Consider the following 288,358-nt stretch of genomic DNA (forward strand, 5'->3'; position numbering starts at 1 on the left):
GCATAAAACTGTCAAAATACCTTATGTTTATTCTTCGTATATAATATACATAATTGTGTTTAAATTGTAAATCTGTCCTTAAAGTCATTGATGTGTACAGATTCGTATAAAATGTTATTTTCAGAGACTTCCAAATTTACAGCTATTTTCATGTTTGCTAGTCAGAAGAATATTAGAAATTATGTATGAAGAAGACAACAATATTATTTTTGAGATTGCTATGCAGTGTACAGGATATTGTATTTATTGTATTAAAGACAGTGCAAATAAAGCATTACCTAATTTTGCCTTTATTATATTTCTTAATTTTCACTTATCTGTCCTGAAATTACATGGAAACATTGTTGTTGTTTATGTGTTGGAACGCAAAAAAAGCCTAACGAAAGCAAGATTTAGTCTTGCTGAGAAATGCCATACAAAAAGCCTCATACACACTATTTTTTGTGAAACAGTAAACCATCAGGAGCAAATAAACTCTACTCCAGGTACGATACATATATCAATAAAAATAAATTCTTGAACCATTCTGTCCACCAAAAATTGTTTTCTTGAACAAATTGAACATTTACTTAAAAATCAATGCACATCTAAGTACACTACTGGCCATTAAAATTGCTACACCACAAAGATGACGTGCTACAGACACAAAATTTAAGTGACAGGAAGAAGATGCTGTGATATGATATGCAAATGATTAGCTTTTCAGAGCATTCACATAAGGTTGGCGCCGGTGGCGACACCTACAACATGCCGACATGAGGAACGTTTCCAACCGATTTCTCATACACAAACAGCATTGGACTGGCATTGCCTGGTGAAACATTGTTGTGATGCCTCGTGTAAAGGGGAAAAATGCGTACCATCACGTTTCCAACTTCGATAAAGGTCGGATTGTAGCCTATCGCGATTGCGGTTTATCATATCGTGAAATTACTGCTCGCGTTGGTCAAGATCCAATGACTGTTAGCAGAACATGGAATCGGTGGGTTCAGGAGGGTAATACGGAATGCTGTGCTGGATCCCAACGGCCTCGTATCACTAGCAGTCAAGATGACAGGCATCTTATCTGCATGGCTGTAACGGATCGTGCAGCCACGTCTCTATCCCTGAGTCAACAGATGGGGACATTTGCAAGACAACAACCCACTGCATCACAGATAGGAGCGCCTGCGATGGTGTACTCAACAACAAACCTGGGTGAACGAATGGCAAAACGTAATTTTTTCGGATGAATCCGGATTCTGTTTACCGCGTCATGATGGTCACATCCGTGTTTGGCGACATTGCGGTGAGCCCACATTGTAAGCGTGTATTCGTAATCGCCATACTGGCGTATCAACCGGTGTGATGGTATGGGGTGCCATTGGTTACACGTCTTGGTCACCTCTTGTTCGCATTGACGGCACTTTGAACAGTGGACGTTACATTTCAGATGTGTTACGACCCGTGGCTCTACCCTTCATTCGATCCCTGCGAAACCCTTCATTTCAGCAGGATAATGCACAACTGCATGTTACAGGTCTTGTACGGGCCTTTCTGGATACAGAAAATGTTCGACTGCTGCCCTGGCCAGCACATTCTCCAGATCTCTGACCAATTGAAAATGTGTAGTCAATGGTGGCCGAGCAACTGGCTTGTCATAATATGCCAGTCACTACTCTTGATGAACTGTGGTATCGTGTTGAAGCTGCATGGGCAGTTGTACCTGTAGACGCCATCCAAGCTCTGTTTGACTCAATGACCAGGCTTATCAAGGCCGTTATTACGGCCAGAGGTGGTTGTTCTGTGTCTTGATTTCTCAGGATCTATGCACCCAAATTGCGTGAAAATGTAATCACGTGTCAGTTCTAGTATAATATATTTGTCCAATGAATACCCATTTATCATCTGCATTTCTTCTTGGTGTAGCAATTTTAATGGCCAGTAGTGTAGTTACAACAGAATTTGAAATATAATGTATTATAATGACGCAGCTTTTATGGATTTATTGTTCATTAACACTGGAGATTGCTGCTAAATATGAAAATTGCCTTACTCTGAAACTGGATAGTAATGAAAGTAAATGTTGAAGTAAATGTTCAGTTTGAACCAATAGGTTAACAGCCTATGATGGAAAAATTAGTAGTATTTGCTAATGTCATCTCCATGTAATTATTTGTCACATGCTATGGTATTAAATGTGAACCTCCTGGCAGAAATTTTATAAGTGAGAATGTGTAGTTGCAGTTGGGCCTTAGTGCCCAGAAATGAATGTGGCAGTGGGTTTTCTTCCCTTGCCCCTCCCTCTGACAAAGCACCAAAGCCTATATCTTGACCAATAATTTACTTTTAAACATGCCTGTCTGCTGGTCAAGACCTTCTTTATGTGGTGAGTAGCAATCAGTCCTAATTCAGTTTTTTAGTCTTTCGCGTATTTTCCATTGTTTGATAACATTTAGAACTTTCATACCCATCAAAATAGGGGTCCACATAAACCTGCTGTTTCAATTAAGAATGAATCGGTACCAAGTATTCTTCCTGAAAAAGGGCACTAAAATTAAACACACTGGAAAAACTAACATATGTTTTGCAGTGAACAGCAGTATTAACAACATTTCAAGAATAATTTAAATAATCCAATAAAATTTCTCAGTAACACCCGATGGACCGAGAAGAGAAGCAGTATCCCTATTCCACTTCACTACTGGGCATGAATGTTTGGCTGCCCACTTGTATAAGATCTCCACTCTTGTCTCCAGAATGTGTTTTGTGTCACAAGAGTTGATTGACCGTGAATAAAGAGCATTTAAAAAATTGCACAAAAGAATGATTTCAATTCAAACTTAACAACATTTTAATGGGAAGCAAGAAGGCAAATGATAAGTCAAGTGCCAGAACATTAAAATAATAATAATAATAATAGTAATAATAATATCTGTATCTGTCACAGTGTTGTTACGGGTAAAAAGGACTAATATATAAAGTAAATGTCATGGTTATAATCAGTATGCAGTTTAACCTGGTCCAGTGTTCATCCAAAATATCGGTCTCATAACTTACGTAAACTTGCACTGAATGAGCGTGAACAAAGTTCTCAAGTAGGAAAATTGTCACAGGTTAACACAGGTTCCTTGTGCGTATATGCCCTTGCTGCATCTGCTTACGGCATTGTCCACTGTGTATACAGGGTGTTCGGAAATTCCCATTACAAACTTGTAGGACTTGTAAAGGGGAGTGAGTAGAAAATCAGTTATTAACAATTTGAAAGGAACATCCATTTACCACGTAAACACATTTGTTAACGCTTACATATTACGTGTTTACGTTATTCCAAAACAAAAAAGAACTCAGCATGCTGTACATACGGAGCACTACTGATGCATCACAACAGTCGCTCAAAGCGCTGACCGCCAACATTGTTACAGACATTGTACCTATGAATCATGTCCTTGTACACACTCTCCATCCTACCTGTTGTCTCTTCAGTTTCTAGCGCAGCAGCGAGAAGTCGTGCCAGCAGATCATCATCTTTCTGTCTCTACGGTAGTGTCATAAATTAAACTTTGCACATGACCCCACAAGTAGTAGTCCATAGGAGGTAAATTCAGCGATCCGGTGGCCACACAGTTGGACCACCAAAGCCTATCCACCTTTTACCATATTGTCAGTTCACACGTCTCTGAACTGAACATGAGAAGTGAGATGGTGCACCATCATACTGAAACCACACTTCCTGATAGACATTCAGTGGCACAACTTACAAGAATGGGTCTGAAATGTTTTGTAGGAAGGTCAAGTATGCAGGACGGTTACTTAGAGAAGAAAGAGGTATGGCCCAATCATATGAATGTCCAGTACACCTGTCTACACATTAATACCAAACCAGTGCTGAAATCCTTCAACGTGTGTGGCACAATGGTTTTCTCCCCTTCAACATGATGCAGTACATCATCTTCAAATTACGGCATGTAGAGTCGCATAGAGCACTGCAGCCCTGTCTCCTCATGGTGAAGGTACCTGTTTCTCGGAGCTACTGCATATCTTGAGCAAAAAGTGTATGTGGTGTTGTGCTGTGCTGTGGAAAACATTTGTGATACAGCTGACTGGCAGCTCTTTCATTACCTCGAGCTTTGGCATACACAAGGAGCATGCCTGTGTATTTCGAAAATGTGTACTGAACTATGTGTAATGTATTGGAGATGCACAGGCATTGAATTTGTCTTGCAGCAAGGCAGACATTAAGTGACATCAAGTGACCATATGATGTAGTACTCATCATCCTGTCTTCCTTGTTGCATACCAGGACAAGGCACTCTTCAGACTTTCCTCTTTTCATCAGCAGATGTGCATGCATTACACATACGAGTTGAAACTGTCATAGAATGGAAACAGTATGTTTCTGGATGGGTTTCTATTCAAAGTATTATGTCCTTACTCCCCTCTACAGATCTTAGAAGTTTGACTGACTGGGAGCATGAGAGTCACCATAGGATATTGTAATGTCTATTGTCGGTACTTTCTGAACACCCTGTAGAGGTGATATGCATATGTGAAGGAAATTATTTGCAAGTGTAACAATTAATAAACTGCAGCTCAGTTATATTTTGAATGTTGTTGTGGTCTTCAGTCCTGAGACTGGTTTGATGCAGCTCTCCATGCTACTCTATCCTGTGCAAGCTGTTTCATCTCTCAGTATGTACTGCAGCCTACATCCTTCTGAATCTGCTTAGTGTATTCATCTCTTGGTCTCCCTCTACGATTTTTACCTCCACGCTGCCCTCCAATACTAAATTGGTGATCGCTTGATGCCTCAGAACATGTCCTACCATCCGATCCCTTCTTCTAGTCAAGTTGTGCCACAAACCCCTCTTCTCCCCAATTCTGTTCAATACCTCCTCATTAGTTACGTGATCTACCTATCTAATCTTCAGCATTCTTCTGCAGCACCACATTTCGAAAGCTTCTATTCTCTTCTTGTCCAAACTATTTATCGTCCATGTTTCACTTCCATACATGGCTACACTTCATACAAATACTTTCAGAAGTGACTTCCTGACCCTTAAATCTATATTCGATGTTAACAAATTCCTCTTCTTCAGAAACATTTTCCTTGCTATTGCCAGTCTACATTTTATATCCTCTCTACTTTGACCGACATAAGTTATTTTGCTCCCCAAATAGCAAAACTCCTTTACTACTGTAAGTGTCTCATTTCCTAATTTAATTCCCTCAGCGTCACCCGAGTTAACTCGACTACATTCCATTATCCTCGTTTTGCTTTTGTTGATGTTCATCTTATCCTCCTTTCAAGACACTGTCCATTCCATTCAACTGCTCTTCCTAGTCCTTTGCTGTCTCTGACAGAATTACAATGTCATCGGCGAACCCTTAAAGTTTTTATTTCTTCTCCATGGATTTTAATACCTAATCCAAATTTTTCTTTTGTTTCCTTTACTGCTTGCTCAATATACAGATGGAATAACATTGGGGAGATGCTAAACCCCTGACTCACTCCCTTTTCAACCACTGCTTCCCTTTGATGTCCCTCGACTCTTATAACTGCCATCTGGTTTCTTTACAAATTGTAAATAGCCTTTCGCTCCTTGTATTTTACCCCTGCCACCTTCAGAATTTGAAAGAGAGTATTCCAGTCAACATTGTCAAAAGCTTTCTCTAAGTCTACAAATGCTAGAAACGTAGGTTTGCCTTTTCTTAATCTAGCTTCTAAGATAAGCCGTAGGGTCAGTATTGCGTCACGTGTTCCAAAATTTCTACGGAATCCAAACTGATCTTCCCTGAGGTCGGCTTCTACCAGTTTTTCCATTTGTCTGTAAAGAATTCGCGTTAGTATTTTGCAGCCATTACTTATTAAACTGATGGCTCGGTAATTTTCACGTAATATAGAAAACAGGAAACCTAGTTAATATTTTTGTGTTTTTATAAGAAATGTCTTTTTTTTTTTTTGTTTGACTGTTGCCTAGGTCTTCTTCTAACAGTTTTTATAGTGGATCCTATCTTTATGGGTGCAGTTTTAGGTAAAATTATTCCAGAAATACAATGCTCATATACACCATGGTTCAGAATCCACAGAAAACTGTAGGTCCCCCATGGACCATGTTTAGTAAAGCACTGTGGTGTTCAAAACAATCTTTGGATTGATGACAGCTTTTTTTCTTTTCAACATACACGTGAAATACTGTATATCAATGACCTTGTAGACCAAATTATTAGTAACCTCAGAATTTTCACAGATGTTGCAGTTATGCATAATGAAGTAGTGTCTGAAACATACAGCACAAAAATTTACTCAAATCTTGAAAATATTTAAAAGTAGTACAAAGTTAAATGCTTAAAAAAGTAAAATTTTGCACTTCACAAATCAAAGAAATATACTATTCTATAACTGCAGTATGAGTGACAATAATGGAAATTCCTGGATGGAGCAATAAGTAAAATAAAATAAAGGCAACAACTCACATATAGAGGACAGACATGTGGAACACAGAAAACAGCATTCACACTAGCTTTTGAGCACTAGCTCTTTTTCTAGCAAATGTACACACATGCGATCACATAGACACCCAAACATACATTCCTGCAGCCATGGCAAGACTGATTATTGAAAACAGTTGCCTGAGCTGATGGAAGTTGGGAGGGTCTAGGGCAGGACACGTGAAGGGATATCATGTCTTCGAATGTATGACTCCGTGACTGCACAACAAGACAGAGTACAGAGGTTAGAGCAAAAAAGATGAAGGAAGAAGGAGAAGTTGGGTTAAGGGAGAGGAGAAAGGGGAGGTTTAGGCCAGGAGTATTGCAAGAAGCAAGACATTCTGGAGAGACAATTCCTATCTATGTTATTCTGAGAAAGTTGTGCTGGAAGGTAGTATCCAAATGGATATAGTGAAGCAGCTGTTGTATTCATTTGTGTTGTGGTGTGTAGCATGTTTGGCAACTAGGTGGTTAAGTTTGCAGTGTGCCATAGTTGGGATGTGGCCATTCATGTGAGTAGACATTTGGTTACTTTTCATGCCTAAATAGAATGATGAACATTAAAGGCTGCTTTCACATGTGGCCCTGTGTTTTTTTGGGGTGGAAATCCTGTGAGTGAACTGTTAGGAGTTGGTGGGTGGATGCATGGAACAGGTCTGACACCTGGGCCAACTACAAAGGAGTAACCCTTGGGGTGCAGGATTGCAAGTAGGATTGAAATAAGAATGGTCAAGGATATTCTGTAGGTTTGGTGATCAGTTGAACACTACTTTGGGGGATGTTGGTAGGCGATGCCTCATCTCAGGGCATGACAAGAGGTAGCTGAAACCCTGGTGGAGTAAGTGGTTGAGCTTTTCAAGGCAATCTGGGTACTTGGGTGGTCAGAGGAATGCTGATCGGTGGTTGCTTAAAGGGTTAATTGGTGTTAGAGGAGCAGATGGTGTACAAGTTTTGTTTATGGATGAGCTGAATGGGATATTGTGTATCTGTAAAGACAGCAAAGAAAAAGTTGTCAGTATATCTCGACAACACCTGCTTTCCACTGCAGATGTGGCATCAGTAGTTGGTGAGGCTGTAATGAAGAGACTTTCTGATACTGAACCGTATACAGCTGTCAGAGTATACAGTTGGGTGGTTCACTTGATATAGACAGACATATTTATGGAGCCTTCTGAGAGGTGGAGACCAACATCTGGGAAGGTGGCTTGATGAGCTGAGAAGGACCAGCTGAAGTGGATTCATGAATAGCTGTTGAGGTTGCAGAGAAATGAGCAGAAGTTGACCTTGCCATGAGTCCAGATCATAAAAATGTCATCATTGAATCTGAACCAGACATGTTTTAGGTGTTGACTGGATAGGAAGGATTCCTCTGGATGACGCTTAAAAAAAGTTGGCATAGGATGGTGCCATACAAGTAGCCATAGCAGTACCACAGATTTGTTTGTAGATTTGGCCTTTGAAAGTGAAATAACTGTGTGTCAGCATGTGGTTAGGTAGGAGAATTAGGAAAAAGATGGTAGATTTGGTGTCGGGAGGATGTCAGGAAAGGTAGTGTTCCATGGTCAATTTGTATGGGCATGGGGGATGTTGGTGTGCCAGCACACCACATTCATGGTGACTAACAAGGAGTCAGGTGGTAATGAGACAGGAACCGTTGTGAGGTGATGAAGAAAGTTAGCAGTGTCGTGAATACAGGATGGGAGGTAACGGACAAAAGTTTGGAGGTGTTGGTCAACAAAGGTGAATGTTCTTTCTTTTGAGCCATTGGACTTAGTGATAATAGTAGAGAGACAGGTAGAGGTGGATTTGTGGAGTTTGGACAGAAGGTACAACGCAGGAGTGTGAGGGTTGCTGGTGTGAGGAGGGAGATGGATACAAGTGTCTTCTGGGATGGACGTAAGGTCTCAGAGAATGGTTGTAAGGTTTGTATTCAGAGGTATCAGAAAGTTGGTGGAAACCCTTAGCCACATACAATTAGTGACTACTATAGTGGAGTCTTTGTCTGCTGGAAGGATGATAAGATCTGGATTCTTTTTCAGTTTACGGATAACATTGTGCTTGATAGGAGTGTTGTTAGACTCACGAGGGAAGAATGTAGGAAAGGAGAGTAATGCGAGGTTGGAAGTGAGGAATTTCTGAAAAATTATGAAGGGATCTCTCGGTGGAAGAGAAGGAGCCTCACAGAAGGTGGGAGCTGGAACTGTTTTAAACAAGGTTCTATATGGGAGTTTGGTCGGCTGTTGTCAGTGGCACATGCCGCAAATAAATATCTCCGCATCAAAGAATGATTAAAGGAAGGAAGGCCATTTACAATTTCAGCATTGTTGAAATTAGATTCGGTTGTAAAGGTGAGGCCTTTAGAAATACTGAGTCTTCTGTAGGTGTCCGAATTTTGGCAGAAAGATTGGCAACAGTGTTATAGGATGAGTCTTCAGAAGTTGTTTGCCTCATGGAGGGTGGAGGAAGTTTTTGGGGATGTGGAAGGCAGAGTGCATCAGCAAGGCAAGGTTGAAGAACTATGAGGATTTGATGAGGAGGGGGAGTTGGATCAGAGTTGTGGACTTTTTCTTGGCTATACCTATGTAGTTGCATGTTGGTATAACAGAGGAGTAGCTGGGATAGCTCCCTCAGATGGTACTGAGAGCAACTGAGAATTTGTTAAAAACGGTCAAAAAAAGAAGGTGAAAACTTATGGTTGAAGTGTTTTAATGTAGCAAAAGCTAATAGGAAGTTCAGATAGTATTTAAAAGAAGCAGGAAGTTATGGGCGAGTTCATAGATAAATAAGTTTGTTTCGATCTACTGCAGAGATCATCATCAGATCTACATTCCTTGGTGGTAGTAGAAACTGCTAGTGTGGAGCAGGTCTATCTGTGCTGGCGTTGATAGCACTGCTTACTAAATAAATTATAGTTCCTGTAGGTCACCGTTTCCTGGAATAATGTTCCAAAAAGTTCACTAGCTTTTTTTCTAGCAAAAATACACACAATCACACATGCAATGATGCAGACACCCAAATGTACACCCCAGTGGCCATAGATTGTTGATACTCGATTGTGGAAAGCAGTTGCCTGAGCTCATGGAGGTGGGGAGTGAGTGGTGAAGTATGTAAGGGAGCAGGGGTGTGGTGGTGGTGGTGGTGGGGGGGGGGGGGAGTAGCAGGAAAGATCAGGTCTTTGGACTGATGACTTCACCTGTGCACAAGATGAAAGGAATTCGGAGGGTAGAGAAAAAACAGATGTAAGATGAAGAAGAGGAGGAAGGGGAGAAATGGAGGGTGGAAAAAAGAAATGTCAAGATGAAGAGAGAGGGATTGGGGGGGGGGGGGGGGGGGAGAGAGAGAGAGAGAGAGAGAGAGAGAGAGACTGACCATGGGGGGGGGGGGGGGTAGGGGAAGGAGAGGCAGGGCACGATCTGGACAGAGATGGGGTGTGTGGACAGAAGAGAGAAGTTATCTTGCGTATTTATTATTGGATCACTACCAGTTTTGTGGCACTAAAAGTTACATCTTCAGTGCCATGAAATGGGTAGGACTAATTACACCCGAAGCACCCAAAATGACTACTCATAGCTGTGGTTGCCCTACCTACAAGGTTGTCTGCAGAAGAGAGAAAGGAAAAGGTAAGGTGAGACAGCACAAAGAGATTAGTGAGATTAGTGGAGGTTTAGGTCAGGAGGATGCGAGTGTACAAGATATGCTGGAGGACAATTCCCACTTGTGTAGTTCAGAAAAACTTATGCCGGAAGGGAGTATCCAAATAGCCTGGCCTGCATAGTGAAGCAGCTGTTGAAGTCATTTGTGTTGTGGAAGTGGATAATGAAGTTCGCAGTTTGCCAAAGTTTAGTAGTGAGCACTCGTGTGTATATAGTTGGTTACTTGTCATGCCTACAAAGGCTGCTGTACAGTAGTTGCAGTATTGCTGATATATGATATGGCTGCTTTCACAGGTGAACTTCCAACAGCTGCTTCACTATGTGCACTATTTGGATCCTCACTTCAAGCAGAAGTTTCTCTGAACTGTGCAGATGGGAATTGTCTCTCCAACATATCTTGTGGTCTTGCTGTCTCCCTGGACTAAACCTAGACTAACCTGTTCCCACTGCCTCACCTTACCTTTTTCCTCCTCTCTTCTGTCCGCATCACTCTTTCTCCATCCATGCACTGCCTTCTCCTCTCAATCTCCCTTTCCTCTCATGCTGGCATTCTCTCTCTATCTCTCTCTCTCTCTCTCTCTCTCTCTCTCTCTCTCTCTCTCTCTCTCTCCAACATCTCTCCAACCTCTCTCCCTTCTCTCTTTCTCTGTCTTCATCTTCAACTTTCTTTTCCTTCATCATCTTTTCACCATTCCATTTTGCCCCCCCCCCCCCCCCTCCCTCCTCCTCCCTCTTCTTACATCTCTTTTTGCTCTATCCTATGTACTCTTTTTGTCTTCTTGTACAACCATGGAGTCATATCTCCACCTGTCTCTTCCCTGCTGCCCCTCCTTGTGTCCTTCCTTACCTCCTCCCCATTTCCATCAGCTCAGATTTGGATCTCAGTGTGGTTGTGTGTATGAATGTTCGTATTTCTGCTATAAAAAGAGCTAGTGCTCGAAAGCTAAACACTTGGAAACGGTCAACTCGTACAAAAATTTGGTTGTAACAATTTTTAGGGATACGAAATGAAATCATCACATAGGTTCAGTCGTAGGTAAAGCAGGTGGCAGACTTCAGGTCACTGGTAAAATACTAGAGAAATGCAATCAGTCTGCAAAGAAGGTTGCGTAAAAAACACTTGTGCCGTTCCTCCTAGAATATTGCTCAATTGTATGGGGTTCATATCAACTAGGACTAACATGGGATATTGAATGCACATAAAGAGCAGCACTAATGGCCACAAGTTTGCTTGACCCATGGGGTAGATTCATGGAGATGCTGAGAAATTGAATTGGCAAATACTTGAAGATAGACACAATCTATCCCATGAAAGTTCCTAGAACCAATGAAGTTATGAATCTAGGGGTGTACTATAACTTCATATGAAGCACCTAGGGGTTCGTGACAACAAGGTTAGACTATTTACAGCATTCAGAGACCCATGAAAGCAATCACTTCCTGTGTTCCATACGTTTATGGGATGAGAAAAAGGTGTAACAAGAGATACACTGGAAAGAACCCTCTGTCGATTTGGTTGAATAATTTTCCACCAGAGTACATAACTCCATTCTGAACTCTAGACAAGGAGACAAAACCTACAATTAAATTACACTGAGGTGACAAAAGGCATGGGATATCTCCTAATACTGTGTTGGACCTGTTCTCACCCATGTAGTGTAGCAACTCGACTTGGCATAGACTCAACAAGTTGTTGGAAGTCCTGTGCAGAACTATTGAGCCATGCTGCCTCTACAGCTGTCCATGATTGTGAAAGTGTTGTTGGTGCAGTATTTTGAGCATGAACTTACCTCTCAATTAAGTCCCATAAATGTTGAATGGGATTCATGTTGGGTGACCTGGGTGGCCATGTTCTTTGCTCAAAAGTCCAGAATATTCTTCAAACAAATTGTGAATAGTTGTGGCCCAGTGAAAGGACACCATTGTTTGGAAACATGAAGCCCATGAATGGCTGCAAATGGTCGCCAAGTAGCTGAACATAACTATTTCCACTCAATGATCAATTTAGTTGGACCAGAGAACCCAGTCCATTACATTTCAACACAGCCCGTCACCATTATGGAGCCACTACAACCTCACACAGTGCCTTGTTGACAACTTGGGTCCATGGGTTCCTGGGGCCTGCACCACACTCGAATGCTACCAACAGTCCTTACCAACTGAAATCAGGATTCATCTGACCAGGCCACACTTCTCCAGTCATCTAGCATCCAATCAATGTGGTCAAAAGCCCAGGAGAGGCGCGGCAAGCGATATCGTGCAGCTAGAAAAGGCACTTACATCAGCCATTTGCGGCCACAGTCCATTAACGCCAAATTTCCCTGCAATGTCCTACCAGATATGTTTGTCATGCATCACACATTGATTTCTGTAGCTGTTTCACTCAGTGTTGCTTGTCTGTTGGCAATGGCAACTACGTAAATGCCACTGCTCTCGGTCGTTTAATGAAGACCATCGGCCACTACATTGTCCATGGTGAGAAGTAATGCTGGAAATTTGGTGTTCTCAGCACACCCTTGACACTGTAGGTCTCAGAATACTGAATTCCCTAACAATTTCTGAAATGAAATATCCCTTGTGTCTAGCTCCAACTGCTATTCTGCATTCAGAGTCTGTTAATTCCCATTGTGGGGCCATAATCAAATCAGAAACCTTTTCACATGAATCACCTAAGTACAAATGACAGTTCTGCCAATGCACTGACCTTTTATACCCTCTTGACACGATACTACTGCCATCTGTCTATGTGCATTGTAGTGCTCCCAGAATTTTACAAAAGTCTGAAGACACTTGTGTTCCAGACATTTCGAACACCTGTTATTTTAAAGCAGGGTGTAAGGATGAGCATGGGATACTGCACCCATTTATTGTTTGTGCAGGCGAAACTGGAAGGGAGATAATTCGTCGGCACTGGCAAGTGTTGAGCGCGACCTACCAAGAATAAGCAAATACGGTCCGGAAACTCTGTGGCCGGCTGCAAAGAGTAATGTAGCATTGTACTGTTAATAAACAAATAGAGAGACTCTAAATAGTGACTGATTATTAAACGTTGAACTGCTGTTGAGAGTACATGGACTGGACATGGATAGTCAGCCACGATAAAAGCTTATGTATTAATTGTGTTAAAAAATGTGTAATTAACTGATTCTGGGTGCCCGGTAATGTGAGGGCTTATGTCATAAAGTTTAGTTGTTTTTTTTGTACAAAGTGGAAATAAATATGTTCTGGTGCATTTAATGATATTCCAAGAGTAGCATATTTTTTTTAAATAAGAAGAGAGAGAGCGAGAGAGTGAAAATTTCCCCTTCCTAGCAGTGAAATCTTCGGAGAAGCGTCTGGTGCTAGCAGAAGACATCGACGCTGCAAGCAAGCAGAACCAGAATTCTTCAACAAGTAAGTCCACGAAAACACTTAAGCTATACAGAGAGAGCTTAACATTACATGGGGCCACCACAAGAATGTGGCGACCGTAAAGAAAGGACCTGAGAAAGAAGGGGAAATATTAAAGAAGAAGCTATATCTAAAAAAAGAGGAGAGAGTTGGGAGTTGCCATAGCAACCGATAACAGCGAGGCTGAAGAGTGATTCCACGATACTTATCCAGAAATATCGTGTTGACAAATGGTGAAATGATTAAGGGAATCAAGAAAATCGCACAACGCTGCAGTTAGTCTCAAATCGCCGAAGCCGCCGTACACCAACGCCGATGCCGCCATACACCAATGCTGACATTGCATCACACCAACGCTGACGCAGCCGTCCACAAAAGCTGACGCCGTCATCCACCTATGCCGATGCCGCCATCCATCGACGCTGATGCTGATGTACACTGGTGCCGATGCCGCCTTCCACCAATGCCGGGTGAGCTACTACTGACCTTTGATTGTTTGGGAAGTGTGGGGGGGTTGTGAAAATAAGTGAGTGTACTTTTAATGATAACTAGATTAAAGGTAAAATAAAACACAATGGAAAAAGAACATCAATCCGTAGAGTCTGTTGGGGCTCTAGGAAATGAAAAACAGGGTCCAGATTTAGGCGAAACTATGAGGTTTCTCAAAGTGCAGTTTGAATTACAGAACACAAAACAGGACGAACTGAAGGCAGAAGTAAACTCTAAGTTAGACTTGCAAAACACAAAACTAGAGGCTCAAGTTAATATCCTAAGTAATCAGATGTAAGAATGGAAAAAAGAATTGAAAAAAGAATTTTCCGATTCTCTGAGTGAACATACAAATATTTTATTTAAGTATTTAGAACAAAGAAATGAAGCTCATCTAAAAGGTTTAGTTCAAAAATTAGAATATGATGTAGACTAAATGTAGTAATTTGGAAACACAATTTAACGAAAAATACGACTCTTTGAAAAATGTATGTAATGTTACATTTGATGTGGTCGAACGAGAATTAACTACGCTAAAAACCAATGTCCAGAAACAAGATAAGTTGCTCCCCCTAGTACAGGCACAAATTTCAGGGGTCACCCCCCACGGGTGGAATCCGTAGAACAGAACTTCAAAGAAAAGTTAATGACTGCAGAGCTTATAAATTTGAATGACTTAGAAGAACAAGTAGAAGAATTAATAGGACGAAAGGTTGAAGAGAAACTAAGTGTTGATATCTCTTCGCCTATAGCAACTTCTGATTTAGATAACACCAAGAAAGACTTAGAAACTTTGAGGAAAGAATTCAAGCTTATGGAGGAGAAACTAGAGAAAGGCACAGTTTCCCAAAATATTATATTAAATGAGGATATGATAACTGATTTGCAATGGGGATCAAATTCAGACTTGTCGAGACAGTTTCCTAAATTCAAACCAGATGGTGAGGCACACTCCACCCATTTCTTAAAATGGTTTAACCAAGCCATACCTAAAAGTTGGGAGGATGCTAAGAAAATAGAGTTTGCAGTAGGTTATTTGGAGGGTGAAGCTTCAGAATGTGGCACAGTAAATATTGAAAACTTCACATCCTGGGAAGATTTTCAGAGAAAGTTTAAGGAAAAATATTGGTCTTCAAGTGCACAAGAGAAGTTGATCTCAGATTTGTGGGATCCTAAATACTATAGTAATGCCTGGGGTACAATGCTCAAGTATTTTGACTGGCATTTGACAATGGCAAACTATTTAGATCAACCAATAGAGGAAAAGGGAATGTACAATGTTAAGGATATAAAACAATAGGTACAAAACCCCCAGGGACGTTGACGTTCTGTGTCAACGGGCGGAGTGACATTCGCCGGTTCCCGAGTTGGGTTCAGTGTTACTTCCACAGTAGTTTTCCTACACCGAACTCCCTTCAAATCTTCGACTATCCTGTAATCTATTTATAGCACTTAAACTATCCTATCATATTAGTATTAAAAGAGAGCGATTATGACTACACAATTATGACTAATTTAAGGAGTCATAATAAACAGTAACCTCTAAGCATGAGATAAAACTAACAGGATAACATTCTAACAGGAGATATAATATGATGGTACTGTTTAGAAAGAATGATTCCTAGATGACATAAACTGAACATGTGTATGAAATATAGAGTGAAGTGACTAACTTAATAACTATTTGATTATAGTGTATATAATTTCTATTTTTATAGAATGTTTTATATTTTTTGTAAAGTGTGATGTGATTGGGGAGGGTTTATATCTAATTTTGAAAGGGGTGGGTAGCATAGGCACAGACACGACCTACACACCACACCCGTCATACAACCCTCGCAAACAAGTGAGACTGGTTCTTCATCATTTGCCGTTCTACAGGAGTTGCTAAGATCTTTTCTTCAGGGACTTCAAAGATGACGGTGAGAATGTCCGTTCTGCAGGAGACGCCGAACATCATACCTCCTCTGGCTTCTCACTTAAGTACCGGCGAAGTGGGGATCCTGGGGAAGGGGGGTGGGAAGGGTTTCCTGTCTTTGGGGCTGTCTTCTTTCTTTCTTCGATCTTAGCAACCAATTCCTTTATTTCCTTTCTTACTTCTCTTAAGAGTACCAATCTATCTTTCCCTCTGTCCACATTCATATACTTCTATCGCTGAAGTCCTTCTCTTTGCTGTGATTTCTATAAATCTTCAACTAAGAACCTTAGTGGGCCGAAGAATCAGGACACACGATCACACTTCCACACTCAAACAATTAAATACAAAGACACAGACAAGTAATACACAGAGAGATGTAACAACCGTCACAGATAAGGGGGGAAGTAGTGCTCAGGAAGGGCTCGAGCACATGTGCTAAGTAATGACGGTTGCACATCTCAAGTGAAATGGTATAGTAAGCTTAAGCTAAAGGAACAAGGGGGGATGAAGTGTATATCCACCGGTGTTCATAGCTATAGTAGTACAAAGTAATATGAATGGAGATAAATAGAAATAGATATTAAGCCAGAGTTATCAAGTCAAATAAGTATCTGATGAATAATAGGATTGTGCAGACCGAATAGCCCAAAGAAAAGAAATAAAGTTACAACCATGGACAAAACATATTTAGTTATTAAGGCTATATAAGTGAACTGTAAGCAATGAACAAGCGAAGAATTTAAGCAGGTAGGCTGAAGGACTCAGGAGAAGGAAAGGAGAGGTAGATAGAAATTTTACCAGGAAATTTTAAATAAAATAGTGTGCAGAGGAGTACGAAAGAGGCAAGACTATGAATCATTGTTAGAGAAGATAGGGAGGGCACATCCTATATAGATGTAATGAGAGAAAGAGAGGCAGGTAGGCAGACCCAGAGGATGCTGACCTATACTGTGCGGGCAGGGGCACCAAAAAGGGGATTGACCTGTACCATAGTTTAGAATAAATGGAAGGGGTGTACCTACCCAAGGATGAGGAAGAAGATGTTTTCATAGTATCAATCCTTGCGTAGATTGGAACCCAAAGGGAAAGGGTGGTATAGTGACCTGAGATTGTAGTAGAAAATTTCTCCTGGTAAATTTGAATTCTAAAATTTTTTAAATAAAAAAGATGAGTCCTGCGCGAGGAGATAGAAAAAAAAGAAAACCCCCAGTACAACTAATTTTTTTCAGACACAGAAAACCGGTGGTTATTATTGCAACAGCTTCTTAAAAAAAAGTGAAGACTCTACTCAGAATAACACCTGAACTTTGAAACTGGCTAAGGGGAGGGATTCATTTTGGCTCAACCCTGGAAGCAAGAGTAGATAAATCTATTGGAAATAGCTAATACTTGTTGTACTATTACTTTATCATACTACTATGTCTATGAAAGATATTACCAACAGCTTAATGAAATACCGGAGATGGAAGAGAGTTTTTGTACCTAATGTTTTTATGTAGTACAAAGTAACAAGATAAGTGTTAAGAAAAAAAATGTTGTGTGCAAAATAACGAGTGTTCGAGCTAAGGGGAGGGATATGTAGTGCCCCCAGAATTTTACAAAAGTCTGGAGACACTTGTGTGCCACCGTTTCGAACATGCGTTATTTTAAAACAGGGTGTAAGGATGAGCATGGGATACTGCACCCATTTATTGTTTGTGCAGGCGAAACTGGAAGGGAGATAATTCGTTGGCGCTGGCAAGTGTTGAGCGCGACCTGCCAAGAATAAGCAAATACGGCCCGGAAGCTCCATGGCTGGCTGCAAAGTGTATTGTAGCATTGTATTGTTAAAAAACAAATGGAAAGACTCAAAATAGTGACTGATTATTAGATGTTGAACTGCTGTTGAGAGTACATGGACTGGGCATGGATAGTCAGCCATGATAAAAGCTTATGTATTAATTGTGTTAAAAAATGTGTAATTAACTGATTCTGGGTGCCCGGTAATGTGTGAGCTTACGTCATAAAGTTTAGTTGGTTTTTTGTACAAAGTGGAAATAAATATGTTCTGGTGCATTGAATGATATTCCGAGAGTAGCGTATTTTTTAAGTAAGAAGAGAGAGAGCGAGAGAGTGAAAATTTCCCCTTCCTAGCAGTGAAATCTTCAGAGAAGCGTCCAGTGCTAGCAGAAGACATCAGTGCTGCAAGCAAGCAGAACCAGCATTCTTCAACATGTAAGTCCACGAAAATGCTTAAGCTATATAGAGAGAGCTTAACATTACACCGGGCCTTCACAGCATTTGATATCCCATGACCTTTGTCACCTCAGTGTATTTATTATTGTGTCTATCCTTGTACTTGTCTAAATCACAGATCAGCTGAAACTGATTCTCTTTATTAGCAACAAAGACTATTAAGAAGTACATGAATTGGGAAGTGTGTATAATAATTCATAGGTACTTAAAAAGAGTTCTGCAATAGGTACAATTACCTACCTTGCACAGAATTCTTATTGCTCATGTGTGCTGAGGAAACACTGTATTTACTTTAGGTGCATTCCCCTAGAAGATGAGTCTATAAGACAACAGGAAGTGAAAATTTGTGTAATAGCCAACATTTTGTCTTTAGGTCAAAACACTGAGAGGTGCTTCTAAGGGCCTAACTTGCTGAACTGAGTTTCTTCATTACTTTATCCAAGTCTTGACTCCACTTTAACTTGTTATCCAACTGGACCATCAAGGAAATTTGCACAGTGTATTTCATTCTGGTGCTAGAGGTCTTATTTCTGGTTTTAAATTGCATGATATGAAACTTGTTGAGATTAACACAAACTGTTAGATGTGAAGCACTTATAGATGTCTTCAGCTATCATCTGAGCCGTGTCTGCTGAGTGTGCCAAACATTATAGAACTTGAACCATCCTTTAAAGTAACTGGAAAGTCATTTATGTAGGTTAGAAGCAAGAATGGTCTCAGTAATTGTCCTTATGGCACTCAACATTTTATGTTCCCCATTTCTGAAATTTGTTTCATGTCTGTGACACAGTGTGTTAATGAGGCTGTCTGCTTTTTGTTAGGAAGGTAAGATTCTACCCATGCATGAGGCATACCTTTTGTACCACAACACTTTAGTTTGCTAAATAGAATTTTGTGATCCATGCAATCAAAGAGTTTGGAATGATCACTAAATCTACCAACTGGGTAATTTTTCTTATTTTGCTCTGACTGGACTGCATTTATAAGAACTTGTATTGCTTTCTCTGTGAAGAATACTTCTTGAAAGCTACTCTGAGTGGCACTTACCAAATTCTGCTCAGTTGAATGTGTCAATAGTACATCACAGATGAATTTCTCAAACCCTCAAAAAAGACAGGAATGAATAAGTGCCCAATTGGAGGCTGGATGCTTATCTTTAGTTTTGAAGATAAGCATTGTGACAACATATTTAAGTCTGTGAAGAAATATGCCCCAATACATTGATCGATTACAGGGATAACTTGAGGGCAAGTCACCCAAGATTTAAATATTCTGCGTGTAACACCATCAAGGACAACAGAATTATTACTTTTTAGTTACCTGATAAAATCTCCTGAGGGTTAGTTTTTTTGGAAACTTGTGTGTGTTGATGGTACATGCAGTGTCTGCACTAGTAAATCTCACCATATATATTTGCTTGTTTATTGTTGGGTGCAGTGTCTGTGGATTTGGTGGCTGATGTTCTGAAAGTATCACTATTCCTGCCAGAGCTCTTCTGTATGGTCTCTATTTCATTTGTAGCACTGTGTGCTTGTTTCTTATGTGATAATGTTCCAAATAGTTTTTTCTTTATTCTTGGAGTGTTTTATTTTTTGAGCATGGAACGTGAGTGTTGTTTTCTTAATGAAAGAGTGGAGAATTTAACAAGACTGGCAATAATAGAGTTCCAAATCATGACTGTTGCTTTTTTTCTGAATTGGGTACAGCTCTCACTTTCTAGCACAAGGTTTTAATCCCAGAAGTTATACATCCCTTATCCTTGTTTCTGTTCAATTTTGCCCTCATTTGTTTTATGAGAAAATGAGACTCAAAGTTCTGCAGGAATATGTTTAAGAAAGAATAACATTTACCATTATGCTGTCTGCTTTATACATTTTCTGTGGTTTCTTTGCATTATTTCTGTCTAAACACTGTGACCAAATCATTTATTATTATTCAGCAATACAATAAGATTTCTCTATGGCATTCTCTAAATATCTGAGCAGAATTAACAGTGTTTTGCACATATAATTTTGAGATCATTGGAGCAGTTGATGTCTGCACTCACAATTCAAGTTTTGTACAACAACAATGTTGCTAACATCCATCTACAAATTTAGGGTAAGCAGTGTCAGTCTGCTGCGTACCAGGAGCCATGAGAATTCAGAGAAATGAGGTATTAGGCGGAACAGCTGAGGATGCTTGTATGGGAGGTACTTTCTCATGACACACATTTATTTACATGCTACACTCTCATGGTGAGGAATGAGGTCATTCATTGATGAGAGGAAAAGAGATAAAAATGAGTGACAATGATTTGCAGTATGTGGAGCAAACTCTGGTCTAGATACACCTGTTGTCTTGGCCCTGGGGTTATACTTGGATTGTTTCAACAAAGCTCACAATCTGCAGCATTGTCCCTCAAATTGATAAGGACCCTCTGGGTGTGAGTTGAGTAGAAAGCTTGAACCAGAAACTTTAAAGGTTCTGTGAAAAACGAGGCTGTAACTTCCTGGACTTGGACCATAGGGTTGAGAATGGTAGGGTCATCTCCTATATGTGTCAGGTGTGTATTACTCATCAGAGTTACTGTCCATGTGGCCTACAGATGATGCAGTCCAAACTCAAACGATCAAATCAAGATGTGACCTCAGTACAGAAAGTGAAGACAAACACTTTGAAATATCAGTTATTGAATTAACAGGACTTGATATCACCAAGAAATTAATCATTTTGTGTGTGTAGATCTCCCAGTGGTAGTGTGGACACTTTTTTCAATAAATTAACAGAAATTCTAGATAAAGTCTCAAATACAAAGGTCAACATGATTCTGTGTGGGGACAATAACATCAACACTAAAATCATAAATGAATCCAGCAGCACCCTCATAAATATCCTTCAAAGTTTTGGGGTGCCCCTATTGGTCAATAGAGCAACAAGTGTTACTACAATGACTGCATCAGTAATTGACCATGTGGCCACAAATATGGACAGGGAAAAATGTAATGTAGATGTAAAAGATCTTGGACTATCAGACCATCTGTGTCAAATAACAACAGTAAAATCAGGCGTCGAATCGTTCCCTAAACTACAAGCCTATAAACGACATCTATCAGAAATCAAAATAAAAGATTTTTCAAAAGAACTAGCAAAACAAAGCTGGGATGAAGTGTATAAGGAAACCAATGTGAATATGAAATTCTCCACATTATTTAAATTGAACTTTGAAAAGGAATTTCCAAAAGTATGCATATCCGTATCGACATATCACAAAAATGGATGGATAACAGCAGGTTTTAAGAAGTCCTCTCAAACACTTAAGTGCCTCAGTTCCATGAAAAAGAGTCACAATGATACAGAATTCTTACATTTCTATCATAAATACAAAAAGATCTACAGGAAGGTGCAAACAAACACAGAATAACATATGCTATGGGAGGGGGATGAAATAATAAATGATCCACAACACTTAGCAAAAATGTAAATGAGCATTTTTCAAGTATTGCAGAGAAGTTACAACAAAAATTCCCCAAAACAAATATAAGGGTTGAATGAAAAGTAATGCCTCCACCTTCGTAACTCTTCAACAGTTGGCAACATTGGTATGCGGCAGGTACTGGCTTGTTCCGTAGCCTCTTCTCTACAGCTCCAGTTGGCGGGAAGCCTTAGCATTGAACGGTTGTGTTGTTACAGTGTAAAGTATGGAACCCTGCACAGACGGTCGGTCAATGTGATTTAAACAACGTGCAGTCATTGAATTCTTGACAGCAGAAGGTGTCACCCCAAAGGAGATTCATCAGAGAATGAAAGCAGAATGGAGAAAGGTGTCACCTTCATTCTCGTAATGCAAGAGGAGTTCCTGGCAAATTTCAAGTCTGTGCGCTTTCATTTCAGGAGTCAGCATCTGGGGTACCCATCATGCACAGATCTTCTGATAGCCAAGCAAAGCAATGACGTGACCCACATGTTCTTGTGAAATGCCGATTGTGCTTGCAATTTCTCTCTGAGTGATACGACGATCATCCTGAATCAACCTGTCAACATTTTGCTTGTGAAACTCAGTGGTTGCTGTCACAGGACATCCAACTCTATTTTTGTCATGCAGGTCAGATGTTCCCGCCTCAACATCTTTAAACTTACTCGCCCAATGACGCACAGTACTCACATCACCACAATCATCACAAACTGCTTTCATTCTCTGCTGAATCTCCTTTGGGGTAACACCTTCTGCTGTCAAGAATTCAATAACTGCAAGTTTCTTAAACTGCATTGAGCGACCCTCTGCACAGGGTTTCATACTTTACACTGTAACAACACAACTGTTCAATGCTAAGGCTTCCTGCCAAATGGAGCTGTAGAGAAAAGGCTACGAAACAAGCCAGTACCTGCTGCATACCAATGCTGCCAACTGTTGAAGAGTTACGAAGGTGGAAGCATTACTTTTCAGTCGACCCTAGTATAACACCTGTACATAATGTTGCACTAAATACAATGATGTTACTTCCAACCACAGAGAATGAAGACAATAAAACTATTCAAAAAATAAAAAATAAAGTCAGCAGGCTTTGATGAAGGACCAATGTGTGTACTGAAACAGTGCATAGAGGTTATACACATGTGGAACATTTCCAGAGCAATTAAAACAGGCAAGAGTTGTACCTTTGCTTAAGAAAGATAATGCAGAAAACAATGAAAATTAGCGACCCATTTTCCCGCTGTCACCATTGTTAAAAATAATAGAAGCAATTATGAAAGACAGATTAATGAATTACCTGAATAAATACAACCTTTTCACAGTTTGGTTTGTGAAATGACAAAAATACAGAATCAGCCTTAGTAGAATTCACAAAAGTTGTAATTGATGCCCTTGACAAAGATGAGTGTGTCACAGGCATATTTCTGGATCTTTCTAAGGCCTTTGATACAGGCGACCACAAGATTCTATTAAATAAATTAGAACCATTAGGAATAAGAGGGATAGCTGATGATTGGTTTCGATCATATCTAGCAGATGGGGTTCAAAGGGTACATTCTTCAAATAGATCTAAACATTTAGTAAAACACTTATCAGAACCAATATACATTAATATAGTGGTTCCGCAAGGTAGCATATTAGTGTTACTCATGGTGAAAAAATTCTCTTCGCTGATGACAGCAATATTATAGTCACTGAGAAAACAAGAGATTGCAGAGTAAGCAAATGAAACTCTCAAGGAAGTTTACACTTGGTCAATAAGCAATAAAGTGACATTGAACATAAAGAAAACTGATGCCACAAATTTCAGTTTGAAGATGGAAAATGACAATGTTAAATTAACTGTAGATGGCACCTCTATAGACTGTGTAAAAAAAGGCAAAATTTCTAGGAATGAATATTGATTCTCAGTTGAAGTGGTGTGAACACACAAAGGTACTTCCAAACAGAATGTCATCAGCATGTTGTGCCCTTAGAATCCTATCATCAGTATGTAACATGCCGTGTCTTTTAGTATCTTAATGTCAGTTCTCTGATTAACTCCTCAATGTGATTTTCAGATAAGGCACTTGGAACAATTTCACATGATTCACTGTCACCACTTCCCATCCTAATCACTTGAGTCTCCCAGTCTATGGTTGGTATGTTATAATTCCTATCTAAAACTATAACATCACCAGGAAATTTATGCAAAATATTCTCCACGTTTCCCTTCAACTGTTGCACCACTACTGCTCTGAGGCAAAATGGCCTATTAAAGTGGATGTTTGATCCACCTTGAACACTTATCTTAACCCAAATGATTGTGCATTCTGAATTTTTACTAATCTCACTAGATATTATTGTATTTTTTATTGCTGTAAACATACCTCCACCACTCGCATTCAACCTATCTTTGTAATAAACATTCCAGTTGGAGTTCAGAATTTCATTGCTATTAACTTCTGGTTCCAGCTAGCTTTCTGTCCCAAATACTATGTGCTCATTGTTACCATTTATAAGCTCCTGGACCTTTCCATGTATGCTCATGCACTTAACTGATACTATATTAACATTTTATTTCTCTGATAGGCTTTGACAAATGCTACTTGTCTAGACTCAGAAAATGTCGTATCAGGCTGTGGATGGATTCTTCTATCGTACAAAACCCAAATATACACACAGCAAATACTTCACTACCATTGTAGCCACTTGTCGAGTGTAGTGCATCCCTGATATATTAAAGGGGGGTCCTTCATTTCTCCACTTGAAAGTGGAGATCAAGAAATCTGCATCCAAGATTACTGTTCTGTGAATGATGACAAAACAATAGCTCTACTTCAACCCTGCAACCGAGGCTAATTGTCCTCACAAAGTCAGCCAACCATGTGTAGGAACTGAGGACAGTCTCAGAACCCATGTGGCAGGCACCATTCATGCCAACATGAGCCACAACTTGCAGCTGTGGGCACCCCATCATATCAGTCACTGCCAGCAGTGTCTACTCCATATCTCAGATGACACACCTTCCCCCACCCCCACCCCCACCCTACCACCACCACCACCACCACCACCACCACCACCACCACCACCAGCAAGCAAACAGGGTGGTCACTGGCCTTCTTTGCAGATCTACCCTCTATTTCCATGATGGCGCTGTCCCCCACCTAACATTGGCACTCGTAAAGACAAGCAGTTCCACCCACTATACTTGTCTGGACATGTCAGGAAGGTCGGCCACAGTCCCAACATGCATGATATCCTGTGCTAACCCAGATATACTTTCAGCAGGGGCAAATTTATGGCCATTACTCACTGTTGCCTTCTGCCCAGAGAGTTTTGTGATCCTGCCACTGTTCGCCAGTCGTGTAACCGTCAACTGGCTGAGTCATGCAAATTGGGATGCGCAGTGGCATCAGGCGTCCCAGACTATGCTACAGGCTCCAGAGTTGCCAAAGCAATCGCCTCAGATGCCCCAGTGCCACCACAACCCAGGGCAGCAGCCTGAAGCCTGTCGACAGTGGCCAACACAGCATCCAGCAGTTTACAGACACTGGCTGAGTCCCCATGCATCTGTATACAACAGACATAGCCCCTGTCCATCTTAAACCAATAAATAAGAAAACAAAAAGTAGCTCTAGTATGTTTTAGATGGCACTGCAGGAGATACTAATAATCAATGTCACAAACTGAAAAGCGCAAGTCGCTATTTGAACTTAGGTGCACAGCACACACAGAGACAATGGACTTATATTTCAAGGAAAACCCACCAATATTGTTAGGGAAGAAGCTGAGTTTCCAGTGGTTAGTTAACTAGTTCAGAAAGTGAAGGTTTAACAAGCAAAACAAACGAAGAAGAATGAGCCACATAAACCGAATGTAGAACCATCCAATTTCAAGTTTGGAGACTTAGTCTTGGTGAAAACAAATGAGAAGTCTAGTAAAGTTGTAACCGCCCCCGGTGTAAGAACTGTCCCATGTACCCTCCCACCACCACCTACTCCAGTCCTGTAACCCGGAAGGTGTACACGATCAAAGGCAGAGCCACGTGTGAAAGCACCCACGTGATTTACCAACTGACCTGCCTACACTGTGAAGCTTTCTATGTGGGAATGACCAGCAACAAACTGTCCATTCGCATGAATGGACACAGGCAGACAGTGTTTGTTGGTAATGAGGATCACCTTGTGGCTAAACATGCCTTGGTGCATGGACAGCACATCTTGGCACAGTGTTACACCATCCGGGTTATCTGGATACTTCCCACTGACACCAACCTATCCGAACTCTGGAGAAGGGAACTTGCCCTTCAATATATCCTCTCTTCCCGTTATCCACCAGGCCTCAATCTCCACTAATTTCAAGTTGCCGCCACTCATACCTCACCTGTCATTCAACAACATCTTTGCCTCTGCACTTCCGCCTCGTCTGACATCTCTGCACAAACTCTTTGCCTTTAAATATGTCTGCTTGTGTCTGTATATGTGTGGATGAATATGTGTGTGTGTGTGTGTGTGTGTGTGTGTGTGTGTGTGTGTGCGCGAGTGTATACCCGTCCTTTTTTCCCTCTAAAGTAAGTCTTTCCACTCCCGGGATTGGAATGACTCCTTACCCTCTCCCTTAAAACCCACATCTTTCCGTCTCCTTCCCTCTTTCCTGACGAAGCAACCGTTGGTTGCGAAAGCTTGAAATTTTGTGTGGTTTTTTTTATTGTGTCTATCTACCAGCGCTTTCCCATTTGGTAAGTCATGGAATCTTTGTTTTTAATATATTTTTCCCATGTGGAATGTTTCTTTCTATTTATATATCTAACTCCCCAAGACACTATCCAAATTGAACCCTGCCTGGAACAGTTCCGTCCTCCGTCACAGTGGGACCCACCTCCTCTTCCTCAAAATCACCCTCTCCAAACCTTCCAGGAATTTCTGACTTCCAGCCTTGCCTCTCAATCCTTCTTAAAAAACCTTAATCCTACTCCCAACATCACCACTCTGAAGCCCAAGCTATCCGTGATCTGAAGTTTGACCGATCCATCGTCATTCTTCCGGCGGACAAGGGTTCCACGACCGTGGTACTTGATCGTCGGGAGTATGTGGCTGAGGGACTGAATCAGCTTTCAGACAACACCACATACAAAGTTTGCCAAGGTAATCCCATTCCTGATGTCCAGGCGGAGCTTCAAGGAATCCTCAGAACCTTAGGCCCCCTAAAAAACCTTTCACCTGACTCCATCAACCTCCTGACCCCACCGACACCCCGCACCCCTACCTTCTACCTTCTTCCTAAAATTCACAAACCCAATCATCTTGGCCGCCCCATTGTAGCTGGTTACCAAGCCCCCACAGAATGTATCTCTGCCTACATAGATCAACGCCTTCAACCCATTACATGCAGTCTCCCATCCTTCATCAAAGACACCAACCACTTTCTTGAACGCCTGGAATCCTTACCCAATCTGTTACCCCTGGAAGCCATCCTTGTAACCATTGATGCCACTTCCTTATACACAAATATTCTGCACGTCCAGGGCCTCGCTGCAATGGAGCACTTCCTTTCACGCCGATCACCTGCCACCCTACCTAAAACCTCTTTCCTCATTACCTTAGCCAGCTTCATCCTGACCCACAATTTCTTCTCTTTTGAAGGCCAGACATACCAACAATTAAAGGGAACAGCCATGGGTACCAGTATGGCCCCCTCGTACGCCAACCTATTCATGGGTCGCTTAGAGGAAGCCTTCTTGGTTACCCAGGCCTGCCAACCCACAGTTTGGTACAGATTTATTGATGACATCTTCATGATCTGGACTCATAGTGAAGAAGAACTCCAGAATTTCCTCTCCAACCTCAACTCCTTTGGTTCCATCAGATTCACCTGGTCCTACTCCAAATCCCATGCCACTTTCCTTGACGTTGACCTCCATCTGTCCAATGGCCAGCTTCACACGTCCGTCCACATCAAACCCACCAACAAGCAACAGTACCTCCATTATGACAGCTGCCACCCATTCCACATCAAACGGTCCCTTCCCTACAGCCTAGGTCTTCATGGCAAACGAATCTGCTCCAGTCTGGAATCCCTGAACCATTACACCAACAACCTGACAACAGCTTTCGCATCCCGCAACTACCCTCCCAACCTGGTACAGAAGCAAATAACCACAGCCACTTCCTCGTCCCCTCAAACCCAGAACCTCCCACAGAAGAAACACAAAAGTGCCCCACTTGTGACAGGATAATTTCCGGGACTGGATCAGACTCTGAATGTGGCTCTCCAGCAGGGATACGACTTCCTCAAATCCTGCCCTGAAATGAGATCCATCCTTCATGAAATCCTCCCCACTCCACCAAGAGTGTCTTTCCGCCGTCCACCTAACCTTCGTAACCTCTTAGTTCATCCCTATGAAATCCCCAAACTACCTTCCCTACCCTCTGGCTCCTACCCTTGTAACTGCCCCCGGTGTAAAACCTGTCCCATGCACCCTCCCACCACCTCCTACTCCAGTCCTGTAACCCGGAAGGTGTACACGATCAAAGGCAGAGCCACATGTGGAAGCACCCACATGATTTACCAACTGACCTGCCTACACTGTGAAGCTTTCTATGTGGGAATGACCAGCAACAAACTGTCCATTCGCATGAATGGACACAGGCAGACAGTTTTTGTTGGTAATGAGGATCACCCTGTGGCTAAACATGCCTTGGTGCACGGCCAGCACATCTTGGCACAGTGTTACACCATCCGGGTTATCTGGATACTTCCCACTAACACCAACCTATCAGAACTCCGGAGATGGGAACTTGCCCTTCAGTATATCCTCTCTTCTCATTATACGCCAGGCCTCAACCTCCACTAATTTCAAGTTTCCGCCACTCATGCCTCACCTGTCTTTCAACAACATCTTTGCCTCTGTACTTCCGCCTCGACTGACATCTCTGCCCAAACTCTTTGCCTTTCAAATGTCTGCTTGTGTCTGTGTATGTGCGGATGGATATGTGTGTGTGCGCGAGTGTATACCTGTCCTTTTTTCCCCCTAAGGTAGTCTTTCTGCTCCCGGGATTGGAATGACTCCTTACCCACTCCCTTAAAACCCACATCCTTTCGTCTTTCCCTCTCCTTCCCTCTTTCCTGATGAAGCAACCGTTGGTTGCGGAAGCTTGAATTTTGTGTGTATGTTTGTGTTTGTTTGTGTGTCTATCGACCTGCCAGCACTTTCGTTTGGTAAGTCACATCATGACGTAACTTACCAAATGAAAGCGTTGGTTCATTTGGTAAGTTACATCATCTTTGTTTTTAGATATATTTTTCCCACGTGGAATGTTTCCCTCTATAATAGAGGGAAACTCCACGTGGGAAAAATATATCTAAAAATACAGATGATGTGACTTACCGAACGAAAGTGCTGGCAGGTCGATAGACACACAAACATACACACGAAATTCAAGCTTTCGCAACAAACTGTTGTCTCATCAGGAAAGAGGGAAGGAGAGGGAAAGACGAAAAGGATGTGGGTTTTAAGGGAGAGGGTAAGGAGTCATTCCAATCCCGGGAGTGGAAAGACTTACCTTAGGGGGAAAAAAGGACAGGTATACACTTGCACACACACACATATCCATCCGCACATACACACACACAAGCAGACATTTGTAAAGGCAAAGAGTTTGGGCAGAGATGTCAGTCGAGGCGGAAGTACAGAGGCAAAGATGTTGAAAGACAGGTGAGGTATGAGCGGCGGCAAATTCTTCTCGTTATCCGCCAGGCCTCAATCTCCACTAATTTCAATTTGCCACCACTCATACCTCACCTGTCTTTCAACAACATCTTTGCCTCTGTACTTCCGCCTTGACTGACATCTCTGCCCAAACTTTTTACCTTTACAAATGTCTGCTTGTATCTGTGTATGTGCGTATGGATATGTGTGTGTGTGCGAGTGTATACCTGTCCTTTTTTCCCCCTAAGGTAAGTCTTTCCACTCCAGGGATTGGAATGACTCCTTACCCTCTCCCTTAAAACCCACATCCTTTCGTCTTTCCCTCTCCTTCCCTCTTTCCTGATGAGGCAACAGTTTGTTGCGAAAGCTTGAATTTTGTGTGTGTGTTTGTGTTTGTTTGTGTGTCTATCGTCCTGCCAGCGCTTTCGTTCGGTAAGTCACATCATCTTTGTTTTTAGATATATTTTTCCCACGTGGAATGTTTCCCTATATATATATCCTTCATGAAATCCTCCCCACTCCACCAAGAGTGTCTTTCCGCCGTCCACCTAACCTTCGTAACCTCAGGTTTAGCATTGTACTTCATTTAGGTACATAATAATTTCAACTCATGTTTTATGAAATTCTGTAATGATCTAAGTGAAAATTTTGAAATAGTTAATTGCCTAGACACTGGATTATACAGACAGCTATTTGGCAGTATCTGCCTATTTAGTATCTGTACAGATGTACAACACTGCAATGCTACACAATCGGCACAGGTACTTCCCGGGCTAATGATGGCTTGGTAATAATCAGGGGCCAGAAATCCTTGAGAGAAAATGGAACTCACCTAGTGAGTCAATCCACAGGAAGCAGAGAGTCCGAAAGCATGTAGAGATATGCACAGGAGTAAACTCAGCACGCAGGTGGTCAACAACTGAGCACTCAGCAACAACACTCAGCACTATGTGCAAGGGGAGGTCCACAATGGTTGAACTCAGTGTAAACACTGGCCCACTCGGCTTATTGCCACCTGCACGTAAACACCTCATCCCAGTGGGTCAGCCTATACTGCATGTCAGTTACACATTCCATCACAGGTTTCCACTTTGTCTCATTGCACTACCCTCGCCAGCTCACGTGGCTCCATAGCACTGTGTGTTGATGGGGATACTATAATATATATAACTCAAGGGGGGAGGATAAGTGACAAAGCAGGTGGACTTTCTCCTATTTTTTCTGTACCATCTGACATATGGCATTGATTAATTAATGCAGTAATTAATTATTTCATATAATGCACTTCGATTTGCAATATGGTGTCTATTCATCTACAAGAAGGAAAGCACAATGCAGAAGAAAAATAGTGTCACTGAAATTTAATAATTTGTAACCAGCAAATTTCTGGAATTCAGATTTCTATTAATTCTTGTAGTTCATCAGAAAAAATAAATGCCAATGTAGCCATATTTCAAAGCATTATATACTTTTAAAAGTAACAGTTTGTTCTTACACCAGTCTATAAGTAGTCAAGTGCCACACAAAATAGTCTGTGATTTAAAAGTGAACAGTTAATCAGTGTTGGAGGCACTCTCGTTGTTCACCTCAAACCACAATTATGTATTTGTTTGCAAGAATATGCACTCCATTGATCATGGAACTCAAGTACTTTAATTATATACAAGTGATTTCTGGCACCTAAATTAATGAATGTTTGAAATGAACTGTGTTGTAATTACCAAGAGCGTGAACTGTTATTGTCACTGGAATGAATTTGTGCGATGGGCTCACTTAATGGACTACCAAAGTGTAATTTTCCTTAACAATTTGCTAAAGGACTGTTCTAACTATGAACTGTCAGTTTTGTATAAATAAGCATTGCTAAGTTTTATGCCACAATAGAACCAGTTACTTCCCACCGTACAATTACAGTGTGTGCTGGCTTATAGACTTGTGCTAATAGTTGTTTGTAGTATAAAAACTAGTCACTGTAATTAATAACTTGACTTCAGATGAATAAATTGTATGTGTTAATGTCACCTAAAATGTTGATGTCATGTACATTTTTGAACCCCACCATTCCGCACGTATGTGAGGTGATCAGCAGGCTGGTACTAGCGAGGAGAGGCTACAAACTGCGTGTCACTTCCACTGCACAGCGGAGCATGTGTGTGTAATTTTACAAATCAATTACTGTGCAGCTATAGTATTAGGAAACAAAGGTACTTTGTACAAGCCAAACCACTTATACATAATTACAAAAATGAAAAGGTCATTATTTTGGAAGGAGATTCTTCATTCTGAGATTGTGTTGTCAACATATTATGTCCAAATGGAAAAAAATGACAAACTTGTAATTGATAAATATTGTGACCTTTAATGATTATCGAAGATTGTAAATACTGATGTGTGTTTACCGTCTGCCACTTTATTAGTTTTTAACATCCAGTAATTTGTTTGGGGTTGAAAGGAGCATAAGAAATGATCTGTGCTCTTGCATCATTTATGATCCATACTAAGAGAACTGATACTTAAGACTACTTCTACATCAATACACAGTATAAGATATGAAGCAAAAGAGACTAATGGATTTCACTCAGTGTAGCTTCACACGTTCATAACGTGGATTGACGTACTACTTGTTTTGTCATATTACCTATATCCACACTGTGAACATTAAACAGTGTAATTATAAAACTACTATACCCAATCAATATGTCTATACAGAGTGAAGAAAAATGAAGTCACAAAATTTTAACGCTGGATAGCTGATGCCAGTAGGAACCAAAATTATTAATGTTGTGTATGTCGACAATGCAAAATTTTTAAAACTACGGAAATTTGGTGCCACGCACTCCGATTGGCCACGGGGTTGCCCTGTTGCCGGATGCTCTGGACAACGCATGACCACGAATGTTTTGCTTGCTGGAGATTGCGATATATCTAAGGCAGCCCGCACACTCGGTGGTAGCATTCCAGCCTCCCCCTCTAGGGGGCCTGGGGGTGAATCTGCCGGGGTCCCGACACATCCATTATAGTTTCATGATAAGACATACCGAGAACAAACCCGTCAACAGCTGTTAGTTCGCATACAGAAAGTCTTTTACAAATTGTGTTGGCCCTGAAAACGGCCTTTTTTGTAGCTAGGATATTGTTTTCTTAAAGCAGGTGCTTGAGCTAGTGACCCTCTGACGCGACACAAACTTGGTAACATCAAACGGTGTTTTGCCGAACTCTTTCAAAGATTCCTGTCATTGCCCTGATGTAATTGGTGGCATGTGTTGAATGTGATCCATTAATTCCTCTTCGTTTATAGGTGGTTCGTGAGGTCTGGTGATTGCTGGGCCATGTCCTATGAGCACCTCTGCCAATTACCCGGCAATCGAAGAGTTCATTTAAATATCCGCGCCCCATCATGCTGTGTGTCAAGGGGAACATCTTCCAGCAGGCTGGGTAGAGGTTTTTGCAAAAAGTGAAGGTAATTTGCCCCGGTAAGTCAAGGAGGTAGACGGACCAGCCCAATCAGATGGTCACCCACAATGCCTGCCCAAATGTTGAGCGAAAATTGTTCCTTGTTTCCATGGACATATATGATGAGAGGATTTCCCCCTGCCCAGTAATGAATGCTTCAAGTGTTGTAAAGGTCATCCCAATGGAAGGTGCACTTGGCGGTAAACAACACAATGGTAGGAAAGTCAGGATCTTGTGCAGCACTTTGCAGAAACCACTAGCAAAATCCTAGCCTGTGTTCATAGCCTGCCATAGGAATTAGGTCTTGGACAGGGTGGAAACTAAATGGATGCTGGCCATTATCCATCAAAACTTCCGAGGCTAACCGATGAGTGACCCCCATGTCGTGTCCAACCGCTCGAGTACTTGTCGTGGATGCTTACTCGAAGCGCTCGAGAACGGTCTCTTCAAATGCAGCATCCTGTCATGTTCGAGGTCTTCCAGCATCACCATTATAACCCGCCAACAAGCCCATTTCGCCAAGTCGCTGGTGAATTGCTGTAAACGTTTGCGGGTGTGGGTGGTGTCTTGCTGGGTACCGTTCCTCATACAACCATCGAGCTTCATACACGTGACTGTTGGCTAGTCCATAAACAAAAACCATATCTCGTTGTTCTTTATACGAATACTGTACTACCAAGCTTACTGTATGACTAAATCGCAGATGACCTGTGTGTGTGCTCCGAAGCGAAGCTTACATGTGAATGCCTCTGATATGAGGTGGACAGAAACAGCAAGACCTATTCATCGCATGTGTGTAATCCGTTGGGGCAGTCATGGGATGAGGGACATTTGTATATGTGAATCGACAACCATAGTGCTCCCCGTCAAACGATGAACGGTAACAGGGCAATCCCACAGTGAATAAATGTGTGTGGCGCCAAGTTTCTGTAGTTTACAAATGATACGTTGTCGACCTACACAACATTAGTTGTTTTGGTACCTACTGGCATAAGCTATCCAGGGTTAAAATTTTGTGACACAATTTTTCTCCATCCCGTATATAACCAAAAGTTTTTATGAAGGTAATGGTTAATCAATCTTGATGTTTATGTGTACTACTCGCTTATTGGCCAAACTTAAGAGAGCAATGTACATAGTCCTGTATATAAATGAAAACCTTTGCTTCTGTTTAGTATAAATTTAATTGGTACTTCTCTTTGAATAACGAATTAAGGATGGGTCTGCCCAATTTTTGTTTTGTTTTATTACCCACTGCTGTGGCATCCTCTTTTGTAAACTTTGGCTACATCTACCACAGGCATCCCCATTGCTAGAACAAAGTTTACTAGTTTATGATATGATTGACTGGTTGGATGGCCAGAAGATTACTAGTAGTTCATTAGCTGCAACAGGGAAACGACATGCTTTATTGATGCTGCACATTTTTCTAGATTCTGATTAATGTAAACTCACTCTGCAGTGTTCTTCTTTGGCACCCAGTGTAGAAGTTGGCGCAGAAACAAATAAGTAAAAAAATCCATGCAATTCACATGTTTACTTATATCAACAAAGCAGACTTCAGAATTCTTTTTTGTGTGAGACCACATGTGCGAGATTTGTGTGCTGTTTTGAAATTCTAAATTTTCATATTTTACTGTTTGCATAGCTTCTGTATAATTTTTCTTCAGTTGTATCAATACCCCTTCATAATGTGAAAATTCTAACAGTCCAAACATTGCCATAAACTCCTACTGTTATTGTCAATTGTAGGCTTAAACTTATTTGTGTTCTTTTAAAATTTTTGAGAACAGTAAGTGTATCCTCATTTAAAACAACTGTTCTCTAATTTCACTGTATAATTATGCTAGAAACACATTATTTTTGGGAATTTTTTGGATGCTTACAAAATTATATTTTTGTAAGTTACTGGTACAAGTGTTTTTGGATAACTTATTTAGCAGGAAGTCTGCATTTGTGATTTAGTTACTGTAGCAGATATTCTAACACATTGTGTTACATCTAGTTTTCCCTCAAAGAAGAGTAAATATTATCTACATTTATCATAAATTAACTTTATTTTTGAGTTTGTTTATAACTATAATCAACATCAAAAATTATTAGGAAAATAGTAATTTTTCCCACAGGTATTTCTTTTGCCTTAATAGAAATCTCCTTTTGTGTGTCTGCTTCAATTCTTATAGGGAATTTGTAATTTTCTTGGCTCAACAAATATAGAAGATAATCAGCAGGCCTAGTTTACTTGCTCACTGTCTTGTAATACATTGCACCAACCAAAATACAGCACTGCTATGAATGCTGTCCTCGAACACGGGATAAGTTGGTTAACGTTTGTAAGGAGCTGGAAATTGCCTTGACTACTGTAAAACAATTGGCAGCCACTGCGAATTGCTGTGTTGGAAGAGGTACTGAGAACCATGTACCTGTTCTAATGGTACCAAAGGTATCTCAAGTACTATCCTCTCCTGTGGATCCTGTCTCCTCTGTAGAAAGTCTGGGATCAGTCATTACTCATTCACTTGACTGCGAGTGGCATTTCAATGGTAGATCTAGGTGTCCTGAAGAGTGTGGACAAGGACCAGGGAGCACTCATAGTGTTATACCAATCCACCTAATCAACAAGCTGTCTCACTGAAACTAAGCCAGTGGGACTCACTTCACCTGTTTTGGGGAAAGCTGTTTTGTCCAATGTCAAGAGAAGGCAAATGCAAAAGTATAGGAGTCTATTAATTGTCAGCAGCTCGAACGAACACCTTAGGGAAGTGGCAGCAAGGGACAGGAAAGGACAATGGGTGCACTCAGTATGTATGCCTGGGTGTCTCATCCAGTGTGTTGAAGAGGGTATTCTGGCAATAACTCAGGGAACAAAGTGCAAGCAACTGCAGATTGTGCCACACATTGGAACAAATGACATCCGTTGTCTGGGCTCCGAAGTCATACTTAGATCACTCCAGCGATTGGCAGAAAAGAAGACCAGCCTTGCGAACAGTTTCAATGAAAAATACAATTTGCAGCACGGCCCCAGAACTGATTGTGGCCCCTTTGCTGTGAGTTGAGTGGAATGACTTTGAAGGTTCTGTGACAAGCTAGGCTGTGACTTCCTGGATTTGCATCACAGAGTTTAGAATTGTGGGGTGTGCATAAATGGGCCAGGGGTGCACTACACATCAGAGGCTGCTACTCAGGTAACTGCCTGTGTGTGGGGTGCCCGCAAGGGTTTTTTAGATTAGGTGACTCTCCATACAATCCAAATAACAATAACTGTACGAAACCCAGAAGTATCAGTATAAGATTGAAAGAAACGTCCTCCCACAGACGAGAGTATTAAAATCATAATGGTTAACTGTCGAAGCATTCACAACAAAGTACTCAAGTTCGAAGTGCTCCAGAAAAGCAGTGAAACTATGTAATATTACATACAGAAAGCTGGCTGAAACCTGAAATTGACAGAAATGAGATTTTTGTGGAAAATGTAAGTGTATATTAAAAGGATGGGCTAATGGCAAATTGAGGTGGTATATTTGTTGTAGTACACAAAAAACTCAAATCCACCAAGATGGAAATTCAAGCTGCCTTTGAGATTGTTTGGGCAAGACTCAGTATCAGGGGTGGGCACAAAATGATAGTTGGATCCTTCATTGTCCACCAGACTCATATCCTGATATAACCAAAAACTTCAGAGAAAAACCTCAGTTCACTTGTACGTATGTTCCCCAATCATAATGTAATCATCAGTGGACACTTTAATCATACAACAATCAACTGGAAAAATTGCAGTTTTGTTAGTGGTGGGCATGATAAGACATCCTGTGAACCATTACTAAATGCTTTCTCTGAAAACTACCTGCAACAGACAGTTCAGAACACCACTCATGATGGAAATGTATTGGCTCTAATGGCAACAAACAGATCTGGCTCTCTGAGGATGTCCACATTGAAACTGATATCAGTGATCATGAAGCGGTTGTGGCAGCCATGATTACCAAAGTACAACGAAAACAAATAGAAAGATGTATATGTTCAGCAAATGAGATAAAAAATCAGTAGTGTCGTATCTCAATGAGGAACTTGAAAATTTCAGCACAGGCAGGAGCATGTAGAGGAACTACAGCTCAAGTTTAAAAGAACAGTTGACCATGCACAGGATAGATACGTAACAAGTAGAACATGGGAGGGTGGTATACAGTCACTCTAAACAAACTTCTATAGAAACAGAGATTACTGTACAATAGGTGTAAAACAAACCATAGGACAATAGACAGAGAGATGCTGAATGAAACATTTTGGCTGTCAAGAGAGTACTGTCTGAAGCCTTCAGTGACTACTGTAGCAGAATTTTGTCAAATGACCTTTCACAAAACCCAAAGAAATTCTGGCTTCTTAGTGGAACAAAAGCTATTGTCCAGTCGCTTGCTAATGAGACAGGAACTGAAACTGAGGATAACAAAGCAAAAGCTGAAAACTTTGATTTCAAATGCTCCTTTACAAATAAAAACCAAAGAGAATAGCCCCAATTTTATCGTCACTGAAAAGGCAAGTAAAATCAGTATTAGTGTTAGTGGTGTTGAGAAACAGCTGAAATTGTTAAAATTGAACAAAGCTCCTGGAGCCCCTGTAATCCCTAACAGATCCTATATTGAATCTGCGGCTACTTAGCACCTCTTCTAACTATAATCCATCCTAGATCTTTTGAACAAAAATCTATGCCCAGTAGTTTGAAGGAAGCACAGGTAACACCTGTCTACAAGAACAGTAGCAGATGTGATCCACAAACTACTGGCTGAAGTCTTTCACACTGATTTGATGTTGAATCTTGGAACATATTCTATGCTCAATCGTAATGATGTATCTTGAACAGAATGACCTCCTCCATGCCAACCAGCATGGATTCCATAAACACTGATTATGTGAAACCCAAATCGCACTTTTCTCACAAGACATACTGAAAGCTTTGGATCACATCAATCAGGCAGATACAATATTTTTTGATTTCTGAAAAACATTCAACTTGGTACCACTCCTACGCTTATTGTCAGAAGTTTGATAATATACAATATCAGGTGAAATTTGTGACTGGATAGAGGACTTTTGGTAGAGAGGACACAGCATGTTACCTTGGATCGTGTGTCATTGTCAGATGTAGAAGTAGCTTTGGGTGTGCCCCAGGGAAGTGTGTTGGGATTGTACATTAATGGCCTTGTGGACAAAATTAATAGTAACCTCAGATTTTTTGCAGATCTAAATGAAGCTGCATAAATATTCAGTCAGATTTTGATAAGATTTCAGTGTTGCAAAGATTGGCCACTTGTTTTAAATTTTCAGAAATGTAAAATTGTACGCTTCTCAAAACGAAAAAACATAATGTACTATGACTAAAGTATCAACAAGCCACAACAGAAATCAGTCAGTGCATATACATAGTAGTTGTAACAATCTGTAGGAAAGTGCAAAGAGTCTACAAAGGAGATTGCTTACAAATCACTCATGCGACCCACTCTAGAATATTTCTCAAGTGTGTGGGACCGTACCAAATAAGACTAACAGGGGCGATTGAATATATAAAGAAAAGAGCAGCACGAATAATGGTCACAGGTTTGTCTGATCCATGGGAGAGTGTTACAGTGATGCTGAAGAAACTGAACTGGCGCACCACTCTTGGAGATCAATGTAAACTATCCCGAAAAAGTCTACTAACAAAGTTTTAAGAACAGGCTTTAAATGATGACTTTAGGAATGTACTACAACCTTTTACTGTACTACAACCTTTTACGTACCGTTCACAAAGGAATAGTGAGGACAAGAGTAGAATAATTACACCTTGCACAGAGGTATTTAAACAATCATTCTTTCCATGCTGTATATGTGAATGGAAGAGGAAGAAACACAAACAACTGGTACAATGGGACGTACCCTCTGCCACGTGCTTTGCGGTGGTCTGCAGAATATGGATGTAGATGTAATTCCTATCTGTCAATGACTTATGGTTACTAGCGAGTCACACAATTTAGTTGTGCACTTCTTTATTACTTGACTCCAATCAGCTACATTGATAGCCAAAACTATATAGTTTTCTGATACTTGTTTGTCTATATACAGGGTGTTTCAAAAAGAATATACATATTACAAAGTATTATTTTGTACAAACTATCGATTGCTGCACCTCGGCTCGGCTATTGGAGAAAATAATACATAGTCCAGTTTATATTAACAGCCACTAGATATCAGTTGTATTCTGGTTTTCTTGGTAACTGTTATATGTTTAAAATGGCTACTCTGCAGCAGAAATAATTTTGTGTTGAGTTTGCAGAGTACGATTCTGTTATTACAGTGCAAAGACATTTCAGGTTGAGGTGCGAAATTGATCCTCCGAATGGGTGGAACATTCACATATGGTATCGACAGTTTCTAGGTACCAGATGTGTATGTAAAGGAAAGAGTCCTGGCTGCCCTCGTGTTACACGAATTCAAACTGCTTTCTAACATAGCCCTTCAAAATCAACTCGTTGTGCCAGTCGGGAATTACAACTGCCTACAACAACAATTTGGTTCATTTTTAGACGTCAGTTGGTTATGAAGCCGTACAAGTTACAGCTGTTACAAACTCTGCATCCTAATGACAAACGCAAATGTGTGGCATTTTGTAACAAGATTCTTGATGCTATTGACAATGATAACACTTTCGAACAATGCATCATGTTCAGTGATGAAGTGACTTTCCATGTTAGTGGTAAGGTAAAAAAATGAAATATTCGAGTTTGGGCCCTAGAGAACCCACATGCAGCCATAGAACATGTACAAGATTCACCCAAAATCAATGTGTTTTGTGCAATATCCCGATCATCTGTTTACAGCCCATTCTTCTTTGATGCAAACACAGTTAACAGTCAACAGTATCTCGCTGTCACAAAACTGGATGTTTTCGAGGCTGCACGAAGACAACTTCATTTTTCAAGACAGGGCACCCCCTCACTGGAGTTGCCAAGTGCATCAATATCTGAATGAAACTCTACCAAACCATTGGATTGGTCGTCAAGGAGCTGGTGACTTCACTTGTCTCGGCTGGGCTCCATGGTCACTGCATTTGACTCCCTCCGACTTCTTCCTGTGGGGTTTTGTTAAAGACAACGTTTATGTACCACCACTCCCACAGAACGTGGATGAGTTGAAGAATCGGATTCATACTGCCATAACATCAGTGATGAAGGACATGCTTGCCTGAGTATGTGATATTGTTTGTGTTGCTGATGGAGGACATATTGAACATCTGTAATCTGAACTTGAGAGGTCCTTAAATGTGTGTGTGTAAAGTTTCATATTCATATGTCTTAAAGTTTAATAAATATACGCATTCGAAATACATATATTCTTTTTGAAACGCCCTGTATTTAGCTATTAGTAATTATGATCTTGCATTTCTGACATTCACACAAATGGGTAGTATTATTCCTTTTATTGAGCCTACTTCCATTCACTAATGAGTTATGGAATCATCTTTTGGGGAATCTCCTCTCACAAAGCGAACCTTATCAAAATTCAGAAACGAGTCATTAGAATTATATCTGGTGTCAGTCCAGATCATCGTGCAGAGATCTCTTTAAGAAACTTGGTATTCTAACTACTACTTCTCAGTACATATACTCATTGATGTCCTTTGTCATTTCCAACATGTCTCTTTTTACACAAAATAGTGCAAAACATGATTATAATACCAGAACCAAAAACAATCTGTATAAGAACTATAAAAGCTTAACGTTAATACAAAAAGGAATCAAATACATGGGTACTCATATCTCCATTAACTTACCAGAGCATGTCAAAGGTCTTGTTCAAATGGCTCTGTGCACTATGGGACTTAACATCTGAGGTCAACAGTCGCCTAGAACTTAGAACTACTTAAACCTAACTAACCTAAGGACATCACACACATCCCTGTGCCTGAGGCAGGATTCGAACCTGCGACTGTAGCGGTCACGCGGTGCCAGACTGAAGTGTCTAGAACCGCTCAGCCACAACGGCCGGCTCAAAGGTCTTGTAAGTGATAAAGTTCGGTTTCCGAGTGAATTAAAGAACTTCCCGTTGGTCAACTCCTTCTACTCCAGAGACTCCTCTCCAAGAGATCCACAAATCCATGGTAAATGATAAATGCAATGTAATATTTCTAATTTTGATAGATTTGAATTCTTGTGACTATGTGCTGTCAGGAGTTCATTATATTGAATTTTGTCCTATAACGAGAAGTAGTAAGCCTATCATTACACTTAGTTTGTTTGTTAGTGTTTATATAAAAAGGTTAATTGTTCTCTAGCCAGACTCTTACTAATGAGGATAATGCAAAGTTTCAGAGACTGCATGATGACTTGAGCTGTGAAGTGCCTAACCAAAGTTGTGAGAAGTGGGACTCAAGGTGGTGAAGCTTCGTGTACTTAAGTTCCCGAGCTGCTTGCAAGCTATGTAAAGAAAGAGGGACATCTGTGAAATATTTGCAGAGATTTCAATAGTAAAACAAGTAACTATAACCAGGCACTAGTTTTTATGACTAATACCAAATTATATTAAATCATGTGGACTAGAACACTTGTACACCAGTTAAGATAGAGTGTACAAATTCATCATTATCGTTTACTAATTAAAAAATTTGTCTGTGATGTAAACACACAATAACTGTATATTACTAAATTTGCTTTGCATTTCATTGAGAGAAACCCCAAGTTGAATTTCCCATTTCTATTCAATGCATGGCCTGGCAGAGTCTTGCCCATAAGTGTTATGTGCAATACTTGGGGGAAGGGGTGTGGGGGATGTTGTAATCTGTTGCAATAAACTAAACTAAACTCTGCTCAAATAGCCCATGAAGGCCCAAACGGTATCGACCACCCACTGTCATCCGCAGTCCACAGGCATCAGTGGATGCGGATATGGAGGGGCATGTGGTCAGCACATCGGTCTGCCGGCCATATGTCAGTTTACGAGATCAGAGCTGCTATTTCTCAATCAAGTAGCTCCTTAGTTTGTATATAAGGCACCCATTTGCCAACAGCAGCTAGCAGACAGAATGGTCGCCCATCCCAACAGGGCTTAACTTCAGTGATCCGATGGGAACTGGTGTTACCAATGTGGCAAGTACACTAACACTACATTACTGTTACCTGGTTTATACATGAATCTTGATGTACAAAACAATAACTTTGGCACATAACTGGTTGTTTTTCATTATAAATTCAATATATATTATTCATTACCCATGTAGCCCAATTCAGAACGTACACAAACACAAGTACAGGGTGGTTATAATTAATCTTTGGCTACTAGAGATAGTGTAGATGCGAAGCTATTTACTATATGGGTACCAAACTTAATAGAAATGACTTGCAAACTGTGCACTGATGGATTTGCATTGTTAGTAGTGTTAGTGCCATGACTTGCTGTTAGGTGCTGGTACCGGTACGGCAATGTAGGCTTGAAACATGTCCATCTATGTACATTACAGTTGCAGACAGTCAACGTGGGTCCGGACAGGGTGAGCAGTGCAACACTTGTAAAGCTGTTTTTATCAAAACAGCAATAGTGCTGTTGCTGTTTGTGAGTATTGACACATCAAATTAAAATTAACCTCCAATTTGGGAATTGCTCCTGGGCGAGGTCAACAACCAACTGTACAACAAACTGTTGCACAAGTTACTGTTACCATGACTGGGAATGCTGGACTCAATGTGTGATCATCAACCAGTGCATGAGCTGTGTCACAGCAGCTGCACATTCCATGGTCCACCATTTGAAAAGTGCTGCGTACAATTGTGAAATCTGTACAAACTTGACATTATTCACCAACTTTTGCCACGTAAGGCAAACGTTTGAGTAGACTTTGCTCTTACATTTCTTGCAAGCATTGACATTGACTACATGCGACCTGGGAACATTTTGTGAAATGCTGAAGCTAACTTTACACACAGTAGGGCAATTAACAACTCACAATTGTCACATTGGGGATTGTCACTGCCAATGAACATTCATGAAGTTCCCCTGAACAGTGAACACATCATTATGTGGTGTGACTTCACAGCCCAGTTCATGATTGGTCCATTCTTCTTGAAGGAACTCTGACACTATGGATGAAGGGTATAGAATATGAATGGCATATGTTATTGTGATCTGATTCACCAACATGTGATTCCAGCTCTATTGGAGGGAGACGCTTTGGACTCAACTGTTTTGATGCAGAACGGAGCTGTACCCCACATTCCTTGTGAGGTTGTTCGATTACTCCGTAACATATTCGGAGAAAACCGAACCACTGGCCAATCATTCCAAACTATGTGGCCACCAAGATCACCAGATTTGAAATCGTGCGATTTCTGGCTGAGGGGTTACCTGAAGGACAGGGTTTATCAATAGGACACTAATAGATGTTGGAGGCTGAAGAAAAGCATAGCGAGGGAGGTGGCCAACATCCCAACTGAGATGTTTCAGGCAGCAGTAAAGCAGTCTGTAGTGTGGTTCCAGGCTGTTATGGATGCAGAAGGTTATCATATTGAGCAACATTTGTAACCTGGAATGTAAATATGGTATGCAATTAACAAATGTTGCCCTCTCATGTGGTAATTACCATGTGTTCCTTTCAGTGGTTTCTTTGTTATTTCTTTCCCGCATGTCCTTACAAAGATTTCCCTAAAGTTTCACTGTCCTATGATCACTTGTTTTTCATGGTGTCCTCTCAAGTAGAGAAAGTTTAATTGTAAACACCCAGAATTATGAAGCACACAACTTCATAATACTGAGAACTTGTTAAGAACATTAGAATCTGCTTCATTCAAAAGTTATTAAATAATTTTTATAATTAACTATTAACCCAACTGAAACCACATACTTAACTAAAGTTACAGGCTCTAAAACACCAATATATTTATTTTCTGTTGAAATATCTGTCAAGACCATGTTTAAACCATGACCGAATAATCCAGATATGTAAAACATTGATTCTAAACTACGAAATGCAGAGAATCAACAATGTACTTTTACAACTTTCATTATTCTGATTTTATATAATGGGCTTGGTTGAAAACATGTGAAGGTCAGTCTTTGTGATGGGAATGCTGGAACAAAATCTGTGCATGTCTTTGTCATAATAAACAGTTACATTTAAGGTGTGGTCTTCATCATTTAGTAGTTAATTACAAAATTGTTCAGAAAGTGCCTAAAATGAATACTAGAGAGATAAAAATATAGGTTATTATTTTACAGAAATGGTACACTCCCTTGACAAACTGAAAGCTTAAATGACAAGTATTGAGTCTGCGATGATAACTGCAATTGGTATATTTCACTCAGATAAGACTGTCTATTCTAATTCATATTGTAAAAACAAAGACGACGTGACTTATCAAACGAAAGCGCTGGCAGGTTGATAGACACACAAACAAACACAAACATACACACAAAATTCAAGCTTTCGCAATGAACGGTTGCTTCATCAGGAAAGATGGAAGGAGAGGGAAAGACGAAAGGATGTGGGTTTTAAGGGAGAGGGTAAGGAGCCATTCCAATCCCGGGAGCAGAAAGACTTACCTTAGGGGGGAAAAAAGGGACAGGTATACACTCGCACACACACACACATATCCATCCGTACATACACAGACACAAGCAGACATTTGTAAAGGCAAAGAGTTTGGGCAGAGATGTCAGTCGAGGTGGAAGTACAGAGGCAAAGATGTTGTTGAAAGACAGATGAGGTATGAGCGGCGGCAACTTGAAATTAGCGGAGGTTGAGGCCTGGCGGATAACGAGAAGAGAGGATATACTGAAGGGCAAGTTCCCATCTCCGGAGTTCTGACAGGTTGGTGTTAGTGGGAAGTATCCAGATAACCCGGGCAGTGTAACACTGTGCCAAGATGTGCTGGCCGTGCATCAAGGCATGTTTAGCCACAGGGTGATCCTCATTACCAACAAACACTGTCTGCCTGTGTCCATTCATGCGAATGGACAGTTTGTTGCTGGTCATTCCCACATAGAAAGCTTCACAGTGTAGGCAGGTCAGTTGGTAAATCACGTGGGAGCGGAAAGACTTACTTTGGGGGAAAAAAGGGACAGGTATACACTCGCGCGCGCACACACACACATATCCATCCGCACATATACAGACACAAGCAGACATGATATGTCTGTATATGTGCGGATGGATATATGTGTGTGTGTGTGTGTGTGTGTGTGTGTGCGCGAGTGTATACCTGTCCCTTTTTCCCCCCAAGGTAAGTAGGTAAGTCTTTCCGCTCCCGGGATTGGAATGACTCCTTACCCTCTCCCTTAAAACCCACATCCTTTTGTCTTTCCCTTTCCTGATGAAGCAACCGTTGGTTGCGAAAGCTTGAATTTTGTGTGTATGTTTGTGTGTCTATCAACCTGCTAGCGTTTTCGTTTGGTAAGTCACATCATCTTTGTTTTTAGATATATTTTTCCCACGTGGAATGTTTCCCTCTATTATATTCATATCACTAATTCATATTGTTATACATATAACTGTCCACCTGCTTAGCTAAGTGGTAATGTGTTTGCCTACAATGCAGCAGTCCCAGGATCAGTTCCCAGCCAGAGTGGAGATTTTCTCTGCTTGTGGACTGGGTGTTGTGTTGTCCTCATCATCATTTCATCATTATCAACATGCAACTCGGCCAATGTGGTGTCACCTGTAGTAAGATTTGCAACCCAGTGGCTGAACTTCCTCGGATTGAACCTCCTGTCCAACAATGCCACACAATCATTTCATTTTTTTAAATGTGTAATTAAAACATTTCAACTCACACTACTGGCATGGTACTGTGTCACAATGTTAAAATCCCATAGAACAGTAAAGCACAGTCACACTGATGGTGCAGGAATTGACTGTTCATATAAACTGCTATTCAGTCGATTGTGATTACGTCTGTACCTCAAGTGTGATTATGTCTTGTACTATTGTATGTGATACCAACTGTGTTAGCTGGAATGTTTTATTTACAAATATGACATCGGCACTGAAGTACTAGCCTAAGTGGCGTGCTTTCTATGCAACACATACAACAGACCAGTGTGGCAACATTTGGCATTGCAGATTTTTGATGACCAAATAGTCAGCAAATGGTACTTGAAAATAGCCTAACATAAGACCGAAATTATGCAGCAGCATACAAGTAAACCAAAAAGTTAACAGTTGCAGGTGGTATGGAGTTACTTAAGACATAAATGAAGTTTCGGATTTTTAGGAACATTCATAATGTTTGCCGAGAACTCAGGATTTTAAGTTAAAGTAAAAAATAGGTGGGGAGGGGGGCGGGGGGTGTTGGTCGAGAGCTTTTATTTTGCATCTTTCACTAAACACAGAGAAAGAGAACTGCATTGAACTTAAAAATGCCACTTGAAAGAAGTGCAATCTTTTGGCTCATATTCCATATTAAACCAAAGATGCAATATATAGAGTATTTAAAACAGAATGTAAAATAGGGTAAACTCTACTGTTTGTTACTAAAATGCATTCGTTGTCAGGAGAAACAGGAAATGAAACCAAAAGACATGTGGATGGATGTAAGGTAAGGAGCTTGGAGTATATTCTACTGAGCGAATTGCTTAATTGTCTGGGAAATTTGTGTGAAGTTCCTATGGGACCAAACTGCTGAGTTCATTGGTCCATAGGCTTACACACTACTTAATCTAACTTAAAGTAACTTATGCTAAGGACAACACACACCCATGCCTGAATGTCTGGGATTTTACTTCTCTTATTTAAGCTTTTTGTTGCAACTGGAAACTGCAGTACAGCAATTCGAGGAACTGTTGGGACCAGGCATGATAATGCACAGATCAGAAGTTGTGTTCAGGCAGAGGATTCTCCCAATTCCAGTCATTTCTGAGTTGCTGAAAGCTGAGTGAGCAATGGCCAATGGTGATCTGTTGCTGAAAGCTGTATGAGAAATGGCCAATTGTGGTTTCCAACTGTCACAAACCAGTCACAGGAAATTTTTCCAACATCAAAATGAGCAAAAGTTGCAAAGTTAAATGTATATAGGCAGGCAATTTTCCCATTTAATGGAAACAAATGAACTTTTTGTAACTGGGAGCTGCCAAGAGAATTTAAATTATTCACACTCTGTTAGTAATTTGTTATGTACCTGTTTTAATTTTCGGATTTGATTTCAACGTTATTAGTGATGCAAGTATTAATTGTCTTGCAGAACATTTAAGTTATTTTTGCTGGTTTGCTAAATAAATTTTGCTTTTCCAAATCTGATTCCTTCCCAAGTTTGGGTTCATTCGTCATATAAATTGGGTTGTTCTTTACACTAATAGGGAATAAAACATTTCATTCACAAGAAATATTTTGACTTCTGTGTGTTAGCTTCTCTAGGTCTCACATTCTTTCACAATTACAACCCTTTATGTCTTAAATTTACAAAATGTCATTCTTTGGTAAATTATAGATTGGCAGCATACAGTGTTTTATCACACTACATTTTTCAAGTGTGAAGTGTGAGTATATTTTAAAAACAGTTTTTTATATAATTATCCACACCACGGATATCTTGTTTTCATTAAAACACACTAAAAAAAGAACAGATAAGTTTAGATCACAAATTGTAAGAGTTATTTTGCTACTGTTCCTCTATAAAACAGACTGGCATCATACACAAATGCTGATTAAGCTCATCTTGAAATTATGGGGAATAACATCCCTAAACTTTTAATATCTAAAAACAATATATGAGAATGATGTGGAAACTGAAACTCCTGATACGTTAGAAATTACATGTTTAGACTTGTGGATCCAGATTAATAAAAAACTACGAACACACATTATTAAATTACAACTTGAACAAAGTATGCTACACTCATCCATAACTTAGCACAAGCTCAGAGACTGTTCACTGTGCTACGTCTGTTTTAATAGAATAGTTCATGTTCTGGTTACTCACTCTCTGTCTAGCTCAGGCTCTGTTCCCATTTATAAAGGAACCATGAAGGCATTGATCAATACAATAGACATATGTGAAAGATCTTCCAATATTCACATCTTGACAGTGCATACATACAGAGAACATCAAAGTCTGTTAGAAATAATAGTAATAAAGTGAATGCTTATAGTAAAGCAAAAAACATAAAAATGAATCTACGAATCTCCATGTATATAGAGCAGAAACCTTTACCTTAAAAAAATAACCCTTTTCAACAAGGTACAACTTGTTAACAAAAATAAATGCATTGTCTTCTTATTGTTTCACAAGAATCTTAATGATTTGCTGCTTGACAACTCTTCTTAAAATGTCATCTTTTTCACATACTGTCTCAAAGAAATGTAACATAACCATATGCAAGAATAAAAGAGGTATGCAATCATGCAGAATCTATTTGAGTGAATGTTTTTTATACATACCTTCTCTAACTATGACAATGTTTTAATCTGGTGTGTGTGTGTGTGTGTGTGTGTGTGTGTGTGTGTGTGTGTGTGTGTACGCGCGCGCGCGCATGTTGCAGGTGTGGGTGGGGGATTTTAATCACGGCAAATCATTGTCAATTATGACATATGTTACCCCATAATGCACCTATTATATACGTCAAGATGTGCACACAGTTTTGGACACTGTTCCGCCCAGTTAAAACTGTACTCTAGTTCTACGTGCTTTCTGTAGCTATTTTATGATCATTATGCAATGGAAACTCCACCCTGCAATGTCAACAATATAAGGAAAAGATGGTTGCTACTCACCATAGAGACGATATGTTGAGCTGGGGATAGGCACAATGAAAAGACACTTACACATTAGCTTTTGACCAAAGCGTGCTTCAGGAAAGGAAACACACACACATTCATTAACACAAGCAAGCACACCTCACACACACACAACTGCCATCTCCAGCAGCTCGGACCAGAATGAGTTTCATTGTGCCTGTCTGCAACTCAAAGGGTCATCTTTACTGTGAGTAGCAATATATCTTATACTGTTTATGAGCATTATACATGTGCGAGCATGGAATTTGTGCCTTAAAACTTTGAAAAGTAGCTTAATTTGGAATTGTTAACATTGATAGTTGGAAGATAACACGATTCTACACTGATGTCGCATTTCCTGATTTGTACTCCACCATGTTGCACCAACAATGACATGATTTTGATGGACCTTTTATGTATCAGAGCATCTAAACATGAGATTTTCTTAGCACACAAATTAAAATATGTTACTTACCAAATACGGCACTTTAGCTCCAGAATAATGGAATCTAATGCAGAGTTAAAGGAAGTTTTGCACAGGATCAAACAACGAAACATACAGAATATGCACACAAGCACTGTAAAAACCAATAGTAGTTGGAAACTCTTCACTACTGCAGATGCACAGTAAAACCAGTTTGCAAACACTGCCGAATGCTTCTGATCATGGGTCAAACAATGATCATGGGTCAAACAAAGCCAATGTCTTACTGTACTGAATTCTTACACACATCATGGTCATAACATTAATATACAGGCTGCTATCTAGTAACTGATTTCAGAAAGTTTTAAATCTGAAAAATGTGCTTTATTTTTCTGTTCTTCTGAACTTTCATACACTTTGAAAAATGTAATGACAAAAGTGAGCAGGAATGGTGTCAAATGAATATATATAAGTCATAAAACATTTTACTATGGTTCATACCTTGCTATTTACAAGAAAACTACAAAATATTACATCATTTCTTTTATAAAGTGTACAATATATACTCTACATAAATTCTTTGGTTTCATAGTATTGTAACAAAGTAAAACTTTCCACATGATTATAAACACCATGATAAACTATATTGAGACATTTTGTAAATGACATCATGGTCCTGTTTTGATTGTAGAATTGTTATCTGTACACCCACTACTGCAATTTTGGCTGTGTGGCAATTACCAAATGGAAATACTTTCAGCTTCTGTATATCCTGAAAAAGATGACAGACTCTATCGAACCGCACGGACAAACGGAGCCCTGGGTATTATGAGTGAAGCTGAGCTCTGCAGGGCCTTTAGCTCTCTACAAGCTTTGTCGCAATGTTTTTTTCGTTCTCTTCCTGGTCATCCCAGGGGTTGATCTTTTTCTACACTGCAGCGAGTGGCTGCTTCTGGAGAACCTTTGTTCAGGTGGTCCTGTTACAGTTTCAGGACAGCTCTGTGACTGGCTATGAGTTACTGGTCCTCTACTACAGCTGGTCTGTGGTGTACTACTACTATTGCCATCACATCTACTTGGCTGATTTTTTTTCTTCTCACCATCTTCGTGGGCTTTCATGCACAAAGCATATCCCTAGCCCACAGTTGGTGCCAAACTATCCATTCAGACGCATCCACAACCAATTGTACATGTTACTAAATGGATAGTAAAAGAATAACAAAATCTGAGAACAAAGCTCTTGAGAGATAATGACCTTACAGAGCTCAACTCAATGCTTAATACCAAGGTCTCCATTTGTGTTTTTCAAAAGACATAGAATTTGGAAACTGTTCAGAATTTGGAAAGTGTTTTCACTTGATAATGGTGGCCCCATGACCTGAATACAATAGTGGATTGTACAAATAAATAATTTTACTGTCAAAAGAAGACTATAATATCATTTAGAAAATTTTACATGACTGAACTCCAACATCATATATTCCCAACTATTTGTGCTAAATAATTACAAATACATAAAAGTTTAGTGAATATGCTGACAGCAAGCACAGTAACTCACACACAGACATGTACATAAAATATTTGAGACTATCACAAAAAAATCATTACAACTCCATTAAACATGTTGTATGTACAGCACCACAAGGCCACAAGGTTCAGGTAATTTCTCCGGAAGATGTTCACATGATAGCAATTCGGAAAATAATTACAACTAATAATCAGGCACTACCCAAATTTATTTTCCGCGCAGAGAGCAGCGTGTTGCTCAATACAATCCTTCGCAATCAGTTCATCACATATTGGACAGATCTAAAAAATAGAAAGAAAGAATAAATATTGCTTGTGAAATTAATAAATCACTTGTATTACAGAAAAAAATAAACAAATTCATATTACCATTGCTTGTGAAATTGATAAATCATTTGTATTACAGAAAAAAATAAAACAAATTCATATTAACATTAAGAGACATACACTTAAAACACTGAGAGGGTCTGCAATACAATATCGTTGTCCTAATTTCTAAATACAAAAACTGAGGACAGTTAGACTTGGTCTCAATTGGTCTCTCTCATTTATTTGGCCTGCTTATAGTGTTTAAGAGGGGACATATGCAGAACTGCAGTACTGTGGGGGGGATAAAAAAATTTAATAGCCCAAAGTTCTCAGGGCAATGTAACTACATTTGGCACAGTTGTTGAGATATGTTATATGCATACACACGTGTTCTGATGCTTACAGGCATTTTACATTTTTAATTATAAACAACTAAATTATTTTAACAAAGTGAGTACGAATGTCCCTTTTTTGAAAAATCTATCAGAAAGAAATTAAAGCATTTTTTGTACAATATTTGATACACCATTGTTACAAATATCTGTGGAACAGAATTTTGATACCTTCTTTTGCTGAATTTTTACAGCTCTCCAAATACGTATGCACATACGCTGTGTGTGTGGGTGTGGGGAGGGGTGTGCATGTGAGAGCGCGGGAGAGTTGCGGAGGGGGCACAAATTTTAAGGATTTTCTCTTACATAAAAACCTCACTATTGTATTAAATATTCCAAAATGTAAGTTAAGGGAAACGTGAATTAAAGGTTGGATAGTGTTTGTAATCAGGACTTACATTAAGTTGGTGAACTAGTGCAAACCATACGCATATTCCTCCTCTTCCTCAAGCATTCTTTTCTTTGCTTGTCTTCTTTGGTTAATCTGATTTTAAAACAGAGTAGCAATAATATCAGCTGCAGCAATTCTCCTTGTATCAATTTCCTTCAATGTCAACAGTATGAAAGCTCCTTGATCAAATCCTAGTCTCTGTAGAATTCACAGTTTGCCAAAATTACTAAAGTGTAGTGATTACACTTTGCTGGAATGAGGCATGTTGCAGATTGTAATAACAGATATATAAACAGTTTTTGTAAACTTTACTCCTTTGCAACCACTTCTAAACAAGCAGGAATAAATAATATGAAGAAATGCAGAACAAGAAAGGGGCATGGCACCGTGTAACCTTCTGCAAATTATTATTTTTATCACACTAAGGAGCGGCGTTGGATCATAATATTCAGGAATTGAAATTTTACTACTACATAGTAAATGAAGAACCAACACAATTTTTTTCACAAGGTTTATTGCTTTCATGTATGTTCCCCCTTAATGAATTTATCTATCTGCAGCATTTTATAACTTGAGGCAATGAGAATGATGAATTACAGACTTGCTGACATTACAATACTGTTAGTTAAAGCTCATTCAACTTGACTGTAATCCTTGGCTGACTATAAAATTTCTCTCATTAGCACACTTTATCAGTATACAAAAAACACAAACGACAGAAAATATGAGCTTCTGGTATTATGTTTGCTAATGTGTGGCCTATTGCAATGACCAAACTGAGAGAAATACAACATATTTTGCAAAATGATGAACTCTAGAGGCAGCTCTGAGTCCAGGCAAGACATGGGTGATGATGGAAGTATGTTGTTGTTGTTGTGGTCTTCAGTCCTGAGACTGGTTTGATGCAGCTCTCCATGCTACTCTATCCTGTGCAAGCTTCATCATCTCCCAGTACTTACTGCAACCTACATCCTTCTGAATCTGCTTAATGTATTCATCCCTTGGTCTCCCTATACGATTTTTATCCTCCACGCTGCCCTCCAATGCTAAATTTGTGATCCCCTGATGCCTCAAAACATGCCCTACCAACCAGTCCCTTCTTCTTGTTAAAAAGTTGTGCCACAAACTCCTCTTTTCCCCTATTCTATTCAATACCTCCTCATTAGTTACGTCATCTACCCATCTAATCTTCAGCATTCTTCTGTAGCACCATATTTTGAAAGCTTCTATTCTCTTCCAGTCCAAACCATTTATCGTCCATGTTTCACTTCCACACATGGCTACACTCCATACAAATACTTTCAGAAACGACTTCCTGACACTTAAATCTATACTCGATGTTAACAAATTCCTCTTCTTCAGAAACGCTTTCCTTGCCATTGCCAGTCTACACTTAATATCCTCTCTACTTCGACCATCATCAGTTATTTTGCTCCCTAAATAGCAAAACTCATTTACTACTTTAAGCGTCTCATTTCCTAATCTAATTCCCTCAGCATCACCCAACTTAATTCAACTACATTCCATAATCCTCGTTTTGCTTTTGTTGGTGTTCATCTTATATCCGCCTTTCAAGACACTGTCCATTCCGTTCAACTACTCTTCCAAGTCCTTTGCTGTCTCTGACAGAATTACAATGTCATCGGCGAACCTCAAAGTTTTTATTTCTTCTCCATGGATTTTAATACCTACTCCGAATTTTTCTTTTGTTTCCTTTACTGCTTGTTCAATATACAGATTGAATAACATCGGGGACAGGCTACAACCCTGTCTCACTCCCTTCCCAACCACTGCTTCTCTCTCATGCCCCTCGACTCTTATAACTGCCATCTGGTTTCTGTACAAATTGTAAATAGCCCTTTGCTCCCTGTATTTTACCTCTGCCACCTTTAGAATTTGAAAGAGAGTATTCCAGTCAACATTGTCAAAAGCCTTCTCTACGTCTACAAATGCTAGAAACATAGGTTTGCCTTTCCTTAATCTTTCTTCTAAGATAAGGCGTACGGTCATTATTGCCTCACGTGTTCCAACATTGCTACGGAATCCAAATTGATCTTCCCCGAGGTCGACTTCTACCATTTTTTCCATTCGTCTATAAAGAATTCGCGTTAGTATTTTGCAGCCGTGACTTATTAAACTGATAGTTCGGTAATTTTCACATCTGTCAACACCTGCTTTCTTTGGGATTGGTATTATTATATTCTTCTTGAAGTCTGAGGGTATTTCGCCTGTCTCATACATCTTGCTCACCAGATGGTAGAGTTTTGTCATGACTGGCTCTCCCAAGGCCATCAGTAGTTCTAATGGAATGTTGTCTACTCCCGGGGCCTTGTTGCGACTCAGGTCTTTCTCAGCACTCTATCAAACTCTTCACACAGTATCGTATCTCCCATTTCATCTTCATCTACATCCTTTTCCATTTCCATAATATTGTCCTCAAGTACATTGCCCTTGTATAGACCCTCTATGTACTCCTTCCACCTTTCTGCTTTCCCTTCTTTGCTTAGAACTGGGTTTCCATCTGAGCTCTTGATATTCATACAAGTGGCTCTCTTTTCTCCAAAGGCCTTTTTAATTTTCCTGTAGGCAGTATCTATCTTACCCCTAGTGAGATAAGCCGCTACATCTCTACATCCTTACATTTGTCCTCTAGCCATCCCTGCTTAGCAGTTTTGCACTTCCTGTCGATCTCATTTTTGAGGCGTTTGTATTCCTTTTTTGCCGGCTTCATTTACTGTATTTTTATATTTTCTTCTTTCATCAATTAAATTCAATGTTTCTTCTGTTACCCAAGGATTTCTACTAGCCCTCGTCTTTTTACCTACTTGATCCTCTGCTGCCTTCACTACTTCATCCCTCAGAGCTACCCATTCTTCTTCTACTGTATTTCTTTCTCCCATTCCTGTCAATTGTTCGCTTATGCTCACCCTGAAACTCTCTACAACCTCTAGTTTAGTCAGTTCATCCAGGTCCCATCTCCTTAAATTCCCACCTTTTTGCAGTTTCTTCAGTTTTAATCTACAGTTCATAACCAATAGATTGTGGTCAGAGTCCACATCTGCCCCTGAAAATGTCTTAAATTTAAAACCTGGTTCCTAAATCTCTGTCTTACCATTATATAATCTATCTGATACCTTTAAGTATCTCCAGGGTTCTTCCATTTCCATGTATACAACCTCCTTTCATGATTCTTGAACCAAGTGTTAGCTATGATTAATTTATGCTCTGTGCAAAATTCTACCAGACGGCTTCCTCTTTCATTTCTTACCCCCAATCCATATTCACCTACTATGTTTCCTTCTCTCCCTTTTCCTACTCTCAAATTCCAGTCACCCATGACTATTAAATTTTCATCTCCCTTCACTACCTGAATAATTTCTTTTATCTCATCAAACATTTCATCAATTTCTTCATCATCTGCAGAGCTAGTTGATATATAAACTTGTACTACTGTAGTAGGCGTGGGCTTCGTGTGTATCTTGGCCACAATAATACGTTCACTATGCTGTTTGTAATAGCTTACCCGCACTCCTACCTTTTTTATTCACTATTAAACCTACTCCTGCATTACCCCTATTTTATTTTGTATTTATAACCCTGTATTCACCTGACCAAATGTCTTGTTCCTCCTGCCACCGAACTTCACTAATTCCCACTATATCTAACTTTAACCTATCCATTTCCCTTTTTAAATGTTCTAACCTACCTGACCGATAGAGGGATCTGACATTCCACACTCCGATCCGTAGAACGGCAGATGGAAGTAATGCAACATGTATTTGAAACCCTCTGATGACAGAATAGCACTGCCTCAGACACCACCAAATTACTTTTGTGTTTATTAATTCAATTCCTCTTCAAATTTTGTCTACTGATAAGAAGAGCAGTAGACATTTCTTTGTGCATATCAATACCTGAGCAAATAACTTACTTGTGTATGATCAGCAATACATAACGTCTCCTGCTGTTTGTCTAAGTTCATTGCTAAATTACTGCTGTCCCTGTCTGTATAACTGTCATGTTATAACGAACTTGCTGTTTACTTTAATCTGGTATGCTAATCTTGATTCATAAAAAAATATTCATGCTCAACATTTCCGAAAGAAAAGAGTTATCAAATGAAATCAAACAACAAGTGCAGAAAAGGCAAAAGTTTCAAGGAAATTGTACTGGGAATTTGATAGAATATACTGCACTAAACAAAACTATCTGTTTAGGAGAACATGTATGATGGTCCAATGAAAATCTGATAAAAGGAATAACTGAAAACAATGAAAATATGAAGAACACACAGAACATTCTGTTGGGTAAATAATAGTTAGTAATTAAGAGTGAGTTTGAAACATGCACATTTCTTTTGACAACATCCTAGATATTCTCAATAGAAAATGAGTTCACAGGACTGGTGATCAGTCCAGCACATTCACGTCCCTAAATAGGCTATCAAAGTGTTGGCACCATAATGGAACAGTGGAGAGGGACAGTGCCTTGCTGAATTTATAGCAGCTATCGCTGACCTCTAGGAATTAATGTCAGACATACCAGGAAGGTGTTTTTTGTCCCATATTAAATCTGAATATGAGGGCACCGACAGTCTGAATTTTGCCCTCCAACTGGCATGTACTTCCTACACCTACACACATACTCTAAAAACCATTGTCAAGTGTATTTCATAGGGTACTTCCCATTGTACCACATGCTAGGGAATGATCACTTACATGCACTTGTGTACACAGTGGTTAGTCTAATTTTATCTTCATGAGCTCTATGGGTGCAATATGTAGCAGGTTTTAGTGTATTAATAGATTAATCATCTACAGTCAATTCTTGAAACTTTGTAAACAGGCTTTTACAAGATAGTTTGTGCCTACCAATGAAGTTTTTACATCTCCATGATGCTCTCCCAAGAGTCAAAACAATCAGTGACTATTCAAGTGCCATTCTTTATCTGCTTTTAGTTTTATTTGGTACAGTCCCCAAACATTTGAGCAATATTCTAGCTTGGGTTGCACAGGTATTCATAAGAAATCTCCTTCGTAGACTTATTGTTTTTTCCAAGTATTCTCCTAATGAACTGAAGTCTGCCACCTGCTTTGTCCATGACAGAGCCTATGTAACTATTCAGTTTCATATCTCTAAACATTTTTACTCCTGGTATACGAATTTTGGACTGTACAACAGGAGGATAGTCCCGTCAAATATTGCAGAACACTGGCAGCATCCTATGTATAAGCTGATCGTTCTAACTGCAACTCACTGATTGGTAGCTGCGCCGTATTAAACTTTTTTCTTTTATACAATGCAAAATTTTACATTTCTGTACATTTGAAGCAAGCTGCCAATCTTTGCACCACTTTCAAAACTTATCGTGATCTGACTGAATACCTGTGCAGTATTTTTCAAACAGTACTTCAAACATTACCTGCAATGCTGTTAATATATAAGGGCCAATCGGAAAGTTTCGGTCTGAGGGCGCTGCTGCAGTATATATGCAACATAGCAAGACCCCAATGAGCTTATATACACACCGACTTGTAGGCAAGGGATTTGAGTGACATTTGTGTCTTTCCGATGTACATGCGGTGAATGAGGAAATGTTAATTATAGCAATATTATCACCAAATGTGTCCAAACAGGACAAATGTGCTGTTATTCTTTTCTTGGCTGCTGAAGACCAAACACCGGTAGTCACCCATCAAAGAATGAAGAATGTGTAGAGGGCAGCATGTCTATTGAAAACCAGTGCTGTAGAATGGTGTGCCAAGCTCCATGTTGGTCATGATTTGACACAAGATGTCAATCAATCTGCCATATGGAAAATGTCAAGTTGGAGATACTGTAGCACCTGCTGTATAGTCCTGACCTTGTGGTTATCAAGCCTTTGGTCCCTTAAAAAAGGCCTTGAAGGGTTGATGATTCCTGTTGGATGAGGATTTTCAGCAGGAAGTTACAGACTTCTTTGCGCAGCTGAACATGATGTTTTGCCAAATGGGTATCTTCAGCTTGTTGAGTTGGTGAGATGATTGCTTCAATAATCACACTGATTTTGCCTGACTGGTATACGAATTTTGGACTGTACAACAGGAGGATAGTCCCGTCAAATATTGCAGAACACTGGCAGCATCCTATGGATAAGGGCTGCGACAGAATTTGAAGACTGTTTTTAACTTTTCTGCACCAAATGGAGAGCAAGCAGCTGCTGTAGCACTGTCGTATCTTCAATTTAAAAATAAATGGTTCATTTGGATTGCCGTCCATGATCCATGGAGAGTAATAATAAACGTCTGATATATAGTAGCCAAAGAAATGGCTACCATCTGGAAGTGTCCACCCAGAACGACTTAAAATGGAACTGACTGAAAATGAAGTTGTGATAGGAAAAGAAAATTCACTTGTTGATTCTGAATCAGATTTGGAAGGTGGAACTGATAAGAAACTGCACTGAACTTACTCACCAAACATTAGAGAAGAATTGAAGATTTCTCAATTTTTTGCTGAAGATCATGATTTGAAGCTAAATAATTTAGCAGTAAATGCAACAACTCACTGAATAGTAGGGGCACTGCGTCATCAACATGTACACAAAAAAGATTGAAAATTCACTCTCAGACAAATCCCCTTTCAAGCTACAGTAAACACACACACACACACACACACACACACACACACACACACACACACACACACACACACACACACACCTATACTGAGCCAAGTGAATACACAATGCTGGGACTGCAGTTCTGAATATAGACTGGGGGTAGAGGGGTTGTGCCAGGTGGACTGGGCGAGGAGAGAAGGGTGGTGGTCAGCAGGAGGGAAGTTTGGGGGAGGGTAATTGGCAGCTCGGAAGGAGCGGAAGCAAGTACATGGGATAATATTAATAAGAGAGGGAGGACAGCAGGTGGACAGGATATGCATGTGGAGCAGCAGCAGGTGCACTATGTAGAAATTCAGGAAGGAGACACAGCATGTGTATGGGATAGAAATGTGGGAGGGAGACACAACAGATGCAAAGGATAGGAATGCAACACACGGCTACTGCCACCGATCAGTTTGAGCAGTGAACAGTGACCTGAGGTGGAGGAGTGGATTTGGAGGATGAGGTGCAGTCTGAGTGAAGCTGGGGTTCTGAGACAGTTGTTTAGTGGAGACTAAGGCCAGATGGATTACAGAAACAACGGATGCATTGCAGGGACAGCTCCCCTCTAGGTAGTACAGAAAATCTGATGCTGGGGAGAAGGATTTGTATGGCACAGCCTGCAAAGCAGCCATTTTAATCAAGCACACTGTGCTCAGCAGCGTATTCTCTCAATGGGTGGTCAACTCTGCTCTTAGCCAAGTTGGCTGTGGCCATTGATTCAGGCTAACAGTTGGTTGACGACCACACCTACATAAATTGCTGAGCAGAAACTGCAGCAGGGCTAGTATGTGACATGGCTGCATTCACATGCAGGCCTGCCTCTGAAGGGATAGGGTAAGCCTGTGACAGGATTGAAGCAGGATGTGCTGGGTGGGTAAATCAGACATATCTTGCACAGGGATATGATGCGTGTGGCAAGATGTTGGGGATGAGTGCGGCATAGGAATGGAACAGAATATTGTGTAGGTTGGGCGGGCGGCAGAACACTTTAGAAGAGAATTGTGAGTGAGATGTTTCTCATTTCTGGGCACAATGATAGATAGTCAAAACCCTGGTGAAGGACATGATTAAGTTGTTCCACTCCGGAATGATACTAGGTGACGGAGGAGGGGTCGCCTCGTTTCACCAGGTTCTTGATGGTGGAAGAATGAGGGGGGGGGGGGGATATATGAGGATAGGGTGGGAGAACTATGCAACTTAGATTTGGTGGATAGTGCCTGTTTGTGAAGGCCTTAGTGAGACCTGCAGCATACTGGGCAAGGGTAATATCATCACTGGAGAAGTCCCAGCCACCAGTTTCCAGACTATATGGGACTGATTTTTTGGTGTGCAAGGGATGAAAGCTGCCAAAATGCAGGTACTGTTGATGTTTAGTGGACCTAATATAGATAGAATTATGGATGGTGCCATCATGAGTTGGAGATCAACATCAAGGAAGATGGCACACTGGGCTGACGATGACCATGTGAAACGAATGAGAGAGAAGGTGTTAAAAGTCTTGGAGGAATGAGGACGGTGTGTGTTTGCGCTGGGGTCCATATCAGGGAAGTATCTTCAGTGAAAATGAAACAAACATGGCGTTTGGGGTTTTTAGATCCTAAGAAGATAGCGCATACGAGGGAGCCATGCAGGTGCCAATAGCTGTGTTGCGGGTTTGTATGTATATTTTCCCCTCAAAAGAAAAGTAGTTATTTGTGAGTATATAATTAGCTGGATGTATATGGAATGAAGTGTTAGTTTTGGAATTTGGAGGAGGGAGATGTTGCACAGGAATGTAGCATCAACAATGATGAGTAGGGGTCTAGGTGATACTAGGGTGGGCATGGTTTGAAAGTCGATGACGAAAATGTTTGTATTTCTAATATGAGAGGTTACGCTACTGCAAATTGGATGGAGGTATTGGTTGAAAAGGGCAGTAATTCTTTCAGTGGGATCACTGCAACTAGCTACAATTGGGTGTTCATGATTGTTAGGTTTACCAGTTTTGGGAGGTTACCATTAGCAGGAGGAGGGAGATTGATTTTGGGGGAGGGAGAGATTCTAGGATTAGCCAAAGGATTTGACTAGGGGTTATGTTAGACTTCTTGGATGGAATCACAATTTGGTGGGGGGAGGGGGGTTAGTAAGTGGGGGACTCAGAGGGTGGATGTCTTCTGTCACATAATCACTGTAATTCATCGTGACAATGGGGAAGGGTTTCTGTGCAGGGAGGATGATTATACCAGGATCTGTCTTGAGGTTGTGGATGGTTGTTCTTTCTTCTACTGACAGGTTTATGTTATTGGGAACGGACCTGTGGAAAGATAATTAAGTCAAGTTGGAGGTAATAAATTCTTGGAAGGTAACCAGTAGGTAGTTCTTTGTGTGTGTGTGTTCTGAAATAAAGGCAATTTTCAAAAGATTCTCTTCGGTGTCTGTGGATATTTTTAATTGATTTTTTTTTTCAATGCCACAATGGTAAATCTTCCAAAGTCCAATAAACTGTCTGATGAAATGGTAGAAGAAAACAGGTTCCAAAAAGTATCTAAATTCAATAAAAAGTACATCTGTCCAATAAGTGAAAAAGAAATGGAGCAATAAATGTTTTTGGATTTGATGTTATTATATTTTATTTGTGCATCCTTTTGTTCACAAAAAACAAATATTTTTATTGGTGTAAATGAATAATAATTTTACCTACACTGGTTATCCGTCATCTGAATGAATTTTGACCAACTCTAGGATTCTAGAACAAATGTATGTCAAGGATATTGAGGATCACTTGTGCTACCCTTCATGTAGTCAGCCATGACCTGTACTTTCTTTCATTATTGGGCACAGTTCTCTTTTCAAGGGACCTATGATAGATTATGGTTAACAGAGGGGTTAACTCAATTGCACATTCTGTAGAGAATGATAGTGTCTCCGTCAGGTCACAGAGCCTTTTTACTTTTAGCAGTTTCTCAACATCACTGGTGTTATCTATATTACTCACCTTTCCAGTGGCACGAGAATTGAATGGGACAATACTTCTGGATTTACCTTTTCAAAGGATAATTTGAGAATGAAGCTCAGCACTTCTGCTTTTGTTTTGCTACCCTGAATTTTAGTTTGTCTTGTCCATGAGTGCCTTTGAAGCCACTAACAGCCTTTACATACAATATTCTGCCATGAATAATCTGACAAACTGAATTTTTCCATGCTTTAAGCAACCACTAGTGGTGTGTCTGCACTGTTAATTTCCATGGCCTGCAACATTCAGTTATCAGAGTTTCTCAATGTGGCATCTTTACTCCATAGGAGGACCAGGTTCTGCATGGCACTTGTAGCATTAGACTGCTAAGTGGACTACTGTACTGTGGCCTACTGCTACTGCACTCTGAGAGCCATGGCAAACACGTGTAGATAACCACACCAATTAAGCCTGGGGCAGTGAAAACAAATCAACATTTCTTAATAGACCTTTCCTCAGTGATCTGTAAAAGTATTGTGCTTCTACATCTTTTCGAAGATATACTCTGATCAAATGCAATGAGACCTTGTGCACTGCTCATCCAGTGTGTGTCTACGAGTCAGACGGCTGGTACAATGTATGAGTGCATCACACTTAAACATCTTACTACACTATTCCATTAATTCATGTGATACTTGTTGGAGGAACAGCATTTCTGTATTTAGTTCAATTGTCTGCGTGTACTCGCCTTTTACCTACCAGTAAAATAAAAGGATGCTTGAGTTTCTGTAATTTGTTGTTATCAAAGAACAATTGGCTGATGTCTTACCTCTCTTTCTGAATTTAGCTGATGAATGTCAGCAGGAACAATGCAGGTTGAAGAATGATTTCCTATGTCTGCTATACTGAAGAACTCTGTGAAAAAGCAGAAATGCATGTGTTTTAATACTACAACTTGTCAGTGCTTTAAACAGGAAGGACAAATGAAAGAATAATTACATACAATCATTTTTCTGACCACACTTCCCCCAATCCAACATTGAGAATATAACAAGATTATAATTGCTATTATCTAAAAATGTGTCATACATCACTCACTAATATTTTTCACAAATACAGAATAAAAATATATTCTGTGTATAGAGTTACACTCATGTTAACAATAATGTGTGATGCTGGAAACAAAAACAAATACTATAAAGAACCATATGGAATTTAATTAACACACTGCAGATGGCTCCCTGAGTTTACTCATGTTTCGCATGCCATCTGTTACGGACGGTTCTCAAGATAAATCATTTTCTACAATCTGTCTGTGGATGTCATCTGCTGTGATATATTTTAACTACTTCTGCTACACTGCTGGCCATTCAAAATGTAACACTGAGGAGGACCAGAGCAAAGATCACATATGACTGAAAATATAGCGCCAGGTGAAGTGAGGAAGATGATGAAATCAGTATTTGCTGGCTATAACTGCTGCTACCCACCTTGGCATTGAATCAAAGAGGCTCTGGATGTGTTGTTGGGATATAGCAATCTGTTTCCACATATTGCCAAAGTTGATCTGGTGTAACAGTGGATGGTGTATCCTGGGCCAGTCGTAATGCCATCATTGACCAGATATATCTTGTTCCAATGTGGGGCCATCAGAAAGCTCTGAAAGTATAGGACGACGACAGGCTCCAACATTTCAGTTTAGTGTACAGTCAGTGCGTACTAAGGGGATCCCAAAGTATAGGACGACAACAGGCTCCAACATTTCAGTTTAGTGTACAGTCAGTGTGTACTAAGGGGATCCCAAAGTGGTATCCAATACCACCCCAAACCATAATATTGGGTGCAGGACCGGTATGGTGGTGCATAAGGCAGCAGTTCAGAAGTGTCTCACCACGATGTCTCCATACGCTAACTCAACCACTGTGGTACTGCAGGCAGAATCGGGATCTGTTGGTAAAAACAATATCGTACCGTTCGGTTGTTCATGTCCATCGTTCATCACACCACTGCTAGTGCAAAACGCCTGTGGCATTGGCTCAGTGGTAAACACAGTAATGGACGCCTTGCAGACAGTCCATTCCGCTGCAAACAATGGCGAATGGTATGTACAGACAATGCTTGTTGCGCAAGAAACCAAATTTGTTGTGATGTAGCAGCGTGATCCATCACTGCCACACGCAGAATATGTCTTGTCATCACATGTAGCGGTGCTATGAGGTGGGCGCAATCGGTCCCTTCGATCACTGAGTTCTCTGAAGGATAATCTGCAATCCCTATAGACAACTGTTCTTTCTCGGTCGAATACCGAAACATGCTCAAAAGATGCTCACTCTCTTCTATGAAGCATACAGCGTTTGCAGGTGGCGCTAGTGGCTTCCGTGATGTGCGCCTGCACTGGAGTGCTAATCATGTGCATCTCTCGTCGCCACAAACGCATGCTGCAAATTTCACCTGATTTAGATGCTCCCTTCAGGGGGTTGCATTTTTGGTGGCCAGCAGTGTATTTAGGTGTTTACACCAGTAGTCGATGTATCAAACTTGATCGCCTTCATGTACTTTTTGCTTATTTAGCATTTTGACTGTATTCTGATATTTCAAATAGTTATCTTTTTGTCTGGAAGTTCCTCTTGCTTTCAGAGATGGTCCTGTTCAGAAAAATGGACAAATCTGAAATCCTTTCAGAGGTTTTTGACAATGACATGTTCCTAGTGAGAATAAAGATGGGGAGGATTGCGTCATATAATGGTTTTACAGTACTGAAGACAACTGCAACAACAATGAGATCATTAGAGCTGTAAAAAAGTGTATGCCAGCAGTGTTTGCAAGTGAATCAATAGTAATCATGAAGGTTCTGGTACCGCGAGCCACGGAATTTGAATCCCCGCCAGACATCATGGACGTCGAAGACCCATAGAGGTCTCTGCACCATTGCACCGTAAGCTGTGGCAGCACGCGCCTCCTGGCCCGCATTTAGAGTGAGGGCGACACAGTGGAACACATGGTTGCAGCGGCCAATAGCGGCGTCCCTGATAGAGTACTTAAGTGCCTGCCTGTCGCTCAGCCTACCAGTCTAATCTTGCGTACGTCTGTTGACACCTCGCCTCGCGTTAGATAGCTTACTTTCTTGTTCTGTGTACGAGTGGACGTGTTTGTTAGATTTCCTTGTGACTCCGTTGTCGATGAAGGTTCTGGTACCGCGAGCCACGGAATTTGAATCCCCGCCAGACATCATGGACGTCGAAGACCCATAGAGGTCTCTGCACCATTGCACCGTAAGCTGTGGCAGCACGCGCCTCCTGGCCCGCATTTAGAGTGAGGGCGACACAGTGGAACACGTGGTTGCAGCGGCCACTAGCGGCGTCCCTGATAGAGTACTTAAGTGCCTGCCTGTCGCTCAGCCTGCCAGTCTAATCTTGCGTACGTCTGTTGACACCTCGCCTCGCGTTAGATAGCTTACTTTCTTGTTCTGTGTACGAGTGGACGTGTTTGTTAGATTTCCTTGTGACTCCGTTGTTCAATCTAATTGTTGTTCGTTCTGTCCTTCGTTGGTCGTGTCCGTCCTCTCCCATTGTGTTGTTGTTCGTGGGCCTCTCTGCGGGTCCTGCCGCGCTTTCTGTCATTGCTACCCGCGACCGTCCCGGCCGCAGTTACAACATTTTGGCGATGAAGTAAACGGTGGTCATTGTTGGTATGGAGGCGAAGATGGTCTGTCTGCTGGAGCAACAGCAGCAGCTCATGCAGCAGCAGCAGCAGCAACTCCAGTTAGACATCTTGCAAAAGTCGCTGCAGTTGCTAACAGACGAAGTCGATGCCCGGGACATGTTACTACAACAGCTTCAGAGTCCTCGGGTGTCCGATGCTTTCCCACGTCCGCCGTCGTTTCCACCCTTTAATGACACTAACGAGGACTATGAAACCTACTTACATCGGCTGAAACAACATTTCACAGCTTTTCAAGTCACGGACGACTTCTTGCAGTGGTCGTTGTTTTTGTCTTGGGCCTCCCCGCACACGTTCTTTCTTTTCCGCAAGTTGGCACCGTTGTCTGATCCTGTGGCTCTCTCTTTCCAGGAGATCTGCCTTTTGCTGACAAACTAATATTCCCAACGCTACCAAGTGGTCGCCTCTCAGCTGGAGTTCCACCAGTACCATAAACAGCCTGGTCAATCGTATCGTTCCTGAGTCACAGACTTTCAGGGTCTCAGCCATCGATGCGATTTTACGTGCACCAATCAACAGTGTAAGGCTTTCTATGCAAACTCCCTGATCTGAGATGTGGTGGTTCAGCTGGCTCCCGATCCTGAGGTCCGTACTGCGGCGTTGAAACTCGACAACCTCTCCTTGGAAGAGATTCTCCACATTGCCCACTCCTTTGAAATTGCTCAAGCGGCTAACAAGCGTCTTATGGCACGACCGCAGGTGGCGGCGAACGCGGCGGGTTCCGCTCTCGCGATGTTGATGTGGCCCAGCCGACAGAGGCCAGCGCCATCGGGACTCATCGTTGTCTAACGTCTCTATGGCATCGGCGCCTCCGGTTGCTCCTCGTCGCCGGTCGCGCGGTCCACTTCCATCTTGCCCACAGTGCTTTACTGCACATTCGCGGGCTGATTGTCCCCACCGTTGGAAAACATGCACGCTCTGTAACAAGGAGGGCCACATCCGATTGGTTTGTCGTAGTCGCTCTACTCGCTCCAGTCCTGCCCCTCCTGGGCCTCCAGATACAGTCCATGCTCTGCAATTGGTCGTCCCACAGGACGACCTGTCAGCACGGAAGCTTTTCCTCACACTCCGTTTTCACTGAGGATGTCAGTTTTCAGGTCGACACTGGGGCCAGTCTCCCTGATTAATATAGCGACATATACCTGGCTGGGCTCTCCTGCGTTGTTGCCTCCCTCTCGCCGTTTGGTCGTCTACGGCGATGGTTCCACTCCCCTTCGTGGGCAGTTCGTTGTCCAGGTGACGTACCCTTACCCTATTTGTTGTCGACCATCCATCGGCTTCAAATATATTTGGCCTGGATGCGTTTCAACTGTTTGGCTTTCAATTTCCGACGAAGTTAAGGTCGTTTCCACAACTGTTCCCTTTCAGGACTTGGACGATCTGCGCTCCACTTTTGCGTCGTCGTTTTCACCGGATCTCGGATGTGCTTCCGGCTTTCAGGCGCACATCACCCTACGGCCGGATGCACAGCTTCACTTTTTCCAGGCCCGGCCCCTTTCCGGTGGCCTTACAGCCAGCAGTCAAGCAGGAATTTGATCGGCTCCAGGCCGCTGGCATGCTGGAGCCTGTCACTTACAGTGCACGGGCGACACCACTGGTGGTCATACGGAAACCGAATGGGTCCCTTCGGCTGTGTGGGACTTCAGCGCTACAGTCAATGCTCAGTCCCTCGTTGACACTTACCCCATTGCCCGAAAGGAAGACCTTCTTGCCCAGCTTGCCAGGGGAGAGTATTTTTCCAAGATTGACCTGGCTGAGGCATACCACCAGTTGCCGAATCTCAGAACATCATGGTTATCAACACGCCTTTCGGATTGTGTAAGTACAAGCGTCTTCCCTTTAGTGTCTCTTCGGCGCTGGCCATTTTCCAGCGATTCCTGGAGCAGCTTACACAGCCTATCCCTGCCTGTGTGAATTATCCTGATGACATCTTGGTTACCGGGCATTCCCGCCAGGAACATTTGCAAAACATCAGCGCCTTATTTCACGCTCTGCAGTCTGCTGGTTTATGCTGTCGGCTGGACAAGGGTTGTTTTCCAACTGGAATAGGAATACTTAGGCAACTGGCTTAGCAAAGACGGCAATCACCCTTCGGGTCGTAATGCCGTGGCCATTGAGGCCCTTCCTCGTCCCAAAGACTTATCTGAACTCCAGGTGTTTTTGGGCAAGGTTACTTATTACTTAAAGTTCTTGCCCCATGCTGCCTCTGTTGCTCAACCCTTCAATCACCTGCATCGCAAATGGGTACCTTTCGATTGGACCCCTGCCTGTGACCATGTTTTTCTCCATTTAAAGGCGATGCTGAAGTCTGCCCCTTGTCTTACTCCCTTTTCTCCGGACCGCCCCTTGGTTGTGGCGGCTGATGCGTCGGCATACCCCATTGGGGCCGTCCTTGTGCACCGGGATGCCGACAGCTCCGAACAGCCCATCGCTTATGCCTCTAAGACGTTGATCCCGGCACAACGGAACTAATCCCAGATTGAAAAGGAGGCTCTGGTGATCTCGTGTTCGCTGTCCAAAAATTTCACACCTATCTCTTTGGGGCAAAGTTCCCCTCCTGACGGACCATAAACCCTTGGTTAGACTTTTCGGACCCCACTCTCACCTTCCAGAGTGGATGGCTCAACGTCTCCAGTGCTGGGCATTGTTTTCACGTAATTAAGATTACACCATCCGGTATAAGCCCACCGCCCAATATGCTAACGCGTACGCATTGTTACGTCTCCCAGCGGGCCCCGATCCTGCCTTTGACCAACAGGAGGTCCTCTGCTTTCACATTGATTCCGCCCACCGGGATGCGCTGGACGGTCTGCCTCTTATGGCTGCTTACATTGCTGCAGCTACCCGCCGCGGTCCTGTCTTGCGGCAGGTTCTCAACTATGTGGTCCATGGGTGGGTCGTCCTATGTCACTCGTCGGATGCAGTTCGATTTCAGCCCCTGGTGCCACCTGTCCCACAGGCTCTCCGTGGTCGATGATGTCCTTCTGTTGGCCACGAAGTCAGATGCCCATTGGGTAGTCATCCCTTCGGCATTGGGCTTCGGGTGCTGGGGTATGTCCCGTATGAAGGTTTTGGCTCGCCGGCATGTGTATTGGCCCGGCATCGATGGCGATATTGAGCACCTGGTCCATTGGTGCACTTTCTGTGCGCGTCACCAGGCGAGTCCTCCTCAGTCATTTGCACCGTGGCCTGTGCCTCGCCGGCCCTGGGATCGCATCCATATCGATTTTGTGGGCCCTTTTTTGGGGTCCATGTGGTTACTCATTGTTGATGCCTACTCCAAATACCCAAATGTTGTCCGAATGGCATCCACCACCACGCAGGCTACACTCACGGCCCTGGCCCAGGGTCTCACCATCGAGGGTCTGCCATACACATTGGTCTCTGATTTTTTTTTGTCATCAGTCTACTGACTGGTTTGATGTGGCCCGCCACGAATTCCTTTCCTGTGCTAACCTCTTCATCTCAGAGTAGCACTTGCAACCTACGTCCTCAATTATTTGCTTGACGTATTCCAATCTCTGTCTTCCTCTACAGTTTTTGCCCTCTACAGCTCCCTCTAGTACCATGGAAGTCATTCCCTCATGTCTTAGCAGATGTCCTATCATCCTGTCCCTTCTCCTATCAGTGTTTTCCGCATATTCCTTTCCTCTCCGATTCTGCATAGAACCTCCTCATTCCTTACCTTATCAGTCCACCTAATTTTCAACATTCGTCTACAGCACCACATCTCAAATGCTTCGATTCTCTTCTGTTCCGGTTTTCCCACAGTCCATGTTTCACTACCATACAATGCTGTACTCCAGATGTACATCCTCAGAAATTTCTTCCTCAAATTAAGGCCGGTATTTGATATTAGTAGACTTCTCTTGGCCAGAAATGCCTTTTCTGCCATAGCCAGTCTGCTTTTGATGTCCTCCTTGCTCCGTCCGTCATTGGTTATTTTACTGCCTAGGTAGCAAAATTCCTTAACTTCATTGACTTCGTGACCATCAATCCTGATGTTAAGTTTCTCGCTGTTCTCATTTCTGCTACTTCTCATTACCTTCGTCTTTCTCCAACTTACTCTCAAACCATACTGTGTACTCATTAGACTGTTCATTCCGTTCAGCAGAACATTTAATTCTTCTTCACTTTCACTCAGGATAGCAATGTCATCAGCGAATCGTATCATTGATATCCTTTCACCTTTTATTTTAATTCCACTCCTGAACCTTTCTTTTATTTCCATCATTGCTTCCTCGATGTACAGGTTGAAGAGAAGGGGCGAAAGGCTGCAGCCTTGTCTTACACCCTTCTTAATACGAGCACTTCGTTCTTGATCGTCCACTCTTATTATTCCCTCTTGGTTGTTGTACATATTGTATATGACCCATCTCTCCCTATAGCTTACCCCTACTTTTTTTCAGAATCTCGAACAGCTTGCACCATTTATATTGTCGAACGCTATTTCCAGGTCGACAAATCCTATGAAAGTGTCTTGATTTTTCTTTAGCCTTGCTTCCATTATTAGCCGTAACGTCAGAATTGCCTCTCTGGTCCCTTTACTTTTCCTACAGCCAAACTGATCATCACCTAGCGCATTCTCAATTTTCTTTTCCATTCTTCTGTATATTATTCTTGTAAGCAGCTTCGATGCATGAGCTGTTAAGCTGAGTGTGCGATAATTCTCGCACTTGTCAGCTCTTGCCGTCTTCGGAATTGTGTGGATGATGCTTTTCCGAAAGTCAGATGGTATGTCGCCAGACTCATATATTCTACACACCAACGCGAATAGTCGTTTTGTTGCCACTTCCCCCAATGATTTTAGAAATTCTGATGGAATGTTATCCATCCCTTCTGCCTTATTTGACCGTAAGTCCTCCAAAGCTCTTTTAAATTCCGATTCTAATACTGGATCCCCTATCTCTTCTAAATCGACTGCTGTTTCTTCTTCTATCACATCAGACAAATCTTCATCCTCATAGAGGCTTTCAATGTATTCTTTCCACCTATCTGCTATCTCCTCTGCATTTAACAGTGGAATTCCCGTTGCACTCTTAATGTTACCACTGTTGCTTTTAGTGTCACCAAAGGTTGTTTTGACTTTCCTGAATGCTGAGTCTGTCCTTCCGACAATCATATCTTTTTTTATGTCTTCACATTTTTCCTGCAGCCATTTCGTCTTAGCTTCCCTGCACTTCCTAGTTATTTCATTCCTCAGCGACACGTATTTCTGTATTCCTGATTTTCCCGGAACATGTTTGTACTTCCTCCTTTCATCAATCAACTGAAGTATTTCTTCTGTTACCCATGATTTCTTCGCAGCTACCTTCATTGTACCTATGTTTTCCTTCCCAACTTCTGTGATGGCCCTTTTTAGAGATGACCATTCCTCTTCAACTGTACTGCCTACTGCGCTATTCCTTATTGCTGTATCTATAGCGTTAGAGAACTTCAAACGTATCTCGTCATTCCTTAGTACTTCCGTATCCCACTTCTTTGCGTATTGATTCTTCCTGACTAATGTCTTGAACTTCAGCCTACTCTTCATCACTACTATATTGTGATCTGAGTCTATATCTGCTCCTGGGTACGCCTTACAGTCCAGTATCTGATTTCGGAATCTCTGTCTGACCATGATGTAATCTAAGTGAAATCTTCCCGTATCTCCCGGCCTTTTCCAAGTATACCTCCTCGAGTCACTGTCCCTGCCCCCGATTGCCGCCTCCCCGAGGGCCTGCTGCCGGCCCTCTCTGCCTCTGGATGGATCGGCGGCTCCCTCCCCCGCCCTGGACTCTGGATCGGCTGTCATGGATACCTCGGGCGTCCCTTCCTCCCTGCCAATAGCGGTTGATGAGCCCGGCTCCTCTTCCCACTGCCGCCCGCCTCAGCACCGTCCAGGGCCGTTTCCATCCCTACACGCAAGTTTCAGGGGTGAGCGATCTGGCACCGCGCGCCGCGGAATTTGAATCCCCGCCAGACGTCATGGACGTCGAAGACCCATAGAGGTCTCTGCACCATCGCACCGTAAGCTGTGGCGGCGCGCGCCTCCCGGCCTGCATTTAGAGTGAGGGCACTTAAGTGCCTGCCTGTCACTCAGCCTGCCAGTCTAATCTCGCGTACGTCTGTTGACACCTCGCTTTGCGTTAGACAACTTACTTTCTTGTTCTGTGTATGAGTGGACGTGTTTGTTAGGTTTCCTTGTGACTCCGTTGTTCAATCTAGTTGCTGTACGTTCTGTCCTTTGTTGGTCGTGTCCGTCCTCTCCCGTTGTGTTGTTGTTCGCGGGCCTCTCCGTGGGTCCTGCCGCGCTTTCTGTCATTGCTACCCCGCGACCGTCCCGGTCGCAGTTACAACAAAGGTGAGTCTGTTCTTGTGAATGATTTATTTTGTCATAATTTTAAACCTTTCGAGACAGTGCCCAAGTCTCACCCAGGCACTGGCTATGGCAGGGCACAAGTGAGACTTGGATGCCACCTGAATGTGTTAGTAAAAAATATTTTGTTTCTGAAAGTAGAGGCAAATAGCATAAAGGACAAATAATTAGGTATATACACTCATATTAAGCTTGCTGTAACAGTTCTAGAATGATTCAAAGAACATCAACAGTCAATAGTGCATAAAGACAGAGATCACACAATACTAGTTGGAGGTGACTTTAACCTACCAAGTATAGACTGGACAATCTAATTGAATAGATAAAAAAATCTACTCATCAAGCAGTGGCAGAACACACACACACACACACACACACACACACACACACACACACACACACACACACACAAAAAAAAAGAAGGTTACAATTAGGCAAGCTTTTGGAGCCAGTGGTTCCTTCTTCAGGCAGAAGGGTTGAAGGGGAAGGAAGAGGGGTGAAAGAAATGGATTGGAGAGGTCAAGGACAGGGAGCGGATTTCGAAAAACTCACCCACTACGATGGGTCAGGGGACACTTGCCGGACGGGATGAGAAGGAAAGACTGGTTGTTGGGGACTGCACCAGACGAGATTTGAAACCTGATGGCTTAAAGGTGGACGACAGAGTAATATGTAAGACATAGATTACTGCTAAAACATCGTGCACATGAGTTAATAAGAGCGATAAGCTAAGTGCATTGTATGTAACAGAGGTGAGAGGGGGACAGTGAAAACCAGACAGAAAAGAAAATGAGAGATGTAGAAAACTAAAACGGAATGAAGAAAGGACTAGTTACTGTTAAGAAATGCTGATATAGAAGAAATTAACATAAATAAAGGCCAAGTGGGTGGCAAGAACCAAGGATATGTTGTAGTGCTAGTTTCCACCTGCAGAGTTCTGAGAAACTGGTGTCTGGGGGAAGAATCCACATGGCGCGTGTTTTGAAACAGGCACTGACATTATGACTATCATATTGTACAACATACTCTGCAACAGGATGTTGTCTGTTACCAGTATACGCCCTCCACCTATGCCAATTCATCCTAACTGTTAATTTGTAAGGCCGAACAGTGTTTACATAACAGCTGATATATGACATGTCATAGCAAATGTTTCGCCAGTAACAAGGCTGGTATAGGTGGTGGTAGGAGGGTGTATAGAGTAAGTCTTGCAACAGTGTTGGTCAGAGGGATATGAGCCATAGGGTAGGGAGATTCAGATTCTTTATTTGCCATTGACCACATGTAGTGAAATAGGCTTTATAATGATGTCAAGATACATAAGAAGTTACTAGTTAGTGTTTACATTACAAGCACAAATTATTTATGCTATATTAATCAATTGTACAGTATTGCAATTATAAGACTTAAAACTCAATTTCTATATTACAAGTATCCAAGAATTCTGTAAGACTGTAGTATGGATTGTCTGTTAACCATTTATGCAGTTTACTTTTAAAATTATTGAAAGGTGTATTGAGTGCCGTATGTGGTAATTTGTTAAACAATTTCAAACAGTTCACTTTCCTGAGAGTTGCCTGTTTTTGTCAGCCTATGTTTACGAATGTCAATATTCTCTTTGTTTCTGGTGTCATGAAAAAGTATGTTCTCTCTGGTGTTAAATTTTGTTCTGTTCTTTTTAGCATATATCAGTGATGCATAAATATAAAGATTTATTACTGTCATTTTCTTTCTGATGAATAAGGGACAGCAGTTTTCCCTTGGACCAACCTTGCACATAATTCAAAGCAGCTTTTTCTGCATCAGTAGTGCATCACTGACATGACATGAGTGGCCCCATAATAACAGGCCATAAGATATATGAAACTGAAAAAGTTCAAAGTAAGCTGTTCTGAGATATTTGTTACTTGCTAGATCAGACAGTTTCCAGATGAGATAGGACACCCTTGATAACTGTTTGCAGACCTGGTTGATATGGGGTTGCCAGTTAAGCTTGGAGTCAATGTGTATTCCAAGCAGTTTTATAGATTTTTGTTCTACCTCTTTAGCCAGTCCCAACTGCAGATGCTGAGTTTTCTTTGGATTACATAGAAGTTTGTTAGCTGAGAACCAATTTAATATTAAGGTGAGAGTGTCCTATGATTTCTGGTCTAGGTTTGATAAATCTCGATCTGTGCTGATTAAGGTTATATGATCCACACAGCAGATAACTGACTGTGGCCCTACGTAAGATGGCAAATCATTAACTGCAACAAGGAAGAAAAAAGGACCAAGGACAGAGCCCTGAGGTACACCAGATGTGACACTATTCACAGAAGAGTGTCTATTTTGAATTGACACAAATTGTCTCCTGTTATTTAGATAACAGTTGATTATTTCTAACTCTGTATAATTTATACCATAATAATTTAGTTTGGCTAGTATTATGTCAAAGGGGATATAATCAAATTACTTACTCATTTCACAAAGTTCCAGTGATACTGTTTGTTTATATTCAAATGCAGTTAATGTCTGATTAACTGTTTCAAGGACTGCAGAGGTGGTATTTTTCCCTTGTCGAAAAGTATGCTGTCTATCACAGAGAAGATCATACTTTTCAAAATAGTTGCTTAGCTGTTTGAGGAAAATTGCTTCAAATATTTTAGAAAAGATTGGTACAATAGACACTGGTCTATAGTTTTCAGGGAGGTGTTTTCCCCTTTTTGTATATAGGTATTTCGAAATTTTGAGCTGATCAGGGAGAACTTCAACTTCAAGGCATTTATTTGTAATAAAAGCAAGTGTATTGCAAATGAGGTGTATTGTCCTTTTTATTGTGTAGTTAGGTAGCCAGTAGTAGTCCATGCTTTTCGAGTTTGAAAATTTTCTAACAATATTAATTATATCTCTGGGTGTGACAGGGTCACTGAAATTCATGCCCTTTAGGTAGCTGATCAACAAGTGTATCAATTGCTGGTATGTCAGACTGTTTAATTTTTGATTTTAATTCATTTACTGTAGTTGTAAAATATTTATTGACCTCTTCTGGCTCAAGCAGAATATCTTATGGTTGGGTAGAAGTATGCCAGATGGCGTGTGTGGTGAAACAAATGCTGAGGTCACGAATTTCATGTTGTAGAGCATGCTCTGCTACAGGATATTGCGAGTTGTCATTATATACCCTCTGCCTATGCCCATTCATTCTAATTGATAATTTGGTGGTAGCCATGACGATGTAGAAGGCTGAACAGTGTTTACATAATAGTTGGTATATGACGTGTCGTTTCACATGTGGCTCTCCCTTTGATAGCATACGTTTTGCCAGTTACAGAGCTATTATAGGTGGTGGTAGGACGGTGCATACTTGCAGTGGGAACGGTCACAGGGGTAGGAGCCATAGGGTAGGGAGATGTGTGCAGAAGGAGCATAGGGTTTGACAAGAATATTGCGGAGATTGGGAGGGCGACGGAAAGCTATTCTAAGTGTGGTGGGCAAAATACCAGACAAAATGGATCTCTTTTCAGTAACTGGCATTCAGTGAGGACAAGATCAACATCAAAGAAAGTGGTATGGGATTCCTCACGTGAAATTTAACTGGGAGAAGGTATTCAGAGATTCCAGGAATTTTAGTAGGTCAGCCTCACCATTAGCCCATATGGTCATTAATGTATCTAAACCAAACCAGGGGATGAAGACTTATGGGTCCAAGGAAAGCCACTTCCAAGTGGCCCATGAAAAGGTTCGTAGAGGAAGGGGCCATCCTGGTTCCCATGGCTGTACCCCTGATCTGTTTGTATATCTATCATAGGTTTGCAATCAGGTGGGCACTGGCTGAGGAAATGTTCAGCAGTACATAGACCACGTACATGGGAGGTGTTGGTATAGAGGGAGATGGCATCAATAGTGACAAGTAAGGTGTGTGGTGGGAGTGGGATGGGCACGGGTTTCAGACAATCTAGGAAATTGTTAGTATCTTTGATGTAGGAGGAGAGTTTCTGTACTATGGGTTGCAAGTGTTGATCCACAAAGGCAGATATACATTCAGTGGGTACTTTGAAGCCAGCAACTATAGGAAGACCAGGATGATTGGGTTTGTGGATCTTAGCAAGATGGCAAAACATGGGAGTGTGTGGTTTGAGTGGGGTGAGAAGTTCTATGGATTGAGGTGTTAGTCCTTGCGAGGGGCCTGAGGTTTTAAGGAGGGACTGCAGGTCAGTTTGAATCAAAGGGATAGGATCTTGACGGCAGACGCTTCCCTACCCTCTGGCTCCTACCCTTGTAACTGCCCCCGGTGTAAGACCTGTCCCATGCACCCTCCCCACCACCTACTCCAGTCCTGTAACCCGGAAGGTGTACACGATCAAAGGCAGAGATAAGTGTGAAAGTACCCACGTGATTTACCAACTGACCTGCCTACACTGTGACGCATTCTATGTGGGAATGACCAGCAACAAACTGTCCATTCGCATGAATGGACGCAGGCAGACAGTGTTTGTTGGTAATGAGGATCACCCTGTGGCTAAACATGCCTTGGTGCACGGCCAGCACATCTTGGCACAGTGTTACACCGTCCGGGTTATCTGGATACTTCCCACTGACACCAACCTATCAGAACTCCGCAGATGGGAACTTGCCCTTCAATATATTCTCTCTTCCCGTTACCCACCAGGCCTCAACCTCCGCTAATTTCAATTTGCCGCCGCTCGTACCTCACCTGTCATTCAACATCATCTTTGCCTCTGACACCTCTGCCCAACCTCTTTGCATTTACATATGTCTGCCTGTGTCTGTATATGTGCGGATGGATATGTGTGTGTGTGCGCGCGAGTGTATACCTGTCCTTTTTCCCCCCTAAGGTAATTCTTTCCGCTCCCGGGATTGGAATGACTCCTTACCCTCTCCCTTAAAACCCATATCCTTTCGTCTATCCCTCTCCTTCCCTCTTTTCTGATGAAGTAACCTTGGTGTTGCAAAAGCTTAAAATTTGTGTGTTTTTTATTGTGTCTCTCAACAACCAATGCTTTCTCGTATGGTAAGTTACAGCATCTTTGTTTTTATATATATTTGTCCCAAGTGGAATGTTTAGACACGCGCACGAGCGCGCGCACGCACACACACACTGGAGAGTTGATAGCAATAAGTCTGAAAGTTCTTGATCGACTTACTTCAAATTATTAAACGATACTCTAATAAAGATTCTGACAGGCATAAGCTATGTATTTTTTTAAACAACATATAGTTTTTCTGTAAAACTGACTGAGGAAAAGAAAATTCTATGCTGTGGTGTAAAAACCCGCAGTTTTGTTTTGTTTCTCACAATCAGTTTTCAAACCATCAGACTCATTGTATACACAACTACATGCTATTTTATTTTCTTCCTCATAATATCGTTTTACCAAAAAAACAGGATAGTTTCATTTATGGTTTTTCTGCTTATGATCAGAATACTACACAATCCGAATCATCCAAAACTTTGTACTCCTACCATTTGCACATTAAACCATGTGAAAAGCTGTCACTGAAACTACTAGCCTGACAGATCAGGCAGAAGGAAGGGTTTGTCATGCCCCATATACAAATGATCCCAACTGATTTATCAGCAATAGAAAATTCAGGATGCAATATAACAACATAATGAAAAGGATAGTTGCTACTCACCATACAGCAGAGATGTTGAGTCGCAGATAGGAACAACAAAAACTCAGTCAGAAAATGAACTTTTGGCTAACGAGCCCTTCATCGAAGATAGAACATACACATACACGCAAATTCAACTCTCACACACATGACTACAGTCTCCAAGACATCCTGGGAAATATTACTAAGCACCTATTCTGACAACTACCTCGAACAGATGGTTTGGGAACCCACTCATGATGTAAGTACCTCTCTCAGGATGTCACATCCAATGTGGTACACCATGTGATCAAAAGCATCCAGACACCTGGCTGAAAATCACTTACAAGTTCGTGGCGCCCTCCATTGCTAATGCTGGAATTCAATGTGGTGTTGGTCCACCCATAGCCTCGGTGACAGCTTCCACTCTCACAGGCATATGTTCAATCAGGTGCTGGAAGGTTTCTTGGGGAATGGCAGCCTATTCTTCAAGGAGTGCTGCACTGATGAGAGGTATTGATGTCGGTTGGTGAGGCCTGGCACAAAGTCGGTGTTCCAAAACATCCCAAAGGTGTTCTGTTACATTCACGTCAGGACTCTGTGCAGGCTAGTCCATTTCAGGGATGTTATTGTCATATAACCACTCCGACACATGCCGTGTATTATCAACAGGTGCTCAATCATGTTGAAAGACGCAATCATCATCACCGAATTGCTCTTCAACAGTGGGAAGCAAGAAGGTGCTTAAAACATCAATGTAGGCCTGTGCTGTGATAGTGCCACGCAAAATAACAAGGGGTGCAAGCTCTCTCCATGAAAAACACGACTGCACCAAAACACCACCACCTCTGAATTTTACTGTTGGCACTAGACACACTGGCAGATGACATTCACCGGGCATTTGCCATACCCACACCCTGCCATCGGATTACCACATTGTGTCCCATGATTCGTCACTCCACACAATGTTTTCCCACTATGCAATCGTCCAATGTTTACGCTCCTTACAGCAAGCGAGACATCGTTCGGCATTTCCCGGCGTGATGTGTGGCTTTTGAGCAGCTGCTCGACCATAAAATCCAAGTTTTCTCACCTCCTGCCTAACTTTCATACTACTTGCAGTGGATCCTGATGTAGTTTGAAATTCCTGTGTGATGGTTTGGATAGATGTATGCCTATTACGCATTACAACCATCTTCAACCGTCGGCAGTCTCTGTCAGTCAACAGATGAGGTTGGCCTGTACGCTTTTGTGCTGTACGTGTCCCTTCATGTTTCCACTTTACTATCACATTGGAAATAGTGGAATTAGGAATGTTTAGGAGTGTGGAAATCTCACGTACAGACATATGACACAAATGACACCCAATCACCTGACCATGTTCAAAATCAGTGAGTTTCGGGGAGCACCCCATTCTCCTCTCTCACGATGTCTAACGAGTACTGAGGTTGCTGATATGGAGTACGGGTAGTAGGTTGCAGCACAATGCACCTAATATAAAAAACATATGTTTTTGCAGCTGTCTGGATACTTTTGATCACATAGTGTATCAGTGACCATGACAATGTTGTGGCAACAATGATTACCAAAATACAAACGGCAACTAAAACAAATAGAAAGTTATATAAGTTCAGCAAAAATCACAATGGAAATGCCAGGAAGGAATATCAACAATGTAGGAAAAGACAGATTGCTACTTACTGTAAGGAAGACATGTCGAGTTGCAGACAGGAACAATTAAAATTCAAACAAACAAACAAACACACACACACACACACACACACACACACACACACACACAGTAGAGTTGCATCTGAATGAGGACCTGAGTTGATTGTCACTGGGCAGGAGGATGTAGAATAGCTATGGCTCAAGTTTAAGTGAAGAGTTGGCCATGTACTGAATAGATGTGTGCTCCATAGAACAGTTCATAATGGGAATAGGCATATAGTCACTGTAAAGAAAATTCTAAGAAACAGAGACTACTGCATAGTAGATGTAAAACAAAGCACAAGACAGGAGTTTTGGTAAATATTTTTGGAAACAGTGATCAATAGAGTATTATATTTTAACTCAAGTTCAGTCTTGATCACAACACATATGTCTCAATAACATAGGTGACTGGTTTCAGTTATATTTATATAACCATCTTCAGATCCATGGCTTCCTTGGAGGATGGTAGGCGGAGCTCTCCTCACCTGCTACGAAGTCAACTGATAAGTTGACTTCGTAGCAGCTGAGGAGAGCTCCGCCTACCATCATCCAAGGAAGAACATCAGTTGACTTCGTAGCAGCTGAGGAGAGCTCCGCCTACCATCCTCCACGGAAGCCATGGGTCTGAAGACGGTTATATAAATATAACCGAAACCGGTCACATATGTTATTGAGACACAAGTGTTGTGATCAAGACTGAACTTTAGTTAAAATATACAAGACAGGAGCTACAGAGATGCGGAATGAAATGCTTTTGGCCGTCAGGAGAGTAATGCATGAAGTCTTCAATGACTAACGTAGCAAAATTGTGTCACATGATCTTTCACAAAATCAGAAGACATTCTGGTCGCATGTAAAGGCTGTTAGTTACACCATGGTTTGTGTCCAGACACTGGTGGATGAGATGGAAATGCAATTGGGTACAGCAAAGCAAAAGCTGAAATGCTTAACTCTGCTTTGAAATGCTCCTTCTCAAAGGAAAACCCCGGGAGAACTGCCCCAATTTAATCCTTATACTGCTGAAAAGATGAATGAAATAAGTATTAGTGTCAGTGGCATTGAGAAACAGCTGAACTGGTTAAAATTTATAAAGCATCAGGCCCCGATGCAATCCATATCGGACTCTATATTGAATTTGCGGCCGAGTTAGCACCTTCCTAAGCTATAATCTATTGTAGATGTCTTGACCAACAAACTGTGCTCACTAATTGGAAGAAAGCACAGGGAACACCTGTCTACAACAAGGGTAGTAGGAGTTATCAACAAAACTATTTTCTGGTATCTTTGACATCGATTTGTTGTCGAATCTTGGAATATATTCTAGCTCAAACATAATGAGATATCTCGACCAAAATGAGCTCCTCCATGGCACCCAGCATGGATTCCGAAAACATTGATCATGTGAAACCCAATTCACACTTTTCTCGCAAGACATCCCAAGGCTTTGGGTCAAGGCAATCTGGTAGATGCAGTATTTCTTGATTTCTGAAAAGCATTTGATTCAGTACCACATCTATGCTTATTATCAAAGCACACTTATATGGGATATCAAGGGAAATTTGTGACCAGATTGAGAATTTCTTGGATGGAGAGTCATTGACAGATGTGGAAGTAACTTTAGGTGTGCCCCATTGAACTGTACTGGGACCCATGCTGTTCATGTTGAATATTAATAACCTTATGGACAATATTACCAGTAACTGCTGACTTTTTGCTGATGATGCAGTTATCTATAATGAAATGCTTGCCTGAAAGAAGCTATTCAGTCAGATCTTGATAAGATTTCAAAGTGGTGCCAAGATTGGTGAGTTGCTTTAAATGTACAGGAATGTAAAATTGTGCACCTTACAAAATAAAAAAGTGTAGGATCTTATGACTATAGTATTAGTGAGTCACGGTCTTAATTTGTCAGCTCATACAAATACCAGTCCACAACATTTTGCAGCAATATGAAAAGCAATGGTCACACAGGCTGAGTCGTAGGTAAAGAAGGTGACAGAATTTGATTTATTGGTAGAATACTGGGGAAATGCAACTGTTCTACAAAAGTGATTACTTACAAATCACTTGTGCAACACATCCCACAATATTGCCCAAATATGTGGGACCCACACCAAATAAGACTAACAGGTGATACTGAATGTATATGGAGAAGGGCAGCATGAACGGAAACAGGTTTGTTTGATACGTGGGAGAGAGCCACAGAGATGCTGAGGCAATTGAGGGATAGTGAGGATAAGAGTAGATTTATTACAGCATGCATGGAGGCATGCAAACAATCATTCCTTTCACATTCCATAACTGAGTGGTACAGGAAAAACCGTAATTATTGGTACAGCCATGCACTTCAAAGTAATTTGCAGAGTATAGATGTAGATGTAGACCAATGTTTTCAGAATCCATGCTGGTTGGAATGGTGGACATAATTCTGTTGAATATACTTGATCAGGTTTGCACTCGAACATGTTCTAAGATTTTACAACACATGGATATCAAGAAGGTACTCCAGCAGCAACAGCACTGTCCTCGCCCACACTGACTGCCACTGCCTTGTGGTGTCATGGCAGATATTCTTCATGTTTTACTGTCTCAGTTAATACGTAACACTAAACCAAATATCACACTAGACTAATGTGGGACAGCTCAATTGAATGGGCATGTAAAATTCTGATGTAAAAATAATTTTGTTTGTAACGGGAAACAAACTGATGCTTTCTGTCGACAATTGGCTTCACGACTACTTAATGGTCAAAATTTGTTTGGGCTGACTCCAGCTTCACAGTGCAAAAACGAAATTGCAAATAGCTGTTAAAATACCAGAGACAATGCATCTGATGACTCTTCACAAAGATACCTTCTATATATGGAAGGGCCCCTACACGTTCAATGAAACCAACAGTAATCTCATTTGAAGTAACAAGCAGCATATCTGTTCCACTGGACTATTAGGCTGTCAGACAAAATTCATAAATATGAGATGAAAATAATAAATATGAATAACTGTTTATTGTTTACAACTGAGAATTACAAACTCAAAAACTTACATTTTCAGTATATTTAGATTTAAGCTGCACTCAACTCCACTTCCTTTATGCATATACATGGTGCTTCAGATTACTATTAAGACTGATATCTCAATGTACTGTACACTTCTGGGGCATTAATTTTTTGATATGCGATATTTACCACAATGTAAGTGCTACAGTAAACTGGGGCTACAGAATCAGAACGTACTCCCCCCTCCCCCTTTTCAGTCTGGAGTGCAGCAATTGGTACCAATAATGACAGGGCAATGATTTCTGCTATGCCATAAATTGTGGTTATGTCACTAATGATATTGATGTTCATAGCATGAAATGACTGATGAGAGACATTAACATTCAATTACACATATTTTTAACAAATGAGCAGCTACTGTATCCACTGTGAAGTAGACACAACTATGCAAAACATTTAAATAAAACAAGCAGCCAAGTTCTGTCATATTCGGTTCTATTTGCACATAGCCTAAGAAAAATGAGATACATCTTTATATGCATCCCTAATTCCATTATATTCTTCTGACTGTTTAATGCGGAAATTATGACTTCAGCAACAGAATTATGAAATTAAGACACTAACCTCTTGCAAGATGAGCACTATTTCAATCCCAATGCTTCACATACACTAAACTCATTGAACAACTATGCCATGACTAAATAAATCATTTACAAATCCAACGAAGTGTGTTCAAGTTTCATTCGATCCATTAATTTATTACTGTGACCTTCTTGCCTTATGAGTTTCTTTTAAATTCAATTATTTCTTTCACTTGAAGATTGACAATTTAATATAATTTTTTTGGGAAGGTACCAGAGCTGTCCTGAGTACATGAGGACTATGGAAGATCAACAACGTCTGCAAACCCTTGAAGAAATTTTCTTTCCCCAGCTTTGTAACTTTCTTCATTAAGCAAAAGAAAAACCAAAAAGGAAAACCAAATACACGTCAAGATTGTAACTACTACTGTGATAATGCAATAAAATTGTTTTACCTTCACACAGATGGCACTGGACCATGTGTGCGACATCCTCCAATATAGTGTGCACTGTATTAGGTTCAGAGTTACTACCATCATAAGTGGCATCTGAACTGTGCATACCATTAGCCAATCGTTTCCTCCTAAAAGGACCACTCTCCAAATTCTTTCTTTTAGGTGTGTGAAGAGAGTCAATTCTTTTGGTCGGCGTTGTGGGTGATGCATGGATTATAACATTTCTGCTGATGAAATCATCTTCTTCACAATCATCCCTGTTTTGTGAATTTGCGGAATCTTCTAAACTTAGAAGATTTCTCCTACATACAGGATGCCTTCCTATAACATCCTGATTATCTGAAACCTTACTGTTGCTGCTTTTTCCCTCTGAATCCGTGTATGCTCTAAGATAACTTCTTACAACTGCAGCAAACTTTTTGATTTCGTGACTCTGAAGTGACTCTTTTGTTGTTTGTTCATACAATCTTCGTAGTTCTGCAAAAGAATGAAATACATGGAATTAAAATTGTATTTTAGTCACTAGACACTCACTTGACAGTAAAAATTCACTTAAGAACAAATAAATAAAAGTTAGAAAAGTAGATACCCCCAAGAAAATTTTTTTGCTAAGTTTTTTGCCTTGACCAATATACTATGTACACAAATATCACTGTGTGATGGTTTGGATTCCATGTTAACCTGTTAGTTTTGAATGGGTAAGCCTCTTCTTACGATGGGTGAAAACAAGTACATCTTGAACATGACTACATGAAAAACAGTCAAATAACATTATTGCTGATGACTACTTCACTCATGTGATACTAGGGGCAGCTTCAAACAGAAAAACAAAGTTTGAAAGCTCAGCTACAATGTTAAACTTATCAATCAGGGATAAAACTCTGTGGAACATGTGTGTCTTTTGATACTGTAGTATGGCTTTTTTTTTAATACCTTAAAAATGGAGAAAGTATTTCTGACTTAAGTCTTGACTCTAAAAATAGAGCATAACTTTTTTTATGGCTGGTCAACAATCCCATATATTTGTAGATTTTCATGATTTTTAGACCTTTTCTAAAATAAACTGCTGCGAAAAGACTGTAATTATGCAGTAGAAATTCCCTTAGCAGGCTATACTCATCTCTTATTTACAAAGGGCTGTACAGCCAGCTAGGCCTTCTTGTTGGCTGTTTGTATTCCTTTATTCCATTGGCTACTATCATCCTACCAAGAAATCTCTGTTGAAGTCAACTTCTTCAGGTTTGATTTCTACTGTTTAGAGGTCTTGTTTCATGTTTATATGCTAAGTCATTATGGTTTTGTGCTTTACATTGGGGAAAAAATACCATCCACAGCTTCTGCCATCGATTTGTTTGAAGTGATCAAAAAGTTCTGCCTTTTTTGTAGCTCAGTTCTGTTGTTTCCTCTGTGTTTCTGTGGATTTATGTCTTGGCAACATATTCTTGTAACTAGATTTTAACGTAAGTGTACTGATTTGCAACTGTTTTCCTCAACTGCCTAAAGAAATCCTATTTATCAGGCCACCTTGGCTCATCAGGTTTTAAGTTACATTTGCAGTCACTGGACACTGTTTTGGGACATGTATTTTCTTCTTCTTTTTTCTTTGCAGATGGATCTCTTAGGACCACAGGTAATCAACATTTGTTGGCCTTCCTTTTCGCCCAGTATTCCTTCATAAACAACGAATGGGCTAGCTTTCATTGCATAGACATGTATGTCGGTTCGTTTTTCTCTCTTCTTCCTCAAAACCCCGTGTGTGTGTGATTTTTCTGATTTCATTTCTATCATGTAGATTTGGAGACCCTAATTCTCTCAGGTCTTTTTCTGTCTGTACCAGTTGGGTCTTGTAGTTTTGTTCTTTAAAAACGTATGGATTTTGTGTGTTAACCTGTTTGAGTCCATTCTTTCTAAATGCCCCATGAATTGGATTCTTCTCATGCACATTGTGTCTGTTATTTTGGAGATATTTTTATACATTTCTGCATTGGGTTTTGGGTAATGCACACCATCTTTAGTTCTTGGTCCTAGGATTTTCCTCATTATTTTACATTCTTTCACTTCTAATTCCTCTTTTAGTGTTCTGTGTTGAAGGTTTAGTGTCTCAGATGTGTAGAGAGCTTCGGGTTTAATTACTGTTTTGTAGTGTCGTATTTTGCAGTTCCATGAGAGACTCTTTTTGTTGTAAATGTTTTTTGTTACTTGAAATGCCGTCTCCATCTTCTGGACTCTTGATCTGACAGATTTCTTTTCATTACAATTTTCTGCAATCCATTCACCTAAATATTTAAATTCTTTAACTCGAGAGATGTAGTTATTACCAATTTTGAGATCAGAAGGTGCATCTTTGATATCAGTCATAAATTTTGTTTTTTCAAATGAAATTTGTAATCCTATTTTTTCTGCCTTCTCTTGTAATAATTCTAGCTGTTTCTGTGTATCGGTAATGTCTTGTGCGATCAGTGCCATGTCATCAGCAAATGCTACACAGTCTAATTCTATGCCCTTACGGCTTGGTCCCAGTCTGTATGCTGGTGCACCTGCTTTTCTCCATTCACTAACAAGTTTTTCAAGAGCACAATTGAAGAGCACTGGGGACAGTACATCCCCTTGTCGTACTCCTGTGTCTATTTCAAATTCTGTGCTCAATTCTCCCATAAATTTTACTTTGGATTTGGTCTCTGTGAGTGTTTCTTTTATGATGCTTGTTGTCTTTTGATCTAGTCCAAATTCTGCTAATACTTCAAAAAGGGATTCTCGGTCTATACTGTCATATGCTTTTTTAAAGTCGACAAATGTGATGACATAACTTTTGTCTGAAGTACTACGCAAATATTTCATTGAGTTTTTCAAGTTAAGGATTTGTTGCATGATCAACCTTTTCTGAATCCACCGTATTTGCCTTGTTTTGAATCCAGCTGAGGTTCTGCTCTGTTTAGTAGGACTTTAGACAGAATTTTGTATGTTATTGACAATAAAGAGATTCCACGATAGTTGTTGGGGTCTGTTTTACTTCCTTTTTTGTACAGAGGATGTATGATTGCTGTCTTCCAATCTGTGGGGATTTTTTCAGTTTTCGAGATTTCATGTATAATTTCTTTGAGTTTTGCAATAAGATTTTCTCGTGCATTTTTCCATAATTCTGCGATGATTTGGTCTTCTACTGGTGCTTTGTTATTTTTCAGTGACTGAATTATGTCTTTAATCTCCTGTAAACTTGGTGGCTTTGGGTTTCGTTGTGTGTGATGGAACTCAAATTTTTCTGCAGGCTTTTCACAATTCAGTAATTTAGAAAAGTATTTTGCTAGAATTTCACAGTTTTCAGTGTTGGCATGGGCAATTTCCCCATGTTCATTTTTGAATTGGAGTGATGGAGGAGAGTACTTTGTTCATTTTTGTTTGAATACTCTGTAGAAATTTCGGGAATTGTTTTTCTTGAAATCATTTTCTATGTCTTGCAATTTTTTTGTCTTTGTGTTGTTTACAGACTGTTCGTATTGCTTTTGTGACTGTTTTCCTGGTATCTTTGAGATCTTGCAGGGTCTTTTGATTTTTGTTGCACAACCAATTTTTCCATACCTGTTGTCTGAGATTTATAAGTTGGTCACACTCATCTGTCCACCATGGGTGTTTACATGTTCTTGTTTGCGGTGCTACAGTTTCAGCTGCTTTTAAAAGTCCTGCTTGCAGTTGTTGCCAATTTTGTGGTTTTAAATGTTGTGTTTCTTTTGTAAATTGTTCATTACCATTTATCTTTTGTACATAATATGTGTTTTAATTATAGATAACTCATTATATTTGGTAATTTATTTGAAGTTTTTGTTTTCATTCCCAAAGTGCCTTTTTTCCCTTCACATTATTGATGCCCCCATATTTTGCTTGGAGTTTTGCTGCTGTACTTTTAATGTTAGTAGACAAGCCTGTTAGGTGATCTTTTAGTAGATCTGATTTGAATGTTGGCACTTCTTACATCATTTGACAAGAAGGTGATGTTGATAAAAGGTAGAAAGTCTACAGTGAGCCCTCTAAGTGATCAGAGGACAATAGCATGCTTCAGTTGACTTCAATATTCAGGCATGTGTGATTTTTCTGAGAAAACTGTCAAGAAGTGTTAGAAGGAACAGTTACCTTGCCTGCCTCCTAGTCTGAATTCAGAGAAATATGTGATACATCCTAGAGAATTAGTTTTTGACTTCCTGCCTGCCAAGATAACTTGAATTATGTGCAACAATTTTAGGTTCATCTGGAACTTATTAGGTGCTTAATACGACCTTGCTGTCTACCATGAATATTTTCTTTAATTTATTTTTATTTTTATTAATGAACTAACTTTAGTATAATTCTCTTTTTTCCATTAATAGTACACTATAAATCAATTTGTGTTTTAGAAAAATCATAACTTTTTGTCTCTCATTAAGAATGACAAACTCTGTATTGTTAAGCAGAGGTGGGAAAAAAAGGAAGCTGAACAGAAAAACAACCACAATTTCAAACCCAAACAACTTTCCAAGTCAACAACAACAGAATACAACAGCATTGGATAAAGAGCTCAGTAATGTGTACTGAGTCAAATTAAGTGATCAGAATGCTGATGATTGGATGGGAAATTAAGCAACTTTGCCAACAACTGCAATTGAGAAAAAGCCACAGTTGCTTTGGTGAAGGTCTAATAAAACACAAGAGGTGTGTGCAAGCATCATTGTCAACATTTTTAAATAAAATCTAAAAACCTGAGAGCATGAAAATACTACAAACAAAATTATATTACATAACAATGTAAATGAAGACAGAGGAATGACCGTGAATAACTCAATAAGCAGGGAAAGTTGAGTTTTTTAATGATATGGGATGAGATATCCATATTCACTACGGACGAACTTCCACCCCCACCCTTCACATAATATAAAATTACAATTTAATTGATGTTATATGAAATTCTCTTGACTACAGCAGATATGAAGAATAAAAATGGACATGAAATCAACAAAAAACAAAAGATACAAGTTGGAAATAAAGGAAGACAAAGGTATGGTTAGGCAATAAAGAAACAATGCCGCGCTAAACCATGTAGTAATGTTTTTCATACAAGACACTGACTTGAAAAAAATACAAGAGAAGATTCACTAACAACTACAAAACGACATTTGAAACTTCCTGGCAGATTAAAACTCTGAGCTGGACCGAGACTCGAACTTGGGACCTTTGCCTTTCCTGGTCAAGTTCTCTACTGGGAGGTAGGAGACAAGGTACTGGCAGAAGTAAAGCTGTGAGGATGAGTCATGAGTCACACATGGGTAGCTCAGCTGGTACAGCAGTTGTCTGCAAAAGGCAAAGGTCCCGAGTTCAAGTCTCGGTCCAGCACACAGTTTTAACCTGCTAGGAAGTTTCATATCAGTGCACACACTGCTGCAGAGTGAAAATTTCATTCTGAAAATGACATTTGTTTACACATGATATGTTGGTTATCTTCTTGTGCGTCCAGCAAATGTGAGCCCACAGTAAAGGAACGTCAGTACTCTCTGTGCCTTTCAGCCAAGTTATAGATTAGACAAATACTCTTATTTGAGCCATGAGTTCACCATTTGATTTCAAGATGCCATGAAAGTTTAATTTTTACTTAATAAATTTGTATTTTATGTGAACCACACTGGGTGAATCATGAACCGTAGACTTTTATCTCCATGTTCTCATCATCATTATTTATACTTAGTTGTCTAGCCTACACAAAAGAAAACCAAGAGCACTACAGATTAAGGCAATCATTCCATTGTCACAACACACTTCACAAAGAAAAGATTGACCAACCTTTTACAAGTCTAAGCAAGACTCACAACAGCTATACATACATTGGAGTAAAACTGTTCAATGCACTGCCACCAGAAGCACATACTACCTCATTAAAAACCTGTAGAAATATTCTACAAAACTGGCTTACAAAGAAGACTTTCTATGGCACAGAGGAATTTTCTAATTGTGTCAAGAAAGAGCAAAATTTTAACTTATACTACACATATGTTTGATTGCAAATCTACTTGATTCAACTGTTTTCTTTATTATTACATGTCCCATTATATATTATTCAGTTTGTATAAACTACTGACATCAGTAGCATGCAAAATGCTCAAGGATGAAAACAAATAAGTAAAAAAAACAGTAAAAGTTAAACTGACAAAAGCAGATACTAAAAATGATTTAGAGCTTGGGATCAGCCTATCACCACTTTACTTTAATGTATGTATCATAGAATCAAAGAAACCTGCACAGTTAAAAAAAGTTAAAGGAGAACAGAGATTACATAACAAATCTGGCAGTAACGAATACTTAAGAGAAATGTTAAATGTAATGTGCCAGTTTCTTTGCACTTTTTTTGCAGCTGAAAGTGATGAAGAGTGGTATATATATTTGTTAAACATTGAAATTGGGAAAGACACAGCTGAAGAGTAAGAAGTTTGCTAATAATAGCATGGTTGCATAACACACTAAAGAAAAGACAAAATTAAGGAGCAGAGTAGTGCAAGCAAAGGAAGTTTCCTTCGACAATAACAGTATTAGAATTAATTATCAGTGAAGAATTGAAGCAGCAGTACAAGGCAAAAAAGGCACTAATTACAGACTGGACTATGTAACAAATTATTGTAGACATGAGTGTAACGTGTGTGCAAAAATTAAGAGGTTGACTGTAATATTCCTCTAGTGCCAAATAATCTGTTATGCATGTTCTATCACAGGTCTCAATAATGTGCAGATCAGGACAATGTGTAGCTGAGTGTCTGCATGTTCTCATATGAAAGCTATTAGAAGAAAAATTCAAATATGAGCTACAATCATAAGCACTTTGTTTATATTCCAGTACACTGTAGAATGCTTCCCTTATACATATTGAGAGGTTATCTTTCATAACATTTTTGTGTCAAAAGTATCCACTCCACCTGAGAAAACTAGCTTATAACCACAGAAGATTAATTAAAATGAAACTGTACTGCTAAAAAGAATGGAATAACAACAGAAACACATAAAATGTAAATAACTACAAAGAATACAGGCACATTCATAAAAATTTCAAGTCTGGCATCAATTTCTTGCAGAATTATGGAACATATACTGTGTGCATGTATAATGTAATTCCTGGAGACCAGACACCTTCTACGTATGAAATCAGTGTGGTTTGCAGAAAGGACTGATCATGGGAAACTCAGCTTGCTCTTTTCATTCTAGGAACCCAGAAGGTTCAAGATGGCCTAACTCTGGATGACGCCACACTGCCCAATTTCCAGATATCTTTTGATACAGTTCCCCAGTCACGTAGTAAACACAAATAGATATGGAACTCGAATTCAGACTACCTTGCCAACAGAACTCAGCATATCATTCTTAATGGGGAGGCCTTGTCAGAACTGAAGGTAGCATCCAACATACCTTAACATAGTGTGACAGGGCCACAACCATTCATGATATATGTATAATGAATAAATGATCTGGTGGACAACGCCTACAGTCCTGTGAGGCTGTTTGCAGACAACACAGATGTGGTACAGTTAAGTAATACCTTATAAACTTGTTACAAAATGCAGAAACTTGTAGGTAATCAGTATGTGATGCAAAGAATGGATGCTGGTTTTCAAGATAAAAAATGTATGTAGTAAGTGTAAACAGAAAAAAAGAATTCAATATCATTCGACTACACAAGTGACAATCAATCACAGGAATCGGACACAACCTAGGAGTTTCTGCCTGGAGTGGTATAAGGCGAAATGATCACATAAAATTTAACTGTGCGAAAGGTATGTAGCAGACTATCATTTATTGGAAGAATCCTTAAAAATAAGTGTAAGTCATGAATGAAAGAGCTCACTGGCAAAACTACTGTCTGTCCAATTCTTGAGTACTATTCATCAGCCTGGGATCCTAACCGAGTTCGATCAGTGAAAAAGATAAGATTCAAAGAAGATTTGCACTAAATGGTAGGTCAGTGTAAGAGTGCCACAGAAATGTCCAATGAACTACAGTGGCAGACACTGGAAGAAAGGTGTTGCTACATGCACAGAGCCTTATTCACAAAGTTCCAGGAACTCACGCGCCAAAATGAGTCGAGAAGCCTGTTACCATTTAACTGAACATACATCTGCACAATGATCACGACACCAAAATTAGAGAAATTCAGCCTTATACAAGAGTTTTCTGAAGTTTTTTCCCCATGCACTGTCGACATGGATGGAATACAGAAGACGGAAAATAATAGGAGTATGAAGAGTACTCTCCGCCCAACACTGTACAGTGACACACACAGTACTGATGAAGATATGAAAGTCACCAAAGATAACATTCCTAACTGTAAAATTTTATGTATAACATTAGAACATTAACAGAAGGTCTTGTCTTTAGTGGGCAGGCACAACTCACAGCCCATCCTCACAGCTTCATATATGCCACTACCACCATTTTCCTCCTTTCCAAACTTCACACACTCTCTTCTGCATATCTTGCTGCACTAGCACTTCTGGAGGAAAAGACACCACAGAGGACTTATGTACAGCCTAGAGGATACCTTACAGAATAATTTACACTCTGCATCAGTGTGTGCCAGACTGGGACTCAAACCCGGTACCTTGCCACTGTGGACAATGTGTGCCTCATGATCCGCACTCACTTCTGCCAGTACTACTTTAGTATATTCCAAACTTCACAGAACCACTGTTAGATTGCTAGTGGCACTAGCCCTCCTGGAAGAAAGGATACCACAGAGATACAGCTTAGCCACATCCTAGTATGCTGTTTCTGGAATTGAAGGGAATGTCTGATTTATAAACAAAATGGCTGATTCATTCTGGAAACAATTTTCTATGTTGTAGCTAACCCATTTCTTCACGACATGCATTCTGCCCAAAATGCAAGTCCAGGTGAGGCTATGAGGATTATGGGAAGTAAGAGAAAAGTACCATCAGAAGTGAAGTTGTAAGGGTACTTTTATGATGCAGTCACACTGTGCGAAGTTCACTGATAGGCGCTGTTGGCACATGACACGTTGCTGCTCGTTGGGTGCCTTGTTCATTTAGACAGCAGCCTCACTGTTCATTGACAGCCGGGAGTAATTACCTGCAGATGTTCACATATCAAGTGCAGTGCTAGCAGCATCAAAGGTGGCACTGCTGGAGTGACCACGAAGTAATCAATCACAGCTCACATTTCAGGACATGGCGATGGTTGCAGTGCGAAACACAAATCAGCTCGATATCACTGCTAGGAAAAGTTCATAGTAAGCAGTGATAGGACTGGTTAAATGGACCAGTAAGATGCAGTGGGTCCGATTCATTATTATAACCGTGCCATGACAGTAAGCAGTGATGTGGCAGCATCCACACACCCTAAGGGTGGATCACAAGTTATGCATGGATAGCTTGGTTGTTGTGAGCATTCCCACCAAAAGGCGAGGTTCTGGGTGTGAGTCCCTGCTCCAGCACAGTGTTCTAATCCGCCGGGAAATTTCAAAACATTGCACACACTGCTGCAGAATGAAAAATTCATTCAAATCACACATCCTATTAACATGTGACGTACAAGTACTGACGCCTACCATAAGCACTGCACACTGGTTTTTAAATTATCACTGGACAAGGAATCCACAAAACAAGATTTTGGCATTAAAGGCATATTAGAATGACAGCTGAATCTCAACAGCTGAAAGGACATGTTGGAGCAATGGCTTATGCCACATTTACAGCCATACATGGAGACTTCCTTTTGCGACAGTGCTCCATCGTACTTCCTTTCAGACATTTGTGATTACTCAAAGCCAAAGTGCCTCAGCATTAGACTGGATGTACTTGCTTCATGAGTTTACTTTTACCCCATGACGGGTTGCGATACATTTAAAGCAAGAGATTGATTATTGTATTGATGTTTTCCATATCACAAGTGGTGCCAATACTGAGCATCTGTAACGTGAGTTAAGAAATTGGAGAGATACTCCATTCACTGAGATGTATCTATTTTCTGAATGTCTTGTAGTTTCTGAACAGTTGCTTCTGAACTCCTGGATGTACTTATGACTAACCCTGTACCTAAGCCACAAGCCAATGTGCAGTGCCTCGCACAAGGTACTTTTTACCAAAATCAGCAACTTATATTCTAATCCATTCATTCATTGAATGAGGGAAAGATAAGTTTATATGTCTCTGACAGCCCCTCAGAATTATTGATATCCTTGAGAGAACATAGCATCACAAAACTATTCCACCTGGCATACATGGTATACGAAACTCACAAAACACTCTCAGACTTCAAGCTGCAAGGCAGTGGCCATGCACTTATCCAAAAGCTCTCCTTTAATTTAACTGAGTGCAACATTTTCCAATCCTGTGTCTGCAGGTGCACGACTTTCATCGCCACAGGTGCTGTACTGAAATCGCACCGTAATTAACCAATTAAAAATAAGGCAGTTGTGATTATTACAGAACTGTTAGCTTAGTAAGCCATAGTTGCAAAATATTGACACAAATTATACACAGAAGAACTGGAAAACTTGGGAAAAATCAGCTTAGGTAATGGGGAAATGTAGGAATAAGTTAGACAAAACTGACCTTACGACTTGTCACAAAATATGGAATGAAGAAAAGGATACATACATTTATAGCAATTGCAGATTTACAGGAAGTTTTTGGCAACATTCACTGGAATACTCTCTTTGAAATTCTGAAGGTCACATGGATAAAAATACAGAGTGAAATATTATTTACAACTTGGAGACCAAAACCAAACTGCAGTTGCAGAAATTGAAGGACATCAAAGCGTGGCAGCAATAGAGTTGAGAGTGAGAGAGGGCTGTAGCCTATTTTCATATTATTTACCAGCTGCTATCCACAGCTGCACTCCCATATCAGTAGTATTGTAACGATGAATGATGACGATGATTCACTTGAAAGCATGAGAAAGATGATGAGACTTACCAAACAAAAGCGCTGGCAGGTCGATAGACACACAAACAAACACAAATATACACACAAAATTCAAGCTTTCGCAACAAACTGTTGCCTCATCAGGAAAGAGGGGAGGAGAGGGAAAGACGAAAGGATGTGGGTTTTAAGGGAGAGGGTAAGGAGTCATTCCAATCCCGGGAGCGGAAAGACTTACCTTAGGGGGAAAAAAGGACAGGTATACACTCGCACACACACACATATCCATCCACACATACAGACACCAGGGAAACTACTGGCAAAAACAGAAGGAGGAAATAAGACGACAGAAAAGACTTCGAAATGTAACAGTGACAATAACAAACGTCATTGTTGGGTTCAAATTAATGATATGAATATAACAGAGGGAAACATTCCACGTGGAAAAAAAATATATCTAAAAAGAAAGATGTGAGACTTACCAAACAAAAGCGCTGGCAGGTTTATATATATATATATATATATATATATATATATATATATATATATATATATATATATATATATATATATATATATCTAAAAAGAAAGATGATGAGACTTACCAAACAAAAGCGCTGGCAGGTCGATAGACACACAAACAAACACAAATATACACACAAAATTTTTGTCTTTAAATATGTCTGCTTGTGTCTGTATGTGTGGATGGATATGTGTGTGTGTGCGAGTGTATACCTGTCCTTTTTTCCCCCTAAGGTAAGTCTTTCCGCTCCCGGGATTGGAATGACTCCTTACCCTCTCCCTTAAAACCCACATCCTTTCGTCTTTCCCTCTCCTCCCCCTCTTTCCTGATGAGGCAACAGTTTGTTGCGAAAGCCTGAATTTTGTGTGTATATTTGTGTTTGTTTGTGTGTCTATCGACCTGCCAGCGCTTTTGTTTGGTAAGTCTCATCATCTTTCTTTTTAGATATATTTTTTCCACGTGGAATGTTTCCCTCTGTTATATATATATATATATATATATATATATATATATATATAAAAACAAAGATGATGTGACTTACCAAATGAAAGTGCTGGCAGGTCGACAGACACACAAACGAACACAAACATACACACAAAATTCAAGCTTTCGCAACAAACTGTTGCCTCATCAGGAAAGCGAAAGCTTGAATTTCGTGTGTCCCATGCCACTTTCCTTGATGTTGACCTCCACCTGTCCAATGGCCAGCTTCACACGTCCGTCCACATCAAACCCACCAACAAGCAACAGTACCTCCATTACGACAGCTGCCACCCATTCCACATCAAACGGTCCCTTCCCTACAGCCTAGGTCTTCGTGGCAAACGAATCTGCTCCAGTCCGGAATCCCTGAAGCATTACACCAACAACCTGACAACAGCTTTCGCATCCCGCAACTACCCTCCCGACCTGGTACAGAAGCAAATAACCAGAGCCACTTCCTCATCCTCTCAAACCCAGAACCTCCCACAGAAGAACCACAAAAGTGCCCCACTTGTGACAGGATACTTTCCGGGACTGGATCAGATTCTGAAGGTGGCTCTCCAGCAGGGATACGACTTCCTCAAATCCTGCCCTGAAACGAGATCCATCCTTCATGAAATCCTCCCCACTCCACCAAGAGTGTCTTTCCGCCGTCCACCTAACCTTCGTAGCCTCTTAGTTCATCCCTATGAAATCCCCAAACCACCTTCCCTACCCTCTGGCTCCTACCCTTGTAACCGCCCCCGGTGTAAAACCTGTCCCATGCACCCTCCCACCACCACCTACTCCAGTCCTGTAACCCGGAGGGTGTACACAATCAAAGACAGAGCCACGTGTGAAAGCACCCACGTGATCTACCAATTGACCTGCCTACACTGTGATGCATTCTATGTGGGAATGACCAGCAACAAACTGTCCATTCGCATGAATGGACACAGGCAGACAGTGTTTCTTGGTAATGAGGATCACCCTGTGGCTAAACATGCCTTGGTGCACGGCCAGCACATCTTGGCGCAGTGTTACACCGTCCGGGTTATCTGGATACTTCCCACTAACACCAACCTATCCGAGCTCCGGAGATGGGAACTTGCTCTACAATATATCCTCTCTTCTCGTTATCCACCAGGCCTCAATCTCCGCTAATTTCAAGTTGCCGCCACTCATACCTCACCTGTCATTCAACAACATCTTTGCCTCTGCACTTCTGCCTCGACTGACATCTCTGCCCAAACTCTTTGTCTTTAAATATGTCTGCTTGTGAGATGTCTGCTTGTGTCTGTATATGTGTGGATGGATATGTGTGTGTGTGTGCGCGAGTGTATACCCCCTTTTTTCCCCCTAAGGTAAGTCTTTCCGCTCCCGGGATTGGAATGACTCCTTACCTTCTCCCTTAAAACCCATATCCTTTCGTCTTTCCCTCTCCTTCCCTCTTTCCTGATGAGGCAACAGTTTGTTGCGAAAGCTTAAATTTTGTGTGTATGTTTGTGTTCGTTTGTGTGTCTGTCGACCTGCCAGCACTTTCATTTGGTAAGTCACATCATCTTTGTTTTTAGATATATTTTTCCTACGTGGAATGTTCCCCCCCCCCCCCCCCCTCTCTCTCTCTATATATATATATATATATATATATATATATATATATATATATGATGTGACTTACCAAATGAAAGTGCTGGCAGGTCGACAGACACACAAACATACACACAAAATTCAAGCTTTCGCAACAAACTGTTGCCTCGTCAGGAAAGAGGGAAGGAGAGGGAAAGACGAAAGGATGTGGGTTTTAAGGGAGAGGGTAAGGAGTCATTCCAATCCCGGGAGCGGAAAGACTTACCTTAGGGGAAAAAAAGGACGGGTATACACTCGCACACACACACATATACAGACACAAGCAGACATATTCAAAGACGAAGAGTTTGGGCAGAGATGTCAGTCGAAGCGAAAGTGCAGAGGCAAGGATGTTGTTGAATGACAGGTGAGGTATGAGTGGCGGCAACTTGAAATTAGCGGAGATTGAGGCCTGGTGGGTAACGGGAAGAGAGTATATATTGAAGAGCAAGTTCCCATCTCCAGAGTTCGGATAGGTTGGTGTTAGTGGGAAGTATCCAGATAACCCGGACGGTGTAACACTGTGCCAAGATGTGCTGGCCGTGCACCAAGGCATGTTTAGCCACAGGGTAATCCTCATTACCAATAAACACTGTCTGCCTGTGTCCATTCATGCGAATGGACAGTTTGTTGCTGGTCATTCCCACATAGAATGCGTCACAGTGTAGGCAGGTCAGTTGGTAAATCACGTGGGTGCTTTCACACGTGGCTCTGTCTTTGATCGTGTACACCTTCCGGGTTACAGGACTGGAGTAGGTGGTGGTGGGAGGGTGCACGGGACAGGTTTTACACCGGGGGCGGTTACAAGGGTAGGAGCCAGAGGGTAGGGAAGGTGGTTTGGGGATTTCATAGGGATGAACTAACAGGTTACGAAGGTTAGGTGGACAGCGGAAAGACACTCTTGATGGAGTGGGGAGGATTTCATGAAGGATGGATCTCATTTCAGGGCAGGATTTGAGGAAGTCGCATCCCTGCTGGAGAGCCACATTCAGAGTCTGGTCCAGTCCCGGAAGGTATCCTGTCACAAGTGGGGCACTTTTGTGGTTCTTCTGTGGGAGGTTCTGGGTTTGAGGGGATGAGGAAGTGGCTCTGGTTATTTGCTTCTGTACCAGCTTGGGAGGGTAGTTGCGGGATGCGAAAGCTGTTGTCAGGTTGTTGGTGTAATGGTTCAGGTATTCCGGACTGGAGCAGATTCGTTTGCCACGAAGACCTAGGCTGTAGGGAAGGGACCGTTTGATGTGGAATGGGTGGCAGCTGTCATAATGGAGGTACTGTTGCTTGTTGGTGGGTTTGATGTGGACGGACGTGTGAAGCTGACCACTGGACAGATGGAGGTCAACGTCAAGGAAAGTGGTGTGGGATTTGGAGTAGGACAAGGTGAATCTGATGGAACCAAAGGAGTTGAGGTTGGAGAGGAAATTCTGGAGTTCTTCTTCACTGTGAGTCCAGATCATGAAGATGTCATCAATAAATCTGTACCAAACTTTGGGTTGGCAGGCCTGGGTAACCAAGAAGGCTTCCTCTAAGTGACCCATGAATAGGTTGGCGTACGAGGGGGCCATCCTGGTACCCATGGCTGTTCCCTTTAATTGTTGGTATGTCTGGCCTTCAAAAGTGAAAAAGTTGTGTGTCAGGATGAAGCTGGCTAAGGTAATGAGGAAAGAGGTTTTAGGTAGGGTGGCAGGTGATCGGCGTGAAAGGAAGTGCTCCATTGCAGCGAGGCCCTGGACGTGCGGAATATTTGTGTATAAGGAAGTGGCATCAATGGCTACAAGGATGGTTTCCGGGGGTAACAGATTGGGTAAGGATTCCAGGCGTTCGAGAAAGTGGTTGGTGTCTTTGATGAAGGATGGGAGACTGCATGTAATGGGTTGAAGGTGTTGATCTACGTAGGCAGAGATACATTCTGTGGGGGCTTGGTAACCAGCTACAATGGGGCGGCCGGGATTATTGGGTTTGTGAATTTTAGGAAGAAGGTAGAAGGTAGGGGTGCGGGGTGTCGGTGGGGTCAGGAGGTTGATGGAGTCAGGTGAAAGGTTTTGGAGGGGGCCTAAGGTTCTGAGGTTTCCTTGAAGCTCCGCCTGGACATCGGGAATGGGATTACCTTGGCAAACTTTGTATGTGGTGTTGTCTGAAAGCTGACGCAGTCCCTCAGCCACATACTCCTGACGATCAAGTAACACGGTCGTGGAACCCTTGTCCGCCGGAAGAATGACGATGGATTGGTCAGCCTTCAGATCACGCATAGCCTGGGCTTCAGCAGTGGTGATGTTGGGAGTAGGATTAAGGTTTTTTAAGAAGGATTGAGAGGCAAGGCTGGAAGTCAGAAATTCCTGGAAGGTTTGGAGAGGGTGATTTTGAGGAAGAGGAGGTGGGTCCCGCTGTGACGGAGGACGGAACTGTTCCAGGCAGGGTTCAATTTGGATAGTGTCTTGGGGTGTTGGATCATTAGGAGTAGGATTAGGATCATTTTTCTTAGTGGCAAAGTGATATTTCCAGCAGAGAGTACGAGTGTAGGACAGTAAATCTTTGACGAGGGCTGTTTGGTTGGATCTGGGAGTGGGGCTGAAGGTGAGGCCTTTGGATAGGACAGAGGTTTCGGATTGGGAGAGAGGTTTGGAGGAAAGGTTAACTACTGAATTAGGGTGTTGTGGTTCCAGATTGTGTTGATTGGAATTTTGAGGTTTTGGAGGGAGTGGAGCTGGAAGTGGGAGATTGAGTAGATGGGAGAGACTGGGTTTGTGTGCAATGAGAGGAGGTTGAGGTTTGCTGGAAAGGTTGTGAAGGGTGAGTGAGTTGCCTTTCCGGAGGTGGGAAACCAGGAGATTGGATAGTTTTTTGAGGTGGAGGGTGGCATGCTGTTCTAATTTGCGGTTGGCCTGTAGGAGGATGCTCTGAACAGCCGGTGTGGATGTGGGAGAGGAAAGATTGAGGACTTTTATTAAGGATAGGAGTTGACGGGTGTGTTCATTGGCTGAGTTGATGTGTAGGTGAAGGATTAGGTGGGTGAGGGCAATGGATTGTTCAGTTTGGAACTGGTATAGGGACTGATGGAAAGAAGGGTTGCAGCCAGAGATGGGAACTTTAAGTGTGAGGCCTTTGGGTGTAATGCCAAATGTCAGACAAGCCTGAGAAAATAGAATATGGGAGCGTAATCTGGCTAGGGCGAAGGCATGTTTGCGGAGGGCATGTAAATAAAACTTAATGGGGTCGTTGTGGGGGTGTGACATGGTATTAGAAGGTGGAAAGTGTAACATGAGGCTGAAATGAAAATGAAATAAAATATATGGGGAGAGATAAAGGTGAACTGGAAAGTAACTGGAGATCTGGTGTGAAAAAGGGCGAAAAAGTGTTGGTTACAGCTGGGCTATGTCGGACTTGGGTTGGTAGACAACGATGTGCACAACGGTTAGGTGGCTGTGTTGCCGCCAAAACACGTTAAAGGACAGAGAAATTCGGGAAAATTTCGAAAAAACTGCGTGTAAATGTATTAAAAGGAGTGGTTTTGTGGTGGCAGATTATGAAAATGAGGCTAACAATTGTCTGACGAAGAATTAATGACGTTAAAACCTGTGGGAAGCGGCTAAAAATTATCAGTGATGTGGGAAAAATGGAAATGGAAATAAAGCGAAAATTATTAGAACTAGCCGAAATGGTTGTTTAATAGGTGAAAGGAACTGTTTGTGAACTAGAAATGGTGGATTTTATAGCAGCGGTAGTGTTGAAAGCGGAAAAAAATTTTTTGGTTGTGGTTTGGAAGTGGGTTACATATTATTGAGTATATATAGGCAGGATAAAATTGTATAGTAGATTACGGTAAAAAGGAGAAGGTGAATACAAAGTGACACTACTGGCAAAAACAGAAAGAGAAAATAAGACAACAGAAAAGATTTCAAAATGCAACAGTGACAATAACAAACGTAATTGTTGGGTTCAAATTAATGATATGAATATAATAGAGGGAAACATTCCACGTGGGAAAAATATATCTAAAAACAAAGATGATGTGACTTACCAAACGAAAGCGCTGGCAGGTCGATACACACACAAACATACACAAACATACACACAAAATTCTAGCTTTCGCAACCAACGGTTGCTTCGTCAGGAAAGAGGGAAGGAGAGGGAAAGACGAAAGGATGTGGGTTTTAAGGGAGAGGGTAAGGAGTCATCCCAATCCCGGGAGCGGAAAGACTTACCTTAGGGGGAAAAAAGGACGGGTATACACTCGCACACACGCACATATCCATCCACACATATACAGACACAAGCAGACATATTCAAAGACAAAGAGTATGGGCAGAGATATCAGACGAGGCGGAAGTGCAGAGGCAAAGATGTTGTTGAATGACAGGTGAGGTATGAGTGGCGGCAACTTGATATTAGCGGAGATTGAGGCCTGGTGGGTAACGGGAAGAGAGGATATATTGAAGAGCAAGTTCCCATCTCCAGAGTTCGGATAGGTTGGTGTTAGTGGGAAGTATCCAGGTAACCCGGACAGTGTAACACTGTGCCAAGATGTGCTGGCCGGGCACCAAGGCATGTTTAGGCACAGGGTGATCCTCATTACCAAAAAACACTGTCTGCTTGTGTCCATTCATGCGAATAGACAGTTGTTGCTGGTCATTCCCACATAGAATGCGTCACAGTGTAGGCAGGTCAGTTGGTAAATCACGTGGGTGCTTTCACACGTGGCTCTGCCTTTGATCGTGTACACCTTCCGGGTTACAGGACTGGAGTAGGTGGTGGTGGGAGGGTGCATGGGACAGGCTTTACACTGGGGGCGGTTACAAGGGTAGGAGCCAGAGGGTAGGGAAGGTGGTTTGGGGATTTCATAGGGATGAACTAACAGGTTACGAAGGTTAGGTGGACGGCGGAAAGACACTCTTGGTGGAGTGGGGAGGATTTCATGAAGGATGGATCTCATTTCAGGGCAGGATTTGAGGAAGTCGTATCCCTGCTGGAGAGCCACATTCAGAGTCTGGTCCAGTCCCGGAAAGTATCCTGTCACAAGTGGGGCACTTTTGTGGTTCTTCTGTGGGAGGTTCTGGGTTTGAGGGGATGAGGAAGTGGCTCTGGTTATTTGCTTCTGTTCAGGCCTCAAAATATATATATATATATATATAAGATACAGATGTTGAGGCTAGTGAAAGTGACTTCGATTCAGAAACATCTGACGACGAGACACTACTGCAGCAGACGGTACCTAGTGAATTTGTGCGTGCTAGTTCAAATCGTATTCAATATTTGTTCAGTGGTACAGTTTTGCCTCTAAAACAAAACGATGTGATGAGTTGTTTTATGTGTTTTGTGGATGATGCTTTGTGCACAATGATAGCTGAACAGACGAACTTATAAGCAGAACAGTTCATAGCTTCTCATCCCAATTTAGCAGCACGCTCCAGGGTTCACAGTTGGCAGAACACTACACGCGACGAGGTAAAAACACTTATTGGAATGCTTGTACTTCAAGGAATTCTTCACAAACCAGACCACAAAATGTACTTTTCAAAGAGGGAATCAGTTGACACACCTTTCTTCAGGAAAGGATGAGTGAAAAGTGGTTTCATCTTCTATTGAAATTCCTCCACTTTGCTGACAATACCTCATATGATACACTAGGCACTATCAGCAGAAAACTGTTCAAAATTCACCCCATTATGGAGCATCTGCGTCGTAAATTCAGATCAGTGTACATGCCAGAAAGGAACATCACCGTTGGTGAATCGTTGTTGTTCTGGAAAGGACGGCTTGGATGGAAGCAATATATTCCATCAAAGCGTAGCAGATTTGGCATCAAATTGTACGAACTTTGTGAAAGCAGTTCCGGGTATGTATGAAACTTTATTGTTTACACTGGAAAGGACACTAATTATGGTAGCCACTATACAGACGAAAAAATAACCTCTCAAATTGTTTTAAAGCTTGCACACGATCTACTCGGGAAAGGCCACTGTATTTATTGTGACAACTGGTACACCAGTACAGATTTGGTGGACAAATTAACCAGCAATAACACCAATGTTGTCGGCACAATGCGGCAAGACAGGAAGGGGTTCCCTGACTTCGTAAAAAAGGAAAAACTGAAGAAAGGGGAGTACATAACAGGGTAAAAAGGCAAGCAGATGGTAATGAAATGGAAAGACAAAAGAGATGTTGTTATGGTCAGCACCTTCCATGACGATACATTTGTAAATGTAAAATCGAAGAAGGGAATCGTTCAAAAGCCACAAGTTGTCGTTGACTACAACAAGAATATGGGGGGCGTGGATAGTTGCGATTCTCAGTTACAAAGCTACCAGATGGCCAGAAGCAGGCTGAAAAAATACTATCAGAAGCTTTTCTGCCACCTGTTGGACACTGCATGCTACAATGCATACATTCTGTACAAGAAGCATGGTTGCGAACAAAGTAGAATTAGCTTCCTGATTAGTCTTGATGAACAGTTGACCATATCTTCACCACATCAAGGGACATCAGTAGGACGCCCACCTCGAACACCAAAAGCAACATGCCTTACAGTCAGGCATTTTCCAGACCTTCTGCCACCCACAACGAAGAAAAGACCAACAAGGAGGTGTGTGGTGTGTACGAGAAAAGGCCTTCACAAAGAGACTTCATACTGGTGCGCAGAATGCGAAGCTTCCTTGTGGGCAGCACCTTGTTTTAAAATGTTTCACACTGAAAACGATATGTAATATTGTGAAAATACAGTTTTGTTAACTTCTGCAATATATTTTATTCATTTCCACCCAATATCAATTTAAATTCAACTATGAAAACGCGAAGGAAAATGTGAGAACAGCACCACCGTGAACAGGCGCGCTGGTGTATATTATCCATTGTGGAAGAGGCGCGCGCGTGCGTAAACTACCCACTTAACAGGTTAAGATGGCTAGCTGATGATTAACATAGTCAATTAATGGATCATAATCAAATGCAGCCTCACTCAAAGCCTCCCATGTTCTATAAGCAAAGGCACAACCAGCCTGTGTTTGTCATACAGCATTTAAATGATGCTATCGTTTTGAGTATTCAACTGCCTCAGAAGCTCTAAGAGACGTGTGATGAGCAACATCTAAAATGTGACAAGCTTGTGGCTGTTCTAATGTCTCTCCAGCTCTTAAGACTGCATGGCATTCTGCATCTAAATGAAACTGCACTGAGGGATGTTGGGTTTTAGTAACTTTCACAGCTCAAGCTCTCTTAGAACTATGCACTAAGTCATACTTACGTTTACGAGGTATACTGTAAAATAAATAATATACGTAATACATACTGTATGTAATAATATATGTAATAAGGTTTTTCTGATGTAATAATTTTAAATATGGTTCTTGGACTTACAATTTAAGTTTATTATTGTATCTCCACAATATTTCGCCATAAAAACTGTCCAGCTTCACCAGGTGTTACAGCAATTCTTTTTAAAATTTAATTTCAGAAACCATGCACACAAACAAACATAGGATTTGCATGGTTAAGGAATAAATTATGAACATTACAATACGCCATCATCCATCCAAGTATTGTCTGCATCCCAATCATGTAGACTATATTAAAAAATAGTAGTAATACTCAAAAAGATAATACAACCCCTTCCTACGGCCATAAAAAATTTCGTCAGAATCAGTTTAGCAGTGTGGTCATGAAAACATAATAGACATTTACTTCTGCATTTTAATATTAGTATAGATTAAATTTGTTCATCGAGAAAACAGAAACCAAGGTGAAATTTGGAAAGAAAATTAAAGTTCAGGGGGAAAGAAATAAAACTTCTAGGTTTGACAATGACACTGTAAGTCTGTCAGAGACAGCAAATGAGTTGGAATATCAGTTGAATGAAATGGACAGAGCCTTCAAAATAGGTTATAAGATGAATATCAACAAAATTAAAACAAGAGTGATGGAATGTAGTCAAATTAAATCAGGCAAGCTAAGGGAATTAGATTATGAAATGAGACACTGAATGTAGGAGAACAGTTTCTCTATTTGGGTAGCAAAATACGTGACGAGATATAAAATACAGACTGTTAATAGCAAAAAAGCGTTTCTGATGGAAACATTTCATAACATCGAATGTAAATGAAGGTGCAAGTAAGTGTTATCTGAGTTCGGACAAGAAGAGAATAGAAAATTTTGAAATGTGGTATTACAAAAGACTAAGAGAGTAAATTGGATTAAATACATTAAGGTGACAAAAGTCATGGGATACCTCCTAATATTGTACAGGACTTCCTTTTGCCTGGCGTAGTGGAGGAACTCGACATGGCATGGATTCAACAAGTCACTGGAAGTCCCTTGTAGAAACACTGAGCCATACTACCTCAATATCTGTCAATAATTGTGAAAGTGTTGGCGGTGCATTACGATGAGCACAAACTGACCTCTCCATTATGTCCTATAAATGTTCAATGTGATTAACACTGGGTGATCTAGGTGGCCAATTCATTCACTCAAACTGTCCATAATATTCTTCAGACACATCATGAGCAACTGTGGCCTGGTGATATGACATTGCTGTTTGGGAATGCAAAGTCCATGAATGGCTGCAAATGGTTTCCAGGTAGATGATCATAACCATCTCTGGTCAATGATTAGTTCACTTGGACGAGAGAACCCAGTCCATTCCATGTCAACACAGCCCACACTATTATGGAGCCACTACCAGATTGCACAGTGCCTTGTTGACAACTTGAGTCCATGGTTTTGTGGGGTCTGCACCACACTCAAATCCTACCATCAGCTCTTACCAACTGAAATCGGGACTCACCTAAGTGGGCCACAGTTCTCTAGCCATCTAGGCTCCAATCAACATGGTCGCGAGCCCAGGAGAGGCATTGTATGCGATGTCGTGCAGCTAACAAAGGCACTCATGTCGGTCATCGTGTTATGGTGTGGTCATGTTTTTCATGGAGGGGCCTTGCACGCCTTATTGTTTTGGGTGGCACTATCACAGCAAAGGCCTACATTGATGTTTTAAGCACCTTCTTGCTTCCCATTATTGAAGAGCAATTTGGGGATGGCTATCACATCTTTCAACATGATCGAGCACCTGTACATAATGCACAGCCTGTGGTGGAGTGGTTACACGACAATAACATCCCTGTAATGCACTGGCCTGCACAGAGCCCTGACCTGAATCCTACAGAACACGTTTGGGATGTTTTGGAATGCCGACTTCATGCCAGGCCTTACCAACCGACATTGATACCTCTCCTCTGTGCAGCGTTCCATGAAGAATGGGCTGCCATTCCCCAAGAAACCTTCCAGCACCTGACTGAGCGTATGCCTGAGAGAGTGGGAGCTGTCGTCGAGGCTAAGGGTGGGCCAACACCATATTTAATTCCAGCATTACCGATGGAGGGTGCGATGAACTTGTAAGTGATTTTCAGCCAGGTGTCTGGATACTTTTGATCACATAGAGTATTTGTTAGTTGTTACATGGAAACTACTTGTATTCACCTTTTGGCTATAGTAAAGAAAATATTTTGCTTGAAGTGTTTCACATCACTATATCTGAACTAATTTTAAGATATAACAGAAAGCACTCCAAAGAACATGTTGTTGCTGAGTAAAATTGGTATATCAAAAACTGAATAACTTACCACCAATTGTTATATGTTTCATGTACTTTGCCAACACATTCTCAGTGTCAAGGAAAGCTATAACTCGATGTCTAAATTTAATATCACAGTCTTTTTCTTCCTTATTGGGAGGTGTTTTCTGGCCTTGCTCTTCATATGCATTTACAAATTTCAGTGATTTGTGTCGTCCTGCCTGAGGGCTTGAGATTGCACTTTTTGTGGTACTAAAATGAAAAAGAGCACATTTTTACAGGTATATTCAATTACATAAAATAAAAGGTATACAAATGAAAATAAAACATACACGCCATTAAGATGAAAACTGATTTCTGAAATAGTGTGCAAATAAAAGCTATGGTATAGTCAAGTAAAATATTATTTTATCACACATAAAGAAACAATATACTTATCAAGTGCATGCGAAAAACATGTAGAAAGATGCAAAACTGACACCTTCTGAAACCATGTGGTAAGGCTTAGAGATATAAGTAAAGTCAACCATATAAGTACAGTCAGCCAAGATCTTGGGACAAGGATGACTTGTTGGAATGACAGTGTGAGGGAGAAAATATCTTACTATTCCAGGCTAGGTCTGGAAACCTGAGAACTTGGAATTGGTGGATAGCGTAGCAGGTGAGTCAGAGATCACTGGAAATATTTCACACGAGACAAAAAGAGGTCCTTAACTGCAGGAAAAATGTTGGAGGAGCAGCATAAAAACATAAGTATGAAAGAGGTGAAAAAGGGAGGATATATTAAAAAGAAAGATGGACAAGAATAGGATAAGAGCCTCATGTAGGGGAGAAAAAATTCTATGGCCAATTTCAGTTTTTCCTATTTCGGTATTACTTTTTGCTAATTTTTGTACTGGTTTCTCACAGCTTATTTCTGAGGCACAGCAAGTTGTTTATTTTTTCCTTATTCCATTATTTTACAGTGTTACATTGAAAATTAAAATATACCTATCAAATACATTATGCTTTTTGACATCAAAATCAAGTTTATTTCTGACATTGGCAGAAGGGAAAAAAGAAGAAAACATACAATTAAACCTATTAAATCTACTCAATTAAAGAAAAAATAACTCTTCAACCCAACACTTGAAAGTTTTTCAAAAGACAGTATTCTCCTAACTTCAAAGTGCTCTTATGCCGCAAATCTGTCAATACTTCACTATAGCATTCATACACTGTCTTGGAGTCTAAATTTGAACATGGAAGGTTAACTGACTCCAGCACAACACCAGATATTTGACAATGTCCGCATTTCCTGCTGGCACGAAAAATTTTTTTTTCACTAAATTGTGAAGGAGTTTGTATCCCTTCAGAATATCTACACAGTTGAGACCTGCCATTCCAGGCATACTTAACAGACTCTGCCATGTCATCATCGTCATCCTAAGGTTGAAACAAGAACCTACAGCTGTAAACACAGTCTTGCAGAGCTCTGTGTCCTTGTTAGCCCAGTTTGAGAGGACAACCGTGTTTTTCAGTGTGTCCTTCACTGGAGCCTACAAATTTCTAAAAAGTGTAATTTCAACACCAAAAATTCCTTTCCCGCAATAATGAAGCAAAGTTTTAACCGGTGTCATCACATTTTCCAATATTTTTTGAAAAGAAGAAAAATGCATTTTGGTGAGATGTTTAATGTGGTGCATAAATTAAACTGCTGGTTTTCATGGTATACGAAGTACAAACTACCAAATATAACACTTCATTTTCAAACACATACAAATCAAAATGGCATATGCTTGGTTGATTCATCAGCCAATCACATACTGGATATGGTGTTACGCAAATGTGTTTTGGTAGTAAAACAGAACATCGAGAATGCTTGTTTCAGTGTTTATTCTTTTTATTTTTTTGTGATCAAAGTTTGCAGTGACAGCCTGGTCTATTGCATAGTCCAAGACTTACATTAGGTTAAAAAGAGATAATTTAGTTACAAGTTGGTGAAACCAATCAAGATGATTACATAAAAAGTAATCATACCCCTCATGGAACGTGATTTAGTTTATTCTATCATATATGATGATACTGATGTTTGGCTGTTGTCACATATTCTATGCTGTGATCAGCTGATAGCAACAAATAGAACAGATGAGTATCATATTTGGTGGTTTCTATATTTATATTTGAGCATTACAAAAATATGGAGTTTATGTGATGCACCGCATTAAAGATCTCTCCAATATGCATCGACTATGGTAGGATTTAATGTATGAAATAATCTGGAAATGTGATGTTGGCAACTGAAACTGTTACCATAAATTAAGTTCACTGAATGTACTGTACTGTGTTTTTGTTCGATATCACATATAGAGCCATGGTGCTTTACATGGGAAAAGAATTGTCATTTTAAGATTATATGCCTTGGAAAAAAAGCCTAAATCGTTTCAACATACAATACCTACCAGTTATTATCTGCTGTCCTCAGTTTAATGATATTTTTATATGTGATCAGAGAAACTGCAACATTTCATGGAAACCATCAATTTCATTTCTTTCTTCATTATATTTTGACCCATAATTTTATTGTCCCTAACCATATGGGAAGAAAAAGGGTGGAATGAGCGTACAGTATGACCAAATTGTTGCAAATATTGTAGTAAAGAAGTGATAAAAGCTATTCTACGTATATGGTGTTGGAATAGTAATGGAAAGGAGGGGAGGATGAGGATTTTGGAAAACCATAGCGACGTTGAAGACATTGATTAGTTCACTCCTTAGTTGTGTTGAATGATATTGTAAGTACCAGAGGTATCCAAGGTATCTCTTTGTATATTGGGTGGTGAAGTAATCGATGGAATGTATGACATTTACTATGGTACACAGAACAGAAGTCATCAATCTGATACCCAGTCATTACTGGTCAAGGCAGTGTTTAGTGCCAAGTACACAATGTATGTGGGGAATATTGATAGAGATGGAGGTGGCATTAATGCTTACTAGGATTGTGTACAGTGGAAGTGGGACAAGCAAAAATTTATGACGACTAGAAAGACGTTTGTGTCTGAATCTATTAGACATCTTTCTGTACAACAGTTCACAGATGCTGATCCACCAGATACATATTAAAGGGGTGCAATGAATAAAGTAACTATGGGATGGTCAGGGTGGTTTGGTTTATGATTTTCAGAAGATGGTAGAATATGGTATGAGTGGTTTCAGTAAAATAAGGAGATCCCTGCATTCAGGCGAGTCTTTGGGAAGAGCATGCATTTTTAAAGTACAATTATTGTGTGGTTTGAACCAGGGGAATCAAACCTTGATGGTAGATTCTTTAAGAAATACTTAGAAGGAGAGACAGCATTGGTCGTATTTTTTTGTTTTATTAACCGCAAAATCGATTTTCGGTCACTTAGTGACGATCCTCAGTGCTGTACAGCACTGTCAAGGGAACATCCCCATCGCACCCCCCTCAGATTTAGTTATAAGTTGGCACAGTGGATAGGCCTTGAAAAACTGAACACAGATCGATCGAGAAAACAGGAAGAAGTTGTGTGGAACTATGAAAAAATAAGCAAAATATACAAACTGGGTCGTCCATGCGTAAGATAGGCAATATTAAGGGCAATGTGAGGCGAGGAGCGCCGTGGTCCCGTGGATAGCGTGAACAGCTGCGGAACGAGAGGTCCTTGGTTCAAATCTGCCCTCGACTGAAAATTTTGCTTTCTTTATTTTCGCAAAGTTATGATCTGTCCGTTCGTTCATTGACGTCTCTGTTCACTGTAATAAGTTTAGTGTCTGTGTTTTGCGACCGCACCACAAAACCGTGTGATTAGTTACGAAAGGACGTGCCTCTCCAATGGGAACCGAAAACATTTGATCGCAAGGTCATAGGTCAACCGATTCCTCTACAGGAAAACACGTCTGATATTTTGTATATGACACTGGTGACAGCATGTGCGTCACATGACAGGAATATGTTGTCGACCCACCTAACTAGTACACTTGGCGAATGGGTGAAAAGATTCTTCTACCTTGCCCGATTTAGGTTTTCTTGTGGATGTAATAATCACTCCAAAAAAAGTGATGAAAACATAAGAGTTTTTCACATAAACTGAAAATAAAAAGTTAAAATTTTCGGTCGAGGGAAGATTTGAACTGAAGACCTCTCGTTCTGCAGCTGTTCACACTAACCGCGGGACCACGGCGCTCCTCGTCTCCTACTGCCCTTAATATTGCCTATATTACACATGGACGACCCAGTTTGTATATTTTGCTTATTTTTTCATAGTTCCACACAACTTCTTCCTGTTTTCTCGATCGATCTGTGTTCAGTTTTTCAAGGCCTATCCACTGTGCCAACTTATAACTAAATCTGAGGGGGGTGTGATGGGGATGTTCCTTGTGAGGATGGTCACTAAGTGACCGAAAATCGATTTTGGGGTTAATAAAACAAAAAAATACGACCAATGCTGTCTCTCCTTTTAAGTATATCAATTATCTGGTCGTGGTGCACAGGACACTCCATGGAGTCGTGAATCAATAAATTCTTTAAGAAAGGTACCACAGAGCTGATGCAGCCATACCCTTACATACTTTTATTAATCAGGTACTACAGTGGTGGACTCCTTGTCATCTGAGAGGATAACTGCTCCTGCTGCTGTTCTTGTTCTTGTTTTGGGCTGTATGGCCCCTCAACAGCAAGGTTATCAGTGCCCATACAAATATTAAACAAAATGAAAAAGGAAAAAAGAGCTAAAATTGTTGGCACAATCACTCACTCATGCACTCACTCCTAGCTCACTCATATTGATCCACACAATCACTCCACATAACATGCCTCAAAATAATAAAGGAGATACATTGAAAGGTGCTACAAATGGGATGAAAACACATGTAAAAGAAGTAGTAAAACAATGGCACAGGATAATAAGAATAGCTGACCACTTACATAAAACATGGGTGAGCCAGTCACCTTGTTAACACATTAAGAACATCTCCCTACAATTTCCAGAAACAAGTTGGACTGATCACCTTAAAAATTTTCAGTGTCATTTAAAAGAGAGGGCAGTTCTGTTGGCAAATCTGCTACTGTCCTTTGGTCAAAAAATAAAACACAGTCTAGTTATGATAATGCCACCTGGGTTCTGGTTTTCAGGCCTTGCAAGTATGGTAACCACAACAGTTTGGAGTAAAAACAATGAGGCCGAAAAACCTAAATGCTAAATATTTAGAATCCCATCACACTTATCTGCAAAAAATTGAAAACCTGTCTTTGCAGCCCACTCCCCTACCCTAAAATTGCAATTCATCGGTCACTGTTGCACCATGGGAGGAGGAATAGAAAACAACAAAGTTGTCCCCAAAGAAGGAACACTGTACAGGACTCCATTCAGTAGATGTGATACAGTTCACAGCTATGGCAAAGAGGGTAACACTTATAACACTGTCCTGAGGAACACCATTTTCCTGAACATAATAATCTGACAACAAATCACCAACACACATCCTGAAAACTGCTTACAAAGACGATATAAAGATGGAGAGGTGGTCATGTTAGCAACACTGATTAAGTTGCTCTAGAACACTGTGTCGTCAAGTAGTGTCTTACACCTTACTGATGTCAAAGAAGACATTGAGAGGTGTTGTTGATGTAGGAAAGCCTGTTGAATAGCAGCCTCCAGCAGGGTTTGGTTGCCGAAAGTTGACCGAAATCTCCAGAATCCATAATGAGAGTGGCTAAGAAGTTGCCTCAACTCTAACAACCGGACCAGATGACAGTTAACATTTTGCTCCAATGTCTTTCCTACACAGCTAGTTAAGGTGACACTCCAGTAACTACTGGGACATATGAGATCCTTTCCCGGTTCGAGAAGAGGTATGAAAATTGCCTCTCTCCGCAAGTTGGGAAAGTGACCTGTCTGCAATAGCAAATTAAAACATTTGAGGAGCACTTCCTTTGACATTGGTGGCAAATGTTGAAGCATGCAGTACTCTTATGTGGTCGTGACCGCGTGCAGCATCACGAGTTTCGGACAGTACCAATACCAGCTCCCACAAGGAGAAATGCCAGTTGGAAGACCCAGAATTGTGGGATCTTAAGTCCAACTTGTCCATCTCCACAGCCACATGGTAATGGAGAAATCCCAGATCCTGGATGGCATTGCAGGGCTGCCACAAGTTTCCCCAATTGACATTCCCTGATTTCCAGACAAGTTTTAGCATTTTTCTCTGACAAATTTTGAGATCTCAAGGGTAAGTTACTACATAAGTTGATAATCTGTCTCTGTAGCTATGGTACAAGAAGCAATAGTGCAAATGAGGAAATATCTAAAAAAGTTTGCAAGCAGATGGCGTTTCCTGACGTCGGCAAAAATCTTAAGTACTAACATCAACATGATTTGTAATGAACTGTTTTTAGATGGAGAAAGCAAGCCAAATGGTATGTGTGTTTCATTAAGACTGCTGATGTTATTTTATTTCAATAAAACGAAACACATTTGGTGATGAAAATATGCATTTCCTTGGAGTCGCAAGACAGATTTAAAATACCTTCACTGATTTCAGAAATAACCTCAGAAAAAAGTACACCACTTGAAAGAAGTGTATTAGGTGGGGGAAGAATTGTGTAAACCAACACTGTAGGTGCCTGCCAATAAAATGTTTGTTTACTATGTTTGTTATTGTCAGTTATTATCTACTGTATTATATCTATTATTTCACAGGTACTGTGTGGTTTTTCTTTCAAGAAATATATGAGTACATAGCATACTTATCTTCTTATCGTCCGTACTTTCTAACATATAAACTACTTTTGAAGTGCCAAAATCTACTAGAACAAATAAAACATCTATAAAACATCACACTGTACATGTGCTCGTGGGGAAACAGTCGCAATTCCTGAAATTCATCACTCATGGCCTCTGGCCTGCTGAGGAGCACTGCAATCCTAGGTCCATGGATAAACCATGAAAATCTGCTGCATTATGCCACACACAAACAGATCCAGCCTGCAGGCTGAGTGGTGAGATTAGATCCAACAGGCAGAGACTGCACATTAGTGGAAACCGAATGTGCTTCAGATTGGCAGGCCCAATCCATTTCAGATACCCGCAGAAAGGGCCTGCAGTTTTGGCCCGTCGCAGAAATCTACTTGTGTGGCCAGCTATACATGAGCCACAGACAGCATGCTGATGAAATGATACCACGGTAATCAATCCGTGCAACAGATAACTTTTTCAAATACTCTGAGAATCAATAATAATGAGGATAGGTAGCAACTCACTGTTAAGATGACTGCTGAGCCACAGACAGGCATGTAGAAAAGGGAATCTCACAACTAAATTTTCAGCCATAGCTTTTGTCACAAAATGAGAGCACACGCACACTCACAATCATTCAGATACAACTCATGCACACATGACCGCTGTCTTTGGCCACTGTGTCTACAGTCTTTGAGGATCAGATATAAGCAAACCACTGGTCATGCCTCCCTGCCTCTCACCAGCAGCTGATAGGCCAGCAGCAAGAAGTGGTGGCAGCACTGACTGCACCCTGGGGGGATTGGTAGGAAGGGGAGAAGCAGTAGTAAAGAGGGAGTAGGGAAGTGGCGAACGTACTCAGCTGCATCCAGCCAGCGACAATGCATGACACCTTGGTAAACAAACCATTTCATTTGATGAGACAAAAATGAGATTTTTCGAGCTTTTTTTTTCCTTTCCAAATTTTCCTGACGTGTTTGACATTCCCTGGTTTCCAGACTTGTGGCAACCCTACATTGGCAGTAGTTGCTGCAAATTGCTCTGTCATCACCTGAGTGATGTCTCTGGGCTTTGTTTGGCACTCCTGCTATTGGTAAGTGGCTGTGTTTACCGGAAATCCTCCAGATGGCTTCCTTTACTTTTGTGGAACAAGTGGCCGGTTGATAAGAGGCCAGAAACACGTGTCACGACCTTTTCTTGCTCTCCTTAATTATGTGTTGAGCCACGGAGCTTGTGACACGAAAGGCTGTGAGGTCATCTGCAGCATTTAAACCATTGTAGAGCCACACACCTGTTCTGGATCACAGAAGGCACTCATCAGTCCATCAAGATGAAGGCTGCCTCCAATGATGACCTGAACACTTTGCAATGGATAAGCCAGTGGCATGATAGATCACTCCTGTGATGTGATTCACCAGCTCTTGGACACTGTTGCAGTGTTCACCCACAACCAGCTGGATGAACAGTGTCCAGTTAGCCCTGTGGACCATTAATTTCGGTGGCTTCTGTTTAAGCAATCTTCCATCCAGTAGTAGATCCACAGTGGTAAATCGTCACTGGAATGAAGGTCGTCAATTGCTTCTCACTGTGCTGAGTCTGCAAGGGCTGGAGAGCAGAAAGTAAGGTTAACGATTGCAGACAGCCTAGTAGCAGCCCGGAAATGGGTGGGACTACATGTTATGAGGATGCACAGCTCCTGAGTTATCATGATTCTCCAAGACTAGACCACTGGGGCAAGTATAGTTTGAGCCCCAAAATACATTATGGGCACTGAAATCACCCGGTAGGAGAAATAGGCGGAGAAGTTGTGCAATGAGGCCTGCAGGAGCAGACAGTGATCTTCTGACCCACATGAACTGCAACGGCTACTGCTTGTAGGTCAGTAATCAAGGAAAGGGTAGAGGAGTGGTGTGTACTACTGACAAGCACAGCAGCCCCACCCTTGGCTCTTTGCCCTGTCAGGTCATCCTTTTGGTGGAAGGTCTAACCCCATAGCACAGGGGCATCGATGTGTATTTCCTGTAGACACAAGAACAGGGGGTGTGTCTGTGCCAGAAGTATCAGTTGCTCCACAAGTCCCGAACCCTGTAGTATGGGAGTCATTTATCACAGGGGTTGCACTTCCACCTTGTCTTTCTGCCAGGGCGGGAAGCTCGGGACAGGTGGAATTTCAGCCTTGGGGCAATATGGTTACCACAGCCATACTTCGCAGTCCATGGGTGCCAAAAAAGGAGCAGTAGAACCGCAAGTCGAATGACATCGACACGGTCTGATGGTCTAACACCTGTTTTCATCTGCAGTGGAAGCTTCCCATTTGCTTTTTTGATTTGGGAGGGTTTTGTAGGAGCTGCAGAAGCAGTGGCGGAGGCATTCCCTTTTTTTTTTTGCCAGGCTCTGCCTTTGAAAGTACCGGGAGCTCCGCAGAGGTGGTGAGTGTGACTTCATTTGATGTTCTCTGGAAGCTAGGAGCTCTGAAAAAAGTACATATTGGCAAATGCACTTAAAAATGCAGGTACTAGTGCTGACACTAGCAACTTCCATTTGTGTAGAAGTGTTGGCCATCAAAATTACTTTAAGGGTCAAAGCAAAAGATGTAGTGCATGTGGGAGGCAGCATGGTCTTACAGGTCTTCTTGGCCTCACCATATGTGATGTGTGTCAATGTTTTAATCTCCTATATCATCCTTTCAAGGAAGGCACTGCAGCAGCCCCTACTCCAGACATGGTGATCCCCAGAGCAGTTTACACACTTTTGAGGAGGAGCAACCAACTTTGTCAGGGGCACCCTTGCCACAAGTGGCTTCACCCTTACATCGTACAGTGGCATACTCAAAACGCTAGCATTTAAAACAGTGCAATGGGGTGGAGACATACGCAGTACGCTTAGATGAAGGAAACCTGCCTTAATGTGTTCCCTGAGTTTCGTGCTATTGAAAATAATGATAAAGGAGTCAGATTTTACAAGGTCCCCATCCACTCTTTTTAATATATTTTGTACATCAATGATCCCTTCTTCAGCCCACTATCTTTCAATTCCCCCTCAAGAATGTCAACCAGATATCTACATGATACAACACCTTTGCTGTAGTTCAACAAGTTTTCTAGCTCTGTTTCTATGGCATAATCCCCAAAGCATTTAGCTTTCCAGACGTTGGCTGCTTACACTGGCTGAAAAATGAGGTTTGTATTTTGGACACTGACAACTGTAAACAATGTAACCGACAGCTACATATTTGTATTTCACCGTAGTTTACTTTCACTTTGCCCCCCCCCTCCCCCCCCCCCCCAATAATACACAGTTATACATGTACTGCCAGTGCACTACTGTTTGAACTTTCCATATGCCTCATTAATAGTTTGCAGGTGAATCTCCACATACTGCTACAATAGTTTACTGTTGAACACTGCGAGCAGTAAGAAAACCACATAGTTCACAGTCCTTCAAATAAATTGAACAGTCACTGTCATTGGTTTAACACACGGCCTATTTGTGTAACACTTATTTCACTGTTAAGTTGATGCATTGTTGTCGTTCTAAGCAAAACAGGTTCCTAGTCTGAAACTCGGCCGTGGACTGACTGTCTCGTGACTAAAAATTGGGCCCTTATATATCCTCACAAAAATACGTGCTGAAACTACACATTGTTCGTAGTTTAATTTACAGAAATTACAATTAAAACTTAACTCATTAAATTACCATATTTACTCGAATCTTAGCCGCACTTGAATCTAAGCTGCACCTGAAAAATGAGACTCAAAATAACAAAAAGAAAAAAAATTCCCAAATCTAAGCCGCACCTGAAATTTGAGACTCGAAATTCAAGGGGAGAGAAAAGTTTTAGGACGCACCTCCAAATCGAAACAAAGTTGGTCCATTGTAATATGAGACACAATTTAGGCCGAATTAATGACGATACAGCTACAGTAGTTTGGTTCAAGTCGAAAGCTTAGCAGCTAAGCTTTACCAGGTAGCCATTGCTATGCGTCATGCGCACCGTCTGTATTTATTCAGGTACCCTTCCTTTTTCACGTGTTTCATCTAGTTTGAATCGATTGCTTATTTTTCTTTGATCTAGTAAGTGTCGTTCTCTTTGTTGTAGGTGTTTACGTCACTCTAAGCTGAAAATGCATTACTGGACTGTGTCATGCATTGTTTGTCGCATTCTGTGCCGCTCGCGGCATGGCTTGCTTTTGTGCACGCTACCGCCGCTTACAATTAAAAGAAAAAAAAGTGTTAACGACATGTCACCGCTCGCGGCATGGCTTGCTTTTGTGCGCACTACCATTGCTTTCAATTTAAAAAAAAAAAGAAGAGAAAAAGAGAGAGAGAGAGAGAGAAAGAGAGAGAGGAATCATCTCATTAGCGAAACAATGGCAAGAGACTGCTTTTTATTGTTACTTGCGCTGCTGCTTTCTTTGATAATGATCAACAAGAACCAAATAATAGACTGAGTATGATAGAAGCTGTTCTGAACGAGAGTGTAGCGAAAATTTTTCTCCGTTTGAAAATCTTTGCAGACGCCTCTTTAGTACATTACATTCTGCACAGAAATTAGAGTCATCTTAGATTTAAAAATCTAGTCAACTGCCGTGCTTCATTTCTGACTGTATCACAATTAGGTATAAGAATAATTTGAATATAAACATGACACGATACAGCATTTGCTGTTGTCTCACTCTAGTTTCGTAGTTTATTAGGTAGACAGGATTTAAATGAGATAGCAGCAAACATGAAAGAATACTTGGCAAAATGTTTATATTCATATTATTCTTATAGTGAAGAGAATACTGCAAGTGATTCACAATTCATAAGAGATCCTATTAGCAACCATCTCTTCTCACAGATAGGAAAAAATTCAGAACGTAGAGTTGGCCATATTGACAAACATCCCAAACAGTCTTGCCAGCCGGATTTTCGTAGTACATTGAAATGCTGCTAAATTCGAAGATGAACGATACTTAATTTGTATTTACTTCGTTGGATAATGTATGAAAATTCAGTGGTCGAAACTCGGGGCGGAGAAAAAAAGCTTGTCTTCCACCCTTTTTTTTTCCGACGCAGAGGTTTTGGCGCCAGTATTTATCTTTATGCCCGCAAAGCATGCCTGTGTAGCACTACATATATTCGACGGTAGAAGTTAGTTGTGGCGGCACCTACCAACATTTTTCAGAACTTCCGCTTACGTTGCACTCGATTCTAAGCCGCGGGCAGTTTTTTGGATTATAAAAACTGGAAAAAAAGTGCGGCTTAGATTCGAGAAAATACGGTAACTGAATACATCGAAACATTGGTTCTTTTTAACAGTTTCTTCTACTGCAAGAGTTAGGCCGAATTATTTGTTTAAATCATGAAATTAACAAATATCGTTATGCAAACAATACTTTTGACAAAACTGTTAATTGCTCTGGAATTAATTAAGGGCTGGCTCTGATAACATGTTTTCGGATAGAGCCAAATAGACATTTTAAGATTACTAGTATTTTGTCTTCCAAATGTTTATAATTATTACAGAATTTATATTTGTTTATATGTCAACAATAGAATTTAAGTTATGAAACAATTACTGATTTCACCCTAAAATGAAAGATACTAACTAGGAATAGTTGAAATAAATTAGCAAATTAATTACATACATAAAACTAAGCACAAAATTAGATCGCTGGCCGGAGTGGCCATGCTGTTCTAGGCGCTACAGCCAGGAACCGCGCGACTGCTACGGTCGCAGGTTTGAATCCTGCCTTGGGCATGGATGTGTGTGGTATCCTTAGGTTAGTTAGGTTTAAGTAGTTCTAAGTTCTAGGGGACTGATGACCTAAGAAGTTAAGTCCCATAGTGCTCAGAGCCATTTGAACAAAATTAGATCTGGTGTTATATTCTTTAAAACTGAGGGCGAACCTTTCTCTTTTATGAAAATGCAGATTATACTCATGTACGTAAATGATAATTAGTTCAAAAATGAAAACACGAATTTAAGCAAGATGGCAAAACAAGAGGGGTATTAAAATTATCCCAGCTTGGTTCGTCACAGGTGTTGCTACCTACGAACGGCCCACCCATTTCACTGGGAGGAAGAAGAGGAAATTTCAAGGTTCCATCTCGGTCCAACGAGCAGCTAGGGAAATAGAAGTCCACCTAGACAGAGCCCCACATACCCAGATAAGCCTTATACTACTGAGATGCAGCACAGTCCCCATAGGTTGCCCCCTAACGACTGTTCCACCTCAACAGCCATGCATCTCAAAGGGGCACAGCACACCTAAGGATTGAAGTTTTTACCCTTCTTATGACCTGGCCAGGCAAGCGAAGATCTATGTTCCTTGTAACACACAATATTCTAGCGCCATGCCGCATGGTGGTCCCTGAGGCATGCCCAGAGCTTATGTGACACAGGATCGGCAGCACTTATCATTCCCCAGTCAGGAACTCTGGGGTCGCCAAGCCTCTGCTCAGCAAATGAGTGCTGAGCCCCTGAGGGCAGGGTGATAATTATGGAGTCATCAGATTTCAGAGATCCAAGAGTCTATGATTAAGTAGTGGTCTCAGGTGTTTACAGTTTAGGGATCTGAGAAACAATGGTGAAGCAATACCGGATGTCAGTCTTGACGATCTTGCAAAAGGATGTTTTGTGGGATTGGTTATGGCTCAAAGTACAACAGCAGGGAGAATTGTTGAAGGTTCAGCATTAGGCTTGCTCCACACCTCAGTACACATCAAGCCAACCAACAGAGAGACATATTTATGCCTTTGACTGTTGCCATCAATTTCATATTAACCCTGGAGTGGGTGCGCCGATTTTTGTAAAAGAAATGGGAGCATGGCGTACTGTATACACATGTAAAGAATAGTTGTCTTTGTGTTACGAAGGTAAACATATATGAGCAACAGCACAATTTAATCTAAGTTTAATTCAACAATGATTGATTACTAACTATCTCGTAGACAACTGCCTCACTGTGGGATTGTGCTGCTAGCTCAGACTCTGGGTCATTTTCTTAATGGTCCATAAATATTTTCTCACCTGGTTCACTGTTATTTTATATTATTACTGCTCACTTGAACTTATGACAACACAACTTATCATTACGTTAGATGAGGCATTAATGAAGGAATAGTATCGGCTTGCAGTTGTACGAAAACAATGGAGCAGTACAATACAATGTTATTTGTTGTTGGTGCACTTTATTCACAGTTGTGGCCACTTGAGGATTAAACACTTCCTACTCTGCAGCCTTTGTCTTCAAAACCAAGGCTAAGATGTATCGTGTGTTACGACCAGGAAGGGGGGCAAACAAAGATTGAGGAAAAGGTGTAAGCTTAAGTTAAAAAATTACAGATGAGACAGAATGAAAGGAAAAGGTGGAAAGAATGTAAATAATTTAGGAGTAAAAGTACTAACTCAATTATAACAGAGGCATCGAGTCATTGACAAACAAAAGTGTAAGCTTTGCTAGCTTTCGGATGAATTATTTTCTGAGCTACAGAGTGCACGCATACACATCTATCCATGTGCACGTAACGACTCACACACAACTGCTCACAGATGCGAGCGTGCACTGGGACGGCACTGCTGGGATGGCAGTTCTACAGGTGGTTGTATAGGGTGGAGTGAGTGAGGAGAGAAAGGAAGTGAGGAAGCAGAAGGAGAGTTAGGGAAGGGTGGCTGACAGCTCGGAGGAGGCAGAAGGTGCATGGGATAGAAATGCAGAAGGGAGAGGCAACAGGTGCACTGAATAAGAATGTGACACACAGGGGTTACTACTAGTGAGTTCGTGCAGCACACGATGAAGCAGGACAGAGTGTAGGGATTGGGGGGGGGAGACTGTCGGGAAGAGGGTGTGGATACAGGATGACCAAAGTTACGGCCCTGGGGCAGGGTAAAGATTGGTGTAGGGTAATGATTACTGGAGTGGAGGAGGATCACAGGAATGAATAATGCATTGCAAGGTTATCTTAAGCTATATGCAGTAGTTGGGGAAAAGAATCCAAATGGCACAGGATGTGCATCTGTCACTGAAATCGAGAATGAGGTCAGCACTGTTTTCCACCACTGGGTGGTCAACTCTGATGTTGGCCACAGCTGGCGGTTGTCATTCATTCATGTGGACAGTTGTCATTACCACAATTAATGCTGTGCCAAAATTGCAGCAGAACAGGTTTATGACAGGCTACTTTCACAGGTAGGAATATGGTAAGTCTGTGATAGAACTGGGTGGGTGAATTAAAAACATCATTACACAGGGATATGACCCATGTGACACCGGGTAGCGAGTGCTTGTGGCGTAGGGATGGACCTAGATATTGCATAGGTTTGTTGGGTGGCAAAATCCCACTTCAGGAGAGATGGGAAGGACTGTCGGTAGAGTGTTTCTCATTTCTGAGCGTGACAATACATAACTGCAGCCCTGGTAAATGATCAAGGTTTACGTAATCCCAGTGTTGGATGATACTGGGAGGTTCTCCTTTGCATCTGGTTCTCGGGAGTCGTGGGGGGGCGTGAGGATATGGCACAGAAAATCAGTGTGCTGATTAGGCTTGGGGGATAGTGTCTATCTGTGAAGATCTTAGTGAGATCTTTAGCATACTGGGCAAGGGAATTCTCATCACTGAATGTGTGCTGTCCATGAGTGGTCATACTATATGGGCGTGATCTTTTGGTGTGGAGGTATGAAGGATGTCAAAAATGCGAGTACTACTGATGCATTGTGGGCTAGATATGAACAGAAGTATGGATGAAGTGATCATCAGAAGGGTGAAGGTCAACATCCACAAAGGTGGCACACTGGGCTGAGGAAGACCACATGAAACAAATTGGAGAGACAGTGTTGAGACAGTGGAGGATTGAGGATACAGTATCTTGGCCCTGGGTCCAAATCATTAAGACCTCATCAATAAACTTGAACAAGGCAAGGTGTCTGGGAAGCTAGAAAGGCTTCCTCTAGATGGCTCATAAACAGACTGGCACAGGAAGGTATCACTGTAATAGGTTGGACACATAAAGAAAGAGGTAGTGGGTTTGGAACCATAAAGTTGTTGGAAGAGGCAGTGTTAAGAATAATGTTTACACAAGTACCCTCTGGTTACCCAAGGTGGTCTTGTTCCCAAACAACATTGTGCAATCCTAAAATTCTGGTAACAGGTGTGTGTGTGTGTGTGTGTTTTTCAAAACAGAAAACCCTTTGCCGTGTGAAAGAATTGATCCCTATGTATGTAACAACAACAACAATGAATAACTACTTAAATAATGAACAACCTTACAGATATATGGTGTTATAAACAAGAATTAAAGAACTTGGTTAATTTAGCAAACAAAATTATTGTGGGTTAAAAAACTTAGATATAAGCTAATATGATACCATTGTAGAGCCAGCAGGATTAAAGGGAAAGTGCCTGTTTATGTAAAGAGTGGAGTTAAGTGCCAGGCTCTTCAGATTAGGGGATGTTGTGCTGAACAGCTTCCTGAACACTGTGCCACAATAGTGAATAAGGCAACACACAAGCTCATAACACTGACATTTTATGTGTCAGAAATGATGATGATGATGACCTACAGGTCACAAATAGGAAGTATTCTCCAAAAACCAGCTAGAAACAGTTTTAGTAAGGTTATGAATGCTTAACGAGGGAACGAGGAGAGAAGTTTTGGAACGGCCTTAGATGAAAAAAAAGGAGATATTTGGAAAGATCTTTGATATCAGCAACATATACGCTGCATATTTTTGCATTACGAAAGTATAAATTCGAATTGCACCGAACACAGCATGTTAGTTTCCAGAGCTTTGAAATCCGAGATCGCAATACCCTTTTGTACGCCAATCATATCTCATGGCACGTGGTCTTGCCAGTCAATGACAGCAGATATTCAGAGCATAGGACACGTGCTGTAGTAAGCCAGCAGGAAGATCACTTACATAGCATGAATACACAAAGAGGAAAAGTTAACGGTTGCTAAGCTTTCACATGTAATATTGATCTTTTTTGTGTGTGTTATACTTTAAGGTACATCACAAAAATGTGCCAGTAAATTTCAAATAATCACACAAATGTCTGGTCTTCCGAGCTCGAAATTCTTCAATGTGGTTCGTCCTCAAAGTGTTCAGTTTCAAACATGAGTCAAACACTGTGTGATTTAAGAAATTCATCCCACTTTCTCACACATAATATAATTCATCTTGTTTAAAAGGTAATTTACTTTGAAAGTAATGCTTTTCAAACCATCATTCGCAATACTATCCCAAGACCGTTAAAAATAGGTTCGATTTAGCAGTTGCCAGAGAGCACCAGAAAACAGGCATTATTGCGTGTACACAGCTGCAGTGATGTAGGAAGTCTGCATGTTTGTATGTACAAAGCATAAAGAGATCTTATATTACGCCATAAAAGAAACTTCAGAGGATACCCCAAGAGCATCGGAATTTTGTAAACTATACTAAAATTCATACTTCGGACTGAAGTGCATATTGATTTGTCCAGATTCACAATGAATTAATATATTTATATGCTTTTCAGTGTGGTTTTTGGGATGTAAATTTTCTTGGAGTAGCAGTACTGTACTATCTCATGTTTTGTTCTTTATTATGGCATAATGCCATACATGGCAGAAGATGAAAACATGCACTTGAAATTCAGCAACAATTGGAACTAGCCAATACTGTGAAATAAAAGACTTCATTTCAAATAAATTAATTGTCTTGGCGAGAAAGATTAATAAAGCCAAATTTCTTTAGCAAACTGACAACAATAACTTCATTGTTCTGCAATGCTTGACTGCTAAAAACTTGTAAATAAAGTAAAATCCCAAAAACTGAAACTAATAATATATTTTTGCCTTCTGTAATTATGTGAATGTATTTTAATTGGCGCTTGCGCGAATCTGCCAGATATTAGTGCGAGAAAAATTTTTCTCATTAGCATTTGGCTTCTTGCTGCTACTGCCAATATAGCTAACAGCCAAACTTCAAGGAGCCGGAAGCGGGATAAGGTATTGCTCATACGCAAGTCAACTGCACATGCACATGAGGCCGCTGGCAACTGCTCAAATGAACCTAACATAAGCAGTTGTGACATCCAGCTCATAGAAAGGAGTTTACTGTTATGAAGTATTGCAGAGTCTTCGCCCTAACGCCTTTGACATATTTTTGCTGTTTGCAGATGCTTGTGTGTGCACGGTGTTTTCTTGTTGTAAATGGCGCATTTCCTTTGCAACTAAAGATTTTTGTCCTCTCATTTGTTTCATTGCTGCAGTATCATTCTCCAGTAGCAGGATACAGTAGCACTCTTTGCTACAGAATCAATTCTTACCGGTAAAAATTACAAAAATTTAACTGAAAACTAAAACAATGAAAAATTCCCAAAATTCCGAAAAATTCTCGGGTTTTTCCCAGTTTCCTCCCAGATGAAAAAATTCCCGGGTCATATACACCCTATGATTACATAGCACTACACAAACTCTGCCACAGGTAAAGGCTCTCACATACTGTAAACACTGGTTAATGACCTAAAAAGGCCAAACCTAGTATGAAACAAAGAAAAAGTTTGAATAAATAACAGTCAAAGTGGAAAAATGTGCCAGTCATTTAATATACTGTATTCCTGGCTGTGGCACCTACACTGAAGAAGGATATTACGATCAGTTCAGAGGTATCTGTTCAGAGGTGTGTGTGTGTGTGTGTGTGTGTGTGTGTGTGTGTGTGTGTGTGTGTGTGTTTAAGATAAATTGTGGTCATGATTTTGTGTTTAGGGTGCACATCAACTTGTTCGTTACTGTCTGTAATTTTTTTCACTGCGAGACCAGTATTGCTAAAATAAATAACTTTTTCGTAAATCAGTTAAGAAATAAACTTATACCAGTCCACATGTAGAACTTAAAACAGTGTAGACCTATACAGAATCTTGGGATTTTGTTAAAACTTATATTAAAGGAGAAGAGGTCCAACATTTAAAATTATTTTGACCAGCACATGTAGTTGCTGGTATATTTTTACAATGTACTGCACTATTATTCGCATGCTTTATTCTGCAGTCTGTGATCGGTGTAACTCAGGTGACTTTGTGCTGCTCCAGAATGTTTACCCTCATTGCCAGTGATGGTGTGCCGAGTGATTGTTAGTATTACGATACTTATAAAGAAGAGCTGAGAGGATGTAGATTGTCCTTGCCATCAACTTTCATGTCACTTCTGCGACACATTAATCCATTATACATTCGTTCCTTTTATAAGCTACAAGCTGACAGCTCTGGGAGGAAGCGGTGTGTGTCCCAGCAACCAATGTGCTACGAGCCAATCGCTAGCTTCCACTCAAATCATTATCTGCTAAGAGGCCAAATGAAAGTGTAGTGGACTGTTAAGGCAGCCAGTCCACAGTGAAGTAGCCGAAAGGGCACGCGTCAACTCACACCGTCTGGCGTTAAGTCTGGAACAGGATTCGTAATGAATGTGAGAAAGAAAAGAACGTAGCTACTAGAACACTTAACTTTTATATTGTCCTTTGGTATACAGCATTCTGGATGATACAAGTGAGACTCTATCTTGAGGTACATGCAACGTTACAAATGGTTAATGGCGCCTTGCTAGGTCGTAGCCATTAACTTAACTGAAGGCTATTCTAACTGTCTCTCGGCAAATGAGAGAAAGGCTTCATCAGTGTAGTCGCTAGCAACGTCGTCGTACAACTGGGGCGAGTGCTAGTCCGTCTCTCGAGCCCTGCCTTGTGGTGGCGCTCGGTCTGCGGTCACACAGTGGCGACACGCGGGTCCGACATGTACTAATGGACCGCGGCCGATTTGAGCTACCACCTAGCAAGTGTGGTGTCTAGCGGTGACACCACAGAAAGTGTGCAATCAATACTATTGTAGTATCTGTAGGGACAATGCAGCTATGATTAAAAAAGTATTTATTCTACACAAGGTTGCAGAAAGAATAGTACCTAAAGTTGATAATGAAATATCTTGCAAAAAGCCTTTTCATGGACATGGGCCAATGCACACTCTCTTAATGGTATTTGTAGTGTTTATATTATACAAATTTTTTTGTTAGTATATAGACATCCGATAGCTGTCTGTGTAAGGTTCCATAAATGCTTTGTTTGAAAAACTGGATAAAAGAAATAGCAGCTGCGGAGTGTAAGGGGGTGGGGCAGTGCTTTCTTCCCAAGTAGATGTTTTTCTCTTAATATAATTGCACATATATGTAAATGTAAAGTCTTTCCTTCTCATCCAGTTGGGTAAATCTCACCTGACCTGGGCCTATGGGTGATTTTTCTGAGCTCTACACCTTTTCCTTCAGCTCACCAGTCCTTTTCCTTCCCCTTCAACTTTTCTCCCAGAAAAAGGAGACACTGACTCCAAAAGCTTCATATGTAATACCTTTTATACGTGTGTTGTCCAGTAACTGCTTCCGAGCAGTTTTTTTCTCTCAATTACATTACTTATTCAAAAAATTATTGTTTTAAAATATAAAGTAAATTAAAAATGATTCCCATAATTAACAGTGTGAGAGGCTTAGCACTAGTCAGAGTCATTTGTTAGTATACTTCACAGAACTACTCCTCAGTGACTGTTTCTGCTTGTTAAAGTATAACTTGACTCATTCCACATCCCTGAGAGCTATCATGCATGATGGGATTTACAAATCACAATGTACAAATCAATGAACGATGAGAACAACAGTCATCAGATGGCTGTGGCAGGCTGATCTGCAAATAGTAAAAGATGAACCAACCACTTTGATACAAGTTTGTTCTTAAGGTTTGTGAAAAATGAGTACATTTGTTGATCAATGGAAACTGTCAATCATTACACATTAGGGGACACTAAGATATCATCACTTGACCTACCTGTCAAGTCGCTTCTCTGCACAAGCATCAGCATGTGATGCAATATATTCCGAACTAAATTTACACTTGCATACTGGACACATCTGAAAGTGAAAATTACTATTATTTTTTTACAAGTTCAACAAAATGTGAGTGAAGGATCCTAACTTGGCAATCGTAAGTATTATTGACATGATACAGAAAATGGCTCACTGACAGCTTGAGACACCTCATAAACTTACAAAATAATATGACATCTTTATTATTACACTGTCTCCAGGCATGTCAATGTAGTAGCTATTAATAGGCTCTGAACAAAACCATATCTGTGCCTTGTTCATTGTTAATATTTATAAAAATATATCTTCATTATTACTGTACTCACTGAGATATTCATTCTGTAATTTTATAGTTCAACTTTATTGCTCTCGTACTAATTAAAATTTCTGACCGATTTAAGAAAAAAAGAGTTCTTTTTTATGTCTTTGGGCAAGATTCCTGAACAAGATTTGTAAATGGGTTGCACAACTCCCTTGACAGCTATATTCCCATTTTATTTTTATATGTACAAAATCTTTCTTATCTCTCCCTGCAAGTCAATTTCTGCAGCCACTTCTTTCTCTAAACTCCAGAACTCGAATGTGTTAGGTGGCAAGCAGAGCTCAGACAATAATTTAGCTCTTTGTAATTTATTTATTTAGCATATGGTGTAGCATCACACAAGAATTACATGTACCAGGTATGTCCCATAAGTTTCTGGCCTGACCTTGAATACAAGTGCGAAGCCTAAAATGATTTGGAGGGGAGGTAGTTACACCTGTCAGTAGATATGCACATGAACTGCGGTTCGCTACTATCCTCAGTCAAATGATGACATTCGTCTGAGTTAGGTGTTGTGTGCTGCAATCAATAAAGTATATACTGTGTAGTGATAAAAGTCCTTGACAAAAGAAGGAATTGCACCAGCTGAAATCAATGTTCGCTTGTAAGGCATTTATGATTATGATTATGCTTCCACTTCATACTCCACAGTGAAGGAATGGTCTAAAAGGTTTCGGTTAGGCACAGAGAGCATTGCTGAAGATCCACGAGTTGGTCGACCTGTAGAGGCGGTGACAGAGGAAACCGCTGCTATAGCTGAAAGTGAAATTCTAAGTGACAGGAACTTGAAACTCAGGAAATTGCAGTGATGTTAGGGTTACCTAAAACAAATGTTTTCCGGATCATGCATGATCATTTGCACATGAAAAAGATCAGTGCAAGATGGGTGCACGACTTCACTCCACAGGGCAGAAGGAGTAGTGTCTGACTTGTTGCATCGGGCTTTCGGAACTCTGCCGTAGCAACCAGTCAGAAGTATTGGAATCGATTGTTACAGGGGATGAAATTATGGCTTTTATTATAGTACTCTGTCCAAAAGAGAATCTCTCGAATGGTGTGAACCAGTGAAGCTCCACCAACAAAGGCGGAGGTCAGTCAAACCACAAAGGAGGTCAAGGTAACAATCTTCTGGATTTCAGAGGAAATGTCGTAATTAATTTCAAATAAAGGAATACCATTGTGAACGCACAATACTATGCTTAGCTTCCGCGCAAATTATGTGATGCCATCAAACTCAAGAGGTGAGAAAGGTTGTCGCATGGTGTTCATTTCTACGGCAATGCGCCAGTGCACATGGTGGCAATTGCAAAGGCTGCAGTAAAGGAATGTGGCTTCCAAGACATTGACCACCCACCCTATAGTCCAGGTCTAGCCCCAAGTGACTAGTATCTCTCCAAGCCGAAGAAAGATCTCTGAGGAAGAAACTTTGATGTTGATGATGAAATTAAAGCTGATGTAATGGGACATTTCAATGATAAGCAATCAGATTCCTTTTTGAAAGGCACAGGGTTGTTAATTCACAGATGAGAAAAGTGTATTGAAATAAAGGGTGATTATGTTAAAAAATAGCATCAGTGTTTTATTTTTGCAACTTTAAAAATGCATTCAGTCCGGAAACTTTTGGAACCTACTCCGTAAACAGTCTACAATACATACATCAAATACAAATATAAAACCACAAAATATATGGGAACACGATGACAGCCAGATATCCATATTGTTGATTTCACTGCCTTTTTGGTAGCATGCAGAATTCAGAGCAGTCACCAGTGAAGGCTATCAATGAACGATCTTCAACTATATGTTTCAATGCATGTAATGCAGCTCCACAATCACACTTGGGAGAAGCTATTTTTCCCCTCTGTACAACAAGTCAGCACTTATACCACAGTCTGTCTGTATTCCATTTAGGGTAGACCAGATATTGCAAGGCTTGTCAAATCCAGGTGGTGTGGTAAGGCTTATATAATGAAAGGCATGGGGGTGCCTGTTTGGTCCAGTCCAGTCCTCTTTTGGTGATCAACTAGGCTGAGCCTACTTTCATCCAAATTATTGGACTCTTTGAGGGTGAATGTCTAGAGTGTGGTCTTGTTCTCTCACTACTGAGATTGTCTTGATAGATTTGTAGAAGAGGGTTGTTCTCAATCTTTTGAACCCCTGATGCAAACAGAGGGGCATTGTAAGTTTAACATGTGTATCTGTCTGTAGGATTGTGGCTTCCAAATGAAAGATGCGATTTTAATGCAGTTGTTTTAATTTGGAAGCTGGTTTAATCGGGTCAGTTCTTAGCTATGTTCCTGCATATTACCAAACTGTAGAGCTCAAAATGATGTAAATAAAATCCCATGAGAACATATGTTTATCTTTTGTGGTTGACCAACAATGAAGATTTTTATCTTTTGGAGTCACCCATTTCAGCACCTACGAAGCCGAAAAAGGGTGAGTGTGACTCAACTTTGATTTTGCCCTAATAGTTTATGGAGCCTAAGGCAAGAGAACGCAACGGCAGCCCACTTTCTTCTGATTTGAAGTAGAATTACTGCCACTGCTTGTTGCTTATGTGAACTAAATTGGTTGAATATATACTAAAATGTAATCAATGAAGAGATGTGTGAAATAAAAAGAAGAAACACCTCAACTGCATTAGTGAAAAAGATGGGACTGCTAAATAAATAAATAAAATAAAAACAGAATACATTTAAAGATGATGAAGTATGAAATTTAAATACAAGTAAGCTACGTAGTCAACACAGGCAACTATCAAAACAATAATATCAAATTGTTGAGTCTATGTCTTGTCAACTTACACCAAAATACACACAACCGTTGGAAGACACTTGTCCTCACACAACTGCCCATTCAGTTTTCCACACTTGATCATACACTATGCACCACATACCGTGTATTGCGCAACTCATGCTTGTGGTTTAATGAAGCATGAGATAGCACTCTGTCATCAAACCATTGCAGGACGTCAGCCTCGTAAGATACATTAATGCATGAAACTAAGCTCGTACATAGTTATGTAAAAATATGATGTAAAATAAAAAGGTAACTCTCAATGTTAGGCTAATTAATGACAGATTGGTTTTTATATTTTATACAATGGCTTATACCCAGCAATTATGAAAATATGCTAGAAAGGACAACTGCTGTTAACTTCTTATTTATTTATTTTTATTTACTTGGCGGTCACTCAACTTGACAACACTTAGATCAAAATATTAATACTTATATTAAACTTCAAGGAGAAATACTTTGTTTTTACTTTTTAGAGGTTTTTTTTACGTCTTTCTTTAACTGTTTTGTTTTTGGAGTTCTCTTATGCGTAATTTCTATAGCCACTGATGAGGAGGAGGAGTTACAATGCTTAGTGCAGGTAGTCAATAGTTTGGGGTTACTTTTATTCTGCCTGTTATAAGTAAGGTGCACAGTCTGATTCAGTTGAACACTGATGCGAGTAGTGCGAGTACTGTTGAGCCACACTGGTGCACAAAATTCTGCTACCATATAGATTAGACCTAAGGCTAAAGTCCGTAGTTTGTCACTTGAAGACCCCCATGAAGTTATGGCAAGTTTCTGCAAGATACTGTTCCGAGTTCTAATTTTGGCAGCTGTGTTTGACAAATGAGTCTTGAAGCTTCAGTGATCTATTCAGAAACCTAAATATTTTGGGTGTCAATTGTGGGCCAGTAGTTTGTTTTCAAAGTAAATACTAAGTTCTCTGTTGGCTAACTTGCCATTGAGGTGAAATGTAGAGACTTCTGTCTTTGTGGCACTGGGTTGTAATCCCCAATGGCAAAGACATTTCCCAACAATTTTTGGGTCCTACAATAAGATATATTAACAACTTATTACCAGAGCCCAAGCATTAGCATATCCAAATTTTCATGAAATGGTTATCAGGCATACCAACTATGTTGTTGTTGTTGTGGTCTTCAGTCCTGAGACTGGTTTGATGCAGCTCTCCATGCTACTCTATCCTGTGCAAGCTTCTTCATCTCCCAGTACCTACTGCAACCTACATCCTTCTGAATCTGCTTAGTGTATTCATCTCTTGGTCTCCCTCTACGATTTTTACCCTCCACGCTGCCCTCCAATGCTAAATTTGTGATCCCTTGATGCCTCAAAACATGTCCTACCAACCGATCCCTTCTTCTAGTCAAGTTGTGCCACAAACTTCTCTTCTCCCCAATCCTATTCAATACCTCCTCATTAGTTACGTGATCTACCCACCTTATCTTCAGCATTCTTCTGTAGCACCACATTTCGAAAGCTTCTATTCTCTTCTTGTCCAAACTAGTTATCGTCCATGTTTCACTTCCATACATGGCTACACTCCATACAAACACTTTCAGAAACGACTTCCTGACACCTAAATCTATACTCGATGTTAATAAATTTCTCTTCTTGAGAAACGCTTTCCTTGCCATTGCCAGTCTACATTTTATATCCTCTCTACTTCGACCATCATCGGTTATTTTACTCCCTAAATAGCAAAACTCCTTTACTACTTTAAGTGTCTCATTTCCTAATCTAATTCCCTCAGCATCACCCGACTTAATTCGACCACATTCCATTATCCTTGTTTTGCTTTTGTTGATGTTCATCTTATATCCTCCTTTCAAGACACTGTCCATTCCGTTCAACTGCTCTTCCAAGTCCTTTGCTGTCTCTGACAGAATTACAATGTCATCGGCGAACCTCAAAGTTTTTACTTCTTCTCCATGAATTTTAATACCTACTCCGAATTTTTCTTTTGTTTCCTTTACTGCTTGCTCAATATACAGATTGAATAACATCGGGGAGAGGCTACAACCCTGTCTCACTCCTTTCCCAACCACTGCTTCCCTTTCATGCCCCTCGACTCTTATAACTGCTATCTGGTTTCTGTACAAATACCAACTATATAAAGGCTGAATACTAGTGGAGCCAGAACAGATCCCTGTGGGCGGCCATTGTTCAGCTTCATTTGAGTGTTCAATCTATCATCCAAGATCACTTGGAAGCATCTATTAGAAAGCTTGGTATTTACCACGTTGCTGGTAATTTTGTAGGGAATCACTACCAGGAGTTTTCATATCATGCTGTCTCCTAACTGTCATATGCTGTTGTAAGGTCAATAAACACAGCTGAAGCTTTCAACTGTTATCGGTAGTCTGCTTTTATGAACGTTGACAATGAGAGAGAACTTGATCCAAGCAGCTTCAATGATGTTGAAATCCTGATTGTTAAATAGGGTATTTGACTGTATTCTGGAAACCATCTTAAATAATTAACTATGCCATTTTAAGCTCATAACATCCTTTTCCCCCCTCATTAATTTAAGTATTAAAAATATAAACAAAAAGACGATATTCAAATAATCTGAAAGCCTGCTAAGGCTGCCGTTTGAGTCCTGTGATGCCTGTCACATTAGTGGCTAGTATGCTGCTCCTACTGCTGTAAAGCTCATTTAAAGTGATACCTTGTTTTGGAATTTACATTCTGGAAAACAGTTACAAATAGTGTTGCACCACACTGTACAAATACAGCAATAAAAACTCCTGAAAAATTGTGTATGAGTAGTCAAAAAAATGGGAAGATGTGTAAAATGTCGTCATAACTTGCCCGTAGAGATCTAAATGAGATAGTGATCACTATATATGTTTACTTCTGTAAGGATCATTTTGATGTAAGTGAACACCTCAAGTCAACACTTTGTCGCTTGTAGTGTATTAGGCAGCGGGGTGGACATGTAATGCAACATTCACAAGATCGATCCTCATTCAGAGGAAAAACCACTGTTTAAGTTTACTTGATTTGTAACACAGTTACGTAAAAGCTTTAAATTCTGTATCATATTACATTTTAATAGCTATTTCCCTATTTTCATTTATTAGCTCAATTTTACACCTGATAAATTTGAGATAATCACAAGGATGGCATTAAGTAACTGTATTTCATGCCTGATGTAACTGTTATTCTGAAGAATGTTAGAAACCACTTAACAATTTCCGAGTACAATATTCTTCCCACACAAGTCGCTGTAGACAGTAATTTGCCATCCCGAACCGTCTCCACTAAGCTTTTTGTTAAGCTGTGAGATTTTGACAGCGAAAAAAATTGAAAATTGCTTGGAACTTATGAGGAAATGTTATAGGACCAGGACATTTTGATAAAATGAAAGTGTGTCCTGGTTGAGCAATTACTAATCATTGTGCTTCAGCAGCAGTTAAGTACACAGCAGAACAACATTCTACTGCATCAACTGCATATTTTACAGACATAATTTTCTGATGGTTTAAACTGATAACCTGCAGGGAAAAAAAAAAAAAAAAAAACCTAGAAAGTGTAAAGCTGTTGAATGCAAAAACAGTGATGCTCTACACCATGAGTGTTATTACACAGTCTGAAAATTGAGAAAATAGGTATCCGGAAAACAGTAGTAGTTCTGGCAACAACCGCAGTAATTAACAATCAGAATTATCTTCTGAATGAAATGTCGCCACTGTGTTTCCTTGTGCAGGTTTTACTAGCTGCCCTGGAAAACCTTTTCAGCATGGTCCAGGCAAATAATTGTGTACCAGATTCCCTCAGTTTTAAGCCAATTCTTTGACTTATTGCTACCCAGTAGCCAAACTTGCCTAATTTGTTTCCTTTGCTGCTTGCAGAATGTAGAGTGAATAACATGGGGGACAGGCTATAACCCTGTTTTAACTACTTGCCCCCCTTTGTGCTTTCCAGCTGCAGCCTGGTTTCTGTAAGTGTTGTACATAGCACCCCCACCCCCCCACCCCCTGGTATTTTACCCCTGCCACCTTCAGAATTTGAAAGAGAGTATTCAGTCAACACTGTCAGAAACTTTTTCTTAATCTGCAAATGCTATAAATGTAGGTTTGCCTTTTCTCTCCTGTGACTAACTGTAAAGTCAGTATTACTTCTGAATCTAAACTGATCGTCCCTCAAGTTGTCTTCTGCCAGTATTCTCATTAGTTTGTAAATAACTTAGATTAGTGTACTGCTACCACAACTTATTAAACTATAACTACTGAAACAACTGCTGCCCCTCTTCAGGAACCATATATTAGCCTGGCCTCTCCACAGATAATCCTTCAATGGGATTGTACCTACAGAATGACTACATGTTTCACTGACACACGGAAGCCACCCATTTCAGCAAGGTCCATGGTTCATGATATCATACAAACTGAGTTTTACACTATGCATTACCTGTTGTTATATAATAGTCAACATTTTCTTCATTTGCATTTCCTAATGCTCTGAATCTTTTCTTTTATGATTAAAAGAGGAACCATTCATTTGTATGTTATGTTACAATCACTTGATTAATAAAATTATTAATCATATGAAAACCTACCACTTCATCATTCTCTTCAATAGCTGAATTGCTGTTTGACACACCAGTGCACTGTGCTGCATGGGCTTCAATTTCTGTTACCTCATATGAACCTACAAATCAAAAGAAATTAATGAACACATATCAAAAGTAAGGATACATTTTATAGTCTATATTATGGAAGAGCTACAAACAACAAGATTTAATTGAATTACAAACTGCTGAGATAAACAGAATGATAACTTCATTCACTTTCATTACATCACATATGCTTTCATATCCTTTTTTCCAAGCCTGTGCTCATGGTTTCTCGAACATAATAAGCTATAGTTTTCATAGCTTTCCATTTTGCAAACAGTAAAATAATTATTTCTTTGTGCAAAGATCACGAATTTTGCTAAATAAGTCATAACAGATCATCATCTATTACTTCTTTAAAGTGGTTCACTAAGATAGTGTTCAACAAAGTGAACTAGATGCATTATGGGTAACACTTGAAAGAAATAAAAGCAAACCATGTCAAAATAACTTCTCTATAGCATTACAATAGCTAGCATTATGTGAATGAGAATTTTATTGGCCTTGCACCAAGTATAAAAACAAAATTCAAAACTCTGTTTTAAGGGGGGGAGTCTTGGTATCACGAAATTTATTGATCATTTCAACAGCTTCAGCAGAATATTCTTATATACCATTATTCTTAAGTAACGAGACATGATTTCCATAAACTCACCACAACAAATTGGGCATTTACTGCGCCTTGAATCTGTACCAGACAGACCATTTGATAGCTTTTCAGTTCTGGAAACATTTTCTCTTAATGGCATTTCTTTAGCACAATCGACTGTTTCTGATATCTTCTCTCTGTTGTCGGAATTATGAAGGTTCATACAAGCTTTCATGAGCTCCAGTGAACGTGGTGAAGCTGCAGCTACTTTTTGAATAACATCTGACTGTGGCCTGAAAGGAAAGAAATTAACTTAAAAACTTTTAAAAATTCAGGTGCTACAATAAGCACATGTAATGAGGCTTTTGAGTGACAGACTACAATGTTAGTTCAAAGACAAAAGTACTTGAAAATAAAGCTCATATAAAAACTGCTGCGGGGGGAGGGGGGGTGGGGGTGGGGGGCAAAAGTTAAAAATTAAATATCAACTAATAATTGTGGATGCACAACTGCATTTTCCAGAAACAAGTGCTAACAAAACTGACAGCACTACTAAAACACTTCTTCACTTTGAGATCAGAAGAAAGAGTAACGTTTCGTTAAGAGATACGAAAAGAGAGGAAGACAGGAGCATATGGGAAGGTGTTAAAAGAATTGCAAAGAGGGTAACAGGAAGTTACAATTTACCCACAGAGCAGGTTGAAAAGAAACTAGCAATGAGCTGTCTAATGAATTATGGTTCAATATGACATACTTCGCGTTTTGACCAGTAGCTGACTGCTCCAAGCATAGCCTGATACGAAGAAACAAATGTAAGCAAAAATATGTTTTTCAGGGAAAGACTTCTTAAGTCTTTCATAATTACAGCTGACCTTGGTAAAAGTTCTGTAGACATACATTATGCTAAAATAGTGCCTATTTTAAGCTGGTACAATGAGCACACAATGACACTTCTTGCGTGAGGTGAAACTAGTATGACGAGGTGATGGTAAAACAGTCTGAATCAGCTTCACAGTGGGAATTTCTATACCAGCCTACCACCTTACGGCAGTGCTATTTGCTGAGCAGTCCTTCAGTTACTAGAGTTTGGAACACTGCCTCAGATATATCTGAACCAGAGAAAAGTGTCCCACAAAGAATCATGTTAAAGTGTCACCTTCTTTGCTAGCATTGTTAGCATAACCAGCACAACACAGTTGACCTTAATGTCCATTCTCCATTTTGACAACTCTGTACAGTTTCTGGGTATCACAATCAATGCAAAGTTCATCTGGCTGCCACGCCTGAAATACCTCGTCTAAAAGCAATCATGGTCATGAACGTTTTCAAGCACCTCAACAGGAGAAACTAGGGAGCTAGAATTTGGTTGCAACTTATTATGGGTGTAGTATCAATCAGCCTGACCTATACATTAGTTGGAAATTTGGAAAGCCCTGCATCACAATGCAGTAATATTTGCGACTGATGCTTACAGAACAAGCCCTACTCCTGAAGCCAGGGCAAAAGCTGGTGCACACCCTTCAACAATCCAACAATGTTCCTTTACAATTTTTGTTTTATGGAGATTAGGGTGTGATCCAAGTCTCATTTTTGTACCTAACATTTCCTCTCCTGATAACGGCTATCATCATCAGAGGCTATTAAGACACAGACAGCAGTTATAAACTCAAACAAGCCCAGCAAGACAAACTGGTTACACGAATGCATGCAATCAATGATATGGTGGTGGTGTAGGCAAACGATAGCAAGATCTTTAGTGCATGTCCATGCAACTGTCGTGCTGTGACATCATTCAGATGGCTGCACAAGACCTGTTGAGTCACACCGATGTGTTACAGTCAGTGCGGAAGAGTTGGTGCTTTTTGCTTTATTTAGCAATACGATCCTAACTTGTCTAATTTCAATTATTCGTTTCTGTTAAAAGCTGTGTTTTCAAATTTATATGGCCTCTCTGTACATTTTAGCATAGTAGCACTGTATCTTGAGAAAAACATAGTATCGGAAAAACAAATTTGCTACTGTCGATAGATTTGTGACTCGCTGGTACATGAGCGAGATCTGCTACTGCTGGTTTATTTGTGTTTCCCAGACGAAAATTATTTCTTGGGTTGTTTCTGTGCTTTTGAATTTCTGTGGCTTCTCTAAACATCTTAGCATACAAATGTTAGGACCCTGATAAAACCACAGTATCGAAGAAACTTAGTTCTAGTGCACAATCTGCTACTGTCAATTTGTTTGTGATTCCCAGATAACAACTGCTCTTGTGCTCCTTAAACTGGGTGTTTATGCTGCTTTGTAGTTCTTATATGTAAACTTGAATACAGCAAGGAACTGTATACTACCTAAGAAGTGTATGTCCCTTTTCACGGTAATTGATTCTTTTCCACTAGAAGCTCCATATCTTTTAGGGTGTAGTACCCTATTTATGTCTTTGTCAGAGCACCCATTAGTTCTTAAATAATTAAGCTCTTCCTCCAGCACTGTCATTCAAAAATTCTTTTAGCCATTCCATCAACATTTTTGTCACTCCTTTTGTCTGTTTAGGATGGTGACTGGCATTTTTGTGAACATGTCTGTCAAAGAGTGAGCTTTCTTTAGACTTTGTGCCCTTCAGATCCATGAGTTTTTGTAAGTACCTGTACACTGTACAGGTGCTGACAGATTGAGTATGGGAGTCCTTTATTTTAAATAAAAGAAAAGGGAATTTTTTTTCTAAATGCATGAGCTATGTATGGCAATGGATCTTCACAAAGCCGTGCACGGGCCCTGGGTTGGTGACACATCAGATTTTTCCAGTATGTGCCGCTATCCCACAGCTTGTTCACGTGCTCGACGAACAAACAACCTTTCTGCTGACGGGGTGACGCTTAGGGAAGCGTCGCTTGCCTAGGCAGAGCTCCTACAGCAGCAAATCAGAAAGGTCCAGGAGATCACATGTGAGCGCCCACCACACCGAGCTGCACGAACGAGGCGTGTGGATCGCCCTCTTTTACTGATGGGCCCCCGACGAGATCAGACGCATTGGCCGGTTGATGCCGTGCACTTTTCGAGCCCCGGCTCAATCTGTTTGCGCCTTAGGGCCGCTAAACTCACATTAATGTACCCCGACTAGGTCATCAGTAATTTTTTTTTTTTTTCAATAAACGGGAGGCAGTTTGCCGACCGGAGTTGAAAAATTAAACTTGTTCTTTTTTAGACCCCACTTCCACCTCAGCCACATCCTGACATGTACAACTGGTGTCAGTGAAGTGGGATCTGATCCACCATGCGGTCTAACAAGTATTGAAATTACGGCTAGATGCAGGGACATTTTCATTGACCTGGGGGCCATGCAGTAAATTAACTTCTTGTGGTGCTGGAAGCACCGATATGACACTGCATGATTATATGCAGCTGTCCCTGTTGCCGTCGCGTCGGCCCTGGTGGCCCGTTTTATTTCAGTATTAACGCACGTGATACAGCGACATCGCCCCGCGTTGACTATCACGCCGCCAGCTGAGCCGCAGTCAGCCGGATGCCACTGTATCAGATGCTGCCGGGGCAGCACTTCTCACCGCCGCTGTAGCGTCGCTGCGCAGCCTGCAGTCAACGCCCGGCTGCCGCTTCGTCTGCCTCCGTCGCTGCCGCCAACGTCGCCTTCGCCGGCGGCGGCAACGTCGCCGCCTCCAGCATAATGAAGTAGTGTAAGTCACGAGCAATTGCAGTAGCCTGGCCTCGCTATCTTTGTAGCAATTACTTGAGTTGTTTGTGAAGTCATTTTGTAAACATGTCTGACACCCGTTCAAATAAGCAAGCAGGAGCTGCTGCCGAAATTTCTGGCGCAGACCCTGTCACTATGTTAGAAGAACAGATAAGATAGTTAACTGTGCAAAAGATGGAATTGCAAGAGCAGTGCAATGCGCTTGCGGCGGAAAGCAACAGAAAAGTTACAGTTGAACAAGCAGCTGCAAGCGCTAGTCGCGCCTCTGCAGTTAGCACAGCTCCGCCTATGTCTACTCTTGTTGGCAGTTTCCCTGCCGTAAATTTTATCCCGACTTTCGCGGGTAAAACTAACGAAAATGTAACGACATTTTTGCAGTGTGTCAAAGATGTAGGCAGGGCTTGTGGGTGGCCTGATAGTTTCCTTTTGAGTGTGCTGAAACTGAAACTGGCAGGAGACGCTCGAACATATGTTGAGTCAGTCGACGCTCTGCGAGATGCTATTACTTTTGAAGCCTTGGCTAAAGGGTTAGCAGAGCGCTATTCCGATAAGAGAGGTGTCAGTTATTATCGGGATTTGCTGTCTACCTTACGACAGAAAACCAATGAGGATTTAGAAGTATTTGCTGATCGAATCCGCACGGTATCGTGTCGCACTTATGTGCTTAGCAACTGCCAGGCCCGTAATGAAGTTTTAATAGAGGAAGCAGAAGCAAGGGCTATAGATGTGTTCATTCGAGGGATTAACCCGCAAACCGGGACAGAAGTGAAAATGGCTTCCCCTACTACATTGCACGAAGCTGTGCGAATTGCACTGCTACGTGAGGAAGCAGGGAGATTTGTTACTAACCCATCGCGAAGTAACGAGTCGCGGCGCGTGTTTCTTAATTATGCAAAATGTCGGCGCTGCGGGAAGTTTAATCATACTGCCGCGCGCTGCAGCGCTCCGTGTTGTGGCAGATGCCACAAGATCGGGCATACTAATGCCACATGCCCCCAAAACAATGTAACCAGACAAAAGCAGAAAAATGTTCCACAGACAAATAGGCAACGGGGTAGTTACCAACAGGGAAATGGTCGGGGGGCAGGCTCAGCAACCAACCCTCGCGCCCGATAAAAATAATGACACCGGTGTATAAAAAACAGCAGAAAGATGAGGTGGCAAATGTTTTGCTAGAGGGTAAACTCAGGGGTAGAACAATTAGTGTGTTAATAGATACGAGAGCACAGATTAGCGTGCTGTTTGTCCCCTATCACGATAAGCGGGGGTTGAAACCGCCCCGCTATCACATTGCTGGATTGTATGAGGGACTGATCATTCCTGCAGGGTCATCTTTCGTTAGTTTTCAGTTAAGTAAAAAATCATATGGTTTTAATATGGAGGTTGTACGGAAACGTAGGAGGGACTTTGATATCATTCTAGGCAATGATTTCCTCAGTGAGTACCAAGGGGTAATCGATTATAGGACGCACACCGTCCAATTTAGTGAGGAAACTCACTTTTTCGGCGCCGTTCGGACCGAAAACGCGCAAGGAAACTGCGAGGGACGGCCGCTCTCACAGGATCCGACAGAACCGCGTACATGGCCCATTAAATCGTTACGCCCAGTTACCACTGAGAGTGGGACAGGCAAGGTTCTATGAATTGATATCAAAGCTCCACTGCCTACTAGTTCAATCGTTTTTGTGGATCCGCTCCGTCAAAACGATGTGTTGGACAGGTTACAAGTTCATGTGAAGAGAGGTTTATGTGCTGTAGAGAGAAAAGGGAACAAGTTTTGTGTACCTGTATGTGTCGATAATTTTGGTTTGAGAAAGATAGAGATTCCACGTGGAACAGTTTTAGCAGGAAATAGGAGATGATGATTTTTCAGTGATAAATGAAGGTAAGAGTCAAAATAGGAAGCAGTTCCCTATTAGAAGTGTGTGTACCCTGATACCCTCTTTGCAAAAGCAATTTAATGAAAAGTTAGAGCATTTGAGTAAAGCAGAGCAGAGGCTAATATGGCCCGTATTGGAAGAATTTGCGTGGTTGTTTGAGGAAAGGCAATATTTGCCTGCTACTGACCTCATACAGCACGAGATTCCCACCGGGGATGCTAGACCTATATCTCAAAAGACATAGGATCCCTTATCATTTACAACCAATAGTGGAAGACACAGTTCAACAGCAGCTAGCAGCAGGGATTATTCAACCCTCTGCCAGCCCCTGGTCGTCCCCAATCGTTCTCGTTCGTAAGAAATCAATCAATGGCGAGAAGAGTTATAGGCTCTGTGTTGATATGAGAGCAGTGAATAAAGTAACAACACCTGATACTTAGCCTTTGCCTCGTATTAACGAAACCCTAGATCAATTAGGAAACTGAAAGTATTTCACCACTTTAGATATGCGATCAGGGTATCATCAGATTCCTATAGCTCCCAAGGACAGACCTAAAACCACCTTTATTGTGCCTTCGGGTTTGTATGAGTTTTTACGCATGCCATTTGGTATCAGGAATGCTCCTGCAACCTTTCAAAGATTTGCTGATTTATTGTCATGTGGTTTAAAGCCCACCACATGTTTAGTTCATTTAGACAATATTATCGTATTTTCTAGAACTATTGAAGAACATGCAGAAAGGTTGAGGTGTGTTTTGTCACGTTTGCAGTGTGCCAATTTAAGTCTGAAGATAGAAAAATGTTCCTTTGCACAGTCACAAGTCCAGTACTTGGGACATGTCATTAGTGCTGAAGGTGTCAAACCAGATCCTCGGTTGACTAAGGCTGTGAGAGATTTTCCCACCCCAACCAATGTAAAAGAGTTACAGTCACTGCTTGGCCTATATAATTACTATCGTCGGTTTGTGAAAGATTATGCCACCATAGCTAAGCCATTAAGCAAGTTGTTGAAAAAAGGTGCAGTTTTCGAGTGGTCAGAAGAATGTGAAGTAGCTGTAAAGAAGATTAAAGAAGTACTAACAAGCTCACCTCTGTTAGTCTATCCAGATTTTGAAAAACCTTTTATTCTTGCAACCGATGCCTCAGATTTTGCTCTGGGTGCAGTCCTTAGCCAAGAATATAAAGGAGAGGAAAGACCTGTTGGGTATGCCTCCCGCCAGATGAATCAGGCCAAAATAAATTATAGTACTACTGAAAAGGAATTGCTTGCACTTATGTTCAGGGTAAACTATTTTAAATGTTATTTGTATGGTAGAAAGTTCACCGTAATAACAGATCACGCGGCATTAACTTGGATGTTGAATCTGAAAGACCCTAGCAGTCGTTTAACTAGATGGGCTTTAAAACTTGCCGAATATGACTACGAGGTTAAGCACAAACCTGGTAGACTGCATTCTAATGCTGACTCCCTGAGTCGTAAAGTAAGGGTAGTTCAAATAAATGATGTTTTGATTGAGGAACTGAAAGAGGCGCAAAGCCGAGATGTTGAATGTCATAGGTATGTTACCAGTGTAGATTTCATTACTGAAGATGGTATTTTATACGGAAAGACTAAGGGTGGTAATAGAGTTGTAATTCCTAAGGAACTGCAGTCCAGAATAATAGCTCAATGCCATGATAGTTTGCAAGCATGCCATAATGGGCGAAGAGCAACAAATGCAAGGATCGCTGCACGGTATTGGTGGAAAAACAGGAAGAAAGATGTTCAAAAGTATATTCAAAATTGTTTACCTTGCGCTCAAAGAGCACCCCCTCCTAGGACCAAAATACCTTTACAAAGCCTTCCAGAGGCGACGAGAACATTTCAGAATATTGCTCTCGATCTCGTCGGTCCTTTTCCACAAAGCAATAAAAACAATAAATATATCCTGTCCATTATAGATAACTTTTCTCGAAACCTTGTTTTGGTACCTCTCGCTGATATGACAGCAGAGACAGTTGCTAGAGAATTTGTCAATCACTTAGTTTTGCCTTTCGGCAGCCCTGACGCTGTTCTAACAGACCAAGGGACGAACTTTATGTCGGCTTTATTCGTTCAAGTGTGCAAGCTTCTAGGAATCAAAAAGTGGAGAACCACCCCCTTTTATCCAAAGGCAAATGGCCGCCTGGAACGTGTCCACAGGACAATTAAGAAAATGTTAAATTACTATGTAAACAGAACGCATTCAGATTGGGACCGTTATATCAATATAGTCGCTTCAGCCTATAATAGCCGTGTCCATGAGTCAACAGGCTATAGCCCTTATGAGACAGTTTTTGGCAAACCTATGAACTCTCCTTTTGAATTGGACAAATTGCCGCCAGGTGTGGACATAACTGAAATCAAGAGGTTAGCTCGCCGTTTCAAGTCAATTTGGAAACAAGTTCAAACTAATAATTCCAAAGCCACCCAAAAACAATTACAGCGGAGTAATAAGAATGCAGTAATGCCCCTTTACAAGCCTGGAGATCTAATCTTGTTGCATAACCCAACAGTAAGACGAGGCAGAACAAAGAAGTTTGCACCTCAATATGAGGGACCGTACCGTATCATTCGGTTAACCTCTCCAGTAAATGCTGAAATCCAGTTGCCAGATAGGTTAGTGATAGTACATTTTGATCGTCTGAAACCCTTTTATGGAAAAGCACCTTCCATTCCGACAGTTTTGCCTGATCCATCACCTAGTAGTGTATCAACTATGCCAGGACCTACAGTGACTAAAGTAAAGAAAAGAAGGTAAAACCTTTACCTGCCAGACCTAGATATTCCTTAAAGAAACAAGCATCCTTATGCATTGAGGTCAAGAGACTAAGTTTGTATCTTGTTTTGTAGTGTATCAAGTGTAGCTGTTAAATCATATTCATTTGAAGTTTCATGTAATACTTGTTCAGTTGCATGCGCTGCTGCAGCCTTGAGTGTAGCTTACTAATATGTAAGTGCAAAATGGTAAGTAGCGAGCAAGCAAAGTGCTGGAAGTATGGGTTGGAACGGCAGTATAATTATATTCGATGAGGAGATATCTGCTCAAATAGTACGATAAGTTGTCACAAGGGCTCCTAACCATTTCCTGAATGGAAAAAGTAATTGTCAAATAATACGACACTATCATGAACCTACACTAACACGAGTTTAAAACTCAATCCTGGGATATTAGATCAGTTATAGCCACTGCTTGTATCTTCCATGTAATTAAATTCTCCAGAGCTTAAGATAACGGAATGATTACAACTGCCCACATTGTCTGCAGTTCCTGTGTATCACACTAGAGGATGTCAGACCCAATGCTTGCAATCACTGGGTCACTCTCATACTAGCTTCATTTGCCTCGTCGTAAATATCACACCACATCTCTCTCTCTGTTTCCCACCCTGAAAGTACAGATCCATGCTGGAACTATGGAGATTACCCCAGAATTTAATCTATGTAGCAATAAGGTAACAGGACGAGAATAGTGAGGTTTTGGAATCATTTATTATCAAAAGAAATAATTACACAGAACATACAAACCTAACATTAGCCTGGAAGGACACAGCAATATTAATGATATTTCTTTTAACACGTTGCACTGTCCATCTACACCTACGCAAAGTACGTATGACTATTAGTAACAAAATACACTTACTAGTGTCACTGTAATGAAAGAGAGCTAGTAGCTGCACCGAAGTTTTAGCGCATAATATGCCTACACTGAAATGCTGGAGAGTATGACAAAGAACGTTGAATGGTAAGTGTTCTGTGAAGAAGAGTGATCTGTGTTATGGTACCTGGTTATGGGAACTACACTTGTAGTATTTATACCATTCATCCTCCATACGACAGTACTGGTAACTTCCCTTTTGAATATTGCTGCAATAGCTATTAACCACAAATCATTTTGCCTAATGCTCAAATAAAGTACACTTTTTCATAATGTCTGCCGACGTACACAACACAAATTACTATCTTTTAAGAGGAACTTTTATTGATTGCCTAGCAGAAGCTAGTGAAAACTTTTCCCAGGTTACAAATCAAGTGAATATTCAATGTAAATTCTTCAATACTATGCGATGAAAAAGTAACTTATTTAGTCAAAGTTCACATAGAAAGATACTGGCACTACTACGTAATTGGTAGAGGACACAATCATTTCTAATGTAATGTATCTCAGTTCGTATACCGCCCAATAATATTTTTCCGCTATCTTGGAAAACAGGGATCAAAAGTTTTTGTGCTCCACCGTTAAAGAGACTATTGGTATTCGCGGTTGCAAGTTAAAGGAAGTAGTGCCGCTCTTGGGCGTACTCCTTCGCCACACACATTCAGGAATTGGCGGATATACATAGCTTAGTGTAGGCGGCCACTAAGATGTGCATTTCTGTATCCAACCTGGCTATGTATGGAAGGGAGCTGGGCTCGGAATCGTCCGATAGAGAGCACTACTTTAAGAAGAACAGAATCAGAATTGTGGTTAGAGTCGAAGTATTGAGTATCGCAACTTCACTAGTTTAGCATAGACAAACACTAGTGTACTAAAGTCATTCACCCACATAGTGACAAATAACAGGCCACGCCATCGCAGGCAAAAACAAAACATAACTAAGCGTACGAAGAAGCACACAGTTGACTGATGGAGCGTCCTTGCTGGAGACGCCAGAGCAGCGCATTCCGTTAGATACGCAGCCGCACGCACACCCACACAACAGTACACACTACGTCAAATGAATCACTGCACCACATTTTGTCCTTTGTTACGTCATCTAATGAACCACACACATCCTAGTTGATGAATTAAACTACTACACGAAGTATCTTGTACCTACCCAAACGCAAATTACATAAAACACACTAGTAAACAAAATTATTCCTACATTATCTACAGCCTTGCAACTAATTCACACTCTTATGCTGTCTTAAATGCAACCTAGGGCGTTCAACAAGCACGTATGAGAATTACAGGATACACAATGACGTGATACGCCGTGAAACTGGTTCTGCACTACTAGTGTAAATACGTCTCACATTTACACATTTGCTGTCCTCTACAATGCAGATACTTATTTTTCTTAGCTAATGAAGAATAGAACACTATTAGCTTTCATACAAGTGATCATTATAGAAGGCTAACTCAGAGAATTATTCACTGTTTACATACGACACACCTATAAAATTATGTCTTACTGATTGCAACAGCAGCTAACCGAGCAGACGCCACAGGTAAGTCATGGATCGTCGAGATGTCGCCGTGGTGCTACAGTACGTACTCAGGTAAGTCTCCAGGATTAGGGAGATACATGATAGAAAGAGGATAGGGCATGACACACACCTACTGACAAGATAGAGACAGAGTTAATGACAGCTGGTCTGCATAATTACTCATGCAAGTATATACTTAGAGTCAAGCTCAATAGGGTATGCGTACTTTACCATAGCAGAGTAACTGGATTTAAAGAAAGAACCACCTATTAGAGAGTGTGGCAGGAGTTATAGGTGGTACAAAACAAGTGAGAGAATCTCATCATTTCACTGCCACGATTTTATTACAATTTAACACCTCAATGAATTACATTTGACCCACATCACCACAGTCCCACTTGCTCCTATTTGCTATTACCATCATTTACGCAGTTTGTACCGATCACACCACCTTGCATTACCAGTAATGTTTTCACACACCCAGTAATGGATGTCCTTAGTATTAATAGCCATGGGCCATGACAGTCTCCTTTCAAATGATGTAATTCGTCCGGAGTTAAATGTCTTAATGCCAACTCGTAGCAGATTGCACATCTATTAGTCCTGAGACGACTATACTGCCTTCCAGTCGCTTTGCAATGCTTGCTCACTGATCTAAGTCATAAGCTAATTTATGCTGTGTGTTTCATTTTATTGTTTTATATTATTTTATTGTGCTGCTAATTGCATTATGTCTCGTGTCAGTTTATTATTTTGTATGTGTGCATTTTTTTTTGTCATTTTATGTTGTGTACCTTCAGTTTGTATACGCAGGGAACACGGGGCCATGTCTCAACCCTCCCCCTCCCCTCACTGTATTAAGGGATAGTTAACTTACTATTATCTTTCCTTTATGAATCAAACAGTATTTAAGCCATGCCGGTCACTCTGCTACCTTGCATAACAAGGAGCAGCTCTGCGGTAAAGACTAATACACCTGTTTGTCTGTGGGAATTTTTCGCTGCCACCGCAGCGATGGAAGACTATCTGGCACAGTCACTGACGTGTCAGATTGATAGGTTGGACTCAGTAAATTGTGGGAACTACTCAGGAATGGGCTCAAGCACTACGTAGTAATTGGCCAAGGGTAAACGAACGCCTGCTGAGTTGGCCTGAATCCCAACTGACTAGTTCAGCAAGAGATAGATTCGCACTCACAATGGCCAACGGGTAATAGGGACAACTATTTTGTTGGCTCGGTTTTTTCACGCTACTGACAACACACGACATGCTGGTATCCGTGCTGCCGAATCGGTGGATACCTGCAGTCGCCTGTGATTGCAGTTGATTTTTGAAGCCCTCCCCTTTTATTACTTACTCTACTGCCGAGCCCTCGGATCTATCCTGTCTTTCTTCTTTTGTTAATGAGTATACAGTGGTACTGTAAATTACTCCAACAATACCGGTCCTATCCGTCTTTCCAGCCATTTTTCTCATCAAGGTATCGCTCCTCCCTTGTTGCAGTGTCCATGTTTAAGCTATTCTCTGACGATCTATCGTGAAGTGACAATCGTGTCTCTGCTATCTAGCCAAGCGAAGAGTCAGTTTCCTTCAACAGTAGGCGAAAACCTGCGTTGGAAATTTTTTAAGACATAACCATGGGTATTACTTGGTTGTTCTTAAGGAGAGCCATGTCCCTTCCTTAAAGTATATAAATACAATCATCTTGTTCGCATTTTCACTTTTCCTTGCTGCTCGTAACTTTTCGTGACACTAAACACAAGTGTGACGCGTAATTTGCGTCGTAGCAACGATACGATACGTACTTGGAAGAGCCACCTCACAGTTCTTAGTGCCAACATAAATTATCTCTCAGCGTAACTCGCTAAACTAAGTACGCCAATACTCGGTCGTGTAAGAGGGAAGTTTTATTCCCCGCGCGTATTACTGTGAAGCAGTGCAGCACGCAACACACGTGTGCGTACGGGCATGAGCTGCCTGATCAGCAGTATTGTAACTGGTAAACTTTACTGTTCAGCTACGCTTCACCTCTCAGAATCTTTATCCACAGAATGGACAGTAAGTCACTCTGAGCTTTAAGATTCTATGCATTATTACAATGTTGATCCGCCTTTTCTTGTACTACAGTCATTACATACTGCGTTATTTCGCTGCCTTCTTAGAACCCGAGTATTATGCCAGATGTTGGCACATTTCTCCAACAGTCATGTCAGTGAATCTCAAGTTTTCATAGAAGTAAAGAGCTGAAGTATCTGTCTTGTTAAGCTGCTGTTCCCAATTTGCCTGAAGCAATCGGGGTTTGGGCACCACTTCAGTCATGCTGTTAATTGCTTAATGCCTTGATATCATAACGAGTATGGTCCTTGGTTGTTGCCAATGCTTCTCACGTAACCATCTCTCCGCAAATGCTTGCTATTTCATCCTTTTCTGCCATGCTCTGCCTTACTTTTACATGATGCCAGGAAACATTTTGTTATCCTCGTAAATATGCACTGGTTTGCTTAATCCACGAATCTCGACCACTGAATAACAGCAGTAGCAAGTCCTTCTTCATGTTAGTTACTACTCAGCCCATCTGGCAATCGCAACCTTGTACACCAGAATCTCTTTCACGGCCGCTATCATCGGTTTCTCCTCTCATTACCTCTGCTGCTTATATGATGATGAAGTCCCATCTCGCTTTGGCAACCCATAGCGAAGAATAGCCACATATTGTCAGACATAGTGTAGTAACTACATGTTATCGCTTCATGAACGCACGTACAACATTCCTTACACATTCACAGACACCTCATCCACATGATACGTATACAGTCATACTCACCCCACCCCGAAAGGGAGAGTATAAACTCTACTACAGGAGATGTATTAAAAGGGTTCAACTGCACTTGTTTTATTTGCATTTCTGGCGGTCAAACCCTTTATCTGGTTATCGCTTTTGCATCTACTCACTTTATTTGGAGAGAATTATTCATTAAATACTTCTCACCGGGGAAACCTGTTACAGTTCGCGCAGAAAACGCTTTTCAACATAGAGCGCAATGTGTTGTCTAGGATAGCTGCAGCGATCTGAACAGTAACCCCGGAAATAAAAACTCCATAGATATAGGGCCTACGGAATTTTCTGAAAATTGTTATCACTTACAAAATGTAGCTACCGCCATTCTCTACCTGTGTGTAACCTTCTCTGTAAAGGATACAAGCAGTCATGTACTTTATCGCATGGTTAAGTGCTTCCATCAACATGCTTAACCGTTTATCTGCATCTAGCGGCTAAGAAACCTTCTACCTCAACAGATTGACTCTCATTGATATCGTACCAATATTCTGGGTGAAGATCCATAAATATCTATATATAAAACAAAAACACACACAAATAACACGTAGGTGCTGCAGTCACACTTCTTACATAGCCGCGGGCTTATTCCGCTGACTAATTCACTCAGTCAGATTGTGAAATTGCCGTGTCAGTCTTCTACACGTGATCGCTGACTATAGGTACTTGTCAGCAATGCTGACAACTCTCTTTTGGCTACTTGCTTTTCTATAAAGACCCGTGACCGCTCACTTACTGGCTAGTTCAGTATTAACAGTGAAGTTGCATCCGCCTCATCGGAACATACTACTCTCCGACTCCGTTGCACGATAAATATTAACCAAACACTATTACGCACTGCTGTGATATATTTCTTCGTCATTACTACATACAGTCACATAGAGATATTCTCACGCCTTCTCTCTCTTCTGAATGCAGGACACTACTACACTCTGTCCTTTCATCGGCCACTTCGGCGGTGCCACTCATAATCTATTGGAATTGTAGAATAACTACCAGGAGAATATCGACCAGACATTACACCATGAGATGCTGCGCTTTGTTGATTCTTTTTACTGGAGCTGTCAGTCTCCCACCCTTTAGTAATCATCCGTCATCGTCAGGCATCATGTTTGAACGTTTAGACAACTTGTTATATACCCCCCATCAAGCGGTAATACGTGCCGATATACAACTAACCTCCATTAAGGAAGAAGAGCTAGCTTTACAACAACTTATCAATCGCCTATTGGCCTGTGAACCTTTACTTGAACAATCAGGGCAGACTTCCACCTTACACACTCTGTGGGATGTAAAACAAGCGCTGCTAAACACTCAAGAACAACTACGAAGCATCTTCGATACTGTGCCCCTAACTCGGGTTAAGAGAGCTTGGTTCAATGCCGGAGGTGCGATACTCAAAACTATCTTTGGTACCCCCGATCATGCTGACGCTAACCGCTGGGACCAAACCCTCCGCCAAGTAACTTTTACTACTAACCAAAATCGGGACGTACTGGTCCGCCAGCAATTACGCCTCACCCATATTGAAGACAGTTTATTAGCTGCTACTAGGCAAATTCGTGTCGTGGCAACTGACCTTGTACACCGGTACGAAACATTTAGGAATCTTATGCAACAGGACCTTGAGTTTTTACATCATACCATAGCTAATGTGACCTACACTTTGGAGATAACGAAGGCGCTACAGATCTTACTATACAACACCCATGCCATTCAGTTACATATTAACACCTTCCATACTATTACTCTGCTAGGACTACAGCATAAGCTTAGCCCTACATTAATGCCTGCAGAACTGTTCCTGCAAACTCTGGCTAATGTTTCGTTTCACCTGGCATCGCCAATGCAAATGCTTTACCCTGTATGGGAATCTTCGCTACCTCATTATTATGTGGCAGCTACAGTACATCTTGTGCGAACTTCTCTAGGACTGTGCGCACAGATTTCTCTACCCGTCACATGCGCCAACTGCGAGTTTGAATGCTACCAATTACACACCTTTCCGGTTACTTGGGTTGCCCTATGAAAGCAAGTGACTTGGCAAACTAATGATATCTTAGCTATTAGCAAAGATCGCCAAAGACATTCTGTCATGCAGCTGACTGACCTCCATCAGTGCCTTCACACTAATTACTATATGTGTTCAAACTTATCCATTCATACTGGAACTAAGGACTGTGAGGTGGCCTTGTTTTTAGAGGAAACACCACCACCCCCCCCCCCCCCCTGTCCTCGTATGTTATCGACCTTGCGTGAGCCTTGGTTTAAACCAGTAGGGGATAGTTTATTATATTTTGTACCTCAGACATCTAAAATTGCTTTAATATGCTATGACCATGTTTTCGTGTCTCGGACGTATCGTTTCACACTAGAAAACAGTGGATTACTGTTCAACATGTCCACCTGTGATTTAATAACACCTACTGTCAAACTGTCAGCACAACTAACACAAGTGAAAAATTTGAGCCTCGGACCCCTTTTACTTTATTTACCTGAGGTACCAGTGGTACTACCATCACCCGATAATGTACCCAGGCTACCCAATGAGTCCGATGCTCGATTACTTCAGTCAATTGACGAATTACTAACTCACGAAAAGGGCCAAATCGCCCTGGATCGAGCTGTTGCTCACATAGCTACCTGGCGGACACAGAAACAATTGTATACGGTTACTCTGCCTAGCGCCGTGACTGTTCCAACCCTGATTGTCGCAGGAGCCGTTCTCTGGTGCCTGTATAAGAAAGGATATTGTAAACACATTAAGTCAACACAACCAACTGTCCCCGAGGCACAAACCGAGGGTGATTTTCGACAAGAATAATGTCAGGCATGGTCTACCATAGTGAAATACACTCTTTAACTGAAATAAAGTTTGTATTGTCTAATGTTCATTTACTATTATTGTTATCATGTATCAATGTATCTAATCATGTAAACTATTGGGTAAAGATACTAGAGATGACCACTGAATGTTGGAAACCTTAGTTTATTTGCTACTGAAGCCCACCCCTGCAAACTTTACTGATACAATCCCTGGGGGAGTGTTTCAGTACCTGCCTACACAATAAGCAGCTGCCACCATGTCCCTCCTTCCCGCTGTCCCCACCTGAGGGAACGACAGTGTATCCAACGCTGCGCGGCACCCTGTGCTGCCTCGCTCTCCGTCAGTGGCACATGGGCCACCCCATCACAGCATCACATCTGACCCAAAGATTCTCACTCTGTTTATTTTTCAGTGATTTTCTATATTATATGTGGAAGATATACCATCAACAGTTAGAACTTTGTGATTAACCAACTGCAATCAGTGTCCCTACACAGAAGCAAATGCCTTTTATATTACATTATGAACATGTTTTAACTTTCTATTATCTGTATATGATGCAATCTTTTAGGTTGTCAGAGTTTCAATAAGTCTTTAATTATTATTTTGAAACTATTGACTATAGAATCTACCTCACAGTTTGAGAATTTCAATGTTTTATCTCATTATTTACTTTGAATACTTTTATTTGGTAGAGTTAACTAATTTGTTACAATTACTACTTTCATATTTTAGTTTATATTCTGAAACTGATTCCACTATGTAGCAACGAGTTTAACGTTTGCCAAACAACACAAACAATTACACTTTTCTAGAGGCACCTGTAACCTTCAAAAGACCAGTGCTGAATCAGTTCGGCCAGCATCTACACTTATGCAACACCGAGTTTAGCGTTGCGACTATATATGAGTAACAGAATCTGTAATACTTCATTCCAATGTTGTGAAACTTTTGACATACTTTTAACTTTTTGTGCTAAGATTTGCATTCTGATACAGTAATGATGATGGGAAATTATCATATTGAATTATGTGTGATAAGATCAATGTCTCCAAATGTTTTATGATTTTGATCAACAATCTTCCTGTATAATATCGTTTTTTTAAAAAAAGGGACTTTCTTTGTATGTTGTTGTAAAGCCACTCCAGTATACATAGATGTTTTTGTAAAACTTACGATTCACCCCACCCCCATTTTTGCAGATATTAGCACACCCGACCAAGGGAGCAAATTGTTTTCTTTTATCAATGAGCAACAACTTATTTTCACCATAAAACCTCGCTCCCGCAGAAGGGGAAGGAGATGTACAGGTGCAGACAGATTGAGTACGGGAGTCCTTTATTTTCAATAAAAGAAAAGGGAATTTTTTTTCTAAATGCGTTAGCTATGTATGGCAATGTATCTTCACAAAGCCGTGCACGGGCCCAGGGTTGGTGACACATCAGATTTTTCCAGTATGTGCCGCTATCCCACGGCTTGTTCACCTGCTTGACGAACAAACAACCTTTCTGCTGACGGGGTGACGCTTAGGGAAGCGTCGCTTGCCTAGGCAGAGCTCCTACAGCAGCCAATCAGAAAGGTCCAGGAGATCACGTGTGAGCACCCACCACGCCGAGCTGCACGAACGAGGCGTGTGGGTCGCTCTGTTTTACTGACAGGCCCCCGACGAGATCAGACGCATTGGCGGTTGACGCCGTGCACTTCTCGAGCCCCGGCTCAATCTGTTTGCGCCTTAGGGCCGCTAAACTCACATTAATGTATCCCGGCTAGGTAATCAGTAAAAGTTTTTTTTCAATAAACAGGAGGCAGTTTGCCGACCGGAGTTGAAAAATTAAACTTGTTCTTTTTTAGACCCCACTTCCACCTCAGGCACATCCTGACATGTACAACACATAAAAAGTAAATATGACTTTCTTTCTCTTTTTCCATAGTAAACTCTACACTGGAATTAACTTCACTCAGAAAATTTAGAATTTCAGAGTGTTCTTTTTCTCCAAGAGGTCATATAATGAAAGAATCGTCAACACACTGAATCTAGCAACAGGGTTTCTTCCTGACCATCTGAAGGACTGTTTCTCCAAATTTTTCTGTACAGCTGCACTGACTAGGCTCCACATAGCCATATCATCAGCTTGATCATACAATCTGCTGTCCCACTGAAAGTAAACTGATGTTAGATAATGTTCAAAAAGATTTACCACATCATTTGCTAGAATACCTTCCAACTGTGATATCATAAATGGTTCAAATGGCTCTGAGCACTATTGGACTTAACATCTGAGGTCATTAGTCCCCTAGAACTTAAAACTACTTAAACCTAACTAACCTAAAGACATCACACACATCCATGCCCGAGGCAGAATTCGAACCTGTGATCATAGTGGTCACGCGGTTCCAGACTGAAGCGCCTAGAACTGCTCGGCCACAGCGGCTGGCTGTGACATCACCATCCCAAGTGGAAAGAGTACCGTATTTACTCGAATCTAAGCCGCACTTTTTTTTCTGGTTTTTGTAATCCAAAAAACCGCCTGCGGCTTAGAATTGAGTGCAACGTAAGCGGAAGTTCTGAAAAATGTTGGTAGGTGCCGCCACAACTAACTTCTACCGTCGAATATATGTAGTGCTACACAGGCATGCTTTGCGGGCATAAAGATAAATACTGGCGCCAAAACCTCTGCGTCGGTAAAAAAAAAAAAGGGTGGAAGACGAGCTTTTTTTCTCCGCCCCGAGTTTCGACCACTGAATTTTCATACATTATCCAACGAAGTAAATACAAATTAAGTATCGTTCATCTTTGAATTTAGCAGCATTTCAATGTACTACGAAAATCCGGCTGGCAAGACTGTTTGGGATGTTTGTCAATATGGCCAACTCTATGTTCTGAATTTTTTCTTACCTGTGAGAAGAGATGGTTGCTAACAGGAACTTTTATGAGTTGTGAATCACATGCAATATTCTCTTCACCATAAAAATAATACGAATATAAACATTTTGTCATGTATTCTTTCAAGTTTGCTGCTATCTCATTTAAAAACTGTCTGCCTAATAAACTACGAAACTAGAGTGAGACAACAGCAAACGCGGAAGAATATACATATCATGTCATGTTTATATTCGTATTATTCTTGTGCCTAATAGTGATGCAGTCAGAAATGAAGCAAGGCAATTGACTAGATTTTTAAATCTAGGATGAATAATTTCTGTGCAGAATGTAATGTACTAAAGAGGTGTCTGCAAAGATTTTCAAACGGAGAAAAATTTTCGCTAAACTCTCATTCAGAACATCTTCTATCATATGCATTCTATTATTTGGTTCTTGTTGATCATTATCAAAGAAAGCAGCAGTGTAAGTAACAACAAATAGCAGTCTCTTGCCATTGTTTCGCTAATGAGACGATTCCTCTCTCTTTTTTTTTCTTTTAATTGTAAGCGGCGGTAGCGTGCACAAAAGCAAGCCATGCCGCGAGCGGCACAGAATGCAACAAACAATGCACGACACAGTATAGTAATACATTTTTAGCTTAGAGTGACGTAAACACCTATAACAAAGAGAACGGCACTTATCATATCAAAGAAAAATAAGCAATCAATTCAAACCAGACTAAGCACGTGAAAAAGGAAGGGTACCCGTATAAATACGGACGGAGCGCCTGACGCATAGCAATGGCTACCTCGATAGTTTAACTGCTAAGCTTACGACTCAAACCAAACTACTGTAGCTGTATCGTCATTCATTCAACCTAAATTGTGTCTCATATTACAATGGACCAACATTGTTTCAATTTGGAGGTGCGGCCTAAAACTTTCTCCCCCTCGAATCTCGAGTCTCAAATTTCAGGTGCGGCTTAGAGCCGGGAAAATATTTTTTCCTTGATTTCGAGCCTCATTTTTCAGGTGCGGCTTAGAGTCGAGTAAATACGGTAGTGATCAAATCAATTGGTGGACCAGGCTAAAAGCATATGTGAATAACAATATTTTGAGGAATAGCTGAATCATTTAGGAACTACTTTCAGAAAAAAAAGGTACTCTGACAAAGACATAAATAGGAAACTACATCCTAAAAGATCTAGAATTTCTGGTGATACAGAACCAACAACTAGGAAACTTTAGCTTTCATTTCTAGAAGCAGTCACAGATCACATCAGCTGAGTACTAAGAAGAAACAGTATTAACACAGTACTTAAACCAACAAGAAAGGTGCGTGAATATTTGAACACAGCAAAAGACCCACACCCACTGCCTGCCACAGCTGAAATACATAAAAACCCTTGCAAATGAGATCTAGAGTAAAAGAAAAGCATTAACAGCCAGCTCAAGGAACACAAGAGCAAATGTCATCTGGAAAACACAGATAGATCAGTAGTAGCAGATCGTGCATAGGGGACCAGGGAACCACCAAATTCGTTTCTCCAATACTACGATCTTATCAAGATCTGATAATTATTAAGCTAGGGAGTACAGAGAAGCCGTGGAAATTCAAAAAGCAGAAAAACAACTTTAATATAATAGAATAAGGATTGAAGTTGGACAAGTGGTGGGCCTTAGTGCAAAATAAAGCTAATGAAAATAAAGCTCCACTACAAACTCCATAACACAACACGACAGCCCAACTCCGAAATTTCAAGCTGTGATCTGATGATGTCACAATCTCCCAACTGTGTGAATACGTGCAAACAGTTCAGCTTGCTGAGGCTTTTTAAGTTTGAAACTTCTATCTTTATAGCCTTGATGGGGTCTCCAGTATTATGAGATGAAACATTAAACACAAAAATATGCCTTGGACCATGATCTAATGCATAAAAGACTCAGTAAGGATGCCACTACCAGGCACAAAAGATTGCACTGTAGGATCAATTCAACACTACCTCCTCACCACTAACCGAGGTTTTTTTTTAAGTTGACCCCATAGTCTCCGACACTCTACATTGTTGTTGGCCAAATCAACCATTTGACTGTTAAGTACCCCTTTCCAGACACTCAGGCAAAATGAGGTAATTCTAGCTCAGCCCTGTATGCAGTATCACCAAAGATCCAAGCAAGCATTCAATTTGGATTCTGGGGAAGATGTGACACCATGTTAATGGTGAGTCAGAACATCTTGTAAATCCCAAAAGGTCTCACAAATTTAAACCCAATTCAAGGACTTTCTTAGGAACTGTACTCATAAACTCATTAATACAATCTGACAAGATGAAACAATTGATTAATGCTCAGAAGAATATAAAATTCTAGTAAAACCATTGCAAGAAACCTGCTTCGAACAACATTTCTGAATCAGATGGATATTGCTTCTTTCAGAACAAATCAAAAAAGAGAGCAATGCAGAGCATTCCATTCCTTGACACATCCTCTGCTGCCAATATCAAAATCTCAAATCTTGAACCAATAGACGACAGACTCTGTGTGCTGTAGAAACAAAATTAATAATTTTATTAATGTACATGCCATGCAGGCGATCACTTATTTGGAGAGTTCAAGTGCCTTTTAGTGAGATTTAAATTATTAACTTTCCCTTCGCTCAAGATCGGTGTTTGCTTATGCTTGCAGGACCATTCCCACGACTTGGAATTGTTGAATATTGCAGGCCTAAAATAGTTCACACAAGCTAGAAACTACCGCTCTACAAGTATCGTCTATAGCAACCAATGAGGAGTATGGAAAGACAGACATGTGAATTCCTGGGGGTATGAGCACAAAGTTGGTTCAGAAGGGACTCACTCTCTGCCTGCAGCTTCCAACCTGATGTGATGGCTCTTGCTAGTCATTAATGGCCTGGTCAACTTTCCTAGGTGCACCTCATCCATCCTGTATCATGAATTATATCAAGCATTTTACCTAACAAATCCTCCAGTTATAACCTATATGGTTACTCACTCACTCATCTTATCCTACTGACACATACAATACCCAACAAATGACAAAAATCACAAGAATTCTGAAAAGGCAGACAATTTCTGGAAAATAGTGGGTACCAGAATGGTGGAAATCCTGAAATACTACATAGGGATCTTACTGCATGATTACAATGTACAAGTTGGATGGGAAACAAAGTATAGGAATATTGTAGGGCACTAAATCAGCACATAAAAAGACCAACAAATAATGGAAAATGATTCGTTGAATTGTACAATCTCTCTCTCTCTCTCTCTCTCTCTCTCTCTCTCTCACACACACTCTTGTGCTCCAATAGAGTGCTGGTGTCTGGTAAGTCTCCCCTAATCCGAGGTTCTGGGTGACTTCTCTGAGCTCTACCCCTTTTTCTAAACCTCACCAGCCCTTTTCCTTCACCTGTCTTCTTTCCCCTTCAACCTTTCTGCCAGAAGAAGGAGCCGCTAGCTCCAAAAGCTTGCATAAGAATAATGTCTTTTATACTTGTGTTCTCCTGCTGCTGCTCGGTGTGCAGATTTTTTTAAACTATCCAATTACACTGTGTTTTCAAAAACCAATTATTTTTGTTGATACTTTCATCACATAAATACTAACAAAGGGTGACGATTATTCGGCAAAAGCTAGAATTCTCAGTGACTTACATTTTACCTGACAAAATTGGGGAAATCTCAAGCAATTTCATAATATCTCACAAAATTCTGCATTTTTAACCAAACATTGAAACTGAATTTTACTGAGTTTTGGAAATAACAAATTTTAAAATACTTAATATCTCAAAGTGTGTTAATTATATGAATATTAATCCATACAAATTATCAATATTTAAAAACTGTTAAACTACTGCTTATGGCTGGTGTGTAGGTCAACTTAGAGGAAAAAAAGAGTCATTACCATGGTATGCCTCCCCCCCCCCCCCCACAACTTCATTGATGAGGATCCCCTCCACCACCGCCATTAATTTATAAGAAGCTTCTCCTCCCCATACCCCATTATAATGATCATCCAACATAACAAAAGGAGAATTCCAAATAGACCCTGTTGCTATCTTCAGAGAAAGATAAACAGTACGATAAAATTCATTGGCAATCAATGCAAGTGACTTGATTTGTGCTCCAAGTTATCAAGTGCAGTACACCAAAACACTAAAGAGCATTTATTGCAAAATATGAATCACTATTACAAAAGTCAACGAGACACGTCATTTTAATTATACTGCCTCACAACACACGTTAAACTGCAACAAATAAGAAATAGTGCAATAAATCAAAGATTCCTCATGTGTTAAACAGAGAAGTTGAGAAAGTTTGAAGCAACTGAATGTGCAAACTAAAATAATATACATGACAAAAAAAAAATACCTGGAAATGCTTGCTTTATTGTACATGTTCCTTTTTGCCATAATCCTGTTTTCTTTTCCACTCGTATCAGCAAAGACAGTATCTTTTTCAAATGTTATTATGTGGATAAAACTCAAACCAAATGGAACATGAGTATCAAATGGTTGTGTACAAGTAATTTTTATGATACCCCATTTCTTTTCTCTCACATTTTCACAGAACTTATCTGTAAAATAAAAGACACATTGGGTAGTAATGAATACACTGATGCTAAAGCTAGATGAAATTTTTAAATAAATAAAACTGTCTTGCTAATGGGAATACAAGGTATTGCATTGTGATTAACATCAACTTCAAAAGATTTAACAGACTTTCACCAACTGACTTTTTCAAATTAAGTTATAAACAAGACTGTGTATATCAAAGATAATGAAGGTAAATTTGTTGTTTTATTTGTTTCTTCCATCCAGCTAAAAAGCTGTCCCAAATGCATTGCTGTTGATCTAAGATGAGTAATTTACCTTCAATACTTGTGGAAATTCATGCCCATTTCTCTGTCTAAATCAAGATGTCTTGCTAACATTATGCATGTCTTTTCTTCCTTTTTAAATTGACAATGAAAAGTTCTGGATTGAATACCAATAACCAAAGGAATAAAGGTAAATACTACTGTATCTTTGAGGCATTGATCAATCAACAGGTACATAAATAGTAAACCTAGAAAATTGGTTAAGAGAAGGTAGTTTTAAATGATGTGACCCAAAGGGTTTCCAACAGGCATAAAATGTGTTGACTTTTTTCTTTAATGTTTGGTAGCAGGACAATGAATCTGTATGTGTATGCTGCAGTCATAGAAAAATTTCTACTTATCATCAAGCTGCAAATTTAGGTCTACACATCAACAAAAGATCACAAAAATATTTGTATTTTGAATTTTATGTTCCTTTATCTGGAAAAAGAGACATGAAAGGTTTGGAGTAAACAGCCTTAAGCAAAAGTGGTAGCCAAAAACGGGAGACCCATTAGAGGGAAATCAATAATGAAATTGCAGAAAATTAGGTATAGAAACAACTTAATTTGAAAGCAAGTATTTTTTGTAGATTTTACTCACATTTTCAAACAAACAAATTATATGGGAAATAATCACTCCTTTACACTAAACCAATTTGAAGACAGAAAAAAATTATTTATGTGTTCCACATAATTTAAATAAAAAGCCAGCACATGGATTGTCTGTGGAATATAATGGCTTTACAACAGATTTTAAGGCACAATATTAAATTAAAAACTTTGAAGTGAGCCAGATTAAGACACGTGTTGTTATCATGTTAAAAAAATATGTATACATAGTTAACAAGTACTTATTATGTCACTGTTGGGCCTTTTCTCAAAAGACTGGTTTGATGCAGCTCTCTATGCTACTCTATGCTGTGCAAGCCTCTTCATCTCTATATAACCACAAACTACATCCATTTGAACCTGCTTACTGTGTTGAAGCCTTAGTCTCTTCCTACAATATCTCCCTCCACCCTCTATCGCTTCCTTCCACTAATAAACTGACCATTACTTGACACCTCAGGATGTTTCCTGTTAACCAACCTCTTCTTTTAGTCAAGTGGTAACATAAATTTGTTTCCACCTCAAAGCAATTCAGTACCACCCATCTAATCTTCTACACAATCCACCCACTTAAGCTTCAGCTTTCTTCTGCAGCGCTACATTTCAAAAGCGTCTAATCTCTTCTTGTGGGTATGTATTGTCATCCACGCTTTGCTTCAGTACAATGCTATACTCCATTCATGTATCTTCAGAAAATAAATACGTATTCAGTGTCAACAAATATTTCTCTTTCAGAAATATTTTTATTGCTATTGTCAGCTCACATCTTATGTTATCTCTACTTTGAGCAACATCAATCAGTCACTGTGCTGCCCAAATAGCAAAACTTATCTACCACTTTCAGTATCTCGGTTTTTAATCTAGCTCCCTCAGCATAATCTCATTTAATTTCATAAAATTTCATTACCCTCATTTCAATTTTGTTAATATTCATGTTACAACCACTTTTCAAGAGGTTTTCAATTTCATTCGACTGATCTTCCAAGTCCTTTCCCATCACAGGGAGAATTACAAAGTCATTCGCAAACCTCAAAGTCTTCATTGCTTCTCCCTGAATTTTAATTCCAATTCCAAATTTCTCTTTCACTTGTTTTACTGCTTGCTCAATGTACATGCCGACAACACTGCGGATAGGCTACAACCCTGTCCCATTCCCTTCTCAACTACTGCTTCCCTTTCAAATCCACTAATAACATTTTGCATTCTGTGTTTTGTCCCTGCTATCTTAAGAATTTCAAAGAGTGTAATCTAGTTAACATTCTCAAAAGCCTGTTTCAGTCAGACGTTACCTAATGCGTCCATTGAAACTCAACCTCTGATTCTTTCAATTTATAGAGGTCACATCTCCTTAATTTCTTCCCTTCCTGCAATTACTCAATTTTAATCTATAGTTAATAAAAAATAAACTATGGTCATGGTCCCTTTCTCCCATGGAAAAGTTTTGCAAATTAAAAACTAGTTTTGAAATCTCTGTCTTAATATTCCCGTGTCTCTGGGGATCTTCCACATATTCAACGTTCTTTCACGATTTTTAAATTATGTATCAGCAAGGACTGAATTATGCTATGTGCCAAATTCTACCATGTGGTTTCCCCTTCCATTGCTTTCCCACACTCCATGTTCTCCCACTATTTTTCCTTCTCTTACTTTTCCTACAAATGAATTTAAGTCCCCAACCACAATTATGTTTTTCCTCCCATAACAATCTGAACAATTTATTTTATTTCCTAATATGCTGTTTCAATCTCTTCATCATCAGGAGAGCACATAGGCAAATCTCGTACTACGTGATAGTATACATTCTGTCATACATCTTGCATCTGATTTGAAGTATAAATGTACACAAATATTGTCACACAAACCTAAAGGTGCTATTATTACAAATTCACAGTAGTATATTTTCTTGGCAAACAGAGAATTTAAATAATTAAAGTTTATCAATTCACAAACCTCTTGAAAACATCAGCACAGATGTTTTTCCTGACCCACTTTTAGTCTGTTGTCGATCCATTAAAACTGATGATGGCAGAAGTGTTTCAAATTCTGATGATCCATAATGTGATACAGAAACTGTCACAAACGCTGAACCACAATTTCCTACAACATAAAAATTTTAAAAAATTCGTTTATAACCATAAAAATGTTATATGAAGAAATATAACAAATTTCTTTACTTAAGGTCAAGGTGACAGTTATTCAGCTCATGTCACATAGAAGTCAGCACCAACTGTTCTGATAATGACTCAACATTATAGCATTGCCCTGGAATAATTTACAAAGTACATCATCTGACTGATTGGTCCGTAGTTTGCATGTGGCTCCTTCCCATAAAAGTACATATGTGTGTGTGGGTGTGTGTGTGAGTGTGTGTGTGTGAACACTTTTCTGAAAAAGAAACAATAGACAAAGAAATAAATGACAATATCACACTATAGGCATATACCAATACTCTCATTTCACTTTAATTTTCCCACTTTTTTATGGGGCTCCGGAAAGGCTCAAAATCATGAAAAGTTCAATTTTTACTTTTTTGCGTTTTCTGAATCTGCAGACTATTACCTTTTAATAGATATATAATTTATTCAATTCCGAAGACTACAACTATTTTTAAATTTTTTTTGAAATGTGTTCTACATGGGCGTGACCCACTGTGGCGCTGTTAAACTGCTGTCAAATGGTGTTATTATTAACGTTCGTGTTCATCAGGTACATTTTAGTGATGTGAGATAAAGTATGTGTTGTGGCTAACCTGTGATGGTTCAATATATATCGCTGTTGTGATTGTCGATTGTTTCATGTTTATTTACTCTGTCGTTATCTCGAAAATATTCGTAATTAATTCTGTTTCTTGAGTCTCTGTTTTGTTGAAGTATAATAATGAGTAAAAGTAAAGTTATTAGAAATCCTCTGAAGGTTTTTAAGAAAAGGAGAAATGTTGGAAAGCCAAAGGTATGTGTTATTACTGTAAACAATAAAGACGATGAAAATCCCCAACATAGCTTGTGTCCCAAAGAAGAAGACAGTTGGTGTAAATATAACAAAGGATTGCTAACTGGTGAAATGTACACTCATAAGCATAGTCTGCCTCATGCAATAATGGAGGTGATAAAACCTATTTTCAGAGACTTAGCAGCACCTGATCTGTTGAAAAAGTGTATTCACGGAAGAAAAACTCAAAACCCCAATGAAAGTGTAAATAGTGTTATATGGTCGAGAATCCCCAAGACTGTATTTGTTGGAATAGAAACACTTCACTTTGGTGTGTATGATGCTGTTGCGACTTTCAATGATGGCAACATTGTAAGGTGCAAGGTATTTAGAAAGATGGGAATGAAGATAGGTTCTAACATGGTACGAGCGATGCTTGCTTTAGACAAGGAACGCCTTCGGGCTGCAGACAGGGCTGTAAAGAGTCTAGAAATACAAGCAAGAGTAAACAGGAGGAGGAACAAGAGGAAGCTGGAGGAGGAGTTTGCAGAGGATGAAGATAATCCATCCTATGGACCTGGAATGCACTAAAAAGTTAATCCAATCTTTGTCGCTCGATTCCCAAAACTTTTATTTTCTCATACTAATTACATGTTTTCTAAGGATCTTCCAAACATATTTGTTTCAAACTTTCAGTAAATGTTACACAGTACCTTCTGCATAATTTAACACAGCCTTTTTCATAAAAACTTTATATTTTTGAATATATAAATAAAAAATGGCAAAAAAATGTTGTGAATTTTCATTACAATTGAAAAAAAAAATCATCTTTAATAACTGAACTAAAATTTTGTAAAATCCCTGTGTTAAGTTGTAGCCCATATTCCAATAAATAATCTGTAAAAAGTTCAACTTCCTACCTCAAATACTTTGTGAGGAAAGATGTAATTTATAAGCGTTATTTTAACACTGCAAGTATAGGGCGTTCCGGAGCCCCTTAAAGAAAAGTGTGCGACAGACTGAAAATCCAGTATTTCAATCATGCACCAATTTTATGCCTCCAGAGTCTGTGCGAGACAGATTTTGACAACTGAGGTCGTATCTGCCCATGTCATAACATCAGAACATCAAGAAGTAAAAAAAAAAAGTCAAAAGCAACTATATGTTAAGCCCAATCGATAGAAGGAAAGATAGCTAAAAACAAGGGCTTAGCCTTGGAGAAAGGTCCACAAAAAACACCATAGAGGCAGCAGAGCTCCCAAACCAAAGATTAAATGTCCTTCGCCATACTGCTATGATGGATAAACAGCCCATGCGTCATTTGCTAAAACGGCCAATAACTCGGATGGCAAACATACACTGGAAAGTAAGTAGTTTTTTAAAAAAAGGACATTGGGTCAGGAAATGGCAATCCATCAAAGGTGGATAACAATGAGAAGAAGGGGGTGGGAGATAGCTACATGCCAAATGGCAAGGCTAATAGGGGCCAGTATGCAAACTATAACCTTGCTATGAGAGGGCCAAGGGAGGTTGGCCATGCCGCTGGGTGAGAGGTTTAACTCCCTGGAGCTTGTTCCTGTGAAGAGAAGACCAGTGGTGATGCCAAAGTGACACCATCCGCCAACAGACAGCAACACAGAGATCAACCAAAAGAATGGAAGAGCAAGTAGGCCTAGATAGGATGACTACAGCTCTGGCAGCAGCATCAGCAGCCTCATTTCCTGTCAGACTGAAGTGATGAGGAAGCCACATGAACATCACGCAGGCTCCCTCAGCAGTGAGCAAGAGGAAGCTTTCCTGGACCCATTGCACTACAGGATGTACTGTGTACAGCACACAGAGGCTCTGAAGAGCACAGAGAGAATCAGAGCATATGACACAATTAAGGAGCATGTGTCATCAGACGTACTGGCGGGCCTGATAGAGGGTGAAGAGTTTTGCTGTAAAAATCGAGCAGTGTTCTAGAAGCCAGTACTAAAAATAGTTGGTGCCAATAGCGAGCAAACACCCGACACCATAGCCAATCATGAAGGTGTTATCACTCAGTTGCGTGCGAAGGTCAAAAAACCTAAGGCAATAGATCAAATCTGGAGTAGTGTCCTTGGGAAGTGAATGAAGTCCAAGATGAACACGGGCCGCCATACGAAGCCAAGCTGGTGAAGGGTTCACACCCGCTGGGAATATGACAGGTAGCATGAAGTTAAGCTGCTGGAGCAGTAGCCGAAAGTGAACTCCAAGAGGTGACAGAGAAGAAGGGTGCACTCCAAACTGGCGGTCATGGGAGTCATATATAAAGAGGGCATAGGACGGGTGGCTGGGCATGGCAGACACACGACATGAGTTTCTGCTGAGGAGGACATCATGACAAGTGGTAGCTCAGTAGCTTCTGCACAGAGACTCTCAACCAGGCTAGTGTAAAAGGTGCCAGTGACCAAATGTTCTCCACAATGGTGGATTGTGTTAAGACGGCACAAAATGGATGGACGGGCAGAGGAATAAACTAAACACCCATAGTCCAGTTTTGAACAGACAAGGGATCAGTGTAAACAGAGGAGGTTGGTCTGATCCCCAAATGCGATTGTATGTACAAATTAGAAAACGGAAAGGTATATCTGAATGTGAACATCGCCCAGTTGTTTGTGGAAGATTGGGATTGGTATGAAATTAGGGTATGGTCTAGCTTCCTCACAGTAAAAACAGCACTGTAGCATTCACGATTCTCAGAGGAGAAGGACATCACCCAAACCTCCTCCACTTGTGTCTGAGGAGGGAAGGTGGGTGGAGCTTGAAATCTCCACAAAATAACAGTCCTAGGTGTTGGAGATAAGAACTGGGTCGACAGTGACATCATCTGCTACAGTTATGCTGGAAATTGGAGAATGGACATTTGTCCCAGAGAGCCGACGGAGATTGTCCCACATGACGGAAGAAGGAGAGAAAGAGTTAAAAGAACTAGTAAATGAAATCCAGCTAGCTTTTTTGCTATCCTGAGGAATGCGATGACACTGTGCTTGCAACTGTTTGCAACGAATACAGTTCACCATCATAGGATGACGATTAAAAATGTGGAGAGTATGTCTCCGCACCTGAATCACGTTGTGGCACGCTTCAGTCCACCAGGGGACCAGGACACAGCATGGTAAACGAGAAGTGTGAGGTATGGAACATTCTGCAGCAGTAAGGACAACATTCATAAGGTACCCTACCTGGTCATTACAACTGGGGAAACGTTTTTTGTCAAAAGTTGCCAGTCAGTCTTAGCTGCCAATTGGGTTGGGTTTATACACAGGTGTGGTAGGAGCCAGCAAATGGACAGCGCATGGGAAATGGTTGCTCAAGTATGTGTCAGAGAGAATGGACCACTTGAAATGGCAGGCACGCTGGGCAGTGCACAATGAGACGTCCAAAATGGGAATAGGTGTGTGTGTGTGTGTGTGTGTGTGTGTGTGTGTGTGTGTGTGTGTGTGTGTGTGTGGAGTCTGAAAGGAACACAGGTGATCCAGCATTGACAGAGATGAGATTGAGTTGACTGAAAAGGTCAGCCAAAAGGGTACCTCTCGGACAGCTTCTCAAGGAGCCCCCAAGGAAGATGGCGGATGTTAATGTCATCGAGCTGCAAAAAGGGGTGACAGCGAATGACGGAGGGATGTAGATGTTACAAAGTGAAAAGGCGAAGTGAGGACGGAAAATGCAGACTGGAACAACTTGAAGCCGGGTTTTCAATGCGATGATGTAGCTATGGACTTCATCCTGGATGAGTCGCATTACCCCCAGTAAGATAGAATGCCATCCTAGGGAGGAAGGTCAAAACAGATTGGAAGGGAACACAAGAGATCCAAGTGATCACAAGAGAACACAATTTTGTTTCTTGGAGGCAGAAAACAATTGGACGTTGTGATTCCAAGAGCATCCGTAATTCCTCCATGTTGTATGTAATACCACAAATGTTCCATTGGAGAAGAGTCATAAGGGAGAATGTGGAGAAGGGAACAAATGAAAGTAGTCACCTCAGTGGCTGCTTAGTGCCGCCCTTCAAAGACTCACTACTACAGGGTGCAGTGGCTGGAGGATCCTGTTCCATGAAGTCTACAGAGGCAGCGGCATTCTTCCTGGGCGAGCCCGTGGATTCCATGGCAGACAAAGAGTAGGTGGTGTGCACCAGCAAAATGGACGTCGGTTGGCTGGGGGAGGTTTTCAGTCGGTCGGCCGGGTGAGGTTTTCATGTGGCGCACCATTGAAGATGATATTTGACTTGGGGAAGGAGAAGACTGATCATCTTTGTTCGACTCCTTAGGGCCTTTACAGTTGGCTTACACAGACCAACACTTTTGTTGTCTGGAGGAATCTAAAATACCTTTTAGATTAGATTAGTTTTTCGTTCCATAGATCCGTGTTGAGGAGATCATTCGTCAATGGAGTAGAAGGAGTTGGCCACTAGTAAGTCTGTCAGGCTCCTTTTAAACTGATCTTTATTTGTAACTAAATTTTTCATGTTTGCTGGCAAATTACTGAAGATGAGTGTTCCTGAGTAGTGGACCCCTTTTTGAACTAAAGTAAGTGCTTTTAAGTCCTTGTGCAGATCATTTTTGTTCCTGGTATTGTATGTATGAACTGAGCTGTTTGTTGGAAAAAAGATATATTATTTAGGACAAATTTCATTAAGGAGTACATATACTGGGAGGCAGTAGTTAGTATACCCAGTTCTTTGAAGAGGTTTCTACAAGACGTCCGTGAATTTACTCCACAAATAATATGTATTACACGCTTTTGGACTCTGAAAACTTTTGTTTGACTTGAAGAGTTACCCCAAAATATTATACCATATGACATTATGGAATGAAAGTAGGCAAAGTATGCAAGCTTTTTCAATTTTATGTCGCGTATGTCTGCTAACACTCGAATTGCAAATACAGACTTGTTAAGGCATTTCTGCAGTTCTGTGGTGTGCTCCTCCCAATTAAATTTATTATCAAGTTGTAATCCCAGGAATTTAAGACTGTCAACCTCTTCTATCTGTTCTTCTTCGTACTTTATGCATATGCTGGGTGGAAACCTCTTACAGGTTCTGAATTGCATATAGTGAGTCTTTTCGAAGTTTAATGTCAGTGAGTTGACTTTAAACCATTTATTAATATCCATGAAAATATCATTAGCAGATCTTTCTAGAACTACACTCGACATACTATTTATTGCAATACTTGTGTCATCTGCAAACAAAATGAACTCTGCTTCTGGCAGTGTAACTGATGAGAGATCATTAATGTACACAAGGAAAAGCAATGGCCCTAAGATGGATCCTTGTGGGACACCACATGTAATTTCTTCCCATTCTGATGATGACTGATGACTTAATTCACTAGTCCCTTGCACTGACACCCTTTGTTTCCTGTTAGCGAGGTATGACTTGAACCATTTTGCAGCACTGCCCGTGACACCATAGAATTCTAATTTATTTAAAAGAATGTTGTGGTTTACACAATCGAATGTCTTTGACAAATCACAGAAAATACCTGCTGCTTGTAACTTGTTATTTAATGAATTAAGTACATGTTCACTGTAGGTGTAAATAGCCTTTTCGATATCAGAACCCTTCAGAAATCCAAACTGTGTTCTTGATAATATGTTATTTGTGGTCAGATGGTTGAGAAGCTGCCTGTACATTACTTTTTCTAAAATTTTTGAGAATGCTGGCAAAAGTGAAATCGGTCTGTAGTTTGATGGTATTTCTTTATCCCCTTTCTTGAATAGAGGCTTAACATCTGCATATTTCAGCCAGTCAGGAAATGTCCCAGTTATAATTGATTGGTTACACAAGTAACTTAGAATTGTACTAAACACACAAGAACATGCCTTAATTAACTTTGTTGATATTTCATCGTAACCACTAGAATGCTTTGTTTTTAAAGATTTTATTATGGAAGTTATTTCTTTTGGTGAAGTGAGTGACATATTCATGTACCTGAAGCTACTTGTAAAGGCTCGTTTCAGATATTCAAGGGCATTATTTACTGAACCTGACAATCCATTATATCAGTAACGGATTTAAAGCACTTTCTAAATAGATTTGCCACACTATGCCCATCGGTTACTAATGTGTCATCTACCCTTAGTGCTATTTGCTCCAGTTCCTTTCTGGTTCTACCAGTCTCCTCTTTCACTATATCCCATATTGTTTTTATTTTGTTCCCTGACATTGCTATCTTCTTCTCGTAGTGCATTTGTTTAGATGTCTGAATTACTTTTTTTAATATTTTACAGTATTCCTTGTACACTCCTGGAAATGGAAAAAAGAACACATTGACACCGGTGTGTCAGACCCACCATACTTGCTCCGGACACTGCGAGAGGGCTGTACAAGCAATGATCACACGCACGGCACAGCGGACACACCAGGAACCGCGGTGTTGGCCGTCGAATGGCGCTAGCTGCGCAGCATTTGTGCACTGCCGCCGTCAGTGTCAGCCAGTTTGCCGTGGCATACGGAGCTCCATCGCAGTCTTTAACACTGGTAGCATGCCGCGACAGCGTGGACGTGAACCGTATGTGCAGTTGACGGACTTTGAGCGAGGGCATATAGTAGAGATGCTGGATGTAGTCCTGTGGAACGGCTTGCCATGCCATTTCCACCTGGCACCTCAGTTGGACCAGCGTTCGTGCTGGACGTGCAGACCGCGTGAGACGACGCTTCATCCAGTCCCAAACATGCTCAATGGGGGACAGATCCGGAGATATTGCTGGCCAGGGTAGTTGACTTACACCTTCTAGAGCACGTTGGGTGGCACGGGATACATGCGGACGTGCATTGTCCTGTTGGAACAGCAAGTTCCCTTGCCGGCCTAGGAATGGTAGAACGATGGGTTCGATGACGGTTTGGATGTACCGTGCACTATTCAGTGTCCCCTCAACGATCACCAGTGGTGTACGGCCAGTGTAGAAATCGCTCCCCACACCATGATGCCGGGTGTTGGCCCTGTGTGCCTCGGTCGTATGCAGTCCTGATTGTGGCGCTCACCTGCACGGCGCCAAACACGCATACGACCATCATTGGCACCAAGGCAGAAGCGACTCTCATCGCTGAAGACGACACGTCTCCATTCGTCCCTCCATTCACGCCTGTCGCGACACCACTGGAGGCGGGCTGCACGATGTTGGGGCGTGAGCGGAAGACGGCCTAACGGTGTGCGGGACCGTAGCCCAGCTTCATGGAGACAGTTGCGAATGGTCCTCGCCGATACCCCAGGAGCAACAGTGTCCCTAATTTGCTGGGAAGTGGCGGTGCGGTCCCCTACGGCACTGCGTAGGATCCTACGGTCTTGGCGTGCATCCGTGCGTCGCTGCGGTCCGGTCCCAGGTCGACGGGCACATGCACCTTCCGCCGACCACTGGCGACAACATCGATGTACTGTGGAGACCTCACGCCCCACGTGTTGAGCAATTCGGCGGTACGTCCACCCGGCCTTTGATTTGTCTATAAAAATGTTATCAATAGCTGTCCTTGAGGATTTAGTGATCCTAGTTGGAAAGTTTACAGTGTGAGTTAGATTGAAAGACAACATTACTAACTGCAGTAAATGTTTACTGGAAGATTGTATTAGAAAATCTGTATTAAAGTCACCAGCAATCAAAATTTCTTTGTTTCTTCCTGTTAAATAACCCAAAAGAGCTTCTAGATGATTTATGAATAGATTATAATTTCCTGTAGGTGCTTGGTAAATAGTTACTATTATATAGGATCTGTTATGGAACTCTACTTCTGTTGCACATGCTTCTAGATGCTGCTCTAAACAGAATTTATTAATGTCAATGTTCTTGAATTTATGGCAGTTTTTAATAAATGTGGCAACTCCTCCTCCATCCTTATCTACTCTGCAGAAGTAGGAAGCTAGCTTAAATCCTGAAATGTCTAACATATCTATACCAGTGGTCACTTGATGTTCAGAGAGGCAGATGTCAATTTGGTTAGATGAATTCATTTCATCAATACAAATGAGTAGTTCATCAACATTATTTCTGAGTCTCGGAATGTTCTGGTGTAATAAAGATAACTGATGCTGCATTAGTAATGGGATTATAACTGCTTTGGTGAAGATGAACTGGCAGTTTCTGATTACTTTCTGTTAAACATTATTTAAATGGAGGCTGTATGCTAAAATCTGACTCCTGTTCATCTGTTTTTTCAAACTGAGTGTGTCTGCCAATCTCTCTTAAAACTTGTTTTCTATCCCCCTTCCCTATCCTAAAAAAGGCATCCCTCTGACACCTGTGACCACTGGTATTTTACCACTTGTGACAGTTGCAGGGGTATTTCTTTTGTCCTTTCCAGCCTGTCGGTAGTGTAGCATATGATTTCGCCACTGGGGGTGAAGATTTGATGTCTTGATGTGCAGCTGTGGGAGAAGGAGATAGAGATGCTACCGTGATACTGAGTGATTTCAGAACAACAATTCTGGATTGGAGGTCACAAGCCTGCATGGCCATGTCCTTCATAGAGGAGCAAGAACGTTATTGTAAGTGCTGGACGGCAAGATGAAGGGCTGTCAACTAGTCTAAAACTTGCAAGCGACTGGGTAGGGTACTTTTCCCTTCACCCGGATCTCCTGAAAGATACACAGGACACTTGCCGGATGAGGTGGCATGGATGCCATTGCAATTGATACAACCCTCATGAGGATCTCTACCAGAAGTAAAACACCTGGCTGTGTTTCGACAGGACACGTGAGTGTGTTATAATGTTGACACCGGTAGTAATGCATCGGGTTTGAAATGTATGGTCAGACAGTGATGGCTTCACAGCCTGCCTTAATCTTCGCAAATGTGAGAAAAAGTGTGTGTGTAGGCACTAAATTCGCATAAACGTTTTTCATTACTTAACAGACTGCGGTGATGCCCTGATCAGAGAAATAATTTTGTATTTCTCCCTCGGTCAGACCATCAGGCATCCAAATGTATATAACACCACACGAAGAATCCAGCGTATGATGGGCCTCGACACGAACAGGACAGCCATGGAAGAGCAAAGTTGTAAGCAGTTGATGGGCTTTAAAATCACAATTTATATCCAGAAGCTAACTCCCATTATGTAAGCAAGAGCAGGATTTCGCAGGGCACGCAACCGCATCAACACCTTTCTGAATAATAAACGAATTAACTGTAGCACAGAAGTGACCTTCTTTGGTAACTGATACCATAAGGAACTGAGTAGAGGTAGACTGAGATGATGACTGGCTCATTGCGAAAAAATCCCCCACAATTTCAAGTGTCTCCGAATACGCACTCCTTCCAAATGTGGGCCCCGTCTGCACCTCCCGAACTCCTAAAAGTGGGACCAATTGGCAATTGGGTATGTAACAGCTCAGGCAGTCACTCCTTCCAGGACGTGGCCTGTATCAGGGGGTGCGTGCAAACCCTAACTGTCAACATGGTGCTGGGAATTACGCGTTATCCAGTCATCTGCTATGCGTCAAACACCTGGGCCAGTCATCAGGTGTGCATAAGAGAGGAAGAATGGAGGTAAAAACCTGCCTCCTGCATCATCTTGCAACATTTTAAGTTCACTTTGGAAAATATTTCTGCAATGACTTTGATAAATTTAACTGGATTAAAAATTCATTCAAAAATGCTCCTGGACCATCCTGTCAAAACACAGAGGGACAAGAACAACTTGCTGAGATCACTTGAGATACTTCACAGGAGAGTAAATTTAATCAGGTGTCTTTGTTGGAGTTTCAGATATAGATTAGCAAGGAATTCCTAATGCTGAACCAAAATGCAATGATTGCAACAATGTACCTGTGCAAGATTGGCTTTTCAGCTTTAGCAGTTATGAAGTCGATCTACCATTCACAGCCGATTGAAAGCAACGAAATTTGGGTGGCTGTTTCTGCTATTACTCCATGTCTTGAGAACCTTTCTTCTCAGAAGCAAGCTGTGATGTACCTTTTGCATTTATTGCTTTTATGTTTTCTTTTTTCTCAAAGGCAAAGAGAAAAGGTGAAGCAGTAGCCCAGCGTAGAGCCTGCGCCTACCATCATGTATTTTTTATTTAAAAAAAAAAAAACACACACAAGAAGAAGAAGAAGAAGAGGAGGAGATGTGTTTTTCCTGTTCCTCGTTAAGAGGAAGGACTTGCTCTCTGTTAATGAATGAAGGCAGACACATGTTATTTTAGAGTGTAATTGGTGGTTGCCATTTTGGTTGAGAGGATGAGTGAAAAGTTTTTTTTTTTTTTTTAAATAATATAGCATTATTTCACCAGTGAAGCTACATGACTCATTAAGTAGTACTGTAATATATAAAAATCCAAGAAGCCCACCTGTGTACTTTGGAGTTATCACGATTATCTGATTACAATATCATGGACACGGTCAAGATTTTGTAGTGTATGTGATGATTGGATGTAGTATTATTAACTGGTAAGCATAAATCTACAACAAGAGAAAGACTATTTCGCCTAAGTAGAACTAATGTGAAAAGATTCTTTACACATTTACAGGCATAGCCCAGCTTATTGTGCTTGTATGAAATGCCGAAAAATTAATCTCATTATTTCCATATATCTAAACATTTATTATTATTATTTTTTATTATATTATAAAGTGGTGACAAGTGACAGGTACGATATGTAGTGCACAAAACTGTGAGTACTAGTATTGTTAAGACAATGAATATACATATATCTGGCGAAGAGTTCTCGGGCTACATATATGTTAATAATTTCTTTATGTACCATGTACTCTGATGACATGATGGAGACGATGATGTAACACTGGAAAAATTCTAACTGAAAGGAAAAGAAATAATAAATAAATTAGAAGGAAGAAGACAACAATACCAAGAGTGGACAACTAAAAGTACAATAGAGGGAAGTACCAGTTACACGACAACAATAAGGTAGGGGCGCGCAATGCATGTAGAAACTGTGTTCCTAGTTGACCTATTAGAAAATCCAAGACCCTATTTCCTAAAATCCAGAAACTAAAGCTTCATAGGTTGACACAACTGCAATCAAGTAGAGAGAATGACATTTCTTTGTCAGTATGAAAAGCATATTGAGTGTACAACAACTGAGATTACAATTACATATAGCTGTATATGCATTCTGTCGTGCGTGAAATAGCACGGAAGTAAAATCCAAACAGAGAAAATATTTATTTTGGTAACTGCTGAGGCGTAAAGATTTCTATAATGGATGGACAAAACAATAAGGATATGTCATTTCAAAATCAAGATGCGAATGCAGTAGACTTGAATTTGCAAAATGTAACAAGGAGTGTTTTGGAACCATCAAGCGGTGATTATTTGGATGCTGGACACGACGTGCCATTGTTGCATTCGATGCCCATGAATACAGAACATTTCATTACAAGTAATACAGTAGACAAAATTAATGACACCTCGAGGCAAAAGAATATTTTAAATGAAAGTAAGTATGCATAGTACAGATGCATATGCTGACAGGCATAGGCCAGAAGTGACTAGGGAAGATATGCAAGCCTTATTTCGAGTCTTAGCTTCTATGTGTAGTTGTGAAGATAAAAAGGTACAGGAGGTCGGTTCTGCAAGACGAGAAAAGAAAATGCAAATATTCAGAATAAATGAAAGATACCTTCTAATTTAAATATTAGTGTATAAGATGGTGCCTGTCATGAAGTCCATATATGAAATTTGAATGTCAATTGTACATTTATATGTCAACTATATTATTGTCAGTGTCTATGTCTATGTAAAATGTATGTACTATTTTCTATGTGTAGTTGTGAAGATAAAAATGTGCAGGAGATCAGTCCTGCAAGACAAGAAAAGAAAATGCAAATATTAAGAATATGCAAGATTACTTCTAATTTACCTATTAGCGTATCTAAAAACAAAGATGATGTGACTTACCAAACGAAAGCGCTGGCATGTCGATAGACACACAAAAAACACAAACATACACACAAAATTCAAGCTTTCACAAACAACGGTTGCTTCGTCAGGAAAGAGGGAAGGAGAGGGAAAGACGAAAGGATGTGGGTTTTAAGGGAGAGGGTAAGGAGTCATTCCAATCCCTGGAGCGGAAAGACTTACCTTAGGGGGAAAAAAGGACAGGTATACAATCGCGCGCGCGCACACACACACACACACACACACACACACACACACACACACACATATCCTTTCGTCTTTCCCTCTTTCCTGATGAAGCAACCGTTCGTTGTGAAAGCTTGAATTTTGTGTGTACGTTTGTGTTTGTTTGTGTGTCTATCGACATGCCAGTGCTTTCGTTTGGTAAGTCACATCATCTTTGTTTTTAGATATATTTTTCCCATGTGGAATGTTTCCCTCTGTTATATTCTTACCTATTAGTGTGTTACACTGTGCATGTCATGGAGTCCATACACGAAATTTGAATGTGAATTGTACATTTATTTGTCAACTTTATTACTGTCTATGTCTATGTAAAACGTATGTACTATTGTCAATTTTATGCGAAATTTTTTTCTTGAAGCGAAACCATTAATGTATGTATGCGAAGTGAAATGCGACGGATGAGTAAAACATTCACATGTGTGTAGTGATACAAAAATAGTAAGTCCTGCTAATAGTGAAAATAAAGGCTGAGCCGTGATAAAGAGTATACGCCACAGCCTAGCAACGTGAATACAGTGAGTGCGATGCATATGCGATGGAGAAAACAAAGGAAATCCGTATAACCACTAACTTATGTGTGAGGACCGCAGAGCTACAATGCACAACGGAAGACAATGCCGAATCCTGCAGTGTAGCCCTTACCTTCAATTTCACTGGCAGAAAACTTCGTCCAGGTGCGAGAGGAGGTACTGGTGTATTTCAAGTTGAGCACTGGAGCTGAATCCGTTGGATTCAATCTCCAGACTGGACGGCATAAACAACGACTTCATAAGCCTGGAACGACATTACAATGGATTTGCGGGCAGAGCTACTACTCACGTGGCACTTGCGTCACTGTGACGGGCGCGTTAAATAATGAGCTGCTGCTGGCGATAAGAACAGCGAACAATGAGATAGCGTGTGCCAATAGGACACCTTCTCAGAATTGCCAATGAACCCAAAGCAAATGAGAAAAAAAATTTTTTAAAACAGGGTGGAAGAGCAATTTAAGAAATTTAAATCTTTGCCCTGTTCACACCATACAGCTTAAAAAATGTAAGGATAAATAACAAACTAAGATGGTAGCACAACATGGATGTGCAATTATGTAATATAAATACAGGGTGTAAATAAAGTCTGGGAACACTTTCAATTATTAATTGTGCAAGAACCAAACATTGTACAGATATCACACATATGACATTTTGAAGAGAAACCTTGAAAGTTTTTTATGTATACCGCCACAGTGTAGTTTGGTAATTTGCTGACAGTCAGCGCTAGTCGCAAATGTGGCAAGTTCAGGTGTGGAGTGAGCTTTCTGTATGTTGGAGTTTTTCCTTGACTTGAGTTCCTACTTGGACATGTTGCAGCAATGGCTGATGCCTCAAATGCAATCAGACTCTCTGTTCATCTTTCAGCAGGATGGGGCTCCACTCCATTTTCATCGGGAAGTTCGTGGGTACCTGAACACGGAGCTGCCGCATCGATGGATTGGCCGTGCTACAGAAGGGCACGGCTGTTTCACGGAATGACCTATCCCGATCACCAGATCTCACTCCATGTGACTTTTTTTCTGTGGGGACACATTAAAGATCTGGTGTATGTACTGCCTCCACCACATGATGTAGCAGAGCTCCGGGAGAGAATATGGGAAGCGACTGCCACAGTCGCCGATGCGATGCTGGGACGGGTATCCCAAGAATTCAATTACCATATTGACGTCTGCCGGGTCACTCATGGTTTGCCTATAGAATGTTTGTAAAAAAACCTTTCCGAGTTTCTCTTTAAAATGCAATATGTATGACATCTGTACAATGTTTAGTTCTTATGCAATAAATAATTGAAAGCGTTCACGGACTTTACGTACACGTATGAGCGTATTTATGTGTATGAATTTCCAATGGACAAAGAAATGAAGCTTTGTAAATGAAGCTTTGTAAATATAATTGTAGTAACATAAGGGTTTTAAAACTCGATTGACTTGCACCAAGTGACTAAATTATGAGCCCCAATGTAAATAAGGCTACTGTATACTGTCTCCCTAAATAAAGAGACTTATTTCCAACAATATACAGTGATGTACCTTCTGCATTTCTTGCTTTTATGTTTTCATTTTCTTCAAAGGCAAAGAGGAAAGGTGAAGCAGTAGCCCAGCATAGAGCCTGTTCCTGCCATCATGTATTTTTGATTTTCAAATGTTAAATAAGATGTTTTTCCTGTTCCTTGGTAAGAGGCAGGACTCGCTCTCTGTTAATGAACGAGGCTAGACACATGTTATTTTAGAGCATAATTGGCGATAATCATTTTGGTTGAGAGAATGAGCAAGAAGTTCGTATTTTTTTAATAGAATATAACATTATTTCACCAGTGAAGTTTTATGAGTCATTATCCCAAGTAGTACTGTAATATATAAAAATCCAAGAAGCCCACATGTGTACTTCAGAGTTATTACGAAGATCCAATTACAATATCATGGGCAACAGTCAAGATTTTGTAGGTGGATACGGCAACTGGACATAGTATTACTAATTGGTAAGCATAAATCTACAAGAGAAACACCTATGTAGAGCAGTTGCATATGACTGCTAAGTAAGGAGCTATTGTATCAACATACTCTGAAAGGAACCTAAATGGTATACAATCTAGACTGGAGTACTTGCCTTTATTAACTGATTTACACTTCTTCGCTATCTGCGGCTGTATACTTCTAAGTTACTCATTTGGACACTGTTCTTGATTCAAATTCTGGAACATTTACTTTGTGTTCTATGGTGAAGGACTTTCACAAAACCATGTTTAGTATCTCCGCTTTTGCGGCACTGTTCAGTAACTCTGCTTTAATGGCACTATCACTGCTAACATTATCATTGCTATCACACAGTGAAGGTATTGTTTGTGTCTTTCCACTGCTGTACTTTCCATACTACCAGAATCTCTTTAGATATTATGCCAGATTACGAGACAACGTTCACATTGAAGTCCACACTAAATTTGGGCTTTGGTAAAACATCGCCAGTCTTGCAAATTCAGAAATGCAGTTTGCAATATCTGCAAGAAGACCAGCCACATATCCACCATCTGTCTGTGGAGATTTACTGCCACGAAGATATTCAAACTCATGGACCAAAAACCCACACAATGGCAAATGAAGTTGCTCTGGCTGAAGAAACCAGCAATAACGAAATCAGTAGCAGTGAAGAGGCATGTAAAATCTACAAACCACTGTAAAGCAAAGCCTGCACACTGAAATTCCTGCTGGATACTGATGCAAAATGCTCACTAATAAACATGGATGCTTGTGAATTTCTTGGATCTCCAGAATACTTCAATCCAAATTCACCACTGAAAACATTCCATGGAGGCCAGATTAACATATAGACAAAAATTATGATAGTGGTCAAATACTATGGAACTCCAAAAAGGTTATATTAACAATTGTCAAATCACAAAGGACAGTCAATCTGTTACACATGAACTGGTTAAATGCTTTCAGTTTAAATATTAGCAAAAAATAGCTTTAAAGAAGCCAAGAAGAAATTTGCCAGGATCATGAAGCTCTTTTCCAGCCTGGCTTAAGCACTTGCACAACTTACAAAGCAGTCCTGCAATTGAAGGCAAGAGGCACACTCAAGCTTGATAGATAAAGTCCAAAACGAAATTTAGAGACTGATCAAAGAAGGAATTTTGAAGTGAGTGAAGATCAGTCATGGGCACATCAACTGTGACTGTACATAAAGCCAAATGGATCAATGAGAATTGGTGGAGATTTGGCAGTATTGCCACACGTTTCCCCAAGTGCAAATCCCTGATTTTCAGAAAGTTTTGGCATTTTTCCCTGACAAATTTTGAAATCTCAAGGGTAAATTAACAAGTTGTCTTTGCAGCTACAGCACCAGAAACAATAGTGCAAAAAAAGAAATATCTAAAAAAACTTGCAAGCATATGGTGTTTCCTCATGTGAGGAAAAATATTAAGTGCTAACATCAACACGTCTTTTGTATTGAACTGCTTTTAGATGGAGAAAGCAAACCAAATGCTCTATGTGTTTCATTAAGACCAATGATGTTATTTTATTTCAATAAAACGAAACACATTTGGTGACAAAAACACTCATTGCCTTGTAGTCGCAAAACAGATTTAAAATGCCTTCACTGATTTCAGAAATAAACCCAGAAAAAAGTAGGCCTCCTGAAAGAAGTGTATAAGGCGGGCAAGAATTGTGTAAACCAACACTGTAGGTGACCACCTATAAAATGTTGGTTCTACTATGTTCATTATTTTCGGTTATTACTCACTGTGTTATATCTACACTCCTGGAAATGGAAAAAAGAACACATTGACACCGGTGTGTCAGACCCACCATACTTGCTCCGGACACTGCGAGAGGGCTGTACAAGCAATGATCACACGCACGGCACAGCCGACACACCAGGAACCGCGGTGTTGGCCGTCGAATGGCGCTAGCTGCGCAGCATTTGTGCACCGCCGCTGTCAGTGTCAGCCAGTTTGCCGTGGCATACGGAGCTCCATCGCAGTCTTTAACACTGGTAGCATGTCGCGACAGCGTGGACGTGAACCGTATGTGCAGTTGACGGACTTTGAGCGAGGGCGTATAGTGGGCATGCGGGAGGCCGGGTGGACGTACCGCCGAATTGCTCAACACGTGGGGCGTGAGGTCTCCACAGTACATCGATGTTGTCGCCAGTGGTCGGCGGAAGGTGCACGTGCCCGTCGACCTGAGACCGGACCGCAGCGACGCACGGATGCACGCCAAGACCGTAGGATCCTACGCAGTGCCGTAGGGGACCGCACCGCCACTTCCCAGAAAATTAGGGACATTGTTGCTCCTGGGGTATCGGCGAGGACCATTCGCAACTGTCTCCATGAAGCTGGACTACGGTCCCGCACACCGTTAGGCCGTCTTCCGCTCACGCCCCAACATCGTGCAGCCCGCCTCCAGTGGTGTCGCGACAGGCGTGAATGGAGGGACGAATGGAGACGTGTCGTCTTCAGCGATGAGAGTCCCTTCTGCCTTGGTGCCAATGATGGTCGTATGCGTGTTTGGCGCCGTGCAGGTGAGCGCCACAATCAGGACTGCATACGACCGAGGCAAACAGGGCCAACACCCGGCATCATGGTGTGGGGAGCGGTCTCCTACACTGGCCGTACACCACTGGTGATCGTCGAGGGGACACTGAATAGTGCACAGTACATCCAAACCGTCATCGAACCCATCGTTCTACCATTACTAGACCGGCAAGGGAACTTGCTGTTCCAACAGGACAATGCACGTCCGCATGTATCCCGTGCCACCCAACGTGCTCTAGAAGGTGTAAGTCAACTACCCTGGCCAGCAAGATCTCCGGATCTGTCCCCTATTGAGCATGTTTGGGACTGGATGAAGCGTCGTCTCACGCGGTCTGCACGTCCAGCACGAACGCTGGTCCAACTGAGGCGCCAGGTGGAAATGGCATGGCAAGCAGTTCCACAGGACTACATCCAGCATCTCTACGATCGTCTCCATGGGAGAATAGCAGCCTTCATTGCTGCGAAAGGTGGATATACACTGTACTAGTGCCGACATTGTGCATGCTCTGTTGCCTGTGTCTATGTGCCTGTGGTTCTGTCGGTGTGATCATGTGATGTATCTGACCCCAGGAATGTGTCAATAAAGTTTCCCCTTCCTAGGACAATGAATTCACGGTGTTCTTATTTCAATTTCCAGGAGTGTATTATTTTACAGATATTGTGTGATTTTTCTTTCAAGAAACATATGAGTACATAGTGTGCAAATCACCAGTGACTGACACTTCTTTTTTCTCCTTATTGTCCATACTAATGTATACACTACTTTTGAAGTGCCAAAATGTATTAGAACAAATAAAATGTCTATAAAATGCCACAGTGTACAATGTTCTTGCAGTAAGACAGTCTCAATTCCTGAGATCCATCACCCATGGCCTGCTGAGGAGCACCGCAGACCTGAGTCCATGGATAAATCTTGAAAATCCGCTGCATTATGCCACACACAAACATACCCGGCCAACGGACAGATCAGTGAGACTAGATTCGACGGACAGGGCCTAAACATTAGTGGGAACCAAATGGCTTCAGATCGGCAAGACCAATCCATTACAGATACCCTCAGAAACTGCCTGTGGTTTTGGCCCATCATGGAAATCCAACAATGTGGCCAGCTATTCACGAGGCACAGATAGCATGTTGATGAAATGAGACCATGGTGATCAATCCATGCAACAGAGAAGTTGTTCATATAGTGGAGACACTGAGTCACAGATAGACACAACAAAAAGACTGTCACAAATAAGCTTTCAGCCAGTAAGGCCTTTGTCAAAAATAGACAACAGACACAGACACGCACACGGGCATGGGTGTGCACACACACACACACACACACACACACACACACACACACACACACACACACACAACTAGCTAACATACACGACTGCAATCGCGCACGCGTGTGTGTGTGTGTGTGTGTGTGTGTGTGTGTGTGTGTGTGTGTGTGTGTGTGTGTCTGTCGTCTATTTTTGACGAAGGCCTTAACTGGCCGAAAGCTTTATTACTGACAGTCTTTTTGTTGTGCCTTTCTGCAACTCAGCATCTCCACTATAATGGTGAGTAGCAACTTTTCTTTCCATAATACCGTTACATTCCATCCTGGATCTTCCATTGTTAGATAAGTGGTTCAAATACTCGGAGAATCAATAATAATGAGAATAGGTAGCAACTCACTGCAAAGATGATTGCTGAGCTGCAGACAGCCACAAAGAAAAGACAATCACACTCTCACAACTAAACTTTCAGCCATAGCTTTTGTCAGAAAACAAGAACTCACACACATTCAAACAATCATTCAGACGCAATTCATGCACACGACTGCCACTGCCATCTCCAGTCGCTGCGTCTACAGTCTCTGACAATCGGACCCAAACAAACCACTCCTCATGCCTCCCTGCCTCTCATCAGCAGCTGCTAGACAAGTGACAATAAGTGGTGGCAGCACTGACTGAAAGCTGGGGGCAGTGGTAGGAAGGGGGAAGCCATAGTAACAAGGGGAATAGGGAAGCAGCGACCGTAATCACACACACTCAGCCAGTGACAATACATGACACCTCAGTAAACAAACCATTTCATCTACTGAGACAAAAACGAGATTTTTCCAGTGTTTTTTTCAACTTTGCCTGAAGTGTTTGAAATTCCCTGATATTCCCTGATTTCCAGAACCTGTGGAAACCCTGTTTGAAAGTGATGTAATTCCCCAGCTGGAAATATATCAGTAGCTGATTCCAAGTCATGAGCAGTTCTTTCAGAAATCAGAAATGGCAAATCTTTTAGAAAAATAAGATTTATCGGAAATGGAGAAGAGTGCAAGAAGATTGTTGTCAATTCTAGACCTGGAATGTTTGGATACAGACGTTACTATTTGGTTTCACAAGTGCTCCTGCAAAATAGCAGCAATTTGTGGAACAAATCATTAGTACCATATCTGGATATGTCAATTAATCGAACAATATATAACTGTCACAGGCACAACTAAGGATGATCACATGAAGAATTTGGACATGTTTTTCACACAATTGGAAGAAAATGGCCTCCGGTGGATTAGAAAGAAAAGTGAATGAATACCTGGGCCACATAACTGGTGTAGGTGGGATCCAACCATCCGAAACCAGTATAAAAGCAATTAAAAAAGCTGTCTCGTTAAAAGAATATTCATCATTCAAAGAATATCCAGTAATTCAGTGGAAAAGTAAATCACTACAACAAATTTTTCAAGGGATCTGCTGAAATCGCTGAACCACTGAATCAAATTACAATGGAAAATGCACTGTTCAAATGTCCAAGCAGCAAGAAGCAGCAGAAATTATGAAACTCGAGAAGGAAATTATCAAGGAAACTGAACTGATGCACTCTGCTCCAACTCAAACTGCAGTACTACCCACTGATGAATCATTGTATGGAACCGGAGCACTAATGTCTAGCAAGTATTCAGATGCATCAGAAAAACTCCTTTGGATTACTGTCTCTTAGAAGGCAAGTTGTAGCAGTTTAACTGCTGTAAATGATGTTTTTTTTATATTTTTATTTTAATTGGATGTTTCAAAAGTTCCCATTTTTATGTGTCACCCAGTATTTGACATGAAGTTTACAACTTTAGAAACCACAATAAAGGCACTCGACAATATCTTTGCCATAGGACTCCCCAAGACCCTAGTTTCTAACAATGGTACACAGTCTGTATCAAAGGAATTCAGAGATTTATGTGGTAGAATGGCACAGAACACCTGACCATACCTCCATTTCATACTGCTTCAAATGGTGAAGCAGGAAGATCTGTCAAGACTTTCAAAGACACTATGAAAAATGCTAAATGGGAAGGAGAGAAGCAAGACGCCCTAGAGAAAGTACCAATTACTCACCGCACAACACCAAAGAAAGGGACAATAAAACATTCTTTTGATTGCATTAAAAGGTTTCAATTGCAGTGTAACCATTAAAATTTAAATATTAGTAATGGAAGAATTTATAAAAACTCAAATACAGAAAATTAATTATGCCATACATTACAAACTGTTTTATGAAACCGTTGTCCTAGAGTTTGCTTTCTTATGAGCAGGTGCCTAGGTCAGCACTCACATTTACAGAAAACATTACCATGTGCATTTCATGTCGTATGGCCAAATTTGAACTCTACTGCAATAAATTTACCTACAACAGTCAACAATTAAAAATATAATTTCTTTTTGTGAGTTTGATTTCACTTTTGATGGGGCGTCCCTTTAATGTATTTTTTATCTCTGGGACATCTGACTGACACACAGTCTTTTATTCTGTCATATATCATTTTAAAATAACTACCGTTAATATTGAAGCCTTCTTTATCTTGTGTTTAAGTGTCCTTTTATTCAAGAAATAAAATTCATGCAACATATGCTGTTATAACTTGATTACAGCCTGTCCAACACTTAGCAACAATTTCCATCTTGGTTATGTGCCCGATGGCCACTCAGTGGCTCCACCACAAGCCAAGTTGTTACCTTTATTTGACATGTTGTAGCATCTTATTGGTTTTGATCTTACTAGTGTCCCAGAAAGTAACGATGATTCACTGACGCACTTCATAGTAAGTAGTCACATGAGAATGGCACAATAGGCCATCAGTATGGCTAAAGTGCAGTTACCATGTACCTGTCTCTTCCGTTTCAAGCTGCAATTGGTAATTGGGTGATGGGAGTGAATGACTGCATTTGTTTTCGATATGGGGAGCAAGATGAAAACTGCTGTGATAACAGACTGACTCGGGGTGAAGCCCGAGGCCAAGGTTGGGTTGAAATGTGGCAATTTGGTTGCAAGTTGGCGAAGCCAACAAATGTGAATGGAAGAAAACTAGATGAGCGGACAGGCTGACCTACAGCAAAGCCGAGGTTAGGTTGGAATGTGACAACTGCCCCCAGCATTCATTGTGTTCACTTCTCGTCATTCTTTGTGCAGTCCACAACTGCAGCATGCAAAACTCCATAACTGCACTTTGCTACCACAATTGTGAAATATATCAAATAACAAAAAGTTCTGTTATATATGCATTCATCAACAATCTTCAACAGGGATAGCTCACTACACAAATAGAAACCACTAACTGCTCAGATATGCTGAAATACTGCAATGTTTTATGATTTAATCTCGCTGTGTTTCTAAGTACCACAAACAAATTCTGAGTCATCGCATGAACTCTAAGAATGAGAAAACACCTCAGTAGCACCAAGAATGTCATCTAAACACTGTATTGCTTTTCAATACTTTCTTTCTGAGTGACATGGAAATAATAATAACACAAATGTAATTGACAACACTGACTATAAACTGATTTTTTGCAAAAACACTATAAATTTCTTAAGGGAAAAATAAATTACAAGATTATGAAAAAAGAATTACCATATATTTTAATTTGTGAAGTAATCACTTACAAAAATATGTCGCACACATCCCTTTTCATAATATTTGCCATGAGGAATGGCTAGTACAGAAGCATAAGTCTCACTTACCTTTTTTTGATGCTTATCATTTAGACATTCAACAAAACTTTTGTACACCTTACCTATGTTTATTCCACTTATAACACAAGCTCTTTCCATCATAAACACTGCCTCCATTGACATATTTTTTCTTGGAAGAGGACACAGCCATTTTCCAAAATTCCCACGGAGCAGATTTGTTACTTGATGCTTTGGATCCTAAAAGTGATGATGAACACATTTCAGTAACTTTCAAAGACATTATGAAAAATGCTAAGTGGGAAGGAGAGAAGCAAGACACTCTAGAGAAAGTACCAACTACTCACTGCACAACACCAAAGAAAGGGACAATAAAACATTCTTTTGATTGCATTAAAAGGTTTCAATTGCAGTGTAACAATTAAATTTTAAATATTAGTAATGGAAGAATTTATAAAAACTCAAATACAGAAAATTAATTATGCCATACATTACAAACTGTTTTATGAAACCGTTCACAATTATAAAATCACTGTCTGTATGGGTGTTACAAATGAAAATAACGAGATTTTCAACTCGTCTTTTATAAGTTTGGCTCGCACAGTTTCTGGGTTTAACATCATTTTTCAGATTACTGACATGCAAAAAGAAGCAGAGAGAAGCAGCTATTTCGAACAGGTCTATAAACAATTGGGATTTGTAAATAATGTGACACTGTGCTGAAAGAGCAATGACATCATAAACATAGAAGAGACACACACCTCAAGTAACAACCAACAGAATACATCACAAACAACAACAAAGAGTAGCAAAACAAAATTCAATGAACTAACAGTCCACATTGTTGTAACCGTGACCAGAACAGTCACGGGCATGCTATGAACAAAAGCATGGCAGGATCGAACGGGAGTGGTCCGCGAACAAACAAGACGGTCGAATGGGAAAGGATGAACACACATAACGACAGATGACCGAGCAAGACACCAAGAACAACAACACCCAAGAAGCAACGGGATCACAAACGAAAACCTCACGAAATCAACAATGTCCACTCATACACGGAAATAAACAAAGTAAACGTGATGTCTGTAAGGAAGATATTGAGAGACTCACGCGAATATCAGACTGCCTCGCTGAGTGAGAGGCAGGCGCTTAAATACATGATAGGGTACATCACTATTGGCTACTGGGACCATTTTCTCCACAGTGGCGCCCTCACATTATATGTGGACCAGGAGCGTGTGCAGCCACGGCTTACGGCGTGACGGCTGCAGAGAACTCTAGTGGTAATCGAGGTCCATGCAGTGTGGCGTGGATTCGAAACTTGTGGCACTCGGTACCAGATCCCTCCCCCCTGAAACTTGCATGCTCGTTTTTCTGCCCCAGACGGTGCCACGGCGGTTGGCAGATGGGAGAAGACCCAGGCTCGTCAACCTCCACTGGCGGGGAGGAAGAGATGTCTGAGGTGTCCATGACGGCCAACCCAGAGGCCAGGGTGGCAGAGGGAGCCGCCGATCCAGCAGGGAGGCAGCAACTGGGGGCAGTGACGGTGACTCGAGGACCATGTCTATACCCAAAGGAGGTAACGGAGGAGGCATCAGCGGAAGTCTCGCAGGGGGGAGGGGGGGGGGTTACACAGGCAGATCTGGTTAGGTTATGATGGCAGCGCTCCAACCCTTTCACCATCTGCACTGACGTCGCAAGTCGCCCATGGGCTGCGACAACCACGGCAAGCGTCCAATCTGCATTGCTCACAGACATGTAGGCCCACACGGCCGCACTGGGGGTATAACACTGAGAAGGCCGGGAGTGGGGGCGGGAGGGGGACAGCATCAGCAAATGGGGCAGGGTCTGCAGCTGTCGCCCATGGAGGAGCTCCGCCGGACTACGTCCGTCAATTGGCGTGGTGCAATAGGTGCTCAAGATCAGGGTGTGGGCTGACGTGGTTGGAGATGTTTTGACCACCTTCATTAACTGTTGTTTAAATGTGCAGACAAGCCTCTCTGCTGCGCCATTGGAGAAAGGATGGAAAGGCGGGCTATGGATATGTTTGATACCGTTGGCCAGAAAGAAGTCGTAGAAGGGGGATGCTGTGAATTGGGGGCCATTATCAGAGACCAATGTGTGAGGCAGGCCCTCAATGGCGAGAACCTGAGCCAAGGCCATGAGTGTGGCCTCCACGGTGGACGCCATGCGGACGACATATGGGTATTTGGAGTAGGCATCAATGATAAGTAACCACATGGACCCCAAAAATGGGCCCGCAAAATCGAGATGGATGTGATCCCAGGGATGGCAAAGCACAGGCCAGGATGCAAACGACTGAGGGGGCTTGCCTGACGATGTGCACACACAGTGCACCCGCGAACCAGGCGGTCAATACCACCATCAATGTCGTGCCAATACAAGTACCAGCAAGCCAAAACTTTCATGCGGGACATACCCCAGTGCCCGCAGTGTAACAAACTGAGCAGCTGATGCCGCAAATCCAGAGGAATGACCACCCGAAGGGCTTCCGACTCTGTGGCCAACAGAAGGACATCATCGACCACAGAGAGCCTGTGGGACAGGTGGCGCCAAGGGCTCCAGTCGGTCCGCATCCAATGAGCAATATAGGAAGGCCACCCATGCACCATGTAGTGGAGAACCTGTGGCAAGATAAGTCTGTAAAAATAACTCCCAGTGCTGGAGACGTTGAGCCGTCCGGTCTGGAAGGTGTAACAAACTGAGCACTTGATGCTGCAAATCCGGAGGAATGACCACCCGATGTGCATCTGACTCTGTGGCCAACAGATAGGCATCATCGACCACGGAGAGCCTGTGGGACAGGTGACGCCACGGGCTGAAGTCGGTCTGCAGCCAACAAGTAACATAGGAAGGCCACCCATGGACCACATAGCGGAGAACCTGTGGCAAGATAGGGTCTCGGCGCGTAGCTGTGGCAACGTGAGGAGCCATAAGACGTCCGCGTTAGCAGGGCGGGTGGTGGGTTTATACCGGATGGTGTAAGCGTAATTCTGTAAAAATAGCTCCGAGTGCTGGAAATGTTGAGCCATACGCTCTGGAAGGTGAGAGTGGAGTCCAAAAAGCATAACTAAGGGTTTATGGTCCATCAGGAGGGTGAACTTTGCCCCAAAGAGATAGGTATGAAATTTGTGGACGGCTAACACTATGGTCAGGGCTTCCTTTTCAATCTGGGAGTAGTTCCGTTGTGCTGGGGTCAATGTCTTAGATGCATAAGTGATGGGCTGTTCTGAGTCATTGGCATTCCGATGCGCGAGGACGGCTCCAATGCAGTATGCCGACGCATCAGCCGCCACAACCAAGGGGCGGTCTGGAGAGAAGGGGGTAAGGCAAGGGGTGGACTTCAGCATCGCCTTTAAACGGAGAAAAGCCTGGTCACAGGCAGGAGTCCAATCAAAAGGTACCCCTTTGCGACGCAAGTGATTGAGGGGTTGGGCTACAGAGGCAGCCTGGGGTAAGAACTATAAGTAATATGTAACCTTGCCCAAAAATACCTGGAATTCAGATAAGTCCTCGGCACGAGGAAGGGCCTCAATGGCCGCGACATTACGGCCCAAAGGGGGAATGCCATTTTTGCTAAGCCAGTGGCCTAAGTATTCCACTTCCGGTTGAAAAAATCAACACTTGTCCAGCTGACAGCGTAAACCTGCAGACTGTAGAGCATGAAATAAGGCGCTGAGGTTTTGCAAATGTTCCTGGTGGGAACACCCGGTGACCAATATGTCATCCAGATAATTCATGCAGGCAAGGATAGGATGTGTAAGCTGCTCCAGGAACCGCTGGAAAATAGCTGGCATTGAAGAGACACCAAATGAAAGGCACTTGTACATGAATAATCTGAAAGGCGTGTTGATAATCAAGGTATTATGGGAATTGGCATCCAAGGGTAACTTGTGGTGTGCTTCAGCCAGGTTGATCTTTGAAAAGTACTCTCCCCCAGCAATCTTGGCGAGGTCTTCCTGTCGAGGAATGGGGTAAGTGTCTACGAGGGACTGAGCATTGACAGTAGCACCGAAGTCCCCATACAGCCGGAGGGACCCACTGGGTTTCCATATAACTGTATGTCACAGGCTCCAGAAAGCCAGCAGCCTGGAGCCGATCAAGTTCCTGTTTGACTGTTGGCCGTAAGGCCACCGGAAGGGGTCAGGCCCGGAAAAAGTGAGGCTGCGCATCCAGCTGAAGTGTGATGTGCGCCTGAAAATCTGAAGCACATCCGAGATCCGTTGCAAACAACGACGCAAAAGTTGAGCACAGCCTGCCCAAGTCCTGAAAAGGAACAGCCATGGAAACGACCTTAACTTCATCGGAAATTGAAAAGCCAAACAGTTGAAACGCATCCAGGCCATAAATACTCGGAGCTGACGGATGGTCGATGACAAATAGGGTAAGGAGCCGGGGAACATTTTATATGTCGCCTGGATGACGAACTGCCAATGAAGGGGAATGGAACTGTCTCCGTAGGCAACCAAATGCCAAGAGGGAGGTAACAACTCAGGAGAGGCCAGGCAGGTATATGCGAGACGGTGGCCCCAGCGTCGACCTGGAAACATATCCTCAGTGAAAAGGCAGAGTGTGAAGAAAAGCTTCCGCACTGATGGGTAATCCAGTGGGACGACCGATTGCAGAGCATGTACGGTATCTTGAGGCACAGGAGGGGAAGGACTGAAGCGCGTCGAGTGACTATGACAAACCGATTGCATGTGGCCCTCCTTGTCACACAGCATGCTCGTTTTCCAGCAGTGGGGACAATCAACTCGAGAATATGCGGTAAAGCACTGTGGGCAAGATGGAAGTGGGACGCGCGACCAGCGACCAGAAGCGCCGATGCCATAGAGACGTCAGACAAAGAGGAGTCCCGACGGGCTGGCCTCTGATGGCGGGCCACGTCGACGTCGCAAGGGCAGAACCCACCAAGACCGCATTGATTGCCGCCACTTGCGGCCGCACCATGAGATGCTTGTTAGCCGCCTGAGCAATTTCAAATGAGTGGGCAATGCCGAGAATCTCTTCCAAGGATGGGTTATCAAGTCTCAACACCGCAGTGCAGACCTCAGGATCGGGAGCTAGCTGAACCACCACATCGCGGATCAGGGAGTCTGCATACGAAGCCTTACACTGCTGACTGGTGCACATAAAATAGCACCGACAGCTGAGACCCTCCAAGCCCGTGACACAGGAACGATACGATTGACCAGGCTGTTTATGGTACTGGAGGAACTCCAGCCAAAAGGCAACCACATGGTAGCATTGTGAATAATAGTTAGTCAGCAAAAGGCATATATATATTCTGGAAAGAGTGAGTCACAGGATCGGACAACGGTGCCAACTTATGGAGAAGAAAGAAAGTGTCTGGGGAGACGAAAGACAAAACAAGTCATCCGTGACTTGAAAAGCCGTGAAATGTTGTTTCAGCCGATGTAAGTATGTTCCCCAGTCTTCTTTAGCGTCATTAAAATGGGGGGAACGACAGTGGATGTGGGAAAGCATCGGACACCTGAGGAATTGGAAGCTGTTGTGGTAGTGCGTTCCTTGCATCAACTTTGTCCTCCCTGTACACTAACATTCCTAATGCCCATGGCCTTACTGCTATTGAACACAACCTTTCCAGACGCCCTATGGATTCCAAACCAACAACCTCCTTCCTAGTCTCCATGACCAACTACATCCTCACCCACAATTACTTCTCCTTTGAAGGCATTACCTACAAACAAATCCGCAGTACAGCTATGGGCACCCGCATGGCACCATCCTATGCTAACCTATTCATGGGGCATCTAGAGGAATCCTTCCTAAAAACCCAGAATCGTAAACCCCTCACCTGGTTCAGATTCACTGATGACATCTTTGCTATCTGGATTAAAGGTGAGGACACCTTATTCACTTTTCCCCTGTTTGCTTCACCTGGTCCTACCCAACCCAACAAGCCACCTTCCTAGATGTTGACCTTCACCTCAAAGATGGCTACATCAGTACCTCTGTCCATATCAAACCAACTAACCACCAGCAATACCTCCACTTCGACAGCTGCCACCCATTCCATAGCAAGAAGTCCCTTCCGTACAGCCTAGCCACCCATGGCCGTCGCATCTGCAGTGACGAGCACTCCCTCTCAACATACACCAAGGGTCTCACTGAAGCCTTCACTGACCATAATTATCCTACCAGCCTTGTATTAAAATATATCTCCCATGCCTTAGTTTCCAGTTTCCCACCACCTCCCAAAGTCCCACAGTCCAGCCACAGAGGAGCATTCCCCTCGTAACTCAGTACCATCCGGGACTGGAGCAACTGAATTACATTCTCCGCCAGAGTTTCGAATACCTCTCGCCGTGCCCTGAAATAAGAAATGTCCTACCACTATCCTTCCCACCCCTCCTACCGTGGTATTCCGTCATCCACCGAAGCTACACAATACACTCGTCCATCCTTACACAACCCCAGCTCCCAATCCCTTACTTCATACCCCTGTAATAGACTTAGAGACCTGTCCCATACATCCTCCTACCACCACCTACTCCAGTCCGGTCACTAACATCATCTATCCCATCAAAGGCAGGGCAACCTGAGAAACCAGTCATGTGATTTACAAGCTAAGCTGCAATCATTGTGCTGCATTCTATGTAGGCATGACAACCAACAAGCTGTCTGTCCGCATGAACGGCCACCGAAAAACTGCGGCCAAAAAACAAGTGGACCACCCTGTTGCTGAACAGGCTGTCAAACATGATATCCCTCATCTCAATGACTGCTTCACAGCCTGTGGCATATGGAGCCTTCCCACCAACACCAGCTTTTCTGAAATGCGAAGGTGGGAACTTTCCCTGCAATGCATCCTATGTTCCCGTAACCCTCCTGGCCTCAAACTTTGTTAGTCACTGTCCTCACCTATCCAGCCTGTTCCCATTCCAGCACTACACAGCTGTCATTTCACTGCCACACCCAGTCTTTTAATTTCTTTTTATTTCTCTCCTTTCCACTACTTACCCCCTCCCCACCATCTCTCCTGTCCTCCGTTTAAACTGCAACACTTCACTGTCCGCCACTCCCACCATACTATCCCTCCCCCTCCCCTCCCCGCCCCAGCCGCCTCCTTACCCCCAGGCAGTCGCCACTTCCATCATGCACTGGTGCTGCTGCTCGTAGTGTAGTTTCAGCTCTCTGAGACTGCAGACGTGTGTGCAAGTTGTGCGTGTGTGTGTGTGTGTGTGTGTGTGTGTGTGTGTGTGTGTGTGTGTATACTGCTGACAAAGGCCTTAATGGCCGAAAGCTATAATTATGTGAATCTTTTTGTTGTGCCTATCGCGACTCAGAGCATCTCCACTATATGGTAAGTAGCAACTTTCTTTCTCTGATATTGTTATATTCCATCCTGTATTCTCCATTGTTTGAAAATTCAATCATATGTATATATCAATAAATTCGCCATCTGAAATCAAGGAAATTATATATTTTCTCAATAAAATAAAATAAATCATAAGGTTCTGATGGAGTTTCCAATGGAGTGCTAAAGATTTGTTCCCATACAATTTGGCTGGTCTTATTTGAAATACGTACTACATCGCTAGCTCAAGGCATTTTTCCAGAATGACTGAAATACATCACTGTCAAACCCCTATTTAAGAAGGATGATAGGAGAGATGCCAATAACTGCTGACCTGTTACACTGTTGACATCATTTTCCAATATTCTTGAGAAGGTGATGGATTCATGAATAGTATCTCACCTTAGCAACAATAATATCCTCAGCAAATCACAGTTTGGGTTTCAGAAGAGTTGCTTACTGAGAATGCCATTTACACATTCACTCACCAAATTTTGCAAGCATTAAATAATAATATAGCACTGGTCGGTATTTTCTGCAACCTATCTAACAGTATTCTTCAAGATAAAGTGGAGTTTTATGTGATTGATGGTATAGGCAACCAAGGGATAATGTCATATTTAACCAAAAGAATACAAAAGTCATACTTAGTAATTCGATCAATATAGTGTGGGGTGTAATTCTGACTAGGGGAAACCATCTATGGAGTTCCAAAGACTCAACCCTAGATTCACTGCTGTTCCTCATATATGTAAATGACCTTCCGTCTAATACACAATAAGCAGAATTACTACTTTTTGAGGATTACAGTAAAGATGTAATCAGTCAAAGCATACATACATAAACAGAAGATATGGTAATCAATATTCTTAAAAGTATCATTTACTCATTTTCTGTGAATGGAAATATTAAATAGTGTGTAAGCTTCAAAATTATTAAGTGTCCATATTGAAGAGCATTTAAACTGGAAAATGCACATTTTGGAACTCATAAACCAACTTAGCTCAGCCACATTTCCACTTAGAATCATTGCAAATCTTGGGGAAAGACAAATCAGTATGCTGACATACTTGGCATATTTTCATTCAATAATAATATACAGAATAACGTTCTAGCATCCGATTCCACCCGTCTGCTTTGACCCATGACGAAAGAGTGTTGTGGTGTGTGACGTAATTATGGTGTGCAGTTTATGAGTTTGAGTTGGTTGTGTTTGTAGATGTCATCTTGTGTTTGATGGCACCCTGTGTGTGTGTGTGTGTGTGTGATGGACGAGCTACTCTGCAGCGCTAAAAAATGTTGGTGGTAAGTAATTGTTGTTTGGTTCTACTTTTCTCGAGTTGTAATGTTTCATGTACCTCTTGTGTTTTCATTTACTTAGGGATGTTTGACTTCTGAATTTTTGAGGTGTTGTGGTTTTGGTTCTGTTTTTCATAGTTGTAGGTGTTTGTTTTTTCATATCAATAGTTATGGTTGACCTATATAGGTCAAGGGAAATGACGGATTACAATTTTCGAAGTTTTGTATGTAGGTATTGGTGTTTTGGCATTGTCAGCTGTGGTCAAGGGAAATGTCCGATTCCAATTTCCGTAGTTTTTGCTGTACGCTTTGGTTTTGGTATTGTCAGCTGCTTTTGACCTATATAGGTCAAGGGAAGTGTCTGATGTTATGTTTAGCTTATCCCCTCCCTAAAACCCCCAGTTTCCTGTGGTTGTCCCATTAGTTTGATTGTATTTTTGGAGGGAGATGTTATTGTCTTATTTATACATATTTTCATGTTTTTTGCCATGTGTATGTTGTGACATCATGGGCACCACATTGGAGACGCGTAGAATAGCCCTTTCTGCCATACTAATGATGTCATGGGTCAAAGCAAACAGGTGGAATCGGACACTTCCATAATCCCAAGATGGGTCTGTGGGTTTTATATGTATTTTCGTGTTTGTTGTCGTTTATGTAATGACATCATAGGCGCCATATTGGAGACGTTGAGAATGGTTGTTTCCACCATATTGGTGACGTCATGGGTCAAAGCAGTTGGAATCCGACGCTTCTGTATTCTCACTCATCCTTAAGAAAGAAATTCTTCATTGCTCAAAAACGTGCTGCAAGAATAATATGTGGTGCTCATCCACGATCATCTTGTAGATATCTGTTCACAGAGTTGGTCATTCTGACTACTGCTTCACAGCATATTTATTCCCTTATGAAGTTTGTTGCAATGGAACAATGATGCATTACAATGCCAGAAGGAAAAATGACATTCATTATTCCACAGTGTTTTTGTCTTGAGGGGAGAAAGGGGTGCATAATGTTGCACATAAAATTTTTGCTCACTTACACACTGATATAAAATGTGTGACAGACAGCAACATACAATCTGAAAATAAACTGAAAAAGTTTCTCCTTGACAACTCTTTCTACTCCACAGAAGAATTTCTATTATTGTAATGTGTGAAAGTTAGTGGGTAGAAATTACTAACTCATGCCTGTATAGTTAAAAGAACAAGAAGAAAAATAGAGAGAAAGAAAGAACACCACCACCTTGTAAAAGTCAGCATGTAGCCATATTTACAAATTAATTTGTGATATGAATGTAAAATGACTCACTCCACAACATTACAATTTATCATGGAACATAAAACTAACAAAACACTGTCTCTGGCTGCTAAGGCCATACTGCAAGCAACAATGCGCGATTGGAGGAGCAGTCTGGATGGTGGGGGTAAAGAGAAGGCTGAGATGGGGAGGGAGAGGGATAGTAGGGCAGCAGATAGTAAACTGCTAATTGTGGGAGCATACAAAGACGAGGTAGGGAGAGGGTATGGCAACTAGGTGCAGTCGGAAGTTTAGATCAAGAGCGGGGCGGAAGAGAAGAGACAGTGGGTACGCTGGTGGAATAGAAAGCTACGTAGTGCTGCAATGGGAACAGGGAAAGCGATAGGTTGGTGAAGGACAGTGATTAGCAAAGTGAAGAAGGTTTATTGGAAATAGGATATATTGCAGGGAGAGTTCCGACCTGCACAGTTCAGAAAAGCTGGTGTTGGTGGGAAGGATCAGGACAGCACAGGCTGTGAAGTGGGACTTTGGGAGGTAGTGGGTGACTGGAGACAAAAGGCATGTGACATCTGTTTCTGTACCATTTTGGGACGGTAATTATGGTCTGTGAAGGCCTTAGCGAGACCCTTGGTATATTTCAAGAGGGAATGCTTCTTACAGGTGGCTAGGCTGTTTGGAAGTAACTTCTTGGTACGGAATGGATGGCAGCAGTCGAAGTGGAGGTATTGCTGGCGGTTGGTAGGTTTGACAAGGATGGAGGTACAAATGTAGACATCTTCAAGGTGGCTTGTCAGATTGAGGAGGACTAGGCAAAGTGAATGGGGGAGAAGATGTTGAGGAGGAATGTAGATAGGATGTCCATTCCCTCGATCCAGATCACAAAGATGTCATCAACGAACCTGAACCAGGTGAGGGGATTTCTGGATGGTTAGAAGAATTCTTTCAGATGGCCCACAAATAGGTTGACAGAATGCTACATGTGTGTGCCCATTGCCATACTCCAGATTTGTTTGTATGCAATGCCTCCAAAGGAAAAGTATTGTGGGTGTGTATAGAGTTGGTCCCAGAGAGCAGGAAGCAGGTTGTAGGTTTGGTAATCAGTCAGGTGTTAGGAAATATAGTGTTCAATAGTGGCAAGGCCATTAGCATTAAGGATGTTAGTGTAAAGGAAGTTGGCATCAATAGTGCGAGCATGGCACTGTGTGGTATAAGAACAGGAACTGCAGAGAGATAGTGGAGCAAACTACTTCTCCTTTGAAGGCGTCACCTACAAACAAATCTGCGATAAAGCAATCGACATCTGCATGGCACAATCCAATGCCATGGGCCACCTAGAGGATGGATGCTTGAAACCAACAGCTGCTTCATAATCTAGTCCATTTGGATCCTCCCCTCCGCCACCAGCTTTTCTGAACTGTGCCTCAGCAGCTTTTCTGAAATGTGCAGATGAGCATTACCCTTACAACACGTTCTCCACTCCAAAAAATATCCTGGCCTCAACCTACAGTAGCCTCCTGTACCCATACCCTCCACTGAACAGTTTCCACTTCCTCTGTTGTCTCCCTTTTCATGTTCCCCCACCCTTGTGTGTCATCCTCTGGCAATGCATCCACCTGTCCTTTCCCCGTCCCTGCTCCTCTCCTTTCCAGTTCCTGTTTTTCCCCTCACACCCCACCTCCCGACGCTGCGCCTGAAAGTCTCATCAGGTCGCAATTTAGACTCTGGCATCCCACCAGACAGCACCCTTTTCTCCGCCCCCCCCCCCCTTTACCTGCACCACTCTAGATAGCTATTAAGGTGATAGGCACATTCCAGTCAGAGCTACCAGTGATAGCGATCATGTGTGCATGAAGTGTGCTTGCTTGTGTGAATGTGTGTGTGTTTTCTTTGTTGAAGAAGGCTTTGACCAAAACTTATAACATCTTTTCATTGAGCCTGTCTGCAGCTCAACGAGTCATCTTTACAGTGAGTAGCAATCTATCCTTTACTTAATATTGTCAACGTATTGTTAAATAATATGAACGACATTACAACTACAACCATACAAATACATCTTCAAGGCCAATTACACAACACGTAATCATCCACTTAAAAGAAAAAAATGATGGCTCATATTGTTCATCAGAGCCAATCAATCATTATTAATGGTAGCCAGCATATGTTTTCACATTAACTAAATCCTACTTATGGTCAAAATTAACTGTACATGAATACGTCAACTTACTGAAACACAACTAGCCTACTTTAAAAATAAATGCTCTTTAGTTGTAGAGCCTAATGATTTTTTGATCTGACTGTATCAAGTTTACATGAATAACAAATACTTGCTGATGACATACATAATTTCAGCTGTATTTCTGTAGCCTATTACCGTAATCACAATATGATTTTCAAACAAAGCCATAAGGAAATGCAAAGAAAATTGTACCTTTTGTAAGTGAACACAAGGTCTCCAGAAAATCACGTTATTTTCTTTATTGCAAAGATTGGCAAGGGGAGAGGGCAAAGTACGGGTATTTGAAGACTTCTTTAACACTGAAATGTTCATCCATGTAACGGACGTTATGGACCATTTTACTGTGCAACCCAATCCAAACAATAACCATCTTCAGATCAAATAGACACTTCAAGAATTAATAATGTCAGAAGTAGGAGATAAATCAACAACATATATGTATATGACGAAAAAACCCTTCACGCATTAAGGAATAATAAGACCAATAGTAAGAACATCAAAAGTATGGCAAGAAATGAACTTGGTGAGAGTTAATGAATCAAGAGAACGCCTGCTATTTGGAACTATGGCGTAAAACTATTATTCACGAGAAAAAGTGCAGATAAAACACAAGGAATTATAAAACATAATGCGTTAGCCAGTGGCAAACTGTAATATGTGTTCACGGAAATAAATGCCAAACATTACGAAATGTCTAGGTATGGAAAAGTTGCTTTCACAATGGCACACCATCAATTTATAAATAATAACTGAAATTTCAATACACATATAAATTATCATGTACGCTATAATATATTGCATTGCATCAAGAGCGTGTAAAATGCACAAATAGGTAAATATTATTTGATTAAAATATTAACTGAAAAGGATGGGGTGGGGGGCAAACATCAATGGATGGTGTATAAAAACTCCTAGTTCCTGAATGGCATTTTTACGAAGAAATTTGAGGCATCAAGCAGATCGGATCAAAATAAATGTGCACTACGTACGTGTAAAACTACTTTGCCATGGTACATTCACAGTAAATGAATCTTGTCATGTAAATAAAGTTCAAATCCTTCGGAAAAAAAGTCTGTGATAGCACTGACTACACAGCTGTGTAGGAGTGAAAACATTAATATACACAGTTTTGGAATATTATAATACATGTAAGTACCTGAAAATTACAGCTGATCACTTTCACTAATTGTACCTCCGGCATTGTTACTTTTCACACTCGTGTGTGAAAATATTTACATATATACTGCCAACACATAAACAACTCTTTTTCACAATACTGTACGACTTCCCGCGCAGTCAAAGCATTTGTGTTAAAGAGACTATCACATCAAGCATTTCACAATTTTGGTGGGTTTGAGAAAACGTAAGTGCAACTCCATAGATTTTACGTAAATGAGTAATAACAGCTTGACCAATTTGCAATGAACTGCATTTGAAGACTACACGGAAAGGTCGGGTTAAGACCAAATTTGACGAAACTAAGTTATTGGCGTCATTATGTACTTCAACGTTCGTGATTTGTGCCAACACAGAGCACGTTCCGTTCCTTCATGTTAGCTAAATGTAATAGGTTAGCCTCAGAATTATAGCCAGATAAAAATATGGTGAACACTGGGGAAAAGTGTCCAGTTCATCCAAATCACGGAAAGGAGGGAAATCCTGCAAGGTGTGGATTTCTGAGATGTACTGATTTTTGTTTGTTTGGATTTATGGAAGTCTCATCGTTGACATTGTCAAATGTAGTGTCATTGTTGATTTTTCTTTTGTACTGTCAACGTTCGTGATTTGTGCCAACACAGAGCAGATTTGAGATGAGTTTCTTTGCTGTGTTGTGGAATTAAATTTCGTGTAGGCCTAAGGGTGCCACTCATATGTTCAATAATATTGTTAAATTGCCAGTTATTGACGGCCTGATGGCGCTTTTATTGACGTGTCGTCAATTCTAAGGATAATGACAAGGAGTATTGATGGACCTCGGTTTGTCAATAGCTGCTGAACGCGTGATGTCAAGTATTGCCAGTCGGACAATATTCTCCATTCAGATGTTGACAGAGCTTCAGGAGCCAGCCACAAGGCGTTAGTGTTCACTGTTTATTTTTCAATACGCAGGGGTGTATAACATACCTCAGATTCAGTTTTTAAGGAAACTTCTAACACGAAAGAATCATTGTATAGGCTACACCACTTTAGGATGGTTAACAGAGGATTCCTTACGACACTGCTTACTTTATTAATATCAAAATATAGTATAGATTTGTCCATTACATACCAGTTTGGAGGAACGCCACCATTTCAAAAAATACCTCATGTATGTGCAATGAATAGTGAGAGGTCTAAAAATACATGTCAGTTTTACAAATTATCACAAAGTGTAAAAAAAACTGTTTTACGTTAATTGCATGAACAGATCCTTGCCAGGTAGGTACAATGGCTTCACAGGTTTCCACAGAATTTTACTGATTGTGCTAGATGATATTACAGAAACAAACTTCAAGCATTACAATGACCTTCCAGTCACCAGAAATTCAAAGTTAATCCTAATCTCTTGTCAACTGCGATTGTCTTTCACATTAACGTATTTTGGTTCTCTATTTTATCTTGCATCAACGCTAATAATTTATGTAAGTGTTATTGACAATGTGGGGTCTCTTAAATAGAATGTGGTATCAACACAATTGTGTCCGGCACATTTTTCGCTGATGGCTAGAAATGAGTTGCAGAGACAATTCCCAAATTGTTGGATTGGAAGCGGAGATGTGTCATGGCCGGCTCGTTCACTAGACTTGATGCCTCTGGGGATTCGTAAAAGACATTGTTTATAAAGAGATTCCAACTACTCCTGAAGATATGCGAGAGAGAATTGTCAGAGCATGTGCTTTGATAAGTGCCGAAGTGATACGGAATACCACTCAATCCATGATAGGAAGATTGCAGCACTGCAGTGATACCAATGGTCATCACTTCGAACACTTTCTGTAAATGGACGTTCATGCCACCTTTTTGACCTTCAAAGACCTTACTGTTACCATTGTATTCGTCTCGATAGCAGCTATCAGTACCAAATTATAGCATCCCATTAAAAAAAAAGCAAAGTTGAGCTTCATACATCTGAAGCGACCCTACCTAGTAACAACATATTATGGCCCCCATTGTCCCATGCAATATTTGTCCCATAAACTTTTCAGCTACCATCATACTTTCGGAGTTATTCTAGGTGGCAATAGTTAGTGACTCACCCTGTATAAATTCATGCTTTGACACAGCTTGTAACAAATCCAATGTAAAAAAAAAGTTACTGCATATCTTAACGCAAGCACAATTTTCATTATGTTAATTCAAAACCTACTAAGCTAAAACAATGCTTAGATAATGTCTTTATTAACTGTCCTCATGGTATGTATTTCACCAATGTGAAAGAATTTATTTCCTCAGGTCACCAAGTTAACAGTAGAGTTAAATTTTTTTATAAAAGTACACAGGAACAAACGTAAATAAATCTAAAAATATTTTAATACTAAGAAAAGGCAACCTGAAGAAACTAGTGCATCTTCTCAGCATAACAGACTGGGGCATATTATTTCTAAGGTGTGGCTCCAGTGCCCATCTTGTGGATGAAATTTTCACCAATTACGTAATTAGTATCATAAATGCTTTTCTTGTCCCAAACAAAAACCACTTAACTAGAAAACGAATACCCAAAAACTGGAGAATCTAAAGAATAGAACGGAATAGAACACAATCTGTATTTGCCTTTTGGCGTGTTTGCCATACAATTGGCTTCATGAATTCAGTCAATACATAAAACGAATATAATTACATAAATATGAATATACAAGACAAGTAGATGCATATACTAAAATAATGGTGATAATAAAATAATCATACACACGGTGGTACTATACAGTGGTAATATAATAATAATAATAATAATAATAATACTAGAAACAATAATAGTAATAATATGTTACATTAATCACATGTTATACAACAGTGTCATTTATAATTATTTTTTACCTTAAGTAGCATAGTTCCATATAGAAAAAAGTGTAAATGCTTATACATTACAATCTCACACATATAGGCATATTTTGTACGTAGTTTGTGTCACTGTTTAGAAACTCATCAGATGAGTAGTATGGCATACATTTGAGGCACACTTGTATGGTATGTGTACAAATACTCATTGACATATCGCTCACTGTCTTTGGGAGTTTGATATAGATTGCCAAACTTAGGTACTTATGGCTCTTATGTGTTAATGTCAGTCTTGAGTATGGAAGATATAAGTTCCTAATAATTATAGTATTATGGACATGGTCTTGGGATCTCAAGTTAAAATTGTTTGTTTCCTTTATCATATATTAAACATTTGTAGATATATATACTAGACAGTGTCATTATCTGTTGTTCTTCAAAGCGTTTTGGCAGATTTGTCTTGGTTCTACTTAAGTAGCCTGTTTGTATGTTGCAGCACTAGCTTTTTTATCGTTATCTCATATCTAATAGAGTCAAGTGAGTTTCTTGTTCTCAAATCCTTCATAAATGTTACCAAGGAGAGACTCTACTGCTTTTGTTGTTGATAGCTGAGATCGAAAGCGAAACTGTCTATTACTCAGTAATTTATTACTTTCTAAATTATAAATTTGCGCATGTACACTGTTTTCTATGACTTTTGATATAATGGGAACTTTTAATATGGGTCTATGATTGTTCAGAACATTTCTTTCTTTCACCTTTTTTATAGAGTGGGAGTGTAACTGTCATTTTGGGACATCCGGGAATACACCTTATCAAGAATACAATTTGAAAAATATGTTAGTGGTATCATGGTGGCAGAAGCTATATATTTAATAATACTGTTACTAATCCCACTGCAATCCTCCGTTTTTGAGTTTTTAAGTTTTTAAGTTTGTTTACAGATTTGATGATATTGCTTGAGGTGATTTTTACTAAGAGAATTTTTTAGTTTCTGGGGTTTGTCACTTAAGCAGAGACACAGCAACTGAACAATCAATAGGACTGCTTGTATTAAATGAAGTATGGGAGCTGGCACAGTTTATAAAGTTTTCATTAAGGATATTGCAATCTACTGGGTGTGTGGTTTGCCCATTGCCTATATTGATCTCACTTTTTATTATTTTCCAAGCTGCTTGACAACTCTTAAGGGTCATGTAGTGCTGCTTGGCTTCCTTACTTTTGCCACTCTTATTTTTGTGAATAAGCAGCAGTATCCTTATTTGCTCAAGCTTTGGAGGGTGCTAATTATTAGAGGACTACTCAAGAGGACGTCATTATCAGGAGAAAGAAAACTGGCGTTCTACGGATCGGAGCGTGGAATGTCAGATCACTTAATCGGGCAGGTAGGTTAGAAAATTTGAAAAGGGAAATGGATAGGTTAAAGTTAGATATAGTGGGAATTAGTGAAGTTCGGTGGCAGGAGGAACAAGACTTTTGGTCAGGTGATTACAGGGTTATAAATACAAAATCAAATAGGGGTAATGCAGGAGTAGGTTTAATAATGAATAAAAAAATAGGAGTGCGGGTTAGCTACTACAAACAGCATAGTGAACGCATTATTGTGGCCAAGATAGACACAAAGCCCATGCCTACTACAGTAGTACAAGTTTATATGCCAACTAGCTCTGCAGATGATGAAGAAATAGATGAAATGTATGACGAGATAAAAGAAAATATTCAGGTAGTGAAGGGAGACGAAAATTTAATAGTCATGGGTGACTGGAATTCGTCAGTAGGAAAAGGGAGAGAAGGAAACATAGTAGGTGAATATGGATTGGGGGGAAGGAATGAAAGAGGAAGCCGCCTTGTAGAATTTTGCACATAGCATAACTTAATCATAGCTAACACTTGGTTCAAGAATCATGAAAGGAGGCTGTATACATGGAAGAAGCCAGGAGATACTGACAGGTTTCAGATAGATTATATAATGGTAAGACAGAGATTTAGGAACCAGGTTTTAAATTGTAAGACATTTCCAGGGGCAGATGTGGATTCTGACCACAATCTATTGGTTATGAACTGCAGATTGAAACTGAAGAAACTGCAAAAAGGTGGGAATTTAAGGAGATGGGACCTGGATAAACTGAAAGAACCAGAGGTTGTAGAGAGTTTCAGGGAGAGCATAAGGGGACAATTGACAGGAATGGGGGAAAGAAATACAGTAGAAGAAGAATGGGTAGCTCTGAGGGATGAAGTGGTGAAGGCAGCAGACGATCAAGTAGGTAAAAAGACGAGGGCTAATAGAAATCCTTGGGTAACAGAAGAAATATTGAATTTAATTGATGAAAGGAGAAAATATAAAAATGCAGTAAATGAAGCAGGCAAAAAGGAATACAAACGTCTCAAAAATGAAATCGACAGGAAGTGCAAAATGGCTAAGCAGGGATGGCTAGAGGACAAATGTAAGGATGTAGAGGCTTGTCTCACTAGGGGTAAGATAGATACTGCCTACAGGAAAATTAAAGAGACCTTTGGAGAGAAGAGAACCACTTGTATGAATATCAAGAGCTCAGATGGCAACCCAGTTCTAAGCAAAGAAGGGAAGGCAGAAAGGTGGAAGGAGTATATAGAGGGTTTATACAAGGGAGATGTACTCGAGGACAATATTATGGAAATGGAAGAGGATGTAGATGAAGACGAAATGGGAGATAAGATACTGCGTGAAGAGTTTGACAGAGCACTGAAAGACCTGAGTCGAAACAAGGCCCCGGGAGTAGACAACATTCCACTAGAACTACTGATGGCCTCGGGAGAGCCAGTCATGACAAAACTCTACCATCTAGTGAGCACGATGTATGAGACAGGTGAAATACCCTCAGACTTCAAGAAGAATATAATAATTCCAATCCCAAAGAAAGCAGGTGTTGACAGATGTGAAAATTACCGAACTATCAGTTTAATAAGTCACAGCTGCAAAATACTAACGCGAATTCTTTACAGACGAATGGAAAAACTGGTAGAAGCCGACCTCGGGGAAGATCAGTTTGGATTCCGTAGAAATGTTGGAACACGTGAGGCAATACTGACCTTACGACTTATCTTGGAAGAAAGATTAAGAAAAGGCAAACCTACGTTTCTAGCATTTGTAGACTTAGAGAAAGCTTTTGACAATGTTGACTGGAATACTCTCTTTCAAATTCTGAAGGTGGCAGGGGTAAAACACAGGGAGCGAAAGGCTATTTACAATTTGTACAGAAACCAGATGGCAGTTATAAGAGTCGAGGGACATGAAAGGGAAGCAGTGGTCGGGAAAGGAGTGAGACAGGGTTGTAGCCTCTCCCCGATGTTATTCAATCTGTATATTGAGCAAGCAGTAAAGGAAACAAAAGAAAAGTTCGGAGTAGGTATTAAAATTCATGGAGAAGAAGTAAAAACTTTGAGGTTCGCCGATGACATTGTAATTCTGTCAGAGACAGCAAAGGACTTGGAAGAGCAGTTGAACGGAATGGACAATGTCTTGAAAGGAGGATATAAGATGAACATCAACAAAAGCAAAACGAGGATAATGGAATGTAGTCAAATTAAGTCGGGTGATGCTGAGGGAATTAGATTAGGAAATGAGACACTTAAAGTAGTAAAGGAGTTTTGCTATTTAGGGAGTAAAATAACCGATGATGGTCGAAGTAGAGAGGATATAAAATGTAGACTGGCAATGGCAAGGAAAGCGTTTCTCAAGAAGAGAAATTTGTTAACATCGAGTATAGATTTAAGTGTCAGGAAGTCATTTCTGAAAGTATTTGTATGGAGTGTAGCCATGTATGGAAGTGAGACATGGACGATAACTAGTTTGGACAAGAAGAGAACAGAAGCTTTCGAAATGTGGTGCTACAGAAGAATGCTGAAGATAAGGTGGGTAGATCACGTAACTAATGAGGAGGTATTGAATAGGATTGGGGAGAAGAGAAGTTTGTGGCACAACTTGACTAAAAGAAGGGATCGGTTGGTAGGACATGTTTTGAGGCATCAAGGGATCACAACTTTAGCATTGGAGGGCAGCGTGGAGGGTAAAAATCGTAGAGGGAGACCAAGAGATCAATACACTAAGCAGATTCAGAAGGATGTAGGTTGCAGTAGGTACTGGGAGATGAAGAAGCTTGCACAGGATAGAGTAGCATGGAGAGCTGCATCAAACCAGTCTCAGGACTGAAGACCACAACAACAACAACAATTATTAGAGCTGAGTTTTCTGTTTGTTGCTGTGAGATGGAAAGGGGGCCGTTTTTTTTGTGAGAAGCAGGCATTGCCTATCTACTGCATTCTTAATTATAGATCAAAACACAGAGAAACATTCACCAAATTTTTTTATATTACACAGTATATTTGGCCAATCTACTACCTTCGGTTCATGTTTCAAATTGCTCAGTATTGCTCTCATTTATTACTCTGTATATGACTAACTGTAGTCTTAGCTTTCATACTGCCTATTCTGATCCATATCCTATAATGATCATATAATTCCAGCTTTATCACGCTATACTTTACGTAACCCCTATTTTCATTCTGAATTACCCTGTGAAAGCATGCCTCTAATCTAATAGGTTTTTTATTTACACAGTAGCAGTTTAGTGATTTTACACAGTTAATCATGTTATTTACATTTTTTCTGCTTCCTCTAATGTGCTGAAGTGCCCTGCAATAAAAGTTTTGTGGTTTTGGTGTTTAGCGAACTTTTGATTAGCGCATTCGGTTGATCTATAAGAAATTCCTTATAAGAAGTTGGTGTATGGCACACAGAAGCAATTATGTTTTTGTGTGTGCGCAGTATTACAGCAGCTGCTTCAAACACACTTTCAAAGCAGTGCTTGTTTAGGTCTATTGTTGAATACTGCAAATTTAAATTTTCTGTCATGTAAATTGCCACTCCACAATGTGCAATATTAGTTCTACACTAATTTGTGAATAATATGTAGCCATATAAACACATACTCTATTCCTAGTTTGGGAGCCAGTGCTCATTAATGCATTTTATTTGACCAGCACTGTAATTGATGATGCTTATTTCTTAGGGACTGTACATTAACATGTAACGACATTAAATCATTTTTGTTGCTGGGGAGGGGGAGGGGATACTTATGGCTCCTTCTACTGTAATTTCTTTACCGCTCACTACAAACTGTTGTGACCAAATCTAACATGTATTGAGCTTGGCCACAGCTAGGAGTTTTCCTGTACTGAATCTTTAAATTGAAGCCAATATATTGGTTTATGTGCACAGCTTAATCTGTTATTTACAGTCTCAAGTACTTTTTTGCTTAGAAGTGATTTTCCTAAGATATTTAGGTGTCAACCATGTCTTGTACAGCAAGCACGGTTACGACGACAAGATTTACTGAGGGGCACAATAGCATTGTGGCTACAGACCAAAATATCATTGATGTCAATCACTATTACATTTCTCAAATGTTTGCATATCGAGTCACAGAGCTTGTTTGCTCCTTTTATTTCGTTATTCAAACATGTGTGTTCTATTCGATCATACCAGTGAAGTGTTTTGGCCACTATTACATTAGTATATGTTAGCTTACCCAATGACTCTTTCAATGCTTTTGTTGCAGCAACTGTTTCATTATGATATACATCATTTACATCTCTTATAATTACTGTATAGTCTCTTGATGATAAGTTTTCACATTCTTTGTCAATGCTGCTGACGAATTGGCTGAATCTTGTATTAGTTTTCACTATTCCTACAACCTGTCTGCTGCATCATCTGTTTCCATTTTTATAGCTAGCCCTCTTCCAAAACTATGTAAGAAAATGTTTAGGTTATTAGGTACTGGTAGTCTATTTTTTTGTAGTGCCTTTGTGTTAGATTGATGAAAGCGTTTAAGAATGAACCTCTGCTGTTAAAAGGCCTAAGAACAGTTAATAATTCTGATGAAATCAACTGTACAAGAAACAGTTACAGTTGACTAAACAAACATCCAACTCTAATTTCATGAAAAAAGTAAAAATCAGTCCAAAGCAGCCTGGTCAAAAACAAATTCAGAGCAGCCTGGTCAATAAATAATATTAAAGATGTAGTGAGAGGCTTTGATAACGCAGTTTCAACAAAGGATACATTCAAACAATACTTTGAAATAATAAATTACACTGTAGCTCAATTAAGATGCTCCATAAACTTGGATCTTACAGGAGGTGTTTTTCCTGGTCCCCTCAAATTAACCAGGTTGCCTCCAGTATTTACGAATGGAAAAAAGTCTGTTCCTGTGAACTACAGACCAGTTTATTTCATCCCAGTACTAGCCAAAACCTTTAGAAGCATCATGTAGAAACAAATGTATGAATATCTAGAACTGAACAAGATGTTAAGTATGATATAGTGTAGTTACAGGAAAGAAAAATCACTTATGCAAGACGTTCAACCCCTAATTAGAGACATTTTTTCAGCATTCGAGGACCATGCTGATATACAGGAAATCTTCCATGATTAGTAACGCCATATATTGACTTGAGCACCCTATTTTGCTCTCCAAACTAGAATACTATAGAATTTGTGGCAAAAGTCTAAAAACTAATGAAATCATACCTCAATAAAATAAAGCAGGTGGTGAGTTCAGGAAGTCAGTTATCGAACACAGTTTCTCAACACAGAGAACCACGGGGATCAAAATTAGGACCTCTGATATTCCTGGTAGAAATTAATGGGGTTGGGTATTGAGTTGTTTGGGGAAGGAGACCAGACAGTGAGGTCATCGGTCTCATAGGATTAGGGAAGGAAGGGGAAGGAAGTCGGCCATGCCCTTTCAAATGAACCATCCTGTCATATACCTGGAGCGATTTAGGGAAATCACGGAAAACCTAAATCAGGATGGCCAGATGTGGGATTGAACCGCCATCCTCCCGAATGCGAGTTCAGTGTGCCAAATTAATGAGTTAGCTGGATAACAGAAATGTAAAGACCTTTTTTATGTATTTAGATGATACTACTTTTCCATCTGTAAACATTGTATCTGAACACATTATCAAAAGAATAAATTTGGCTATAGAAAGTGCAACATTCTGGTTCATTGCAAATTGTATACCATTAAATGTAAATAAAATGCAGAGTATGTGTTTCAGTCTATCAAAGACTACAATCATAGAAAAACAAAATATAAAATTTTTAGGCATTACACTTGACAACAAACTAATATGGACCACCCATGTAGAACATGTAACAGTTAGGTTATCAAGAGCGATATACTTACTGAAGAGACTGATGTCATGTGTCACCTCTGAATATGTACTGACAGCATATTTCGCCTTTTTTAAAATTTATTTTAAAATTCAGATACATACTTTGAGTAAATAGCAATAAATAAATAAATAAAATTCTTATAATTCGCAATAAAGCTGTTACAGTAATGGCATGAGCATGTAGCAGAACCCGTTGCAGGCCTTTGTTCACTACGTATAAGATTTAACTGTAATTGATTTATATATTCTACAAAGTCTTAATCACACACTCACTGAACTACAAAATTTAAATGTAAAACTGAAAAACATGATTATAATACAAGACTGAGTGCTACTTGCTCTTGCCACAAAACAGACCACAAACACAATCACAAACAATAGTCATATCGATGTAGCAATCAAAATATACAACAAACTGTAAGTGTATCAAAAGCATCCCAGTCAAACCATTTAAGGAAAAATTATACAACTGATTGCTAACAAAGCCATTTTATTCTCTAGAAGAATTTTTAGAAATGCCATATGCAACAGTGTAAATAATGTAAATATGTAGTTCATAATATTAGTAAGTCTATTCTCAGTGACTAATAAGGAAACTGAATCTGAAAGTTTCAAATGATGTAGCTTCTTTCCTGCACAGTTACGTCACTATGAGTCTGGATCCAGAGTTTAAGAAAACAGAAATCTTTTTTGACTCATTTGGGGGTCAAACAAAAACTACACCACAATGTTTTCAGGATCATTCACTATCTTACCCATCATGCAAAGCCTTTTGAATGTATGTATGTGTCATTTCCAGTCAGAGGATGTACATATCATGAAAGTGACAAAGGAATAGCTCTCATTAGACATAAAGCTGAGATTGCGAACTACTGGAAAAGCTGAGCTTCCAAAGGACTCAATGGACATATTTAAAGGTGCATGTGCAAAACCCATACCTTTTTACAGTTGATGGCTCATTGATATGTGAATGGAATGATTTATTGTAACCAGGATACCAACTACAATGCCCATTTCGATCAAAAATTACTAAGGAGATGGAGGTAGAACATCATCAAACACGGCTTATCTCACATTGTCAACTTACAACGGACCTTGCACTACATGAGCTTTCACTGCTCCGGCTGGACAAATGGCAGAGGAAGCAGATCTTGCAGATGGAGAGTTTTTGTTCCCATTGTCCTGTTATCAAGTTAATGTATTAAAGAATGTAGTGATGGACAAATTAATTAAACTACATCATATCACAGTCAGAAATAGCAGTTTCTGTTTTATAGCAATAAACCTATTGAGATACTATGCTAACAGGAAATCACATGCTCAATGTTTCAGAATTGCTACCCATTGCTGAAGAAAAGCATAATGAGTTGCAGGAACTGAAGGTGTTTTGTGATACAGCGCCCCAAGAGCACTTTACAAAGTGAACTTATTGTTTTATCGATCCCATTTTGTATTAAGTGTTTTGTATAAGGTTGAAGTAAAACATGTAGAATGTGGTAAATAAAAACTATTATTAAATAAACCTTTATTGATGTGTTGGTAACCATGGAGTGAATGATTATTGGAAGTCACATCACAGTCTAACATAACAATCGCGACACTTCGCCTCGATTTTGTTGCCTACAGCGTCAGCAGCGCCCCAAGCGGCCGTTAAGTTAAACTGCGAGTTCGGCGCGATCGTGAAAGCGAATAGTGATTGCTTATGTTGATTTATACAATGGTGTTTACCATCGGGAGCGTTTGTAGCGCAATAAATTACAGCAACAACAGGAAGAAGATACCACAGCTGTCTTTTTATAGGTTTCGTAAGGATCCTGAGAGGTATATACCATCATGTTACTAAACTGTATCGTCAGGATTCACTTGCAAACTATATGTGCATAAATAATGAATGTTTCGTTTTAGGAGCAGAAAATGGCTAGTTAATAGCAAACGAGAAGACCTTATGAAGAAAGACCTAGTTCGCTACATTTCGAACAAAACCAGTTCATGAACGCAGACAATAACAAACTCATGTGGAATGCAGTACCCACAATGTTTGACATTCCAAATAAGCCACCTCAACTGCCGATGAAGAGGACACTGCCACAAAGATTCATCAGTTTTTATTGCCATTTCTAAAGTTATGAAGACAAATTTGGAAGCTTGGTTATCTGCAGTGAAAATGTATGTTTATTTTTGAGGGATTGTGAAAATTAGATGGCTTCAGTTTTTGATGAACATTCTCACAAGAAAACCTGTCGTGAATTACATGTGGACTTGTTGATGGCTATCCCAAGTTTTCCTCCTGGATCTTGTGAAGAAACTAAGCTGCTGTTGATCAAGATATTTGCTAAAGAGCTCAAATATTGGAATCAAGACTTAGTTTCTAACAACAAGAAAGCAAATGAGAAACTGAAGAAGTTGCCTCATTTGGGCTGTTGATTTCTTTGGTATGTATTTCATTCACTTCTGTTGTTAGTCACTTAATTTTCCTCGCTTCTTTCGTGTGATGACATTATTTGGTTAGCACCTTGTTCACTGACAGATTGTTTGAAAATTATTCAAATATTTGGTTTTTCATGAAATGTAATGTAATCAGCTCATTATAATGTTTTCAGCATATTTCTCCCACTATTTGGCAGTTGCTTGTCCCACTTAGAATAATATAAATATGAAGGTCGTACTTGTGGCAACAGGCGACAATGACAAACACACTAGGCCTACAGAACGATAAACGAGTTTTCGATCGCTTTTGCAGATAGAGGTACATGTCTGTGCTTCTCACATGTGAATCTGTGTGTTTATATTCTTTTGATATCAACGTGGTAAGCAGCAATTCTGTCCAATGTCAGAAGTGTTTCTTCACGAATGTGTTGTAGCTTGCCACTCTATTCATGGTTTTTGTGCATACTTGCGCGTATTTTAGAATCATTTTTAGAAACATATATGCCTTCTGGTACTGCACAAACCCGTGGAGGCAAGAAAATAACTCAGATAATTCGGAAATTACGTAGGAAATGGATGCAAACAAATATTATGCTTACAACGCGTCTGACGTTCACCTTACCTGCCGCTTGGAGCGCTAGTGTCGCTCCATCTGTCAAACGGCAACAACTTTTACAGCAGTGAGTGTCGCAACTGTTATGTTAGACTGTGGTAACATATAAAGTGGTTTAATATGGTTAAAAACGTTGAGACACTGAAGTATCATCGTTATGATTTATACAAATTCATTGGAAACAAGAACAGTAAATCGATACACAGTGCTGATGCTAAAACACAAATGTCATGAACATTACATATGATAGATGACTGGAGACACAGATGAATTGAACTTTGTTGCAGGAGCTGCATGGAGGTTATAAAGTGAAATATGTTCTCAGTATCACATTAGATTCTGAAATTCCTAATCTGATTTCAAAAGTAGACTTTCAGACAACGTGACATAAGAGTGTGGTTTTTAAAAATATTTTTAAAAACTTTTAAGAAATCCTAGGGCATGGTCATTTACTGCAGTTTATAAATTACACTAGTATACACTCCTGGAAATGGAAAAAAGAACACATTGACACCGGTGTGTCAGACCCACCATACTTGCTCCGGACACTGCGAGAGGGCTGTACAAGCAATGATCACACGCACGGCACAGCGGACACACCAGGAACCGCGGTGTTGGCCGTCGAATGGCGCTAGCTGCGCAGCATTTGTGCACTGCCGCCGTCAGTGTCAGCCAGTTTGCCGTGGCATACGGAGCTCCATCGCAGTCTTTAACACTGGTAGCATGCCGCGACAGCATGGACGTGAACCGTATGTGCAGTTGACGGACTTTGAGCGAGGGCGTATAGTGGGCATGCGGGAGGCCGGGTGGACGTACCGCCGAATTGCTCAACACGTGGGGCGTGAGGTCTCCACAGTACATCGATGTTGTCGCCAGTGGTCGGCGGAAGGTGCACGTGCCCGTCGACCTGGGACCGGACCGCAGCGACGCACGGATGCACGCCAAGACCGTAGGATCCTACGCAGTGCCGTAGGGGACCGCACCGCCACTTCCCAGCAAATTAGGGACACTGTTGCTCCTGGGGTATCGGCGAGGACCATTCGCAACCGTCTCCATGAAGCTGGGCTACGGTCCCGCGCACCGTTAGGCCGTCTTCCGCTCACGCCCCAACATCGTGCAGCCCGCCTCCAGTGGTGTCGCGACAGGCGTGAATGGAGGGACGAATGGAGACGTGTCGTCTTCAGCGATGAGAGTCGCTTCTGCCTTGGTGCCAATGATGGTCGTATGCGTGTTTGGCGCCATGCAGGTGAGCGCCACAATCAGGACTGCATACGACCGAGGCACACAGGGCCAACACCCGGCATCATGGTGTGGGGAGCGATCTCCTACACTGGCCGTACACCACTGGTGATCGTCGAGGGGACACTGAATAGTGCACGGTACATCCAAACCGTCATCGAACCCATCGTTCTACCATTACTAGACCGCTAAGGGAACTTGCTGTTCCAACAGGACAATGCACATCCGCATGTATCCCGTGCCACCCAATGTGCTCTAGAAGCTGTAAGTCAACTACCCTGGCCAGCAAGATCTCCGGATCTGTCCCCCATTGAGCATGTTTGGGACTGGATGAAGCGTCGTCTCACGCGGTCTGCACGTCCAGCACGAACGCTGGTCCAACTGAGGCGCCAGGTGGAAATGGCATGGCAAGCCGTTCCACAGGACTACATCCAGCATCTCTACGATCGTCTCCATGGGAGAATAGCAGCCTGCATTGCTGCGAAAGGTGGATATACACTGTACTAGTGCCGACATTGTGCATGCTCTGTTGCCTGTGTCTATGTGTCTGTGGTTCTGTCAGTGTGATCATGTGATGTATCTGACCCCAGGAATGTGTCAATAAAGTTTCCCCTTCCTGGGACAAGGAATTCACGGTGTTCTTATTTCAATTTCCAGGAGTGTATTTCATTAAACACTGAATCTGTAACATTTCAAAATTTAAAATTGCTACCCCTAAAAAATCTACAAAATGGACTTAACCCCTTCTTTTTGTGTAGTCATCATTTGTAGTACTTATGGCAGCATGGTACTATTCCACCAAATGCTAAATCAAACAAAATTTCTGCAACAATGATATACTAGATAAGTGAAATATTTTTTCCAGGAAAGCAAAACCAATAACATACTGATAATATTGAAGCCATTTCCACATCATTAGTTATGCAATTTAAAGGTCAGTTCATATTACTTGTTAACAAGGGTAGCACCATAGTAGAATGACCTCTATGGTGAATTTCAGACTAGTTATGTGACAACACTTAGTTGCGCCACTCATTGCATGAACGGAGTTGAAAGTAAATGGTTTCATATATGACTGCAGACACTATTCAGTTTCATGGATTTGTTTGTGTTGGAGTCATGTGTAAAACGAAAGTTTTGGCAGCTGCACAAGTTGTGGTAGAGTTAATGGTTGTTTGTGTGTAATTTCTGCATAAGAAAATAAATATGAAATGTGTTTGGGTACATGAGTGGATAAACAGCATGGAAGACGCTGTAAGTTATTTTAATCATCTTAGAATACCACCAGCGTAGTTTCATTTTCTTCTAAACAGAGTCAATGATATAATAAGGAAGAAAGATAGCATAATGCTCGAAGCATTGTCGACAGAACTGAAATTAGAAGTCATACTGAATGCAGTAGAGTCCAGAAACCTCGATTTGCTAGAAGATGGTGTTTTAGTTTGTGATGACACATTTCTATTAACACAATATTTAATGAAGCCTTTGTTATGGCACAATCCATAGAGTTTCAAAGAAGGAATATAGCTCACTGTTTTGTGGAACATGCATTAGTAGTTCTGATTTCCGAATTGCACTTCTATGAAAAGCCAATTCCATTATGCACACAAATATGTGACAAAACTGCCAGACCTACATAAGCCATCCATAAGCGACAGAGAGAAATAGCTATCCCAGTGATATGCATAACAATAGTTAATATACTTGGAGCATGCCAATAGTGGAGTTTACCAGCCAGGAACATGGAGAAGCATAAATGCTGGGTGGCGGATAGATTCAAGACTGCAGTCCAGAAGTCATAATTATTTGGAGCACGCCATATTATCTAGGGAATGGTTTGCAAACTACTTTCTTGAAGGGTGATCTGCACAGTTTAAATGTGTGTACTACTGTTTCTGAATGGAAGCACTGATGTGACATTCTTAATAAATGAATGTTGAATAAAGAACTCAGCTTTCAAAATTTGTATATATCGTAAAAATTACACTGATTTTCTGTGTATAGCTGTCTTGGATTCTGCGACTCAGTGTTGGTACCCAATAGTCGTGGTTTCAGGGTGTTTCTCCATAATGGAGTTTTTTAACAGTGAAGATCTCACTTCTAGAAAAATATTTAGAGAATATAACGTTAAAACTTGAGCAATTTTCTAGGGTTATTTATTATTTAAATTTCGCCTCACATTGGATATTACTTATGTAGTTTACATGTATATGTAAGGTAACTTTGGACCTCCATACCTCGGAAGAGGATGGAAATATGAATAAAATTTTGAAGGTTGTTCGAGAGCTGGATCTTCGAAACATATTCCAAAAATTTCAGATATCTGCTGTGAAAAACAATCTTGGCTTGTAGCAATTGTAAACGGTAAGACTTCTGCTTTAGCCTTTTCCGTAAGAGTGTCCAAACCGTCGGCTGTGATACGTTTAGCTCCCTGCTTGCTTTATTCGTCGACTTCCGCGGGCTACGCGTGAAACTTGCCCGCACGCGTTCAACCGTTTCTTCGCTCATTGCAGGCCGACCCGTTGATTTCCCCTTACAGAGGCATCCAGAAGCTTTAAACTGCGCATACCATCGCCGAATGGAGTTAGCAGTTGTTGGATCTTTGCTGAACTTCGTCCTGAAGTGTCGTTGCACTGTTATGACTGACTGATGAGAGTGCATTTCAAGCACGACATATGCTTTCTCGGCTCCTGTCGCCATTTTGTCTCACTGCGCTCTCGAGCGCTCTGGCGGCAGAAACCTGAAGTGCGGCTTCAGCCGAACAAAACTTTATGAGTTTTTCTACGTATCTGTAGTGTGTCGTGACCATATGTCAATGAATGGAGCTACAGTGAATTTATGAAATTGCTTCAATCATTTGTAATAGCCCTGTATTTATGAATTATCAGCATTTCATTAAATGTAGTCAGTTAAAATTTCCAACCTCATAAAATTGCTTCACACATCAGAACATTCAAAATATTTCACTCTACCGTTACGAATTCTGTGTCATCAACCAGCCGTGGCTGGACAGACAGTGTCAAGATACAATAAAATTAGAAAATGGAATGAATACAAGGCCATGGTATGATGTAGCCAGACCACTGGAATAAATGTAAAAGGAAGAAGAACCACATGACACTGACAGATCCAGCATGCAGTGTTCTCTACATATGGTGTTACAGCTATGTCGCCACACAAACATAGGAGAAAATGCAACAATGTATGTCTCTGGCATTCCATATCCAAAAGACCCCTTTCAATAGGATCCATGTTATATGTCCACTGTAAAAATTTGAATGCCTCCTGAAGGTTAGAAAATGTGTTTAATTTTAGGCTAGTGTCTATTATTATTTTTAGTTTCTTTCTTGTCAATTTTTTTACAATCTAACACACTCTGCAAAGAGACGCTGAGCCAGTGTGGGCAAAACTGTCTTCGTTTTTGATAGTCTTGTGCCTGGAGAGATTGTAGCAGCAAGAAGGACACAGAAAAATTGGATGTTTCGCTAGGAGTTTTGAAGAAAGCAACCAGAACAAGAAGATGGGTCAGAAGACAGCGGATGAAACAGTAATTGGATGAGTGAGAGAAAAACTTTAGGGAAAACAACAGTACAATTTTTTTCGGGAAATTCAAAGAGTCTGACTGTATACGAAGTCAGTGACAAGATAAAGGAACTGGCCATTCGTGAATGGAGAACTATGGGATACTTACACAGTAATTTCATGACCTGCTGTGTTGCAGACCACCTGAAGACGAGCTGGAATTGGGGATAGACACAGAAGAGGGCGAGTCACACTTTCCAACCTGGGATGATATCGCACATGCCATAAAAAAATAAAATGATCATATGGCATATTTACCAGGAAACCCGATCTGGGGTTGTTCAGCCACTTAATGCAAGTCTTTTTGTTTGATGCTTTTTCGGTAACTTGCCTTCATTGGTGATGAAATGATGATAAGGATAACACAACACCCAGTGCTCGAGTGTATAAAATCTCTGATGTGGCAGGGAACTAGGGAACTGTACCTGCCCCCTCCCCCCCCCCCCTACATGGTAGTCAGCCACGTTGACCACTCAGGAATAATGGTGTGCCACACAAAACATAACCTATCTAAAGAATAATAAGGCAACTACAGTAAACAGAACAGCAGCCGAGACGACAAATTGGGGAGGCAACAAGGAAGTATGCAGTATGATCAAGGTTATCTGCCAGGTTCAGACTTGAAGTTACCATAAGGATTGAAGAATGTGATCATGGTACAAATACATCAGAATGGGGAGCAGAGGAATGTAAACAACTACAGAAGAATATTACTACTAGAGATCAGCTCTGAGGGCTGTCAAAACCGTTGCTGAGGCTATTAGAAGAAGATATTGAAAGTATACTTGGAGATTACCAAGCTGAATTTTGGAGGGATAGAGGATCCATTGAACAAATATTTACCTTGAAACAACAGATAGAACACAAAACCTTACAGAACGAAAAGACAATTGAAACCTTCATGGAAGTCATGAAAGCATATGACCCCGTAGTCAAGCACACTCTTTGAGAGATACTCAAGAGCAGAGGACTAGTCAGGGCTACATGAGAACTAATAATGGGAATTTTGACTGATTCAGGCAAGAACGAGATTCAGAAGAGCACTATTGGAAGTGTTTGAGATTAAGACCAGCGTCAAAGAGGGATATAGGTTGTCACCCATTTTGTTCAGCATAATACTGGACAAAGCGATCAGCCAGTGGAGGGCAATAAATGAGAAAATGGATTCCCTAAGGACGTACCTGGGGATAAAAGGAAAATAGAGCCATGTGCACTACCTAGCCTTTGCAGAAATCATAGTAAAGGCCCGTCCACACGCAACGATCTGTCTGCGCAAATGTCTGCGCACATCCCAGCTGCGCAGACAGATCGTTGCATGTGGACAGAAGATTTGCACCAACCTGAGGTGTGTGCAAACATGGAAGTTGGAGTTGGAGGTTTGAGCGAAACCTTTCAAATCTGTGGGTTCAAACCACATTTGCGCAGACAGGTTGGAGCGTGTGGACAGGAGATCGCCGCAAATCTGGTGCGAAACAGCTGTTTGCTCAGTCTAGTGTTTGTATTTGTGCGCAAAGGGCATTAAAATGGCTGATACTCGTCAGTGATCTAGAGAGTTTGTAAGTGAATTCATTGGAATATATAGAAAACACCCATGTTTGTGGAAGATTAAAAGTAAAGAATATAGTGATCGGGACAAAAAGACAGCAGCATACAATGCTCTAATTGAAAAATTGCGGGCAGTTGACGCCCCGGCAAACAGCGAAACGGTAATTAAAAAAAATTCGTTGTGAACTGGTGAAATTATTTGCGGATGGATGTCGAAACTTATAATTATCTCTTAAGGCTTGTAATCCCTCATATTATGAGAAAAAATACTTGTATGAGAAGGGCAATTTCCCCTCATGAACGGCTGGCGGTAACATTAAGATTCCTAGCAACAGGAAGGAGCTACAAGTATTTGGAATTTTCAACTGCAATATCGAAACAAGCGTTGAGTAAAATAATACCCAACACATGTGAAACCATTTACGCTGTCCTGAAGGATGAGTTCATGAAGGCAAGTCAAGTAAATTAAGTCTGTCATCGAACTGTTTACCGAAAAGAGTTATCCAAAGTTCAGAAATCTAGAAGATCTGGTGTAAGAGTAGATCAAGTATACCAGGCAACGTTATGGTATTTTGATCTGCTTGGCTTTCTTAGTGATCAAGAAACGCCAAGACCAAGCAGGAGTACAACTGAAGATGAAATTGTGTCAAGAAATGGAACACGAGGTAATGTAAAACAAAACAGGTTCGCCCTGCAACTCTCGCAGTAAATGTACGTGAGGAAACTGCTTTTGCTTTAGCAGCCACTGTCTACACCATTTTGACCGCTTTCGCTGTTTCCTGCGGTTGGTCTGAATGTTTTTTGCAACGTAAGTTGCGAACACAGACCACAACAGAACTTCCTCCATTTCTATATTTCAAAATAACTGAATTAAATTGTTGACATTTACTGGGAGCGTATTCGCTTGCCACTGGTATTCCTTTTCTACACCGACAGATGGCGGGCGAGTAGTAGATTGGGGTTTGTGTCGTGTGAACACTCCACATTTGCAGCGATCTTTTGCATGTACAGACATTTGCGCCGATGTCTGCGCAGACATATCGTTGCGTGTGGACCGGGCTTAAGTGAGAGAGAATAATATGCAAAGCCACTCCACATCCTAAGCAAGCCAGTGAGAAGGGTGGGACAGAGGATCCCCCACAAAAAGGCAAAGGCATTGAATACCATTGGAGCCTGTAAACACGAGAAGACGCCATACAGAACGTGTACATATTCAAATATCTGGGAGAATCTATAAGAGGAAGAAAGAAACCTTTCATTCCTCTTGTGCTTTTCTCCTGCATGTGCCTAGTTTCAGTATGGGTATGAACAGATTTCTCATGGTTCATTTCAGGGGCGGCTATATACCTGTCCTGTCGTCACCTCATTACCCTCTGGCATGGAATGTGTGTACCCAAACTGTCTGTGTGGTGTTATTCACGTGGAAGATGCAAAAGTTTTCTAAATGTTAGCGTATTATGTAATTGAGGTGGGGCTTGGGTAGAGTATGGGTAGGATAAGGTGGCCAATTTTCGTCCAAATCGCTGGATGAGCTCATTCATTTATTAGGGAGGCTGACGGTATTTGCCCCTTTTCGCTTGGTGGTGACAGAATCGAGGGGCAAGCCTTGCAATCTTTTCCAAATACAAAAACTATTAGGTAAAAAAATTCATTTTTGGGTTACTTGCAGCTTTATATATCAACTTCATGACGATGTGCCCATCATTTTGTTAATGGTCATAGTTATTGTGATATTTTTTATGGAAGTAAGACAGCTGCATAAAAACGAAAAAGTTTGCAATGAATAATAGAGGTCGCTATTATTTTCAATTTGGTGCATATTACATTATAAATTGTTGCATATTAAATTTAGCTAACATATTGAATTTTTCTTTAGATTGGGAGGTGATCTCTATCTGTCATCGATCTCGAGAAAATTAATATGATGTAGCACACTCATTTGCGATCGCTCATTCCAGCAATAAAGCCAGAGTGAAATAACCACAACATTCCTAATATTTCCTAAACGGTCTGAGATATCGAAATAAGATTTGGCAAATGATATGATAAGCAACATTCGGTTATTATGCAAATCATCACCATCTACAGTGCTATTCCACTAACTACAGACTTTTTCAACAAAAGAATGTAATTTTTAAGTGCCATCAATAGATGGTGGAACAAGAAATGCTGCGGCTTTTCGAACAGCATAAGTGAAGACATTACATGTTCGTTTTTGTATCAAGGATTTTTTTTCATAAGCTATTGTCCATACTTCTCCTCAGTTCATACCTTAATAAACTTAATAAACCACCATTTCAGAAGTCTCAGACAACTGCATCTACATATGTTAGTGATTGAAACTGTGTAAACTCCGCTGCAGTTTGGCAAAAGAAACAAATTTTAACAGGGCAAAAAGTTAAATGTGTAGTTTTACTCAAAGTCTCTGAAAGTTGCAAATGGTTAATAAGCTAGGCGGAAACAAATTCAGGATAATTCTTTTTTAGATACTAAGCAGAGGTAACAGATCTTTCTGAATGGTCACTGTACACATATGGGCTCCACCGAATATTTCAAAAATTGTGAGTGTAGGCTTCAGTTTAGAACAGCCCTCAAAATGTCCTCTACAGTACCTGCCCATAACCTCCCTCCCCCCTTCCTCATTACCGCTCTCACCATAAGTGCCCTGCCAATTGTGGAACTACTGGCTAGGGAGCTAGTGTCCATTGAGACACAGAACATCATAATTAACTTTTCTTATTGACTGTATTTGTCTGAAAGAAAGAGATTTAGTAGGTATAGATACACTGATGAGAAGCCTTCAATCACATATCAGTTGTCTTAGTCTAACTTCTTTGTGGTACTGGGCTCTGGCTGGAAGATGTGTAAAGTTCAGCACTGTCACAATTGAAAGATTCAATGCAAGATAGTGCTAACTGCCAGTTCTGAAAGGATTCGTGTGGTTTCTTTATACACTGTGTTTTTGAATGTATCACATGCTGGTAACAAGAAGTTCTGTAAGAACCACTAGAAAGATATGTCTATTACATAATTTCCTTTGTATTATTTAATTTAAAATCCTGTTTTTGAATTTAAACAAACACATAATATGCAATATCTTAAAACAAGCTCTTGTGAGTTACAATTTTTTTCTACTGACCTGTTCAATTAATTTAAATATCAATATAGCAGATGAAGGTGAGCTCAAGTTCAAAACAAGTCGCCTTAAAATAAGTAAATTATGTAATTAACTGCAGTTTACCACTCTGATTTTGTAATTTTACTCTACAAGCATTAACGTAGTACATTTAAGTGTATACTTGAAAAATACATAAACTATAATACTTGGTTGGATTAAATCATGTTATTGCATTGCATAACATTAGTCTTACTCCATGGATCCCATGGAGAGTGGTCTATTGGATGCGAAAAGACGCCAAGCATGTACATTGAATTTAATACTCAAGTGGGTGCACATATGTGTCTGACAACCACAAATAAAATTGGTTTATAGCACTCCATTGTTGTTTTAAATTACGAGTTCCTATTGAACATGTTGTCTTGTGTTAAGTGTGTATAATGTCTATCACATGTTCTCTTCTCAAACTATTGAAAAATACAGACAGTATTTATATTGGTTGATAGTTCTTTACTGACATTTTGTTTTCTTTTTGTAAAATGGCTTGATAACAGCACGTTTAATATCTCTGAGAAAATACTGCTGAAAAATATTCCTTACACAACTAACTCAATAAATTACCAAGTTCAACTGGACAACATTTCATTATCTTACTATCGATTTCGTTGTAGCTACTTGAATATTTATTTTTAAGAGCATTGATAAATTTGTAAACTTCTTTTGGAGATATTAGATGTCACTGAATCTTGTCAAACTTGTCTTGTAAGACTTTTGTTAGAAACTGTAGGATGTCTGCTAAGAAAACGTTAACAGCTGAAATAATCTACTTCTGACACAAAAAAGATTATTAAAAGTTACTACTACTTTAGGACTATCATTGGTCGGTTGGTCATCAACCTTTAAAGAAATATCTTCCTTATCTTGATTTGTGTTTCCTGTCTTATTTTTTACTCTGTTTCAAATAATATTTTTTTTGCTGTAGGAGCTTATTTTTTCTTGAAAATAATACATTTTGATTCACTGGTGAGGTTGCTTAAAATTGTAAAGTATAATTTGTAACGTGATTTAACCCTGTCACCACCCATGTCCTTTTATGCCAAGTAGAGACTTCTCTCCTTGGTTTGCATGGTGTACCGGCCCCATTTATAATACAGGGTTTAGGAGAATTTAATATGATTCCACTGAATAATTTCGTGAGGAAAGTAACCAACGACTATGTTGCAGAATAACTATATCTTTCATTTACACCAGGGGTGTTGTGTATGTCTTTATAGTCTGTGTTTTGCAAGTTCCTTTTGAGTTTCTCTGTACCTTGTTGATTCACTACCCTAGTAATTTTGCAGTTATTTTTCTGTTTTGTATGTTCTCTGTTTTTAAAGAGCAACAGCTGAGCACTGTGGTCTGATAGGCCATTGACTATGGGAATTACACTATGACTTTGCAGTATCGATGCATCTATGGAAATGTTGTCAGTAGCAGTGGTGCTGGAGTCCATAATTTTTGTTGCTGATCCTTTCATATTCAATAGCCACTTATCATTGGTCAAATGATGTTCAGAAACACATATTACATCTACATGATTTGCAGGCTGTAGTTCACGTGAAGAGTTCGGAAGTTCAATGATTTTATCTTTTAAACCTCTCATACTTGGATGTAATATATATTTTAATCGCCTTTTTATCTTCACATAGTTTAGGAGTAAAAAATTCAGTTATATTCACTTCTTTTAATATTAGTAGCCGGAAATCTGAATTTACCCTAAAAAATGTGTTGCCATTATACCACTGACTAGAGGTATACGTCCATGGTTGTCAGTGTCCCCCCTCAAAGATTATGGTGTTGACCCAGTCAATTTCTCTTTCTCATTCCTCTTGAGACATAGGTTATGAGTTATAAAATCCTACCTCTCAGTAGCATCAACAGGAACCAAGCTTATGTTCAACCCAGCACTTCACAGAAGCAGTTGATATAATTCCATGTTGACCCAACTCACACCACTGTTCAGCTGCCAATCATAACATCTCAAAACTGAACAAATCCAACACTTGTACAGCTCGTTGCTGAAGATATCTTTACCAGCTAAATGTCGACATTGTAGCCATAGTCCCTGTCAATAATCTTCCGCATTTCATTCACTAGCACAAAGCGATCCGCTTTTCCAAAATCTTTGCACGGAGAGTTCCTGTAACAACTGGCCGACCCCTGATCCACAATTAGGCCTACTACCTGACAGCATGACTTTCCTACCTTTTTTGAAACCACTGGTTTCTACATCTATATGTACAATGCCTGTGAAAAGTTTGTTTTGCGTTGGCCATTCCTACCTTTTCGGGAGATTATTAGGTAGCGAAGTAAACCTGTTTTTTGAACCAGTGACAAAGCTCTCTGATACTGCTCTCATCCTGTGTGCCCGGTTTCCCGCTACCACTTCTCACATCTTGTTACCCTTCTCCTCCTCCTTAACGTTTCTAGTTTTTTTTCTAATACTGTCAATCACTGTCTTACGGGCCCTAAATTTTTCCTCCTGTTCAGCTATTTTTTGTCTAGCGCACACACACACTAATACCTTGGAAGATTCTCACTCGCATCGCCATTTCCCGTGCTACTCAATTTCCCCCCACCCTACACCCAGTGAAGGCATCAGTAATAACAGCTTCACTGCACCTCAGAACTAACTTTTCTGTGACAGTTCAAACAAGTCACGCTGGGGCACCTAATAAAAGTAAACTCTTAAAAACTACTGTTACGCAATTAAGTTGTATGGGATGTTAGATACGCAGTTATCAAGTCACATGTTTTTGTTTCTGAAAGCTCCACCTTTCGTTGTCCGTTGGAATTCTTCGGTGGGTTAAATCTTTCCAGTCACATTCTTTTTTCCACTCTCAGCAGAATATATGTAATTTATAAACGAGAGATTTGGTTTTCCCATTAAGCCGCATCCGTATTGAGTTACCATTCACGGTAAAAAGTTTTATGTTTATACTGACTTATAGTTTCCATCTAATTACAAAGAAATGCTGTTGTAAAACCTTCATGGTTTGGTGCAATTGGTTTTAGAGAACTTTACATTGGATCACTTTATGAGCTGTTTACATTTCACGCGATATTTACATTACCTTGCTCGCGGAACTATTATATCTTTGAGTGATTGTTTATAAGCGTGTGTTTGACGTTATATGTCAGAGGTTAATTATTTTGAAGATCTGCATACTGTAGTGCGTTTGCTTACCACTTAGTTGAAATTTGGTACAGGAGTGAACTTTAATCCATTGTCTTCCTGCACAAATGTAAGCAGCGGCTTAGTAATAAATGTGTAGTAGTTAAGCTGGTTGCATATTTAGAGTATGAGTGTGTTGTTTATTGTGAGACAGGTAATGCAGAAAGAGCTTCCGACTTATTTCGCAAGCTATTTTAATGATGTAGTTGTGAAATACGAGCATCAGCAGTTTTGTTACCACGTACATATTAGACTTAGAGCCGGTTTCTTGTTTCAGAATCAATGGCATCTTTAAATGCACCCAAAACAAACCAGACATCTACGGAAACGACCCTTCGTTCTCCTATAAAATTAGATTTCGATAATTTGAAAATTCCCAGCCCAATTGTTACAAGACGCACCAGAACGAACTCAACGTAAGTGTAAAATAACAAAGTTCTTGGTGTACTGTGTATTTGTTTTAGAATATAATTCACAGTAGGCTATATTTGTCTTTCAGATCGGCAAGGGCTGGAGAAAAACAGGAGTCGGGAAAAGTGAAAATGTTTTGCAGATCTAAGGGTCATGGCTTCATTACGCCCAATGACGGTGGAGAAGATATTTTTGTACATATTTCAGAGTAAGCATACCGAATTCTGAATGAAATATTTTTTTCGTTGTAGTAACTGGATTAATCGTGATGTTAATCATTTATTTATTCAGCCAGGAATCATGACACAGTGAAAATAAATAATGCATAATATGCATGCACATAGAATATGTTTTTATAAGGATATGACAGGTGGTTAGCTGTGGCCCTGCTGTTGGACCCATTCTAGCATTTGCGTGAAATAATTTGGGAAAACCCAAATCAGGATAGCTGGATCATCTCTCCATCCGTTACCCAATAAGGGGGTAGTGCCTTAACGGCCACTCTGCCTCATTCGGTTGGCCATAGTGCTTGATCTTACTCGATTATTACCTACAGTAATAGTGATTATACTGCTCGTATTTTTTACTGGGTTGCTCAGTATTTTTGATAAGCCTGAAAATTATCTTCCATCACAGCTCAAAAGCTTGTGCTTGTTATACATTACATCAAAAATACATTGCTTTCTGATGGGATTGAGTACAGTATGATGTCAAGAAATGGACTGTTGGCTGTAGAAACTGTTACCCCAGTTCACAATATATTAAATCTATCCAATAATTCTTTAGCAATAAAAGCATTTTCATATCTGTTGTGTCAGTGTAGTATTACTGTTTTGCACCTTATGTGTAAGTATCTTCTTGTCCCTAGATGTGTTTAAGAAGTAACCTGTTGCTATGGTTCTTAGTTTGAATAGGGTTTTATACAGTTCTCCAAATTAGTCTATCCTGTGCAAGCCTGTTGATTTCCACATAACTACTGCAACCTGTGCATGTTTGAACTTGTATTCCATATTTATCCCTTGGTCTCGCTGTACAGTATTAACCCCCCCCCCCCTCCCGCCTCTGCACCTCATCCCATTCAATACAAATTGACTATTGCTTGATGCCTCAAAATGTGTCCTATCAACCAATCACTTCTATTAGTTCTGCCATAAATTTGTGTCACCAGTTTGATTCAGTATCTCCTCATTAGTTATGTGATGTATCGATCTAAGATCTAACTTTAAGCATTTGTCTATAGCACCACTTCACAAAAGCTGTTATTCTCTTCTTGGCTGAACTGCCTCTTGTACACGTTTCAATTTTCTCAAAGGCTATACTCTAGGCAAATACTTTCAAGAAAGGCTGCCTAATGCTTAAATTTATATTCAGTGTTGACAAATTCCTTTTCTTCAGAAATGCATTCCTTGCTATAGCCAGCCTGCATTTTACATTTTTTCTACTGTGGCAATCATCAGTTATTTTGCTGCCCAAGTAGCAAAACTCATCTACTGCTTTTGGTATTTCATTTCCTAATTCCCTCAGCATCATCTGATTTAATTTGACTACTCTCCATTACCCTTGTTACCCTTTTGTTGAAGCTCATGTTATAATCTCTTTTCAAGACATTATCCATTCTGTTCAACTCTCCTTTCAAATAATTTTCACAGAATTACAATGTTATCACCAAAACTCAAAGGTTTCATTTCTTCTCCCTGAGCTTTAATTCCTTCTCCAAATTTCTCTTTGATTTCCTGTATTGCTTGCCGTATAGATTGAATGACTTCAGGGATAGGCTACAACCCTGTGTCACTCTCTTGTCAGCTACTGGTACTGCTTCCATTTCAAGTCCTTAAACTCTTAAAAACTGCAATCTGGTTTGTGTACAGTCTGTGTAGAACTTTTCACTCCTTGTATTTTGCCCCTATAGCTTTCAGAATTTCAGAGTGCGTTCAACAACATTGCAAAAATCTTTCAGTACATTTACAACTGCTATAAATGGAGGTTTGCCTATCTTTGAAGATAAGACATGGGGTCAGTATTGCCTTGCACGTTCCTGTGTTTCACTGGAATCCAAACTGATCTCCCAGTATTTTGAAACTGTGATCTCTGATACTGATATCTCAGTGATATTCATACCTTTGAGCACAATTTCTTTAGAATTAGAATTATTACATTATTAGAAGGCTGAATGTATTTTGCATGTCTCGAATAGCTTGCACACTAGGTGGAATAGTTGTCATGACTGGGTCTCGCAAGTATCTCAGTAATTGTAAGGAATTTCATGACCCCAGGGACCTTGTTTCAAGTTAGGTCTTTCAGTTATCTGTCAGATTGTTCTTGCAGTATCATCTCTCTCATCGCATCTACATCAATATTCTTTTTCCTTTCTATAATATTGCCTTAAAGTTCATTTCCCTTTTAGACACACCCTATATATTCTTTTTAACTCTCCATTCTTTGCTTACACTCAAATCTTCTGACGTCAGACACTCAGATCAGTACCAAATATTTTATGCCTATAGAGAATAACCAAAACACCGATTTAGTTTGTGCTATGTGCTGTCATCCAGTAGAACATATGTAAACAGTAGGAAGAGCATATCTATGAGTGATAGTTTCATAGATCTCAAGTGAGAGAGTAGATGAGTGTGAGGTCATTGTGCTAAAGGTCCCATGTTCAAACCCCATTGATGAAAATTTGCTATTACTGTTTGCATGTGAAACTCTTATATGGGAGAACATTTTGCTGACAAAATGGATTTACGACTGCTTTTAGACTCGCAGTGTCTACTTGTTCTCTGCCTTCAGGAAACAAAATAGCATCCTCACAACTGTTTTGAGCTTTCATGTTTCTTCTCTTAATTTTTCCAAGTTTATAGTGATGTTCTTTTCTCAGTTTGCTTTCACTTCGTTAGTTGAAAGTAGGAAACCTATAGAGTACATTTGCATAGAAAGGTGTGGTGTTCTGTTGGACGTGTGCAACAGAGCAGACACCACACATGATGGAGCAGGTAGTGCATTTGTAGTCCCATGAAATAAACATAAACATTCGGAACAGTAGAGCAAAGAAACAATTGCATCACACATGTAGAAGTATCAGTACTAAAAAAAAACACTTTGGGGTATGAATCCAGGAACTGTGGTATGACGACCTAGCACTCTGCCAACTTCGCCACAGAAGCTATACGTATCAGAACCTCACAGTTAAGCTTTTCCTGTGGTCCGTAGTTCTTGTGTTACTTTTGATTATTATTTACGTACATTCTCATGGACGATAGCTCGTAGTATGAACTAAATTGGAATTCTGGTTGATACTCTATCGACATAAAAAGTTAGGTGCTGATCTGAGTGTCTGACATCTGGAAGTGTGGGTGTTAGTACTGGCTTGCCATCCAAGCTCTTCGTTCTCATACAGTTGCTTTACTTTTCTCTGGAGGTCACTTTAATTCAGTGGTAAAATGTGTGACTGTCAACTTTGTCATGCTGCTCACTGTAGTGATGTACTGAGAACATGAGCCAGAGACTATTTACAAGTGCATATGCATGGTATTGTCATCAGCAACTGAAACAATACATCTTTGAAGAAATTAATACTGTATAATCAGAAATTTGTTTAAAGCTGGTTGAAAATGATGAAGGTTGTGTGGAATGTAGCATATCCAATTTGTTTATAAGCTCAGGTTATGTATAACTGCTGTCTCCCTTCAGTTACAAATACTTCCATTGTTGAGAATTATCACGAAAAGTAATTAACTTTCTGTGATAAAACTTTCAAATGTTGTTGTCTGTCATGGATATTATGTAGGTTCTAACACCGAGCAAGTTGACAATGTGGATATTTTCATAGAATATTCATGAGCATTGTGGCTCTGCTGATGTGTGCACAGTTAACTCCCCATGTATACCAAGGAATAGATGCCTGTCACCCTGGGGCATCGGGACTCCTGCCATGTGGCCTTTGCTGTGGCTGTGTGGCTCTGAAGCGTGGTATGTCATCTCTTGCTGGTGGTCCGCCGCCAGTAGTTTCTAAGTGGGCAAAGTCTAATTTTAGTTCTACAAAATATGACGCCAAATCGTTCCCTCCCTGGACACATCATGGGAGGAATGCCAGGCTAAGGATGGCAGTGAAGTTTATTCACCCCCGGTACCTCGTATGTACGAGAGCTGATGGGGAATCTTTTGTGTCCATGAAGCGTCAGTTTTTTGTGGAGCAGTTGGAGAACAAGTTTGGGAAGGTGGAGGGCTTGTCCAAAATGCGCTCTGGGTCAGTCCTGATAAAAACAGCATCCTCTGCCCAGTCACGGGCATTACTCACTTGTGACAAGTTGGGTGATATTTCTGTTGCCATCACACCCATAAGAGCTTAAATAAAGTCCAGGGGAACCTTCTTTTTTAGTCTGATGACAAGCTGCGTGCCAATTTAGAGTGGCAAGGTGTTCATTTCGTCCGGCACATCCATTGGGGTCCGAGGGATAATCAGGTTGTCACCGGTGCCTTCATCTTGGCCTTCGAAGGTGACACATTGCCCGAGAAGGTTGAGGTGATGGTCTACCGCTGTGACGTCAAGCCATATGTCCCTCCCCCAATGCGGTGCTTTAATTGTTGGAAGTTTGGCCATATGTCTTCCCACTGTACTTCCAGCGTCACATGTTGAGATTGTGGACGTCCATCACATCCCAATACTCCATGTGTCCTGCCTCCCATCTGTGTCAACTGCGGAGAGCATCATTCACCTTGATCTCCAGACTGCAGGATTTTACAGAAAGAGAGGAAAATCATGGAATATAAGACCCTGGACAGACTGATCTACACTGAGGCTAAGAGGAAATTTGAGCGCCTACATCCTGTGGCTATGACCACGTCATATGCTGCCGCTACAAGAAAAAGTGTCGCCCCATCAGTTCCTCGCATTCCTGACACCTCTCAGAAGCAGAAGACTACACCTGCCACCTTGATGGTGGGGGGGGCGCTTCCCCCCCTATTGCTCCCGCACCAACTACTTTGGGAGCAATACACCCCAAACCATCGGGCATATCAGTTCCCACTTCTGAGCCGGAAAAGCATAAATCTTCTTAGGCTTCTCATGAAAGAAAGGGGCCCCATGGGTCCCTCCATTCCCAGGTTTCTGCTAGTGGGAAAGAAGACAAAAGCCAGTGGCTAAAGAGCCCAAAAGCAGTTGGTCGTAGGGCTTCACGCTCACCCTCAGTCCCGGAGACTGAATCAGTGAAATCCTCCCAGCCCGGGAAACCCAAGGAGCAGTGAGAGAAATCCAAAAAGAAGGTCCCCAAGATCACCGCTACCTACAAGCTCTGCGTCTGTGGATGAGGTGGAGATTCTGTGTACGCTGAGGACCTAGATCTCGCCGGACCCTCGGACACAATGGATATAGGTTGCTCAGGCAAAAAGTCGGTGGCAGCAGGTGACCCCGAGGTGTAAACTGCCTCATTGAATGTTCCATGCCTTCCAAGTCTCACGATGATGTTATCCTCCAGTGGAATTGCGGCAGTTTTTTCCACTGCCTGCCTGAGATATAGCAACTGTTAAGCTTTACATCTGCTTTCTGCATTGCCCTCTAGGAAACCTAACTCCTGGCATGGCGGACCCCTGCGCTCTGTGTCTATAAGGGATACTACAGGAACCGTAGTGACTATAATCGAGTGTCAGGTGGAGTTTGCGTTTATGTCCTAAATTCAGTCTGTAGTGAAACTGTGTCCCTTCAAACCCCTCTTGAAGCTGTGGCTGTCAGATTAAGGATGACGCAGGAAATAACTGTCTGCAGTGTATATATTCCTCCAGATGGTCCAGTATTCCTCAATGTATTAATTGCACTGATTGACCAACTCGCTAAACCTTTGCTACTTTGGGAGATTTTAACACCCATAACCCCTTGTTGGGTGGCACCATGCTTACTGGCCAAGGCAGAGATGTCGAGAATTTACTGTCACAACTTGACATCTGCCTCTTAAATACTGGGGCTGCCACACATTTCAGTGTGGCACATGGTAGTTATTCAGCCATTGAGTTATCAATTTGCAGCCCAGGACTTCTCCCATCTATCCACTGGAGAGCACATGATGACCTTTGTGGTAGTGACCACTTCCCCGTCTTCATGTCACTGCTCCGGCATCAGGCCCACAGACACCTGCCCACATGGGCTCTAAACAAGGAAAACTGGGAAACTTTCACCTCTGCTGTCACTTGGCATGGATGGCTATCGGCCCGTCAGCCTCACCAACGTTCTTGTGTAAGCTGCTGGAACATATGGTGTGTTGGTGGTTGAGTGGTCCTGGAGTCATGTGGCCTACTGGCTCCACCACGGCCGCTCTACCATTGATAATCTTGTGTCCCTTGAGTCTGACATCCGAACAGCCTTTTCCAGACGATAACACCTGGTTGCTGTCTTCTTCGATTTACGAAAAGCGCATGACACCACCTGGTAACATCATATCCATGCCACATTATACGAGTGGGGTCTCCGAGGCCCACTCCCAATTTTTATCCAAAATTTCCTGTTGCTTCATACTTTCCATGTCCAACTAGGTGCCTCTCATAGTTCCCCCATTGTTGGTGTTGTGGTCTTCAGTCCTGAGACTGGTTTGATGCAGCTCTCCATGCTACTCTATCCTGTGCAAGCTTCTTCATCTCCCAGTCCCTACTGCAACCTACATCCTTCTGTATCTGTTTGGTGTATTCATCTCTTTGTCTCCCTCTATGATTTTTACCCTCCACGCTGCCCTCCAATACCAAATTGGTGATCCCTCGATGCCTCAGAACAAGTCCTACCAACCGATCCCTTCTAGTCAAGTTGTGCCACAAACTTCTCTTCTCCCCAATCCTATTCAGTACTTCCTTATTAGTTATGTGATCTACCCATCTAATCTTCAGCATTCTTCTGTAGCACCACATTTCGAAAGCTTCTATTCTCTTCTTGTCCAAACTATTTATCGTCCATGTTTCACTTCCATACATGGCTACACTTCATGCAAATAGTTTCAGAAACGACTTCCTGACATTTAAATCTATACTCGATGTTAACAAATTTCTCTTCTTCAGAAATGCTTTCCTTGCCATTGCCAGTCTACATTTTATACCCTCTCTACTTCGACCATCATCAGTTATTTTGCTCCCCAAATAGCAAAACTCCTTTACTACTTTAAGTGTCTCATTTCCTAATCTAATACCCTCAGCATCACCCGACTTAATTCATCTACATTCCATTATCCTCGTTTTGCTTTTGTTGATGTTCATCTTATACCCTCCTTTCAAGACACTGTCCATTCCGTTCAGCTGCTCTTCCAAGTCCTTTGCTGTCACTGACAGAATTACAATGTCATCGGCGAACCTCAAGGTTTTTATTTCTTCTCCATGGATTGTAATACCTACTCCGAATTTTTCTTTTGATTCCTTCACTGCTTGTTCAATATAGAGATTGAATAACATCGGGGATAGGCTACAACCCTGTCTCACTCCCTTCCCAACCACTGCTTCCCTTTGATGTCCCTCGACTCTTATAACTGCCGTCAGGTTTCTGTACAAATTGTAAATAGCTTTTCGCTCCCTGTATTTTACCCCTGCCACCTTCAGAATTTGAAAGAGAGTATTCCAGTCAACATTGTCAAAAGCTTTCTCTAAGTCTACAAATGCTAGAAATGTAGGTTTGCCTTTCCTTAATCTAGCTTCTAAGATAAGTCATAGGGTCAGTATTGCCTCATGTGTTCCGATATTTCTAGGGAATCCAAACTGATTTTCCCTGAAGTCGGCTTCTACCAGTTTTTCCATTCGTCTGTAAAGAATTCGCGTTAGTATTTTGCAGCTGTGACTTATTAAATTGATAGTTCCCCCATATCCAGGAGAATGGGGTCCCACAGGGCTCTGTATTGAGTATCTCTCTACTTTTAGTGGCCATTAATGGTCTAGCAGCAGCAGCTGTAGGGCCGTCCGTCTCTGTATGCAGCAGCTGTATGCAGATGACTTGTGCATTTCATGCTGCTCCACCAGTACTGGTGTTGCTGAGCGGTGCCTACAGGGTGCCATCCACAAGGCACAGTCATGGGCCCTAGTCCACGGTTTCCAGTTTTCAGCCACAAAGTCATGTGTCGTGCACTTCTGTTGGCTCCATACCGTTCATCCAGAACTTCACCTTAATGACAATCCACTCACTGTAGTGGAGACATATTGATTCTTAGGACTGGTTTTCGATGCCCGATTGACTTGGCTTCCTCACCTTCGTCAGCTTATGCAGAAGTGCTGGCAGCACCTCAATGCCCTCTGGTGCCTGAGCATCACCAGTTGGGATGCAGATCGCTGTACGCTGCTGCAGCTCTACAGAGCCCTTGTCCAATCCCACCGTGACTATGGGAGTCTGGTTTATGGTTCGGCGGTACCCTCAGTGTTGCATTTACTTGACCCAGTGCACCACTGTGGCGTTCGCCTAGCGACGGGAGCTTTTAGGACGAGTCCGATGACCAGCGTCTTTGTGGAGGCCAGAATCCCTCCATTGAAGATTAGGCGTTCACAACTGTTCGCCAGTTACGTTGCACACATTCATCGTTCTCCTGCACATCTGAATTACCAACTCCTTTTCCCACCCGTGGCAGCCCATCTCCCGCGTCGGCAGCCCAGGTCAGGGCTAACGATTGTGGTTCGCGTGCGATCCTTTCTGTCTGAACTGGAGTCCTTGAGGTCCATTCACGTACACCTCCACTGTGTACACCTAGGCCGTGGCTTCTCCTGGACTTTTCACATGGCCCTAAGGCCTCAGTTAACCCTGTGACTTTCCGCTGTCAGTTCCTCTGGATTCTTAACACCGGAGCCATGGAGTGGTTTACACTGATGGCTCAATGGCCGATGATCATGTTGGCCTTTGCCTATGCTCATGGCGAACATATAAGAGGTGCGACAATAAAGTAATGAGACTGATTTTTGTTGCAAGATGTGGCAACCCTGCAGGCTTGCATAGGCACATTATCTTTGAGCTTGGTCTATAAGTTGCTTCTAGTACAAGCAGCACATCGATGCAACTGCTCAGTCGTGAGGTGTGCTGTAATGAGTTAACATGTGTTTGTGTCTCTCGTCACGGAAATGGAACCGCATAGTATTGCGCAACGGTATGTCATTTCTTTTTGCGTTAAATTGGGTGAAAACACGACAACTTACGGTAAGCTTCAGAACGCTTTTGGAGAGGAGATTATGTCAAGAGCTCAAGTTTTTCATTGGCATAAAATGTTTAGTGAAGCCAGAACGAATACTGAAGATGAGGACCGCAGTGGACGACTGTCAACCTCACAGACGGATGTCAACTTGGCCAGGGTGCGTGAACTCGAAGATTATCTGTGAAAATGATTGCAGAAGAACTGAACATCAGTCGAGAAACAGTTCATCTAATAATAACTGAAGATCTTGGTTTGAGAAAGATTTGTGCAAAAATGGTTAACAAAAATCTCACACCACAACAGCGAGAAACACGGAAAAATGTAGCAGCTGATCTGTGAGAGCAAACGGAAATGAATCCAGAATTGTTGAGCCGTGTTATCACTGGTGATGAAAGTTGGTTTTTTCAGTACAATCCAGAGACCAAAGTTCGCAATGGTGCTCAAAGGGATCACCCAGATCTAAAAAAGCTCACATGTCAAAGTCAAAAGTGAAATGCATGCTTGTGTGCTTCTTTGATTCCAAGGGAACTGATCATAAAGAGTGAGTGCCTCCTGGACAGACAGTTAACCAATATTACTACAAAGAAATTTTAGAAAAACTTCTTCGCGTCTGTGCCAACATTGCTGATAATTGGATTTTGCATCATGATAATGCGCCATCCCATACTGCTCTGTCAGTACAGCAATTTTTAACCTCAAAACAAATTTCAGTACTACCGCAGCCACCTTATTCACCAGATATCGCTCCGTGTGACTTTTTTTGTATTTCCAAGAGTCAAAACGGCGGTCAAGGGACACCATTTTCCAAGATGTCCAAAAAGCTGTGACGAGGGTCTTGGAGGATATTACAGAAGACGAGTTGCAGAAATGTTACCATCAATGGTAGAAGTGCTCGATAAAGTGTGTGCAGTGAGAAGGGAACTACTTTGAAGGAGATAACACTAAACTTGACTAAAACGGTAAGCAACTCTTTTTCGCATCAGTCTCATTACTTTATTGTCGCACCTCGTAGAACAGCGCTCCTTGCCCGATGGCTGCAGTGTTTTCACTGCAGAGCTGGCGGCCATATTTCGTGCTCTTGAGCACATCCGCTCATTCCCAGGCAAGTCATTTCTCATGTGTACTGACTCCTTGAGCGGCCTACAAGCTGTCGACCAGTGCTATCCTCGTCATCCTTTGGTAGCGACCATCCTGGAATGGTCCAGTCATTCAGTGGTGTTTTGTCTGGACTCCAGGTCACATCGGAATCCCAGGCAATGAACTTGCTGACAGGCTGACCAAATGGGTTACGCAGAAACTATCTCTCAACCTGATCTGCGTTCTGACTTATGCCGCAGGGTTTTTCGGCTTTGGGAGATGGAATGGCATAATAGTATGCACAACCAACTGTGTGTCATTAAGGAGATTATGAATGTGTGGAAGTCTTCCATGCAGGCCTCTCGCAGGGAATCGGTTATCCTCTGCCGGCTCTGCATTGGCAATGCTTGGGCGACCCATGGTTACCTCCTGCACCGTGAAGACTCACCGCAGTGTTGGTGCGGCACCCGGTTGACAGTGGCCCACCTTCTGGTGCAGTGTCCCACGTTGACTGCCCAGCGACAGGATCTTGGGTTACGGGACTCGTTATCGCTAATTTTATCTGACAATGCCTCATTGGCTGATTTAGGTTGTTTTATTCATGAGGGTCGGTTTTATCATTCGATCTGAGTTTTAGCACATGCCCTTTGCCCCTCTGTGTCCTCCACCCTAGTGCTTTTAGAGTGGAGGTTTTAATTTGTTGCAGAGTGGCTGGCTTCTTGTTTTTATTCTCATGGTCGGCCAGCCAGGGTAATCTGCTTAGTTCTTTTACTCTCTTCATCCCGTTTCTTGTGTTTCTTTGGTTTTTTTGTCCCCCTTTTGTCCATTTACACATTGTTGCCTTTCATCGTTCTTGTGATTTTTCCTTTCATTCCGTTTTGTGACGCAAGTCTTGTTTGTTTTATTTGGAACAAGGGACTGGTGACCTCGTAGTCTGGTCCCTTCCCTCCTCTTTTAGTCCAGCCAACCAACTTTGGAACTTTTGAGAATATGTTCATCAAAATCTTACTTCATTGAACCACATTTGCCCTTAGGGGATTAGTATTCATGTGTTAGGTATGGAGTTGGCGACATAGGGATTGCTGAGCTAGGAACTGGTAAGCGATGCCAGTCCTCTGTCACCGCAAGCTCTGCGCATGGTTCAGCAACCGTTGTGCGACACAGTGGTACAGTGTTGTGTGTCACAGGGACTGGGGATCTTGGCTTGACCACCTGGATCCTGAGGATGGTAAAAACCTCTCTTAAAAAAAAAGCATCCTTAGTGTCCATACGTACTCTTATTCTCACCTTTGATAGAGCAATGCTTCTGTCCAAGATCAAAGCAGGCTATGAAGTTTATCACAGTCTCACTGTATGTTCTGAACCTGATGCGCCGCTACCAGTGTCATCGTTTCAACCACAGTTGAATGTCTTGTTGACACCTGGCCAACTGTGTAAGCTGTGGTAGCGATGTGCACTAGGGAAATTTTCTGCCTCCTTCACCCCATTTTATCAACTACAACAGCGACCATACTACCTCCTTTTGAGGTTTTCCCATGTATCTTGATGCGCTGCCTGTCCAGGAGATGCAGGTAAAGCAAAAAGTGCCTTACCCAGTCACTCGTGAGTTATTGGCTAGTCGCAAACCCTGTGTTCTCCCGTCTGGCATTTACAGTATTGTTCTTGCTACATCTCGCTCCATGAAGGACATGGCCACGCATACATGCGACCTCAAATTTAGCTCTGAGGTTGTGAAATTGCCCAATGTCATGGTAGCATTGCTGTTTTTTCGTCTTGCTGTGCAATGAGCCACCAGACTCTTGTCTCACAGGGTGAAGTCACCAGACTTCAAACGTCCCTCCATCCAATCAACACCTGAGTCTTCCTCTGCTACTCGGAATGGCTTGAAGAAGTCGAACAAAGGCAAATTATCTTCACCTTTGCTGATTCGAAGATCCTCTTTGATGGTGTCACCACGTGATAACCTTGCCCGGCCGGCACCCGTGACACCGGTGCGCACCACCAGCCATTTGTCTGCGTTGGACTCAGAGGGCCGACAGCAGAAGAAAGCCGACGCTTCTGTGGGCCTCATGGAGCAGGATCCTCCTGCCTCTGTGCCGTGTAGCAGTGAGTCTTTGTTAGCTGGCACTCAGCAGCCACTGAGGTGACATCCCTTCATTTTTTCCTCATCATGACTCTCCAAAGGAACATCAGAGGCCTTTGATCCTCACAAATGCTTTGAGCTTTTGTGTTTCTTCTTGGTCCATTTTGACCTTCCCCCTGAGATTGGCATTCCATGTCATGACAGAGTCATGCTGCTCATACGGGATGATGTTCACAGTCAACCGATCTCTCTGACTGTCGGTCTTCAGGTTGTTGCAATTCACCCTTTCCTTCCTCACTTGACCTTTTCCCTTTGTGCCGTTTACATCGCTTCATCATTTGATCAGCTTAACAGCTTCTGCCTTAACAGGGGAGCACCCATGTTCCTTCAGATTCTTCGCACACCTATCCCCATTTGGCCCTATCCTTCTGCACTGTCCAGCTTGCACATTGTCTCTAGTGGTCCGCTCTCTCTGACACATACTTGAGTGACCCTGTCCTGTGTGCTATTAGTTTGCTGACTCCTACCCCACCTACGTGCACACCTGAATGGCAGCTTACGAAGACTGACTGGAGGCTTTACTCCTCCCTGGTGACCTTCAGTGAACAAGATTTCCCCAGTTGCCGCTGCAGAACATTCCATTCCTTGTACTTCCTCTTTACCATGCCGTGTCCTGTTCCCTTGGTGGACTGAGGCCTGCTGCGATGCACTTAGCTCCCAGAGACATGCTTTCTGTGTTTTTAATCATCGTCCTACAGTGGCAAACTGCATTCATTATAAATAGATGTGTGCACAATGACGTCGCGTTCTTCAGGATAGCAAAGAAGCTAGCTGGATTTCATTCACTAGTTCTTTTAACAGTTCCACTCTGTCCTCAGTCATGTGGGCCAACCTCCAATCGCTCTCTGGGACCCAGATCCATTTTCCAATTTCTGGCCTGACAGCAGCAAATGATGTCATCGTGGACCCTATTTCTATCTCCAGCATCTTGGGCGGCCATTTCAAGCTCCTCCCACTATCACCCTGCCTTCCCCCATCGGAAATGAGTGGAGGCGGCTCGGGCAATACCCTTCTCTTCCCAGAATTGTGAGTGTTACAATGCCGTGCGGCGGCCTGTGTTCACCTTGGCCTATATTCGCTTCCTAAGGACAGTACACCAGCTTCGCTCTGTGGCCTTCAGATTGATAACCTTCACATGGAACTTTGCAATAGTACCTTCGTGTACACTGATGGCTCTCAGACTAACCGTGGTGTCGGGTGCGCCTTTGTCATTGGCACCAACATTTGTTAGTATCAGATTTCAGAACACTGCTCAGTATTTACCCAGAGTTCTTTGCCTTGTATGAAAGGCATGCAGTACATTCGGCCTCTGTGTGCTGCACACCGTCTGTCTCTCAGTGCAACAGGTCCAGGAAAGCTGTCACTTTCTCACCGTCGATGTAACCACTGTGATGTTCATGTGAGTTCCTAGTCACATTGTTCTGACATGAAACGATGCTGCTGACACTTCTGCCAAGGCAGCAGTCCTTGTTCCTAATACTGCTAGTTTTTACATAACCTGCGATGATCTCTGTGTTACCGTCTGTCAGCGGGTGGTGTCACTTTGGCATCACCACTGGTCCTCTCTTCATGGGAACAAGCTCCGGATTATTAAGTCCCTCCCAGCAGCTTGGGCAACCTCCTCTCGGCTCTCTTGCTATGACGAGGTCATTTTAACTAGGTTGCATATTGGGCACTGCATTTTTAGCCATCACCATTTGTTAAGTGGTGCTCTCCTGCCACTCTGTTCGCATTGGGCCCAACCTTTGCCAGACGGAATGCCCTTTTTTTTAACTCCTTTACATTCTCGTTTGGGTTTTCCATCTGAATTATCGGCCGTTTTAGCAAACGACCTGTGGGCTGTTGACCACGTTTAACTTTTTGTCTGTTGTAACAATATGACAAAGGACATTTAATTTTTAGTTCTGGACCTCAGTTTCTCTATGGCATATTTTATAGACCTTTACTCATGTCCCTGTTTTTAGCTGTCTTGTCTTCCATCGATTAGGATTGACTTGTAGTCATTTTTAATTCCTCTCTGTCTTTGTGTTTTACAGTTTTGACATGGGCACTTACGATCCTTGTTGTTTTTGTGCCCTAAAACAAAAACAAACAAACCAACACTATAGTGTTGAAAAGAGTCCATTTGTAGAATGAAATTTATACTCTACAGCGGAGTGTGCGCTGATATGAAACTTCCTGGCAGATTAAAACTGTGTATCGGACCGAGACTCGAACTCGGGACCTTTGCCTTTCGCGGGCAAGTGCTCTACCAACTGAGCTACCCAGCTGGGTAGCTCAGTTGGTAGAGCACTTGCCCGCGAAAGGCAAAGGTCCCGAGTTCGAGTCTCGGTCCGACACACAGTTTTAATCTGCCAGGAAGTTTCAGAGTTCATTTGTTTTTTTCATCTGCTTCTCACCGAACTTGTATAGCTGAGCTGAATTTGCACACAGAAAAGAATGTTCCAACAACAGTAGTATTTGGAAAATGGAAACCGCACACTGACCTTTTGATAATGGTCATTTGAAAGCATTAGCAGGACCACGAGGTGTCATAAAGGAGACAGTTATATCTTTCAACTCGTGACACACACTTATCTGGCCCACCCATCACTGACTGTCATACACAAAAGAAATGAAGTGGCTCACTATGAAGTCTTCTAAAGTATACTGTGGTCTCTGCATTTCTCATACAGTAACAGGCTGCATTTCGTGAAGAATCATTCTTTCTACCTATGTGCCACTCCGGGATGCAACACAGTAGTGACTTGATTGAATTTGTACCACAGACTTCATAGCAGACCACTCCTTTGTCTTTTTTTATATGGAATTCCCTTAATGTACTTTCATTTAGAATTAAGAGTTTCATGTTCATTACTGTTGTTGATATGGTGTGTACAAATCCAGTAACATTTCTTATAGCGTCAACAGCTTCATGCTGTAGATTAAATCTTGTTGCAAGATATTTACAGAGACCTCCTACCCAATCACATGCACTTTTGCATGACCTGTTGTAGAAAATATCCATTTTTTTGTGTTAATTCCTGTACTACAGTGTTGACCAAGCTCATCAAGCTGAAAGCTGTTTTTAAAATGAGATGCTGCACCATCAGTCACATACACGTGTATAGGAAATGCATGACCTCTCTAGATGCTGTGTCATCAATTATCATACTGACAGTGTATCATGAATGTGCACTGTTGTGTATGAGATCATCACTGACAATAGGAAAACAGTGTGATGTTCCAAAGAAGTGAGCAACACTCGTGGATACTGATACCTGTGATGTGTGCCAGTGTTAACTTTGAATTTTGTTCTGAAAAGCAACAGGCTCCTTGTCAGCAAAGTTGAAACTAAGAACTAATGTGTCAGTATTCTGGGATATGGCTGATTTTATTTCTGCTATGGCGTGTCTGCATCCTCCGGATATGATGGTGAACTGTTCCTTTCATGACCCAATGCCTAACCTCTGTAACAAACTTCTGTGGCTCTGCTGTCTTCTTCACCAACTCTCGTCCTTCCCATAATGTGTATGTTGCATCATCGTCTGTATCCTGGAGGTGTATTGCTTCAACAGTCATCACATCAGCACCAGGACACATTGCACACTCCCGAAACCGGCATTTATCTTGCAGCTCTTGACATACACGCGAAAGCATCAGGTCCATCTCTGTGTACTTCTTTCTTGTGGCACTGCTTATGGCAAAAGAAACAAGTTTCAAAGTAGAGCAGTAAATATTTGCATACTTCTTCCACTGGCTGACATTTTATCCATTTTGGTCGTAAGGAGTAGAATTTTGAGAGACCAGTTTTTGAATTTGGGTTTTCCTTTTTCATTGGGGTATATCGTTATCTTATTGATCTTGTCATATATCTTTTTACCTTTTAACTTTTTCACCATTTTCACTAACAGAGATAACATAGCCTGGTTAGGACTTTGCCTGCTACCATCATTGTCATCACTTAAGTAATATTCGTGATCAGCAGTAAGCGTATTGTCTAGCAACTGATGCCCACAGTAAAAATCTGGACATGCCCAAATACCTTTCTCATTCTTTATTTTAAGAGCTTTTGAAATCAAATCATGTGAGGAAATGGGTACGTATTCCTCTATCTGCTGCTTAGAGTGACCTGGTGCCATTGTCACAGAGTAGCTACCTGGTATCAATGTCAGTAACTGTACCTTCTCAGTATAGGTGGCTGCTGAGATAGGAGTATTTAGTTTTTGAAATGACACATCACATTTCTAGCACATATCACAGTTTTCGGGTTCTGCACCACACATGCATCTGCATTATACACTTCACAGAATTTTGAAGATGTTGCTTGTGTAAAACGTTTTTCTATTTCTCCCACTTTTCTTTTTACATACTGTTGTCTTTTTGTGCTTGCCTTTCCTGGACATTTAAGGGGGGATGTAGTAGGGGCTACAGCAGAAATGCTAACATTCAACCCATCAACAACTTCACACCCAGGAATATAAACATTGCAGTAGCCACCAGAAAGATCGCGGGAGGCGCACATCAGCACGGCGCGTCACAGACGGTAGTTGCCGCAAGTAGAGTCCCGTCCACCAGAGGGCATGTGAGAATTCGTACGCGACCTCTGCCGGCGTAACAACAACAACACCAACAACAACAACTCGGGCAGCACGGGCTGTGCCCAGTCAGTTAACATCGAGCATGCCTAGGGCACAGTCCCGGTCTACGCCAAGTGAAGTGCGACGTAAACGTGAACAGTGTTATTACAAACATCTGCACTGTCTTCTGCAGTTTCACATTCGAGTGATTGTGATTGTTCAGGTGGATTGTCACTAAATTTCATCTTGTGAGTGCAGCAATTCTTGCACAATGGATGTGATGCTAATACCATTACTTGAGGACCAAGATATTTCTGCAATACCTCTGACAGATTTCCAACAACTGTGTTTTTCACTTTTCTTAAACACCATTTTCTTGTGTCTTTTTTTTCATAGTCCACATACCTCATTCTTTCACTATACTGTATTTCCTCCCTGACATTGCATCTGACAAAAAGTTCAAACCAAACACAAAACTCAATGCAGAATAGTTTATGTGGATGTTCTCACTCATTTGTTACAAACAGAAGAGCACTGGAAACAGTGTTGCTAACATGCATAGTTTACACTAGAAATTCAGTGATGTGAAATATGCGGAATGTTAAAATTTTTTTAACCCTTAACACAGAGAAATATTGCCCACTGTGTTTGCACTGACTACTAGCTTATTAACCAACCAATATTTTGTGTAACTCTAAAAGATTTCAGATGCGTGTTTTTGAATAAATAATTCATAAAAACTTGTAAATATGCAATTTTTTACATTTTTTGTCATAAATATTTACATACTACAGATAGCTGAAGCACAGAAGATACTGTTTATAATTAAATCAGTAGTATCTGGTAATATGACAGAAAAGACAGTGTTCTGTGACTTTCCAAATTAGAAAAAAACATTTTTTTAATTGGAAAAATTAACCTAAATTTCATATTTTCATGTTGAATTTGTAAGTTAAAGGAAGCCCATAAATGTACGGGTATCAACTAGATTTCAGCTCACTAAGAGGGAGCTTTAATGCAAAACATCTGCCAGGTCTCCAGTACTTTTGGTTTGTTAGTTATATATTTTTTTGTTCTCTACTGTTGTAAGAGTTATTTAGAAAATATACAGTTTTCAAAGGGCCTTACCATTTTCAAAAGTTAAGATGAAATAAAAATACTTTATTTCTTAACACTTATGATGTCTTAACACTTATGATGTCTTAACACTTATGATGTCTTAACACTTATGATGTCTTAACACTTATGATGTCTTAACACTTATGATGTCTTAACACTTATGATGTCTTAACACTTATGATGTCTTAACACTTATGATGTCTTAACACTTATGATGTCTTAACACTTATGATGTCTTAACACTTATGATGTCTTAACACTTATGATGTCTTAACACTTATGATGTCTTAACACTTATGATGTCTTAACACTTATGATGTAGAGGTCTAGTATTTTTTTTTTCTTCCAGAGCAGTTCATGACCACCTGTTGACATGCCCTGTATGATTTGAGATGAAGTCACCCTTTCCATTTCTGCAGCAAAATGTCACTGTGTCTTTGTAATGTAGTGTCACCTTTCTTTAGATTTGCCTGTTGTTTTTAGACAGACACTGAGGGAGACCTCTGACTCATACTGCACCACAAACTCTTGTTTTCCTTTCTAGAAGTGTTTTGGCAATATCTGTAATGTTGTAAAAATTTTCTTAATGAAATTGGTGCCACACGCCAAGGTGAGGTGAAAGTACAGAGAGAATAGTGTCTTGATGCATTTTTCTTCCTTCTAGATTGGATATATATCCACTTACACTTTTGCAAACTATGTGAACAAGCAAACCAATCTGATAAGTTTTCTGGACTTATATGTTCGGAAAAGAAGCTGTCCTCTCCATGGTATCATTGCTTCATCAAGATAAGCCTCCTATTCAGGTTTGTATACGGTCTGAAATTTATCTAAGATGTACTTTGGCACAGGTTCAACCTTGGAGAGTCTGTTTTCCTGACTGCTCTGTAAGGAATTCATATCTGCTCAAATTGATCTCTGCTCATTAGCTTGCCAAAAAACGGTACCTCTATTAGAGGATCTGTTGACCAATAGTCCTTCAAATGATTTTTTTTTTAATTAGCCCCTTAAGATAATCGTGCCCAGAAATTTTTTCAGTTCAATAACAGTGATATAGTTTTGGGAGACTTGGGAGTTCCTTTATAATGGTTTTTGTTTTGTTTTTAATATATGTTTGATTGTATCAACATCTGATCGAAAGTTCATCCCCTGGAATTAGTTCCATGGTGCTTATAAGGCTATTGATATCATTGGAAGGGTTTTTACCCTTGGAATGCCTCTAAATGTTCCTAAAATAATGATTTTGTCCTTTGTCAGCCAACTTTCACTGTCAAAATCTTCATCACCTAAATCGTTCACACTTATCACAGTTTGGTCGATTATAGCTATGTTGTTTTCTTCTTCACTTCTATCACCACTATCATAAGAATAACATCATAAGAATAACTTGGAACATCAGAACAATTGTCCACAAACAGTTCAGCAAGAATCTCTTTTTCCATCAACTTTTCGTGTCGTACCACACAAGGCAACAACTACAGTACTGTCTATTTCGTGGTACTGATTGTTGGTGGTAAAACAAAAGATAAAAAGTAGTTCATACTGTTGTTCACCACATTGAACCGTCCAATTCATATATAACTTTTTGTTAAATTGAAGTAGTTACTGGCATGAGCAACAGCTCTCAGAAAATGCCTGCAGAACGAAAAACGTAAATTTACGTGGTCCGTTCTCAACAGTTGGACATGGAAACACGCAAATTTACGTGAGCCATGTGCAATGTGTTAAAATCTGTCAAGTGCATGCAAAACGGAGACCCTGTTGGTAGAAATCTCTAATTCCTAGCAAAGAGTTGTAATTGACATTCTCTGCAAAGAACTGAAAGCTGAGTGGTCCCAAGAAGGCATTGCTGATGTGTAAAACATAATGAAAAGGATAGATGATGATATAGTGGAATCAGACTCGTTTGGACTGACTTTCAGCAGTCCAAAGCTACCAGAGCAGGTTGAGGCCGGTTTCCTTTGCCTCAGCGTGCAGCCATATTTCCCCAACCCAGTGTGCTGTTTTACACTCCAGCTCGTTTGGCAGCACCTTAGGTTGTGAGGGAGAAGCCACTTGTGGCAAATGTGGTAAGGCTGCCTGTTAGGGAATTGGTTGTGTAAATTGCTCTGAGGATCACCCTGTCTGGGATCTGCAGTGTCTTCATTAAAGAAAGAAAGACACAGGAGATAAAAACGATGTATCTCGTAAGGCAAAGCCGAAATGATCTAAAAGGCCATGCAACCCCTGAAGTTCGCTACCTCTTTTGAGTCTGTTCTTAAACAGCTAGTTCAGATGACCAATGCTGCTACTCAGAAGGTGGTTGTTAGTGTTAGCACTAGAACCTGCATTTGTCAATGCACTTGTGCTGCGGTAGTTCCTTCAAAGCCTGTACCTCCTCCTCCCAGAACATTGTACTAGGGCATGGTTGCCAACATTGCAAAGCTCCCTTCTCCAAAGGTCCACTGTCCAGTGCTACCACTACCACCTCTTGTGGCCGTGGCTCTGAAAACTCCACAGGCAAAAACCTAATGTCTAAGACAAAGAATCAGCTGCCAATGGAGACAGGAAGCAAGCAGTCTGACAATATCAACATCCGTCTGTGACATCTCTCATGACTCATCAACAGAGCTGATGGACCTTGATGTTGACCTGGGGCACACATCTGGTCCCACCCACTACAGACTCATCTACACGACAGGATGAAAGGATAACTCCCAAAATAGATGGCTTCCATATTACAGTGGAACATTAACAGGTTCAAGACACATGTGGATAAACTGAAACTGGTAGCACAGGAACTTCCCTTCTACTTTTGCTTGCAGGAAATGCATTTTAAAGTGTCTGACACCCTTGTGCTTTGGGGCTATACATTCCATCACAAGGTTGACCTGATGTGAAAGGGCCAAGGGAGGGGTCACGTTGTTTGTCGATAATGCACCCCTTTCCTCTGCTCTCCCCGTAGCTACTAACCTGCAAGCGGTTGCTGTTGAAATTCTCGTGTGTCAGAGGATCACTGTTTGCTTGCTATATTTACCCTCACACAAGGTGACTGACTCTAAGGCTGTAACGGATCTTAAAGATCATTTCTCGTACTGAGAGGTCCCAATGCCCATAATGCATTATGGGGCTCGAGCTATACTTGTACTGGGGGTCATAGAGAACCTCATGATGTCTTAGGAGCTGTGCATTCTCTATGTGGGCAGTCCCACTCATTTCCCAGCTGCTACTGGATTGTCCTCTGCCATCAATCTCTCTTTCTGCTCTCCCACTGTTCCATACTCAGCAGAGTTGGAAGCAATTGATGATCTTCATTCCAGTGACCACTTCCCACCGTGGATCCACTGGGTGGAGCATTACCTGAACAGAAGCCACCAAAATGTGGATGGTCAGCAGGGTTAACTGGATGCTGTGTTTGAACACCACAACAGTCTCCAAGAATGGGTGGCCCACTTTACACGAGTGATCCATCATACCGCTGACATATCCATTCCAAAATCCTCAGGTCATCTTAGGAGGCAACTTGTACCTTGGTGGACTGATGAGTGCTGCTCAGCAGTCCGTGATAGGTGCGTGGCTCTTCGACTGTTTAAGTACCGCCCAACAGTATGCAGCCTCTCAGCTTTTTGGGTCACGAGAGCCAAGGCTCGGTGTGTAATTAAGGTGAGCAAGAAAAGGTCATGGCAAGCATTCCTGAACACCATCAACCGTCCCACTTGTTCCACAAAAGTACAGGAAGCCATCAGTAAGACTTCTGGTAAACTCAGTCATTTATCAGTAGCAACAGTGTGGAAACAAGTGTTTTCAAACCACGCCCGGAGACATTGTTCAGACGATGACAGAGCATTTTGCAAAGACTACTGCCAATGCCAGCCAGGATCAGATGTTTAGAATTCTGTTGGGATCTAGAAGGTGGTTGTGGAAATAGAAGAGCAGTCAGAGAGCTTATCATAACAGTGATGACATATATTAACCAGCATAATCTCTGCAACTGAAATTCGATGTCATATTATTATCAGTTGAAATGGTTTTTCTAACAAGCAAAAATTATTGAAAATACAATTTTTAAAAATATTGAGTGCTGCTTTTAAACAATGGGGGATGAAATAGCCTTTTTGTTGTATTAGTATTCAGCACACACAAAGTACAAGAATAAGCAACTTTCATTAAAAATTTCTTTTAATTTTTGATGAATGTAATTTAGTAGAAATCGCTTTTAATATGTTCTCTTTGTTTATATTCCAGTGTTGAAGGGGAATTTGTGCCACTGCCAGGGGATGAGGTTCAGTACCGGCTATGCCCCATTCCTCCAAAGTTCGAAAAATTTCAAGCAGTACATGTTCATATTGTTAACTTGACACCTGAAGTTCATGTGAGGTGGGATTGTAATGTTTGTGAAGATCACAGTGATCATAAGTAATAATTTAATCATGAGTTTTATCTGTAGAAAATGAACAACTTTGTAATGGTACTAGAGATGTGTTTTGTTTGCCTCAATTTTATGGCCACTAATTACACAAGATAGTTTGCTATATTACTTCAAAAATTTTCCAGAGATTTGTGGATTGTCTACTTACTGTTTTCAAATACAAGTGTTAGTATGTGGGGGTGAGAATAAGATGATGATCAGAATTAAATATCCATATTTTGCTGGATTTCTGATATAATAAATACACAAATATTATGCAGTGATATGTCAATGTTTATATTGGTGCTCATATTGTGTTGATTTTTACTAGAGGTTTTGTGGGCAGCATAAATTTATTTTGTAAGTGAATGTCGAATATATCTTATAATAGTTCATTTTACCAGTGCTGTTTAATACACATATTTGCTCATTTGTGGCATTACTCTCTTTTTCGTGGATATCTGCAGTGAGATATCAGTGTTTGTCAGTTTTGTACTTCAGTGCTTAAGAACTATTTCCCACAAGACAGCTTGTCAATGAAGATTATATTTCAATAATTCATTACTAGAATTAAAGATTGTGATACAAGACTAACTGGGTTGTTACTGCTTGTATCAGTACTAAGTAGCTGCTTAGTCAAAATTGCCTGAAGTGAGAGGTATTTCAACTAAAATGTCATTTTGTAGTTGTTTTTATCAAATACTTACATAAAAATAGAAAGTAGCTAATTTAATTTATTTCTTTTGGCATTTTAGAACAGTGTAAGAAGTCTGTTAAACATTACAGAAACATACATTGTCGATTTTTTCCTTCTGTTGCTCTAACTGTCTGCCCTTCTTTCATACCTATCCTCCCACCATCTTCTCGTATCTTCCTCCCCCCACTTCAAGTCCTGTTCAAAATGACATACGCCCAAGCTTTAGTTTTGAGACATACATATGCCAAACCTTTTTTAAAATGAAATTTGGGTTGCAAGGGACAACAAGAAATGGTACATGATTAACATAATTTATTTTTAGTTTTGAACACAATTAGACTTCATATATATTGGTTATAGTACATACTGAGAACAGTTCATACATAACTGGTTACAGTTGACTGTAACCAGTTTTGTGGTGCCAATGGCTTAGCAGTGTTATTAAAGATTTTTCATTGTGTAATATTAATTTATCACAGCTGCTCGTGTAATCTGCAGTGCCACTTGTTGCTTACATTAAAATCAATTACTTCTTCATAGTACCTTTACATTCTGTAACAGTTTGAAAATGCGCAGATAAATGTCCTTTTTTGCTGCATGTATGTGCTTGTCTGTGACTTTCAGATAAGTAGAAAAATTTTGCTTACGGTCTTGTGGAGTGCAAGTATGTTTCAGCTTCAGGAAGCTGGGCAATGAATTGTGGCATTCATAATTGGATACAGAACTGTGTTAAATTCAACATTAATATCTTTAATACAAAATTAATCTAGGAACACTCATGTGAAGGCAGCAATTGTTTGCTAAGTTTTCTGGTGTTCTGCCACCTCTTCAGTTCTCTCTAAACACCCCTCCCCCCCTCCCAAACCCCCTGCCCTGCTTAGAGGGGAGTCAGATGTGCTGTGAATGTCCATCTACTGTGCATAAAGATGTAACCAAGAGGCTTACTTTTATAGAAAGAAATTCTTTCTGTCTATTAAATTACAACCATGAAATTTTTCCATAATCTTCTTTCTTCACCCTGGTGCTTATCCTGTCTTAATACATTGTCTGCTTTTTCCATGGTTTGGTAAGTTTTATTTTACTATGTAACTTTGTGGTTGGGTGACGTTCCTGACACAAGCTATCAGGTAACATAATAGAGGGAATTTGTGTGCGCCATCTGTCTGAATCATGTAAAATTGGTTGTGTGTGTTGTCTTCTAACCGTTTGTATATTATATACTCTCCGGCAGAATTTCGGGACCAGCCCAGCATTTGCCAAAATGAATGTGGGGAACCGTCTAAAAACCACACTCGGGCTGTACCAGCCCTAGATCATCAATCCACTGTGCAAGCTAGCATGTTGCGTGTTACACTATACAAGGAGTGTTAGTTTAATGCATTTATCATAAAAAACTTCAAAGTTCTTATTTTACATGCTATGTCAGTTTTTGTGTATTTGAGACTTATTACCAGGAAGTTTTTTAATACCTAAATTTCATTTCTGCTTGGCCAACGTAATTCATCTGTGAACTGCTCCAAAGTCTACATCACAAGAAGCTATATTATAAAGATTTTCATCTGAAAAATTTTATTCACTGAATCAGGTTGTACATGAATTTTAGTCACTTTGAACCTGGGTAGAAGCTTTATTGTTACAGTATAGCAATGTTACTCACTGTAAAGATTGTGTGTTGAGTTGCAGACAGTGGGAGGGTGGGTGGATGCAGGTGCGTGCACCTTTCTGAAGAAGTCTTTGGCCAAAAGCTCAATGTATAACAGTCTTTTTGTTGTGCCTGTTTGCAACCCAACCTGTCACCTTTACAGTGAGTAGCAATCTATCCTTCATAATATTGTTGAGATTCCAACTTGGATTTTCTATTGTTTAGTATAGTGATGTTGTTTCATGTATTTCTTGTAAATTTCTTTACTAACTTTCGCTCTCTATCATATGTTTGCTATTGCTCTCTGTTCTCAGTAGACAATTTCTTGTACTCTTGCCAAGTAGTTTCTATTTCTGAAGATTCTCCTTGGTCTATGTGAGTTCAAGTATTTATTTTCTGCTGTTAAAGTACTTATTGTCCTGTGCAACTGCTATCAATTAAAGGAAAATAAATTTTTCTTCTGCATTCAACCCCATTCTCCCTCCCCCCTCTCCCCCCTGTAAGTTTCTGAATTTTGTTTTATTTATTGAACTACAGTAGGGACTGCAGTTTTTTTACCAGTGATATTGGAGCTTCCCTTTCTAGTGTCACTCATAATGGCAATGGCTTGGAGCCCACATTAAACTGCAGATTCTTCTATAACTGGCTAAGTCAATCACAGGTGAGAGAAAAGCCGGAGCATACCAGTTGCTATAGAATAGTGCCAAATGAAGCATTGTGATGTTCAAATTATACATCACAGATGAAAAAGAAATTAAAAAATTGTCTGATTATTTCTGGTTCACAGATAACTTACATGTTCACAGTAGAAACTTGCCGGTACTCGTATTTGAATGCTTATCATGCAGCATGTGAAAATGGAACTAAAATGTGTACAAGTTGTATCTTCTGCAAATTGGAAATCTTAATGCATCTGTGGATACGTTGTTGACAGCCTTAGATTGTGCACACATTCCATACAGGACTGTAAACTAACTCTTGTTGTTTTGGAAATTAAGTTGGAATGTTGAAGGAAGATATAAAGAACATCTCTAGATTCCATCTAGGGAAAATTTTGCAAAAAACAGCTGTTGCAGTTCTAAATTTCTTGTTTTTTTTGTGTGGTATATTTGACTCTCCCTCTCCCCCCCCCCCCCTCCCCCCGCCTCTCTCTCTTCTTTGCAAAGTGGCCTAGCTTGTAAAGATTTAGTGAATGTGAATTCTTTGTCTGGTAAGCACATGTTGTTGAGGCTGTCAAACAAAGCTCACTGCAGACTGGCTTGTGTTCTTCGAATAGTCTCTGGCTCAAGTATTGGTAGTAATTAACTATAAGGGACTGATGACCTCAGATGTTAAGTCCCATAGTGCTTAGAGCCATTTGAACCATTTTGAATCAACTATACAGGCTGTATCCTGTAAAATGTGACTGTCACAGTATCCTATTGCAGATGTAGTGTATACTAACGGACAGTCTCTCTCTGCATTGGCCTAAAACTTGTCAGTCAAGTCAACAAGTTTCTTTTACAATGTATCTCATGGTGGTTTGCCTCTAAAAAGGCCATAATCCTTTGCAAGTATGATTTTACTTTATTTATATCCATAAGAATTTGTCCATCGGAATTATATGTACCATTTAACAATACAAACTAATGGAAAAGATCCATGCACACACAAAACTTTTCATTATGGTACTTGGAAATCCTGCAATTTTTGGTCTCGTATAGTGGGCACCTGTGTTTATGTGGTACCTAATGTTAGAAACTGATGTCATATTGTGAGAAAGGTGAGGATGAAACAACTTCAATTTACTGAGAAAATGAAGGTAGTAAGAAAACTCGTTCTGTGGACACGATACAGGGTGTGAGTAATAGGGAGAGGGAACAGATAGATATGATGGAGAATTCTGATGGAAAGCTGGATCAATGAATTGTACAAAAACATCATAAGTATTGGATCTCAATTGCCAGTCTCATCTTAGGAACAAAAATGGGAAGATTTGATATCACTGTCAGTTTTTTCAGTAAATTTACCCTGAAAATAATTGCTGATAACATTTCTCGCCATACACAAGTTACATTTCACTTGCAAAAACTGTTGCATTCATGTGAGCAGTTAAAATTGTGCCATTGTTATTTTTGATCAATGAATTGTTCCCACTAGAAAGTTTCCATTGGTCTACTCATATTTATTAATGGCAGTTATGTGGTGAAACTGAGTCATGTGCTACACCAGTTTCATGGAATTCTTTGCTGGCACCCGTAACAATATGTACTGATACAATCAGAATTTGAAAATATTTTTGAGCTTGATCCTCTTTAGTTAGATTTCTTTGTGTGGTGTTGCTTGCAGCTACATTCCACATCAGTAATTGGCTTCAAGGAATTTTATCTGATATAATGTACCCTTGTTTGTTGTATGACTAAGTGTAGACATTTATATTACAAATATGCATCCATTAAGGCTTCAGAATTCATGGTTATGATTATTGCCTTGTAATATCATGAAAAGCTTAAAAATGTGAGTGTAAGTTTTAGACAAGGACAACAAACGAGAGAGAGAGAGAGAGAGAGAGAGAGAGAGAGAGAGAGAGAGAGAGAGAGGAAGGTGGCCAGTTGCTGAGGAATCACTACACTGAAAGGCATTGAATGCCATTGAACAGTAGAGAGTAGAGATGGTTTTCAATCATTACAATAACATCAAATTATAGTTTAAAGATAAATAAAAAATAAATACAAATCATGTGTGTTGAATGTAATAATTACGTTATGATTTCACATGGCTCCATTGTTTGGGGATGCTAAATCCCATAAAAAGGCTTGGTTTGTTACAGATAATTCAACTGTATCTAGTATTTAGCCTAATATGAAAGCATTTGTTATCATTGTGCCTTTTAATTTGCTGTGAAACTAGCTTAGCAAGCAACTAGGAGCGTTCTTAAATTTTTTTGGATGACTTATTTTTAAAAATAATATTGATCAGAGGTGAAAACTTACCTGAAATAGAAAAAAAATTGCTCATTAAAGTGTGGCACTTAAATGTTTGTAACTGTTGAGAAAGGTGTTTGAAATATAAACTTAAGCACTCAGAGTATATATAATTTTTTATTCAAAATTTTAAAAAATCCCCCATTGGCACATGTTTTCCATGTTAGTGAGTGATCTGACGGTTTCATGCTTTTGTTCATATATATCATAGAAGTGATGTATTGTGGAAGTGTTATCTTTCTGGGGGACACTATGGATTACTACAGAAATGGGGCACAGGACTCTTATTTGGGAGGTGCAACCACCAAATTTTGATTTTCCACAGTTTCCTGAAATTGCCTAAGACGAATGTTGGTCAGAATCCTTGAAAAAGGGAACAAATGATTTCCATTCCAAATTGAATTCTTCACTCCACTTCCATGACACTGCCACTAGGAAGTAAATTTTATTTTCCTTCCTTCATTCCTTTTTTACTTCTTGCAAAGAAATGAAGCTGCTAGATAGAAAGTGTAAAATTTTTCACCAAAGAATGATTTGAAAATGGTAAGAAAAACACATTCCTAAATCCTTATGATTTTCTAAAATGTAATCACTTTCTTTGTAGCTGCAAATTCTGTTACTTTGTATTGAGCAAGTTTAGACTGGATAAATTCTAGTTAAAAATGTAACTGTTGCAGTTTTTTAATGAATTGTTAGAGTTTCCATTTTGACTTTTATGGAGTACACATATAACAGGGTTACTATAGTACTTTGATAAAGTAATCAATATTTTGAGGTTGTTTAACTTTGAAAATTGTTCATTGTTGCATTTAAGTGTTTTAGATATTAGAAATTGGACCAAAGGACACCTATGGTAACTTTTGAGGAAATTTTATATGTTTTAAGTGTGTTGGAAATTTTTCTGTATGCCAGTAGTTTATGAATGTTTTGCTGACCATTGGAGCATGAACTTTAAAATTTGAAAGTTCATGTAATGTATTTGATGTCTAAACAACACAAGGCTGCACCAGTGGAGGAAAAAAATTATTCAAATGTTTGCACATGTGCCTTGCTGTACAATTTTTGTTGACTGCCAGTGTCTCTGTGAATGTAATTCTTTGTGCTAACACTCCTGTTCATGGCATGCCTGTGTTAATGGTAGCTCACACAAAAGTCTGAAATTGATCTTCACAGCGATACAGGAGACATAACATAGGCTGTTTTCACATTTGTTCTCCATCATAAATATGCATCGAAATACATTTTCTTTCTGTCACAAAGAAAATCAAGAAAAGTATTAATTATGACCAGCAGGGTAGTACTTACCTCCAGGAGGCAGAATGTCTAGAAATGTCAACACAATGTCACAATTGGGAAGGTTAAAAAGGGAGGGCAAGTCACACTCACCCCATGATGAGAGGGGCTCACTTGTAGTGAGGACAAGGGTAGGCAAAGATCTTTCTTTTAAATGTGTCTCTAGACAGTACAGCACATTTCACCTCCTTAAAGTGAGTACTTTCCATAAATTGTGTCCTATAATTAAGACAAGAGCTTTGGATGTTCTTGACTTATTGTTACAGGTAAATTGAAACAATTGTTCTTTGCCCGTTTTGGATTGCTCTCAAACATTAACATTTTCGTATGACATTTGAAAGTGCTTTCACTTGTTTGCTCCCTGTAATATGTACGTACATGTGGAAAGTTTTATGATCTTATAGCTTTCATCAGTTAGTAAACGTAAACAGGTGTTGGTGGGGGAAAGTGACTAAATTCACCTCGTACATCCTTTTCCTTTCAAATTACGTTGTATACAGAATTTTAAGACATAAAACTGGCAACACTAGTTCTGTCATCATCATAAATGTTATGACTACTGTGCACTCTTGTCTTCCATATGTGTTATTTTATCATACTCTTTCTTTGTTACTTCTTTGTATGGAATGATTTTAAAATTCAGAAAACAGATGGCAAAAGTAGTCACTGCAGCTAAATTATAAGTATTTCTATATTTTCATGATTTTTGTGGTTCTGTTTTATTTTTGAAACATTTATGGAAATAATACTGAAAAATGTAACAAGGCATAGCATTTAAACGTAAATATTGATTTATTCATTGATGATGTTTCTCAGTGAAATAAAGCGCCCCCCCCCCTCCAATTTTCCTTTTTAGCTTATTTGCATGTCTAGTAGTTGAAGAAAGCATTGAACAGTTTGTGTTCTAGTACTATTACATATTTTTTTAAAATTGTAATTTATCAATAATTCTTTGGTGCTTGTTATCCTATATAACAATTGTAGCCTAGTATATATCACCCTGAATGTTATAGAATGTAGAAAACATCATCACATCTCAGGTTGTAAGAGAAAAGATTAACCTATATTCCAAAAATATATGTATGAGACTAAGTTAAGTAAATATGTTTTTGCAGTTAAAAAAGCTGTTTAATGGAAGATTGCATCTTCTACCATTTCATTGTACAGTATTTTTTAAAAATATTTAATATTTTTGATTGTAAAGAAGTTGCAAAATTATTTATCATTGATTGCTTCATTGTTATCATTTTCCTTCCATCTGTGTTTTTGGTGGTAGATTGCTTTCCATTTTAGATAGGTACAAAATTTTCATGTTTGGGGAAAATGCCAATATCAGGATTTTATTTGTTAAACAAGAAAATATAGCAAAGGGTAGGATATAAGAACGTTGTGAATTCACAAAGAGATATTGTGATTACATATACTTGCACGAAATGTACTGCACATAAAGTTTACTCACATTATTTAAAATGTGAAGAGAGAACAGTATTTTTCTATTATATGTTTTCCGTGTTTTGCTATAAATATACAGCATTTACTTTGTACCTTAAATTTTTCTGCATCTGAGTTTGCTATTTAGTATATTGAATTTCTTTGTGAAAGAGATCATGAAATCTAAGATTAAGAAAAAGTTTTGATAATGCTGAGTGCAGTTATTTGTATTTATATTCTCAGATTATGGAACAATAGATCTAATTTGTTTTAACACGTTCAAAAAGCTGAGCTATATAAATAATTTTAATGATAATTTCTCCAAGACTGTAGAATTTAACATAGGTTTATCAAAGAACAACTCACTACTGTAATGTTGTGGACAGAAAATATTAAATATTTTACAGACTGCGTCACATTGTTTTTTGTTGTTATTTTATTGAGCAGAAAACTGTTTCCAACTAAAGTACTGAGTATTTTGGAACTGAAGATCTGAAACAAAATTCTAAACCACTGAAAACCTGCAATTGTAAGGTGAAGTAAAGAGAAAGTAAAGGTCAGCAGTTACTTCCCTGCTAAAGAAAGAAATTGAATCATAAATGTATAATAATAATAAATCCCGTGGAGGCCCGGGAAAAGAATAGGCCTCCGGTATGTTCTGCCAGTCGTAAAAGGCGACGAAAAGAACAAACCACTAATAGGGCTAACCCCCCTTTTAGTGTGATTACTTGGTTCAGGACAGAACTAAAGAAGCCTCGGACAAGCGCCGTCATGGTCGGGGACGACACTTGAACCCTATGCCCGCCCACAATGGTAACGACACTGCTAGCCAACTGGAAAATGATTCAAATCCAAATAGAGGTGTTTTGCAGGATATGCTTCCTGCAACCACCCTAGAAGGAAAACAAAGATAGAGGATGAGATGGTCAGACGAAGTTAATCGACACCTCATGTTCTGTTATTACCAAGCAACAAACCTAGGAACCAACACAACTGGATACAGATCACAAGTATACACAACATTTATTACCAGATACCCAGAATTAAAATTTTTAACAGAACAACGACTAGCTGATCAGATCCGTGTAATAATAAAAAATAACAGGATACCCCAGTCAGAATTAGAAAACATCAAACAACAAGTACAACAAATACTAGAACAAAATAATGTGCAATCAGAAGAAGAAGAAAATACAGTAATGGACTCAAACATCCCAGAGCAAACAAACAAAGAACAACACACATCAATTAAACAATCAGAGGAAAACGACATCTTAAGACAGCCACCAGAACAAGCACAAATAGAACACGAAGTGACACACATGTTAGATATTGAAGAGAAATTTCAGCTGACATATATAGAATACAAAGACACAAATACAAACATTAGACCATTCTTGCATAGACCACCAAATAACCCACAAGTCGAAACAACAATAACAACTATCAACACAATCGTACACAACAAAATAAATGAAAATACAACAATGGAAGAGTTACAACTACTGGTTTATGTAGGAGCACTCACTACACTAAATATACACACTAGGCAGAGATCAGAACCAACCAACACACAGAAGAAACCCACAAAACCAGCATGGCAACACAGGCTACAGATCAGAATAGAAAAACTGAGAAAAGACATCGGACAGCTAACACAATTTATAAGAAATGAAATATCAGACAAAAAACGAAAAAGTTAGGTAAAATCTCACAAGAAGCAATAGAGCAATTAGATGAAAAGAAGCAGAAATTACAAGCATTGGCCAAACGACTTAGAAGATACAAAAAAAGTGAAAATAGAAGGAAACAAAACCAAACATTCAACACAAACCAAAAGAAATTTTACCAGACAATAGATAACACACACATTAAAATAGACAATCCACCAAACATAACAGACATGGAACACTTCTGGAGCAACATATGGTCAAACCCGGTACAACATAACAGGCATTCACGGTGGATACAAGCAGAAACAGACTCGAACAAGATGATACCACAAATGCGTGAAGTGATAATTTTACAACATGAAGTCACCCGAGCAATTAATTCTACGCACAATTGGAAAGCCCCTGGAAATGATAAAATAGCAAATTTCTGGCTAAAGAAGTTCACCTCAACACATTCACATCCAACTAAATTATTTAACAGTTACATTGCAGACCCATACACATTCCCTGATACACTTACACATGGAATAACCTATCTGAAACCTAAAGATCAAGCAGACACAGCAAACCCAGCTAAATATCGCCCCATAACATGCCTGCCAACAATCTACAAAATATTAACCTCAGTCATTACACAGAAATTAATGACACATACAACACAGAACAAAATTATAAATGAAGAACAAAAAGGCTGCTGCAAAGGAGCATGAGGATGTAAAGAGCAACTGATAATAGATACAGAGGTGACATATCAAGCTAAAACTAAACAAAGGTCACTACACTACGCATACATTGATTACCAAAAAGCTTTTGATAGTGTACCCCACTCATGGTTACTACAGATATTGGAAATATACAAAGTAGATCCTAAATTGATACAGTTCCTAACCATAGTAATGAAAAACTGGAAAACCACACTTAATATCCAAACAAACTCTAATAACATCACATCACAGCCAATACAGATTAAGTGTGGAATATACCAAGGAGACTCATTAAGTCCTTTCTGGTTCTGTCTTGCTCTGAACCCACTATCCAACATGCTAAATAATACAAATTATGGATATAATATTACTGGAACATACCCACACAAAATCGCACATTTGCTATACATGGATGATCTAAAACTACTGGCAGCAACCAATCAACAACTCAACCAATTACTAAAGATAACAGAAGTATTCAGCAATGATATAAATATGGCTTTTGGAACAGACAAATGTAAGAAAAATAGCATTGTCAAGGGAAAACACACTAAACAGGAAGATTACATATTGGATAACCACAGCGACTGCATAGAAGCGATGGAAAAAACAGATGCCTATAAATATCTAGGATACAGACAAAAAATAGGAATAGATAATACAAATATTAAAGAAGAAATAAAGGAAAAATATAGACAAAGACTAACAAAAATACTGAAAACAGAATTGACAGCAAGAAACAAGACAAAAGCTATAAATACTTATGCCATACCAATATTAACCTACTCATTTGGAGTAGTGAAATGGAGTAACACAGACCTAGAAGCACTCAATACACTTACACGATCACAATGCCACAAATATAGAATACATCACATACATTCAGCAACAGAAAGATTCACATTAAGCAGAAAGGAAGGAGGAAGGGGATTCAGACATAAAAAACCTACATTATGGACAGGTAGACAATTTAAGAAAATTCTTTCTAGAACGAGCAGAAACTAGCAAAATACACAAAGCAATCACTCATACAAATACATCGGCTACACCACTGCAATTTCATAACCACTTCTACAACCCTTTAGATCACATAACATCAACAGATACAAAGTAAATTGGAAAAAGAAAACACTACATGGCAAGCACCCGTATCATCTAACACAACCACACATCGATCAAGACGCATCCAACACATGGCTAAGAAAAGGCAATATATACAGTGAGACGGAAGGATTCATGATTGCAATACAGGATCAAACAATAAACACCAGATATTACAGCAAGCATATTATTAAAGATCCCAATACCACAACAGATAAATGCAGACTTTGCAAACAACAAATAGAAACGGTAGATCACATCACAAGTGGATGTACAATACTAGCAAATACAGAATACCCCAGAAGCCATGACAATGTAGCAAAAATAATACATCAACAGCTTGCCTTACAACATAAACTTATAAAACAACACGTTCCCATATACAAGTATGCACCACAAAATGTACTGGAGAATGATGAATACAAATTAGACTGGAACAGAACCATTATAACAGATAAAACAACACCACATAATAAACCTGACATCATACTCACCAATAAAAAGAAGAAATTAACACAACTAATCGAAATATCCATACCCAATACAACAAATATACAAAAGAAAACCGGAGAAAAAATTGAAAAATACATCCAACTGGCTGAGGAAGTCAAGGACATGTGGCATCAGGATAAAGTTGACATTATACCAATTATACTATCAACTACAGGAGTCATACCACACAATATCCGCCAGTACATCAATGCAATACAGCTACATCCAAACTTATATATACAATTACAGAAATCCGTAATTATTGATACATGTTCAATTACCCGAAAGTTCCTAAATGCAATATAACATATACCGTACAGTTAAAAGGAAGTGACGCTTGATCAAGGTCCGCGTCACTTTCCATTTTTAACCAGACTTAACGTCTGAGAAAGTAAAGAAATAATAATAATAATAATAAGAGCGTGTGACACCAGAAAGTTACAGCACTTGCACAAAGAATGCCCTGTTGGCAGTTCTTAAATACCAGTTTTACATAAGTATATTCAATATTCAAATGTACTAACACATTAACAAAATTCCTTTTGCATTTCATTCCAGCAGCTGTTCAATTCAATTTTTATTATCACATAACATGCCTTATACAATCAAATATTCTGACATAGGTGACTTGTCAGTTTTACACTATATATAATAATACTAAAAATAGACAGTAAACTAATAATATATATGGTGTAACATCTTCAAAGAGGTATTTTAATTACAATTATGTGTTGTTGCCATTCACAAAATCTTCTACACTATAGTAACATTTATCTTTCAGATATTTTTCCAGGTCTCTTGGTACCTTTTACATTTGGGTCATCCATAACTTTCCATATTTTATTTACAAATTTCATGCCCATATAGTATGGGGTTTTTTCATGATTTTAAACAGTGGGTAGGTAACATGTAGCTCGTTCTATATCTAGTATCATATTCAGTTTATTCACCATTGACCACTTACAGCGGAATAGGTCTGAACATTAAATATACAATTAACAATAACTTTACAGTAAAGTTTTTACAATTTAATTCCTTTTCTTTTAGGAATATTCTTATATACTAATGTCAATGCTTATTTCAAAATATTCTGTTATCTTATAAAATGGGTGTTTGAGAAGCCAGTCATAAACCTTACGTTTGAAAATATTATTGGTCAGTGACCGAGCAGATGCTGGAAGTTTATTGAAGAGTTTTAAACTCATTATTTTGTGTGAGTTTGCAGTCTTTGTGAGTCTGTGTCTTGGTATGTCAAAGTCCAGTTTGCCTCTGGTGTTGTGGGGATGTATGTTCTCTCTGGTCTCGAACTCATTTAAGTTGCTTTTGACATAAAGCAGTGCTGTGTAGATGTATAGATTCACCACAGTTAATATCATGTGCTTGATAAAGAGGGGACGGCAGTGTTCCTTGGGCTTAGCGAGTCAATGTGGAATCCTAACAATTTTATTGATTTGCTTTCAACAGCTGTAGTTAAACCCAGTATTAGTTCTTGTGTTTTATCATGACTACACAGGAGTTCATTAGAAGAAGACCAATCCATTACTAGTTCTAGTTTTCCCTGTGTTGCCTGATGCAGTTCTGTTGTGTCATGGTGTGTATTGAGCAACGTTGTATCATCTGCGTAACACACAACTGAATTTGCTCCTACATGGTAAGGTAAGTCAATTGCAATGATAAACAGAAAAGGACCTAGGACCGAGTCCTGAGGCACTCCAGTCCGAACTTCCTTCAGTGAGGAGCATCTATTTTTAATTGATACATACTGTCTCCTGTTACTTAAGTATGATTCGATTACATCCAAAGATGGTTTGTGTATGCCATAAAATTCCAGTTTTGCGAGTAGGGTGTTAGATGGTATGCAGTCGAAGGCTTCGCTAAGATCGCACAGTACGACTGATACTAGATCCTTATTTTCGAATGCAGTTAACACCTGGTTAACAACTTCAGTGACAGCAGTACTGGTGTTTTTACCATGCTGATATGCAAACTGTCTGTTGGAGAGGAGATCATGCTTATCAAAATAGTTATTTAGTTGATATAATAGAGGGAAACATTCCACTTGGAAAAAATATATCTAAAAACAAAGATGATGTGACTTATCATACGAAAGTGCTGGCAGGTCGATAGACACACACAAACATACACACAAAATTCAAGCTTTCGCAACAAACTGTTGCCTCATCAGGAAAGAGGGAAGAAGAGGGAAAGACGAAAGGATGTGGGTTTTAAGGGAGAGGGTAAGGAGTCATTCCAATCCCGGGAGCGGAAAGACTTACCTTAGGGGGAAAAAAGGACGGGTATACATGCGCGTGCGCACATACATATCCATCCACACATATACAGACACAAGCAGACATATTTAAAGACAAAGTTTAGTTGACTGTACATTACATATTCAAAAACTTGGGCAATAGAAACTGGTCGATAGTTTTGGGGCAGATGCTTATCTCCCTTTTTAAAGGCTGGTATTACTTTAGCAGTTTTGAGTGCATCTGGGAAAACTCCAGATTCTAAACACACATTAAAAATGAAAGAAAGAGGTTGACAGATAAGGTGTATTATTTTTTTCATTACATAGTTAGAAAACCAATAACCGTCCATACTTTTGGAGTTGGTGAACCTTGCCACAGCTTTTACAATATCCTCTGGGGTGACAACATTCCAGTGGAAAGTATACATACTATGGGGCACGGCACCAAGATGATCTAGTGTACAAGTGCCATTTTGCTTGATTTTGTTTTTCAGCTCACTCACTGAGGTTAGGAAGTAATTATTTACTTCTTCTGGGACCAGCATTGCATCTTGTGTATGGGTTTGTGAATTATATTGGTTGATGATATCCCATGCTGCTTTACGTTTGTTGGGAGCACTTTCAATGTAATGTTCACATGCTTGTTTTTTGGCCAAGGACAGTTTGTCTTTGTAGATTTTTTTACATTTTAGATAGGCTCTATAAGAAGTATTATCAAGCTCAGGTCCTTGTTTACAAGAATTTTTATATATTCTGTACAGTCTGAGCATCTCCTCCCTAGTGAGAGCTAGCTCATCTGTATACCATTTTAGCTGTTTGTTTTTCTGTTTATGCTTAGGGCTACTTTTGATTAATGGTGAGCAGGAGTACCATAACTCTATTTCCAGGAATTTGTTAAACCCCATTTCACCAGCACCCTTTCCAGGTTGTGTGTTGTATACAAAGTCCCAGTTAACATAAGATATTCTGTCAATAAATAAATTAATATATTCATCTTTCTGCCCTCTTACCCATGTGGCATTTGACTTGATTCTGACTGATTTGTCTGATTTAGGCAACTGATCACAGGAGAATGTTAAAATCAATGGTTCATGATCAGCTAGGGCTCCACTGGCAAGTCTGACGTACTTATCTCTAGAAAAATGTACTATAATATTATCTAAGCACGCCTTATCCCTTGTTGGTGTGTAATTTGTACATTATAAATTTAGTGATCTTAAGATATTAAATACGTTCTAGTAACATGTTCATCACTGTTGGCCATTTCAATGTTGAAATCGCCACAGGTAATTAGTTTTGTTAGATTTTAGTATTTTCCTCATAAGCAGCTCAAATCTTTTGAAAAATGTATTTACATCTCCTCCTGGTGATCTATATAGGCTAACAATTATAGTATTCTCTACGTTTAGTCTTATACAGCTAAATTCTCCATCTAGTTCTGCACAGTAAGAGCTAACATCTATTTTAGTAAACATTATACCATCTTTAACAAATATTAGGACACCTCCATTCTTTCTTTCACTTCTACACATAATGTCTCCAACAGCATACCCCTGAGAAACAAAATATTGTACTTGATCGTCTGTCAGCCAATGTTCTGAGATACAAACAACATCAACGTTTTCAATACTGCAAAAATGTTCTAATTGTAATACTTTGTTCCTAATGCAGCGAATGTTCGTTTGCATCACAGTAACAGATTTATCTGTATTGTTTATTGTCTGAGAACACACTCTCATTCGAATGTCGCTTTTAGCACCTAGTTCAAGTACAGGAGGTTTATTACCCGCTGATTCACAGACTTTTATACTAAAAAATGACGTACATTCCAGATATTACTCAAACCGCTACTTTCGTAGATCGTTTTATTCCGTGTGAGTCTTTCTTCAATTATTTCATTGACATGTTCGCACACAAACTTTTTCCCTTCACAGTTTAGGTGGTGCCCGTGTCTGGTGTGAAGGTTACGCTTAAGTTTACTTATATCGACCACAGCACAATTTGCATATTCAGAGCACAGTTTCTTTATTTTAATATTCGTTCTTCGAATTTCTTTATTAACGCACGAACTATAGATTAGATCGTGCCTATGAGGCACTGTAACAACAACTGTATTCCTTGATTTATTTTTTTCTAGAAAGTTCTGAAGCACTTTTACGCAGACATCTGCTTCATTTTTCGCAACATAATTTGATCCCGTTATGCATACGACAAAGTCATTTTCTTGCGTGGATTTTGTTTGAATGCAAGCGTCTAGAACGTGTTTAGTTCCCGCTCCAGGTTCAACAACACTGGTCACTGCTAAGTCTTGATTTATTTCTCGAAACATACTTGATAAATTCCTGCCATGGCTATCTGTTAGAAAAAGCACACTGTTCTTTTTACCTGTTGTTTCCCGTTTATCAACATTTTTCCCAGAGTGACCATTCGTTTTCAGCGCATTGTCTTTTGAATGGTCTGGATAATTTACACTGGCTTTAACACCGTCACTGGACAGCAGAACACCATATTTGTTTTTATCCGTAAATGTAACTGCTGTTGCAGAGTTCGTTTTTATTTTAAGTCCTACCTTTGTGTCTCACTTCTGTCCACTCTGACGATTTGTGCCTTTCGTCAGGTGCCACTTCGGATGATTTGTTCTTCGACCATAGTTCCCGATTTTCATGCTTGAGTGTGGTGATTTCGCTTCTTAAAGTGTTGACTAAGAATTGTAGACCTGAAACTCGTTCTCTTAAATTTGTTATTTCAACGTTACAATTCTCGCACACTCCCTTTTTTAGTACATAACTAACTTTTTCTTGTCTTAGGGTTACACACTTCTACACTCGCGACCATATTGCAATATTGATGCAAAAAGAAGTTGCCCTCAAAAAGTTGTGGGTTCCTTTTCGTGAAAGTGAGAGTTTCGTAGATGTATATGCTTGGAATGCTCATTAGATCTAGTTTTACAAATAAAGGTTTACAATGTTGCTTTGGTTTTGCTCCCACCATTGCTTGGGTGATTCTTTTTAGTAGTCTAAAAGCTCTAAGTAAATTTGTTTTTTTCAGACCCCCAGAAAATTATACTATACCTAATGACAAACAAAATATGCATTATATACAGTTTTTCTTACAGCTAAATCAGTAATCCTATGCAAGATATAATATGTACAAGGCTATTCAGTTGACCCAGTATGTTGCCACATGGTGACTCCATAACAGGTTTTTAGTGACTGATATGCCAAGGAATTTGACACAGTCTGCAGTCTCTAATTTTTTGTCCATATACCTTATTTCACTCATAGACTGTGCAGATTGTTTTGTGGTGAAACAAACAATTTCTGTTTTTGTAAAATTTAATGTCAAGTTATTGTTTTTGACCCATGCCTCCACTTCCCCAAGTGTGTGTTCAATATGACGAATTAGGTCTACCTCATTTTTACAGCAGACTACAGCTGTTGAGTCATCTGCATAGAGGATAGTATCAGACTGGACCTGACATGGCATATCATTAATATAATACAGAAAATGTAGTAGCCCTAATATTGAACCTTGTGGAACACCTAATTGAGTGTGTTTCCAGTCAGAGAGAAATTTCTGTTTGCCAAGTATGATGACATCCAGCTAAGAGATTTGCCTTGAAAACCATAGTGTGCCAATTTTTGGAGAAGCAGGTCATGATTTACTGTGTCGAAGGCTTTGGACAGGTCACAAAAGATGCCTGACACACTCATTCTGTCATCAAGACATTTGCTGACTTTTGTGACCAATTCATTTATTGCATGGATTGTGCTGCAGCCTTTTCTGAAGCCATATTGATCGCCTAAGATAATGCTGTTAGATGAATTGTGATTTTCGATCTGATCACATGCAGTTCTTTCAAATATTTTTTGAGAAAATTGGTAACAGTGAGATTGGCCTATAGTGCCCAATTCATCTTGTTTGCCTTTTTTATGTATGGGCTGAACTTCTGCATATTTTAATCGATCTGGGAAACGTCCTTCATCAAAAGATAGGTTGATTATGAAAGGGTGGATATGCAATACTGTGACGGATTATTTTTATTATTTCAGTGGGGACCTCATCCCACCCCGCAGATTTTGAATTTTTTAGGGACATTATGATTTTGAATACATCTGAGATGGAAACATGAGAAAACTTAAAACCTGGGCAATTGCTGTCTGTCATATTGGGCTTTGTTTTTGGTGGTGAACAGTCACCAAATTTCTTGTTGATAATTCTTCCGGGTTATATGTCCATGGTCCATGGAATACTTCTATTCCTAACGTTTCGTGCAATACTACGTTGTCGGCAAGACTCAACAGGACCAGCCATACCTCTGAGGATGTCCAACATAGTATTGGACGAAACGTTAGGAATAGAAGTATTCCATGGACCATGGCCATATAACCCAGAAGAATTATCAACAACAGTACCATCCGGTCATGAAAGCCTTCATAGTCACCAAATTTGTTACAGTTTATGAAAAAGTCATTGAATGATTCACAAATGGCACTGGGTTCTGTAACAGCTCTTCCACTTATCACTGTTTTAGAAGGGCATTTTCTCTCTGCCTCACTGCCAACTTCGCTTCTTATAACAGACCAAACAACTTTTGATTTGTTTTTTGCATTTGAAATGAAGTTATTATTTGCAGTACGTTTTGCTAGTTTAACTATTTTGTTGAATTTTTTTTTTTTTTATGTGCTTACATACTTAAGAAATTGAGGGCTTCGACTTACTTTTGCCTCCATATGCAGTTTTCTCTTAGTAGCACTAGACACTAATTCCTTTTGTTACCCAGGATCTACTTTTTTTGGAGCTGGTCCTCACTGTTATAAAAGGGAAGCATTCATTGAATATACCCAAGAATTCAGTTAAAAAGTTATTGCAAGTGTCACTTGTGGAAGTGTGTTTGCTGACCGTCCACTTGGTTTGGCTTAGTTTTTTGCAAAATACTTCCACATTTTCTTGACTGAAATTCTTACATCTTTTTGTTGTGCAGACTGAATTTTGCTTCAGTAGTGATACAAATAGCACTTTATGGTCTGATACTCCTAAGTCTAGAAGAAACTTTTCTTTTACATAATAATTATAACTACTTACAATATTGATATGGTTATAATAGAGGGAAACATTCCACATAGGAAAAATATATCTAAAAACAAAGATGATGTGACTTACCAAATGAAAGTGCTGGCAGGTCGACAGACACACAAACAAACACAAACATACACACAAAATTCAAGCTTTCGCAACAAACTGTTGCCTCATCAGGAAAGAGGGAAGGAGAGGGAAAGACGAAAGGATGTGGGTTTTAAGGGAGAGGGTAAGGAGTCATTCCAATCCCGGGAGCGGAAAGACTTACCTTAGGGGGGAAAAGAGGACGGGTACACACACACACACACACACACACACACACACACACACACACACACACACACACACACACACACACACACACACACACACACACACGTAAATATGTCTGCTTGTGCGTGTGCGCGTGCGCGTGCGTGCGTGTATACCCGTCCTTTTTTCCCCCCTAAGGTAAGTCTCTCCGCTCCCGGGATTGGAATGACTCCTTACCCTCTCCCTTAAAACCCACATCCTTTCGTCTTTCCCTCTCCTTCCCTCTTTCCTGATGAGGCAACAGTTTGTTGTGAAAGCTTGAATTTTGTGTGTATGTTTGTGTGTCTGTCGACCTGCCAGCACCTTCATTTGGTAAGTCACATCATCTTTGTTTTTAGATATACTTACAATATTGTCAATACATGTTGCAGAGGTTGCTGTAATTCTTTCATATTGATCAAAAATGAGATTTAGCCCATTTGTGGCTACCAGGTTCTTAAAGTGTGAAGAAAATTTGTCCTCAGTCCTTACATCTATATTGAAGTCAGTTCTATTTTATGGGTCTTCATATCTGTACAAGCAGCTTGTACATGAGATGTTGCACAAGTCAAGTAACATACCAGTTTGGTGTGTGATTGCCTAATGCCTTGATCAGACAGTATAGATTTTCTGTTTATATGTATCAGTATTAAAATATCAGCATATGATGATATACATATACCTGCTGCAGTACTGATGTGCACATGCAAAGGCCATCAGCATGCATACATTCGTGCTGCGTTGTCACACTCCACCAAGCAGAGTTCTCTCGGTCTACCTGAGCTTATTTATGCAGTTTGCTGTGATTATATGGGGTGCATCATAATCGATAGCTAAAATGGAAATTGGTGCAAGTACAGGGCAGTAGAAGCAAGAATGTTGCTGTAAACATGGGTCTACAAACAAACTGGGTGCAAGATAATGGTGAATGTGTGGTTATAAGCAACCCTGATTTTACAGTAACAAATTTTATGTGAATACGCATTTCATGTACGGTACAAGTGTGTATCGTATCCTGGTGTGAAGAATTTGAATACTCGATGGAAGTAATGGACTTTCGAAGTTACTATCTTATTTTTGGAGGCCTCTTAAGTCTTGCATATGTTCATCATACTTCTTCCAAAACTTATTGGGTGAATTAAATAATTAATAATGGTTCAAAACAACACTGTCAAATTTATTTTTCAGATAATTTACCTTCATTGCTTTGAAGTAGTTGTCTTGAAAAGTAGTATGATAGTACATCACAGGTCAGCAACTCACAGAGTCGACAAATGGTCTAAATTTTACGGTTGGCAGCATGAATAACTAACACCTTCATTGCTGAACACAACTGACAAACTGAATGCCATAGTGTTGTACTCACTGAATGCATAATACTGACTGCCTCAGGCTTTATAAGCAATGCGTATATAAAGATGCACATAGTACGTATATGACAAAACGGTAAAATTAAAGACTTATATTTTAGAGATGTTACCATGATTAACTAGATCCTGTATAATCAAAAAAGGCAATGTGATAGGTATTGTTTTATCTGTGGAAGTTTCATTGCCAGTGGAGTTTCCAAATCCCAGCAAGAAGTTTCTGCTTTTGTAATCAGAAAAATTGTGTCTATGAAACTATAACATAGGAATTTTATCAGGATTACATTTTAAGATTTGAACATTCCAGTATATGTAAAATTTGAGTGCCAACAACAATTTAAATGCACAGCTTTTGGAAAAGCTAAGATGTTCATTGCAAACATTACCTTTCAGTTAACATACGTCAGTCCTAAAACAAAGCATTATGCTACAGCATGTGAAGAAATTGATTAGTGACTGAATGTAAGTTAAACTATGTTCGTAGTATGGTTATAGCAAATTAAATCAGTAGGAGAAGGTGGATTAAAATTGCAGTAATTAGGCAGAGGTAGGAGGGTATTAGCAGAGACTAGTAATTCTGAACTTTGAACAAGTTTACAAATTTGTTGCACGATTACAAAAAAGTTGGTATAGATTTGTAATAAAGGGGTGTCGTAATGGGCATATTGATTAAATTAATGAAATATATTACCAGTAGATGCAGTTTGGGATTTTTAGGAGGATGCAATAAGGATCCGAGGTGGACTAAGAAAGCAATCAGGATCAACTGTCCAAGCTTGTAGTGGTTCTGGCAGTGCAGTATATTGTGCATCTACACCACATTCTATTTTATTTTATTTATTTTTTAAAGTGTCTAGTTGTGCAATTACTCAGGGACATACTTGGTATGTGTCAGTATTGATTAAATCAGGCTACACCCAATTGGTGAAAAACAATGGTATTAATCTGAAAAGGCGGCAGTGATACAAATAGAAAAAGATGATTCCGAACGCTAGTGGTGATAACATCCTCTGCGATGAAATCTGAATGGAAAGAATACTAGTGACATTCCACATCTTTCAATTAGCAAGGTGGTATAAACAACATGGCTTGTGGTGTACATCATAATCGTATTCCGACAGGTTCAATTCTCACTAAGTTAAGCAGATAATGGGGGGGGGGGGGCGGCTTTAAACTTAACAATAACAACAACAACATGTGGCCAGTGTGATTAGTGACCACAGGGAATTTTCACTCATATAATAGCATTTGAAATAGTTTACTCCAAAAACAGGGACTAAGAACTCCTTTTCAGTAGTATTGTAGTTTTTCTGCTGAGTTTATCTGTCTAGAAGCATAACATATGGGTTATGGTTAACCTTCCTTCTCCATTATACACCTGACTAAGGACAACTCTGAGACATAATCTGAAGCATCTGTTGGAAGAACAAGGGGCTTTTCAAAATTTAGGTGGATCTGAAAAGGCAAACTTGCAAAACATCCTTAATTTGCTTCATAGGTACCTCACACTATTCTTTCCATGCTTGATAGGAGGTACGAAGGCAGCATTAGTTCATGGGCGATTCCTTGGAAAACCACACAAAATAGGATTTCTTTACTGTACTCGTATTTTCACTGTCACCAGCGGACCAAAACCCAGTCAAGGTTTCCAAGAGGGATATGCACAGCAAATGGTTGAAATTTTTGCAATACATTTCTACAATCCAGATCTCGAAGAAACTTGAAAATTTGCTTATATCTTTATCCAAGATAAAGAGGTCCAAAATTACCCTACTTCTACATGTAAAATCCTGTATGAGGTAAAAATCCAAATGATAAATAACTGCAACAAATTGCTCAAATTTTAATGGTATATTCTCCAGGCATTTATCAAATCATACCAAATTTTTTTTAAACTTTTTAAATGTTCTGAGGGTGGTAGAATGAGGCAGCTGGTACCCCACTTTTCAGTCAGTCTTGTAAGTAAACAGGAACATATTTGCATTTTTTGTGCTCCGATAGTAGAATTTTTCTGTTGGTGATATGTCCCAGTTATTGAACTTGTGGTTTTGCAAAAGAACACTTCTCTCTTTTCAAGCCTAATGGGGCACTTTGCAACATAGACAACATGTGTTCCTCAATTGTTCTTGTAAAAACTATATGATCTACGTACATGAGACACACAGTGGATTACAAACCTGTCTACAGTGTGTCAGAGAATCTTTATAAAGTGGGAGGCAAATTCCTTAGACCAAAAGGCATGCAGAAAACCTTGTGCAATCCAGAAGGAACCACAAAAGTGGTCTTCAGTCAATCATATGGTGTAATCAGCAATTTGTGGTTCCTGAAGAGGTGCAGCAGTCTTTTCAGTAGTTGCAGAGGCAACAGTCTGGACTATTGACTTATCTGGCATTGTAACATCAACCAGAATGGCTTTGCTGTGCTGGTACTGTGAATGGTTGAAAGCAAGGGGAAAATATAGCTGTAATTTTTCCCAAGAGCATACAGTTCTGTTGTATGGTTAAATGGTGATTGCATCCTCTTGGATGAAATATTCTGGAGGTAAAATAGTCCCCCATTTGGATCTCTGGGTGGGGACTCAAGAGGATGCTGTTATCAGAAGATACAAAATTGGTATTCTAAGGATCAGAGTGTGGAATGTCCCATCCCTTATTAAGGCATTAGAGAATTTGAAAATGGAAATGGATACCTTAAAGTTAGATACAGTGGGAATTAGCAAAGTTCAGTGGCAGGCGGAACAGGACTTCTGGACAGATGAACATAGGGTTGTAAATACAGAATCAATAGTGGTAATTCAGGTGTAGGTTTGGCTCTGAGCACTAAGGGATTTACCATCTGAGGTCATCAGTCAGGTGTAGGTTTAATAATGAATGAGAAATAGGAGTGCAGGTAAGGTACTATGAACAGCATAGTGAACACATTATTGGAGCCCAGATGGACACAGTCCTCACCCACTATAGTAGTACAAGTTTATGTGCCAACTAGCTAACTAGTTCCGCAGATGATGAAGAGATTGAATAAATGTTTGACAAGATAAAAGAAATTATTCAGATAGTTAAAGGAGACAAAAATTTAATAGTGATGGAGGACTGGAAAGGGATGAAAGAGGAAGCTGCACGATAGAATTCTGAGAAGAGCATAATTTTATCATTACTATACTTAGTTTAAGAATCATGAAAGAAGGCTGCATATGCGGAAGGTTTCAGATTTATTATTTAATGAAAGGCAGAGATTTAGGAACCAGATTTTAAGTTGGAAGACATTTCCAGGAACAGATGTGGACTCTGACCACAATTTATTGGTTATGAACTGTAGGTTAAAAATGAAGAAATTGCAAAAATGTAGGCTATTAAGGAGATGGACCTGGCTAAACTGAAAGAACCAGAGGTGGTTGAAAGTTTCAAGGGGGTGGGGGTGCATTAAGAAATGATTGACAAGAGCAGAGGAAAGGAACACAGTAAAAGAAGAACGGGTAGCTTTGAGAGATGAAATAGTGAATGCAGCAGAGGATCAAATAGGTAAACAGACAAGGCTGAGTAGTAATCTTTGGGTAATACAAGAGATATTGAATTTAACTGGTGACAGGAGAAAATATAAAAATGCAGTAAATGAAGCAGGTGAAAGGGAATACAAATGTCAAAAAGTGATACTGACAGGAAGTGCAAAATGGCTAAGCAGGAATGGCTAAAGGGCAAACGTAAGGATTTAGAAGCATATATCACTAGGGGAAATATAGATACAGTCTATATGAAAATTAAGGAGGCCTTTGGAGGAAATATAACCACCTGTATGAATTTCGTGGCCACAGATGGAAAAACAGTCCTAAGCAAAGAAGGGAAAGTGTGTCTATACAAAGGAGATGTGCTTAAGGGCAATATTATAGAAATGGAAGAAGACACAGATGAAGATGAGATGGGAGATATTATAATGTGAGAAGAATATGACAAAGGACTGAAAGACCTAAACTAACATTCCATTAGAACTACTGATAGCTTTGGGAGAGCCAGCCATGACAAAATTCTTCCATCTGGAGAGCAAGATGTATGAAATTGGCGAAATAGCCACAGACTTAAAAAAGAATGTAATTATTCCAATTCCAAAGAAAGCAGGTGCTTACAGGTGCGAAAATTACTGAAATATTAGCCTAATAAGTCATGGTTGCAAAATACTAAAATGAATTCCTTATGGAAGGATGGAAAAACTGGTAGAAGCTGAGCTTAGGGAAGCTAAGTTTGGATTCTGGAGAAATTCAGCAACATGTGAGGCAATACTAACCATAGGACTTAGTATAGAAGACAGGTTAACGAAGAGAAAACCTAGGTTTATAGCATTTGTAGACAGAGAAAGCTTTTGACAATGTTGACCGGAATACTCCCTTTCAAATTCTGAGGGTAGCAGGGGTAACATACTCTGAGGAAAAATCTATTTACAACTTGTACAGAAACCAGACGGCAGTTCTGACAGTTGAGGGGCACGAAAGGAAAGCAGTGGTTGAGAAGGGAATGAGACAGAATTGTAGCCTATTCCTGATGCTGTTGAATATGTGCAATGAAGAAGCAGTAAAGGAAACAAAAGAAAAATTTGGAGTAGGAATTAAAGTTCAGGGAGAAGAAGTAAAAACTTTGAGGTTTGCCAGTGACATTGTAATTCTCTCAGAGACAGCAAAGGATTTGAAAGAGCAGTTGAACAGAATGGACAGGGTCTTGAAAGGAGAATATAAGATGGACAACAGAAAAAGCAAAATAAGGATAATGGAATGTAGTCTAAGTAAATCAGGTGATGCTGAGGCAGTTAGATTAGGAAATGATACATTTATACTAGAACATGAGGTTTGCTATTTGGGCAGCAAAATTGATAATGGCTGAAGTAGAGAGGATATAAAGTGTAAACTGGCAATGGCAAGGAAAGCATTTCTGAAGAAGAGAAATTTATCATCGGGTATAGATTTAAGTGCCAGGAAGTCTTTTCTGAAAATATTTGTATGGAGTGTAGCCATCTGCAGAAGCGGAACATGGACAATAAACAGTTTAGACAGGAAGAGGTTAGAAGCTTTTGAAATATGGTGCTATAGAACGCTGATGATTAGGTGGGTAGTTCACATAACTAATGAGGCAGTACTGAACAGAATTGAGGAGCAAAGTAATTTGTGGCACAACCTGAGTAGATGAAATCAGTTGGTAGGAAATATTCTGAGACATCAAGGGATCACCAATTTAGTACTTGGAGGGAAGTGGAGGGGGGGGGGGGTGCTAAAATCTTAAATGGGCGACAAAGAGATTTGTACAGTAAGCATATCCAGAAGGATGTAGGTTACAGCAGTTATTCGGAGATTAAGTGGCTTGCATAGGATAGAGTATCTTGGAGAGCTGCATCAAAACAGTCTTTGGATTGAAGACCACAGCAACAACCAAAGTAGATCCTACAGAAATGATCATCAGTTCAAGTGCACACTTGTCATTTTATGAAAAAAAAAATAAAAATAAAAAACTAACCCCAGCACATGTATCGACATTATGCAGTCCTTCCTTTGAGTTTGCCTTCTAAGACTACTTAATGCCACTTTGATTTCTCCCTTTCTCGCTGAATTCATGGTTCTTGTAAGGGGTGAGAGTGAGTAGTAGGGCGAGCCCTACACTCGTTTCCCCACTGTGCATTTGCATTTCCCCATTGCAGCCTGTCGTTTTGCCTATTGCTTTGCAGCGCATTTTGCTGTGGAAAGCTCCGTCTCCAATTTTTTGGGCAGCTATCACTGGTATGTGCTATCATATGATATTTCGTACAACAAGGAGCATGACAGCACTCAGTTATATGGTTCAATTTTCCACACAGCTGACAGTGTGTGTCATTTACAAAGATGCAGCACAGGGGCTGCACGCAGGGGCTGAAATAAGTCGATATGCTTCCACATGTAACACAGACAATCTCATGGCTTCATGTATTGAGATGGGAAATGCTGCCTTAAATTCAGTCCCGGTCTGTGGATCTTGCCTCAGCTTATACAGTTAGACCTCATTGTGCATGGCATCTTTGTCCAGTGTATATGTACAGCAGGACAAAATTTGTATTCTGTCTGCAAAAGCTGTGAATTTGAGTAGCACTCAAATAACCTCTTCAACAGGACGTCAAAGCCTGTTGAATAATGCACTGCATCTACAGAGTGAGTGTTGCTCGATAGTTTGAATTTTGTTATATTTAATGGAAAACTGTCTGGTCAGCAGCAGATGTGCTCCACCTCACAGACGTTGTGTGGAAAGGCGTTGACACTTTTGCGGTGTTTTCCCGAGAAGGAAGGAACAAATGAAAGTGCACGGTACTGGCAACATCTGGTACATATGCCATCGTTTCCACTGCAGTGGCTCTAGAAGTGCCTGCAGTATTTTGTCTTCATATCTAATTTTGCATTCATGCTAGTATACTACGTTATCTATGTGTTCCTTTAACTATATTTTCTGTACCTGTTCTTGGATGATGACAGCAGTATCTCTGTCAGCATTACTGGGAGCGGTGGCTTTGTGCCGAGCCTGCGATCAATTCGCCCCAGAGCGCATGTCAGGCCAAAACTTCTAGAGACCAAAGGTATTACAAAAGAAAAGAACGTCTCAGCTTTTAACTAACATAAAATCCTAATTCCGTCAATGTCCAGTGGTGGCAGCACATGGCAGTGGGAATAATATCCGTCTTTCCTGTGTTGGATGGAGAGATGTGGCATTGGTGGTGTTGGCAAGATCAGCAGCGTGGCACGAGGCATCAGCAATGATGGAGTAGATGGCGTCGGTACGGACTTGACGTACGGCGAGGTGGTGGTGAGACGTGGTGTCAGCCCCCAATGCCAGTGAAGTTGGCAAGAACTGTGCTGGGCTGGTCAGCACAGCAGCATGACTTGTGGCTTGAGCAGCATGCAGACAGTGACTGCTGGACCTAAGAGACTGCTGCTATGACAAGGAAGGGCCAGATGCAGTCAAACACTTGGCAGCACCGGCGGCACGTATCACCCATGCGGACACATGCAGAAGAGTGTGTCGAGTGCTAAGTGATGGAAATGGCGCAGTATACCAGCTCTCTCTTTCTGTCTTAGAATCCTCAAGTGATAACTATCTGCAAAGTATGTGTCAACCCAGCCGAGTGGTACATTCTGTCTAGCAGCTGTGCAGTGACGGCCAATGTAGGATTGAGGTGAGTTAGGACATTTCTTGAAATGAAAACCATGCCCAGAAAATTAACTGTCTCATTCGGAGTTTATTGTCCCTAAGTCCTGAAATTAAATGATACAAGTGATGTGCTCTAGGGCATCAGGAGGCTGCCGCAGCCAGACTGAGGGCCTGATGCCCTAGGACAGGATGAGAGGAGCTAGGAAACACGTCTAGGTGGGAGGAGAGCCGGTAGGTGAGAATGCAGCCGTGTGGCTGGTGCACTCCTCACTGGTCTGCTACGCGTCCCCACATGGCGGTTTACAGCATCATTATCAGATAGCAGAGGGACACCCTAGGGCATCCCACAGTCAGCAATATTTTTGGGATAGTGTCCCTTCTCAGCAGTACCTGCTGTTGGGAAAGCTACCCACGTGAACTGAGTGCGGGAAGGTGCACATCGATAACATCCGATATGCCACCATCCCACATTCAGTCACTGTTTTGATATAGGACACAATACCAGAACCAAAAAATAGAACAAAATTTTTGAAAAATTCCTGTGAACTTTCAGGTAGTCTGGTTAGTTTGACTGATGACCACACACAATTATGCTATCATACTAATGGTCTGAAAAGTATGCACTGAATAATAAAGTTTTGTGAAATACAGTATGGATAAGTGTGGTGTCACCGCTAGACACCACACTTGCTAGGTGGTAACTTAAATCGGCCGCGGTCCTGTAGTACATGTCGGACCCGCGTGTCGCCACTGTGTAATCGCAATCCTAGCGCCACCACATGGCAGGTCACAAGACACGGACTTGACCTCGCCCCAGTTGTACGGACGACATAGCTTGCGACTAGACCTACCAAGTATTCCTCTCATTTGCCGAGAGACAGATTAAATAGCCTTCAGCTAGTCCATCGCTACTACCTAGCAAGGCGCCATGTGTATCATTGCTAATTGCTTACTACTATGCAAGAGATGTATTTCAACAAGAACAAGACTACATTAAAGTTAAGTATATTAAAATCTCTCTTCTTTTCTTTATAGTTTTCATCCAGTCTCCTGTTTCAGAATTTACGCCCGTCTGCGTTAGTTTCGCGTGCACCTAGCCACTCATTGTGTCGAGACCTTAGGGAATCGACACAACAATAAGTACTTAACAATTTCATACACTCAGATACATGCATTGCTTTTGTAACAGAAGATAGAAAAGAAAAACATTTGAGGAGTGTAACTGTAGCTAGTGGAACTGCTGTATCTTGGTAAGTTTCCACATAGATGGCTGATAGGCGGTGGCAGTACGTGTGAAGTGCTGCAATTGTTATTTCTTATGTGAATACTGAGGCCAGTAGATCTCACCACAATCAAGATAAATACAACTGCACGACTGGCTGTACACAAGACTGGTATTTGCTTATGTCACGTATAGTTGCCGTCAGTTACCTGACTCCAGATTGTCTCTACCGCTTGGTCTCTGTTTCTCACTTGACCACAATTTGAAATCTGTTTACATATCGTTCGCTTGTCTGTCTCGTGTTTCATTGTGAGTATGTTCCCAAGGACATCTGTCACTTGTTCCTTCCGTCGATCTTTGCATCTACATGGATCCTCCCTGACTTCTGTCTCGAGTCAGTTCTTTCCACTCTCTGAGATCGTACCACCTCATGGTTACGGGACTGATATTGACGAAAAAGGAATTTATCTGGTGTCTTGGAAGCTATGTTGATCTGCCTTCTGAAACAACGGCAGCTGCAGCAATAACAACAGCAGACAGATTTGTTGCAGAAGCTGCGCCAGGTACTGGGGGGGGGGGTGTAGGAGGGGGGGGGGGGGCAAACTTATACCACAGGAAGCCCAGTCAGTGCAGGCTTCAGTGTACTCGCCAGTGGATATCCGCATTCACCCTCCAACATTGCCGCCTTTTAATGACACTAAGGACGGCAATAGACGCTTTATTGCCTCACCAGAGTCAACATTTCACAGCTGTATAGGTCATGAAAGACTCACTGCAACAGTTGTTCAACTATTTAGATAGTTAGTGCCACTGTAAGACCCAGTTTCCCTCTCATTCACGGATATTTGCACTGTTGACTAATTACTGTTCCCAGAGGTAGCATGTGGTAATCTCATGACTAAGAGTTCCACCAATACCACGAACAGTCAGGACAATACCACCTTTCCTGGTATAATGGACCACGCATTTATCAAGCAAGATATCCAGAATGACTATCATTACTTGAACTACCTGGTGGTAATATTGTAAATAAATATTGCTTTATACTGATATAGCTAATAAACTGAGTCTTTAAAAATGAGACTTCTTCTCCACAGCGCAGGTTCGACCTTATGAGAGAGATTAATAATTGTAAATTACCATCCTGAGACGATAAAATGTTGCTTTTGCAAAATCAAGTCAGGAACTGGATACACAGAGGTGTCCCTATCGGTGCACAAAAAAGGTGAACATGCTCCTGAGAAGTGGGGTACCAGTTGCCTCATTCTACCTTCCTCAGTATCTTTAAAAAATTTCCTAAAAATTTCGGCATGCAAACATATTTGCGCTCTTTTTAACATGCAGCTCACCTCTCACTCCTACAAACTCCCATAAATGTAACTCGCTCACATTCACTAGTCCATCGCTGTAAGTCGCTCATACCCATCCATTCCCACTCAGTCATTCATCCCGACTCATTGTCATATCTTTGTGTCTATCCAACTGTCACTGCCTCCTGTCTCACGTCCACACTCCCCTTCGTTCTGTCCTACTACTACTGTCTCCTCTGTCTGTCACTGTTCCCCTCCTTCTGTTTCTTACTGCTGCTAACTCATTCATTCCTTCTCACTGCTGCTATCTCTTCTCACTGTCACTTTCTCTCTCATCATCGTTGTCGTTGTCTTAGACCATGTCTATCATTATCAACGGCTCTCACCCACTTCCATTTTCTGCTTCTCTTCACACCTCTCCCTCTGTCACAGCCTCCTTCACTCTTTTGCTAGCACTGTCCTGTCACTGTCAACTACGTTCCACTGCCACAGTGTACCTCTGTTTCTCTCAACTTTCATTGTCTCCCCCTCTCTTTCTGCACCACAACCACAGTATGCAATCTTCCAGTATTTATCCACCTCTTTCGCACTGCCACTGTCTTCTTCTCTCTCAACATAATAAAGCGCGAATGCGTTCTTATGCCATAGTTTTAGGGAAAATTTTTAAAGGTGCTGAGGAAGGTAGAAACAGGAGAGTATTCGGCTTTTTTGTGCTCCGATAGCAGCATTTTTCCGCTGGTTCCCTCTTTTCCCTGCTACAGCAGGACATGTCACTCACATGAAAAGAACTTTGTGGATTAGTAAAATTTTGTTAATGATTTACTTACGTGAATTTGAAATAACGCAAAACTAATTTCACAACTCAGGTCGGGTTTTACGTTCAAAAAAGAAAAAAAAAGGAAATTGCATGTGCTTCAGTACTAGGACGTGGGATTTCCAAAATCCTTTCGATGATAATGGAGACACTTTACAGTAAATTGCTCCGTGCTACGTCACTTTATAAGCTAGGTTCTCGCCTCACACCGGATTTTACGTGCGTATTTTACGTCTAAAAATAGCGTAAATTTGACCTTTGTATCTCGGATACGGACAAAGAATTCAAGAAAATTTTCATTATTGTTTGAGACTGGGATCTTAGGATTTTTGATTGGATTGTTTGGGTGAAGAGACCAAACAGCGCGGCTGGTCCCGGCAGAGGTTCGAGTCCTCCCTCGGGCATGGGTGTGAGTATTTGTCCTTAGGATAATTTGGGTTAAGTAGTGTGTAAGCTTAGGGACTTGTGACCTTAGCAGTTAAGTGCCATAAGATTTCACACACATTTGAACCGAACAGCGAGGTCATCGCTCTCTTCGGATTAGGGAAGGACGGGGAAGGAAGTCGGCCGTGCCCTTTCAAAGGAACCATCCCGGCATTTGCCTGGAGTGATTTTGGGAAATAACGGAAAACCTAAATCAGGATGGCCGGACGCTGGATTGAACCGTCGTCCTCCCGAATGCGAGTCCAGTGTGCTAACCGCTGCACCACCTCGCTCGGTGGTGGGATCTTAGGAATATATTGTAAAAATTACAGCCATTTGCCGTGCGTAGTAGTCTTGGAATCTGCGGATCGGTTTTGCCACCTAGGAACCATATTTTTGGGGCGTTTCTCGACAACGGTAAATATTTTTGAAAACGAAAAGGTGGCATTTCTAAATAAATACCTAGAGAGTATACCGTTAAAATTGAGCAATTTTCTGCGGTTAGTTATTTAGATATGCGCTGCTGACGGGGAAAAAGTGATGGAAAACTATTTTTTCGAAGTTTCTCAGGAACCACTCATGCCTCCATAATCACTTAAGGCGCATTGTAGATCACATCTAATGCAAAAAGAATAAAAAGATTAGCCTAAGATGAAGGAAATGTGTAATATTCAAATTTGACCCTGTACTGTAAGATAGTTACAGTAAGACGATCCTTCTGTTGGCATACAAACGCTCCATAGCCCATGAGCTATCCAAAACACGTGACCCTATCTTTCTATCATGAATATAACCCGAAGTATGAGCCCCAGAAAAATCCGGTTTTTATGCATGGCGTTTTGGAACATACTGGTAGCACATGCTGTCGCATGTGTACTGATTACTTTTTCTGTAGTTGCACGTTAATTTGTTCTCTGGAAGCCTCGTGTTGAAGTTACATCATTGCCATTACGTCCCACGTCTTTCACAATAACACTTTTGAGAAAGAAAATTGAGTTAATCTGAGTCCCATGACAGAACCCTGTGGCATCCCCCACTTCATAAGACCCCAGTCAGATTCGAACCTCTTTCCTATTTGTTGACGGTAGAGGATAACCTTATGCTTGCTACTTTCCAGATGTGAAGGGAACTGTTTGAGCTTTTCGCCTAATCCCACAATGTACCAAATTCCACAAAGGAATTGCATAGTTCACATTTTTAAGGCAGTATTAACTCAAAATTTTTAATTGCAAGGGAAACTGTAGTTAATACGCAACTTATTCTTTCGAAGATTTTGTGAATTCGATCGTGTATCATATCTCCAGAAACAAAATGATAAGACGACCATTTAATAAAAGCAAGAATATTACGAATGTAATTTATGCCACTTTTACGCCGCTCCCAGAAAACAAGGTCATAGAATTATACGAGGGGCAGACAGTTGGTGAAAAGCGAACACCCGCCACAACAGGACCATGGAATGGTTTCATTCAGAAGTAACTCACTACACGCCTTAAGACATTTATCCCACTGGGAGACGAAATGATCAGCTCACGTCTCAGAGCGTGTGAAACGCCTGGTTAGATTCGCAGGACAGAACAGGTAGTTGCAATTGTGGAAAGGGGCCAAAAATGGGCGGCTGTCAGTTACACACGAACACATAACTTTATTTAGTTGCCCGAACATTACAGCGCAAATTTCCGAGCTTAACTATCGACTGAATATGTCACACAATCTTATGGCTTTAGGACACAACCTCTTTAATTTTTAAAACGGCTGAAGGCCCATGAATTAAAATACAACTACAATAAATTTTTTCAAGGCAGAAAGCGCAAGGTTTTATCCTTAAATAATTTTAATGAGGCTGAAGGCCCAAACAATGTAAGATTTAACAAGTAAGGAATTTAAATTTTAAGACGGATGAAGGCCCATGGTTGAGAAACACCAATAATTTTTCAAAAGGCAAAAGTCCCAAAGCTTTATCCAAAAATATTTTAAATGAGGCTTATGGCCCAAACAATCTAAGACTTAACAAGTACGGAATTTTCAATTTTAAAATGGCTCAAGGCCCATTATTTAAAACCCAACTAAAAGCATACAAATTTAAACCATCGGCTATGAGCCATTAAAATACATGATCAAACATCAATAAGGAAAGGCAGTACAGCCAGTGGCGCCCAGAAGTTTCTGGGGATCGGTCTGCACTTGAAATATTTATTAACTTTCGCTTAGGGGAGACAGGTAGTCGGCCCAACTATACCCGATCCACCAGCAACCCAACCAGGAGACAGTCAACGGACCCAGCGACAAGACGACTTGCTTTTCACGTGACCAGTACACAAGGAACTCCAAAGCCAAAACATAAAAGGTGTAGCCGCCCACAAAGAAGTACGCATAAGCTGCCAAAACTACACACACATGTTGGACAGCGGCAACACAGTGAGGAAAGGCCACTACCTGAATTTTACGTCAGTGGCCAGGGCAGGTAGACGGAACGCTAACGGCCACAAGGCAGAAAATTCCGGTGGTGCACTTGGATTTCAAATAACCAAAATACAGTTAAACTCCACCGGATGGTGGCCAAACTTTCGCCAACTCGAACACTCGCTGTTGGTCACGGGAATACCCCCAACAGCCAACCATGAAAACCAATGGCACAATGTGAACAGACTGGCTTCAGTAATTAAATCACCACTCAGCTTTGATGTCCTGGGTCAATGAGCCACGATCCTCGTAGCAATCAGAACAGCTCCCACACACTCTTTCACTGCATAGAGACCACCAGCGGACCCGGCCCACTGAGCCACGCAAAGATATCCTGGGTGATCCACACCAACCGACCGACTCCTCAGAATCAATACGCTGACAACATTTAAAATAACTTGTCAGACAAAATCACACAAACTAAATGCAGTTGCACGAACATTTGCATGAAGAACTAGATAATGCTAACAGCAGTGGCTGTACAATAACAGGGACGAACCACGAGTCGGCACACACAGTCAACCCATAAGCGATCGCTGGCCAAATACACGTCGTCCGGCAAGACGACCGACCGACGACCAACCAAAGTCGTCCCCACTCCAATCATGTGTGTCGGCAACCGTCGGGCGAGTCATGGCGGCCCGGACCTCACAGCTGCCGTGCCCCGACTGAACTTGTGCCAACTCAAACACTGCCAGGTCCGAACTAACTCCTGGCGCGCTCCAACTGACTGGCAGAGCCGAACTAACACACAACACACAACAACCGGGAAATAATAGCAGTCAGCAAAGATAATACGCCAGGGCTTATATCGATAAACGCCGCTGCTGCCACCCACGGCCCGGCAAGGCGGCAACTCAGTGACACCAGTAATTGAAATTAACATAACGAGGTGGTAGTACAGTAAAAACAGGATGTCAAATGAGATATGCCACGAACACAAGCCACGCACGGCTCAACCTCCCCCTCCCCTCAAACTCCAACCCGTTGGTCACATGCTGAAATGAAATGGCTAGCAACTCGTAAAGAAAGCAAGACAATGGCCGACAAAAGTCGCAAGCGAACACTCGCTCGGACCTGCCCCTGCAGAGAGAACATGCTCACTGGCTACCTGGCATCCCTGCACCAGGAAAGGAGTGACCTAAGTTCCGCAAGACGAGCAATTCAAAACCATTGCTAAGTCAACAACGGAAATAGCACGATACCCGCTCGGACTTGAACACTGCAGATGAGACGTGCCAATAGGCACCGCGAGATCCTTAGACTGAAGAAGGCAGCGAGCTAAGGCTCACAAGATGACGAAGGTGAAGGAACTAATCGAAGTTGACACCCACAGAGCTACCAGAACCTTAAGACGAGAAGAAGATGTCTTGAACTAATGCACTAATAGTGCCCGCACCTCGTCCAATTGATTGTCTGTAGGTTGCGTTCTTTGCAAAACAAAATAGTGTCTTCAAGGCCTCTGACAGCCTTAAGCAAAATTTCAATTGGCGCTCCTGTCACACCCACCACCGCCGACGTGACGTCAACCGGCTGAAGAACGGCAGCGCCCAAACGCGCTACCAATTCCGGAAGTCTGAGCTCAACCGGTTGGTGCCTTATTGCTCACTCGTAAACAAGGTGGTCTTGTCTCAGCAGGTCGATCCCCGGACACTGTCTGACTGCCATTACGATAAGCACCTGAAGCAAGTAACATCCAAAACAATATGGTGCCACTAAACACAAACGAAACAAGAGTGAAACTGACAGCAACTAGAATGGCAAGCACAAGCGCAACCACGCTCTGCTACCAGTGAAACGCCTGGTTAAATCCGCAGGACAGAACAGGTAGTTAGAATTGTGGAAAGCAGCCAAAAATGAACGACTGTCAGTTACACTCGAACACATATAACTTTATTTAGTTGCCCAAACATTACAGCGCAAATTTCCGAGCTTAACTATCGACTGAATATGTCACACAATCTTATGGCTTAAGGACACAACCCCTTTAATTTTTAAAACGGCTGATGGCCCATGAATTAAAATACAACTACAATACACTTTTCAAAAGGCAGAAAGCGCGAGTTTTTATCCTTAAATAATATTTCAAATAAAGCTAAAGGCCCAAACAATCCATGAGTTAACAATAAGAAATTTTACTTTTAAAATGGCTGAAGGCCTATGATTCAAAACACAACTACAATAAATTTTTACAAGGCAGAAAGCGCAAGGCTTTATCCTTAGATATTTTTTTTTTAAAATGAGGCTAAAGGACCAATCAATGTAAGATTTAACAAGTAGGGAATTTAAATTTTAAGAAGGGTGAAGCCCCATGATTGAAAAACACAACTACAATAAATTTTCAAAATGAAGAAGGCCCAAAGCTTTATCCAAAAATATTTTAAATGAGGCTTATCGCCGACCTCTGGTGGCCGAGCGGTTCTGGCGCTACAGTCTGGAACCGCGCGACTGCTACGGTCGCAGGTTCGAATCCTGCCTCGGGCATGGATGTGTGTGTTGTCCTTAGGATAGTTAGGTTTAAGTAGTTCTAAGTTCTAGGGGACTTATGACCTCAGCAGTTGAGTCCCATAGTGCTCAGAGCCATTTGAACCATTTTTTGAGGTTTATGGCCCAAACAATCTAAGTAAGGAATTTTCAATTTTAAAATGGCTCAAGGCCCATTATTTAAAACCCAACTAAAAGCATACAAATTTAAACCATCGGCTATGAGCCAGTAAAATACATGATCAAACATCAATAAGGAAAGGCAGTACAGCCAGTGGCGCGCAGAAGTTTCTGGGGATCGGTCTGCACTTGAAGTATTAACTTTCGCTTAGGGGAGACAGGTAGTCGGCCCAACTATGCCCGATCCACCAGCAACCCAACCAGGAGACAGTCAACGGACCCAGCGACAAGACGACTTGCTTTTCACGTGACCAATACACAAGGAACTCCAAAGCCAAAACATAAAACGCGTAGCCGCCCACAACGAAGTATGCATAAGCTGCCAACAAAACTGCACACACACATGTTGGACAGCGACAACACGGTGAGGAAAGGACACTACCTGAATTTTACGTCAGCTGCCACGGCAGGCAACCGGAACGATAACGGCCACAAGGCAGAAAATTCCGGTTGTGCACTTGGACTTCAAATAACCAAAATACAGTTAAACACGTCACCCGCAGGTCGACCGACCGACGACCAACCAAAGTCGTCCCCACTTCAATTATGTGTGTCGGCAACCGTCGAGCGAGTCATGGCAGTCCGGACCTCACTGCTGCCGCACCCCGACTGAACTTGTGCCGCGTTGCAAACTGCCAGGTGCGAACTAACTGCTGGCGCGTTCCAACTGACTGGCAGAGCCGAACTAACTCACAACACACGACAGCTGGGAAGTAATAGCAGTCAGCAAAGATAATACGCCAGGGCTTATATCGATATATGCTGCTGCTGCCGCTCACGGGCCGACAAGGCGGCAACCCAGTGACACCAGTAATTCAAATTAACATAACGAGGTGGTAGTGCAGTAAAAACAGGATGTCAAATGAGATGTGGCACGAACACGAGCCACGCACAGCTCAGCGTGGTCAGCCGCTGACAGATCTACAACCGCACCCAGTCTTTCACTTCATTGTCCTACTGAAATCGACGTTCATGCATGTTTTTCTCCAGGTCGCCAAAGATGTGAAAATCACACTGTGAATGATCTCGGGTGCACGGAGAATGCTGCAGTGTAGCCCAATCAAATCAATGAAGCGTAGCCTTCGTCCAATTGACATTGTGGAGACGGGTATTGTCGCGCAACGGGATGATTCTGTCCGACAGCATTCTTGGGCGTTTTGCCATTTGGCGCATCGCATTTTCTGCAAAGTGTCTTCATAGCGCTGCACACTGATTGTGGCTTCACAGTCGGGGCACCTGACGTGGAGAGGACCCTTGCTGTCGAAGAAGAAGGTCATCATGGCATTATCAGAAGTTAGGTCAACAGCTTTGGATCTCTTTCATTGGGGAAGATGTGGGATGTTTCCACCGTTAGCTTTGCCATTTCGCTTCGGGTTCGAAATAGTGGTATCTGGCGCCATGTATGGTCGCGGTGACCTTCCTCTTCTGCTCTAGGGACACTCTGCTCGTCAAGTTCCTCGAGTGTGAAACCACAATCAGTACGCTGCGTTTTGAAGACACTTTGCAGACACTACGATGCACCGTAAAGTCAAAACGCCCAGGAATGCAGTCGGTCGGAATCATCTTGTTGCGTGATAACTCCCGCCCCCACAATGCCTTTTGAGTGAAAGTTACAATACGGCGACTTAGCTGAGAAAAACTGCAACATCTTCCGTACAGACCGGATCTTTCACAGTGTGATTTTCACACCTTTTGCAACCAGAAGAAAGACATGCGTGGACGTCCGTTTCAGTCAGAAGAGCAAGTATGAGAGTGGGTGCACGTCCTATGAACAGGACTTGATCGTCTTGTCTCCCAGTGGGATAAACGTCTTAATGTGTGTGGTGATTACTTTTGAACGGACCCATTCCATGGTCCCATTGATGCCGACGTTCGGTTTCCATTTGCCTGCCCCTTATATACCGTATGGTAATGGTGTAAGACGTCGTGGTCTCCTGACCTTCATAGCTTACATATTCCGCCCTCACAATCGTATTCCGCACATCAAGACGCTTCATTTGAACCCAAACTCGATAAGATAAAGTCAATGTTGTATGAATTCATGTAAACGATATGAAAATAACTAGTAAATCGCAAGTGCGCACTGAGATTGAAATACTCGAGGCTGGTATACACACAAACATTCAAGACACGACGGTCACAGGGGTTTTAGTTCGGGAGAGGCAAACTGCATGCAGGGGGGCTGGTCCCTTCAGAGGACGAGTCAAGTCAACCCATCTATGTCGCATGGCGACCGCCCATAGAGCAAACATCGTTTGCCCGAGTGAAAGGCAGAACGACCCTGAGTTCGGCTTAAAAGCAAATTCCGCTACATTGTGTGGGAGCGCCCAGCCTACGCATTCTTTACAAACATAGCACGCAGTTTCACAGGTTTTCACAGGGAGACAGCAAACGCCAAATGCCGATGCTACAGATTTACGGATTGGCCGCCTTAAACGAAACGTCATTCTCCCGCTTTAGAAGAGCAATGCTGATTGGCAGACGATATTCCTGACGCCTTTAGCTGAAGGAGTAATGGAAGAGACCGAAAGATATGGTACCATTGCATTCCACTGTGTAAACTATGTCACAAGATGGAAGCACCAAAAGGATAATGAGAGTCGAGTCAGTATGGATCCATAACAGATTTAGTTAAAAAATGAAACTTCATGTTTACTGTGTTGATAGAAGAATTTACAAGTCAAAAACAATGTTTTACTTTTTTTCTAATGCAACAAAAAATTTGGGTTGCAAAGGGTTAGTACGCATTTATCTATGAGCAGAGAGAGAGAGAGAAACACTATTGAGAAAATTTAGAGAACCGGCATTCGAAGCTGACCACAAAGATAAGATACGAGAAATTAGCATTCGTATCGAGGTATATACGAGGATTGGAACTTTAATAGTGGCAACTCTTTATTAACAGCTCGTACAAAATAGATAGGTGTTTCAAAGTTTTACTGACCTTCAAAGTAGTCACCGGCATTGTGAATAACCCTCTGCCAGTGATGTGGAAGTCGTAGGATACTCTTAGCAGTGCCAGTTGTGTTGACAGTTCGATCGGCGCGATCTATTGCCCGATGCATTTGTAGCAGTTCTGAAGCGAATGCCGTGAAGTGTTTCCTTAAGTTTAGAAATCGAGATGAACTCACGAGGGCTTAAGTCAGGCCCTATCAGTCAAACAAATCAGTAACAGCTTGCACTCTACGTGATTGAGCATTATCCTGCAAAATGATGGTCAGGTCCTGCAGAAAGTGTCATCACTTCTGTCTCTAAGCTGTTCGTAGATTGTGTTCCAAAAATGAACAGCATCGAGACAGAAGTGACGACACTTTCTGCAGGAGCTGACCATCATTTTGCAGGGCAATGCTCAAGCACGTAGAGTGCAAGCTGCTACTAGTTTGTTCGACTGGTGGGGCTGCTAAGTGCTATATCACTTACTGCGCTCCCCTGACTTAAGCCCTAGTGAGTTCAACTCGATTTCTAAACGTAAGGAAACACTTCACGGCGTTCGCTTCAGCACTGCTACAAATTCGTCGGGCAATAGACCGCGCCGCTCGAACTGTCAACACAACTGGCACTGCTAAGAGTATCCTACGACTTCCACATCACTGGCAACGGGTTATACACAATGCTGGTGACTACTTTGAAGATCAACAAAACTTTCAAACACGTATCTATTTTGTGCGAGCTGTAAATAAATAGTTGCCACTATTAAAGTTCCAACCCTCGTAGATAGTCGTTTTTCCCTCGCTCTATTTGCGAGTGGAAAAGGAAAGGAAATGACTAGTAGTGGTACAGGGTACCCTCCGCCATGCACCGTACGATGGCTTGCGGAGTATCTACGCAGAAGAGGCAAAGAAACTGGTACACCTGCGTAATATTGTATAGGACCCCCGTGAGCATGTAGAATGGCGGCAATATGACGTGACATGGACTCGTCTAATGTCTGAAGTAGTGCTGGAAGGAACTGACACCATGAATTCTCCTGGAATATTCATAGACTCGTAAGAGTATGAGGGGTTGGAGATCCCTTCTGAATAGCACGTTGCAATACATACCAGATATGCTCAATAATGTTCATGTCTGGGAGTTTGGTAGCCAGCGGAAGAGTCTAAACTCAGAAGAGTGTACCTGGAGCCACTCTGTAGCAGTTCTGGATCTGTGGGGTGTCGCATGGTCCAGTTGTAATTGCCCGAATCCGTCGGCATGCACAATGGACATGAATGGATGCAGGTGATCAGACAGGATGTTTACTTACATGTCAGCTGTCAGAGTTGTATCTACACGTATCAGGGGTCCCATATCACTCCAACTGCACACGCCCCACACCATTACAGGGCCTCCACCAGCTTGGATCAGTCCCCTGCTGACATGCAGGGTCCATGGATTCATGAGGTTGTCCCCATATCCGTACGCGTTGAAACGAGTCTCGTCCGACCAGGAGACTCGTCCGACCAGGCAACATATTTCCAGTCATCAACAGTCCAATCTCGGTGTTGATGGGCCCAAGCGAGTCGTAAAGCTTTGTGTCGTGCTGTCATCAACGGTAGGTGAGCGGTCCTTCGGCTCCGAAAGCTCATATTGATGATATTTCGTTGCATGGTTCGCACGCTGATACTTGTTGATGGCCCTGCATTGAAATCTGTAGCAGTTTACGGAAGGCTTGATAAATGAAGCTGATTCTTATTGTATTGCTGATAGCGTTTACTTAAACTTATGGACTGGCTTTTTTCATGTTCAAGATCATTTATTTTTATCTGTTATTACTTTCATGTTGTAATTTCATGTACTGACACGTTCCATGACCTTGGAGATTTGCTCATCAATTTGGTTCTACGGAACTTGACGTGTAAATTAAAAAAAAAAAAAATGGTTCAAATGGCTCTGAGCACTATGGGACTTAACATCTCAGGTCATCAGTCCCCTAGAACTTAGAGCTACTTAAACCTAACTAACCTAAGGACATCACACACATCCACGCCCGAGGCAGGATTAGAACCTGCGACCGTAGCGGTCATGCGGTTCCAGACTGAAGCGCCTAGAACCGCTCGGCCACCAACGGCCGGCTGTAA

At 40.7% G+C, this 288,358-nt stretch overlaps 2 protein-coding genes across 2 annotated transcripts; one reads left to right on the forward strand and one right to left on the reverse strand.

Annotated features, from left to right (window-relative positions):
* Window positions 1–49,432: 49,432 nt before the first annotated feature.
* Window positions 49,433–197,806, reverse strand: LOC126239761 (uncharacterized). The gene is made up of 11 exons (XM_049947883.1): window positions 197,666–197,806; window positions 184,474–184,609; window positions 161,265–161,411; window positions 158,217–158,421; window positions 134,581–134,807; window positions 133,869–133,960; window positions 126,149–126,231; window positions 105,629–105,831; window positions 82,521–82,997; window positions 61,931–62,016; window positions 49,433–50,716 (listed from the first exon to the last, which is right to left on the reverse strand). Exons 1-11 carry the CDS (start codon window positions 197,708–197,710, stop codon window positions 50,633–50,635), a joined length of 1,785 nt encoding a protein of 594 aa, XP_049803840.1. The 5' UTR covers window positions 197,711–197,806; the 3' UTR covers window positions 49,433–50,632.
* Window positions 197,807–222,862: 25,056 nt separating this feature from the next.
* Window positions 222,863–247,707, forward strand: LOC126239777 (cold shock domain-containing protein CG9705). Its single transcript, XM_049947884.1, has 4 exons — window positions 222,863–222,951; window positions 223,724–223,862; window positions 223,946–224,065; window positions 246,114–247,707. The coding sequence occupies exons 2-4, from the start codon at window positions 223,729–223,731 to the stop codon at window positions 246,286–246,288; spliced, it is 429 nt and encodes a 142-aa protein (XP_049803841.1). The 5' UTR covers window positions 222,863–222,951; window positions 223,724–223,728; the 3' UTR covers window positions 246,289–247,707.
* The last annotated feature ends 40,651 nt before the right edge of the window (window positions 247,708–288,358 follow it).

The sequence above is a fragment of the Schistocerca nitens genome, chromosome 1 (genome assembly GCF_023898315.1).
Source record: "Schistocerca nitens isolate TAMUIC-IGC-003100 chromosome 1, iqSchNite1.1, whole genome shotgun sequence".
In the NCBI taxonomy this organism is placed as follows: domain Eukaryota; kingdom Metazoa; phylum Arthropoda; class Insecta; order Orthoptera; family Acrididae; genus Schistocerca; species Schistocerca nitens.

Excerpts from the sequence above, each read along its gene's own strand:
- LOC126239761 (XM_049947883.1), bottom strand. The coding sequence starts at position 197,710 with ATGCCGGAGGTACAATTAGTGAAAGTGATCAGCTGTAATTTTCAG. Across the intron at positions 184,610-197,665 it reads TGATCAGCTGTAATTTTCAG|GATCCAAAGCATCAAGTAAC; the intron begins GTACTTACATGT and ends CATCACTTTTAG. Across the intron at positions 133,961-134,580 it reads TAAATGCCCAATTTGTTGTG|GTTCATATGAGGTAACAGAA; the intron begins GTGAGTTTATGG and ends TTTGATTTGTAG.
- LOC126239777 (XM_049947884.1), top strand. The coding sequence starts at position 223,729 with ATGGCATCTTTAAATGCACCCAAAACAAACCAGACATCTACGGAAACG. Across the intron at positions 223,863-223,945 it reads CGCACCAGAACGAACTCAAC|ATCGGCAAGGGCTGGAGAAA; the intron begins GTAAGTGTAAAA and ends TTTGTCTTTCAG. Across the intron at positions 224,066-246,113 it reads ATTTTTGTACATATTTCAGA|TGTTGAAGGGGAATTTGTGC; the intron begins GTAAGCATACCG and ends TTTATATTCCAG.